The 233,355-nt window shown below is 42.0% G+C and overlaps 4 protein-coding genes across 5 annotated transcripts; all 4 read left to right on the top strand.

The window, feature by feature from the left end:
* Positions 1–30,033: 30,033 nt before the first annotated feature.
* On the top strand, positions 30,034–121,945 carry TRAPPC10 (trafficking protein particle complex subunit 10). The gene is made up of 23 exons (XM_074969283.1): positions 30,034–30,136; positions 56,839–56,920; positions 57,609–57,744; positions 60,253–60,449; positions 65,497–65,692; positions 67,478–67,589; positions 68,812–69,059; positions 70,596–70,742; positions 72,818–72,932; positions 74,320–74,396; positions 78,493–78,584; positions 79,915–80,055; positions 81,212–81,324; positions 87,827–88,341; positions 93,462–93,603; positions 94,700–94,858; positions 99,386–99,615; positions 100,807–100,907; positions 101,426–101,552; positions 104,308–104,478; positions 110,339–110,516; positions 113,638–113,832; positions 118,602–121,945. The coding sequence occupies exons 1-23, from the start codon at positions 30,034–30,036 to the stop codon at positions 118,838–118,840; spliced, it is 3,816 nt and encodes a 1,271-aa protein (XP_074825384.1). The 3' UTR covers positions 118,841–121,945.
* A 2,291-nt stretch (positions 121,946–124,236) lies between these two features.
* On the top strand, positions 124,237–151,726 carry PWP2 (PWP2 small subunit processome component). Its single transcript, XM_074969270.1, has 21 exons — positions 124,237–124,349; positions 125,084–125,196; positions 126,529–126,623; positions 126,998–127,097; positions 127,752–127,895; positions 128,520–128,655; positions 129,116–129,342; positions 130,482–130,625; positions 132,315–132,385; positions 133,546–133,682; positions 135,564–135,712; positions 137,056–137,203; positions 138,763–138,913; positions 140,583–140,763; positions 141,980–142,127; positions 143,191–143,299; positions 144,123–144,188; positions 144,818–145,036; positions 147,207–147,357; positions 150,037–150,111; positions 150,273–151,726. The coding sequence occupies exons 1-21, from the start codon at positions 124,332–124,334 to the stop codon at positions 150,421–150,423; spliced, it is 2,733 nt and encodes a 910-aa protein (XP_074825371.1). The 5' UTR covers positions 124,237–124,331; the 3' UTR covers positions 150,424–151,726.
* A 3,097-nt stretch (positions 151,727–154,823) lies between these two features.
* On the top strand, positions 154,824–170,147 carry GATD3 (glutamine amidotransferase class 1 domain containing 3). Of its 2 annotated transcripts, XM_074969255.1 has the most exons (7): positions 154,824–154,919; positions 159,915–159,967; positions 161,105–161,218; positions 161,585–161,704; positions 166,047–166,139; positions 166,544–166,700; positions 167,355–170,147. In XM_074969255.1, exons 1-7 carry the CDS (start codon positions 154,824–154,826, stop codon positions 167,481–167,483), a joined length of 762 nt encoding a protein of 253 aa, XP_074825356.1. In that variant the 3' UTR covers positions 167,484–170,147. The 2 variants fall into 2 exon arrangements, with proteins under 2 accessions (XP_074825356.1, XP_074825364.1); XM_074969263.1 differs by lacking the exons at positions 154,824–154,919; positions 159,915–159,967 and adding an exon at positions 160,096–160,546.
* Positions 170,148–196,893: 26,746 nt separating this feature from the next.
* LOC141982401 (uncharacterized) lies at positions 196,894–201,979 on the top strand. Its single transcript, XM_074944470.1, has 3 exons — positions 196,894–197,092; positions 200,276–200,879; positions 201,459–201,979. Exons 2-3 carry the CDS (start codon positions 200,297–200,299, stop codon positions 201,977–201,979), a joined length of 1,104 nt encoding a protein of 367 aa, XP_074800571.1. The 5' UTR covers positions 196,894–197,092; positions 200,276–200,296.
* Positions 201,980–233,355: the final 31,376 nt, after the last annotated feature.

The following is a 233,355-nucleotide window of genomic DNA, read 5'->3' as shown; positions in this document are numbered from 1 at the left end:
TTCCTAGAGATCTCTAGGGAGGATTCCTAGGAGATCTCAGTGCGCATTGAAAAACCTTTCCCCACTGAGTAGCTGAATGGGGGAATCAGAAGCAGATGCAAACAATACCTAGTGTTGTTAATTTCAATCCCTTCTCTCATGTGCACATGGTAACAAAATAAAGGACACCTTTACCACATGTAACCGTGCACTATGAAAAATGAGAACTTACCAGAGTTCTCCTCTCCTGCTTCAGGCACGCCAGTGCCAGACTGCTGGGACTGGCTAGACCCCTCCAGAGTCAAAAAGAGGTCCTGGCTCACCATACCACCAGACTGTCACCTATCCTACATCCTCCTCCAACTCAACCTCCTCGTCCACCACTTCATCCTCAGGGTTGACTCCACTGGCCTCTGCCTCCAGTCCCCCCGAAGTGGTTTTATTATGTTGGTGTAGCAGGAGAGTTGAATCGGCGGAAGGAACATTGTTGGGTGTACCCCTCCACGGTTTTGTCCACGAAACCTGACTTGTGTTGATAAAACTGTGTAGTGTAGACAAGGCCTTTAGCATCTTCTCCTACCCACCCTAAGCCAGTATGTAGAATGCATACTTGCTCTATTCTCTTTCCTGTGAACATTCACAGGAAATTCCTTTCAATACAGAGCATTGGTGAAAACTGCACTGTAGAGGGTCTGGTGTCTCTCTTAATACAGATTAGATGGTCCAGGAGACCCCCTCCAGCCTTAATCTATGAGTGAAGCAATGAATGTAAGTCACATGCACATGGCACCCTCTTTCTCTCTCTCTCTCTCTCTAGTGATAATGCTTCAGAAAATAAAGGTTAAGACACTATGACTAGTAATTCATGTGCAAAGATAATTGCATGTTATTTCGCTTCTGTTTTTCAGGTATTATACTTAGTGTTTAAGAGCTGTAAAGAGATTTACTGATGCTAACAAATTAATCCTCACAGTGCTGTGAGATTGGTAATCAGAGCCTTATTTACAGATGGGGAAGCAGAAGCCATGAGGCTAGGGGACTTTCCCAAAGCTGTAAATTGGAGGGAATGGGATTTGTGTCAGGTGCAAGATTAGTGCGTTGGGGGTCTTAACTCTCAGCCCAATGCTCAGCAATTAGTCTATGGAAGAGAAAGATTTAAGTAGAAATGTCACTTCACCTAATTATACAATTTTAATTTTAATATTTGTGAAATCAATTTTTAATTAAACTTCTCACTAAGTGAAGGATTCTCATGGCTAATCAGAAAATATCCTCACCTATATTAAAATGACAACAAAACACTAGTTTTTTAAGCTTGGGTTTGAAAAAGTGATCCCTGGCTTAATTAGGACTTTAGAAAAATAATGATGACCTGTAAATGAGGGGGGGAGGTGTATGTGTATAATTATATCTTTAATATATGCAAAATATAACTGTAGCTGACTACAAAGTTTCTTAATCAGTTGGACAGCATGTGTGTATTTTTGTTCCAGTTCAGATGCTTTACATTTAAATGCTTTTTTGATGGGATTATGGGTCATGTGCAATCTTGTAGAGAATTATAAATGTACTTCAGGGGGTATATTTTTCTGTGGATACTCAAAGGGGGAATCTGTCTTGTACTAAATGAGTGATAAAACTGAAATAATTGATACATAAGAATGTGGAATTCTCAGTCATGTTGCATACATAAATGTGTGAGGAGAGAAAGGCAGGGGCAATCACACTAAACCTGGCAATTTCACTTGAAACATCTGCAACAAACAGCTCTTTGCAGACCAGATGATTAGTCTTTGTTACTTTATTATGTATAGCAGGTGTGGTATGAAGTGCTTGTAGCTTCGGCTACTCATAGTTTTGGTGCAGCTGGATACTGGTGATGTGGAGTTACACGGGCTAGTTTTATTGACATCAGGACTTTTTACTATTTATTTTATTTATTATTAATTTTATTTTGTGTTACTATAGCACCAAGGAGCCCTAGTCCTGGACCAGGACCCCATTGTGCTAGCCTCCTTGCTGCTTGATTTAGCTCCAAGTGATTTTAAATTCTATTCTGTAGTTGTACATGGCAGAGTCTCCTGGAAAAGTCATGAACGTTGTCGTCTGAGCTATTTTTGTTTGTTTGTTTGTTTTGTTTTGTTACTGGCATGGAATCTCAGGCCAGCAGTATATAAACATAAATCATTTTCAGCTCCACACACCGTAACACAGCACACCCTGAGAAGCAGACAGTACGTTGTTATAGTGAATACTAATATAAAGCCACCCAGAAGTAGCTTTGAGTGATTAAAGCAAGTGACTGGGGACTTCATGTGGTTTTGACCAGCAGCTCAAACACCTGGTCATAGGTATTTAATTAGTATGAGTGGGGCGCACAGCAAACAAACAGTCTAATAGTCTGGATGGAAATTTGGACAGAGTTTTTGTCTGGCATCTTGCAAACTGTGCTGTGCCTAATCTGATATATTTATTTTATAAAATATCAGTATCTACTGTAAATAAACTTAACTGAGATCCTGTCTCCTTCATGTCAAGTCCAGGAGTGGGTTATTTCCTTTTGGGGAGATAAACTGAGTCCAGACTTTTATTTTGTCTACTTGGAAACCTTGATTATATGAGTCTGATTTTTAGAGATGTGGAGTATCTGACTTCAGTTACGGTTATGGGCATTCAGGCCTTCTGAAAATCAGGTCCTACATGTTTATGTATTTGCTTGTACAGTGTGTGTGTGTGTGTGTAATTACAGTCAATGGACTATAATGATTAAAATAACAGCGTGGCAACCAATTACAGAGAGCAATCTACTGTAAAAGCAGAACAATGGGGCCTAGCTCTTCGACTCTACCACAATGTTAAATTAAAATGATTGTGATGGACAGAATTGGAACACTGGCAACAAACCCTGCAAATCCACTTACAGCCTTACAACTTGCTAACTATCTAAAACTGTGCTCTGTGCTTCACATGCTCTGGATTAACAGTATCTGGAAAGGAAAACCCTCTTGGAAATCCAGTCCAAGAAAGAATGGAAGAATATGGATTTTAAGAAAAAAGGTACAATTAAATGTAAATGCTTGTTCTCGTTGTGAAGAAAAAATTAATCCTGAGCTTTTTATGAAATTACACAAACTGTACTTTCTGAGCTGGCTATTATTAATGCAATTAAAATGTCAACAATCACTAGTGATGCTTTACTTCAAACTTTTGCCCCACCCATACTAAAGGCTAACCGAGACCAGGGACCCATTGTGCTAGTCACGGTACAAACATAGAATAAGAGACAGCCTCTGCCCTGGAGAAGTTACAGTCTAGATAACAACAGACAAAGTTCAGGGGAAAGGGATATAACATACAAGCAGAGTAAACAATGTGATAGCAGCAAATGCCACGTTAGTTCCGCAACTATTCTTGCTTTTTGTTTTGTTATTTAAATCCTTTCAGCAACATTATATTCAAGGCTGCACAATACCAAAAATAAGTTCTTTACCAAATCATTCTGCTACCTTAACGTTACATTTTTAATTTTAAACTTAAATTCAGTGGTCCAGATCTTCAGCTGCTGTAAACTGGTGTATCTCCATTGACTATAGAGCTATTTCAATTTATGCCATCTGAACATCTAGCTCAATTATATACATGTATATTTATACACACACACACTTTCACTATCTGATACACATTTTCACTCAGATCATGTTGTGGCAGAGTATATTCTATTTACTTTTATTTATCAAATGTAGCCAATCACTTTTCTTTTCATTGCCACGTCCAGTGCAAATCAGTAGAGACCAACAGTCATTCCCATCTGACGGCTGGTGAAATTAGTTGGTGGTCTTGGTCTAGTTCCTACTGGACAAGTGTCTGCCTGTTGGTGGTGGGGAATATTGCCATCAGCAGCTGTGTCAAGTATTTGTCTAGCCACTTGAAGTGCTTCCTGCAGAGTATGGCTATTTACACTGGTGGGCCAGGGAGAGTGTGTGTGTGTGCGCTACTGATCCCAGCAAAGTACACATATGCTGAATGTCATCCAAGCTTCCTCCTTCCTGCGGTTTTTCCTTCATTGTTAAATAAGAACAAACATGAATCTCTGTCTGAACTTAGCTGTTTTTAGGGTTTCTCCATGTGTTTCTCTGTCTCTGCCCCTAGAAACCTCTTGGCTTGGAAAGACTAAACCTTTTATACTCCTGAGTTGGAACCAAGGGGACCCATCCAGTCTGCCTGCCAGCGTGAGGCAAGAGAATAGCCCTGCAACTTTATGTAGGATCCTAGAACCAGACACACCATCAGAGGTGTCTAGCTGGCATCTTGCACAAGCTCTACCTTCACTTAAAAATGTGACACCTAAACCCATTCACCAATTCTCCCCTTCAAAAACAAATTATATGGAACTATCTTAAAGTGCTGCAAATGCTGCTTTTTATTATGTTGGCTCCTACAGTGGTGATAGACACCTCTGACAGTGTGTCCGATGAAGTGAGCTGTAAGCTTAAGCTCACGAAAGCTTATGCTCAAATAAATTGGTTAGTCTCTAAGGTGCCACAAGTACTCCTTTTCTTTTTGCGAATACAGACTAACACGGCTGCTACTCTGAAACCTACAGTGGTGATGTAACACGGTTAGAGGATTATTTTGATCCCAGGACAATATACTCTGATGTGGACTGTCATGGCCAGGTTCGATCACCGCTGGGGTGCCCCCTTATGACTGTCTAGGGAAACCGCTCTCATCTGGTCTGGCACCCCCTCCATCATTCGCTTGATCCTGTGGACTTTCTCTCTTCATGATTCAGCCCCCTTTCTGGTATATTGATGTCTCAGCACACCAACTGTATGGATGCCACCTTCACCAGACTGTAACAATTCCCCAGTGATTGGTAGGGGAACCCGAGCCCACCTACCACTCCGAGTTCCAGCACAGGGACCATGTAATCGGCAGCAATCTCTACCCTCACTGCTTTTTCCCTCGGTTCTGTCTCCCTCAGGCTTTCTTCTCCACCTTCCTGGCTAAACCCTTCCCCCTCAGGGACAGGATCCTAGGGCTTCTCTCTCCCACTAGGTTTCCTCTCCTCCTTCTTCTCTTTCCCCCCGCCCAGAGAGTGACTGCCACCCTCCACACTGCAGCCCCTTTCTGCTGAAGGCTTCTTGGAGTTGTTATACTTTAGCCAGCTTCTCCCCGAGCTGGGCTTTATCAGCCATTAGGCGTTTTTCAGTCAAGTCATACTCTCTCCCATGTGTAGCCTATAAGGTTAATTGGCTCCCTCTGAGCCACCTCAACCCCTTCAGAGCTGATGTGGGGTGACCATCCCATCACAAGGACGCAGACAAGAAGGTCAATTTCATTTATCAAACTACTACATCCCAATCAGGGAGCTCTGGAACCTTTGTTTACTGGTCACTTGTGACTTCATAAGACTGAGCAGAGATGTAAGCCCCTTTCCAGTAAATGCATTCATAATTTTTTAATATTTATATTGCAGTTGTGCCTAGAGGCTTCAACCAAATCAGAGCAATCTCCATTGTGCTAGGCACTCAACAAATACATAATAAATAAGTCCCCTCTTCAAAGCATTATAATCACATTGAGTTCAGTGGGACTACTAAAATGTATAAAGCTAAGCGGGGTGGGGCACCCGCCTCACGGGCAGCTGTCCCTGCTTGCGCTAGTGCAGTGGGAGGGGCTGGGGGTGGTACAGCCATGCCAGAGGAGCTGCCGGCCTCGGGTACTGGCTCCTGGAAGCAGTGGCCCGACAGGCTGCTGCTTTTGCCAGGCAGTTCCTGGTAGAGCCCTGCAGATATCAATTTATATCCATGGATCTACATTTTGTATCCGCGCAGGGCTCTATAAATAAAACTACCTTAAATGACCTGGATACACAGGGGTGGGAAAAGTAAGTTTAACGCAACATGTTTTGGATTTAAAACTAACTGACTTTTTAAACAAAGGAAATATTATGTGTAATTAGTGAATTGAAATGAGAATTGATTGCTTCTTGTCACCATGTCCTTCGAGATTTTAGAACTAGTAGATATCCTTTCGCTGCTAGTTTTTATTCGTAGATTGGAAGAGGAAAACAAACTTTTCTGATTTTTTTCAGCACCCAGTTGGTTTCTAAACTTTGAATGAACTAGTCAATGAGCTGAACTAGGTGAACAAACTGACATGAAGAAAATATTCTCTCAGCATCTACAAAAGGCTGTACTTCAGCAAACTCTGGTTCCAGGTGCTTAGCTGGTGACCTCCACTAGTTTGGTGGTTTTGACTCTCTTTAAAACTTTAGCAGCAAACATGTACTATTGAATATTTTTTAATTTATTTTAAAATATTAATAAATTATTAATTTAAGCCTTAACATACATTGCCATAATTTCAAATTTAGTTTTATTTTTAAAAATAAATGTATTTATTTTAAATGTTAAAACTTTGAGTTTTGTGGTGGTGTTTTTTTAATCATTGATATTTATCCATCCTGTGCTTGCTCTATGGAACTACTGAGATCAGTAAAAGAAACAAATTAGACAGGATTAAAAAAATACACTCCCAAATCAAAAGCGTGATTGCAATGAAGTACAAATTCTACAAAGATTTTTAGGGTAATGCTATTTCTTTTTTGCTTCTCTTCAGTTTAACCCCATTGGCTGTGCCATTTCAACCTCAACACTTAGCTGTCCTGCAACATTTTAATCCAAGTCTATTAAAGATATGTAGGCACTGGGCATTTTATCTCAATTTGAAATGAAACTGACTCAAACTTTCAACCAATCACTTATGAGTGTTGTATTTGGTTAATGGCAGTATCAATCCATAGTTATAAGAAATGGTGTATTGGGATGGTGGAGGTGTACATTAGTTTAATTTAATGTTGGAAAGCTAAATAGTAATTTTTTTCCTCAAATAGTAATTCTTTTTTCTATCATATTACACACCGGCTGTTGAACAAAGTGTAAAATTATATATATATGATTATAATTTTTTGTAGGTGCCTTGCACTCTTTAGAGTGCTCAGATAAGATGATGATGATGATGCATGAACAGACATGGTCCTGCCCTGAAAAGATTAGTCTCACTTCAGATGTAATGCAATGAATGAGGATGGGCTGAGAAAGGGGAAACGTTACAGTAGTAAGAACACATGGATTCTCTGTTTTGTTCTGTGTGCATCTTCACAGCGCTGTTAATTTAAAAAAAAAAATTAGTAACTAATCTTTCCTCTCTCAGATTCATTTAAGGCCAGGTTTTGCCACCCTGAGGTTGACTAGGGTCTTACACATGAATATTCCTGTACGTTTCAGTGAGACTACTTGCTGAGTAAGGTATGACCTAGCATAGAAAGGGTGGCAGCCAATTACCCACAGATTCTATTAGACTAGAATTCTCTTACCCACGGATATACTAACTGTGTGCTGTGGCATAAAGGTTTTATTAGCATGAGTTTGGAATGGCCATGTTAATTATGAGAGGCAAATCCATGCATTATGAAGCCCAGCTCAAACAAATGCTAACAACTTTTATGCCACACAATGTATATGCTACATAAAAAACTAAATTTTAAGTGTTCTTAGCTTTTTTTTTTTTCTTTTTCTTTTTCTTTTTTAAGGTACTGAGATTTATTTTCATCTCCCTCTGCCTGTAAGGCCAGGTGCCTATGTGAATCCAACTATAAAGGCCTCTGAAAGAACTATAAAAAACCCTTCCCTGAACACCCCAAAGTACTTCTCCCCCGATGTAAAATTGTTGAAAAGCTAAGGTCTGATGTCTTATGCCCTTACAAGGTGAGAAGCAAGTGTTGTGTGTCCCCCTGCTGTCAATCTCTCCTTTTGCATTGTACAAAGTTCATGTTTCTACACTTTAGTGGTCGAAGCATCCATCAAAGCCCCAGTATCTCTCTCTCATGTTTTGAGACACCAAGCTTTGGCAGAGCTGCAGGAGGCAGTGCAGAGCACTCAGATTCTGGGCATAGGGTTAACATTACATTACTCTGAGGACTTCCAGCTATTAAACAGCAGCATTAATACAATTCCAAAGGGAATACAGATCAGGCTTTTGCCTGTGGACAACTGTGGCAACAGTCAGGCATATGAAGAAATGAGGAGGCTAGGTAAAAGGAAAACTAGATCTTCATGATAGGGCATACTTGAGCCAAGCTCTCACTTCGTATTGCCACAGATGAAATGGGACTGTTGAGTCACTGGATATACGTATGAACATTTGCACTGTGGATTTCAGAATGAATGACAACACTGCACCCAATCCCCTATTATCCAACCCAGTTTTCTGAACAGACTATGATCCCCACTACATGTCAGTTCGCATTGGCTAGGGACATTTGAAGATGTTTGACCACTTTTATTTGAGCCGAACCCTGTTAAGTCCAAGTGGTGATTCGGGGGGCCTGAAATTCTCTGCCACAAGGCTATGGAGCTGCTTTGTGGCTGCTATTCAGTAGTGACCACAGCACATGTACTCCTTCCTCTTCAAAGGCCAAGGATGGACAGTAGAGAGACAGAGCTACAAATCTATTGGCTAAACTCTTGCCCCCAAATCCCTTTGTAGTTTGGAGGAGAGACCCACACAGAAGAAGCAGCCCACGATACCATGTGTGTTGAAGAACAGAGTCATTCCTTCTGAGGCCTTCTGGAGGCTACAAGATGTGGCTTTTTAAATACAGAGCGTGTGACGTAGTGAATATAGACTCTTTTAATGTATTGTGTGAGCAAACAATAACTGCTTCTCATGCATAACTGGGATGCCTTCCTGCCATAAGGCACTACTTTAAGCAATTGCGCAGAGATGAGTGAATCATAGAATCATAGAATATCAAGGTTGGAAGGGACCTCAGAAGGTCATCTAGTCCAAACCCCTGCTCAAAGCAGGACCAATCCCCAATTTTTGTCCCAGATCTCTAAATGGCCCCCTCAAGGATTGAACTCACAACCCTGGGTTTAGCAGGCCAATGCTCAAACCACTGAGCTATGGTACGTAAAATGTTATTAATGCTATAGAGGCATAAGTTGTCTCTCACTGGCTTTGCTGTGCCTCTCCCCAGTGTCACTGCTTTAACCCCCCCCCCCGTCACAATTTCCAAGCCCCATCATTCACATTCCCAAATCTCCAATATTTTAAAAGTATAGGCTGCTTTTTTTCATAATATACTTGAAACCTAAGAGCCACCATATTCCGCATTTGTCACTAGCATTAAAGGGCTAATGCCTTCCCACCAAGTATATATGGGTGGGGAGGGATATGCATTACCATCTCTTACAGTCAGCTGCTCTTTGGGTCCTGAAGAGGAATAATTAAAGGGGCACAGCGCAGCAATTAGTGTGGGGGAACCCCCCCCAGTCTAGAGGGTTTAACATTAATGATTCATTTTTAAAAAATAGCTGGGCTTCCCAATTCCCATTTTAAAATTGCTCAGAAGCAGTGTATGCATATTTTTTGGCCACAAGATGTGGCAAAGTCCATATTGTGATCATATGTAATGTGGCCTATTTCATACTTTAGATGAGAAGCAGTTGCCTATAGCAATGGATGAGTTCCATCTCTCTCTCTCTCTCTCTCTCTCTCTCTCTTTTTAGTATATGCACAAGAAGGAGGGAAAAATAATGTCATTGTTTTATGAGATTAAGCCACCTATTATTAACAACCAAACAACAAGGCCCTACCTGAATTAAATATTGAGGAGGGGGCTGGACAGTACAGAACATACATTTGGGCGGGGGAGGGAGGGATTTCAGGACTGGCAGCGAATTGGAGTCATCCTGCAAGTAATAACCAAGGCTGGTGGGAGCTGAGTGTGGCTGGTGTTTGCCAACAGACTACTGGGATCAGAGCTGCGCCCATACACAGACACTGAGGGTGTGATCTGCATGCTGGCAGGCTATTTGTGAGCAGTCCAGGTGGGAGCTACAGCAGCAAGGAATTGTGAGGCACCCCAGGCTTCAGAGCAGGGGTGGACACAGCCCCTCACTGGTCTGGATTGTACCCCAGAATGTCATATGTACAGATGGGTTTAAAAAACCACACCTGTTAGAAAAGTAAATGATCTTCCCAGAGAATGGTAAAGTGATCTGCATTGTATGTAATATGTTGTGACCACTGGCTATTTCCCTAACTCTGTGTGATAAAATAATTGTTTGCTATTCTAATTTTATAGTGGCTTAGTAAAAATAAAAAGGTGGTTTTTTTTTGTTTGTTTTATTTGGTAAGAGCCCAAAATAGAGCAAAGGAGCCAAATTCCATCCTTGTTAACCCATGGGCAATCTTGTTGGCCCCAGGGATTTTAAGTTAAGAAGTTTATAGTTGGCTCAATGACTTTGGATAATACTTTGGTGCCTCATCTTCAGAAGCAATGTATTCATCACAACAAAAGAGGAGGCTGTTAAGTAGTCTTATGTAACATATAATAGCAACAGTAACATTTACTTGTCTGGAAAGCCTTAATCAAAGCCAGAATATAAATAGTATCTTTCTTTAGAAATGTCCTTTTCCAATTTGGCAATCACACTCCAGTACTAGTGTTCTGCCTCAGTATTTGCAGTGTTCCAGGTGTTCTCTAAAGCTAGTGTAAGGAATTGTAGATACTATTATAAATGCCAAGAACTTTATTTGAGAGACAAGGTGGATGAGGTAATATTTTCTATTGGAGCAACGCTCACCAGTAGAAGTTGGTCCAATAAAAGGTATTATCTCACCCACCTTGTCTCTCCGATATCCTGGGATCAATACAGCTACAACAACACTTTATTTGTTGAAAGCAAAATTGGCACGTTTAATATTGGCATATTCAGGTCAGAATACAAACAGGGCTCAATGTAGGGAATTGCTTCTAAATTTTCAGACAGCTCATGTTGGCCCCAAATGGGAACACAGTCTAAATCCAGGCAGGGTGTCAGCATGTCATTGTGCTCTTTGGTTAAAGAAAGCTTGTTATGTTGCTACTTATTCTTTTTTTTTGGTAGGACAGGCCCATTTCTGAACAGGTTGTGCTATGTACTGCAAGGAGGGCTTGTAGGACACTATCAGTCCATAGTAGTATCGGGATTGGTACTCATCAAATCATGATTGTGTGTTACACTAACATCCTGAACAGCAAAGTCTAAATGAGGCAACCTGCCTTTCCCACTGACTCTTTGGGAATTGTACTCACTCCCTCCTAAATATCTGAAGAGGAGCTGTGGGACCAGGGACAGCAAAGGGCCAATGGAAGTAAACAGAAGTTTTACAATGGACTAGGAAATCTATTACTGGAAGCTATCAATCAACCTCAGTGCAAGCAGGATTAGACCCTAAAGTAGAAATGTGTGCGAGATAAAGCCCTCACTGCCTGAAGGTCCGCAGGTAAGATCTTTGGAGGTTTTCATCCTTCTTATTGCATTGTGCCCTTGTTTTCCTCGCACCTCCAACACACATCTTATTTATTTATACATTCTATGGGCTTGGTTCAGCACTGGGTGGGGCATATTGATATGATCACATTTAAGTTATTGGTCATTTCTTCAAAGGTATGGGAGGGCTGAAGATACTATCTGGTGCAGTTGAGAGAAGGATGTGATCTCATTCTTCTGAAATCTCAAAGGTCAGATCCGCACTTATGTAAATAGGTGCAGTTTTAGTTAATAGAGATACTACATTCATTTACACCAGCTGAGCATCTGGTCCCAAGAGTGAAACCCATGTGCAAGAGACCAAACTTTCTCAGCAGCTGGCCCACACCTATGGAACTCACTCACAGAAGAGTTTGGTATGCACAAGAAGCCCATTGCCTCCAGATTACAATGCAAGACTCACTCTTCACCTCATCCTTCTGACTCAGCAATAGATTAAAACAAAAACTATCCATTCTGGGTCAGGAGAAAGAACCAATGCCTACTATGATCTCATGTTCTGTATCACACTGATGAGCAAAAAATATATGTCTAGATAATAATACCCTACACCTCTTATATGGTGAGAAAGGTGTGTTATCAAAATGTTTCCAATATAGGCCAACAATTTTTCCCTCTGCTTCTGCAAGTGTATTGGGGGCGGGGGGTGGGAAATCAGGTGGATTTAGCTGGGAGAACACAGAGGAGCAGTTAATGCCAGGCCTGTGGCATCATCCACTTACTCCATGGAAGCCGGGTACACTACTGGGATCAGGCTCTCTTGGTGGTGGTGATGGGGGTGCAAGGGTGGTACCCACAGGTAAGATATTATCTCTAGCATAATCACCACCACCGACATGTTAATCCCATGAGGAATCTCCCACGTACATACAGTGCTAAATCTGCATTATTTTAAGTTGTGAACCCTGGGGAACCTGGGGGAAAATAGGGAGCAATAGTAGTTAGAGAGGTGCTGGCCACATACCTCCTTCATGACCAGAGATGGCTGTATTTTGGGGGTGAAGTGATCCTTGTATAGCTCTTGCATACTTCGCAGGCATGTGCTGAGACTTATTTTGTGTATAATGCCATATATATTGAAGTGGCTACTTTGCACGAGAAACAGTGATTTCTGCTACCAACTAGGAACACTATTTGGGGGGAAATGTTCAAAACCACAGGAATTAAAAAAGCAAAAGCTGCCTGTGTTCTTGAAATAAGACCAGTGAACTCATTTGTATTATTTTCACAAACCAAGCCCAAGCACACAAGAAGTTTTCCCTGCTCAGTTTCTAACACTTAGAGTGCCAGGCCTTATTTTCATTCTATGCCCATTTTTGCAGTTGGTATCTCCTTAACTAAACTTGGATACAAATTAAAAACTGGCCTCCATTTCCCAATAGAGGGAGAATACTGTTTTTGATCATATCTATCATGTAACTGCAGAATATGCTGCTGCTAGCAAGGCTTTTGAAGAGAAAAAACCCATTTAGAAACCTGGAACGGAAAATTTTTTCCCTGATTATTTTCATCTCCACTATCTGATTGTTGGGCATATCTCCTCTGCAGCAACTGGAAGCAATTTAAGCTTGTTACTTAGCCACCACATCTGTGTGACTATGCAGATGAGGGCTGCCAAAGCTATACTGATAACAGAACTTAATTGCTGATTCATATTGCATTTTGAATTCATAACATGCTAATTTTGAAATGAACTTTAACTTGATGAACTCCATATGGAGCATTAAAATAAATGTATAACTCTATATCAGATTGTTTCTCTTCCACCCCCAATGTCAATTATAAGTTATACTTTAGCCTTCAGCTCTTCCCTAAATGGGTGGGATGGGTGAACAGAGATGCTATTTCCTAGAAAGAAAAGGAGTACTTGTGGCAAGTGAGCTGTAGCTCACGAAAGCTCATGCTCAAATAAATTGGTTAGTCTCTAAGGTGCCACAAGTACTCCTGTTCTTTTTGTGAACACAGACTAACACGGCTGCTACTCTGAAACCTGTCATTATTTCCTAGAAAGTAAATCATCAGCTGAGAAACTTTCCACTGTACTTTATAGCAACTTCACTAATCCCATCTACTGAGGAGTATTGAAAAATAGAAAGAAGAGGGAGGGCTATGACAACTCAGATCTGATTGGTTACTGTGTATGCTAAACCCTGAACATTAAATAGTTTTTAAAAGCTATCTATAATCATTGCTTGGAGACCCTTCTAAAGGAGACTTCTGTAGAGGATAGAGAATTGTATGTCTCCTTTGTAGCATTTGATGAATGCAGACAAGGGTGACCAGACAGCCACTTTACTTAGATTGTGAACTCTTTGGTGCAGGGACCATCCTTTATTTCAGTGGCCCCAAAACTTTTCACGTTGCGCCCCCCTCCATCCCTGTCCACACCCCGCACACTCTGAAGCTGCGGTTGGGAGCCGGGGCCGGGAGCAGGGCTGTGCCTCCCTTGTGGGGAGCGAACTGGGGTAAGGGGGCCGGGCCGGGAGCCAGGGGCCGAAGCTGGGGCCACAGCTGGGGGTGGGTCTGGGGCTGGGAGCGGGTTCAGGACTGGAGCCACGACCAGGCCATAGTCAGGGGCCAAGGCTGGAGGCGGGGCTAGGGCCGCAGCTAGGGGCAGGGCTGGGAGGAGAGCCTTGGCCCTGAGCCACTGCTGCAGCTGGAGGTGGGGCCAGAGCAAAGATGGAGGAAGAGCAGGGCTGGGTAGCACTCCCTCCCCACCCCCCATGGAGGCTGTCCCTGCTTCACTCCCCTGAACGTTCCTGGCCACCCCCTTAAGAGGGCATGCCCCACAGTTTGAGGACCACTGCTTTATTCTGTTTGTATAGTGCCTAGCACAGAGGTTCTCAAACTGTGTTCCGTGGACCACCAGTGGTCCGCAAGCTCCATTCAGGTGGTCCGCGGATAGTCCCCTCAAAGGTGCACTCCTGGGAGCTGCACACAAGAGAATGAAGGGCAACGCTCCTAATTAGGGGAGCTGCGCAGGCGTGGCTCCACTAATTAGGTGCCTGGACCCTGGAGTAGATGTATGTGTAAGGTGAGGAGATGGCCTTGGGGGGGAAATAGGGGGCAGGTGGGAGGGGCAGTGTGGTGAGAAGAGGGGGTGGGGGGAATTTGGGATGCGCAGGGCTGTGGCGGCCAGAGGAAGAGGTGACTTTCCCCAGCTCCAGGGCTGTGGCTGCCTGGGAGGAACGGGCCCTCCTTCCCAGCCCCAGATCAGGGGCTGCTGTGGTGTGGGACAGAGGGAGAGACCCCCTGCTTCCCAGCCCCAGCTCGGGGGCTGCCTTGGCGGGGGAGAGAGGGCACATCCATCGCATTAGAAAGGTAAGACTACTGATATTAAAATATGAGTTGTGTGCTTTTATTTGTAGAACAAAAAAACCTTAATTATTATTAAATAGTTTTTTATATAGCGCTTTTATCCAATGCACTTTACAATAGTTAGCTAATGGTACAAACAACATTTGGAAATATCATTAAGTGGTTCGCCAAGACCCGCAGGAATTTTCAAGTGGTCCGCGAAAAAAAAAGTTTGAGAACCACTGGCCTAGCACAATGGGACGTTAATCTATGACTGGGGCTTGTATGTGCTACCACAAATAAACAATAGCAATAACTCTAAACATCTCTTGTGGTGGGCTGTGGGAATGCTCTGAGCAGGATGCTGATATTGAATGAGCTGCAATCCTTTTAGGCCTTTGCTATTTTGAGGTAATTGCAAGCTTCTTTTATATCGCACTTCAGCCACCTTTGCTAGTGGTGATGTTGAAAGTGCGGTACATAAGACTTTGGAAGGGAATTGCCATTTAGCAGTGGCTTACCTGCTCTAGTGTCAGGTATAGCCATTGCTTTCATCTTCTCTCTTGCTGCGCCTCAGCTTCTTCTCTATTAAGTAGGGTAGTTTAGCCCTCCAGCCATGGGCGGCGGATGAAGCTTCCCCTTGGGGAGGCTAGCCCCCTGCCCCACCTCTTCCAGCTGAGGTCCTGTCTCTTCCAGCCAAGGCCACGCCCCCACTCACGGCTCTCAGCCCGTCCCCCCTATGGCCCGGGACAGGGGAGGTGGGGGATGAGAGCTCAGTCGGGGCCCCGGGGGGGAGGTGAGAGCTGGACCCTGGCCGGGGTTGATCTCTCAGCCTCAGCTGGGACTGCTGCAGAGCTCTCAGCCCTGGCTGGAGCTCCAAGCCTAGAACCTCTCCCCCATTCCACCCCTTTGGCTTGTGACCCCGCCCATGGCCCCACCCCATTCCGCCCCCTCCCCTGCGACTCCACCCCCGTTCCTCTCCCACTCCGCCTCTCCCACCCCCAGCTCAACATCCAACCAGAAGAGGGCTCTATAATCCCCAGTGTATAGGAAACAGAAATACAACTTGAGGTCAGAAGGGATCAGGCTCATGAGAGCCAGAGGCTGTAGTGTGCAGGAGCAGAAGGCTGCAGGCAGCAGCCTGGGGACTGCTGTGGAGGAAAGGCCAGGCAGCCAGAGAACAAGAGAGACACCTGTTGCTCGGAAGGGGGCAGCAGTAGCCTGCAGCCAGGAGAATGGTGTTGTGGGACCCAACTGGACTCTTACACTTCTCTAGTGAACTTCCCGGTGGGATGGGTTATGAATTGCAGTTTTGCTCTTTTGTTGTAACTGTTAAAGCAACTGTGTGCCTTGAGTGTTTGCCCCTTTTATTTTTTGGCAGCCCTAGTAACGGAATTCTCTGCTTCCTGGAAATGTGTGTATGTTTATGGAGACTAAGGGCTGAAACTTGAAGAGTCCAGAGCTTGGAGTGTGGACAGAACCGCCTCTGAGCTCACAGCACACAGAGCATGCTATCCCACATTGACTGGTGTAGCCCAGCTTGGACAGCAACACCCCATAGAATGGTTGGTTACAGTATTCTTGTACAATGACCTATGGTTCCAGCCTCGATAACATGAGCAACTGATGTACATCCCGCTGAGGTGATAGCCACCAAGAATCTACCATTGATAAGCAGGAGTGGACGGCAGCTGTGTAGGCTTTGAATGCATCCTATGTAAGGGCCTTTGAAATCACGAGGCCCCATTTTAGGAACAACGATTAACAATAAGTTGAGTTAGCTTGGGTGTTTTCAGAAGTCTGGACATCTGAGGCTGGTCAGTTAGGCCTGATGTGCATCCTGCATACTGGTTCTTCCTCACCACTAAGGTAGGTGTGTTTATGATGGCTTGTTTGAGATGAAGATCAATTCTGTCTTGTAGATATTTCAGAATTACTGAGATTCCTGGGATTGGGGGGCTTGTCTGTACAATAGTAAGAGGGTTTGTTTCAGAGGTTGAGTGGAAGGTTGTTTTGATCCCAGCAGGGTTTTGATGACTCTCTGAGAATCCTTTCATTATTTCTTTTTTGGTTTTTAGGCTAATGGTTGTGTGACTCAGATAAGGGATGCAGAATAGGTTCCTAGCTGAGAGGATCCTGTCTGGGAGGTAAGTATAGTTTAACTGCAGACTTGATCAGGTCTGAGTATTGTGGTCTTCTGGGACACCTTAGAATGACCATTATTACTTCTACTTGTTCTCTTAGCCTTTTGTATCATGTAACCTGTGAGTGGTACAAGAACAGCACATAGAAATGTTCTGAGCCATTTGTAGGACAGTACATCTAGCCCCATCATTCTGGGAACTTCCTCCTTGACAAGTACTGTTTGAATTATCTGTTCTTCAGCAGGGTGCATAAATCTACTTGTAGTATCCCCATAGGCTATCATTTGGCATACTGATTTTCCAAGGCCCACTCTGAAAGGTCTGATTTTTTTAGTGCTGAAACTGGCATTTGTCCCTCTCTGTCAGTTTCTATAGGAGCTGAGCCTCCTTACTTCAGCTGTTCTTGACTTACAGGCTATTTCTCTGCAGAGAACCCTCTTAAAGGAGTTTGGGTTTCACTACTCTGCCTGCTTTTCTGTGTGCCTTTTTGGGCTGCAGCTTTTCCTGCCCTAGCAGCCCTTCTCGGAGCACATAGCTGCTCTCAGTTCAGCCCTGGGACCATACCTTGTTTTGGGAACCACTGCAGTGCTTGGGGGCAGGCAGTGTTTAATTTGTAAAGTTCTCGCAATTTTTTTTTTTTTACTTTCATAACTGATGCGGCAAGCCCAGAGGTGCCAGGGCTATGAACTGCAAAACCCAGAGGTGCTACGGCTCAGCCCTGGCAAGCCCTGGCACAGATTAAGCACTGGGGACAGAATAACAAACCCTCCTCTCTCCAGAAAAGAGTTTCAATTACTCATGCTTTCTTTCCCCTAATTTTCTCTTCTCTCTGATGGTGAAATCCAGCCCGTTCTCACAACATTTTGTGGAACAGCAACATAGAAATGCGTGTGTGGTTACAGTGGAGGAACTCATATGTGCTGTATTTGTAATGACCCAGAAGTGAGACAAAGTTAATGCTGCCTTCAGTGTGGTGAGAGCTACAGTGTTAACTCTTAAAATGCTTTTCATGGAGCACACAGAAAAATCTTTTGTCACCTAGTACTAGGATAGTGTGGAAAACCACTGCTAAAATTAAGTGGCATATATCTACAGGAGACAAATCTACAGTTATCGTTACCATAAAAGCCCAAATACAGAAAGTCTGAGTAAAGGGGACTGGGGAGGTGGGAACAGCAACTAACTTCCGTGTGGTCTGTGGATTCTCAATTAGTACAGGTAACAATGAAATTCAACTGTTCTGTTTCCTATAACATTGGCGTATGCATTGTATTTGATTATGCAAGATGTCACAATAAACAGAAATTATCTGAAAATATATACGAGGTGTATGATCAATTCCAGGGGTTATCCATAAAAAGAAAAGGAGTACTAATGGCACCTTAGAGACTAACCAATTTATTTGAGCATAAGCTTTAGCTCACGAAAGCTTATGCTCAAATAATTGGTTAGTCTCTAAGGTGCAACTAGTACTCCTTTTCTTTTTGCGAATACAGACTAACACAGCTGCTACTCTGAAACCAGGGATTATCCATTATACAGATTAGAGAAAGATTAACCCAAAGGCCACTAGGTGGTGACACTATCCTATATATTTGTATGATAGCATTTTTACAAGTTGATATAGAAATATAAACCTGTTGCTTTATCTGAAACCAGAATGGATAAAAATGTTTTTTATTTAAAAACATGCAATTGTTTTTATTTAAATCAGATTCTTTTGATTAAATTAAATACATTTCTTTTTAAAAATAAACCTGTTTAAAATTAAATTTGACCTTAAAGCATCCTATATTAAGCACTACCTTTAATAGAATCTATTAAAATCATTTTAAACAAATGAAAAAAAAATACTGCATCAACGAGTTCTCCTCAAATATTGAGAGAAAGGGTGCTGCTTTTTAAATCACATACAGAATCATAACGAAAACATCTTCAACTTTTGAGGTCAACTCGAGTTCTATAAACATCACAGTGTTATGTATTGCACTCAATAAGTATATTATTTTCAGTCTTTACAGTGGAGCAAATACTGGGATTTATATTTTTCCAAATTTAACTACTTTCAGTTTCTAATGTGGAGAAAAACCAAAAGTAATGAAGGTAAAATTTGATTTTAGCTACCAGAGGCAGAGAAAATATTTTCTTAATTTAGAGTAGTTCATTCAAAGTTGAGAAACAGATTGGGAGCTGAGAAAGCAGGAAAGCTTGTTTTCCTCTTCCAATCTTTGACTAAAAACCATGGGAGAGGATGAGATCTACTAGTTCTAAAAACTTGAACACAGAGCTAGATTTTCAAAGGTATTTAGGCACATACAGATGCAAATAGGTGCCTAGTTGGACATTCAAAAGCGCCTCACCAGGCTCTGATTTGCATCTTTAGGTGCCTAAATACCCTTAAATCTGGCCCGGGGTGACAAGAAACAATTAATCAATTCACTACAGTTAATACTTCCTTTCTTTAATAGATCAGTTAGTTTTAAATACAAAATATATGTTGATAAACTTACTTTTTTCTTACATATCCAGCACATTTAAGGTAGTTTTATTTAACTAATAAAAAGCAATTTTAAAATGCTGGTTTTGTACATTTCAACTGAATTCAAGGTTCCATCCAAATGTAGCTTGACATGAATCCTGAATCAAAAGATATTATCTATAAGAAATGTATCATTAACCATTTTCTAACATAATGAAGAAAATGTAAACATTAAGAATCTGAATACATGTATGGTAAGCTACAAAATTACTTAATTAAATGTGTATAGATATAGTGTATCCTCCTCATTTGCAAAAAGAACTATCTAATTTAGTGTAAAGGCTATATTTAGTTGCAAAACAACATGTTTTAATGGTTATACCAACAAATGAGAATTAATCTTTCTTAAGGAAAATAAAAAGTACAAATGCAAATGAGGTTAAAATAAAATATTTAAATCAAGGTTTCCTGCTTGCTGATTAAAATCAATCTACTTTGCCAGAAACCTGGATAAGGTATACTTTGTGATACATTTCTTTTAAAAATATACTGTATGGGGTGTAATTGAAGTAAATAGCTAGATATCTAAATCCCAAACACTACTCCAACTGAACAGAAGGATTGCCATACTGTATCTGACCGGGGTCCATCTAATCCAATATCCTTTCTCTACAGTGGCCAGTAGGAGATGATTCAGAAGAAGGCACAAGAAACCCTGAAGTGGAGATTTATGGTATAAACGACTCACTGGGAAAGTTTCTTCCAAAACTTTTCCTCAGTTAGAGCTTATACCCTGAAGCAGGAAAGGTCATACCCCTTACATGGTTTTCTATTAAAACATGACTATTGTAACTCTGAATGGTCTCATTCTCCATTCCAAAATCCAATCCTTCTTGAATTCTGTCTTATAATAACGTAACTGTGTTAAAGCCAGACAGGATCTCAGTTCCTGGAAACACATCAGACATAAGATATCAAATACCATTAGATGACAAACACCTTTACTTTGCATGTATTTATTGATTGTCTTTAAATAGTGACAGGTACTAAAAAAAGGGATTATTGTGCAGAGGCCTGTACTCTTAGCTGTCCAACTTAGCTTGTTACATAAAATTGTATGTAAAAGCAAGTAGAAGTTGGAGATAAATAGACTGGTAAAAACTGGATTGTTTAAAAAGGATCATCCAGGCTCTTGATAAAGTCACAGACAGGCATAACAATGAGCTGAAAGACTAGATCTGTGAGAAAATGTTTATAGCTTGGTTAACTTTAATGGGATGAGATTGCCATGCCTTCTTGGACATTGTATATCTGACATTCACTAAATGGAAGCAGTGGGATGTGTGGACTGGATGGAGAAAGGTCTACCATCATGGCTTCCATCTCTTCCTTCTCTTGGTCCCTGGGGATCCCTATGACACCACTGGGCCTTCATCATTTTCATGTTCCTGAAAGGCATCTGGACCAGGCCAGAGAAAGGAAACAAATCACAACACATCTCCACTGGCTTTTGAATTAATTTCTGAACAACTCTTGAAATGTGAACCGTGGGTTCTTGCTGTATTAGAATATACAGGTATCTGAGAACCTTCCAGTAGTGCTTTGAGTCATCATCTGTTTGTTCTTTCATGCTGTCCCCAGGGAAAGAAGTGTGTACAGTAGAGGGCCTTGTTTTAATAGTTGTTGTTTTTCTTCCGCATCTTATTTCTCTTTTTGTCTTCTGTCTAACAAGCATCTGACTTGCGGTCACACACTGCTGAGAGTGTGTGACCACAAAGGCCAGCTATAAGCAACACCTTAAAAACAGCCCACTACTGGTAAAAGCTTGCCAATGGATTAGCAGACTGTGTGCTGGGCCTGCGTTTCTCCTGCAATGAGGTGGCAAGTGAAAGTCAGCAGCACAGACAGAAAATTGAGTTTCTCTTTGCTATTTTTTTTATCTCCTGTTTTGTTTGAATTTTATTTGTTTTGTCTGAAAGGAAGCAGGATCAGGCTGCAATAGTTCAAGACAATATATAAACTAACTTTTCCTCTCCCCCCCCAAAAAGGACTGTTAATACCATCTTTAATATGCTCTAAAAGGTTGTCAAACAGTGGGTTCCCTATGTAACACTCTATGCAACCAAAGAGAGAAAATAAGGGATATTGTTAAGATGAAAGTCCTAATGTATACTTTATGTTCCAAATGCTTTAAACTGTTTTTTCTTCTTTTCTTGTGTGTCTTTAATAAAAGGTTAAAAATATTTTTAATGGGAGTTATTACAATGGGTGTAAGCCAGCAAAAACTTGATATGAAACCCTGAACCATACTTAATATTATATAGTTTAATATTGTAGATTAATATTGTAATAGTGAACATGGGTTTTGTTAACATTTTTGTTCTTGGGCCTGAGATACTCCCTTCTTGACACAACAGGATCCAATTTCCTATTAAAATGCTATTGCCTTCTCTAGTAGTTACTAGGCTCATCAGTCTTTACATGTTTTGAACCTGGGACTATGAATGTACTATTTAGTCACCCAAACGGCCTTTACAGACATAATGAGAGAGTTCCCTGCCCTGAACACATTATGGTCTAACTCAGTGGCTCTCAACCTTTCCAGACTACTGTACCCCTTTCAAGAGTCTGATTCGTCTTGCGTACCCCCCAAGTTTCACCTCACTTAAAAACTACTTGCTTACAAAATCAGACATAAAAATACAACAGTGTCACAGCACACTAGTACTGACAAATTGCTTACTTTCTCATTTTTAACCATATAATTATAAAATAATTCAATTGGAATATAAATATCCTACTTACATTTGAGTGTATCGTATATAGAGCAATATAAACAAGTCATTTTCTGTATGAAATTTTAGTTTGTACTAACTCTGCTATTGTTTTTTATGCAGCCTGTTGTAAAACTAGACAAATAACGTGATGAACCCCTTGGAAGACCTCTGTGTACCCCTAGGGGTACACATACCCCTGGTTGAGAACCACTGGCCTAAATAAACCATCAGCAGACAAGGAAGTGGGGGCAGGAAGGAAATAGCAAGGGGCATAGAGGGAGGAAGGAATACATTGAATAGGTTTGCTGAGCTGATATAGCATGTGTCATGTTAGTTTAAAAAATATATATTTTATGCATATATGATGGAAGTGAATAATGAGCGTAGCCTCTCCCTTAATATGTGCTCTTGTTTTAATCAGAATACATATGCCTGGCCCATATTAGCTAGCTGTTTTTTTACATATTTCCCATCCCCTTTTTAATATGCTGTGATTAACTCCTCTTCTAAGAACAAAAGTTCCCAAACTGCGCAGAAATGTATTGACTATAAAATATTGGTTTTATGAAATCTGAAATGATCACATCATATAGTGTAAATTATACTAATATATAATTAACTATATGTTGATGCAGGGAATATGGTGAGTGCAGCTTCAATCAGAACAAATACAGTTGCATAAAACGAGCAAATGAAGTAGATAGGCTGCAGTGGTTCCCAAACTTGTTCCGCCGCTTGTGCAGGGAAAGCCCCTAGTGGGCTGGGCCGGTTTGTTTATCTGCCGCGTCCACAGGTTCGGCTGATCGCGGTCCCAGTGGCCATGGTTCGCTGCTCCAGGCCAATTTCGAGCTGCTGGAAGCAGCGGCCAGTATGTCCCTCAGCCCGCGCCGCTTCCAGCAGCTCCCATTGGCCTGGCGCAGCAAACTGCGGCCAGTGGGAGCCACGATCAGCCGAACCTGCGGACGTGGCAGGTAAACAAACCGGCCCGGCCCACCAGGGGCTTTCCCTGCGCAAGTGATGGAATAAGTTTGGGAACCACTGAGACAGGGGGATGCAGAGCGTCAATTGTCTCCCAAAGACGGCCAGATATTACTACTTCAAGAGGAAAAAGAGGGGAAAGCAGTGGAGGGGGGGGGAACAATGATATAGCCTGACAGAGCAGAGTGAGTTTACAAGTTTTGAAAGCCAAAGTGCCAGCTGCAAGCAGAAATATAGTTAATGAGCTGTAGCTGAACTAATGCTGATATGAAGACCATGGCCTACATTTTCAAAAGTAAATAGTGATTTTGGCTGTCTCAGTTTTGGAGTGCCCATTTCAAGGCATCTTAAGGGGCCTGATTTTTCAGAGAGGCGATGTTCAGCACTTTCTGAAAATTAGCCCTCTTTAAGGCATCTCAAGTTGGACACTCAAAATTATTAGTCATTTTTGAAAATTTAGTGCCCTGCAACTAATTCTTATGGGACATGGCTTCTCCCAGAAGCACAGGGAAGAGAATTACATAGGTCTGAGTTAAGAAGAACACTAAAACAGATTATTCAGTGACATAGTTCAACAGCTTGATTGTAAACTCTCTGGAGCAAGGACTATGCCTCCTATTTCTGTGTCTAGTCAGCACCTAGAACAGGGGTGGGGAACCTACAGCCCGCAGGCCGGATCCAGACCGTTGCTTAATTTCATCTGGCCCGCGGCAAGTCCCAAGCCTTGGTCCCCTCCACCCCGCCGCAGGGCTGTGTGTGGCTCACAATTGATTTTTTCTGTGGGTCAATGGCCTGTGATAGAAAAAAGGTTCCCTACCCCTGACCAAGAACAATGGGGCCCCAATACTACTTTTTATCTCTGGGTGCTAATGATGATGATGAGATTTAGGAGAAAATATTTGTTCAGAGGCTTTCAAACTGGCTATAAACTACCCCACAATCATATATTCCTTTCTAATCACCTCATCATCTAAACTGCAGTTGCATCCCTGTTCTGTTGACATGGATGTTTCCAAATGTGACTAGAGAAAACGTTTAGGTGTGTGACACAACAGAGCCTGAAATGATAAATAGCAAAGATTGCTGCTTTGCTCACTGGGCTCAAGACCACAGCAGTGCGTGGTGGTTTGTGTATGAAAACTATGATTTTATCTTGCTGACCACAAAGAGATAAACTGAAGACAGTTGTGGAGCCACAATGGCCAACCAACCATAAAATGATCAGTGTTAGTGTGTCTGAAATACAAAATTAATGGCCACTTAAAAATATATGATTTCAAGACAAGATAGCTCTTCAGGCACCATGAGAAAAAACAAAGGAATAAAGAAAGTAAATTAATTAGAAACCATTCAAAGAATTAAGAATATCTTGTTTTTCACTTTACCCTGCTCTTCCCTTTCCATAATTACTTTGACCCTTTTGTCTCCCCATTTCCTCCTGAAGGATACTAGCAATGCCTTACCTCACTTTTCAAAACATAGTCCAAAACATAATTTTGCCTAACTTTGAGTTTGTGTTTGTCTTGTTTAATGATTCTCTACTCTTGGAATTATTATTATGTATGCAGGATATTATCACAATAGTAATTGAACCATAAATTCCTTTATTAAATCCAAAGGCAAAATGGTATCCATGTAATTGCTCTAAACATACCTAAACAGCCTACATAAACAATTTAGTACATTCAAACAATAACAAAACATGTATAAGCCAGGTGTAAATAAGGCTGATGGACTACTACATGCTATGTGGCCATTCTTTGGTTGGAAAGTGGGGGGCAGGGCCAAAAAAATCTACATCTTAGCAAAGAAACAGTATGCAGTTTCTTTCCACACAGACTGCCTGTTGCCTTGCTTCCAGCTGGAAATGCTTCTCAAAGCAGGAGAAGGACTATAAAAGGAAAGGGCAGATGCTCCTATCTCTCTCCTGCCCATGGCATTCACTGTACCTGAAGAGACAAAGGAAGCAGCTGTTGGACTCTGTGGGAGGGGTCTTGACTTAAAGAGTATGTCAGTAAGACTGCTGAAAGCATGTGGTGAAAGAACTTTGCTTTGAATCTAATGTAGTTTGTTAAGTTAGGCACCAGTAAGCATTTTATTTTTATTCTTCTTGTAACCATTTCTGACTTTTATGCCTCATTACTTGTTTTCACATAAAAGCTGTCTCTTTGTAGTTAATAAATTTGTTTTATTGTTTTATCAAATGTGTTCAAGTTGAAGTGTCTGGGTAGCTCCATTTGGGGTAACAAGTTGTGTGCGTATTATTCCCTTAAAGGAATAATTAAATGAATATATTGACACTATCTAGGAGAGGGCTTGGCAATACAGAACAAATGTTTCTGGGGGAAATGTAAGATTGGTAGTGTGTTAGGGTCACCCTGTGGTAATTTTTAAGTCGGGTTAAGAGCCAAGGTGTGGCTGGCGGGCTGCAGCACACACACAGATGTAGTTGGGAGTGACTTACATGCTGGAGGCTGTTTGTGAACTGTCCAGGTTGGAGGCCACAGCAGCAAGGCATTGTAAAGGGCAGGGGTGAGACAGCTACTCATTGGCCTGGATTGTACCTTCATATGGGGAGGAGGGATAGCTCAGTGGTTTGAGCATTGGCCTGCTAAATCCAGGGTTGTGAGTTCAATCCTTGAAGGGGCCATTTAGGGATCTGGGGCAAAAATTGGGGATCAGTCCTGGTTTGAGCAGGGGGTTGGACTAGATAACCTCCTGAGGTCCCTTCCAACCCTGATATTCTATGTCAGACTCTCAAACCAACAACTTTTAGTATCAAAAAACAAACAAAAGACTACCCCCTGCCACACCTTCATTCTTTAATATGCGTTGGACAATATCACTCTGACTAGATCTTACTAGTTCACTTTTGTCAGGTTTATTTACTGCCGGTCACTGTCATTTTAATGACTTTATTCACATAAGCAGTGAGTCTTGAATAGGTGAAGGATTTGACAATTAAAAAAAAAAGTAGTCTGTTCTCAATTTAAAGCTGTAATTGGGATGATTTCTGAGGGGGTTTTGTAGGTCAGATTTCTCAGACATTTTATGAGTGGTCACATGAGGATTTGGTGGGGATGGGGGACTTCAACTACCCAGATATCTGTTGGGAAAACAATACAGCAGCATGCAGATTATCCAACACAGTCCTGGAATGTATTGGAGACAACTTTTTATTACAGAAGGTGGACTGGCAAATCCATAAAAAAAACCCCAAAAACAAACAAACAGCCATGCTGGTCAAATACTGGCCAGGTAGTAACCCTAGTTTTCACCAAAAAAAGTTAACAGTAATCAGATGACTAACATAGTGAACATCAAAAAGAACAAGTTAAAATTACTTAGACAAGTTAGATGTCGTAAAATCTTCAGGGCCTGATGAAATACATCCTAGAATACTTAAGGAGGTGGCTGAAGAGATCTCTGAGCCATTAGCAGTTATCTTTGAGAACTTGTGGAGGATGGGAGAGATCCCAGAGGATTGGAAAAGGGCAAATACAGTACCTGTCTATAAAAAGGGGAATAAGGACAACCCAGGGAATTATTGACCAGTCAGCTTAATTTTGGTGCCCCAGAAAGATCATGGAGCAAATAACAAACAAACAATTTGTAAGCACCTAGAAAAAAATAAGGTGACAAGTAATAATCAACATGGGTTTGTTAAGAATAAATAATGTCAAACCAACCTAATATCCTTCTCTGACAGTGTAACAAGCCTTCTGGATAGGGGGCAGCAGTAGATGTGATATATCTTGACTTCAGTAAAGCTTTTTGTGATGCTGTATAAAAAAGAATGATAACTGGTTACACTAATACAGTCACCACTGTTGCAAAATTGGAATAAATATTGTACAAAGTATGTCATGTAAGGTATCAATAGAAATCTTATAATCTGTTAAGTCTAATTATCCTGTTTAAATCCATGTATCATTGTATCTGAAGTTATGAATTGTGTCCAATTCTGGGCACCAAACTTTGGGAAAGATGTGGACAAATTGGAGAAGGTCCAGAGGAGAGCAACAAAAATGATTAAAGGTCTAGAAAACATGACCTATGAGGAAAGATTGAAAAAATGGATTTGTTTACTCTGGCGAAGAGAAGACTGAATGGAGGGTTGGGGGAATGGGACATAACGGTCTACAAGTACGTAAAAGGTTGCTGTAAAGAGGAAGGTGATAAAATGTGCTCCTTAACCACTGAGGACAGGACAAGAAGTAATGGGCTTAAATAGCAGCAAGGAAAATTTAGTTTAGACATGAGGAAAAACTGGAACAAATTACCTAGGGAGATTGTGGAATCTCTGTTATTGGAGGCTTTAAAAAACAGGTTAGATTAACACCTGTCAGGAATGATCTAGATAATACTTAGTCCTGCCTGAATGCAGGGGACTGGACTAGATGGCCTATCAAGCTCCCTTCCAATTCTACATTTCTATGATTCTATCATAATAGAGTGATTTTCTCCTGAACACCCTTTCTCTCACATGTGACTGCCTAGACCACAGCTTCTCCTAAACGTAATCACACAGCTACAGCAATTGTTTTCATACAAAAGTAATAGTCGGAAAGAATTTAGTATATTTTTAGCTGTTTGAATGTAGCTGCTGGAAATGAGAGGCTGCACTATGTGCCTATCCAGTTCTCTGCAGCCTAAAGTTTGGGATTCTTTTATATTGGTTTGCACTGGCTAGAGACAACGTCATGGTTCTTTGCAGAACAAGAGAAAAGTAATGTCACAAGTCATCACTGGCTCCTGGTGGGGGTCTCCAGTGTAAGGGGGCAGAGGCACAGTGTCACAAGTCATAGAATTGCCTCTACTGAATGCATCCGATGAAGTGACCTGTAGCTCACGAAAGCTTATGCTCAAATAAATTTGTTAGTCTCTAAGGTGCCACAAGTACTCCTTTTCCTTCTACATTAGTGGTTACCCTCGCTCCTATAGAAGAGTCAAGGGACTAATTAAACTAATGGTCTGTTTGCTAAGTTTCTGCCTCAAGTGAAGCTGTGCTCCATTGTAACCCACTGCCTCTATCTGCCCCTAAACTTGGGCATAAACAAATGCTGCTGAACTATTTACAACTTTTATTTGCAGTATTGTTGTAGCTGTGTGTTGATCCCAGGAGATGAGAGAGACAAGATAGGGTTAAGTGAGGTAAAGTTGGTCCAGTAAAAGTTATGACCTCACCTACCTTGTCTCTCTATTTACAACTTTGTCAGATACATGATTGTGGGCTGGGTCCACCAGTCCCTGCAAGAATCCAGGCACAGGCTGGGTCAGCGTCCCTGCTGCTGTGTGAGCAGCATGAACTCTGGGATGCCCAGGACCAGTTACCTCTCACCTCAGGGGAAGGGACTGGCCAACCATGCCCTGTCCCAGCAGCTTTGAGTGGTGTGGTGTGCTGGAAACTGGCCTGAGCCCCTCCAGCTTGCTCCAGCTAGCCCCTCCCGGACTGAGGCAAAAACCAAAACCCCACTCCCTGCCCCTCACTGTAACCAGTGGCTCTAGGGTCTGTGACAATTAGGGTCCAGACATCCAACAGGAGAACAGGGGGTCAGAAGCCCCCACCCCCAAAAGCAATTGAATCAATTGCTTGTATACCATGTTACTATGTAAAAACATGTTGAGTAAGGTCTTTTATAAAAGCTTGTAATGTGCTGAACTTGACGGTGTTTATGAGATACGTATACAGACTACAGTTATGAATTTATGTAGTTGTGCTGCAACATTCAGTGCCGTCTCACCACAGGTGGCCAGCCAGGCAGGGAGAGTCTGCCTCCCTACCCAGATGAGCCTAGCTCCAAACACCTAGCACCGTACAACCCAGAAAAAGATGAGGTGACCCATTAAAATTAATGGGAAAACATGGAAACAACTTGATATTAAAAAGAAAACTGCCAGTCTTGCAAAACCAAACAAGGAGGGAATTTCCCCTGCCATGAATCATCATAGGCTGGCAAAAAGGAAAACTCCCCTGCAATTTGCAATCCCTGTTAAAAGAAAAGGGGATTGAAGCGAAAGGTAGCCAGAAACTGAGGGCCAGCATCTAGGCGCTCTGCTGTGCGTGCCACACTGGAGCCGGGTGCTAGGCCAGAGGCTATGCTGGGGAGCTCAGCAATAGCTGTATTAGGTTAGAAAAGGGATTTTTCACTTCCTAAGTGTAAAACCTGAGGTTGCATCTTTTTCTGTCTGTGTAACTTGCACCCGTTTGCTCCTCTGCACTAGTTCACCTTTGAACGTGAGACTCTGCTATTAACCTTGTTGCTTCCTCTTCCCCCCGCCCCCAGCTCTGGGGTGCAGCAAGCTGGCTGGAGGGTGCCCCAAAGAGAACTGATAAGGGGCGGCAGGGTTGCTCCTTGGGGCGAGAGGAACCCGACGGGGTGGGTGCCAGGTAGCTAAGCCCCCAGGGAGGTGGCACTGGGGGGGCTGCCGGGATGCCTCCGCGATGAGCAACCGGGGCCGGGGCCGGGGCCGGGAGAGCCAAGGCGCGAACTCAGCTCGCCACCTGCCGGACCCTGCCCCAGGCAACGTGCTGCTGACAGCGCCCGCCCCCGGCGCGGCTCGCGGGGAGCCGGGGGCGGGGCTCAGCCGAGGCCCCGCCCCGGCTCCGCGCGCGCCTCCCTGAGGGCTCCCGCCGCGCCCTCGCTCGTCTGTCTGTCCCTCCCCGCCCCCTCTGCGTAACCGTGCTCCCGGCCCCGCCCCCCGCTTAAAGCGTATTTTGTGTCGGCCGCGCGCCGCCTTCTTCCCTTTAACCCCGCCCCTCCCCCCGGAAGCGGTAATGCTCCGCCAGCCACACGGGAAGTGGTGGAGCGCGAGCCGCTCCTCAGTCTGGAGCAGGGCCGCGGGGGCAGCGCGTGCGGCCGGGGGATCCCATCCCGGCCCCCGGGGAGCGGGAGGAAGAGGCAGGCGGCGGCGGCGGCGGCAGCAGCAGCAGCGCTGGTTCCATGGCGCGGAGCCGGAGCCGGAGCCGGGGCTGAGGACCCCGCCCGCCCATGGACCCCGCGGCGGCGGCCGCCGAGGAGGAGGAGAAGAAGAAGCAGCCGCAGCCGCAGCCCCCGGTGATCTACACCATGGAGAACAAGCCCATCGTGACCTGTGAGTGACCCGGGCGGGGTGAAGCGCCCTCGGGGGGGAGGTGACCGGGCCCGGACCCCCGAGGCCAGCGGGGAGCGGGGCGCTCAGAGCCCGGGGTTCTGCCGGCGGGGGGGGGGCTCTGGGAAGGGCACGTCAGGGGCGATTTCTTGTTTCAAATCTCTCTGTTCCTAACGCCTCCGGCTAGAGAAAGTGGCAGCTCCAGGAAGCCGGGGCGGCGCTCCCTACGCTCTTGCTCTTTCTCAGTTTGGTTTTTTTTTTTTGGAGAGCCCGTGATGATGATTGGGAGCCAGTGTTGATTTTTCAGGTTTGTAACACTGCACTGTTCGGTTTGCAGCTCGTGCAGGGGCACCTACGTTTCTCGAACACTATAAACGTTGATGTGGATTTTTAAAAAAAGTAGTCCACATGTTTGTTGATTTTAGGTTTTGTAAAAAGCTTGGCTTTGATGTTGCTCTGGATATTCTTCTCTACAGAAACGAGAGTTAATTCTAACAGCTTTCGGAAGAGATGTTCATGCTTTATACTGTAAGCAAGGGGTAGGCAACCTCTGGCACATGCGCCAAAGGTGGCACCCAAGCTGTTTTTCAGTGCCCAGGTCCTGCCCACTGGTCTGGGGGCACTCCATTTTAATTTAATTTAAAATGAAACTTCTTAAACATTTTAAAAACCTCATTTACTTTACATACAACAATAGTTTAGTCATATATTATAGACTTATAGAAAGAGATCTTCTAAAAAATGTATTACTGGCATGTGCAACCTTAAATTAGAGTGAATAATAGTCAGTATGCATCCGATGAAGTGAGCTGTAGCTCATGAAAGCTTATGCTCAAATTGGTTAGTCTCTAAGGTGCCACAAGTCCTCCTTTTCTTTTTGCGAATACAGACTAACACGGCTGTTACTCTAAAACCAGTGAATAAATGAAGACTCGGCACACCACTTCTGAAAGGTTGCCGACCCCTGGGTAAACCAATCAGTGTTGCAGATTAGGATGTGAGCTAATGTTTGGTGCAGGCTTCCTTATGCCTGCGTGGGATAGGTCAGTGGTTTGAGCATTGGCCTGCTAAACCCAGGGTTGTGAGTTCAATCCTTGAGGGGGCCATTTAGGGATCTGGGGCAAAAATTGGAGATTAGTCCTGCTTTGAGCAGGGGGTTGGACTAGATGACCTCCTGAGGTCCCTTCCAACCCTGATATTCTATGATTTTCCCTGGGAGTTAGGTGCCTAACTTCATTAGGTCCCTTTGAAAATCTAAACCTCAAAGTCTAAAGGTGAATACCCAAAATTACACAATCCTTATGTTTTCTTTTGAACTGTCTGGTGCTGGCTACTGTCAAAGACAGAATGTAAAACTAGATGGATTTTGGGGATGAGCCATTATGACTATTTCTGTTTTTACAGAGCCAAAAGTTCCCATTGAAAAACAACAACTTTCCCTTAAGGATATAGGGACATGGCTTCATGACTGACATAGTGGAACATGCGAGAGAGTTTTCAAACCTTGCTATGTTTTAACTCTTGGCACCAGAGTTTGAGATTCATTTGTAGGCATATCAATTGCTGGCAACAAGGAATTCATTCAAGTATGGCCCAATCCTAGCAAATGTTTTCATCCTTCAAATTGCCACAGTCAATTCCATTCGGGTATGATTGTGGGAAGAGGGAAAGGCATGAGAATGCTACTCTGTCCCATCTGTCACTTAAAATATTGGTGCTTCTCTGCAAGTCCTACTCAATCCATCTGTCCAGTTTTATGGGGTATCTACTTGCAGTTGTACTGTTCTTATAAGAATTATTTTTGGAATGCATGTTAACACTTCTAATAAAAAAAACCTGAACAAATGTATAGTTATGCTGTGATAAACTGGTTTTGGAAGAAGCAGAGGAGGAGGCAGGACAGCAGTTTAATTTTAGAGGGCGTTGGTGATCGGACAGCAGCAAACCTGAGGCGTGGAGAAGGATAAAGTCGAGGGAGGGATCAGATCAAACACAATTAGCAAATTAGAGTTTAGGTGAAGAACAGTGTAACAGTTTTAATACTGTAGTGCTGTCTTGGAATACATAATCAGATCAGCTTCATACTGGTATGGACTGACTTGGTACACACCAAAAGCAGCAGTTAACTTGGAATTATATCAAGAAAAAATCTTCAGTGTTTTACCTGTCCAAGTATTTAGAGACTTACAGACACATCCAGTTGTTATAACTGTGAGTGGTGGTCCCTGTAAAAACATCAGAGGCACTTAATTGTTTTATGAAAAGTCCAGAGAAACAGTTAAACTTAATTGAAATTAGCAACTGTTTAACAAAATGGAACTGTTAACTTCTTGTTCATAGTGTCTGTTGGGTGAGAGTTGTAGGGTTTTTTCACTTTCATATAAGTAACATGAGAAATAGCCTATTTAAAATTAAAAAGTTCTGTCAGTTTAGCACATTGAATACTTTAGTGCTGTGTGCTGTGCTCACTTCTGAGCTATTTATAAAATAAACCCAAACCCATTGGGTATACAAGTGCACCTTCTTACTTTAACAATATTACATTTTTGTATCAGAGTTCTGTAAAATCTGTCTGACTTTCTAGACTGGTTTGGGATATGGAAAAGACTCCTAACTATAAACTCAATGGGATTTACTTATGCAGCCTGGAATGACGTTTTTCACATCTTTGTGCCTGTTTCTTCATTGATACTGCTTGTAAGCTAAATATAATGATATGTAGAACCTTCTTTCTATTTCCACCTACTCCAAAAATCTTTCAAATCAGTTTCACTCCAAACTTACATTAAGAAAAATACCTATGAATTAAACTTTAAAAATGTTGTCATGCTTTCCTTATTACAGTATTGTGTTAACACTATAGGGCTAAGGAGGAAGGCATTCATAGCCTCACTGTTTTTAACTGTTACTCACCCTGACCAAATGTGACTTCAGACTGAAATATTTTGTGCTTCATATCAGGGTCTGTTGTTCATCTGTCAATTCTGATGAAACTTGATTGAGTTGTTTTTACATTGAAAGAATACAGCAAAAAATTATTTGAGTAACTGCACTCATATCCCTTAAAACTTTTCAAAATGCCACACTTAGAATTCCATTCTCGTTTAGCACCAATCACTTTGGAATTAAAAATACATCTCTGTTTTTACAAACTGTAAGTGAACTTAGTGCTTGTGAAAAGTGTTGGGATGACAGCCCTGAAGACTGAAATCATCTATGCACAACATAGATGTGGCATGAGCTGCAACAGTGATCTATTCACCATGCATCTCAGCCAGGTACCTCAGTTCTGAATTGAAAGACATTTCAGAAACAACCAACAAGTGTGATGGTTATAGTGCTTTTTGTGATGTGGACACCTGTTCAGCAGGAACTGAACTTAAACAGCTTAACTCATTTTACATAGACTGCTGAACAGCTGTGGATGGTGGTGACTTCAGGTACCTTCCTGAGCTGGATATGATCATATAACTTAGTGGGCAAAGACTTTATAACTGGGACTCTTTTCAAGCCATCCAGACTCCCCAATTTTTTTTTAAGTGGTGGGAGATGCACTTTGGTTCTACTTCCTGGCTTCCCCATACAGGTAGGGAGAGGTACCGGGGACCATGGAGTCTCAAACAAGTAAAAACAGAGATAGACCAAGCTTGTGGGAGGTGAGGTGTGCATAGTTGAGGATACCTGATGGCAGGAGCTTCAGGGAGTTCTACAACTGTTTTGCAGAGGTTACCGCAAAAACCTATGAGTAGCCTTGCTTGCAGAACATTTGTGACCATAAGTGATCAGGGTTTTGTGGCTTTTGTTTTTGTTTCTCATCCCAAAGGGTTCAATACTGACCTGAGGGAAGGGCCATTACCAGCCCTCCAAAACCATGGAAAGGCTTGGTTATTTTTCTGTACAATTCTCCTATGTGTTTTTTGTTGCTCAGGCTCACATTCAGTACAGTGTCAAATTTAACTAACTTGCTGTTAAAGGATTTTTCAGGCTCTGTGGAAGTACTTCTACAGATACTATATGTGAATCTAGATATACGAGCTATAAGACTACTAGGGCCCTTCTTTTTTAGTTTTTATTTTATTTAATTTTTACTGGGAATTTATCAGTGTTTATTACCACAACAGAAATAGGTGAAAATAGTGCAAAAAACTATTAATAATTTTTGTGGGTAAATCTCAGGGTTGTTTTTTTTTTTTTGGTGGACAGAAAGATGCATGGAAAAAGTATTCAGTAGGTTAGTGCTTTGAATTTCGTTCATCAATGTGGTTTGCTGCAGAACTAAAACAGAACTCAGAACACACTCCTCTGAGTTTAAGAAAACAATACATCTCTAATCCCCAAATAAAATTTTTGTTTGAATAAAGTTTTCTGTTGTAGACTTAGAACTATTAATCTATAAATATTTACATGTAATAATTGGGCCACACCATTTAGAGTGCATACACTCAACTTCATCCTTTTCTCCTGTTTTTGTTTTTCAAAAACGTTTGAATACTTCCTTGTGTTCTGAAACATACTCTGATACGGATTTTCATTCTCTTCCCATTTTAGTGTGTCAGATCTTTAAACTGTTATCTGCTAACAGCTTGTATGTGAGATTCATCAGTATGTTCAGGTATGCACACACTTCAGAGCCTGTGTGAGCCTCTTTATTGTGTGTATCTTCTAGACTAATATAGTCTTACTTCAACAGGCAGCTTTGCATATATACAGATTAATGTATTATTGTAATACATATATCTCATGCAATGTATTGTATTATCCTAATAAAACAAGTTATTTATATATTTGAATGATACAAAAGTAGCGTAGAAATAGGAAAAAAATTGATATACTTTATGTAAAACATGGTAATTTTTCGGTAAAAATAGGTTTAAACTAAAAACAGGGGCTTAAAGACTGCGTACCTAAATGTAGGTGATCTGGCGATTTCATGGTAACCATGACAGTAAAGCTTGAATACTTTGTGACCTCATCAGACTTCTGAGTTGTTTTCTGTACCTTGTCAATTTCCTGCTTCTTTTCTGTACTTGATATCACATGAGAGAAAATGCTTTAAATCTTACACGGTACAAAATGTCCATGTGGCTAGTACAGAAAATAATTTAACAAAAGGACTTTATTGGTAGTGAGATTATGATAGAAGTAATTCAACAAATAATACTGCTTACTTTGTATACTGCTGTTCTTTTTTAAAATAATGTGAATGTTCTCTTGTATTTAAAAAGGTTTTGTGATGTACAGTCTTCAGGTAACTATGAGTAGGAGTAATATTTGCCCCTGGTTATCAGTAGGCTCTTTGTCTGATTAAATGTATAAAAATTTGATGTTGAGGAACTGAGATACAAAGAAATAATGCCAACCAGTTTCTGTTTATATGAATTAAGGGTGAACGTTGAATAAATTGTTTTTTGTACCCTAAAAATATATTTTCTGTTACAACCACGATTGGATCCTTCTTCACTGTTCAGCATCTGGTAAACACTTATATTGTGAAATAGCCCTCCTTTTAGAAATACTTCTGCCAATCTAAGAAACCTATACAGCTGTTCTAAATGATTTAAAAAAAAAAATGTTGGAGAGACCAGGTTCTTTCTGAGCTGAAATTCATTTTGAACACCATCCTCTTCAACAAGCTGTATTTAAAATAAAAAATAGTTGCCATAGAAGATCATAGGAAGCCTGGAAATTGCTTTGGAAAAAGTGCTACTTTTTTTCTAAAGCAAAATGAACCTCATGCCTGTGAGTAGTTCTGCTCTGTCAAAATAATTCATGGCAAGATCAAGAATTCCAGCTTTATCTGTGTTTGCTGCTTTATGATGGGATTATTATATTTAAATACAGTATAAAAAAGTAGTAATTTCGTTTGATACAACCCATTTTGTGAAGTCATATCAGTGACTGTCATAAGTGTACCTCGAAAGGTAGTCTTTACTTAACATGGAAACATACTTGGCTTAAAATCTTCTTGCCAGTGGTGACTAGTCCTCAAATGGTCAATATTTTTTCAGAATTCAAGCTTGGATTTCTGAAATGGAAGCTGCTACACCTTTTGGTGGTAGCAGCAGAGTGAAACTTATAGACAAGTCAGTTTAACGATTGCTATTCAGAACCCTGTAAGTAGTTTCTGTTCTATTTAGGTTCTTATACTATACAAATTGTCCAGGTGTCTGAACACATTCTATTTCATATCTGTAAAACTGTTCACCCCCAACACAAATGTGACTGTTAAGGAGGGGTTGAAAGGCAACATCTTTTCCCATAGCATCACTGCAAAGCAGTTTAGGACAGGAACTCAGGACTGCTTCGTGAAATTGAAATTGCAAGAGGAATTTAGGTAAGAGAATGTAGTTGACCATTTTTGGCATCGCATGTAGGCTGGCAAAATATAAATAACTTTAAACTTGACAGACTAATATAGTTCTTATTCACTTATCTCCAGGAAAAAAATCCTTAAGGTTGAGAATACATGTAACTTAAACAATAAAAATCTCAACATGAATGTGGTAATTACTTTAAAAAAAACCAAACACACACACATTAGACACCTGGGACATACAAAGTAAAGAAATCCTCATTGCCATGGAGGTCTGGATACTTCTCCTGAAATAGCCAGTGGGGCTCTGCATAATGGTATGAGTAGCTATTTCATCACTGCCAGTTTCTGCTGGGTTGCAAACCCAGATTCCGGCTGGGTTAAGCCGGAATCGAACACAGTTTGTGCATGGCTGTGTTGCACTACTGCTCCATTGCCAGGATAGCCCTGATTTTTAGTTTCTCTTTTTCAATCATGTTTATTCCGGAAGCATAGGAAGATAATTACTGAACAGGAATATGCTTTAAGCTTTCCACCATAGTATCTTCATGCAACAGCTGGAGTCTGGAAGATGACCAGTCATATTAAGTGGTTCAAGTAAGTTTCAAGTTTTTGGAGCCAGTGCTGCTGCAGAAGTATTACTCTGGTGCAAATTTGTTAATTAATCAATGTTCTTTTAATGTGAACAGGCAATATTTGAAAGTCAGGTAAACCGAAGGGGCAAACTGACAAGTCTTGAACTCAGGTCTTTGTTTTCCTTTGAATTAACTGATCTCACTAACACCTTAAAACAGTAGAGACTGCATTCCTTGGTATCTTAAACAAGTTACTTTTTGAAAGATTTGAAATGTGAGGTTTGAAATTTCACATTTGTTCTAAAATGCTTTATGCTATCATCCATGCATTTTGAAGAAAAAATCTAAAGGATTTTAGATGCTCTGTCTGAACAGTAATTCCCAAGATATTCATGTACTAGCATGACAGAATGTTTTTACAAATATATATATATGGACCAATGTTCCGATGTAGTCTGGTTTCCTTTAGCTGACTTGCTAGTAAATTGTTACTATCCATATTCTCCATTTTTAATCCATAGAATGATACCATTTGGCAGGGATCTGTCAGTGAGTCTTCTCTAGTCCATCTCCTGCATCATTGCAGATTGACTACATTTTTGCTGAACTATCCCTAATAAAGGAATATGTCAGATGCTTGTGTTTTTGCAGTCTCCCCAGCAGCTGCTTCTTTTGTAATTGTTCTTGTAGTTATGCTGGTCTTAAATTTTCCCTGCTGTAGCTTAAGCCCATTATTTTGTTATAGTCTCACTAGATAACGAGTATTGGTCCTAAAGAAGTAGAGAATTGCACGTAACGCTTTCTCTGTGGAAGAAAGAAAAACCTAAATAGGGTTTCATCATTTGCACTTTATCTCTGTCATTGCTGTTGAGGAAGCACTGTAATGCAGGGCTAGCAGCAAAACCGCCACTGGTGCAGTTCTGGGGATGAAAGCTGTATGTGCAGAAGCTAGGGGAGAAGTCAACAGTACGGGTTAAGAGAAACTAGGGGAGGGATGATCAAGAGAAGAGATGCACACAAATGGAGAAAGAGGAGACAGGAAAAAATAGAGAGAGAACTGTTGCAATTTGGGAGGAATAATGGTCTTGTAGATAAGATACTGGACTTGGGCTGGAGAGTTCTTGTTCATCTCCCAGCTCCTTGAAATCAGGTTTTTGTGACCTTGGACAAGTCACTTGGACAGTTATGCTACATCTCAGTTCACTTTATGTAAAACAGGACTAAATACTTTCTCACAGGCAGGTTGTGAGGATAAATTCATTAATGTTTCTGAAGTGCTCATATAGTAAGTGCCCATTTTTGGCCCAACAGGGTCTAGAAGTGCTATGCAGAGTGCCTTTTATTGTTCTTTTAAGCAACTGTCTCCTTGAAGGAGCAGCATTTGTGGTATGTAGAGGGAGATGAGTCCAGCCTGTTGTTGCCAGAGAAATGTATGCTGTCATTGCAGAGCCTTTGAGGGAGAGAAGTTTTAAAGAGGTCACTGAGGGATGGGAGGAGAATTCTTATCTCAGCGCGCGCCCCCCCCCCCACCCCACGAAAACAAGGAAGTGTCTCCCTGGCTGGGAGGGAATAGAAAGATCTACAGAAACAAGTGCAATGTGCAACCCTAATCAGAAAAATGTGTGGGAGTGAATAGTCTAAATTTTTTGTTAATGGTAATTCTTAGATATAAATCTCTCTAGCCCATTATTACTCTCCAGCCAACACTTTGCCGTTCTATACTTATGTATTTGATTACTCCTCCTTATGACAAATGTAAAATATATAGGTTCTTGTCTGTGTGCCAGATTAATATATCAAAATATAGTACTAGTTGCTTAAAGCCAGCGAAAGTGTTTTGCTTATTGTCATGACCTTAGGCAGTCTTCTAGTCCACCTAGAAACAATTTTTGTCAGGAATTTGAAAATAAAATCCCACATTAAGTGCACAGTTGTTACATTTGAAATGTAAAAAAACCTTATATAAAACATTTCTATGAGAATGTTCAAAGAGTGATAATGTAAACAGAAGTATAACTACTCTCTGGACACGATACTTTATGTATCCCTTTCCTTTTTCACCCTACTCTTCAAGCTACTATAAAGTGATGCCTCTTCTAAAAATGGCTCTAGTCAATACTAATATTAGGTTGCGTGTTGAGTGAAATCGCATTGAAACTGGTGGTGTAACAGCCACCCTTTTGTGAGGAGAAATGTAAAAAGCAATAAAGCTGTGTATTGATGGCTAAAACAGTAGAAGACACCACCCAAAGCACAGGCCATGTATGAGGCTTGAGTAGGAGTGGAGCTATGCAGTCTGAGTGATTCCCCCCCCCCCCCCCCCCCCGTCAGAATGCAAACAAGGGGGCTGGGTGGTGTTTGAGGAAGGTGTTGGTGAGAGAAGGGGCAGGAACAAAACAGAAGTCCATAGAGAAGGAGGTCCCAGAGATAGAGAACCACTTATAGCATGAGCTTGCGGGGGTGGGGTGGGGGAGAGAAATGAGTGCTTTTCAGTGGAGTATTGGCTGGAAAGAGGCTTGGAACTGTAAGCAAAGAAACTGTCTCCTGTTGTTTGATTCCTCCTTTGTTAGGGAAAAGATTTTATATACATTCTTTGTAAATCAGGATTACATCAGAGAAATACCTGACTACATCATCAGTTTCTCCCTTTGGTGGGAACAACCCCCAAGATCTGAATATTGGCTAACTGTCCATGTCAAAAGGGCTAACAGTATAACATTGGTGCAATCCTAATAATGATTAATATTTTTAATACAAACTTCCAAGCTGAATGGCTTCCAGTTTTTGAGGGATTCTGGTGAGCCAAGCATATGTACATTAATCCTTCTCATCAACTTTTATCTTTGTCCTCTCCAGTATGTGTTTTCTTGGAACTATGACTGCACTTTACTACTTCACTGTGCTTTACAAATACTGATTTTTGCTTTTATTATGTGTGTTTTGTATTCTCCAGTTTAGGGTAACTGCATCACTTATAAATCAATAATTCTCACTAAGTGTGTTCACCCACAAAAAGTGGTCTTTATAACATTTACATAATAACTTTTCAAATTTCAATTTAGATGTTCTGAAAAGTGTCTTCATAGCTCTATTATAGAATTGTTAATTTACAGCTATCTTGATAGTTTGTCGTAAGTGTCTTTCTACCTATATATTCAAATAGGCATGCTTTTTAAAGCATGCCTTTCTTATGATGATCTCAAAGTAGGAGATAAATACCCAATTTTTACAGGTGGGGAAATGGAGCCACACAATAAATGATTTAGCTAAGGGGGCATACAAGAAGCTCATAGTAGAGTGGGGATTAAAGGCAGGTTTTCTGACTGCCTAGTTATCAGAGCAGGATACTAGAAATGTTGCCTCCTGTCTTAAATGGAAAAAATATTTTCCAGATATACAATGATCCGTGGAAGAGGGATCTTAAACAGTCTCACAATATGCAAGTTGCATAATCTGCATATATTTCAAAGAATAGCCTATAAAATAATGGTTGTTTCCCATTAACAAGTGCTTTCTACATATTTCTACCACCTGTCCTTTCCTAAAAAATATTTTTATGGTGTTCATCGCATGAGTGCCTTCAATTTTACTGACCTGTAAGCTGACACACATCTGAGTCATTAATTAGCATGCCTATAAAAAACACTTGTTAAAGCACCAATTTGCCTATCACCTATTTGTGACAGCTGAACCCCTGACAAAGGATGTTTAAGTGCTTTCAATCATCTGCAGTACTGATCAGTTAAATACAGTACTGTTAAAATTCACTGCATGCATTAGAGGTTAGGTCTTGACTGTGAAATTTGGGAACGGAAATAATCAAACCAAACCCATTTTGGCACTAACAGAGGGTGTGGGAAGCCTACAAAATAATGGTTTGTTGGCAGGTGATTGTACCTCCCATCCTGTTTCAGGTTACAAAAGGGTAGCTCCCTCAGCAAGTAAAATACAACTGAAGGAAAAAGTGTGGACATATAAGTGGATTTTGCCTTTTGAATCTGAAAAACAGTAAGGTTCATGGGACTCCTTTCCTCAAAGATCAGACTAATTGTGGGCTGGTTGCTGACTTAGCAAACATTTCTTGTCCCAGTCCTTTGTCCTCTGAAAGGCAGACTTATGCCCCAACTACACAGAGATGACTCCAAAGGATGCACTCACATTTTAGATACAAAGCTTCTAGAGAGGATGGTCCAGTGATTAGGACACTAAGCTGAGACTCGGGATACCTGGGTTTATTAGCATTACTGCCGCTTGTAGCGAGCAGGTGACATCATTCGAAGACTAGGATTGCTCTGTGTGTATTTATATTTATCATATTAAAAACAATCTTTTTGGAGGTAGGATATAGACTAGTTGGTACACAGTAAGTGCTCCAAGAACCTGGGAAGGGCAGTTTTTGTCCACTAACCCAGGGACAGTGACTAGCAGTCCTGCCATTATAAGGACCAAACAAGAAGAATTCTACCACCGCCCCCCTCCAGATTAGGGCTGGTCTACGTTTGTCAAATTTAAGGAATACAACAACAAAGGATGCCTCCTTGTAGTAGTGTATTTTCATAATTTTTATGTCTGCAAGGAAATCCAAGGCTTACCTCAGCCAATTCCAAAAGAACAAATATTTTCTCTTCCCAGGAGGCAGCCTGGCTTCAGTCCTGTGCAAGATTCCAAAATTATTTATTTACTATTTATGCACACCCTTTCACTTCCCTCCCACATCCTTTGCTATAGTATGGCTTGGAGGTCCTTTCCTTCTCCACAGCTGATTTGTGCCCTCTGAATATTCTTACAGTGAAGGCAGATGGCTATATCCCATCCAATAAACCAACTTTATTAATGACAAAGATTTTAAGCGGTTACAAGTAATGAGGCATAAAAGTAAGAACTGGTTACAAGGAAAAAGGTAAAATGTAGCTAATATCTAACTTAAGCTAAATGAATTCAAAGAAGAGGTCTCTCACCACATGCTTCAGCAGTCATACTGGCTGGATTCCTTTCGACCAGGACACCTCCTCCAGTTCAGTGTTAGTTCCCTTGTTTTTCAGGTGGTGTTGATACCACCTGTGGATACAGAAACCTCCAGCTGTTTTTTGCCAAGATATAAATTTCTCGCTCACACCTTTTCCTGCCAAATAATAGCCACTTGACCAGCTGATTGTCCATTTGATATTGTTGACACCTGGCTGAGGCGTTGGTTTACCTTTTGTTTCTGGGGAACTAGTTTGTGGCTATTCTTGCAGACTTGGAACATGTCTCAGAAGTATTATATAGTAGAATCTTATAATTTTGCATACAATGTTGCCACACACATTTTACCAGAACAATAATGATCAGCAAATTGTGAGTTTTCAAACAATCTCTCACGAGGCATACTTTGTACAAAATTTCATCGCCTTATAAGAGGGGGAAAAAATAAGGTACAGACTGCTGCAGCTACTCTTGGAAAAATTGTGCCTGGTTCCTTTCCTGTAAAAGGGACATAATTCCTGTATTACAGAGTTACTTGGTTTAGGGCCTAATTCAGCAGCCATTGAAGATCATGGATCATGAGTGCTAGATCCAGACCCTCTCTTTGCAAAGTGCTTTGAGACCCTCAGAAGAAAGACACTGTACAAATGCCAGATATATTTCACATTGTTGTATGGCCCTTCTTGCATCTTCCAAACTCCTGATGAAATTGATGGGTCAACAATGAGTAACTGAAGGAAAAAATAAAAGTACTTTAGGTTTCAGACATAAACCATTTGTGGCTGGAAGGTGGTTTATGACTCTATTTGCTGCTCTACTCGAGATGCATTCCTGCATGCTTCCCTAAGGAACAATATATGTGCTGTCATTCCCTTGTAAAGATCTTTGCCTCATCTCTTTAAGTGATGGAAGCATTTTTACTAGTCAGAGGTATGCGTCTCCGTTTGAGTTAAGATGAACCAGACTTTTTAAACTTGGTGTGGTAGCTTTAGTTATCTTTAGGGCTCTACCAAATTCATGGTCCATTTTGATCAATTTCACAGTCATAGGATTTTAAAAATCGTAAGTTTCAGGTATTTAAATCTGAAATTTCACAGTTTTGTATCCAAGGGGATCCTGACCCAAAAGGGGGCAGTAGGGGGATCCCAAGGCTATTGTTGGGGGGTTGCAGTATTGCCCCTCTTACTTCTGAGCTGCTATTGATAGCAGTGCTGCCTTCAGAGTGAGGCTCCCAGCCAGGAGTCTTAGAGCTACCTGCAGCTGGGGGAGGTTCCTGGAGGTGGGTCTGACCCAGCCCCAGGAGTGGCCCCTGCAGGGGAAGAGGAAATCCAGTCCCTCCCCATCCCAACCGAGACTAGCATCTGGAGACTGGCACACAGTAAGAACCCCCAGCCCTGCTTCTCTCCTACACTAGCCAGATTTCACAGGGGAGATCAGATTTCACAGTCGGTGATGCAGTTTTCATGGCCATGAATTTGGTAGGGCCGTAATTATATTCCAGGTTTTCAGCATTGAAAGGCTGAACTATTGTAAATTACATGTCTAACAAAGATAAAATTACCTAAGAGGTGGAGGAATATGTATAGAGCCAACAAAACTGACACTAATCCCTGTAGCATTGCTTTTTTACTCTGCGTGAATGGGATTGGTGTACAAATACATGACTGTGTCTAACTCAATACCTTTTGGTTCTTTGCTCATGGGGTGCTATTTACTCTGGTATAAATTGTAGGTCATGTGAAATGCTACATACGTATAATTAAAAATCCTGGGATCTTGCTATTTGGAAAAGTATTGGTGTACCAAGTTTGTTCATTTAAGGGTCATGTTGGGTTGTTTTCCAAATAACTTTTTATCACTTAAAATAATAGTTTCTGTGTACAGTATATAGTAGAGTGCTTTTAGTTTGCAGCAATCTCCTATCCAAACATCCTCAGATGTGAAAGTTGTGATCACTCTGTTAAAGTTACTTTTTTGAGTAAGGGTCATCTAGGCTTTCTTCTGACTCTTTTCACACTGCCCGTGCCCTGGGGGATTCTGTTATAGTGTTGATCCTTTTGGCTCAAGAGTCTGAATTCTGAAGTCTTCGGGAGTGTCTGCTAGTGGGGTCTCTGGGGAGCAATGTGAAGTGTTCCATTTCATTACATTCACTCTCCAACAATAACTGTAGGGATTTTTCCTTTTTAGCCTTTGATAGCCCTTGGATCAGAACCGTTGTTTCCCATCTATGTGCTGGCAAGCCGTTACTAGACCATTAAGTTATAGTTCATTTTGTACGAACTGCTGTGACTTACAAATCAGGAGCTGTCCTCTGGCTTACCTTATCCAGCTACTATAAATTGCAGTTAAGACAAAATCAGCAATAATGGGGATTAAATTTGTTTCAATGTTAAGCTTATAGTAAACTTCACAAACTGTAACCTTAAATCAGTTGTAGGGTCTGGTGTACTGCTCCTGGATTGCAATGCAGGAAGAGTACTGTGGTGAAGAGTGAGTAACAAAATTTCTGCAGTACAGTACAGGCATCTGGAGATCATAGTCTGAAACAGAACTGTACAGTCAATCTTGAGAAGCCAGGGTGGATAAAAATGGATGATTTAAAAAAAATTATTTAAATTGGATTATTTTGATTTTATTGTTTTCTTTTTAAAAATAAACTGTTTAAAATGAAATCTAAATTTAATAGAAAATATATAAAGCCCTACACATTATCTTTTAAAAATAAATATGCTGAATCCATGAGCGTCTACCAAAAACTTTGAGTTAAAGACTGCTTTTCTATAGAAAGAGAGAATGAGGGGGAAAATGATCCAACTTCTGAGGTCAAGGTTTATTATATAGATGGCACTAATAAGTGGTACTGTGTATGGGCTTGTTTTGTAGGTCGTAGGTCCAGGATCCAACGAACCCGAGCTGCAAGGACAGATATCACCATCAGCTACCTAATTCAGACCAAGGTCATCCGTTGTGACACAGTATAGTTTTGGGGTGTGTTTGTTTAGGGTTTATTCTGTTGGAAGTTATTGCTAAAGGGGTTGTGAGGGACCAGGCTTCACACCTACCTTTTTGGAGCAACCACAATTGCAGTTTATCGCTTCCTTAATAAACCTTCTTTGTGTTTTCGAAGAATATATCTTTTCTTTATTAAAGTTAAGATGGCCGTGGGAGGAACTGACATCTCTACTCCACAGGAGATAGATACTGTAGGCCAGCTCAAGCACCCGACCTCCATCTACTAGTTTGAATGTAACAATATGCCTGAAATAATAAAGTCAATGGACTAGAGTGTTTTGACAGACTAATATATTGCAACGTTAAACTAAATGCTGATGAATTTATGGAAAATGAATACTGGTATGTTTTATGTTTCACAGTGTTTTTATATAAATACTTTGGCTCCATTTCTGAATTTATATTCTTCAGCAAGATTTTTCTGACCATGTTTAGTTCACTGATATTGTCTGTTACCCCCTGTGTTTAGGTTGGCTAACACTTTCAATTCTAAAATATTCTGGCAGCCACTTTTTTGTGAAGCTCAAACATCTTTGTTTGTAGCAGGGCTTTGAAATTTGACAGGGGAGTCCTCTGGCTAGCCTTTTCTTTCTCATGAAATTCCTTTGAGATTTATCTGAGTTAAACTGTTAATCACCATCAGACTAGAAATAAGGAGAAAATTTTTAACAGTGAGGGTAATTAACCATTGGAACAATTAGATGTTTTGATAAAAGATGTGCTCTAGATCAAACAAGAATTAATTCAGGGAAGCCCTGTGGCCTGACTGAAGAAGGTTTATATCTCTTTCCCAGCCATCAGAAATAGATAGCTATTGCTTTGTGGCATTATGTATATGGAGTAACACTCCCTTCTGTGGTACCAAATTTGGCTTAAATGCATAGCTGAAATTCTCTCTACCTTGACCAAGTACAGAGATTTGAGAGGCCTTGAAAATGGTACATAAAACTGACTACAGTTTCAAATCTGTGAAGTACTGCCCTAGGAGGGTCATATACAAAAGTGTCTTTCTTACTAACATCTGATACCTTGCTGAGAATAAAAGATGGCCTCCCACCTTTTTTGGCTAAATTTTGGCCTTCCACCTTTTTATCACCATCTCCTTCTATTTTCTACACTGCATGGTGTGGCTGCTTAAATCTGGAGCGCTTTCCACTTCAGTGTCCCAGAAATTAAATGTAGTATTCAAAATATGATCTTGTTGATGCAGTAACAGTTGGCTTGAGTTGCACATGGAAACTTGGGTGAACTATACCATTGCACTAAGAAATGACAGGAAAACTGAAATCTTTCCCTTGTTAAGAAGTCATCCTCACCAGGTTCAAAAATAAATATATTTCATAATCTTCAGAAGGAGGGATGTTGCCAGTAATCTTCATGTGGTTAAGGGTTTCCTTAATTTCTTACATTTCAGAGACTGCAGCAAAACCCCCTTAAATATTTGTCTAATTATGATATACTTGCCAGCAGTGTTTCCTCTAATTTTTCCCAAACATGTGCAGAATGAATTTTATTATGTTCACCATTATGAAGGTGATGTGTGACACATAATAAAATTCATGTGGTGGGGGTGGAGCTGAGGGGTTCGGAGTGTGGGAGGGGACTCAGGGCTGGGGCAGAGGGTTGGAGTGCAGGGGTGGGAGGGCTCCGGCTGGGGGTGCAGGCTCTGGCTCGGCCTGCAGATGAGGGGTTTGGGGTGCAGGCTGCCCCGGGCTATGGCGGGGAGAGAGGACTCCCCTCTCTCTCTTCCCGCAGCAGCACCTGGGCTGCAGGGGAGGGAAGAGGCGCCTCTCCCCATGGTGGTAGCTCCAGGACTAGGTCTGCAGGCTTGCGCCTGTCCCCCGGCCACAGCAGGGCTGGCGTCGGTTGGGCCTGGGGCACCTGTCCCATGGCTGGGTTGGGGCTGGGGTGCTTGTCACCCAGCTGTGGCAGGTCCATGGGGGCTGGGTTTCCTGAGCTCCTGCGTGGCGCTTAATAGGCTGCTGCTTGGCTGTGCAGCTTACAGGGAACTTAGTTTGCCAGTTGTCATACAAATCGGTTAGAACTTTCACATTTAGGTGAGTAGGAACGGCCACTGATTTGGTCAATTTAATTTACCCTCTCTATACACACACGCATCATACATCATTAGAAAGCTGCTTATGTCTACTTAAGATGAGATATGATGTGGAACTGTCAAGTGGTGCCATTACCATAGAAACAGGGATAAACAATGACATCAGTGCATTAAAATCACCACTGTAATATATTTGCATTAATTTTGGTTAGTTTAATGACTGCATTTCTTTGATCTCAGAGTATCACAACAACAATCCAAAGTGTAAAACAAAATCTAATAAATTTTTACAGGTATCATGTAAATGTATTCGCACTAGTGACATTTCTAGTCACCTCTTTATCATCATGTTCATCATTATGATCTCTGAGAGTGCTTGGGTTACCAGTCTTTACTGCCCTGACATATACACAGTTTTGTGCGGGGAAGAGTATGCTGACTGTAGACAGAATTGATTTTTCTTACATACTTTTTCATAGCAATTCGGTTCTGGGTCTGTTCTAGATTTTTTTTCCAAACGCTGCATACTGTATATGAGACTCTAATTACCCAGGGAGACTGGTATTTCCTGTGATGCTGCACTACCTGCAAACTGTTCTTGAAACCCACTCTAGCCATTAAATGGGCCGTATTCTTTCCAGCAATGGTCTGTATGTTGGTGTCTATATTGTCTCCTTCATGAATGAGATTTCCACCCTCCTGAAGTGGTACAATTCCATTTGGAATGAACACGCCTCCTTGGAATCTTTCTGCTTCAATTTTTGCAGCCTCATTGATGAACCCTCAGCTCACCTTGATTGATGCAGAATTCATGGTGTAGTTGTGCTGTAAGGTTTATGTGTGGTTGCTAAGTACTGTACACTCTACAGTTGAGAGGCGCTTTCTTTGCATGTCTTCTGAAGGATGATACTCATTGCTGGCTGAATTATATGCCTCTTTATCAACCAAAGGACAAACTCCTGCACCAGTTGGGGCACAAAAATAGCTGACCTCTGTGAACTACAATCACGTGGTTTTGGATTATATTCTGAAGCTTTCATTTTAGCTATTTCAGACTAAGCGACTGAAGAGACATAATACAAACCCCTTGTTCATTTGAAAGCTGAACTCAGAAGAACACCCACAAAACACCCACAAAATATTTGAATGACTTAAGTTCCTGCTTCAGATTACTAGTAGCTTAGATAGCATCAGCTACTGTTGCACTGCATAGAACAATGGTAGACTTGTCTTATCCATGCTGCGCATAGAATTAAATCGCAGAACCATACTGTTTTTCTAATTTTGGCTGTAACTTTCTACTGGAATAGCTTGCAGTTTCCCCATCTGAGGGAAGTAGGGTGTTAATCTTTGTAACAGCCTGGATGGGGGAGAGGAGCCTTGTTGTACATAAAATCATTGTGTCTTTCTCTTCAATCAACTGATAAAATGTGGTGTCACAAGGTGACTGTGTTGTTGCAGTGTAGCTAGATGATTTTGCTTTGATTCATTTTACTCACTTAGGAAGAAAGACATGTTGCAGGATAAACTGCATCTTTAGCAATCAAGTCAAGCAAACCGTGCAACAGGACTGATTGCTGGAAGATGTGCTCGCTCTGGTGGCTACAGAAGCAAGTGAACATGATGCTCTGTTAACAGATTCAGAGTCTGTTTTCTTTCTTGTGTTCAATACAGACTCTGACTTTTGCGCCAGTCGACTTGCTTGTGTATTTCTGTAAGCAATCCCCATGACAGCATATTGGTGGCCCATCATCTAAAACTATAAAACTCATCCAGTAGCCACCAATTCATTTATTCTGGCTTCTGCTGCCATCATCACGGCATTCTGTCCAGCACTGGTAGCTTTTGACAGTTTTTTGCGTTCTGTTGATTTTATTGAAAAATGTGCTTTGTCAAAGTTTGTGGAGAGTCTTTCTCTTTGATGTAAGATTTAAGGGGCTTGTATCCTCCATGTCTTCATATACTGTAACTTCCCTGTATAAGTAAAATCCCCAAATATATTGTTAGCATTAGCATCACCACTATCACAATTTTTCACAACTATACAGACTTGTGCTAAATTAGATATATATTAGTAGTATTAGTAATTGCCCCTTTTGTTTAATGAGCACTTTGATTGAAGCCCAATATGAAGCTGTATATTTCATCTTTAACACTAATACTGTGCATAAGTGTCACTGAATTAAGCTAGTTTTTAGGATATTTCAAAGGCTGGTACTGCATGCATAGGCGGTTACAAATTAAAACCTTCTAGCAGGCAGACATGATGCTTTGCTGTACGTACAATAGCTTACAAAAGGAGAAGCATTACATTAGGAATTCACATACATTTATATCAACCCACTATGCAGTACAAACTATGGGCATGCAATCTGCTGCTACTGATGTACAACCTTCTGTATAAAACTTATCTGGTCAGAAAATTTCAGTTGAAAATATAGAAAACTATTATCACTTGAGATATTTTGACAATTAAGAATATGCAATGTGAAAACATTTCATGTTTGTGTATTGTAAAATGTTTGCTGTTTTTGCCACCTGCTAAAAAAATGCACCCATGCAAAACCAATGTCTTTAATACATTGGTAGCTTTAACCAATAAGCACCACATTTAAGATATTGAAATGAACTTTAACAGTAAAAACTGTAGTCTTTTTGGAACTGTGCAAAAAGTGACATGTTCTCATTTTGGGTACCACTGGTTTACCTCAGCTACAGGCTTATGCACCACGTGACAGCTCCACATCAAACCTCATCTATATGTACATAAAATAAGCTTTCAAATGAGACATGATCATGTGTAGCAGGTTGGGCACACTATACTCCAAAAATGAAAAATTGCTGCACGCCTAATTGTAGACAATCTCTAACTTGCACAATGAGTGACCTTTTTAAAAATGAAACCTGGAAATGGATTTTAAATTCTAAATTTGGCAATTACTTGTGGCTTTTGCTGTGTGAGAGATTGCATATGGGGAACTGAAAACTAATTTTTCATTTATTGTAAGATGATATGGAAATTCATTTTTGATGAATAGAAGATAATAGTCCATTGTGGAGACTCTGATTATTCATGAACAGTGTTACACAAAGAGCCAATGACAATTGTATCCACCCTAATTCATTCTGTATTACTATCTTGTATTTGCAGTATGTTTTATACATATTATGTAAGATGTTTACTGGAAAGTGATGAAGTTGCATATATTAGTGTAAGCTACTTATTACACTTTGAGCAGGTTGATTTCTAGCAAATTTATCCTTTACCATTTTGTTCAGATTTGTTAAAATGTTAAGTCTTCAAAAACTTCATTCAGTTCTATTTTTGTTGCTGAGGCATAAATCTTTTGAGAAGATACTGATACCTGTAAAATTTCCTGAAGTTTTCATGCTTGTCTGTATTGCATAGTCATTACTTTAGCTTTAAAACTTTTGAAAATAATTTTCTATTTCTAGTAATCTAATGCAATCACTGAAAGCTGAATATTAGAGGGAAAGGAAATACTGTTAATAAAACATACACTGAAACCTAATAATAAACAAGTTAACAATCCCATAATTTTTCTTTAAATTCTGAAATTACAGTTGTAGAAGTGGCAATATCTTAACATCAAATGTTGCTATTCTGCAGCATGTTAACTTTGCAAGGGAGGGAAGATTAACTGCAAGGTCATAAACAGCTCTGAGATGAGTACAGAGCAGTATGATTAGGTTATAACGTCATTCATGTTCAGATTCCCATGCCAGGACTTAATACACTGACTTGTGCATGCATACAGTACTCTTCCTTTACTGTGATATTGCTGTTGAGTGCTAGAAATCAGAAGTTTTGTGGTTCTGGTCACATTTTTCTCTTGTGTGTGCATATTCATTGTCTCTACATTAGGTTTTCTGCCTTTTTCTTGCTTAGGGTTTGATGCAAGGTTCCTCATATGTTCACCCAAGCTGAAAGCCAGTTCCACTTACTGGCACACCAAAGGTACAATAGCCACGCTGGGGGACCATGCTTATGTCTCTCTGGAAGGAAGAAGTGGCGGGGGGGAGGGGGGGGGGACAGGGGGCTGTTCTTTGTGGCTTTCTGTGGGCCTTTCTTTCCAGCCAGAATTGTTCACTTTTCTTCCTGCTCCAGCAGTTTTGATAGGCCAAGGATCTTTTGCCAGTGTTTTAGAGCAGTGGTGCTCAATCTTTCCAGACTACTGTACCCCTTTCAGAAGTCTGATTTGTCTAGCTTACTTCCGAAGTTTCATGTCACTTAAAACCTACTTGCTTACAAAATGAGACCTAAAAATACAGAAGTGTCACAACACACTATTATTGAAAAATTGCTTATTTTCTCATTTTAACCATATAATTATGAAATAAATTTGGATATAAATATTGTGCTTACATTTCAGTATATAGCGCAGTATAAACAATTCATTGTCTATGAAATTTTAGTTTGTACTGACTTCACTAGTGTTCTTTACATAGCTGGTTGTAAAACTGGACAAATATCTGAGTTGATGTACCCCCGAAAAACCTGCATACCCAAGTAGTATGTGTACTCTTGGTTGAGAAGCACTGTTTTAGAGGAACAGGGGAATGCCTGTTGCCAATTCCTCAGCACAAATAGCAGTTGTAGTGAGGCTCAGTGCTTTTGACCCCATTCCTGATCTGATCAGTGTGCTTGCATCCTCTCCCATGCTTCACAGTAGCGCTGGGAATGGCTGTCTAATGAGGTTTGTGGCTGATTTAAAGCAGCATCTTGTTTTATTGGCTTCTATAGCCTTTTGAGTTTTTTCTTTTTCTCCATTTTTTTCCTCCTCCTTTGAGGAGGAGAACCTCAAAACTTCCAGAATGCATATGTGATGCTTTAGCACAGTGGTCCTCAAACTTTTCAGGGTTGCATGCCCCCCTCCCCTTACTCCTGTCCTTTTGTGGCTCCTGGGGGGAGGGGGTTGGGGAATGTGGACAGATGTAAGGGGGCAGGGGCCATGGCTGGGGACAGGGCTAGTGGAGAGCTAGGAGCAGAACTGGGTGGCGCTCCCTCCCAGCCCTCTGTGGGGACTGGCCCAGGCCTAGGGTTTCCAGCTGCCTGGTTTTTGACTGGGGAGTTGGGTCGAAAAGGGGTCCTGGCAATGCCCAGTCAGATGTACTGACCGGACACCAAAAGTCCAGTTACCGCTGGGCATGGGGAGATGCTTGGTCATTAACCCATGCTAGCCCCTGCTCAGCCTGAGCCACCTCCTACCTGCAGGCAGGCTCCTTTTCAGGCTCTCCCAGCCCCATAGCAGAGGGAGTCCAACCATGGGGGAGGGAGTGGAGATGATTGAGCGAGCGATGGACAGATGTGTAGGAGAGGAGCATGTGATAGGGGAGGGGCTTCAAGGGAAGAGGCAGAGCGGGATGGGGCCTTGGGGGAAGTGGTGGGTCAGGGCCTCAGTGGTCCAGTTACCAGCAATTAGGTGGCAATCCTACCCAGGCCCTGCCATGCCCCCCAAATGTTCCTCCATGTCCCTTACAGGGGCATGCCCCACAGTTTGGGGACCTCTGCTTTAGCAGCGGGAGGCTATCAGACACCTTGCATGGAGAGTTGTTTAAAACTTTACCAAAGACATGTTGGCCATTGTCATCAACTGCGAAAATCACACATGTTGCTATCAGCTGAAAAGCTTGCTGCTCTTGCCAGAAAATCCCATCTGAGGAAAAAGTGAGATCCTTTTTGTTTGATTTAAAAAAAAAAAAATTTACCTACTTGCACAACCTGTTTTGAATTTCACACTCAGTTTGATGGGGAGCTATGGCCTAAATGAAATATGAAGGGATGAGAAATTACTGTACCTTCCTTATTGTTCAACATCTTTTCCCTCCAAATACAAGGTATTACTGCTGTCAATACCTTTTTAGTTTGTTGCAAAGATTGTTGGAGGGAAAATATGCTTTGCTCTTTTAATACATATCACTTGCAAGGCCACACAGTGGAAGATTTTTCTGATAACTTGAAATCATTCTATGACAACGGTTTTCAGCCTATTGTCTGCAGACTTGAAGACTTCAACGTTAGAAGGGACCATCGTGATCATCTAGTCTGACCTCCTGCGTGTTGCAGGAGAACCTCACTCACCTACTCCTGTAATAGACCCTTAACCTCTGGCTGAGTTACAGAAGTCCTCAAATTGTGGTTAAAAGACTTTGCTACAGAGAACCCACCACTTACACTAGTTTAAACCTGCAAGTGACCCGTGCCCCATGCTGCAGAGGAAGGTGACGCCCCCCCCCCCCCCCGGTCTCTGCCAATCTGATGCTGGGAAAAATTCCTTCCTGACCTCAAATATGGTGATCAGTTAGACTCTGAGCATGTGGGCAAGATCCACCAGCTAGACACCTGGGAAAGAATTCTTGGTAGTAATTCAGAGCCTTCTCCATCTAATGTCCCATCACCCGCTGAGGAGATGTTTGCTGATAGCAATCGCAGATCAGCTGCATGCCCTTGTAGGGAGTCTGATAATACCATCCCCTTCATAAACTTATTAAGCTCAGTTTTGAAGCCAGTTAGGGTTTTTTGTCCCCACTGCTCCCCTTGGAAGGCTGTTCCAGAATCTCTCTCCTTTTGATGGTAAGCAACCTTCATCCAGTTTCAAGCCTCAATGTAGTGTTGGTCAGTTTATATTCATTTGTTCTTGTGTCAACATTGGTGCTTAACTTAAATTAACTCCCCTCCCTCCCTGGTATTTATTCCTCTGATGTATTTATAAAGAGAAATCCTATCTCCCCTCAGTCTTCTTTAGCTTGGGCTAAACAAGCCAAGCTATTTAAGTCTTTTCTCGTAAGGTAGGTTTTTCCATTCTTCGGATCATCCTAGTAGCCTTTGTCTTCACTTTGTTCATGTTTGAATTCATCTTTCTTAAATATGGGAGACCAGAGTTGCATGCAGTATTCCAGATGAGGTCTCACCAGTGCATTGTATAATGGTACTAATACTTCCTTATATCTGCTGGAAATAGCTCACCTGATGTATCCTAGGTCTGCATTAGCCTTTTTCTCAACCACATCACATTGATGGCTCATAGTTATCCTGTGATCAACCAATAAACCCAGGTCTTTCTCCTCCTCTGTCACTTACAACTGATAAGTCCCCAGTGTCCAGGAAAAATTCTTGTTGTTAATCCCTAAATGCATGACCTTGTATTTTGTGCTATTAAATTTCATCCTATTTCTATTACTCCAGTTTACAAAGTCATCCCAGATCGTCTTGTAAGATATTCTGGTCTTCTTCCGTATTGGCAATACCTTCCAACTTTGTCATTGGCAAATTTTATTAATATACTTAGACTACCTAAGATTTCCAAAGGGGGTCCACACCTCAATTTGAAATTTTTAGGCGTCTGCAAATGAAGAGGTTGAAAATTACTGTTCTGTGACACTGCCAACAGGGAGCTCAGAAGCAGGATATAAACTGTGTCCTGTTCTTGTATTAAAGGTAGCTGGGATCTCAAACCAAACTTCTGGTGTTAAAATGTTTGATTTCACGATTTAAACTAAATATAGCTAAACATCCAATATATCTCACTGCGTTTATAAAGATGAGTTAATGCTGGTTGAGAGATCTTCATGCTAAGCAGCAATTGTTTAAAAAAAAAAAAGAAGAAATCTAGTGCCTTTGTATGATTTTGTTCACTGTTTTTCGAGATCACACTTATAGTTGCATATTTTTTGAAGCTAAAAATATCCAAATCACCTCTTTAGAATTACTTTTCCTTTTGGTACTTTAAGTGTTGGTGATTGATTCCTTCCTTTTTACTAAATGCTAAACTACGCAATAAGCGTACTGAGCTATTTTACCAATCCAAAACTTGATTATGAACCAAATTTAAAAGCTGAATTGTTCTCCCATTCCAAGGTGTTATAAGGCAAGCTAAGGGAAGGCTGGATCTGTAAGTGTAGGAGTTTTCTTTCTTCTCAGTTCACACAATCACAGGATGAGGTTGTTCTATACGCTCGGTGGTGACAGTTCAAGTTGAGAGGCAAAAAACCTTTCACACTTCTTACAAGTCCATTTCTCTGTTAATTTACCTTATAATGCCTTGGGATGACATTACCCCCAACCGTAACTACATCAGGATTTTTTTTGATTGTGTGAATTCATTGTGTTTAAGTTTTGGGTAATCTTGTTTGTTTTTATAGGTCTAAAATTTGACACTTAAAATTTTAATCTGATGCACACTATTCTCCAAATGGTTTATTATATCAGATATACAATTTGAATCTACTCTGAGCTGCAACACTAGTTACTGATGCCATTTTAATGGAGAGGTGGTACTCAAATGATAGGAAGAACAATGTACTGAATGAAAAAAATCAATGGCTGACTCATGCTCTAGTTTAAAAACAGGCAAAAATTGATGTGCAGGAATTTAGATGATAAAATCCCTGGGGAAAGTAAAAAGGTCTTGAGGTTCTAAGTTTACATTATGAAAAGACATTTTTTTAAAAAAGTTAAACTTGAGTATTGAAATGAGGGATGTAGTCTTCACTGTTTTGTAATTTTACATAATAAAACATAACCATTCTAAAACTAAGATTTTCTCTTGATCTACTTGATTTTTTTTGGGGGGGGGTTGGGAAGAGAATAAATGGTTTAGTCAGTATCATATTACCTCTTGTTGCCAAGGGTGTAAATGTCAGCTGGATAATGTTATATTGCTGAAAATCAGTTAGTTTTCTGTGCTGGATTGTACATTTTGTTATATTTATCTTGCTTCATAGTACAGTGGTATTAGTACCTAGCCCAGGGGTGGGCAAACTTTGTGGCCCTTGGGCCACATCTGGGTGGGGAAATTGCTTGTAGGGCCACGAATGTAGGGCTGGGGCAGGGGGTTGGGTGCAGGGTGTGGGAGGGGGCTCACGGCAAGGGGTTGGGGCAGAGGACGGGTGTGGGAGGGGTCTCAGGGAAGGGGGTTGGAGTGCAGGAGGGGGCTCAGGGCAGTAGTGCAGGGAGGAGTGCTGCAGGAGCTCAGGGCTGGGGTGCAGGGGGCTGAGGTGCAGGAGGGATGTGGCAGGGGTTCGGGCTCCAGCCTGGCGCCACTTACCTGGAGCGGCTCTGGGGTGGCAGCGGCATGCACCGGGCCCAGGGTGGGCTCCCTACCTGCCTGCCCTGGCCCCCGTGCCGCTCCGGGAAGCGGCCAACAGCATGTTCCTGCGGTCACTGGGGGAGGGGGAGCAGAGAGCTCTGTGCACTGCACTTGCCTGTGGGTACCTCCCCCGAAGCTCCCATTGCCCGGGAATGGGGAACCACGGCCAATGGGAGCTTTGGGGGAGGTGCTCCCAGGCAAGTGCAGTGCACGGAGCTCTCTGCCCCGCCGCCCCCCAAGGGCTGCAGGGATGTGGTGCTGGCCGCTTCCTGGAGCAGTGCAGGGACCGCGGCGCCATGGAGGTGGCTATCCCGTGGGCCGTAGTTTGCCCACCCCGACCTAGTCTGTCTTGTGTAAATAAGCTGGTTGAAGTTTTTGGAGACTGTTCTGTTTTTGTGATGATGTATGACATTGGACCTTTGGCTGTAGCTGAGTTCCTTTCTCACACCTTCTATAGAATTTTGGGACAGCTATATGAATGGTTTTTTCGTAGAGAGATTCAGTAACAAGATGCTATTTTAAAGCTTTTTTCTATACAGAAGTATTATCCATGTATCCAGTATGAAAATGAGTTTCTTAAAATGTAACTGTGTGGTATAGTTTACTCTTAAATCTTGTCCGTATATGTTTTAAAAGGGAACTTTTTTAAAATATGGGTCTCTTTTTAATTTTAGGTGCTGGAGATCAGAATTTATTCACTTCTGTATATCCCATGCTTTCTCAGCAGCTTCCAAAAGAACCCATGGAATGGAGAAGGTAGAGTGTCTCTTCTCTACCCCGCCCCCCGCCATTGCTCTATTTTGATGCACGTTGTTGGATTTAGGAAAATGTGACTACTAATGTGGCACTGTGCAGTGAGTTGGGTTTGGAAGCTGAACAGGAGGAAAGATTTCTGGTTTTCAGAGCCAATTTTCCCTGAATTCTGAATGTTGGGCCCTTTGAGAGGTTTGTTCCCACGTTTAGCCCAGGCTGAATTTAAAATCATAAAGAGATTAGCTGCACTAAAGATTAGTTTTACTGGTATCTCTAGGTTGCACTTTGGGCAACCATGCTTTGAAGATAAGTCTGGTTCCTGTTTAGATGGGCATATGGGAAAGAGTTAAAAACAGAATTGTGCTTTGGACCCTGTCACGTCCACAGCCAAAGACTGCCTCTAATTTTGGAGGAACACAAGAACATGTAAAGGAGAATCCTTTTTAAAATGAAAGCTGGAAGTTTCCAGCCCTTTTCCTTGCAAAGAGAGTGTCTTATTTTATGAGAAAACAAATGAATTTTTGAGTTGGCACTACACAAATCAAACCCTAGAGAGCAGTTAAGTTTTGTGAGGCTTTTTTAAAAAAAGCTGAATTTGTAGTAAATGTTTGCCCTGTCATTTCTGTTCTGCTTTTAGTTTTGCTGCTTATTTCTCAATTATGAATTGTAATTCTTTTAATATTCTGTATAGGTCTTACGGACGTGCTCCTAAGATGATTCATCTTGAATCTAATTTTGTTCAATTTAAAGAAGAGCTGTTACCCAAAGAAGGAAACAAAGCTCTCCTGACTTTTCCCTTCCTTCATATTTATTGGACGGAATGTTGTGTAAGTATTAGGAAAATATTAAGCGTGAACCATGCACATAATAAGATATGAGAGTGGGCCTGAAGGTAAAATAAGCTCTGTCCTGTCCCGGTTTGGTAAATGGGATGTGCTGGTTCTACACCCTGTCCCCTTATTCCTATTGGTTACATTTGTTACTACCAGGGTCACTAATGGTTGGGGGAGTTGCATTGTCCTAATATGAAACAAGTTTGATGTTACTAGATGGCACTTCAGAAGGATGAAGCTTTGGGGAACTTGAATTTCTCAAGCGCAGTAAATCACCAAGGTAATCAGTTGTGGTTTCTGATGGAAGGTGAGGTGTGAAATGGTATGCAATATACTAAATCTAGCAGGTTAGGAAATCACTAATGTGCAAATCTGTCTTTCATAAGTAAGACGTTACAGGAGATCTGGGAATTACACCTCCTGATAGTGGGGAAACTGGAATGTAAGGATAGTATAATACAGGGGTGGGCAAACGTTTTGGCCCAAGGGCCACATCGGGGTTGCAAAACGGTATGGAGGGCCAGGTACGGAAGGCTATGCCTCCCCAGACAGCCTGGCCCCTGCCCTCTCCCACTTCCCACCCCCTGTCTGCCCCCCTCAGAACCCCCCCCCACCCATCCAACTCCCACTGCTCCTTGTCCCCTGACCACCCCCTCCTGGGCCCCCCTGCTCCTTATCCCCTGACCGCCCTGACCCCTATCCACACCCCTGCCCCTTGACAAGCCCCCCCCCGGGACACCTGACCCATCCACACCCCCCCTTCTTGTCCCCTGACCGCCCCCTCCTGGGACCCCCGTCCCTAACTGCCCCCCCAGAACTCCGTCTATCCAACAATCCCTGCTCCCTGTCTCCTGACCGCCCCCTTCCCCAAACCTCTGCCCCATCCAACTGCCCTCTTACCATGCCTCTCAAAGCGGCAGGACAGGCTTGTTGGAAAGCCTGGGAGGTGGGCGGGCACAAGCAGCGCTGCTCATGTGGTGGTGTGGCTGCAGGGGAGGGGAGACAGCGGGGGAGGGGCCAGGAGCTAGCCTCCCTGGCTGGGAGCTCGGGGCCAGGGAGGATGGTCCTGTGGGCCGTAGTTTGCCCACCTCGGGTATAATAAACGCTTTAAGTATTGACTGTGGACTAAATAAAGGAAAGATCCTGCTCTAACCATCTAGAGTTATTTGAAAAGTTAGCAAAATAAAGGTAACCACAAGAATTTAAAGCTTTTTTTTAATAAAAGCTACGATACTAAAGAAAACTAATAAAACATGGTCAATATGTTATGCATTAAAAACTAATCAAGTAAAAGGTAAGTCATAGTGCATGGCAATATGCATGACTACATAATTTAATGTGGGGCACCCTGGAAGTCCATTTTGGGAACAGTTGTATTAGTATAGTAGTTTGAAGGAGATAGTAGCCAATGACTTGGTGACAGTTTGACATTGTTTATTAAACACTAGAGGTGGGTTAATAACACCAAAAAACCCTGCAAGTATTCACTATAATTTAAAAATGAACTTTGTGTATAGGAACAGCAGAAAAGTCAAAATGTCTTCTGTTTGTTCAGATGATCATGGAAGGCAATCAAGTCTGTCTTGCATAAGTGCTCATAAAAAGTAAATTTTGAACTTGCCCGCTTGAGCATTTGAACTGTAACTTATATTTTATAGTGACACTGCTTGACACAGCAGGAGTACAGGGTTTCTAAAACCCTTTCCCAGAGCCCTGGCACAGTGAAAACTAAACTACACAAGGATCTGACCACATCCTTGGCAGCAATACAATGCATACTTGCACTGACCTATTATGAAAATGGGAGATAATTCACTCAGCCAGTAAATCAGAAATTAATCTGCTACAAGAATCATGTTTTAGATAAGGTTTGTGATCCAAACATTTAAAACTCCCTAATCTTGTTTATCTGCAATGTCTCATTCAAGGGGAGTTATCCTCATTATAGGAGAAATATTCATACAGTTAAAAAAAAGACACTAACCATCTGACTTGACCCATCACAACTAACCAACACAACTTTGCATCGTGAATATTCATAGCAACATGTTCATAGTTGATCTATAAAAAAGTTACAGAAAATGAGTTACTTCAATTGTTTAAATTTAAAGTAATTGAAGATACAGACAACTTAAAACTTTCCAGCAGTGTTGGAAAACCCAAATGCCACAACACTGTTGGTGTATTAGAACCAGAAAATGAAATTAATCAGTCTAGTTTCATTGTCTTAGTTTAATCGAGTTCCAAATTTCAATGAGTTGTTCAGGGTAACTTTGATTTTTAAAAATCATTCATTTGCAATAGTCTAAAGTAGTTTATAATAAAGTAAGCAATCGAAAGAATAAAACCTTACCTTGACATTGTCCTTGTTTAACTTACCAAACTGAATTAGTGACAGATTGAGATCATTTGAAATATTTTTTTCCTGTTTTAACAAAATAAACCTTTCAAATTTGTCCAGATTGTCTATTTGATTTGCTAATTCATTACTTATAATACCAGGATACAGAAGTATACAAAGCTACAGTAAAGGATGACATCACCAAGTGGCAGAATGTTCTGAAAGTGCACAGCTCTGTGGATTGGTTAATTGTGGTAGTTGAGAGCGATGCAAAAAAAAAGAACAAAACCAACATCCTTCCCCGAACATCTATAGTAGATAAAATAAGAAACGACTTCTGTAACAAGCAAAGTGACAGGTAAGGACTTTTTGAAAAATATTGTTTATAATTGTAAAACTAGTTTTCTGGATAACCATTTAATAGGTCCAATTTCTCACTTAAAAGAATAGTAACTTCCCTAATGCCTAACATTAAGCAAATGGCATTGGTAAGATGTATGTCCATCTGTCCCAAAATATGAACCAATGGAGGAAAAAGTTTGCTGTATCTTTTCCTGAATTAGCAGTGGTTTGGAATTAAAAAAAAAAAAAAAATTCTGTAGGACTACAGTTAAATTCTGGATGTTCACCTCTTCCAGAAAAGATAAAAGGCTTTAAACATACTGAAGCTATATTTTTGTAGACACTGATTCAGAATGAATGAAGTAACCAAAATCAATTTTCAGAACTTGAAATCCTTGTTTTTCAAGGTTTATGTAAACCCATCACCAGAGGAAAAGTACAAGAGTAAAGTCTTAGGCCATGTCTACACTAGAGAGTTAAGTTGACTTAAGTTTTGTCGACTATCATTAGTCGCTTTAACATCAGTGGAGCATGTCCACACAACATTGCTTGTGTCAGCTGAGCGTATCCACAGTCGTTGCTTTTTTCATTGACAGTGTTGCATCCAGGGTAGCTATGTCACTGTGCAACTCTCCACCCTCTGCCACTGGGAACTCTGGGAACAGATCACAGTGCACCATGGGGGCATGCTCACTGTTGCATGATGCATTTCCTTTTGTCCCATCATTCCATGGGCTTCCTACTTCGTTTTGCACTGTTTTTCAACAGTTAGTGTAACTGTGCACTTGCCATCTGTTCTGACAGCATAATTCCTGAACTGCTGACCAATCTGGTGATGAGCATTATGAACACAATGTGGCTGGTCTTGCAGTATTTCATGAGCTGTGACAGAGTGAACTGGTGATGCCTGCCCTGCTGTCTGCCATGAAAGCCATTCAAAATTGCTGCAGGTGTTCATGGACCAGCTTGCCATGGTGGACTGTCGGTACTGGGCTTGAGAAACAAGCACTGAGTGGTGGGATCACATCATGGGGAATGTCTGAGATGACGAGCAGTGGCTGCAGAACTTTTGTATGCACAAAGCCACCTTCCTGGAACTGTGTGCGGAACGTGTCCCAACACTGCAGTGCAAAGACACCAGAATGAGAGCTGCCCTCACTGTGGAAAAGCGAGTGGCAATTGCTGTGTGGAAGCTGGCAACTCCAGACTGCTACCAGTCAGTTGCAAACCAGTTTGGAGTTGGAAAGTTCACTGTGGTGGCTGCGGTGATGCAAGTGTGCAGGGCCATTAATCGCCTCTTGCTGTGAAGGACTCTGATTCTCAGTAATGTCCTGGACAGACAATTGATGACTTTGAGGCAATGGGATTCCCTAATTGCAGAGGGGTGATCTATGGAACTCATATCTCAATTTTGGCCACAGACCATATCGTGACAGAGTATATCAACCGAAAGGGCTACTTCTCCATTGTCTTGCAGGCGCTGGTGGATCACTGCGACCATTTGACTGTTATCAGTGCAGGGTGGTCAGGGAAGGTGCATGATGCACACACCTTTTGGAACACTAGACTGTGTAGAAAGCTGCACACTGGGACTTTCTTTCCAGACCAGAACATTCCACCAGGGAATGTACAAATGCCTATAGTGATCCTTGGAGACTCCACCTACCCCTTGCTCCTGTGGCTCATAAAGCCTTACACCAGGAACCTAGACAGCAGCAGAGGGCGCTTCAATAGCTTCAGCAGGTGCAGAATGACCGTTGATGTGCATTTGTCTGATTAAAAGGTCGCTGTCGCTGTCTTTTTGGCAGGTTAGACCCTAATGAGGAAAATATTCCAAAGGCCATTGTGGCCTGCTGAACTCTCCATAATATTTGCAGATTGAAGGGGGGAAAAGTTTCCCCAAGGGTGGGCTGCTGAGGCTGATTGGCTGACTGCTGATTTTGAACAGCCAAAGACCACGGCGATTAGAGGGGGGCAGCGGGAGGCTATTTGAATCAAGGAGGCTTTGAAGGAACATTTTAATAATGATTCCCAGTAATCTGTCTGTATGTGATGCATTCAGCCCGGCAGTGTTTACTTGCTTCCCTGAATTACCCCTGTAGTGCTTGCTGAAATGTTAATTGCAAGAAGCAAATAGTCGTACCTATAGCCAGTGTGTTCCAATGTTACTCTAAGCGGCTAGGGAGCCTGGTCTGAATATTGGTACCCTTTTTCCACAAGCTAGGGTAATTGAACCAGATATCTCACTCCTAAAAGGTAACCCAGGATGCACGGGTGCATCTCCTGCATGCGTGTGGCTTCAGACCATCTCTGTATGATGCTTGCCTGTGTGCCAATCTGGTCCCTGCAGAAATAATTGCCAGGGGGCACTGCAAAGTTTCCTACAGCGGAGGTTGAAGCAAGGCAGTTCTCCCAAGGAGCCTTCTTCAGAGGATTGCAGAATACCTACAGGAAAGTTTCCTAGAAATCATTCTGGAGGATTCCAGAGACATCCCCATGTACATTAAGAAACTTTTCTGCCATGACCTCACTGCAAAGATGGACAGTCTGTTAATTTCTGCCCCATATCCCTCTTCTACAATATAACAAAGTATATATGAGCTCAGTCTCCTCTCACCGTGCAGTATCAAATGAAAATGAACACTTACCAGAGCTCCCCTCTCCTGCATCCTGCGTGCCAGAGCTGGAGTTCTGGGACTGGCTAGACCCCTCTGGAGTGGAAAAGAGTCCTGACTCACTGTGCCACTGGATGACTCTGCCGTGTGCTCCACCTCATTCTCTAGCTCCACCTCCTTGTCCACCACTTTCTCATTGGGGTTGAGACAGCAGCCAGCAGACTCCAGTCCCCCACAGTGTCCAGGGGGCTCTTGATGATGGAGGTGGGGTTGCTGCCGAGCATAGTGTGCAGCTCCTTATAGAAGCGGCATGTCTTCAGCGCTGCACCAGAACTATGGTTGTCCTCCCTTGCCTTCTGGTACCCCTGCCTCATCTCCTTGACTTTAGCACTACACTGCTGCACATCCCTTTTGTGCCCCTCCTGCAAGCCACTAGCAATCAGCCTGTAGGTATCGAAATTCCTATGGCTGGTGCGAAGCTGCGACTGCACAGCTTCCTCTCCCCATATACTTGTGCGATCAAACACTGCCGAGTGTGCTCCATGTGAGCACGTCTGCTGCGTAAAGCTGGCACAGTCAGCTGGGAAGATGCTGTGTGAACTGTGTAGGCCAAGCTAACAGGAAAAGGAATTTCAAAAATTGCTGGGCCTTTGAAGGGGGGAGGGGCCACATACCTGTGTACCTTCAGGGCAGCAGAGTTCAAACTGCTGACCAGAGTGGTCATGATGGGCATTGTGGGACACCTCCTGGAGGTGAGTTAGGGCAACATAATCAAGTGAGGTGTCTACACTGATCTTGCGTAGCTCTAATTACATCGCAAAAAGCTCTGTGCTGCTCGTTAAGGTGTTTTTAATATGTTGGCATAGCAAGGGAGTTACATCGGCGGGAGGAGCATTTCAGCGTGTACACCTCCACTGTTTTGTTCACGAAAGCAGACTTTTGTCAACTGTGTAGAGTAGACAAGGCCTTAGATTGAACCACTGTTCTTTTCTACCAGTGTTTAATCTGCTTTTCTCCTCTGTTGTACTACATTAAATCCAATTTTTGAAGCTGTTACTTTAAGAAAAATACAGTGAAAAGTGTGTACAGCATTATCACAACTGTTTCCTTCCTTGGAAGGGAAGAGAGATCGGGGAAATGGAGTAATCAGTTTCAAATCAATTTTTAATGCAGACCTTTATTGTGTGTGTGTGGTGTGGTTTTTTTTTTTTTTTTTTACCCCTCCCCAAAACACTGCACTGGATCGCTTCTGAATAATTTACTTTTTGACTAATTGGAAGAGTCATCACCTTGTGTAAAGAGTGAATGACGAGGTGATCCTTTGAAACTAAAGGTGTGAATCAGAGCACTCCTCATATGTTAATCTAAGATGACAATGTGAATATGCTGCATGTTGTCAGCATCTTGTTTGTATTTGGATAATATCAGCTTATTGAATTTTTTTTGGCAAATCTGAATTAAATGTAGCTGAGGGTGTTCAATTTCTAATTGTCTAGCTTGGATTAAAAATTCTACAGCAGAATAGTTTCTGGTAGCTTTCAGTAACTGGGAACTCTATATGAATTGGGAAGGGGATTTCCCTGCCTCCGCAAAGGGTTATTCCTTTTCTGAGTATTAGTAAATCACAGCATGAAATTTTAAACAAAGAAAAACATGCTGGTTATCAGCCTGTCCTGATCATGAGTTCTCAAATAACTATTTCAGAAATTACAAGTGAAGCTGTGGGAGTCCTACCATGTGGAACATTTGAAATAAAATGAAGCCCTACAGAATCTGCTGTGGGAATAATTCTGTCTTGGCCCATGAGAGATGGTCTAGATGTGACCTGATAGATGTGATTCTGTTACATAGTCCTTTCTAGGAATAAGTCTAGTTATTGCTCTGCTAGTTATCTTCCAAGCAGAGTTTTTTTGTGTTTTTGGATTTCTAAAACCTATTTTTATTGATTTTGAAAATATAGAATATACTCATTGTGAAAACTCTCCTGTGTTGTGGAACCCAGACTTAAATTTCTCTTTCCAAACCTATCATAAAATCATAGAAGTGTAGGACTGGAAGGGACCTCGATACGTCGTCTATTGCACTCCCCTGCCAAGGCAGGACTAGGTAATAACTAGACTATTCCTGACCGGTGTCAGGACCCTCCCGCCTAACCCCTCCCCCCCCAGTCTAATGAATGCTTCCTTTCTATCTAGAGTATGCTTAAGGCTATTCGATATACATTGTCATTTTAAGGCTATTATTTGTTACCTCCATTGACTCTCTGTCCTTAGCTCATACCATTTAATAATAAGTCTTGAATTGATGTTGAATGGAAATCTGAGTTTCCTTGCTCTTTCCATTTGACATTGTTTATAGTATGTAATTGTAGGGGCTATTATAAGTTTATTTTATGTATGGATGTTACTTTTTAGTCCCACAAAATAATTTCCATCGATATCTTTACAGATGTGTGGTACTGTCTGACCCCTTGAAAGATTCTTCCCGTTCTCAGGAATCCTGGAACGCTTTCCTGACAAAACTCAGGACGCTGCTTCTCATGTCTTTTACCAAAAATCTAGGCAAGTTTGAAGATGACATGAGAACTTTGAGGGAGAAGAGGACTGAGCCAGGGTGGAGTTTTTGCGAGTATTTCATGGTGCAGGTACAGACTTAGACGACATTTTTAAACAACTTTTTAGTTCTTTGTTTTGTTGAAAGTATTCTTCTTGGCTGTATTTTTTTAGATCAGACTCTCCTTTTAAAAAGATACGGAGGCTAGTATTATGGCAACTTGTCACTATTCTTGCCTGCAATGTTTTTGTGGTGCTGTGTTCACCTGTAAGATCTGTTCAGGCTTCTGTGTCTTCGGACCTTGGACAGCAGAAAGGCTATGGATTAGTTGTGAGCACAGATTTTTTTTATAAGCATTTTATTAGTTCCATTGCCTTTGTGTAATAGTGTCTTTAAAATTAAAGTATATTATGGCTGTGCAAATGAACCCTTCTAGTTAAAATATTATACCAATGTGCTGTACATATTACTAAACTTTCTTTTGCTTAGAATGTTATCAGAGTATAAATGACTTTAAAGTTATTTTTTAAAATGAAATCATTTAATTCTCTAGAGAGATTCCTGTTTTCAGATGTTTTGAATTTCCAGATCTGGATGACTCTTAAATGTATCTGATTTGTTCTAACAAACATTTAAACACTTACAGAAAAAACTGCACATTCAAATGATAACATTAGGGATTGATTTGATTAGAATATTTCTCTTAAAACATAGACTAGAATGTATTTCCCACTTGTGATGCCATATAGTTTTGAATTTTTGCATTATGTAAGATTGGTCCCACCACCTCTTGAGACTTCTCTTTCCCTCCCCCCGGCTCATTATGTAACACAAAACTAGGTGGTTGGACAGGAGAAATCTCATTAAGGTGCAGTTAAGGGTGAGATTACATATCAGTAATTTAGGGCAAAATACATTACAGGGATACTGTTGCAATTATCCCAAACTCAAGTGTGTTGAACACAGTAAATTATCAGTTAAGGTTTAAAAAAAAAAAAAATTCTCAACATGGTAAAGCCTTAACTCTGCTTATGATGACCGTGGGGATGAGAGGTGGGGAAGAGAAGAAAAATAAATGTCTTAAAATTCAGTTTAATCTGAAACCACAAATACTAAATACCTTATTTGTAGTCATTCAGGGGCATAGGCTGATGTTCAGAGCTTTTGCATTATTTGGTTAACCCTATTCAGGGTGGAAAAAAAGGTGACACCAAGTGCTAAATTTCTTAAAGGACCTGTTTAACTAATTTTAACTCCGAAACTCATTAACAGATTTACTTGTAAATTCCCAGAAAATTTATTCTATGGAGTAAGTGCTGTTTGGGGGAGAATAAGTGGAATTTTTCATACATAACAGATGTTGAATCCCTGCTTTAAGTGTAAAACCGAACTTTAACTGTGGAGCTGCAACTAGTGTCTCCATTATACAAATAGAATGTATACATTTATAAGTACATCAGCAGTGGTTTCTGGAAGAGGTGAGGTTTTTATGAGGTTCCTGAGAGTTAAGGCTTGTTCTGAATATTTTTATTATAGTGAGTCAGGGCTTGTCTGTACAGAAAAAATTACCAGTATAATTATACCACTATAACTTCCCATGTGGACAGGCTTACTGTAGTTTAGCTTGTTCCTGTTTAGCTTTGGAAGCAGTACAGGTTAACCTGGAAAAAGGCACTCTTATGAGGGTGTCCATGTGGGGAGTTATAGCAGTATAATTGTAACATTACATTGTCCTGGGTATTCAAACCCTCAGAGACAAGTTTGGAGAAGTCCTTTTGGGCTAGTGGGTCCTTTTCATAGTGAATTTTTAAAATCCACAATATTGGCTGCAACACGTTTTGATAACTTGTACCTTTCTTTGCCTGTGTGTTAAAAGGAAGAGCTGGCCTTTGTCTTTGAAATGCTGCAGCAGTTTGAAGATGCCTTGGTGCAATATGATGAACTTGATGCCTTGTTCTCTCAATATGTTGTTAACTTTGGTGCTGGTGGTAAGTGCTTTAAATCAACAAGTGAATGCATGCAGCAGATTAGTTGGTTCCACTCCCTATTCTGCTCAGGACCAAATTAAAGTAAAACAGGGGCCCTAGGCTCAACCTTCCTATATGGTTCTGCCACACCCTTTCCTGGGGTGGCAGCAGATTTCAATTAAGATGCATGAGACACTGCATGATACTTGGAGCTATTGTTTCATGCTCTCTCCAGATTCAGACAGGCAACAGTTATACTCTGGGCGTGTGTTCAAGCTTTTCTTTGCATCCGTGAGGTCTAGAAACATAATGAAAGCTGAGATTCTGGTCTCATGTGACTCCAAGAACTGGGGCCCTAGCAATGGGTCTAAAGTACCTATGTCTTGATCTGGCCCTGGTGCTGCTGCTTCTTCCCAAAGCTTGTTGTTGAGTCATTAATAATCAAATCTTCTTGCATGCTATTTTGAAGGCTTCCCGTTGAATCTAACGCTATTTTTTTAACAACATGCATGATTACAGGCTACTTTAGACATTGTCTAAAATGTGGTTTTCAAATTAGATACAGTAAGAAATTCTAGACACTGTAGAATTATGCCATGCCCAATTAATGCATATGTATACAATTCTTTCCTTGTATATTTAATATAAATTGTTTTCTACAAGCAGCATGAGACTTGAGTTCATTTCAGTTTGTCAATAACATGGGATACATACCTTTCGAGAAGTGTCAAGTAATGTGAAATCAATTATTTTGTATAAGTAAGATGTTATATTTCATAATACAACATAAGATGTTCAGATATGACTGAGTGTAGATGTAAAAATAGAAAGATGTATGGAACACTTAACAAATAACTTATGAATTAGTGGGATAAAGGCAGATATGACTAAAACAAGGGGGACACCTGTCATGGTGAGGTGTAATTAATGGATGCTCAGGCAGCTAAAGTTGCTCAGCGTTCTATCTGTAATTTCACTTGATTTACTTTAATCATCCAAAAATGCGTTGTAAACCAATTCTTATTGCTTATAGCTGTCAGGTATTTAGTCAACATTTTGAAAATTGGCTGCCTACTTTTAAGTATCTAGAGTAAGTAATGGGAGATGTGGGTGCCACTTTTGAAAATCAGGCTGCTTATATAGGTATTTGGGTTAGTTTGGCACTAAGGTTGTTGTGGGGTTTAAAAAAAAAAAGCCTTTAGAATAATGGGTTTGGACGTTAACTGTATATTTGTTTACTTAGATGGAGCAAACTGGTTGACATTTTTCTGTCAACCAGTGCGGAGCTGGAATGGATTGATTCTCCGTAAACCAATAGATATGGAGAAACGAGAGCTAATTCAGAATCAAGAAGCCACTCTATTAGACTTGCGCAGTTACTTGTTTTCTCGCCAGTGCACGTTGCTGATCTTCCTACAGAGACCGTGGGAGGTATCCCAGCGAGCACTAGAGCTTCTTCACAACTGTGTGCAGGAGCTTAAGCTACTAGAAGTGAGTTAGTGTAATATAATTCATTATGTAAATAACATCTCTTGTTTAATAATAGAGGTTTCTGTCCAGTTGTCAGTCACCGCTGACACAATTAGCACTGCTAGTGTACTATCAATATAATGGTGTAAAAATGTTTCTAATTGTAACATTGTAGCAATATTACATATATATTACTATGTTTTAAAATAAATATCTACCTGTGAGGATCATGACCTGTGTGGTGGGAGGGGTCTCAGAGCAGGGAGTTGAACCAGAGTCCAAACATTTTCACAGCAGTGAAACAGTCCTGCAGCCTGAGCCGTGTGGGCATGGGGCAGTCATGGGTTTTTCTTTGCTGTGTAGCCATACAGATGGAGACTGCATAAAGGTTTGTTTTTTGGAGGTAGTATTATGATTGTCTTGTATTGTTAAAATGTTCTAGGTCTGATCTGAAAAACTAATATAAATTTACTATGAAGCTGATAGTCATTCATATGCTTCTTTCCTGAATTCATTACCAATGTCATGATCTATAACCAATAATTAACTTGTGGTAACAAATGTATAGTTGTGTGGGGAATAGGGCAGGAAGGCTATCTTCTTGATATGTGGGCCAGCAGCTCACTTCAAAACAGCGTGCGTGTGTGTGAGAGAGAATCTACTACTGTATCTTAATGTTGTACCGTGGCTTTATCAGATATGCTGGGGGGGATAAATTTTGACCATCCCCAATGTATATCAGATGACCAAAGTTAAGTATTAGTACACTGGTCATATATCTGTTTTCAGGAACAGTACTACGTCGTCATGGGAAAATGTCTTCCTGACTCCAGCTTGTGATTCATTTCTTATTAGTCTTATCCTTGCTATTGTAACTGCAGATACTATTCTTAGTCAAAACTAATCCTTCTGATTGTTTCTAAGATACCATGGTAGTGAAAATTTCATGAGATGATTATTAGTTGCACTAAAAAACACTTCCTCTTCTCCACCTTAAATTTGGTGCCTTAGAATTTGAGTCATATTGCTCATGTATCCTAACACAGAGTAAGTAGGAGTTCCCAATGTATTCATACCATTTGTTGTTTAATATGCTTTTTCCAGATTTTCTCTTACTCCTTTCCAAATTGAGCAAACCTAGGGCTCATCTACACTACAATTTAAGTTGATGTAACTTACGTCACTCAGGGTGTGAACCCTATCCTCCCTCCCTCACCCCCCCCCCCCCCAGAGCGACATAAGTTTCATCAACTTAAAGCAGTGTCTGCACAGCGCTGTATCGGCAGGAGATCTCTCCTGACGGCATAGCTTCCACCTCTAGTTGAGGTGGAGTAATTATGCTGACAGGAGAGCACTCTTCCATTGGCATAGCATGTCTTCAGACACGCTACAGCGGCACCAATGTCGTGGTAGCGTACACTAGCCCTCAGTCTTCTAAATCTCCTTAAATGGAAGCTACTTCCCATGCAGTGCACCTCTTCCCCAGTCTCTCAAGCTATGTCCTAATATGATCAAGCAATTATTCGTTTCTCAGTTACCTTTACTGTTCATCTTCAGGTCTCTGTTCCTCCTGGAGCTTTGGATTGTTGGGTATTTTTGAGCTGTTTAGAGGTCCTACAAAGAATAGAAGGCTGCTGTGACCGAGCACAAGTAGATGCCAATGTTTCCCACACAGTTGGCTTATGGAGCTATGCCACTGAAAAGGTAATCAAGCCATTACGTTTCAGTTACGGAGCTATCACTTGAAATGTGCCATAGCTCTGTGACAAACTGGGACATGTTTTATTGTGAATCTAGAAGTTCTTTAATACACCGATCTGTAGACTAACCTGGTAGTACTGTGTCGTGCTACCTGGCATAATCAGGTTTACATTTTTTTCTATTTCTTCATTGGGAGGCAAGGGCTGGGAATATTTAAGCACCATGCTCAGGTCTTTGATTTAGAGAGGGAAAGAGAAGTACTTCATGTTTCTAAGCAGTGACTGCTCTAGCTGATCAGTAGTGGTGCTGATTTAGCTTTGAAATGAACCCATGAAATCTGTCAGCTGAAAGAAGGAGGTTACTGTGAATGTGTTGCAAGAGGACAAACCCTGAGCTGAATGAGAGCCCTTCCCCCTCCAAACTTTTTATTTATATTTTGATTTTTCCCCAAACTTCTTATTTATTCCAGCATATTATGGATTTTGTAGAAATCTGGTTACAGTATAGAAATCATGGATGTTATATAATTACAGTAGAAATAATTGACCCTCACCATTGTTGACAATGTTAGCTTCAACAGCCCACTTATCTGCTACTTTCCCAAGTTGCTGGGAACTTTCTCACATTTTCTTTTTATTAATTACTATTTTTACTCCGTTTATAGTGTGGTACCTCCTAAAACCCCCCATCAGGATTAGGGCTCCATTGTTCTACATGCTGTATAAACATAGGAAGACAGTCCATGCCCAAAAGAGCTTATATCCTAAAAAGGCAAGACTAAAGTCACGATAAAATTGAAAAACATACAAGCAAAATAGTCAAGGAGGTGATAGGTACATTAGGCTATTTACAAGTCATTGTTACAATGTATAACTGTTTATATTAAAACTTTTGGGGGATGCACTTGGCTTTGAAATAGGGTTGAGGAGATAATTGTTGGAGTACAGGTGGAGTGGATATGATAAATGGGGAGGGAGAATGTTGAGAAACACAATGGGCAGGGAGAGGTTAGTCTGTAGAAGGATTGCAGTGTAGGTAGAGGTATGGAGTGAAGAGGACCAGAATCAATGGCAAAACAGAAAATGAGGTGGGATTACAAAAAGTCCATTTAGAACTATTAAAAGAAAATTAGTCCATACAGTGTGAAATTTACTACTTCAGGGGGGCAAGACAAGTAATGAGATCCTATTGTAAAATAGGTTGGATAACTTGTTGATCAGTAACCTCTGTTATGCTAAAATGACAATCTAATTCTTCACATCAGAAAATCACCAGGGTTGACCTTCAGTCAGACAGCATCCTTTGACACAGAATTTAGCAAACTACCCCCAGTTCAGTCCCATAATGATTGGTAACTATTCACCTACATCTTTAATGGCACTGTGTTGGTTAAAGGCAGCCCTGCTGATCATATCTATTGTTCAGGAAGAAATGTTTCACTTCACATACAGTATTATATAAATAAATAGATGTGTTATGAGTTTTCAGCCTGTACATCCACCCGATCTGTACATTGGAGGCTCTGGACTTCATACAGTTGTGTGGTTTAATTTTTTTTTACTGAAACATAAGACACTAATTATAATATTATGAACCTGTGTATTTTAAATGCACCTGACTGTTAGTAACTGCCAGACCGATCAAAGTTGTTCTCTATACATTAAAAAAAAAAAAACAAACAAACCCAACCCCCCACCCCAAGCCTCTGGGTTTAATAAGTATCGATATTTCAGGTGTTTTATAAAAATAAAAGTGCTAATTGTTTACATTTTTAATGTCTTTAATACCAAAAGTTGTTGACTCGTAAATATAATTTAGTCTTAGATAAGATTCCTTTCAGCTTTTCAAGTAAAATGCTCAGCCACTTTTAGAAGGCTCTCCTGTCTGTCCCATTTTAAGGAGGAGACCATTTTAATGAAGGCTTTATAAGTGTTGTAATATGACAACAGTATTTATCAAAATATCCTGTACTGATCTGTTGGGAGTCGTGATGTAGAAGACATTTGTTAACAAGGTTTTTTTATACTGATATTTGTAACTTTTTGGAACACATTTATGGCTTGTATTTATTTCCATAGCTAAAGTCCCTTGGTTACCTGTGTGGACTTGTGTCTGAAAAGGGACCAAATTCTGAAGATCTTAATAGAACAGTTGATCTGTTAGCAGGCTTGGGAGCAGAGCGCCCTGAAACAGGTACTACCAAAACTCATACATACTTTATGTAATACCTTGCAAACTGTTTAAATATGTGGTGGCTTCCCTCTTAGATTAGCTCTTTAGATGGGGAGAATTAAATTATATTCTGTAAGTAGATAAATGTACATATGATACTGTGGGGGGGAGGGGGGAGAAAAGGGGGAGCATATGTTCTTTAAGAGTGGTATAGTGTTTTTTTTCAATATTTTTTTTAAATTGTAATTATAACCCTTTATTGTGGATTGTGGCTTTCACAGTATATATTCTCTTTATCAACATTGAGGTGCCACAGCAGACATTTCTGACCACTCTTGGTTCTGAATTATACATTACTTCTATTACTGCTCCTACAACAAGCTTTAGAATTAAAATTCAGTTTGAGAATGAAACAGACAAATCCTGATCTGATATTGTATACCCTGTATGTAACTAGGGCTATAAAGTGACATAACTGTACTGTATTAGTCAGAACCACATAGATTTAGTTGGTTTTCTGTTTCTGTATCAGGCTGAATCTCTAAACAATTCATTGAAAAAAATCCAGATGTTAAATATCTCCCAGTACAATTAGTATATTTGTATTGTTTGCCAGATGCTGAGATGTAATTCTACTTTTGCAGGTGAGATAATGAGTGAAAGGGAATCCAGCAATATGCAGTCTACTGCAATTCCATTAAAAGCGAGTTTTCCCTCTTATAATTTTTGACTTGCTGCAGTTGGTAGTTTTTTTTTTCTCCTCACCAAGTGTTTGGAGTGACATAAAGAGGTTAAACCAAACAACTTTTTTTAAGTTCCAGTATTGCAGACTTTTCTAGTAGAATGCAACACTTTAAAGTCATTTGAGAGACTAAAATACCATATAAAGTACAGACCTGAAGAAGAGCTCTGTGTAAGATCAAAAACTTGGCTCTTTCACGAACAGAAGTTGGTCTAATAGAAGACATTACATCACCTATTTTGTCTCTCTAATATAAAGTACAGAAGCTTCTCATACTGTTTTTTATAAATCCTACAATGGGTAAGTATGAGAAGTCTTAACTTTGCTAAGATACAGGGGAGAATCTAAATATAATTTTATGTTCTGACAGATTTTGGTGAATGTGATATAGAACAGTATTTTTAGAACAGTGTAGGGAAGTTTTCTTAACTGCTGTAATGTCATTTGAATTTTGACTGGAGCAGCAAATATAGTGGTCAGTAAAACAAATCCTGTTAACTAGACATTTTAATTTATAATTTGTAAAAACAAGATTACGTTACCTAAATAGTCTGGACTATCTTTAAATATAGCACATAACATAAAAATAATGTTCTCTCTACATTTGATTATTGCGTGTTAAAACAAAAATCTGTAAGTCAGTATCTCGTTCGTTTTATTTTGAAGCTAACACCACACAAAGCCCTTATAAGAAACTCAAGGAGGCCTTATCGTCTGTGGAAGCTTTTGAAAAACACTACTTAGTAAGTATGGCATATAAGTGTTTACACTGTAGTAAATATACATATTGAAAATGATGAACATATGTATATTCATGGAATGGTTAAGGCCATCATTTTCAAGCTTTGGGTACTTAATGTTAACGTCTCAGATCTGTATTCTGGCACTTATGCAGTCTGACATTCAAATGTGCACACTGTCATTTAGTTAGTGCCACGGTATGTAGTTGGGAGCCTAACATTAGGCACCAGGTTTTTAAATTTTGGTTTAACTTGCCTACCTATTACTATGCGGATGTAAATGGATTTGTAACTTTATAGGTTCTAAAAAAAAATTGGCCATACTTTCAGAAACTATATATTATTCTGAACTTAGATTATACGATGGATAAGTTAGATCTGTTCAGGAAACAGTTTGATGTTTGCATCCAGCTTTTCAGGAAATTTTCTTAAGTGGTGATCTGCAATGGGATTTTTTTCCTGCGTATAATGTTAGTCCCATTGAAGCTGATGACCCTCAGCATAGGTGTAAGGGTTGGAGATAGCATATCTTGTTGAATGATAAAGACCTTAGTTGTGTGTTAAAGAATCATAACTTGTTTTGTAACGTGGTATCTCCTTTTCTCTGTTATGAAGCCACAGTAGTAATTCTTCCGTGAGCTACAGCTCACTTAAAGCAGAGCAGTTACAGCCCAAGGCTGGGGTTTTTCCACCTCTAAGGCAAACCAAACGAGCCAAACAGAGCAGACTTTGGTCTCACCCCACTGGCTAACCACAAGTCACACAAGCAGTTTCCTTACACTCCAGTTTCCCAGTATCTCCACCAGTGCCACTCGTTATGGGGATAAATGATTATGAAAATCAATACCCCAGTAAAAGAAAAAGGTTCTCTCGATCCCAAAGGATCAAGCCCCAGACCCAGGTCAATATACAAATCAGATCTTACCCATAAATCACGCTGTTGCCAATCCTTTAGAATCTGAAATCTAAAGGTTTATTCATAAAAGGAAGGAAATGTAGATGAGAGCTAGAATTGGTTAAATGCAACCAATTACATACAGTAATGGCAAAGTTCTTGGTTCAGGCTAGCAGTAGTGATAGAATAAACTGCAGGTTCAAATCAAGTCTCTGGAGTACATCCATTGTTGGGATGGGTCATTCAGTCCTTTGTTCAAAGTTCCAGTGTAGCAAAGTCCCTCCAGAGGTAAGAAGCAGGATTGAAGACAAGATGGAGGAGCTGCAGCAGCTTTTTATGTTCTCTTGCCATGTGGTCGGTCTTTCTTGTTCCAAAGACAAGCTGTCCATCACATGGCATGGAAACACCTCAGAGTTCTGGCCATAGGCATGTCCCTGCATACCTTGCTGAGTCCCAAGGCGTGTCTGCCTTCTCTCAATGGGTCAGTTGTATAGCTGATGGTCCTTAATGGGCCATCAAGCAGGCTAGGCAGAGCTGACACCAATGACATCAGATGAAGTGAGCTGTAGCTCATGAAAGCTTATGCTCAAATACGTTTGTTAGTCTCTAAGGTGCCACAAGTCCTCCTTTTTCTTTTTGCGGATACAGACTAACACGGCTGCTACTCTGAAACCAGTAATTCTGTAGTTATATTTGTAAGCTACTTTGTATTAAGTCTGACTTCTTCACATCACCCAATTTTTTTTTATGAAAAAGCTCCCTTGTGCCTGAAACTTGTACATACTGTTAGGCCATTGACATTTGGTATGGAAGAGGTTGACGGAAATTGAACAAGTCACTTTTAAAATGTGACTTTTTTACAAAATTGAAAAAAGGCACAATTTTCAAAGTATCTCAAAAAAGGTTTGGTCTAAACACTTCAAATTTGATGTCTTACATTATTTCTCAGTAAGAACTAATGCAAATTAGTAAACTAGTAAATTTTTGGAATGACAATGCAAAAATTTGAATTGAACTTCTGAGAGCTTTGTAAAGGTCTCTACTAAACTCTGAGATCTTGCAGAATTTAAGAAATTGTAAGCTAAATAAATGCCTGCAGAGCTTGGAAGTTACATTAGTGAAATTCCTTTGTTCTTCTGGCTACACAGAACTTGTATGCATTAGAAATTCAAATAAGGAATTAGTGCACACTGTAAGTGTATATACTTCCTACCTCAGTTGCATCAATAATTTGAAATTAAAACACATTCATATTTTTATAACAAGACATTTCTATTTACTGACAACACAAATATCAAGATATCTATCTAATCAAAATTAGAAAAGTAAGGAAATTTCTGACTAAACCTAAGAATTATAGATGTTGAAAAATTTTGAAATAGTCATATATACTTTAAGCAATGTTATGGGTTTTTTAATTTTGAAAGTCGGAAAATGCTGAGCTACAACTCCATGATCTACTTTCTCTGATTCTGGAGAGTGTCCTAATTAACAGAGATTAACAAGTCGCAACAATTTTAGAAACTTTTCATATCAAGTGTAAAATCTACTACACACACGTTGGCTCCTATCTTTTGTGTGTATATAACTGAGGTGTCTATAGCCAGTATGTCTATGGTTGACGATGTAGGGATATGTTTGGTCTACCTCAGCAGTTCTCAAAATGTTTTAATGGAGTCGTCAGAGCTGACATTAGACTTGCTGGGTCCCAGGGCCAAAGTCCAAGCCCCACCATCTGGGGTTACAGGCTTGGGCTTGGGCTTCAGCTCCTCTCCTCCCCTGCCCAGGGCAGCGGGGCTTGGGTGGGCTCAGGCATTGGACGCCCCCTGCTGAGGTTGTGTAGTAATTTTTGTTGTCAGAAGCGGGTCACAGTGCAATGAAGTTTGAGAACCCCATCTGTAGGGTGGGCTAAAACCATCTTGAGATGTTACTGAGAGAAAGACGGGGTTTTGGTCTATATATGGAGACTTGACTAGGAAGATCTTAACTGTGCAATGTTGAATGGGAAAGACTCTTTAGACTCTCTGTGGGAGGTGAAATGTTGCTAAACATAGCTGGAAGGGAGGGCTGTGTTTCTAGCCTGTATATGGATAGAATGATACAAAATGTTGGTATCTGTGGCCCAGAGTGGAGGAGGAGCCTGAAGGAGTTGGGGTTACCAACATGTGATATATGTGGTGGTTTTCTGGTTAATGTGTTTAGGGGGGAGAGGGGTCTTTAGCCATTTTGAAAATTTAGCTAGGAAAAGGGATGGGGGCTAAGGAGACTGACCTGCAGGTTTTGGCTGTGCAGGGAATGGGGCTCAAGGTTGGTTGTGGAACCTTAACTCTGGGTTGCTTGTCTTCCAGCAGAGTGCCTCAAACAATTTATTTAACTGTATAAATGTCTTAAAATATATCCATGTACAACTATAACTCTTAGTTCTTTGTTGGGGAATTGCACCTGTTGATTGAGGTTCCTCTTTCATTCAGATTAAACTTCTTTCAGAATAGGACCAGTTACATGATCTCTTCACTCCAGCAGTGCATGCACACATTTCCAAGTAGTGCTGCATAATATGTATGATTAGAACCCCAAATGACAAGGCTCTTTTACAAACTTTTAATGATCTTATAAATGTGAACAGGATGCACAAAGATCTAGCCTAGAGGGTAACAGAATACTGTCACCTAGAAATGTAGTCGCTTTAAAAATGAGTTAGAAAGTAGTTTCAAGTACATCTTGTACAACTACATCTGCCCTTAATCCCTGTCATTTTCTGTGGTATTAAAATCTCGTCCTATTTTTAAAAGATGTTTTGCTTTCCTCTATTGCTCTGTGTAATCCCGATGTAGAGGGTTACTGATTATACAGGGGAAACAGCGATGGCTACTTAGACGCAAAGTGTTACCAGGTGTTGAAGATCTGCGCGGCGCCCCCCCGCAATCTTTCTCCAATTTCTTTCAGCTGTAGTAGTAATTGATAAGTCGCTTCAAGACATTTTTATTTTAAGATGATTGTCCCTCACATAAACTAGCATAATTGTGTGGCATTTCCCTTGTGAAGTATCTTATGTGTACAACTACTAAACAAAATGTTATACAAAAATCAGCAAATAATTATGTTCACTTTGAACTGTTCATTGGGGTTTTTGGTTTAAGAATGAATTCTTTTCTGTTCCAAGTTTTGCACTTGTTAAATTTTTGTTTCTTTACCTTTAAACAGGATCTGTCCCATGCCACCATTGAAATGTACACAAATATTGGAAGAATCCGCTCGGCTAAACTCGTTGGAAAGGACTTGGCAGAGTTTTATATGTAAATGAGTTTTTTAAGAATGTCTTCTAAAAATACCAAGGAGCTTGAAAAGCTTGGACACAGTCTGTAAGGGAAATTAACAGTATTCTGAAAGGAGCATTTAACAATAGAATATTTTTAATAGTCCAGGTGCTATTAATACAAGTATTCTAAATAGGTTTTATTTCAGCAATAAAATACATAATACAAAAAATTAACAAGATACACTAATAATCTGTCATGCCAAACCACGGTACCCAAAATAATAGTCAGGCAATCCGACCGCTAGAATAAACTTATGCTGCTGGATTTAATATCAAAGGCCCCGAAAGCAGTGAGTAGGTGATTTCTCCCCCCTCCCCCTTTTTTGGGGGGGTGTGGGGGGAGAGTGGGGGAATAATAAAGATAAATATTCAGATGTGCTGAGTAAGCAGTTAGGAGTGAGTTTTTGGCTCTGAGCCCTCCTTGCTTTTGTTTTTATTAACTGGCTGCTGATAGCTGTATCCTTTGCACCTACTCTAGGCTAAAAAGCTTTCAGGCATGTTTTCTAATGTGATTTCCAACACTTACTGTATGTGTTAATGTAAGTTTTTATTAATTGCAATATGCTCAACATTAAATCACACTGGAAGGTAAACCAATGTGCAGTTAAGCTCCGCTGAAGAGATTTCATTAATGCTTCCCAGTTTTACATTTCAGGGAGTTTCAGAGTAAGGCGGTGTTTTGATTTGGTGTTTGGCCCTGTTATACTGGAACGTGTTTCTCTTGTTGATGCATCATAGCTAATCCATGACCCTCATGCTATGGCTGGAAGGTCTGAATTCACTCAGGTTTTGGCCTGAAGAACACGAGAGAGACCATTTAAATTACAAAATAGTTCTATATGAGCCCGATCTCCCCCATTCTTCCCTCCCTCCCCCCCCCCCCCCCCCGTTTTAGTATACTTAGAACTTGTTGAATAAGCATATTTTTAATTATAAAAATGAGACATCTGCATCACACTAATGAACCCCAGTGGGCTGGCAGGGGGAGAACCTTGACTTTGGTTCCTTTGTTTTTTCGAGACAGATTTGTGTTTGAATGCTTTGTGTAGTCACTGTATAGTGTTTCTAACTAAAAATAATTTTTGGCTTTGGGTGAAATGCATAAGCAATCCCCCAGTATACAGTGTTGGCAAAATCAATATCGTGATCATCCATTACAATACTTTATCAAGTGCATATTCAATGAGTATATCTCAAAAAAGTGGCTGCTTTTTCAGTGTCGTTAACTTGCTAGAAGTTTGGGGTATATGTGTCCATGGCATTCTGTTTCATCTAGATCAGGTGCGAACTATTTGTTCATTTTCCAGGAGGAAGAGGGATCCACAGAAGGCAGAGGTCTATCTTCAAGGAGCACTAAAAACTTACCTTGCTGAGGGCTGGGCATTGCTTATCACACATACAAGAAAGCAGTTAGCAGAATGTCAGAAACACCTTGGGCAAATTGAAAAGTATCTTCTAAAATAAAGAAATCTGGAAAGTTCAGTTTGGAGTACTGTTGACATGCATATTTTCTGACCTAAATATGTTGAGAGGCTGGAGAGAGTCCAGTCAGTAGCCAATGAGATTAGTCTGTTGACTTTTCTACAATCCATTCAATGTCTTTGATCTCTTTATACAGGTTTTTCTTGTTTCCCTGTTTTGCATTCCAACATCTGAGTCCTTGAGACAGAGTGGACAAAGCATAGATAATGTGATCCATTATATTAGACTAACAAATCTAGTGTACACATTTTCTGTTTGCACTTGTAGCAAAGGGTATGTTAGCACTAAAGTTTGTATGATGTTACTTATTTTTGGTCCAATAAACATCACACTATATACAGTTTCTGCCTACACATTAACATAGTGGAGGCTAAGTCCAACTGATTTTCAGTTAGATTTAGCGTCCTAACTGCCGAGGTCTCCTCTAATAATGGGTCCTAGGCTCCCAAGTCACTTGAGCACTTTTGAAATTTTTATTCTGTATGTTTCAAAATGTGCTCTTACAAAAAATGCTGTTGAGCTAATGATTATGTAGTCTTAGTGACTACTGTACTGCAGCAAGTCCCTGTACCCCCATAACTCCAAGAGAATATAAATTCCTTTCTTATGATTAGTTATGGTAAGTGCTACTATCACATTTGATGGATTCTCAGAGCAGAGTTCTGTGCATTAAATGTATGGTACACACCAATAAATTATAATTTAATCAAATGCTAGAGCTTATTTAAAATTTAATTTTTATCACAGTGTAATGTAATGCATCAATATTTTGGCCATACAGTTTATTCCTCTGTGGTTAGTAGAGAGTGAATTTTCCTCCAGTCAGTTATGTGTTTGAGACACTGCATTTTGCTACATAAAAAACAGACTAAGTGTGGTGGATAACTTTTTATTAGATCTGCAGTAAAATAAAAAGATGCTTCTGGAATGGGCTTTAATGATAGTGAACCCTTCCATTGTTTTATTTTCTAATGGGAATATCTGTTGATGCTAAAGCAGCTTATCCAGTATCTGGAGGATAGAAAAGCAGTAACACAAATTCATCACATTTTTTTCCCCACCAAAGTGTTTCTGAAATGGATTGTAGTTCTTTCCCCTCAGTTCCTTAACGTGGTATGTCAGCTATCTTCAAACAAGCAGTCTTTTAGCCGGTGATGAGCACTTAACAGAAGATGAGCGACAACACTTCTGCCAAGAAACTTTAAATTTTGCCAACCAGGAAACAGGGGGCAAAGGTGAGACTAGATTTAAATGTTTGACCATCTTATTTCAGCTGATCAGATCTTTAACCTTTCTTTTCAAAAGGAGATAGTAAGTTTTTCTGATCAGAGCTCACTGCTCTGTGTGTAACTTCTGGACCACAACCCCACATGTATTCAATTATTTTATTTGATTTAATTTCACTTTTATCTGACAAATCGGGAACTTTTTCCACCTCTCACCTCAAGCCCCTCAAAAGTTTTTAGGGATGTGTGTGTGTTTTTGGGGGTACTTTTTGAGTGATTTTTTTCTCCAGTTCTACTATAGTAGTCCTGTTTTTTTCCTATGGCTGCATCTACACTAGCATATCTTGTATCTATAAAATTAGCTACTGGAACATTGGTATTAGTGATGTAAGATGTAATGTAGACCGGGTATGGGCATTTTTATCACAGTGTTGTCTGCCCCCCTCTGTTCGCTACAACTCCCAGCACTGCTTCAGCTAGTGAAGCTCCACCAGTAGTGAAGTATAGCTATGAAGGTTGTTAGTGTGGTAAGGTCTTTGTTTTTTCAGATGTTTTCTGCTTTTTGTGGTCTAATATATCCCTTTCTTTTTCTGCATATTGTTGTTCACCTTCTCATCCCCTGAGTTTCAGCTTGTTTCAGTAGTCACGCATGCTCCTGCACAAGTTTGTCCCCAGAAGGGCAGAAACCAATATGAAACTGTCTGGTGGTAACATGGTTCCAGTTGCTTTAATCAGTAGTTGCACGTAGATGTGACCTAAGTGTTCTTTAACTCTGCTAATGCCCAATGGCCTTTGCTTGGTTGCAACATAGACAGAACCTAACTATCATCATCTTTGGCTATCCCTCGAAACGAGGATGATGTCTGCCCAGGGGGTTCATTGGTGAGGTTTTTAAGTGGCTGAGGAGCCCAATTCTTGCCCTGTAGATTTTCCCACAGAAGTGACAGGTGTAATCTTGTAGGAGACAGTTGTTGACTGGACTGTTATGCCCTTTCTTTCCTCCTTTGTTGCGTCTCTGTCTCATGAGCACATCTGTTCTCCTCAAAGTGAGCTGTGTCTTGGTGTATGGTGTGGCGTCACTTTGTTCTGTTCCGTGCCAAGTCCTCACAGTTCGTTGGGTTGATGCCTCCCTTTTTAAGATGTACTTTCAGTATGTATTAGAAACGCTTCTGCTGCCCTCCGCGATCACTTCTTCCCTGACTTAACTGAGAGAAGAGTACTTACTTCAAGAGGCAAGTGTCAGGCATACATACACAGTGGCCAGCCCAGCGGAGCTGGTGTTTCATGACCTGCGCTTCTATACTGCTGATGTTGGCTGCAGAGAGAACACTGATGTTAGTACGTAGGTCTTCCCAGCTAATCCTGAGAATCCTCCTGAGGCAGCGCTGCTGGAACCACTCCAGCCGCTTGAGATGACATCTGTAGGTTACCCAGGTCTCTCACCCATAGAGAAGGGTGCGGATGACAAGTGCCTTGTAAATCAAGATCTTGGTACCTGTTTGTAAATCCCTATCATTGAAGACTTGTTTGAGTAGTCTTCCAAAAGTTGTGCTGGCACAGCGGATCCTGTATTCAATTTCTGTGTCAATGCTGGCTGTTTGGGAGAGGTGGCTGCCAAGGTACGGAAAATGGTCCACATTTTCCAGGGGTTCTCTGCTGATCGGATTTGTGGAGTACGAAGAGTAGTTTGTGCAGGTGAGGGCTGGTAGAGTACCTTGGTTTTCCCGATGTTGAGAGAGAGACCCAGGCTGTGATAGGCATCTGCAAAAAGATTTAAGGCACTTTGCAGGTTGGCCTCGGTGTGTGCAAGAATGATGCAATCATCTGCCTACTGTAGGTCAGTGATGCCAATTCTCATGATCTTAGATTTTGTTTGGAGACATTGAAGATTGAGTATTGTATGGATGGCCAACTTCTCAATCCCGATTCCGTCAGGACAGCAGTCGCGAATGGGAATCAGGATCACGGCAAGGTAAATGGAGTAGAGTGCTGAAGCAATGACATAGCCCTGCTTGACACCAGTGCAAATGGTGAATGGTTTGGTCTCTGAGCTGTTGCACAAAATGGTGGCAGTCATCCCATCATGGAGTAGTCGGATGATGGAAATGAATTTCTGTGGACGGCCAAACCTACGTAGCATCTTCCGTAGGGCATCACGATTGATAGTCAAAGGCCTTGGTTAGATCGATGAATGTCATGAACATTGCTGGTGTTGCTCTCTGCACGAACTGGTGTTGCTCTCTGCACTTCTCCTGAATCTGTCGTACCATGAAGATCATGTCTATTGTGCCTCCAGGTGGCCTGAAGCCGCACTGTGATTTGGGGAGGAGTTCCTCAGCAAGTGGGAGGAGGCAGTTTGGTAGGATCTGGGCAAGAATCTTCCCTGTGATGGAGAGGAGAGCAATACCTCTGTAGTTCCCGCACAAAGATTTCTTCCCTTTCTTGAATATTGTAACAATGTTGGCATTCTTAGTCAGGTGGAATTTCTTTGCAGGTCCAGATTTTGTCAAGGAGTTGGCAAAGTTTGTGCTGGAGCATTGTTCCACCAGCTTTAAAAACCTCAGCTGGGATGCGGTCTGGGCCTGGTGCCTTGTGATTTTTTTTGTCTAAGTGATGGCATGCCAGACTTCCTCAAAAGATTGCAAGGTGTTCCATTGCTCAGCATTCTGGAATAAACTCAATTGTGTCTTCAGAGACCGTGGATTAGTAGACTCTCAAAAGTGCTCCTTCCAGTGTTTAATAGCTGCATTGTCCTTAAGGAAGGTGAAGGAATCCTGAGAATGTAAGCGGGTTGGGCCTTTGGGGCTTGGCGAATATATAGCTTTTGTTGCTTGAAAGAAGCTTCTCCTGTCATCCTGGTCTACGAAATCCTGGATCTCAGAGGCCTTCTCTTTCCACCACTTGTTTTTGATGTCACATAGCCTACTTTGGCTTTAAGCAGGTGATAGGTCTCATGTTTTCGTTTGTTAGAAGAATCATTTTGCCAGTTACAAAATGCATTTCTTTTTTGTTGAATTAATGCTAGGATTTCCTCATTGTTTTCGTCAGACCAGTCTTGGTGCCGATGAGTGGAATGTTCTATGGTTTCAGCACATGTATTGTGAATGGTGTTTTTAAGTTGATCCCTGTGCTCTTGAATGTCAGTGATGTCGGGCAGGTTAGAGAGTTTCTCAGACAGATGTTGCTGGAACATCTCACAGCTGTCTTGGTCTTGAAGTGCTTTGACGTTGTACCGCTTTCGCTTAGTCTTTGGGTGTTTGTGGTGTGGTGGAGCGAGTTGCAGGTACGTGACTGATCTTACTAATTGATGGTCTGTCCAACAGTGATCGGCATTTCTCCTTGTTCATGTTGTATGGATGTCGGTATAGTCTCGGACTCTGACTATAACATAGTCAAGGAGGTGCCAGTGTTTGGACCGAAGATGTTTCCAGGTGGTCCTAAATTTGTTACTCTGACTAAAGATGGTTTTTGTGATGAGCAGGTCATACGCCACGCATTTGCTAAGAAGGAGAATACCATTGGGATTTACATTTCCCACCCCTTCTTTGCCTATTGTGCCTCTCTAGAGTTGGGAATCCCATCTGTCTCTAGCATTGACATCTCCCAGGAGGATGAGTTTGTTGGCCTTAGGTGTGGTTGTGAGGACTGCATCAGGAGTTCTGTAAAACTGCTTCTTATTGTCTTCCTCATCACTGAGTGTTGGGGCGTATGCGCTGATGACCATGGCATATTGGTTGTTACTAAGCTTGAGCCAAAGAGTCATGAGACGCTTGTTGATCCCCACAGGAAGCTCCAAAAGCTGACTGGCGATCTTATTTTTGATGGCAAAGCCAATTCCGTGAATGTCTCTCTTCAGGTGGCGTTCCTTTTCAAAAGAAGGTGTAGCCATCTCTATCCTCTTTTTTTAATTGGCCCTCATCAGCCGAGCGGGTCTCACTAAGAGCTGCAATGTCAATATTGAGTCTTGCCAGTTCTCTGGCAATTATGGCAGTTCTTCTTTCTGGGCACTCACTGTGCTTAGAGTCTATAAGGGTGCAGACGTTCCAGGTGGCAAAATTCATTGTCTTATATCTCTTGTTTCAGCCGCCGAGTTGAGTGATCCACTGGATACAGCCATCCAGTTGGAACAGTGTGAGACAGCTTATGTTTGGGGCACCTTTTCTAGCCTCCTCCCTGTTTGGGGTGAGTAGAGGGGATCCTGAAAAGGCCTGGTCAGTAACAGCCGCTGCTGCCGAAATGCACTTCTGTCTCAACGAAGCACAAAACAACCATAACACGACTGCCGCCTGCGTGCAGATTGGTCACTAAAGACTCCCAGAGATCACTGCTCCTGTCTTCCCCGCCACTAGTCTGTCACTGCAGGACTTTGTGCAGGTGTGAACCCTTTGGCAGAGGCGTGTGCATGAAATCTTTTAATGTGGGGAAACTGGTGCACAGGCGGTAACCACACAAAACTTTACAGGAGGAAAACCCTGACCCAGTGGCAAGGTGATCCAAGACAAACAGGGGCCTCTCTCCTCTTGCAGCCCTCATCCGCCTTCACAGCTGCAGAGTACTAGAAGGTCCTCTGTATGCACCTGATCAGCTGTTGAGGTCTTTTGACGTTTGGACCACAGTTAGTCAGGAGCCTCACCTCAGACCTGTTTGTCAAGGGGGACACTACCAGGAGTATAAAAGCTCTGAATGATATAGCTCTGAGGGTCTTTAGCCCACGCAAGCCTCTCCACCACGACAAGGTTGCAGGTCCATCAGGGAGGGGTTTTGTCTATACCACAAACTGGAACCATGTTGTAACTGTAGTATAGACAAGCCCAAAGGTTGTGTGATCTGGAGTCACTGGGGATGTGTTACTTGTAAACAAAAATGTAGTAATAAACAAGATGATTACCAATTCTATGGGATTTTATAACCATTTTAAGAAAGCCAAGTTTTGAGCCCTCAGTTTCTGCTTCTATGGAATTAGGTGCAGCTCTGAGAGTAGAGGATAGAGCCTAATAGCATCTGTAACTCTGAATTTCCTGGCTTTTACAGGCTTGTTGTACTGTCATGCAGTGGATACTTTACTATAATGTATGTTTCTGTTTAGTTTTATAACTCATAATAACACTATCTAAATTCTGGTCTGTCTACTTTTTGTAATGGTATTACAAATGGTATTAGGCTGAGAGACTTTTGGAAGCACTTCTTAGTTCATGCATTATTGGTTCTTTAGTTTTTCCTCACCTTTCTACTTCCCTGTTGCCGCTACCAGGGCAGCTCACAGTTCATCTCCGACCATCTTACACTCCCTGATTTACCTCTCTGCCTCTGGATCCCACTCCCTGTAGCTCTGAAATCATGCTCTGCAGACTCTTGTCCTGCCTTCTCTAGTGTCAGCCTTGTGCTCCCCTCTGGCTAATGGCTTTTCTGACTGCCTTGATAAATATTTGATTTTCTCCTCTCTACTCCAGCCTGTACTTTGTCCTCAGAAGCATTTACTATGATTTAAACTCCGAGCACACTTCGGGGAAATTTTTTCTGAAGATATACTGCTCATCTTTATGTGCATATTTCTTGATGTTCTGCTTAGATTACAACAGTGAAGACACCTTGGAAATACCATTGATGTGTCATGCTAGGCCTGCTTCCTAGCTGAAATATATATTTCAGCTATATATATATATATATATATATATATATATATATATATATATATATATATATATATATATATATATATATATATATATATATATATAAATAAACTGCCTGTCACTGGTTGTTTTCTGGAACCTGACCTGGTGCAGATAATGGTTCCAGGCACCACTCTGATCATGACTATCATGAGTTTACGTTTGCTACGGTGGTATGTCCTCTGGAATATTTGTTCTGTCATATTAAATTAATTGTTCAGGTGTACAGGAGCGTAAAGAATAATAGCCCAGCATTAGTCTTATGATACTGTGCTGCTTAGATTGGGAAACGCTTGCTACACGAGTGAGTCTGAAGAGGTTGAATGAATAACAGATCTTGCTATGGGTACATCTACACTGTCCAAAAAAAGTGCTCTGAGATCCACTCCCCGCACTGGGTTCCAGAGTCTGGGCTCCAGTCCAAGTGGGAATGTCTACACTGCTATTTTTAGTCCTATATAGCAAGCCTGAGTCAGTTGAGACTCATACTCGTTGTCAGGGGTGTGGAGTTGTTTTTTTCTTCAGTGTAGGTGTACTATACAGCTTAAAAGCTATTGACACGAACAGTTCCTTTGTCAGATTTTCTCACTACAACTGTATTTGAGGCAGAACTAAAGTTGTAACTTTAAAAAACATTTGATTTTAGGCGTCATCAAGAATTTAAAATTTTTTATTCCATTTAGTTTAAGAGGAAGATGGTGTTTTGTTTCTTTGGTATTGGGGGGAACATAGTTTTTAAAATGTCTAAACTTTTTAAAAAATGGATTACTGTTTAGGCTAACCTTGCATTACCAAAAGCAGAGTGGAATAAAATACCTTGTTCTTGTCTGTACTTCCAGGTCAAAAGGTTATACTGTCTATGCATTCCTTTGCACAGTTGAAAACTCTACATTTTGACCCTCCAAATGCTGTTATCCATGTGGGTGGAACACTGTCTATTGAGCTGACTTTGCTGAGCCAAATGCCCATCCCAGTTGAAGTGGATCAGATTGCCATCAATGTCCACTTCAGCATTGAGAAAAATAGTTACCGGAAAACAGCTGAATGGCTCACTAAACACAAAACTTCCAACGGTATTATCAGCTTCCCGAATGAGGTTGCAGGTTTCCCTTTGTCAAGAAACAACTTGCCAGCACTGGAGTTATATGAAATGTATGAAAGGAGCCCTTCGGATAACTCTTTGAACACAACGGGAATAATCTGCAAAAATGTGCACATGCTACTGCGAAGGCAGGAGAGCAGCTCTTCTCTGGAAATGCCCTCAGGGGTGACTCTAGAGGATGGGGCTCACATGTTAAAATGTAGCAACATTATACTGGAACCAGGGGTCAATACAATAACATTCAGAACTCAGGTATGTTTTTTACAATTGTCAGCATAGCACTCATGAAAGAGAAGATTTAAAAGCACTGACTAGAGAAGGGCATAATGCTGGCAAGTACTATCCAGTGTTGCTCCCTTGCCACAGCTTTGCCAATGCAGCTTAACCTCTTCCTGGCTCACCGCTGTTATTGCAGACCTTGGCCGATCATGAAGAGAGGCTGCTAACTCTGCTAAAGTGTGTGGTTGGTTCTCTGGTGTGCAGAAATGAGAGATTAGAGTGATCCCACCAAACTCATTTTAAGTCATTTTTATTTATCCAGTTATCACTTTCATAAAAATAAAACCCTTATCTAACAACTAGAATTCAGATGAGTATTACATCTGTCCCAAACTGCAATGTTCATTGTCCATCATGTTCTAGAAAAGGTAAGATTCTCTTGTTTCATAGTCAGACTTGCTCAGAGTAATGCATAAAAGGTTCCAGGTGGGGAGGTGTTTTTCTTATTGTGTTCTGTTACAGGTAATCTTTTTTCCAGCGTCTGTATCTGCCAGATTTAGCTGTAGCAATACATAATCACGTTGGTGGTCGCTTACTTCCAGAGTGTGGTGTGATAGCAGCTATAGTAATCATTGCATACAAAAAAAGGTTAAGATTGCAAAGTCAACCACTTGCTCTTAGGAAATGTCAGAATTAAGGTTGCTTGTGTAACTTTTTAATTCTTCCCTGTGAGTATGGCATTCTTTAGCTATGTTACCACATACTCTTTTCCTCAAGGATCTCCGTCTCCTTCATTGCAGAAGATGGAAGGTATGTAGTGATTGAAGGAGAGAGCTGCAAGAAGAGAGAAAATATACAGGTACGCCCAGGGCCGTCCCTAGGGGAGTGCAGGGCCTGGGGCAGAAGTGACGAATTCGTCTCTTCCAGGACTGACCACGCCAGCCAATCACACTGGCCCGCAGGGCCCCCCAAAGCACAGGGCCCAGAGCGGTTACCCCAATTTGCCCTACCCAAGAGATGGCTCTGGTTAAGCCAATTGAATATTGCCAGGAAAACTGGTTGTATTCCTGTCTCTGCCACAGATTTTTTTTTGTGATGCTGGGCAAGTCACTTTAAACCAAAATTCTTAAAGATGGTCACTAGTTGTGTGTGCTTTTTCTGGATGCCCTACTTGAAACCCCTGGGGCCTGATTTTCAGAAGTGCGAAGTAACTCGGTTGCAGCTGAAATCACTGAGAGTATGTCTACACTGCAATTAAAAAGTGCCAGCTGACTCTGGCTTGCAGGGCTGTTTATTTGCATGTACGCTGCAATTAAACAGTCCCTTAGCCTGAGCCCAAGTCAGCCAGCATGTGCCAGACACCATTTTTTAATTGCAATGTAGGCATAACTTGAGAGCTGTGACGCTTCATACCTCTAGTAGTAAGGTAGTATGGACTGAAGGAATGAGTGATGGGGTTGGGAGTTAGGAGGTCCTGAGTTCTAATCCTGGCTCTGCCACTGACTTACTGTGTGGCCTTAAGCAAATCACTTAGAAAGTCAGTGTCCTCACCTGTAAAATGGGAATAATAGTTACTGACCTGCCTGACAGGGTGTTGTGAGGAATAATTTGGTATGTCTATATAGCATTTAAAATATTCTGAAAAATATGTATTTCAGAATGCAGCCTCTTGCAAAAAAATTTTGCCTTAATCATGTTGTGCTTCAGTTTCCTGTCTGTATGTTTAAAAAAAATAAATAAATAAAACAAAAATCTTCAGACCTCCAGAAAGGGGTGTTCTTAAACTTGGATACTACAGTGATGAGCACACTGTAGATAAACCACGAGGAAATGAATAATTCTATCTTCAGTGTAGAGTCTCGATGGTGTGCAGTAAATAAAGCATGGGGCAATGCATTGAATATAAAAAGAAATATTAAATTTTTGCCTCATTTCCTGAGCTCTGCCTGTCCTGTATACTGAGTGAGGCAAAGGTCCTGTGGATAAAACAGTATGTGATTTTTGTAATTATACACTGCCTCATAATACACTGCCTTGAATTAATGTTGGCATTTCCTAATGTTTTAGTAGTTAACTTTGCAACCTTATACAGAACTGAACAAAAGCAAAACTATAGATTATTTTAAAAATTGGAGGTTTAACAGTGCTGGTCATGGAGGTTTTTTCCAATGTTCTCATAATGATCTGTTACCCCACTACTCCTGAGACTCAAATTAATCTTTCACTTTTCCATCCCCTTCTCTCATTCTGTCACCATCTCAACATGTAACTTTTCTATTTAGCCTACAGGCTAATGGCAGTCTGTGCTTTAGTTTTTCAGTCTCTGCAGCATTGAGACAGCAAGCATTAAAGAGAGATGTGCTCATACAGGGGCAGGCTGGCACTGTGAGCCTGTATAGGTAGCACTTATCTGCTGGAGATGCAAGTTGGTGCAGCAGGTGCTTGAACTGAGAGCTGGCAACTATGTGATCTGTACACTACCTACTGATCTAATTTTTAGGTTTTTGAATACCTCTTGTGAGTAAGTGACTATTACATACCACCAGACAACCCATATTTAGTAATAAAGGCAGTGCAATGCGATTTGGAGATTTCAGAGGGCTAGGTGGCTGCAGATGCAGTTTCATATAAAATTGGATCCAAGTCTGAAGAACCCGAGTGGGAGAAGGCTGGAGGAGATTAGTGTGCACAGTGTTTTTGGCTTCATGGATGAGGAAGCAATCTACTAAACTGTGGAAGCAGAAAGATGGAATATAAATGAAGATACAATTTACTACTTGAACTATTCTTTGTATCTCATACTATGTACATTTCTGGTGGCCAATATTATAGGAGGGACAGTTAACTTCCTAATTCTTCTGTTTTCAAATCTCTTCCTGTAGTGAAGAACAGCAAGAGGGAAAATTGTGCTGTTAGATTCCTTCATGCTGAGTGTAGCACCCAGCACCTATCCTCTTTTCTGAAGAACAGGATTTAAATTTCTAGAACTGACGGTACCAAGTAACTTAGATACCACTTGGTGGTATTTTCCTTTAAAATATATTAGAGGTGGAATGTTTATTTAAAAAAAAAAAAAAAAAACACATAGAGCACACTGCTGTAGGATGATGGCTTCATATTCGATCCCTTACTCCTGTTCGATAACATAACAGGACAAGGGATTTAAATGAAGGGATTATAGAAACCCTTCTCACTTGTGTATGATGAAGGCCATGTCTACACTAAGCATAGCTGTACTACTGTAGTGCCATAATGTAGGTACTCTCTATGGCACTGGAAGGCTTTTTTTTTCCATTGTTGTAGGGAATCCATCTCTCTGAGCTGTGGTCACTAGGTTGATGGAAACATTCTTCTGTCTGCTGAGTTGCGTCTACACTGGGGCTTAGGTCAGCCCAGTTATGTTAGTCGGGGAAGCAACATACCTGTGCCGATCAAAAATTTAAGTGTAGACCAGCCTAACAATGGCACTGAGGGAACAATAAAGGGGAAAGAAAATGCCCCCCTCCATATGGGATGTATATGCACTCTGCTTCGTTTGGAGATTTTTGGACTGAGCATAGCACTTGCTTCATACTAAATTTGCAGCAGTCTCTCTTAGCCATACTCCAAACTGAACCTCTTTAAATGTATTCATTCTAAAGTTTTATAGAAGGTCACAAAATGTTTTCTGCATTCTTTGGATCCCCTCTCCTATGACTCCTAGGTTTACATTACATGAAATCTCCCATGACATTAGCGCATAATGTGCACTAATGCTTTTGTCCAGTTACAAGATGGAAAAAGTGGTGAGAAAACACTCAGATGGTGAGGCTTTAAGGTTATAATTTGGGGGCAGGTGCAGTACCACTAACTTACAACTGAAAAATTTTGAATTTGAGTATTCACTGTGAGACAAAAACCAAATGCTTCAGGCTGCATAGGGTTTGTATATTATGGGTTAATTCCACATCAGATGTGATGTGTGTTGTGTGTGCCATATCACATCTGTACATTATGCTTAAGAAAATTAGGAGGATTTTTTTAAAATCTGCTCTACCTTGTGAAAAATTCAAAATACTAGATGTCTTAAAGGTCAGCATTTTCCTTCTGTTAGCATGATGCTGTTTGGGTGTTCAAATGCCCTCCATGCTTTTAACAGGATAAATAGCTGTATCATTTCAGTTGTTTGGTCAATGGACTATAACTGTGCTAGTTTGATTAAAACTAAAGTTCATTTCAAGCACCCAAAAAATTCTAATTCTGCTGTGAGAGCAGCCTATGTCATTAACAAAGATTTGTAGCACTTTCAATGCTGTGGAGTAAGAAGTGACAAAAAGGGGAGCAGGGGGAACCACTCCCAAACTTCAAATCTTGTTTATCAGCAGTGACTAACACATTGTCCTTCACCAGGGATAGAACTAATGCATCTTCTGGAAGCACACCTACAGGTGTACCATTTTATTATTATTATTTTTTTTTACAATGGTGCTATCCTATCATAGCCAGCCTTAAGGTAGTGTTGCAGGAGAGTATGGGATTAAAATATATTCATTAATAGGTGTCCACACAATGTGGAAGAAAGTGTGAAAACATTATAGGCTTATATTGATTTGAAGGCTGTTCCTTGCACAGTATGGGGTTTTATGAATGTTAGCCAAATAGTCACTCTGCTGTTTGTGACTACCTGGTAAAGTCCATAATATCGTAGATGAGCATATTCATTATATTTTAATGTATGTAGCCCTCAGTTCATATATATGAAATATAAATCCTCACCAGAGTAGGTTGCTATGCTAGGTACTTAGAGTAACAGAGTATTTGAATTGACAGCACTTCCATTTGTTCTTGAATCAAATGGACAACATTCCTGCTTCCCCTCCTCACCCCCCTGCCATTATTAGGTGGGGTCCTTTGGGATAAACATTTTTACTAGACACTTATGAAAATTGAATTCGGAGTGCTTGGGCAATTTCATGAATTTTTTTTCCCCTCTTAATTCTTTTTATTCACCTAGTTGTACAGATAAAAGCGTACCAGTTAGAAATGGGCTGAGATGTATTTATCCCTCATTTGTCAGAAGTTCAGTGGAGAAAACAAAGGGTTTTCTTGAGAAATGTAAAAATAATTGCTAGATTGAAAATCCACTCTTCAGTTTCATTTTTTATTTTTCAAAGGCCAAAGAACCTGGGACATATACTCTCAGGCAGCTGTGCACGTCAGTGGGTAAAGTGCACTTTGTCCTTCCTCACATTTACCCAGTTGTGCAATATGATGTGTACTCTCAGGAGCCCCAGCTAAAAGTGGAGCCATTGACTGGTAAGTAAACTTGTAACACTAAGAATGTGTTGATTGTCCATGTTACTTTCTCATACATGACATGTTTGTTACTTCTCATTTCATCTAAACGAGTTACTTTGCTCTGTCTCTTGCAGCTTCCTTTTAAAACTGCTTCTATTGAGAACATATATGAGTCTTTAGGCTTTAGTGAGTCTGAACACTATCAATCCCACTTGTCAAGTGACATGACAACTAGTATTTGATTGCGAATTTCAGAATCTGGCTTAGTTGGAGTGCATATATGTGTCTGTATCCTTTTGAAGGATAAAGTGGGGTTTGATCTTGCATCACTGGACACGTTGATGGGGAGAATAGATAGTGATTTGACTGCACCAGTGTGAATTTCTTACTAGTTTTGTGACACTGTATTGGCTTTGGTAATTTAGCGAAATCCCTTTACGTTGCACTCTCCCCTACCAAAGAGGCTCTGCTCTAACTCCCTTTAAAATGAATAGGAGTCTTTCCTTTGAATTCAGTGGAAGAAGAATCACTAATCTAAGAGCTTTCTATGGGACCCATCACCATGTTTAAGAATGTTCCTGGTAAACTAGATTTTACTGGTGAGGTCTTCTCGGCTTCTTGAAGTCGTCTACTGTTCCCCCCTTCCTTAGTAGAAAAGGCTCTGCTTGGGCTGTATCTCTACAACACACGTTTTCCCCCTTCTTCCTACATCTTCACATATTCTGTATCATTGTGGTTAATATGGGAAAGCTGTCTCAAAGAGTCCTAAAGGTGGTCAGACTTTGAATTAATCTGACTGCCTCTGGAAGCTTGTTCCACAGCTGCACCTCATTGATTGAGAATGCTTTGACTTCAGGTGAAGGGCAACAGTGAAAATTTCCCAAAATTGAATGGCTGAAACTCTCCCTATTTCTTGGACAATTTCTTAGAAAACCTCTCCATAATTGAGCACCAAAAAGTAAAATGTTCAAGTTGATGTTAACATGCACTTGTGTGAAAAATGAGCTATGAATGTTTATTTGTATACTCCTAGCAAACATTAGCAGCTAATTGTAACCATTTAATAAGTAGAGTGCTGGCATACACTGGCACTGTTTGCTTTCTTTTTCTTCAGACAGCCTTTTGGCTGGTATTCCTCAGAGGGTGAAGTTCACAGTGACTACTGGCCATTATACCATGAAGAGTGGAGATACTCTGCAGCTCAGTAATGCTGATGCCATGCCTTTCCTGTACCATCCAGAGAGCAAAGCATTGATCTATTCCAATACCAGGGGTAAGCAGCATAGCCAAAATCAACTATCTGCCATCAGTCTGTGAAAATGCAGAAATCCTATAAACATAATGCAAATATTCTTGTATAGCAGCAGAGTGGTCTATAAGATGTTAGAACGTTTGACACCATTGTTGTCAGTAACCATGAATTGGGAACTGGTAACTCAGCATTTCAGAGCACAAAAACTTCTGTAAGTCCTGGCCTTTTTCTACAACTGTTTTGGAAACTGTACATGTGACCAGTTAGATTTAGTGACTTCAGGTATAGGTCTTATCTCAATAACAAAGAAATAGATATATTCTGGGAAAGATTAATTTACTGTCTGTGTGCCCTTCACTAGGAAATTAACTTGCCTCATAAGCAACTTTTAAATCAGTGTAGTATATTTGCAAGTGGCACCGCACAACAGAGGAAACCTTAGCAACACTTTCACCTATTGCAAGGAAGGAGATCCTGGGAACACCTTACAGGACCTGGAATGAAGTCCAGTTAGAGTTCTCTGTACCACCCTGTCTAGCTTTGAATTTGCATATTTTGTATAAAACAGACAGTTGACTACTTAAGCCTCCTGCACACATGAATCCGTGGTTGAGTTCTCATTGCATTTGATTGCCTCAAGAAAAGTATGAACTTTCAGTCAACCAGATTAGTCCTGGAAATACTGCTTTTTATGGGTCAAGGTCCGTGTAGGGAGGAAGGAATGGTTGAGGATTAGAGTGAATTAGACTACTTTTGTGTTGCCATTGTGAGACATTACCTGTACAGAGGCTTTGTACCATAGTAAAAGGTAGATTGTGTCAAATCAACCTGATCTCCTTCTTTGAGAAGCTACCCTTTTTTAGAGAAAGGGAACGCAGTGGATCTAATTGACCTCGATTTCAGTAAGGCATTTGATACGGTTCCACATGGAGAATTATTAGCTAAATTGGAAAAGATGGTGCTGTCTGTAGGAGCCAGCTGAGGTCACTCAATCAGGGTGAACTGCAAACAGAATGGGGCAAACAAACCCCAAACGCTGGTGGATATTCCAATACTTAGATTTACCAAGCCAGCATAAAACAGCTTCTATAGTACCTCACTGGTTACTCAGAAGTCCAAATAAAGCAGTTCCCTTAAAGTACCCAACCTCAGGCCTCCATCCAGACACACATGTCGAACATATGATGAATTCTGAAAATCTTATTTCATCATATAAAATAAAAGGTTCTCCTGACCCCAAAGGACCAAGCCCCAGACCCAGGTCAAATAATAACTTAGATCTTACTCCAAATACATGCTATAGTCAATTCTTATTAACGAAACTAAAATTTATTAAAAAAGAGTGTTGATTAAAAGATCAAAATACATACAGACTTGAATTCAATTCTTGAGGTTCAGATACATAGCAGAGATGAGCTTGTAGTTGCCAAAAGTCCTTTTAGAAATAGTCCATAGGTTATAGTCCAATGTCCATATTCAGGGTGACTCCAGTCAGTGACTGGGGATCTCAATCCTTATGGCTTAAGGTTTCCCCCTCTTGAAACCCAAAGCAGATCTGAGATGAAGGATTGTGTCCCAAGGTTTTTATACATTTCCAGCAGCCTTTTGGCCTGAGAAAACAATAGGCTTGACTTTCCTTCTTCCAAACATCATGGCAATTAGCACAGGATAATTTATCCATTAAACAGTTCAGACACAGGTTATCACAACCTTCAAAGAGACATAGACAATAATACTATTTCAGTCAAGTATCTTCCTAAATACTAATACTCCTTTTTTGATCTTTGAATCAAAGCTATAGCAATAGACAAGACTTGCTTGCTTACATCACAAGACCTGAACAAACATCTACTCTATCTCTAACAATGCAGACTTGCATTTCAAAGCTCTGTTCATTTGCATATCTTCCTAACCAGTCTCTAAAGTTCAGCCATGGATCAGGTCAGTTTGTGAGTTAAACTCTTTCTGGCCCTGTCACCTTTCAATGAGATTGTATTATACTCATAATGTCACAGATGGAGATCAACATGAAAATTGAAAGGTGGATAAGGAACTAGATAAAGGGGAGACTACAGTGGGTCACACTGAAAGGTGAACTGTCAGACTAGAAGGAGGTTACGAGTGGAGTTCCTCAGGGATAGGTTTTGGGACCAATCTCATTTAAGCTTTTTATTACTGACCTTGGCACAAAAAGTGGGAATGTGCTAATAAAGTTTGTGGATGACACGAAGCTGGGAGGTATTGCCAATACAGAGAAGGACCAGGATATCATACAGGAAGCTCTGGATGACCTTGTAAACTGGAGTAATAGTAATAGGATGAAATTTAATAGTGAAAAGTGCAAGGTCATGCATTTAGGGATTAATAACAAGAATTTCTGTTATAAACTGGGGACGCATCACTTGGCAGTAACAGAGGAGGAGAAGGACCTCAGAGTATTGGTTGATCACAGAATGACTATCAAAAAAGCTAATGCGATTTTGGGATGCATCAGGCGAGGTAATTCCAGTAGAGATAAGGAAGTGTTAGTACTGTTATACAAGATGCTGGTAAGACCTCATCTGGAATATTGTGTGCAGTTCTCGTCTCCCATGTTTAAGAAGGATGAATTCAAACTGGAACAGGTACAGAGAAGGGCTACTAGGATGATCCGAGGAATGGAAAACCTGTCTTATGGAAGGAGACTCAAAGAGCTTGGCTTGTTTAGCCTAACTAAAAGAAGGCTGAGAGGAGATATGATTGCTCTCTATAAATATATCAGAAGCATAAATACCACAGAGGGAGAAGAATTATTTAAGCTCAGTACCAATGTGGACACAAGAACAAATGGCTATAAACTGGCGATCAGGAAGTTTAGACTTGAAATTAGACGAAGGTTTCTAACCATCAGAGGAGTGAAGTTCTGGAACAGCCTTCCAAGGGAAGCAGTGGGGGCAAATGACATATCTGGCTTCAAGACAAGGCTTGATAAGTTTATGGAGGAGATGATATGATGGGATAGCCTAATTTTGGCAATTAATTGATCTTCGACTATTAGCGGTAGATATGCCTAATGACCTGTGATGAGATGTTAGATGGGGTGGGATCTGAGTTACTGCAGAGAATTCTTTCCTGAGTGTCTGGCTGGTGAGTCTTGCCCACATGCTCAGGATTTAGCTGATTCCTTCCCAACCCCAAATATGGCAATTTTCCCCCAGGGCAGATTGGAAGAGGCCCTGGAGGTTTTTTGCCATCCTCTGCAGCGTGGGGCACGAGTCACTTGCTGGAGGATTCTCTTCACCTTGAAGTCTTTAAACCACAAGCTGAGGACTTCAATAGCTCAGACATAAGTTAGGGGTTTGTTACAGGAGTTGGTGGCTGAGATTCCGTGGCCTGCATTGTGCAGGAGGTCAGACTAGACGATCATAATGGTCCCTTCTGACCTTAAAGTCTATGATTTTGTGAAAATTATGTAATAATTAAGAAGCTAGGATATGTTTATTATAAAGCAATGGTTAGTGCGCAGGAAAGTGAAGAATTATTTGCCTCTAGCCAATGTTTCATTTAATCATATCCCAGCTTCTCCCAAAGCTCTGCTAGTGCATCTCAGTCCTCTCCTTCAGCTTATATGTAAAAGCAAGAAGCAAAGACTCCTTAGTTGAATAAGGAGAGATTAAAAATAGGATAAATGTAGGCATCCTATGTGAAAATTTTTAAGATATGTCACGAATGCTGGTTAAATCCTCATTAGTACATAGTCTTGTGTTATCAGTAATGAAGCTTGTGTAAAATGAAAGAAATGAAGTAATAGGATATGAGGAGTCACGGGGACTAGTGGTAAAAAAGGATTGGGTAATGGAGCAGGTGAGGGCTGAAGGAACATTGATAAGATTCAGACTAGTCATTAAATTGCTCTGTCAAGAATTTTTTTTAAATATTGGAATGGACTACCAAGGAAGGTAGCCAGTAGTCCTTCAAGAAGAATTAGGGAAACACTGGAAATTAATGGAAATAATGAAGGGTAAGGTTCTTCATGATGTGGGGGTCTTTGACTTGATCTACACTTGAAAGTTAGGTTGGCAAAGCTACATTGGTCAGGGATGTGAAAAAACCCACATGCCTGACCAACATGGCTCTGCTGACAAACACCAGGTATAGACACAGCCATGTTGATGGAAGAATGATTCTGTTGATGTAGCTAACATCATTCGGGAAAGTGGTGTTCCTACATGGACAGAAAAGCTAGTTCTGTAAGTGAAGGCTCTATACTAGGGGGGCTCTGCCAGCCTAAGCTTCATAATGTATTTGTAGCCAGAGACTTCATCAAGGAAGCCAGTGTGGAGTTCTTGGAGTTCTACAATGAGTTGTATGGCTGCAGTCCTCACTGACAGGGAGGTGTGGGTTATAGACACTATAGGTACCAAGCCTTTTAGGGCTCCTTCTTGATCGAAGAAGACGTTTCTAGCCTTTCAGTATATGATCTCATGACTTGATAGCTAGAGATGAAAAATGGAGGTTGTGGAGGGGAGGAATATTTCTAAAATTACTTCATATTCTACACAATTGTAGAAAAAGTCTCAGAATCATCGTTACTGATCCAGTCTTCTGAAAAGATCACAAGCATCACCCTGCCAGTGGCTCCTGCGTATCATGTGATTGAATTTCACCTAGAAGTTATCTATTTGCCATCAACCCCAACAGCTTCAGTGGAAAGTGAAAATCTGGTAAATAAAGAACTGCACAGGAAAAGCAAAGAGAAGCAGAAAACGGACAACTGCATGGCTACAGTTGACCAAAAAGTAAGATGACAAAAAAAATTAATTTTTTGACCACAAGTGTTTAAATTGACCAAAATATGAGTGAGAATAACCTACTTGCACAGAACACCTTCTAGCTTAAAGGATATGAAAGCACATCAGACTGTATGAAATAGATGCAAATGTATGTGTACAGAATTTTTAAGGTATGTACAAAAATACACAGAACTTTATAGGTGGATGAGTCTCCCTTCACCAAATACTAGCCTTCTCTGAGGTTTGACATTCTGTGCCAACAACCCAAGTTGGAATTTGGCCAACAGACCATGGTTAACACCCCTACTTTTGTTTTAAGTGCCATGGGATCTTTAATGACTCCAATGATCAAAGCCTCTCTTCTGATCCATCAGAAAGATGTAATTTCTATATGCAGAGTATCCCTGCACCATTCTGGTACACTGCTTCAGTATTAAGAGAAAAGAATGTTCTGATTAAACCAATAACAATACTTCCTTATACAGCTGGGACTTAATTTGAGAGCTCTGTCCCATGTTACTGATTTTATTGCCCTATGTTTATAACTAAAATTGTCTGCACAATGTACTGGCACTCTTACTTCTCACATGCTTAACTATTGTTAAAAGAAACTGCGGATTGGGTGGTTTTGGAAACTAGGGGGGGCGTTTGGTGTTCATAAAGATTATGAACATATGCATATATGAAAAGAGTTATTTCACTTAGTGTGTATACACATTAAGGGAAAATCTGCATTCAGTTCAGGAGGAACTTTTTTGAAGCTCCGTGCTGAAGTTCAGAATGCAGATTAATCATCCCTTACATTATGTTATGAAGTTAATAGGTTTGTTCCATTAGTAATTTATTTTGAGACAGACAAAATCTATGTGGTTATTGCAGTAAGATGCCCCTGGTGGCAGCATTTTTCTCCCTTAATATTTGCCAGCCCTTAAAGAAAGTGCTCTGAAGAGGCAGATCCCATGGATGAGTCAGCTTAGGAGTTGATGTCAGGGAGACACCAAGCTGTAAGCGTGCGCACGCACAAAAAATCCTCTTCCCACCTTAACAAGCTTAGTTGTTTGATAAATCAATTTTTTCCCCCTTTTGGATGCATTAGGTTTGACTGGTCAAGACAAAGTTTCTGGGAAATGTTTAAGTATTTGGAATTGGAAAATAAAGCCATTATGCATGAATAAGAATTCTATTTCTTTTCTCCAGGTAACCATTGATTGTCCCTGGTCAATTTACTCCACCATTATTGCATTAACATTCAGTGTACCTTTTAATGCCAAGCATTCCTTACTGTCAGCTGGCAAACGGTAATGTAGTCTTTAAATATTTATAGCCTATTTCCTCTTAGAAAATCTTTGTAGAAGTTGATGTTCTGTATGTAAACTTTCAACATAAGTTTTTATTTTTTGTAAGTGGGTGGTGAGTTTTGCCACTTATGAAATGCTCATTTTTGGATTTACCCATTCTCCCTTTCACACTCCCTCAGCAGAACAACAAATACATTATTGGTGGTATAGTTTAATCATATAGTCATAAGCTAATTTTCTCCATCTTTTGGTCTCCATGTTAGAACTCAGTAAAAGCAAAACTACTTATAAAAAATAACTGTACCATAGACCTATTTCTGCAGACTCAGATTAGCAATTAAGCAGAGAGAAAAAGAAATAATATGCCTGTCATTTTTACTGTTCTTGCCTGAGTGTCACAATTAGAGAAACTCTATAGCGAGGATGAAATGTTTTTAATAAAGTTTTCTATGAGCTTGCAGTGAAACTGATACAATAATATACGTTGTATATTGATATGTTCAATGCTTAATTTTCAGGAAATATGTACAGGTTTGTGTACAGAATTTGTCAGAACTCTGTTTCCAGCTGTCAGACAATAACCTAAAAAAATTTGGTAACTGCATAGATCTACAGCTGGTACCTCTGAAGCCAGAATCCCACCAGGTAAGATTCTCCTTGGTGGCTCATTACCTTTTAGGTGTACGGAATAAGATGAGTGTACCAAGGCACAAGTGCACTATCTTAAAATTGAAAAAATTGACACATGTATTGCTGAAATGCTTAGAATCTGGGCGAATGGCTTTCGTAAGAGTTAATATAACAAGACTGATACACCCAAATGCAAATATTCAGGTCTTTGCAATCTCTGAAAAACAGATCAGGGTGACCTTCCACTAAAGGGTATTTTGGGAGCTAGGTCACTCACTGCAATAGACTTTCATATCTGCAGACTCAAGATGAAATCCTAATGCGGGTCACAAATTATTAGTTTTTTCTTTGTCTCTAAGGGTGCTCCACTCTAGGTACGGCAACACCCCCTGCACCTGGGATCGGAGATCTTCATTAGCAGTGCCTATTGAACTGCACACACAGACCTTCCCATCTCATGCCATGAGCTGCATGTATATATAGCACTTTGCACTCCAACCACTCCTGAGTTCTTTCTTAGACCTTTGGTCTGGGATGGAATCTGCAGAGATGCCTGCCTATCCTTTGAGCTATTAAATAGTGCCTTACCTGTTAGTTTTAGTGTAGTAGTTCTTTCCTTCCTTGCCCGCTCCCTTAAAAAAATTAATTCCTTCCTCTTATCCTCCCTGTTAGTTCGTAGCTTAGGACTTAGTTTTCCTGCTCCCTGCTTTTCTCGATGGGGAAGTTTTCTCCCTCACCCTTAGGCCCGGATCTCCCTGGTTTAAGAGATGAGTTTCCTGTGGGACACCTTTCCAGGAACCACGGTCATCCACAGTGCAGCCGCTGCCTGGGAGAGGGACACATCCCACAGAAGTCTATCCATTGCCACAACCTGACTGCCAGGGCCAGAAAAAACTGGGACATTTGCCTGCAACTTCTCATGGCGAGGTCATTGCATCCAGCATCAGACCCTGGCCTGGACACTTCCCCCGCTAGGTCGTCCACCGACCCTCATTCTCCATGTCCTAAGAGAAAATCTTCCCTTTCTCATGCTGATGGGAAGGAATGGGCTTCCTCATCACCCTCTGAAACACTGCCACCTCTATCCCCTGCAAGGTCAGTAGCCTCAACATCTTCGGGGATGAGACATAGCTCCAGGGCCATCAGAGTACCTCCAGTACCACAGCTAAACAGAGGTCTAAAGACCCTAAATGGGCAGACCTTCAGACATTAGCACTGTCTCTCAGCACTGGAGACTGCAACATGAGACCATCAATAACAGTGCCAACTGCCAGACCAGATCAACTTCGGGTACCATGACATCAATGAAACCCTCTGCATTGGTGATGTCCATTTTGGCACCGGCCAAGCTCTTGGCACCTACACCTTCGGCTTTGAGCAAACCCTTGGCACCAAGCAAGAACTCTATTCCGTCTGCTGGCTGCTCAAAAGAATGCACCTCTCCCTTAGCACCAATACGTTAAACACAGCAACCAGCAGGAGGCGGCCTTACACACCCTTGGATGTCAGATGAGCATTAGCCTTTGACCTGGACAGAACTAAACTTTACAGACAATTGCAACATTTATTCCTATGAACAGCCAAAAGATCAAAAGGTGCAGACATGTCTAAGCAACGCCTTTTCAACTAGATCTTGCAGTGTATACACCTGTCCTACCAACTATACAATTGACAACTTCCTTCTGGAACTCAAGCACGTTCCACCCTCTCTCTCTCCACCTCAATTGCCTTTCTCTGTGTGCCGATTGCTGACATTTGCAAAGCGGCCACATGGGCATCCTCTATTACGTATGACTCAGCATCTGATACTCTACTAGGACACACTGTCGTGTCATCCAGATCGATTGCCACTCCAAAGCCCCAGCCTTTCAACTAGGGGCACTACTTTATAGTCACCTACAGTGGAGGCACCCATAGGGACATCACTCGAAGAAGTGTGCAGTAACTGAAGTTCTTCGAGATGATTGTCCCTTTGAGTGCTCTACTACCCGCCCTCCTCCCCTCTGCTTCAGAGCTGAAAGATAAATTCTGGGGTAGAGAAGGAACTAGGTGGCGGTTGGACAGCACAGCGCTATATATACATGCTGCTCATGGTGTGAGATAGGGAGGTGCACGTGTGCAGTCCAGTGGGTACTGCTAATGATCTCTGATCCCAGGTGCATGGGGTACTGCCGCACCTACTGTGGAGCACCTGAAGAACCACAGTTACTGCGCAGGGTGAATAACCTTCTTGTTGGTCTCCAAATCCCTTCTTGTTCCTCTTGCAAAAAGCTACCACATAGTTTGGTGGTTTTGGCATTCTGTGGTCAAGAATGGCCAAAAAGTGGAGTAGCTCGGAGCTGCAAACTAGGATTGAGATACGATGACAAAACAGTGCTCTGTAATAGGCATCAATCTGCTTTTTTGCCTGGTTTTAAGAGACTCTTTTTTGTGTGTATTTTCCTAAGCAGCAAACTTAATAAATAAATAAACAAACTTTTTCATATTTACTCTTCAAAAAAAAAAAAAAAACATATCATGCCTGAAATACTGATTCTGGCAATGAAACTTTTCCCTTCTCATTGTAACAATCTGGGCCAGTACATGTCTGGGGATTTTAGATTGTGAGAACTGTAAAATGGTTATAATTTCATGGATTGATGCATGTATAAATATAATAAAAGTTCTGGTAGTAGTGTATATAACAAGACTGTGTGTTCATTAGACTAGCAGTATAGAAAGCTGATATTAAGACATGAGTTCATACTATGGATGAATAATTTTCTTTCAGCACATATACAGTAAGCAGTCAGTATTCTTTGTATGGGAATTGAAGTGGACAAAAGAACTTCCCCCCTCTTTGCAGTGCCAGTTTTCGGTTAGCTTTTGTCCAGATACCTCTGAAGAGCAGTCATTCTCCTTGAAGCCGTACACTTATGAATTCCAAGTGGAAAATTATTTTGTAAGTATTTTTATCTACATATTATGTACCTTAGACTTAACGGGGGGGAAGGAAGAATCTGTCTGGGTGATGGGAAGTCCAGGGATAGGTCTCTGTTAACTATAATTTATTTGATTGCACATGTCCATTCCACTTCAGGTGTTTGCATGCCCAGTGCACTGAAGCTGGAGAATTTTTACCCACACTGGTAGGAGCATGCAACCTCCACATGCTACTAGCTGATGGCATAAAGGGCAGAGCTGCTCCTACCATTCTGTCAGTTCCTTCTGTGGTCAGTAGCCAGTGTGTCTCATCTCACAACTTTTTCCTTTTCTCACAAAAAACTTTTCTAAACTTTTTGTAAATAGTTTGTATAGTTAATGGTACTTGTTTTTTCCTTTTTTATTGCTATTTTGAACTTTTTGCTTTGCCTCAGAACCAGGGCGTGCTAAGTCCCTGGGATTTAAGCACTGCTCTGGCTAATAAATCTGACTAGTATGGGGCGGTATGGCTAAATTTTTATGTACAAACTTACTTTCACTTGGCCTAGTCAGGATCAGGCAAGGATTACTGAATCTGGTAGCCAGAACCTCACTTCAGGTGGCCTTGGCTGATGCAGATTCTGAGACAAGAGTGGTGGCATTCACAGTCACAGTGCATCACTTTTCTTAGCTATAGTCATCTGGGATACTAACAGAAGTCCAGTAGATGACTGAGGATCTTCCTTTTGCGGGCTGTAACTTGTCTTCTGGGAAGATGTACAAAATGCTGTGTTCCTTAAAAGACACTAGGGCTCTACCCTTTTAGGTTTCTGGTGACTTGTATTCCAGATCCTAAGAGGAAGCAGTTTCAGACTCCGCACAGACATCTTTTTCTACCCAACAAGGCAGCCTGAGCAAATGAACACACCATAAGTTCCAAAGAAGGAGACTACCTCCTTTTGCTTCAACTTCATTGAGACAACCTGTGACATCTAAATAGTCTTATTTGACTCCAAAGGCAAGGCCAAAGTACCACCTTGTCAGTGTCTTATATCTCCTGTCCTCCCTTTTGCAGACTTTCCAACTTCCTAGGTGCTTGGATGTTTGTTACAACCAATAACTGGTTGCTAAGCACCATAGAAGTGAGAGATGTCTGCAGTTTCTCTGTCCTCCCAGTCCTCCTCCCTCATCTCTCTCCAGGGACCAATCGCACAAGACTGTTCTCATTCAAAAAATAAAATATTTTTTACAGTCAGCGGCCATAGAAGACCCTCAGCATCAGGGGAAGAGATTCTCTTCCCAATACTTTGTTATCCCAAAATCCAAGGGAGGCCACAGACCTAATCTAATCTAGTTTTGTGGAACCTAAACAAATACATAATGAAGGTTTTGCATGGTTACTAGCCTGTATTATCCTGTACCTAGATCCCAATGATTGGTGTGTTGACCATGATTTAGGTTGTTTATACGAATGTTTGCATGTCAGCAGAATCTGCATAATTAGTCTGCAGCAGGCTAGTGCCCACATCCCAGTTTACTGCAAACTATCCTTTGTGTAGACAAGCCCTTAAAGGACACTTACTTTCATGTGGCCATTCACCAGAGCCACAAGAGGCTTTTAAGGGTTTGTTGTGATAAAAGTTCATTATCAATTCTGTCATCCCCTTCAGCCTCTCAAGTCTTCACAACATATAGGGAAGTAGTGGTGACACATCTCAGGCGGGCAGGTGGCCAAGTGTTTCCATACCTGGATGATTGGCTAGTTCAGGAAAGATCCAGGCAAACAGGTAGAGGTTAGCATCAAGAAGATCCAATCCTCCTTTAATTGCTTAGGCCTCTTGGGGCAAGAGAGGGCAAGAGAGGCCCCAAAAGAGGGCAAGTTAGTATTGCTCTCCGTGTAGAGGATCGAGTTTATAGGAGCAGGTCTCTACTCCGTCATCAAGTCACCAAGCCAGAGTTCAGGCAATACTGAATCTGTGCAAGGACCTCAAGGTCCATCCTTGTACAACAGTAAGGAATTGATGGGACTTCAAGGGCATGTGGCAGCTGGCAGGTACTTGGCTCAGCATGCCATACTTCCACTCAGAAGCATGTGGGGGTGTTTGAAGTCTGTATACCATCCATCTCATCCCCTGCTGGACATATTGACTCAGATACCTGCAAATGTCTCTTGTCATTGCTAGATTGGTGGATGGACCCTGCCAATGTATGCAAAGGGGTCTCTTTCCCCCTGACTCCGCCCTCTAGGACTCTGATCATGGATGCCTTATCCCTCACTTGGGGGACCTCCAGACCCGGAGGGGCTTTGGTCAGATCAGGAATTCTCTCGACACACAAATGTTTGAGAGATGAAAGCAATTCACCTGGTGTGTTTTTCCTTCTACAAATCAAAGGATACACTGTGCAAGCTCATGGAAAATGCTGCTGCTAGGTTCTGCTTGAACAGGCGACGGGTGCCCAGTCAGATTGCCTTTGCAAGAGGCTGTAGATATCTGGGATCTTTGTATGAGAAGTGTTGTCATACTCAATGCTTAACACTTCCAAGGTGTTCAGAACCATGTGGCAGATCATCTCAACAGAACAATTAACAGGAATTACAGATGGTCCATCAGAACACACATTGCAAAATCCATTTTTCAAGCTTGGGGAAAGTCAGAGAAAGATCTGTTCACTATGTAACTGAAGAGGAAGTGTTACCTGTTACATTCTAGAGCGGGTGACAGTCCAGGCTCTATCTCAAGCTACGTCTACAGTACAAAGTAGGGGTGTGATTTCCCCTGCTTGCGTACACAGTCATGCTAGCTCTCTTAAGCTAGCTTGACTATAAATAGCAGTGAAAATGCAGCTAAGTCATGCCTCTGTTGCCACTACCTGTGCTACCATGGCCACATCGCTGTTTAACCCCTCACTAGCTTGATGACAGCTAGCATTGCTATGTGTACCTGAGCAGAGGACTCACACCACTAGCTCGTTGTGTAGCTGTAGCCCTCTGCCTTTTTTGTTGTGTAAGGACATACTGCTGTTTACATGTCTTCCCTATTCCTCTGATTCCAAAGGTGATGATCAAGCTCAGACAGGATCACATTACTCTAATCCTGATGGCTTCAGCCTGGCCTTGACAACATTGGTTCTCAACCTACTGAGTCTTTACAGTCGGGATCCCATGACTCTCCCTCAAGACATGAATATTTTACAGGACCACAGCCAGATGCTGCTTCCCAATCTTCACGGCCTTCATATGACTGGTTGGATGCTCCGTGGCTAATGCTTGAGGAAACCGCAAGTTCCCTAGAGGTTCAGAATATTCTCTAAACAGCAGAAAGCCATCCTCCAGATGTTTCTCTCTGTGGTCCCAGCAGCAGGATGGTACTTCTACAAAGTCCTCTCCTCAGCTTATTCTGAAATACTTACTTTACCTAAAGGAAAAATGGCTCTTCCATCAGCTCCCTGAGAGTTCTCTTGGTGGCATTCCTTCCTCCTATAGAGGATTAAATCTGTGTTTTTCAACTCAATAACTTTCCAATTTCTTAAAAAAAAAAAAAAAAAAAAAAAAAAAATCATACTCTTTCCACCTATGAAACCCCATGCCTCCATAAGATCTAAATATAGTTTTGTCGGCATTAATGGGTCCACCTTTTGAACCTAGGGCTGCTTGTTCATTTTTTGTATCTCCTATCTACTTAACCTTTTTTCTGAAGCCTCAGTCTCATAAGGATGAAGAAAAAGCTCCATGCTTTGGACTGCCACAGGGTGTTCGCCTGTTACCTGGGCAGGACTAAAGCAGTAATGTCCCCATAGCTGTTCATTTCCTTTGCTGATACAATGAAGGGGCAACCTTTCTCTGTGCAGAGAGTATCTTCCGGATCTCATCCTGCATACTGCTATGACATTACCAAGGTTTTTCCACCTGAGAGAATTTTAGCTCCAAGAGCACAAGCAGCATTAGCTTAGCTGCATTCCTATGTCAGATGCCCATCAGTGACACTTGGAGGGATGCAGCTTGGTCATTGGTACATACTTTAACTGAGCTTTATGCTGTCTCCCAAACCTCAAGAGATCTTGATAGATTTGGGAAAGTTGTGTTGCAATCCTTGTTCAGATAGACTCTGAAACCCTCCTCCATTCTGAACCATTTCTGTCTCCTGAAAAGGAATGGACACATGCAAGCACTTGAAACAAAAATTGTTACTAACTTGTTCCTTAACTGTTTGAGATGTGTTGCATGTTTCCATTCTACGACTCACCCTTCTTCCCCTCTACACTGGAGTCTCAGCATACTGGATTCTGGTGTGAAGGAACTTAAGGGATGGTCAGAGTGGCTCTGCCCTTTATACCATTGGCTGTCAGCACAAGCATGCAGTGGGTTGTGTGCTGCCCCAACGGGTAGCGCTGTGGGGGGAAAAAATCTCTGGCTTTAGTGCACTGGTTGTGTGCACACCTGAAATGGAATGGATGTGTGCAACGTATCTCAAAGGACAACAGTTACAGAATAGATAAGGAACCATCTTTTCTGTTGCTTCTTTTTAAAAGACATATAAATGATGTCAGCATCCATTTCACAGCTCAAGACTAGAGATGATGATGAGCCACAAAGATGAAAAATGAGATCATTTAGCTATCATTAACAACATCTTTTCTGAAGAATTTGACTTTGTTTCTCCTTCCCCCTGCCCTGCAAAATGGCTTCATGTCACCAAGGGTATTAGACTGAGAAGACTGTACTGAGCTGCTTTCTTCCTGCTAGCTTGATGAGGCCTTCATCAATCAAAATGCCATTGTCAGAAATTCTTTTTGGCTTGCTATTTAAAGAAAGATGTTTGAAAAATCTCACCTTTTTCTTGTGACTTCATTTGTGAGCTTTTCTGATGGAATAGTTTGGGTTTCTTTTGGCCTTTATCTTAAGTGCTTCCTCTTTCTCTTCACAATACAAATTCATTGCCTTCTTCATCAATTAGAAAGCTTGACTGGATATAACTCAAAGTTAAATAGTATTGGCAGCAGTCCATGTGTTGGCCTCTCCTTGCCCAGTGAGCAAAACTGACAAAAAGTCCCCCATTTGAACCTTTCTTGGGTTTAAACCAGTGAAGTAGGCGTTGCTGACTCTGTCTGAATGTTACGTTAGGTCTTTAGCTGCTTCTGTAAACTGGCTTTAAGCAAAGCTTTAGGGGAGTGTGTTTTGCCTACCCACTTTCAGATGTAACTAGACTTCACTGGTCTCTTGGATCAGCCCAACCCTCCTCTGTTAATTTTTGTTCCCTAAAAATTGGTAATGACCATAACAGCATATTTCCATTAAACTGTTCGGCACCAGTAGTTTTGTAGTAATTAACTTATACTTGCCTCTTTGAATATGTTTGGACTATTAGAAGATCTTGACAGCAAGAATGGTGAAATTCCTTTTTTCTTCACAGATTGTGTCTAAAATTAGTAGTATAACAAATGATCACTACTTGTAATTGAGGGCAGGTTTACAATGTGGACCTATAGCGGTATAACTGCATTGCTCAGGGGTGTGAAAAATCCTGAAGCGGAACACCCCTGAACGACAGTTATACTGCTCAATCCCCACTTCTCCCCCATCCTCCCGTGTAGACAGTGCTATGTCGACAGGAGAGCTTCTCCCACAGACATAACTACTGCTTCCCGAGGAGGTGGATTAACTACACCAACAGAAGCTGTCCCGTTGGCGGCGTCGTGTAGTCATTAAGGCGCTACAGCGGCTGCTGTAGGTTTATACGTGAAGACAATCTCTGTCTTCTAATACGGGTTGTAGTATGGCATGGGAGGTAAGTATGAGCTTGTAACTTATATGGTATCTGGTCAGTTTGAATTTATATCTAAAAAACATGTTTATATAATTGATTCAGTACTTACAGATCATTATTTTTTCCTCGTGCCAGACATTGTATAATGTGAGAGCTCAGATTTTTCCACCGTTGGGGGCGGAGTATTGTAAAACAGGCTCACTCTGCTCTTTGGAGGTGTCAATCACCCGACTCTCTGACCTCTTAGATGTGGATAAAGATGAAGCATTAACGGAATCAGATGGGTACTGCACGACGAAACTTATGTATGAAGGTAGGAATAGTGACTATTTTTTCTCCTGTAATTTTTGAGAAATTAATGCAATTCTCATTATTGGTTTTGCTTCTGTCTTGATACTGATATCTGCCACACTTTCTAATGATCATAATGCAGTCTTGTAGACAAGGTTGGATATTAAAACGTTTGTCATTTGTCTGTCTTAAAATAAAAACTAACATAAAAACAGGTTAGAGCATAATTTACTTTTCAAAAATTGTTTCAGTATGGGCAGATATTTTCTTGAGCCTTGAGTAGGCAACAACGTAGGGAATAGATATTTTAAGCTCCCCTAATGCAATCTCCTCTCTTCAGTCTCACTCCATCTGTCCCCATGCACTTCTAGTTTCCTTCCTTCCCTGAACTGTAATTAAGGATAAGATTTTTGTCACTGAGATCAGATTCCATGACTTTCAGAGACCTCTGTGACATCCTCTTCAACTTCAGCCCTGGGGTAGTGGTGCCCCATTTCCCCCCCCCCCCCCCTCGCAGTTCTCTGCTGCTGCTGGGAGTGGGGCCCGGAGCTCTCAGCTGCTGTGGGCAGGCCCTGGGCACAGCTCTCAGCCACCACAGGGGGGCCTGCAGCTCTCTATCCAGCACATGTAGGTCAATGAGTCTCAAGGCCTTCCTGCCTAGTGATGACTCTGCCACACCTGCCTTCTCTGCGGGCCCACTCCTTAGTTTCTGCTTGGCCCAGGGAGTCTAACCATGGCCCTGGGTAACATGGACAACACAAGTCACACATCTCCTAAAAGAAGGGGTTACAGCACTTTGTTCATTTTTGTTTGCTGCTGTTCTCTTAATTTTGCCACTTTATTTGAAATAAGACTAAGTGCTGAGCAGAGCAGTACCCTAAAACTTTCCATGAAAATGGAGGCAAGATGTTTTATACATCATTCGATGTACCTGTTGATTTTGAGAGGGTAGCTGTGATAAGCATCTTGAAAGTACAACTCATCAGCACAAATGAGGCATTAAAAGTGGATGAAGATAGAAATTTTTAAAAAGCAGAAAACTGTTACACTGTTCTTTAATACCAAGAGTGAGAAGCAGCTTTATGAGAGAAATGAAATGTTCAAATTAACAGAAGACTTCTCTGCTGCAAATATCCCCCTGCCTGCCCTTGACAATCCAAAACTGATGGTTTTTAGAGAGCAAAGTAGGTGTTCTACCAAGTGCAGATCAACTTAGAAAGTTTTAGCTACCCAAAGTGTTTGACTGTTACACTGAAGAATTAAAGGAAAAGTTGCACACCTGTAAAGGAATTGTCATTGAGCAGATGAAACTACCAGTGCTGAAGACAGGTATGTGTTTAACATTCTTGCCATCCCCATCCCAACAAGCAGTGAAAATGCAAGTACTTCAGATGCAGGTAATCATAAGCTGGATATATTTTTGTTAGTGTGAAGTTTTGGAAGCAGTCAATTTTAAAACAGTCTGCAATGCAATATGGGAAAATGAAAACTTTGCAATACCATTTGATCGCATCACTGCATTTGTGACTGATAATGCCACATACATGGGGAAAGCTTGGGATCGAGGTTTGAAATCTTTGTTTTTAAATTCTGTACACCTTACGTGTATGGCATGTTTGCTTAACCTTGTGGATGATCTATGGAGGAAGATGCTTTTGAGACTAAATTATTTAGTTGTGGCTATACAACATGCTTTCACTACCTGCCCTGCCAGAAAAGCCTGGTTCCGTATATTTCTAATGGAAATAGGGAAAAGTCCTTCCATCCCACCAACCTCGGTAATAAACAGATGGAACAGCTGGTTCAATGTAGCCTTTATCACATGGAACACACTAAAGATTGTTTAATTTTTTTAGTGAGGAGAATGGTTGTAGCAGTAGTTGAAGTGTTAGAGATTGTGGATCTTTGCCTATCCACAGCAGTTATTGAAGAACTCCAGGCTGTAAATGAGTTTGCACCCCGAATCATAAACACGCTTACAGCTATGAAGAGCCCACAGTTTGTGCTCATCAAGTCTCAAATGACGTGTGATCTTGTGATGTGGGCAGAGAGCTGCTCTGAAACTTGCTGACAACCAACAGCAAAAACAGCACTCTTGGAAAGCTCAAAAAAATGGTCCTACTTGGACACTGACTCAACCTCCCGCTTTCGCCAATCTGCTGCCACTTTCTTCAGTACATGCAGGGTATTGGAGCCAAATCAAACAAAACATGTTGACATTCATGAGACCAGAATATTTGAAAATATGCCATTGTTTGACATTCCAGCCCGAGAGAATATTGGGCTTACTGCAGAGCAGTGCAAGAATTGAGGAATGAGGACGTTTCTAGTTCTGGAGAAGCATGATGACCAGATTTCCAGCTCTGCGTAGCAGTACCAGTCAACAGCATAGACCCCGAAAACGCCATCTCATCTTATAAAAAAATGTGCTTGGGGACAACAGACACCGCATAAAAAATAACAATCTGTCAATGTATAACTTGTTATGTCAGAATTGCAACAGTGTGAAATAGAGTCTTGAAAAAGAATGTTGTTTTTGTTTTGTTTTTGTTTGAAAAATGATTTCACAATATGCATATAGAATCTTGAAATAGTTTACAATGTCAACAAGCGAAAGCTATTGCATCAATGTTGCTTGTCTCATGTAAATGTTACACGGTAATATTTTATTAAATATTACACATTTTTTATGACCACACCATGATTTTGTTCATTTTTGCCGTGACTGTTCCATGAATCTTGCCTAATTTTACCATGACAAAATCTTATCCATACCTATAATACATTTAATGTAAATAAAAATAAAGTAAACCAAGCAAAATCCCTATCCTGTTTAGGGAGGGATGGGGGGGAAGGAGGGAACCTGAAACAAAAGCAAATATCATAAACTAATATCACTCTGGTGAAAAATCACTCTGCTTTTATGAGAGAGCCCTTTCCCCTACCCTGTGTCTATTTAAATTGCAATCTGTTTGGGATAGGACTATCTTACTCAGTATGGTCATTGGCACAATAGGGCCATGGGGTCCCTTGGTACTGCTGCAAAACAAACAAAAAAAAACTTTAAATGTATGTAGAAGCATAACTAATTTCTTTTCAGAAATTTTTTCATTTCATAGCATTTTCTCTCTACTCTTTTTCAGTTGTTGACAACAGTAGTAACTGGGCAGTCTGTGGAAAAAGCTCAGGGGTAATATCTATGCCTGTAGCAGCTCAAGCAACTCACAAAGTGCACATGGAAGTGATGCCACTTTTTGCTGGATACCTCCCCTTTCCTGATGTCAAACTATTTAAATACCTCCCTCATCATTCTGCTCACTCCATGCAACTTGATGCTGGTAAGGCTGTCTTGAATATGTGACCACATAGAAAACCTGGTTTATAGAAATGGCACTCTGTTTCTTTGGCTGTCCTGTTTTTAAAGCAGAACAAAGCTCAAAGTAATGAAACCCATTCTTGATGTAATTCTGTTCCAGATTCATTGTTTTTGTTACTTTTCATTGACAGCTGTTTGTCATTTTCAAAACAGGGCACTGCTTTAATTAGAATAAAAGTGAGAGATTACTTCAAACTTTAAATTCTGAGTATAGCTTTAGTCTGTAACAAGGAACACTAACCAGAAAATACTGTTTTGTTTTTTTTAAATTGTTCAATATTTTAGGCATTGACTATCATGGAGTTAAAATGCATCATCATTACAAATTAACAAACTCAGGGAGTTAGTAGGTAAAATGCCATGGGAAGCAAGTCTAGGTAAGATGCCATGGGAAGCAAGTCTAGGGAGAAAAACTGTTCAAGAGAGTTGGCAGTTTTTCAGAGACACTATTAAGGACACAAGCAAACTATCTCACTGCATAGGAAAGATAGGAAGTATGGCAAGAAACCACACTGGATTAACCAGGAGATTTTTAATGATCTGAAATTCAAGAGTCCTACAAAAAGTAGAAACTAGGTCAAATTACAAAGGAGGAATATAAAAAACACAAGTATGTGGGGACAAAATTAGAAAGGCCAACGCACAAAATGAGATCAAACTAGCTAGAGACATAAAGGGTAACAAGAAAACATTCTACAGAAACATTAGAAGCAAGAGGAAGACCAAAGACAGGGTAGGCCTATTACTCAGTGGGGGGGATGGGGGAACAATAACAGAAAATGTGGAAATGGCAGAAGTGCTAAATGACTTTTTTTTGTTTTGGTTTTCACCAAAAAGGTTAGGGATGTCCAATCACTACTAGCCTCTGTTTGAAGCTGGGAATGGGCGACAGGATGGATCACTTGATGATTACCTGTTCTGTTCATTCCCTCTGAAGCACCTGGCATTGGCCACTGTCTGAAGACAGGGTGTTGGGCTAAATGGACCTTTGGTCTGACCGAGTATGGCCATTCTTATGTCTAACATTGATCATTTTACTGGCATTCACTGAGTCTAAAATAGGGAAAGAATAAGTTAAGAATTACTTAGATAAGTTTAGATGTCTTCGAGTCACCAGGGTCTGATGAAATACATCCTAGAATACTCAAGGAGCTGAGTGAGGAGATACCTGAGCCATTAGTGATGATTTTTGAAAAGTCATGGAAGACAGGAGAGATTCCAGAGGACTGGAAAATGGCAAATATAGTGCCCATCTATAAAAGGGGAAATAAGGACAACCCAGGAATTACAGACCAGTCCGCTTAACTTCAGTCCCCAGGAAAATAATGGAGCAAATAACTTTAAGCAATCAATTTTGCAAACACCTAGAAGATAAGGTGATAAGTAACAGTCAGCATGGATTTGTCAAGAACAAAGTGTCAAACAAACCTAATAGCTTTTTTTGACAGGGTAACAAGCCTTGTGGAAAGGGGGGAAGCAGTAGACCTAGTATATCTTGACTTTAGTAAGGCTTTTGATACTGTCTCGCATGACCTTCTCATAAAGAAATGAGGGAAATAGAACCTATATGGAGCTACTATAAGGTGGGTTCATAACTGGTTGGAAAACTGTTCCCAGAGAGTAGTTATCAGTGGTTGACAGTCAACTTGGAAGGGCATATCGAGTGGGGCCTGGAAGGATCAGTTCTGGGTCCGGTTCTGTTCAGTATCTTCATCAGTGATTTAGATAATGGCATAGAGAGTACGCTTATAAAGTTTGCGGACAATAACAAGCCAGGAGGATGGGATTAAATTCAAAACGATCTGGACAAACTGGAGAAATGGTCTGAAGTTGGGCTGTCAAGCTATTAAAAAAAAAAAAAAAAAAAAAAAAAAAACATAATTAATCCCGCTGTTAAGCAATAATAGAATACCATTTATTTAAAGATTTTTGGATGTTTTCTACTTTTTCAAATATTTAAATTACAACACCGAATACAAAGTGTACAGTGCTCACTTTATATTGATTTTTATTACAAATATTTGCACTGTAAAAAACAAAAGAAATAGTATTTTTTCAGTTCACCTAATACAAATACTGAAGTGCAATCTTTATCGTGAAAGTTGAACTTACAAATATAGAATTATGTACAAAAACGCTGCATTCATAAATAAAACCAATATAAAATTTTAGAGCCTACGAGTCCACTCAGTCCTACATCTTGCTCAGCCAATCGCTCAAAGAAGTTTGTGTACATTTATCAGAGATAATGCTGCCCACTTCTTGTTTACAATCTCACCTGAAAGTGAGAACAGGCGTTCAAATGGCACTATTGTAGCCAGCTTCGCAAGATATTTGTGGCAGATGCGCTGAAGTTTCATATGTCCCTTCATGCTTCAACCACCATTCCAGAGGACATGTGTCCATGCTGATGATGGGTTCTTCTCAATAACAATCCAAAGCAGTGTGGACGGACGCATGTTCATTTTCATCATCTGAGTTAGATGCCACCAGCAGAAGGTTGATTTTCTTTTTTGGTGGTTCGGGTTCTGTAGTTTCCGCATCAGAGTGCTGCTCTTTTAAGACTTCTGAAAGCATGCTCCACGCCTCGTCCCTCTCAGATTTTGGAAGGCACTTCAGATGCTTAAACCTTGGGGCGAGTGCTGTAGCTGTCTTTAGAAATCTCACATTGGTACCACCTTTGCATTTTGTCACATCTTCAGTGAAAGCATTCTTAAAACGAACAACATATACTGGGTCATTGTCCGAGACTGCTGTAACATGAAATGTGGCAGAATATGGGTAAAACCACAGAGCAGGAGACACAATTTTCCCCCAAGGAGTTGAGTCACAAATTTAATAAACGCATTACTTTATGAGCGTCATCAGCCGGGAAGTCTGTCCTCTGAAATGGTGGCCGAAGCATGAAGGGGCATATGAATGTTTAGCATATCTGGCATGTAAAGTACCTTGGAATGCTAGCTAAAAAAGTTCCATGCAAACGCCTGTGTTCACTTTCAGTTGACATAGTAAATAAGAAGCGGGCAGCATTATCTCCAGTAAATGTAAACAAATTTGTTTCTTAGCAATCGACTGAACAAGAAGTAGGACTGAGTGGACTTGTAGGCTCTAAAGTTTTACATTGTTTTGTTTTTGAGTGCAGTTATGTAACAAAAAAAATCTACATTTGTAAATTGCACTTTCACAACAGAGACTGCACTACAGTACTCGTGTGAGGTGAATTGAAAAATACTATTTATTTTTACTGTGCAAATATTTGTAATAAAAATATAAAGTGAGCACCATACACTTTGTATTCTGTGTTGTAATTGAAATCAATATAATGGATTGTAGAAAAACATCCAAAATATTTAATACATTTCAATTGGTATTCTATTAACAGCATGACTAGAACTGTGATTAATTTTTTAAATCACAATTATTTTTTTTGAGTTAATTGCATGAGTTAACTGAATAATCGACAGCCCTATTCTGAAGAAAATAGGATGAAATTCAATAAGGACAAATGCAAAGTACTCTACTCTAGGAAGGAACAATAAGTTTTACACACGTACGTACGTACGTAAATGACTGCCTAGGATGTAGTACTGCAAAATGGGCACTATGGGTCATAGTGGATCACAAGCTAAATATGAGTTAACAGTGTAACACTATTGCAGAAAAAGCAAACCTCATTCTGGGATATATTAGCAGGAGAGTTGTAAGCAAGACATGAGAAGTAATTCTTCCGCTCTTCTGATTAGGTCTCAACTGTAATATTGTGTCCAGTTCTGGGTGCCACATTTCAGGAAAAATGTGGACAAATTGGAAAGTCCAGAGAAAAGCAACAAATATGATTAAAGGTCTAGAAAACAAAACCTGAGGGAAATTAGGTTTGTTTAGTGTGGAGAAGAGAAGACTGAGAGGAGACATAAATTTTCAAGTGCATAAAAGGTTGTTACAAAGAGAAGGGAGAAAAATTGTTCTTAATCTCTGAGGATATGACAACAAACAATGGGCTTAAATTGCAGCAAGGGTGGTTTAGGTTGGACATTAGGGAAAACTTCCTGACTGCCAGGGTGCACTGGAATAAATTGCCTAGCGAGGTTGTTGGATTGCAATCTATTGGAGATTTTTAAGAGCAGGTTAGACAAACACCTGTCAGGGTATTATCTGTCTAGATAATACTTTGTCCTGCCATGAGTGCAGGGGACTGAACTAGATGATTTATCGAGGTCCCTTCCAGTCCTATGATTCTATAATGGTACTTGAATGTTGAAATCCTAGGATGTTGGCTTGCAAGCAGACTACAGGCACATGGAAAACACTTACATTCACTCTTATCTGAATTAGCGTTTTTCTGAAAATTCTCCCAGTGGGTGAAACATTAGAGTATACAAGTTACTGGCAGTCCCTGGCATATAGACCAGCTCTGAGCAGGTGTAGAACTTTCTAGTTAAAACACCAGGGCCTTCTGGAGCCTTTTGTAATCTAGCACTTCCACCATTTTTTTCACAATAGTGAGGCTGCACCCGTGATGGCAATAGTGAAAAACCTAAAATAAAATATATATAGCCTGTATGGCCAGAGAGGGTGACAAATGGTCATGATTGTTGCTAGGATGGTCAAGTCTTTGTTTTGTCCTCACCAATGAGTAGTAACGCCAGTGCTGCAGTGCAGTCAAACCACAACATTTTAATTAAGTTATTTTATTAATTCATTTCATAGAATGATTGGTTGTTTTTTTAACAGACAGTTGGATTGAAAATGATAACCTCTCTGTGGACAAGAATATGGATGATCAGGCTGACAACAGTAGCATAAAGAGTAGAGGCAGTTTGCATTCGGCAGCCAGCGGGGAACATAAAGGTCTGCCAATGCCCCGTCTACAATCCTTTTCACCTGGTCAGGTCTTCAACTCCAGCATGAGCATGCAAATCCTTGTCATTCCCACCAAGGATGACCATGTTCTGGAAGTCAATATCACATGATGACTAAATTATAAATAAACAAGGAAAACAAAAACCATTAGAGACTTGATATGAATGCACTTTAATAGATCATAACCTGATTATTCTCCATTGTAACATTCTGATTTAAATCAGACCTATGGCAACTCAACGCTGATTGGCCATGGAAGCATCAAACAATTTTATCAATTTAAATATACAGTGGAGGTTGTGTCAACTAGTTTATATTGCTACTTTAGTATGTTTTGTGTAAAATGATTTTCTGTTTTTCCCTTCAATCACATCCTGCTGGTAAAGTCAAGATGCTTGCTGCAGTTGGTCTGTTATTTATGTTACTGGAGTATCCTCCAGATCTGCTGTTTTTCTTTTAAAGTAGTCAGATTTCTGTTCACACAAATGTTTCAGGTTGACATACAGTAAGCCTTGCAATGTGGCTGTTAATGACTCAAATGTGTGCCTTTCTAGTCACACGACTGTCTGGTTTCCTGGACCAGGGTAGCTTTCTAGATTTCTAAAGAATAGGGTGAGTGATTCTGAATCCCACAGCATCTAGAAGAGTTTAAAAATTATATATATATTTTTCCTGAAGACTTGCTTAACCTCTTCAGTGCCTTGGGACATATGAATTATTTGCCCATATAAGTCCTTTTGAATCATACCAAGACATTCATTTAAGTCAGACCTTTTAGAAGGCGTGGCCCTTGATATGAACAATAGCATGGCATGTAAGTGGTTAAGTTAGGAATAAATGTTCATGGGATCATCATTTTCCCCCAGAGATATTTAAGTAATGAGAAGCAAGTAGCATTAGATCAGATAGGTAACTTTTTTATTAAATACTAGCTCATTTTTTAAAAACCAAAGTCTGTTCCTTCTGACTCCCTGGCCCTAATTAGTATTTACTGTTATGGACTCTGGAGCGATATATATTTTTGCACCTTAATCCTAGTTTTCTGAAAGTAAATGTCACTTAAAGATTACTTTACTCTTTCCATTCTCATTATGGGGAAGGATTAAGGTCCTAGAATTGAACCTCTTCTGGTCCAGCAAACTGCAGTCATACCATACCAACTGATTATTTTTCAGTTGTAAATTTTATTGTATATATGGTTGATTATTTAAAAAAAGTCTAAACTAACTGATGTCTGTGTATAAGTTGCACCAAAAATCAAGGAGAAAATTAAATGTGTGTTTTTATTGGTGTGAAAGTCACAGCTTGTAAATAAGTGTAGTGTTTTAAACCTTTTGCAGTTCTCAAAAGCTCTGTATTTTTGTATATATGTATTTCGCTGAAATTCACTGGTAGTCTTTGGGAGGGGGAAAAAAAATCAGTGTGAACTGATACACGATTCCAGCAGATATGTGGCCTCTTGGTGAAAAACCTGTACAATGCGAATCTTAAAGGAATAATAAGAATCCTCTGCAGTTGTTTCCGTAGGTTCTTAATATTTAAGTATAGAGGAACACAGAACAAAGAAATCCAAATATTTAAACTATCTTCAGTCTGATTTTTTTATCTTGTTCATGACTCCTTATGCTTTGAAATTCACTCAGACTTGGATGATGCAATCATCAGTTTATTGGGTTTTTTTGTTTTTTAGCTAGGAAAAGGTAAGTAACTTAAAGGTTTTCCATAAATCTGCCAAAAATATTTGATCTACAATGAATTGAATTTAAAATTAATAAAACTCATTCAATTTGCCACGTGAACTACAACCTTAAAGTGGTAGTTGCTCTGCTGATTTTTCCTTTCTTTAGCATCATGAACTTCTTTTGTAGTCTTCTGAGTAGCTACAGTCTATTGCATATATAAGAATCAAAAACACGTGGAAGAGGGATCAACAAAAACAACCTGAGTGAACAGTCAGCTGTCCTAATTTTTGCTTCTCACTGAGGGAAAACAGGTTATACAGTCTGTATACACTGGGATCTCCCCTACACTACAAAATCAACCTGAGTTGCCATCCTGCACTGACCTCTACTGAAGCAAGAGTGACTGTTGGAGTTCAAAAATGCATTCAGATAATGTAAGCTACTTGGTTTCTAATTGAGTTCCCAGGTAAAAACTTTATTTGCATTTAAGTGGTTGGTATTTTGTGTGCCCTTGTTTTAAAACAGGAAAATGTTTCAGTATAAATGTGACATCCGAACAATCAACTTTCATCACAAAAACTACCACAAAGGCTTAATCTAATTATTACTACTTAGAGGCAAGACTTCTGCATATAGGATGGATGAAGTAGGTTGGTTTTCTACTTAGGAAAATTTGCAGATGTAGAATAATTGTGAAGCAAAGTGAAAATGTGTGTAACTGAAGATAAAGATTAGCTATATATACTTATCTGTCAAACATTGTAAATACTTTCAACTGTAAAAAAGAGGTATAATTTTTGTGAATGTCACAGTTTTGTGTGACTGGAAAGATTATAACTCTCGTCGTTTCCTCCTGCTAATATGGAAATTGTTACACTTTAATGTGAGATTGTGACTTTCTACCTGCAGTTGTATTAAGTCCCATTGTCAAGGCACTCTACACAGGAAAATATCCCATACTAAATATTTGTCAATAAAAATAAACATATAAAAGAGAAATGAGGATAGGATCTCCTGATAAACTATGCCTCATTTTTTCTTTTGTTTTTAAACTCAGGTTATGTGAAAGTAAGTGAAGAAATAAAACCATCCTCTTTGAAAGGGAATGGAAAAGAAATTGGAGAATGAATAAACATCTTGTATTAATCTAAATATTTTACTTAGACCAAGGTTACTAAAATATAATTAGATGTGCTAGTACAAAGCCTTGTCTTTATTCCATCTTCTTTCTGTGAAGGAATGCCCTTTCTTTGTGGAATTTATACTTAGACTATTTTAATCCAGATAAAACCCAAAGCATCATTTAGTATGGATGGCTGCTGGGATTCTTTGACTGGAAAAGGTGACAAGTTAGTGACTTTGACACTGCGGGTATTATGATTAATTCCATTTTCTTGGTTTACTATTAAAAATCATTTTTCACATTGTTCTGTAATATATATATATTGTTAGACTAAACACAAATTGTATTAAGATTGTTTAATGAAAATGTAAGCATTATAATTCTAAAAATATACATGTTTTAAAAAGAAATCCAGATTCTCTGTTGTGATTTCTCACACTTTTGCACTTTAAATAGAAAAGTAATTATAAATCCATTTACTACTATTTCTATTAAGAATGTATACTTTCCTTCCTTTGATTGGGTTGAAGTAGATTAATATTTTTCCTTTAAGGAAGTCTTAGTTAAATTTAAATGGGAGGTATTTGAAGCATAACTGTTACAGAAACAAAGCACTGGAGAATAGGCTTCTCCATACATGGGACTCCAATCAGTTATTGCTTTTGCAAGGCGGAAACCCAAGTCTGGAATCTGGGCTGCTGCTTCTCACTGTTTCAGGTAACTCCACTGCTAGTATTGAATTGCTAGTCTCTTGGCGCTCATTTAGAGCCCCTTTTACTGCAATGTGTAGTCACTATAGAACAGGCCTGATGCATCCCATCTGCTCCATGGGACCTTCACCATCACTTAAGGAAGGAGAGAAGACTCTAAAAGATACAGCCTCTCTCCCCAACCGGCCAGTGGCCAGGTAACCTGTTCTCTGTGGGAGGGGTGGATAAGGTACAGACTCAAAGGCGAGCACAGTGATGTATATAGGAGGGACCAGGCAATCGCCATATTGCTTTAATTTAATCCTGCTTTAGGAATACTTGTAGATTTCCTGAGCTAGCAGAGTTTTCATATGGTGAGATAGGGCCATCTCTGTTTTGTCTGGGGGTACCATGGTCAGTCATCAGAAAGGGATCTCGCCTTTAGTGTGGTGAAGGTCTCTACCATAATTTTCAGAGTAACAGCCGTGTTAGTCTGTATTTTCAAAAAGAAAAGGAGTACTTGTGGCACTTTAGAGACTAACCAATTTATTTGAGCATAACCTTTCGTGAGCTTATGCTCAAATTGGTTAGTCTCTAAGGTGCCACAAGTACTCCTTTTCTTTTTACCGTAATTTTGAACATGCTGACTTACTTCAAATCACTTTAAACCAGGGGTTCTCAAACTGGGGGTTGGGACCCCTCAGGGGGGTTGCAAGGTTATTACATGGGGGGTCCCACGAGCTGTCAGCCTCCACCCCAAACCCTGCTTTGCTTCTAGCATTTATAATGGTGTTACACTAAAAACACTTTTTAAATATATATTTATTGGGGGGGGGGGGGGGGATCGCACTCAGAGGCATGCTGTGTGAAAGGAGTCACCAGAAGAAAAATCTGAGAACCCCTGCTTTAAACCATGAGGTGAGGGGGGAATGCAGTCTCTTGCCATTAGTGCCACAAGGTTCTGGAAAGCTCAGCTGGGATGCAAGAGTACTGAGAAAGCTAGTGTGTTGGCTGGAGTAGACTTAATTTCCACTAAGGTGCTGGTGTTCTCTGTCATGAATTTGGGCAGATGGGCTTTGGAAAACAAGATCCTCTCTACACTGGGTTTCCTTACCATGAATATAGTGAGTAGATTGTCAGGGAAATTTTTACTCTTTTCCTTGGTGCTTTGACGTATACTGTCTCTTCTGGTGCATAATTTGAACTCTGGTGGGAGCAGGGCCTTAGTTTTGTCTTTGATCATATCTAGACTAGGAAAACAGGTTAAGCCATTTCCTAGTCTAGATACGGTCTTGCGACATGCTGAGCAAACCCCTCTCATGGGAACAGAGTGGGGCTGACACGTGTCCCCCACCGTAGTGATCTGTGCCACTGACGGGAGCACAACTGCACATACACATCTACTAGACCAGTAACCACGTTAAAAGGCATTAGGATGCGTTGGCATGATTTGTTGTTGATCCATCCGTGCCAGCTGCTCCGCATAGCCCTGTTAACCTCTACGTGTTAAACTCATGATTTGTTGCGGTATTTTTCCGGCTCCCGGAGTTAAGCTGGCTAGTCTATTTAATTGCCCAGATCCTCTTTATTACCTTTTTAAAGTAACTACTCTCCCCTTCTCCAGCTCCCTGCAACCCCCCCCCACCCCGGAGTTCTCCAAGACAAGGGCGAAGGGGTCTGAGATCGCTTCAGCTGCTTCCTTAAGCGCCGGAGCAGGCCCTTCCTCATGCCCCGCTGCCCCGTTAAGAAGAGGGTGGGGGCACAGTAGCGCCCGGTCCCTACAGAGCAAGACTCCGTTCGCACGCACGCGCGAGCTCCCCCCCGGGTCAGCGCCTCCCCGTTCCTAAGAGGCGGAGCCACCCCGGCTGGAGCAGCCACCAGCCCCTCCCCCCCGCTGCGCACACGCCCGGAAGCGCATGCGTAGGGCTGCTCCCCGGAGCTGCGGTGGCTTTTTGCCCCTCCCGGACGCCAGGGGGCGCTTGTGGGGTGGGCCGCCTCCCTTGAGTGACCCGGAAGTGAGGGAGCCCGCGGCGCGAGGGGCCGCACGCGCTTTCCGCGTGCAGGGAGACGCAGAGCCGCTGGCGCCAGCGCGAGCCCTGCCGCGGGGATGAAGTTCGCTTACAGGGTAAGGGGCTGGCGCGCGTGTCACCGGCACAGCCCGAGTGCCCCCCCCCGGGTGGTGTTCTCTGGGCCCTGCCCCTGAGCCGCCCCTGCACACACCCCTCCCCCCCCCGCCGCCTGGGAGCCTGCCCCAGAGTCCTCCCCCCATATCCTGCCCTGGGAACCCCCCCTGGATCCCTCGCCCTGCCCCTCCTACGCATCCCATCCTGTGCCCCCTGCAGAGCCCTAAGCACCCCCCCCACACACACACACACATCCTGAGTCGCTGGGATCCCCCTTCACTGCCCCCCATACACATCCCACCCTGTGCTCCTTGCAGAGCCCCAAAGCTGCCCCCTCAAACACCCTGAATCTGTGGCATCTCCCCATGAATTCTCCCTATACTACCCCCCATACACCTCCTACCGTGTTCCCTGCAGAGCGCCCCCCCCCACGCGCACACACACACACCTGGAGTCCTGGGAACAACCCATCCCTTGTTGCAAGGATCGCTCTACACTGTGCGCCCCCCCCCATGCATTCTTCCCTGGTTTGCCCCAATGCTCCCCACACACTTGCTCTGAGCGCTTAATGACTGTTCCTTCTTTACCTCTCTGAACCCCTGCCTGCTCCTCCAGTACATTGAGCTCCCCCTTTGGGGATTGTAACTACCCCACCCTGATCTTTCAGCATCCCTTCCCTGGAATGTGCCTTCCTGTTGAGCCCCCAGTAAGAGCACCCTCTCCTTTCTCTCCCAAGTTCTCTAACTTGCTGGGCACTGTTTATCGGCGTGGGAACCTGCATTTCACCGCAGATGGTAACTGCGTCATCAGCCCCATTGGGAACAGAGTCACCGTCTTTGACCTGAAAAAGTAAGTGACCTGGGCTTGCACAGTGCCTCTCCTGCTAACTGATGCAATAGTCCAGTTGGACTATGTATAAATCACATATCTTCATTTTAGCTCCTGAAAGGCTGGCACAGAACTGGGGTTGGCGATGCTGGATAGTGAAGCATTTGGATATGACCATAACGATGGGCATGGGATAAATGGTAGGAAAGCTGTGCTAGTCTAGTGGACAGAGTAGGGTTCTGGACTAAGATTTGGGGGACCTGGGTTCAGTTCTTAGCTCAACCACTGATCTGCATCTTTGAGCAAGTCACGAAATCAACCTGTGCGTCTGTAAAATAGTTTTCTCTATTTCCGTGTGGTGGTATAAAATTCATTAAAGACTGGGAGGCACACAGATAAGGGCTGTATAAGGAGCTCAGTAGATGATAGTATGAGAACCTGAATAGAACAGAATTAGTGTGTGGCAAGTTAATCACTGACAAGGAGGTAGAAGATTTTGCTTAGTGCACAGGCACTGCAGGCTTCCAAAATAAAAGTGTGTATAGTAGTCTTCTCAAATGAAAAGTATCTTGGTGAGAGGAAGGGGAACAATCTGCCTGATACAGAGGTTTCTGGAATGATTAGCATTCTCAAACACCACCACTCCCTTACAGTAGTTTAAAAAAAAAAAAGTCAAGCCTATATAATAGGCTGCCAGGAGATATCAGAGAATGCATATTTCATGTGTAGAGCCCTACGCGGATACAAAATTTGTATCTGCATCTGATCTGCAAACATGGTCTGTGGATATAAAGCGAATATCTGCAGATTTGCAGGGCTCTGTTGTAAAATTTGGATCCACGGATGTGGATATTTGCACATTTGCAGGGCTCTATTCATATGTGTGGATCGATGAGAAGAGTAGCTGTACAAATGAAAGTATTATAAAACAATGAGTAAAGACAATCAATAGTATCAATATGCATTTGATGTTGTATGGTATCCCTGTGCAGTTCTGTTGTGCGTTTTTTTTTTTTATTCTGTGGGAAATGGGAGTCTTGGTGTCCCTGATCTCTACTTTTAACCTTCCTATCTTTAAAAGTCTTCATTGTGGCCATCATGCTGCTGAGCACTTGGCAGCATGCCATTCAGTGCCACTTCTTATTCATCTACAGGGGTTATTGTTGAGCAGTGTGAAGTAATTTCAGGGTTTATGCACCCTGTTTCCGTACCACTCCCAGCCCATGCTTACCCTGCACTAGAAATCAAGCCCTAGTCCTCTGAAAATGAAAAGCATTAGTATATTATGAAGTCATTAGAGCACTGTTACGCTGCTGTGGTTAATGTTGTTTTATTGGTTTTCTTTGCCTCTAGTAATAAGTCAGAAACATTACCATTGGCAACACGGCACAATATCACCTGTGTGGGGCTCTCTCCAGATGGAAGTCTTGCCATATTAGTTGATGAAGGTATTTGGGGTTTTTTTTGTTCCTCAAGGTGTGTCAGAGAACTACAGTTTGCAGAAGACAGTCCATTTTATTAAACATGATAATATTTACCCATAACTAGCCACATTTGACTAAAACTTAATTCTGAAAACATAAATTTCTTCCTCAGAATTTTCAAAGTTGTTGTTGAACCATAATGTGGCTTCTTTAATTTTGTTCAGTTTTAGTATGTTAATATTTTAAAATGGTGTTACATTGAGAGGCGTGTACTACACCTCCCCCCCCCCCCCCAAAAAAAAAAAAAGATGTCTGGCTTAAAAAGAAATAAATCTATGTACCTAGTTTCTTCAGAGTGTCGAGCTGTTTCAGTAATCCTTTTCCTTCCTTCCTTACAGAGGGAGCTGCCTTGCTTGTCAATTTGATCAGTAAATCTGTAATACATCAATTCCATTTTCAGAAGCCAGTGCACTGTGTCTGCTTTTCCCCAGATGGCAGGTAAACAGGAACTTAAAAAACAACAACTTTAAAGTGTAGGTAATGAAAGCTGTAGTTAATTAAAAACAGGCCAGTCAAGGAAACTTTACTCTGACTTCATAATGCACTTCCCCATGGGAAAATTCAAGTTCATTGGTGCACAGGTACCTAAGAGATGCACATAGTGATGCTGCGGAGGTTGAAGTCAAGGTTTTGCATTGTAGGATCTTGAGTGATGTTGGAGATGTATGAGACTTATTTGTATAGGGGCAGACTCTGCCCCTCTAAGTGGTCAAAAGCTGAGGGTAAAGGTATGTTGAAAAAAGATATCTTAACTATGGACATTTCCTTGCTTTTAACACTTTGTTTTCCTTGAGCAATCTTAATTGATTTTAATGAAAATTTTCTTTCTGGAAGTAATACACAAACTCTATTTATACATATACACACATTTACTGGAGTGGGGGGTGCTGTATACGCAGGTGATGTATTTTACATGACAGGACTTTGTCTTTACCAGTGTAGCAATAGTACGTATTTATCCTTTCATCACACAAGAAATATCCCTTTCTAATATTATTTTGTTTTGTTGTATTTTTCTTGTTTCTGGCATGGAAGGACTGGTTGCTCCTTCAGTTTTCTGTATAATTTTGCTCTTCATTTTCTGTGTGATAGGAAATTTGTGATCACAAAGGACAATGTTGCTCTTATGTACCATGCTCCTGGGAAGAAGCGAGAATTTAATGCCTTTGTTCTGGACAAAACTTACTATGGTCCCTATGATGAAACAACATGTATTGACTGGACTGATGATTCAAAGTAAGTAGTTACAAAAGTCAATGGGACTTGTGCTCCTTGCTCCCTTGCAAATCCCACTTTATTGCTCTTTATTGCAAGATGTTCTTGCAAATCCCACTCTATTGTTAATTTGGTGTTCATTATTAAGGATAGTATATATGTTGGATCCTAAAATTTTGCTCCAATAGAAATTTCATTTGTGTTTGTGCACTGTAGTCCAGTCTCCAAATTCTCAAGTCTTTCATTGGCTTTGAAGGCTCCCTTTGATTTCTCAATTTCTCAGTGTATGTTCTTAAATTTATTCACAATTAATGGTTTTTTGTTTTGTTTTGTTTTTTTAAAAGCTGCCTGAGTACGTATCCATAGAATATAGCCACATTTTGGGCAGCAGTAGGGTACAACTGTCCCTTAAAATGGGTCTCCATCTCCCCAGAGAGGGAATGATCCTTAGGGAGTGAGTGTAGTTGACTGTCTGTCTTAGCAGGGATGCCAAGCATTGAATAGGCAATCAGTTGTAGTGTGAACATCTGTCCAGTACGAATCACCTATTGAATATCTGTACCTCTCTGTTAAAATGGGGTCCACACAGTGCAAAAATTTGTGAACCCATGCTCTGATCTAACTTCCCCTTTATTTTCTTTATAGGTGTTTTGCAGTCGGTAGCAAGGACATGTCAACGTGGGTGTTTGGAGCTGAGCGATGGGTTAACCTGATCTATTACTCTCTGGGAGGGCATAAAGATGCAATCGTAGCCTGCTTCTTTGAAGAGAATAGTCTAGATGTATGTAAGCAAGCCCACTGCTTATTTGAATATTCACATTAAAATTGGCCCAGCATTTTTCCATCTGTAGATAACCATACTGAATTTCTATTGCATTGGTATTCCAATGAAGTGTTCATAGAAATTACTGATGGAAAATACCTGTTAGGCTATTTAATGTCCTGTAATTCAAACATGATTTGCCAAATTGTGTTTAGACTTTGTCGAAACGTTTTCCTCTGTCTTCAGAGTAAATCTTACAATTTTCATGGTAAATGAATTTTCTAAGCCAAATGTGTAGGGGCACTAAAATAATGCTTTATAGTGGAAGCTGGTTACAACCTTAATTATCGAGTAAGTATTGCTACTCCCTAATCCAGTTTTTGGAGGGCTGGTATGCTGTTTAATTCAGCAGATTATGGAACCATAGGGCTGTATGATGGTCATGATAGATGTGTGTGTGTGTGTGTTTATACTCCAGCTGTACACAGTTAGCCAGGACGGGGCTCTGTGTGTGTGGCAGTGTGATACAGACCTGGATGGTCTGAAGCCCAGGCCTCCCAAGGACAGAGCTGAAGATAAGAATGAATCAATGAAAGACCTGGGTGAAGAGTTTATTGAAGAGCACAAGGGTGAGGAGATTCATGGAAAAGCCACTACAAATGAACGAGAAAGGAGAGACAAAGTGAAATATTCACGTGCTGCAAAGTAGGTGATCTTTCAACGATAACAGAGATATATATAGATAGATAGATATAACAGGCATAGTGGGGATTCATTGCAATGGGTTCTGCTCACTTTATGTTAATATACCTTGTCTTACTTGAAGCTAGTGGACAGCGCTACCCAGCTTTCAGTCATTAAACCCTATTATAATTGCCTTCAATAAAACACATTTCTATCGTACCCTGAGCATGTGAATAGTGATTTATGCAGTTGGTGAGTAAATAGAAGATTTTCCTCCATCTGCCAAGGATTAAATCAATGTTCTTGTTTTTTGATGACACAAAAGATTACTATCAAAAGTTAAAAACGTAGGAAATGTAATGAGGTCCAGGGCACGCCATCTGCAGCGGTACTGATAGATGCTTAGTTTCTGCTACTGTGGAGCTATATTTCTGTGAGAAAAGATGGGTTGACATCAAAATACTGAATTGTAGCTCAGTGACATTAGCTTCTGTAGAAGATAGGTATCTTTAAGATGACATCAGCAGTTTGGGTTACCTTTCTGAAGGAGTGCCACATTTTCAAATGAGACATTTTATTTATTGAGTACATAGTCCTAGAGTATAAGGAAACTTTAAATGGAATATGCAATTGTTGGATAACATTCAAACATACGTTTATTTGACCCTGAGAATGCCATCAAATACAACACCGTAAGAACTACAGCTACAAAAATATAAACCTCAGTATCAAGAGTGCAGTATTTATGATTCCAGTGCTTCAGTTACTCATTTAGAATCATCTTAAAGAATACAGGGATAATAACCACTTAATTTATAGAAACCACAGATGTTGGTGTTAGGTGACCAAAAGAAAATCCACAGTTTAATTCCTCTGAGGTTAACCTTAAGTGTCTTTCATTGTGTATAGTCGTGTGCAATGTCTGTTAAATTATGTTAGTGTAACAGCTGTAAATTAGTGTCCATGGTGGGAGGAGTGGTTCAGCTAGAGGAATAAGGCAAAATGTAAATCATAAGCAACTTGGAGAACTGCTGTGTTTTAGTTTGTTTATTGTGGTACCACCTCCAACATACTTGCCTTATCTTGCATTGTCATTGCAAAAGTACACCTGTCAGTCATCTTCACATTGCTTTTTTTGGTTTATTTTCTTTGGCATTTAGGTACTTTTTCAACAAAGAAGGAGATTTTAATAACCTGACATCTGCAGCTTATCACAAGAAAACGCACCTTCTAGTCACCGGTTTTGCTTCTGGAATTTTTCACCTACATGAGCTTCCAGAGTTCAACCTCATCCATTCCTTAAGGTTAGTTTAATTGTACAAGCCCTAGAGTGGGTCATTGTGTCTAATGCTGAAGGAAGAATGTCATGGTGTGAAAGTCTTGAACAGTCCACTGGGTGTTGTAATTGGCATTTCAGTCATGAGTTGGAATTATGAAGCAACACTGATTTGAATAGGAACATTAATGTCTAACAGATTAAATAAAACCATTTAATTCCACTTCATTGCTTTATTAAAGAGGGGCATGATTTGAACCAGGAACTCCTCTGAGTTCTAATCCAAGCCTTGACACACCCTCTTTATGGTTTTGGCCAAGTCACTGAACAGCTAGGTCAGTTTTTGTTTGTATAAAATGAGAATATTACTTAATTACTTACCCCACAAGGGTATTAATAAATAGCATTTCTGAAGTGCTTTTAAGACAAAAAAGATATAGCAGATGAATATTATTATTATATTTTGATGGTTGCTATGTAGCATGGTGTGTTAAACTTAAAAAGGGGATGTGTAAAGAATGAACGCACAGTGTCCATTTACAATAAAGTAGATCTTTCTAGAATATGGTAAATTTTAATCTTGTACCGCTAAGTAGCTCCTTGCTCGAGTTCATAGTTGCTTTTTTTAAAATACAAATTTATACTCTCTTTACCCTGGACTATATTTTTTGTTCCTTCTATCCCATAAGAAGTCTGAAAAGTATCTGAAGAAATTACAGCTCCACAGCTAGCTCGGGGCTATCTATCCTTTGATAAATTGAAGTTTCTTGAATTGAAATGGTGGAAATTTGTAAAACTGATCAGCATTTAAGCACTGTGGCAGTGGTTTTTGTCTGTGGTGAAATACATTTAACACATTTTAAAAACCACATAAAAATTTCTGTACAAATCACTTCAAATCCACACTCGTTTTAAAAAAAAAAATTGGATGGGATTAGGAAGAGTGTATTGATTCAATTGTAGGTCATTTTGTATTGAAATACATTTACACTCCTAATCTTTAAATAATACTTAACACTTGTACAACATTTTACTTCTTCAAAATGTTGTGCAGACATTAAGTGGGAACGAATTGAGAGATGAGAGTGATGTGCACAAATATTGAGAAGGAAGAAATATTGTGTGTTCCTGCTAGCTCAGTCTGTGGAATTGTATTACTGGGACTACAATACCTATGGCTCTCTGATGCCATTCAATTAGCACAGTGATGGGCATGTTTTGGGACATAGTTGGCTGTGTCCTGTATATTGAGTGGGGTCAGAGAACACTTTTAGCTACTGCTTCCTTGACTCTTAGGATCAAATTTGCCACTAGTATAAGTGGACCCAACTCCAGTGACTACAACGGAATTTGTCCTCTTGTGCTAATGGGAACTTTGGCTCTCATGATCAAAATATGTGATGCATTTTCAGTTTAACATAGAATTAAATGTGAAACTCTCATTGCATCTTTTGCATTACTGTGAAAGTGGCTCCATATGTCCTTGATCCAAAACCCTGGGCTGGCCTAACTTATTCCAATGCTGACTAGGCAGTGTATTTTTGCTGGTTTCCTTTAGATTTATTAGAGGATATGTGTTCATTATTTCTGATTTCATAGGAATGTGAAAATCAAAGGACTTGTTTGAATAGAGGAAATCAAAACCCAGTTTCTCAAATTACATTGTTCCTTTATTCTGTATCCTCAATTTACATATTTCTTGGCATTTTTCACTTAGTATTTCAGACCAGAGGATTGCGACTATTTCTATCAACTGCACTGGTGACTGGATTGCTTTTGGATGTTCAGGTTTGTAGTTCAAGGGTTGCCTTTCTAAGGCAATATGTTGCAGGTCTGCAGGTGTGAGTTCTTCTTTGTCCTGCCTGACCCCTACATTTTAAAGTTTTATTTGTTGTTTTATAGGCCCATCACCATACTATCAGAGTATGTCACATAGATTAATGATTTTGGCCTTATAAAATCCCTCTGATGTAGGGAAATAATATTTCACAGATGAGAAAACTGAAACACGTAGATTAAGTGGTTTGCCCGAAGTCATGAAATCTGTGGCAGATCTTGGAATAGAACCTAAATCTCTTGATTCCTAGTCCAGTTCCTGACTGCTAAGACTATCCTTCTAAAGGGAGAATACTGTGACACCAGCCTGAGCATAGGTTATATTTTACCTTTATTCTGGGTTACCTTTCTTCCTCTATGCATCTCTCTTCACCGATATAAATGTCTTCCTTTGCTATAAATTATGGCTGAATGGATGCACCAGCTAACCTCCTCCAACTCTGAGCTGCAAGTCTAGTCCATAACCAACCGCCATGCAAGCTGAACTCTTCCCCACTCTCAACGGATGTCTCTCTCTTAGAAACCTTCTCGAGTGCATGGGATTGAGTGAAAGCCATTTGATATTCCATGCAGTAACTCCTTGGCCAGACCAATAAGAACATTAGTTTGGCTGCTTTTGGTAAACATTAGCTCTCCTGTGTTTCAGTAATGTTGAGATATAGTTTTGATTCACTTAAAGGCAAGATTAAAAAAAAATTATTTCACAGGAAAGACCAATTTCAAGCTTGTGTGTGTTCTTATTTTTATTTTATTTTTTCTCTTTCTAGTGATTTTTTTTAATGGTTTTCCTCCATCTTTTTTTGGCTGCTCATCAGGACACATCTGTCTTCTGCCAGTGACAGTAGCAGTATTGGCTTGGCAAAGCAATAAGAATGCTAAGTCAAAGTAACAACTGCTGACATTTGCAGAAAGTCTGTCACCTTGATCTTGAAATCAACCACTGTGCATTCTCTTAGGGTGGATGCATACATAACACAGGCTATCTGTATGCACATGATTTTTTTATAAATGGGAAGGATGTTGTATGCAAGTATGGTATGTAGCCTGTATATGATGGGCCCCATCACTGAGTCGGAATTACATACCTGTCCTCTCCTCTATTATGTTTACAGGTCTGGGTCAGCTGCTGGTGTGGGAATGGCAAAGTGAGTCTTACGTGCTGAAGCAGCAGGGCCATTTCAACAGTATGGTCTCATTGGCATATTCTCCAGATGGGCAATACTTAGTTACTGGAGGGGATGATGGGAAAGTAAGTCAGTCAGTTATTAAAAACTCTTGGCTCACAAAAGTATAGCAAGTGGTACAAGTCTGAATACACTATAGAGAGCACTGTTACTGTAACGGACACATCATTTTTCATAATTTTAAAAATAATGTTTTTGGCCACAGTGCCTGTAAATGTGTTTTGGAAGCTAGGAGCAATTTACTTTCCCACTACCTCTACATTCTGGTTTGTTATTGTAGGGATGTTCTTGTGGGATGTGCTTGCATTACTTACAGTTTCTAGCAGTTAAGAATTTGATTTGGAACAGTTGTAGATGCAATGCAGCATAAAGAAAAAAGTAGGCCAAAGTGTGGGCTTGATAGTAGTGTCCCTAATACCTGTCCACATTAACACGCTAGCAGAGATGGTGGATTAATGGTGTATCAGTACAGACGACCCTCAGTTATCCAAAATTCTGAAACATCCACCAAGCCATTCTAACAGTTGGGGTTTACCAGTCTCAGAATAAATCCAAAATAAGTTTTATAAAAAGATATGATTCCTAAACACAATTTTTTCAGATGTACCACTCCAGATAGTTGCTGTTTAAAAGAAAAATGAAAGTGTCTCATAGTTGAGACTTGTATTGAAGCTGTAGATTAGAGAGAGAGAGAGAGCCAGGCTTTGGATTTTGAAAGGGGCCATTGTCTTTTCTAATTATGGTCTGGAGACTTAACAGTTTATATATCTGAAATATAGACAGTTTTCTCCACTCTGAAATTTGGGGCTGGGAAAGAAAAATAGCCCCACTGCTGCCAATCAGATTTAGAACTGACTGGAAATGGGAAATTACAAAACTTGAAAAATGAGAAAATTAATTCTAAAACATAACGAAAAATCAAATTTCCCACAGAATGGGAGTTCTGAAATTTTCCTTAGAAAAAGTCAAAACGACGATTTGATCTTTTCAAAAAGTATCTTATGCTGCCTGCAGAGCTGGGCTTCCCTGGCCTAGGAGCCCCAGCTCCAGGGTAACTCTCACCCTGTTCGGGAACAGGGAAGCCATGGAGCTGGGAACAGTTTTCCAACAGAAAAATGAAATTTTCTTCCAAAATTGAAATCTGTGGAAAATTTAGTTTTTGTGTAAAGTGAATTCTCTGTCCGAAAATCATTCCAATGGAAAATTCTCAACCAGCTTTAATCAGATTTTCACCTTGCATGTGTTTCACTGAGATTTTACAAATAAAAGGCCTGATCCTGCATTCTTCCCTCCCAAACAGAACTCCCACTGGCTGAATTGGGAGTGCTGTCTGAGTGAGTAAGGCATGCAGAATTGGGCTTTCAGAATGAAGTAATGAAGCTATGCTGGAGCATTCTACAAGAAGGATGTGGAAAAATTGGAAAGAGTCCAGCGGAGGGCAACAAAAATGATTAGGGGACTGGAACATATGAGTTATGAGGAGAGGCTGAGGGAACTGGGATTGTTTAGTCTGCGGAAGAGAAGAATGAGGGGGGATTTGATAGCTGCTTTCAACTACCTGAAAGGGGGTTCCAAAGAGGATGGATCTAGACTGTTCTCAGTGGTAGCAGATGACAGAACAAGGAGTAATGGTGTCAAGTTGCAGTGGGGGGAGGTTTAGGTTGAATATTAGGAAAACCTTTTTCACTAGGAGGGTGGTGAAACACTGGAATGCGTTACCTAGGGAGGTGGTGGAATCTCCTTCCTTAGAAGTTTTTAAGGTCAGGCTTGACAAAGGCCTGGCTGGGATGATTTAGCTGGGGATTTGTCCTGCTTTGAGCAGGGAGTTGGACTAGATGACCTCCTGAGGTCCCTTCCAACCCTGATATTCTATGATTCTATGATTCATTGGGGTGTGAGTTTATGATACAGGAATTCTTAGAGGGCTTTTCTTACTACTTTTGCAGGTGAAAGTTTGGAACACCAGTAGCAGCTTTTGCTTTGTCACTTTTACGGAGCATACCAGCAGCATCTCTGCTGTAACTTTTACCTCCACCGGTTATGTCATTCTGAGTGCTTCCCTGGATGGAACAGTGCGAGCCTTTGATCTTCACAGGTAAATCCTCTTTAAGCCTCAGTGCATCACCCAGTTTTGTCCGAAGGTTATCAGGATCTTGTGTTTTCATTCCTAGTTTCTAAATACAATATACTGCCAACCACAGTCCCCAGCAGTCATAAAACCTTCTCACTCTTCAAATCTTAGTGCTGTTTTATAGGTTTAAAGTGAGTTTATCAGATTTTGACTAATAAGTGAAAACAGATATTGTGAAGCAGTAGGGTAGAGAGTCTGAATTAGCTAGCCAGCATGCCTGGTGGTTGATGGAGAGATGCAATATTGAATTGTTTTAGATCCTCATTCTGCATCTGGAATAGATGGTTTTTTAAAACTTGATTAGTCTGTATTTTTTTGCATCATCAAGCATCTTTGGATACAAAGAAAACTATTATTTCCATAGGCTATGCCAACACTACACAATTATGGGCTGTTGTTCCTTTATCCTTGTGCCTCAGAGCACCCTTCTGTACATAAGAGACTCTGTCTGAGACTGGATCTAGGTGCAGAGATTTGGCCACCACAGTTGTTACCTAGAGGCTAACAGTTCAGTAAGAGAATCCATAATCTCTGGCTTCAAAAATCAGTTAACTGATAAAGACCATGTGTCTAAAGGAACATCTCCACTAGTTCACTCAGTAAAGGAAACTAATAAAACATATGGGCATAGCTGTTGCCTATCATTCAGCAGAAGGTATGTGTACAGGGACACATGCGAGCTACTCCATCATTCACAGGATAGATGTGTGTATATTAAAAAAAAAAAAACAAGCATCTTCAAAGATGAACATGAATATTTTTTGGAGATTAAAAAATAGCATCTTCACAAATTGTCCAGCTTTTGCTGGAGAGGAGTCCCTGAGCCAGTCTTGAACTCATTCATAGTGAACAAGTCATACATAACTCCACTGGTTGAGCAAAAGTGTCTTTTTTTGGATGTCTATTTTAATTTCTGTATGTAGTAACTTTGCAAAGTATATTCCAGATTTAAATTCTTACACGTCTTGGTTTAAAATGCTATTTTAAAAAATATATAAAATATTAAAATGTGAAATACTTTAATTTTTGTAACATAATTTTTGGGAGGAGGGATAGCTCAGTGGTTTGAGTATTGGCCTGCTAAACCCAGGGTTGTCAGTTCAATCCTTGAGGGGGCCATTTAGGGATCTGGGCCAAAAATTGGGGACTGGTCCTGCTTTGAGCAGGGGGTTGGACTAGATGACCTCCTGAGGTCCCTTCCAACCCTGATATTCTGTGATTCTATGATATTCTTAATGCTTTTTAATTGTTTAGACCTATACAAATATATATATTTTTAAATCATGTTTGCATATTGTTTACAACAGATATCGCAATTTCCGCACCTTCACTTCTCCACGACCAGCCCAGTTCTCTTGCTTAGCGGTGGACTCCAGTGGTGAGATTATTTCAGCTGGTTCCCAGGACTCGTTTGACATATTTGTCTGGTCAATGCAGAGTGGCAGACTGTTAGATGTAAGGAACTGAGATTGTTCTAGAACACTCACAATTAACATAGAAAGCACTCTGGTTATGTTAAGTATCTTTTAGGTTAGTTAACCCTGTCTGAGGGTTATGTGTTGTGGAGGAGATGCAGCTATATGTATAAACCCACATTAGCCTTTTCTCTCTCTCTCCTCCCCCCCCCCCCCCCCCCGGCAATCTATAACTTGGTATCTCTGGACCATGCTACATTTGTGTCTGTGGGGAAAGGGTTAGTTTTCAGCATTCTTGAGTGGCTAACTGTAAGAGCAACCTAGGAAAAGCCTACTGGACTTTTCTGGCTGCTGAGTGAGCACAGCTAGTGCATAAATGACTTCTTATTGAAGGGAAAGAGGGAAGATGTATACAGCCAGAAAGAGGGCTGATAGACTGACTACATTAAAGTTGGTACCTTGCAGAATCGTTAGACTGAACACAACACTAGCAGCTGAGAACCTTTCTCCTCTCCATGCCCACCATCACCTCTTTGGACAAGAACTCAGCCTGTGTTGTCCACTTCATTATGACGTAGAAGTTGTAGGAAGAATCTCAAGACTAGAAAATAGCCTGAGGACATTCTTGCTACAGTGCAGAGCTGGACCATACTCTGCTCACAGCAGGCTGGGAGCAATAGAAGTGAAGAAGCTTGTGGTTTTCATGAAAAAGTTTGAGGTTAAATTTCCCACTGTGGCTTAAAAATTCTGGATTCTTCTCAGAGGTGTGTTACTTATGGAAAGACATGACTGTGAAGGGGCATGGTCACCACCTCCATGCCTTCCACTTGCTTACTGGACAAAGGTATGGCCACGCCTTAAACATCCACACTAATGTGAAAGCAAACTAGGTGAAAAAACCCAGCTGACTGACTGTGGAGTAGCTTGTTGAGCGCAGGTCAGTAATGATAGCAGATGAATTTTGTTGGGACAGAAGTGAATGGAAGTCCTGTATTCCAGTATTGCCTCTTTTTCAGACACCTGTTTCTGCATCTGGGGGTTTAAAAAAAGAAAGTGAAATGAATTTCCTTTCCTAATTGGAATGAATGTAAATGTGAAACCACAGATGTGCTCATAGAGTATTTTTTATATTTTTATTGCTTACCTTTCAATCAGAATTGCAACAGGGACTTTGATTCGGAAAACAGCAAATGGTGAAATGGTTTCAGAAGCAGGCCAGCCTTAATCTCCAGAGAGATGATCTACTTATCTATTCCTCTGGCTAGTTAGTTATACATTTAAAAAAAAAAAATCCATTATATTTCTGAATTCTAAGTTGATCGTCTTTCACCAGAGGAAACAAAATCGCGAGTATTACGGAATTCTGTTACCTAGTTTCTGTTTCCTGTTCTTTAAGATCCAAAGGAAGTCCTTTCCCATCTCTGTACACAGGAATGTACATGCATAACATCCCTTGCGTTGAAAAAATAATATACTCCTAAATATATGTAGTAAGGGTGTCCACGGCTAGTAGACATAATCACAGTTTTTGCCACATGTTTATATGTTGAACTCAGTTTCATTTAATTATTCCATATTATTTTTTTCTTACTCCATTAGGTCTTATCAGGCCATGAAGGTCCCATCAGTAGTCTGTGTTTTAACCCAATGAAGAGTATCTTAGCTAGTGCCTCTTGGGATAAAACGGTCAGACTCTGGGATATGTTTGATAGCTGGAGAACCAAGGAGACACTAACACTGAACTCAGATGGTAAATTTCATTTCATTCTGTCTAACCTGTCACATAGAGGCAGTTATGTATGAACTTAGGTATTGTTCTATCAAAAATATATTGAGAATATCTGTAGTTGATGAGGTCAGTCGGTCAACATTTATTCCTGGGGTAATTCTGTGCCACTGTGCGCATGCAGAATTCATGTCCCATGCAGATTTCTTTGCTTCCCTGCAGAAAAATGACTTTCTGATGGGGAAGCAAAGGGAAGATGCAAGATCGGTCATGCACCCCTCCCTAGCAGCATGGGTGCGTTGTTTTGGGCACCTGAAGCAGCCAGCGGAGAGGTAACTGCCGGGGTGGAGGCTGGGAACACCCCACCGGGTGCCAAGTCAGTCCATCCCCCATCCGCCAATCCCTGTGTATCCGGATGCCCCCATGCTCAGACCCACGGAGCAGCTGGGTCAGACACCCCCAGAAACCTCTGGCTCTGCACACCCTCCCCCCCGCTTCCTGCCCCCATCTCTCCTCAGCTGTGGGGGGAAGGAGTCACTGTATGGGGAGCTGCTCCCCGATCTGCCCAACCCGCGTGCATCTGGAACCTCTCCCCCCCACATACCCAGACCCCTCTGCCGAGCCCCACCCCTGCATCCAGACCACCCCCAGTTGAGCCCCACCACCCTGCACCCAGACTTCTCCATGCACTCGAACCCCCACCCCGATGAGCCCCATCCCCGCTGCACCTGGATCCCCACCCCACTGAACCTCAACCAGCTATACCGACACTCCCTTTCCTCTAGCACCCGGACCCACGCCGAGCCCCAACTAATTTCACCTGGACCTACCTGCAGAGTCCCATTGCCCCTGCACCCAGAACCCCCCAATGAGCCCTGTGCATCCAGATCCCCCGCACCCAGATTGCCCCACCTTGATCTCCCCCACACTGAGCCCCTCCATACTTTGATCCATTGCATTGAAGCCTGGGTTGAGCCTGCCTGCCCACGCCTGGTGCGGGGCTGCTAACCCTGGTGAGTTGCTTCACCTGCTACTCCTGAGGGAATTCTGCACCAAAAAATTAAAAATTCTGCTCACAGTATTTTAAAATTCTGCAAATTTTATTTGTCAATAAATAAATGTGAAGACTGTGCAGCCAGTGGCCTTTGCTCCCCACTGCCACACTGGAAAGTGGAAGATCACCCTGCAGCCCAACCCCTCCCCCACCGGACACAGACCTCTGGGGCGGGTCTGGCCCTTGCGCTGGGTCAGGTGCAGCCTCACTGCCGAGTGCATGTCCTGGGGGGGTGTCCTGCAAGGTGATCTCCCATCTTTGTGCAGCCAGTAGTCTGTGCTCCCCACTGCCTTGCTGGAGCCTCCACACTTATTTATTGACAAATACAATTTTCAGCATTTTAAAATACTGTGAACAGAATTTTAAATTTTTTTGGTGCAGAATTCCTTCAGGAGTAAGCATTTTATTTGCCAGTTTCAGCCTGTAGTTTTCATTGCTGCTGTTTCATAGTATTTGGAAACCGTCAATAGCTCAAAAAGCCTTTGGTGCTAGCTTCCTGGGTTTTTGTCATCTTAACATTGTGTTTTGTTATAAAAATGGGAATGTGTACCCTCTTATTCTCCATCTTGCTTAGTAGAGTCCAGAAAAAATGTGTTAAGACTGAAGTACATTTTTATTCATCGACCAAATTCTCTGCAGTTCTTGTTGTTGATTTCCGCCCTGATGGCAATGAGCTTGCGGTTGCTACCCTGGATGGACAGATAACTTTCTGGGATCATGAAAATGCAGTGCAGACTGGATCAATTGAAGGAAGACACGACCTTCAGATGGGAAGAAAAGAGTTGGACAAAATAACAGCCAAACAAGCTGCTAAGTCAAAGTATGTAAAATGTTCATGTAGCAATGACAAGAAATGCAACCCTTTTTGTGAGGGTTTCAGAATTTAGCTGACATCTGAATATCTTGATTCTGAGATTGTTTAAATAACTTGAATATCTTCTGACTCAAGTGTGCTGTCCATTCATTCTAGACTTTTTTTTTTGGTACCTTCATTACAGCTCAGAGTCACTCATACATCAAATCCTGAGCATCTGTTCTTTCTCCTAAACTTGATTCATTTATATCATATTTCATGTCATGCTGTGCATCATTTATCAGTGACAGTAAAAGGCATACACAGTTACAGTTTTGTGAGTAGCTGGTATGTAGGTGATTCATTTCAGAAGATGTAATCTGAGATATCCTGCTGGTTTTATTATCCAGGCAGTATAAATTTTTATCAATGCATTATTAACGATCAACTTTAAAAAAATCTCTCAAACAATGAGCACACCTGGTATGGAATGCCTTTGTTAAGAAATCTTTCCTTTTATCCCCTCACGCCAAAAAATTGAGGCAATAACACTTTGAAAATTATGTAACTTTCAGTTGTGAACACCAGTCAGCTGCTGTCTTCGAAATAGAGCTCATCATTTAATAGTAATTTTTTCTGGCTCTTCTGAATCATTTTAATTGCAGATAAGACAGGTATGAAGACCTTTGGGAAGAAAGTAAACCTTTTGTAGTGGATATTTGTCTCATACGTGGCTTACTGCTCACTTATGTTGATGCACATCCAACCCGTAAAGCCTAGTTGCAGGAGTGTATGGTAATGATGGGCTGTTAAGCAGAGGCTGGTTTGTCTTCCCTCTAAGGGTGGTTCAAGCCCAGAGGGATTGCAAAATTGCATGTCTGAGAGGAAAGAAAAGTGTGCTTGATGGAAAAGCCCGCGAGAATTGTTTTGCTGTTGACGTGACATGGCTGTATTACAAGTGGAGTAGTACAAACATTAAATAATCCTCACAACACTCTGTGAGGCAGGGAAGTACGCCAACAAATCTGTTGAAATCTACATTGTGATAATTCACAATAAAGAATTTGAGAAGTACTCAGTCATGTCAAAACTGTTCTGTACATTAAACATATTAAATTAATGACTGTGGAAGATTAAACTAGAAAAGGTTTTCTTTTATTCAATAGCAATTTTGGTTCATTGTATTGATGTTTGCTCAAAGCTCGGAAGTAGGGGTGAAATTATGCATTATATATTTTTTCAGATCTTTCACTACTCTGTGTTATTCAGCTGATGGCCAGTCTATTCTGGCAGGAGGATTATCAAAGTTTGTCTGTATTTATCATGTGAAGGAACAGATTCTTATGAAGAAATTTGAAATCTCATGTAATCTTTCCTTAGATGCAATGGAAGTAAGTGACTATCTCAGTTTTTGTTTATTTTTTTAAAACTGTGTTTGTTTTTGGTATAGTGTCTGATAAATGAGGTTTGCATTAGGAATATTTTATTACTTAAGTGGGAGTTCATTTTGTTGGTACTGAGTAGGAGACAGTCACAGGTGAAACCACCAAAAGAGCGAGTAAAATTGCGTAACTACTGGACTACAAGAAACTCAAAAAGAGCCAAAGTGCTTGGGTCTTGAAAGTGCAAATTTCTTGACAATAATGATAGTAAAGTCAACTTGCAGTTACATTGCATTTCAAGAGTGAGAGATTTTAAAATTACTGACAATCTTGTACTGAATAATTTTCTTTGCGAACAACATATTTGTGCCAAAGAATGGATGCAGCATGGGAGGGAGGGCCTGGCACAAAACTTCGACTTATGAATGTAATCTGACAGTATTGCCAAATGCAACAGTTTTCAGTTAATTTAAAAGTAATTGCAGTATTGCAATATCTTCCATCACTCTTCCCATCTTGCTAGGAGCTCTTAGATCTCAACTTCTCATTCTCCTCACCTTGAATTGTCATGGCCACTCTCTGAGGAGGTCTGACCTGGACTTTCTTTGAAACCCATTTATGAACACTCCTAAATCAAGTAGAGGTTGTTGTAAGGTAAACTGAGGGGCACTCCCTCCCTCATCAATGGCTGAGCATGGACCCCACAGTATTGCAAGCTTCAGTTTTTTCCAGGAGTTGAAGGAGACTCTTGGATGAAAGTACAAAACAATAACCATTAGGCGACTGGGCTAACCCATTAAATGTTTGTGAATTACTCAGTTAATCCTGTTCAGAACTCTCTCTATACATCAGAAGACCCCAAACTTTTTACATCGTGCCCCCCTCCTTACCCATGTTGGCCCCCTGCTCTGGGGCCTAGCCATGCCCCCCGAGTGTTCCTCTGCTCCCTCCCTAGCGGGGAACGCCCCACGGTTTGGGGACCTCTGCTATATGTGTATTCTTCAGGTATAAGGAAACATGTTATGTTGGAGAGGAGAAGCAATTTTACAAATGGAATATGACTATTTTTCAGGAGTACTTGGATCGTAGGAAAATGACTGAATTTGGCAGCATGGCGCTGATTGATGATGGGGTTGGGGATGAGGATGGTGTTGCCATTGCTCTTCCAGGTGTAAAGAGAGGTAAATTCAGTTCTTAATCCCACTGTTAGTAACACTGCTTTTTGCCCTTGGCTTCATGGGATAAAAAAACCTTCAACCCTGGGTCAGTGTGGGATGGACAAGGGGTGGTGCTATTAGACATATCCACCGCCCTGCCAAAATTGTTAAAGCTAGTTTGAAAACATTGTGCAGATGTAATAATCAGTGACCTGTTGTTGAATACTTTCTCATAGAGGTTATAGGAAACAGACGCACTGTGGCCTAGTGAGTAGAGCACAAGGCTGGCACTCGGACTGGAGTTCAGTTCCTGGCTCAGCCAATGACCTGCTTTATGACTTCGGGGCAAGTCATTTTCCTCCGTCTGTTTCTCCTCTTACACTTTCTGTCTTGTGACTGGAAGCTCTTCGGGGCAGGGACTGTCTCCGTGTGTGGAGCACAACAGGGCCCTGTTCTCATCTGAGGCTATTGTAATACAAGATGACTGATTACATTTGAGTGTGTGATGAACATCATGTCCAAAGTAGGAACATGGCACATTGGTATTGCTCATGTTTGAGATCAGAATAACAGGATGATAAGGAAAATAGCAAAGTAACCTATGAGCTGAAAAGAAATCTGATACCTCAGGATTTTTTTTAAGTGATCTGTTGGTATCTATCACCTTACCAATATCTATCATGCTCGCCATACCACCAATCCTGAATCTGTCACACAATGGTTCAGTGTTCCTTTGTCAGAGGTGTTTCTGCTGATTCGCCAACAGTAACTCCAGGGTGAGGGTTCAGATCCAGTGTGAATATTTAGTTGGATGTGTTGATGACTTGCTTCTCATTTCTTGCTTCAGGTGACATGAGTTCTCGGCACTTTAAACCAGAGATAAGAGTGACATGCCTCCGTTTCTCTCCTACTGGTGGGTGTTAACTGTAAATGTAGTTTATCAGTAATGTTGAGTCCCATTCTCCCCCCCCCCCCCCCCCCGACACACACACACACACACTGCAGAAGGACTGAGCAGTGGGTGAGAACTGGTAGATGTGAGCCTCTAATTTCTGAGTCATTAGTTCAAATTCACCCCAGATTTAGGGTGACATAAAGACATTGTCATTCAGTGACTCTCCAGGGGCTTATGTGAAATGAGTTGGTGGCCTCAGTCCAGGCACAGAAAACACCTCGCAGAAACCACTGTTATTAATATTGTCACTTATTGGTCCCCTTATTGGCATTCTCTGAAGAGGGGCTGATTTCTTGTTCGTAGTGGTGATCCCTCCAGAACACATTACAGTGCTGTGTATTGGGCTTATTGTTGCCTTCGTTGTTCCTGTGTTCTAGATAACGAGAAGATTTAAGTTCATCGTGCTGTAAAGCTGGCACCTTTCACAGACAATGTTTGATCAATAAAACCATCTATAGTATTGAGAGACCCCACCTTTTCCCAAGTCACTTTAAGCAAGCATGGGAAACAGTCTTCATGTTCATCACCGCTCCCCAGAAAAAAACAAGTGCATTGTGTTTAAATATCAACTGCCACTTCTCTTTTAGGGCGAAGCTGGGCAGCAACCACCACAGAAGGCCTTCTCATCTACTCACTAGACTCCGGACTAATCTTTGATCCATTTGAGTTGGACATTGACATCACACCTAGCAGTGTGCGCAAAGTGCTGAGTCAGAAGGAGTACACCATGGCCATTGTCATGGCCTTCCGGCTGAATGAGAAGAAATTAATTCAGGAGGTCATAGAGACTGTACCGTGTAATGAAGGTAAGCAGGGCTTCCATAAAGTATAATTAACCTAATTTGAAATCCAGTTGTGTAACCCCCTTTGAGCTGAAGTCTGAGGGCAGAGTGTAGCCCTTAAACTTCCTTTTATTACCAAACATTTTACAATACAGCAAGCCTACTGCATGTTTATGGAAGGCTGTGTTAATTCGGGATACTAGTCATTTCTACCTCAGTACTGATGTGTCTCAAGAGGAAGGGGGAGAGAGTCTTGCAGCTGAAGGTAAGACTGAAAGTCAAGAAATCTGGTTTCTATTTTATTTCCTCTCTGCCACTCTCCTTTTTGACCTTGCACAAGTAAGTCCTCTCTGTTCCTCAGGTTTATATCTGTAAAATGGGGATAATGTTCACCTCACAGGGCTCATATGTGGCTTAATTCCTGGATCACAAAGTACTTTAAGATATTTGAATAGAAATGGCTATAGAAGTCATTGTTCTTATTGTATATAATAAAAAAGGCACATTTCACTACTATACATTACAGTGCATACATACTGCTAATTAATCATCACTTATTTGGGGACATAATTTTCCTGAACCAAAAAGCTTAAAATGTAACTTCATAAACATAGGAACAGGAGACTGAACGTGTTCAAATAAAAATGTCATAAAGTAAATATATCTTATGTGCTGATATTTTTATGTAGAGAATGAGGTGTGGCAAGGAAGGAAGAAGACTGTAGAGTACAGAAGTCAGTGGTCAAATGATGCAGATTTTTTGCGTTGGTGTAGGAGAGTGGATGCTTGTCACATCCAGAAAGTAATACTGTTCCAGGTGTGAGGAGCAGCATAGAAAAAGGCAGAAAGGCAAGAATGGGAGGAAGTGACACGGGTGAGCAGGGTGGGGTGGGTGGTGGTCAGAAAAGTAGGCAGGAGGCAAAGCCTTAGGGCTGAGGATAAGGAGTTGGAATTTCAGGTAGAAAGATGCATAAGATACATAAGATAGATGCATCCGATGAAGTGAGCTGTAGCTCACGAAAGCTTATGCTCAAATAAATTGGTTTGTCTCTAAGGTGCCACAAGTCCTCCTTTTCTTTTTATAAGATAGAAAAGGAATTCAGGGAAGGAGGAGGTAGGGGAGGAATGTGGTGGTGGTAGAAGAGGAAGGCTATTGTATCTGTTTTATGTTGGAAAGAGGGGAGAGTCGGGACGGCTGGAGAGAATCCAATCTAGGTGGGGGAGAACCATGCTGTGAACCAGGGTTTTACAATAGGGACTAAGAGGAATGGTAGGATTTTAGAATTGTTATACTTAAGCCATGGAACTCACTGCAGTGACATATCAGAGAGTCCAGGGGCTTGTGGGGAATTCAAAAAGGGGATTAGACATTTATAAGAATGATGAGAAAATTCAGAGTTACATTAGATTGGACTTTTATTTGGAAGGGTTATAAATAAGGCTACAATTTTGGCATGGGTCTTTTTATTAAAGTCATGGACAGGATGCAGGAAATAATGAATCATGGAAATGTACACACAGTAATCCAGTAACGAAGCCCAAGGCCTGCCACCCGGGGCTGAAGCCAAAGAACTCTGACATCTCTTAAAATCATGGAAGCCGCAACCTCCATGACAGAAGCATAGCTTTAGTTATAAATCCTCATGCTTCAGGGCATTGTAATCTACTAACAGACAGAGGTTATGAAGAAACTTCTTTTGTGGGAAGGTTATTCTAGTACCTTCCTCTGAAGCATCCTATACTGGCCAATGTTGGGAACAGGAACACTCAATGAGATGGAGCACTGGTCTGATCTGCTATGGCAGTTACTATAAAGTGAGAAGCAGCAAGATTTTGCCAGAGCCTAGATGTGCAGAGAGAGGGAAAGGGTGGAGTGAAGGTGAAGGTAGTTGAAGTTTTAATAGGAAATAAATGTCATGGCAGACCCTGTTTTAGTGGTAGATAGGAGGATCTTGCTTTTAAGTGCTGTGGAGGTTGGAAGATTCAGAGGGGAGTAACTTACTTTCTGAAGGACTGGCAAGTGATGATCACAATATGGCAGATTACCTCCTGTCCAGTGATGCAGAATAGTAGAACTGGGATAGTCTCTGAAAGGGCGTCTCCTCAATTTTCCTTCCCTTTCGTCACACCCCATAATTCCAGTTGAAAGCTTGATGGGTTTTTTTTTTTGTTTGTTTTTGTTTTTAAAAAACAGTTGATGTTGTTTGCTCATCGCTCCCAGAGCTGTATGTGGAAAAGGTGCTGGAGTTTCTAGCCTCTGCCTTTGAGACATCTCGTCACTTGGAATTCTATCTTACTTGGGCTCAGCGGTTGCTGATGCTACATGGACAGAAGTTAAAAACAAGGTGAGTGGACTTGAAAATCAAAACACAGAAAATTTGACATTTTAGGCTAAAGTTTAAAATATTTGAGAGACAGTTAAGAGGCTTCCAGCAACTATCTTTGAGATTCTGTATTGAAACATACAGCCCAATTAAAGTTACTTGATTATTAAAAAAAGAAAAGGAGTACTTGTGGCACCTTAGAGACTAACCAATTTATTTGAGCATAAGCTTTCGTGAGCTACAGCTCGCTTCATCGGATTCATACTGTGGAAAATACAGAAGATGTTTTTATACAAACCAACCATGAAAAAATGGGTGTTTATCACTACAAAAGGTTTTCTCCCCCCCCCCCCCCCACCCTACTCTCCTGCTGGTAATAACTTATCTAAAGTGATCACTCTCCTTACAATGACAGGTTTCAGAGTAACAGCCGTGTTAGTCTGTATTCGCAAAAAGAAAAGGAGTACTTGTGGCACCTTAGAAACTAACCAATTTATTCAAAGTTTTTTTGTTGAAGGATAGTCAACTTCGAAAACAGACTCCAACGAGAGACTGCTGAATTGGAATTAATTTGCAAATTGGATACAATTAACTTAGGCTTGAATAGAGACTGGGAATGGTTGAGTCATTATAAAAAGTAACCTATTTCCCCTTGTTTATTATTCCCTCCTCCTCCTCCTCCTCCTCCTCCCCCCCCCCCCCTGGTTTCCTCAGACTTTCTTGGTAAACCCTGGATTTGTGCTGGAAATGGCCCACCTTGATTATCATACACATTGTAAGGAGAGTGATCACTTTAGATAAGCTATTACCAGCAGGAGAGCCGGGGGGGGGGGGGGGGGGAATATGAGAGAAAACCTTTTGTAGTGATAAACACCCATTTTTTCATGGTTTGTGTGAATAAAAAAATCTTCTGTATTTTCCACAGCATGCATCCGATGAAGTGAGCTGTAGCTCACGAAAGCTTATGCTCAAATAAATTGGTTAGTCTCTAAGGTGCCACAAGTACTCCTTTTCTTTTTGTGAATTCAGACTAACACGGCTGTTACTCTGAAACCTGTTACTTGATTATTATGACTTCCCAATGACCAATATATGTTGAAATGTGAGTATTTGGGAGACACAACATGAATCCTACAGTACAGTTGCAGAGAAGGCTCTCCTAGATTGTAGGTAGAACTTTGTTTGAACTTCTAGCTTTAGGTGCTAAATGCATAAAGCTATAAAGAGCTGTAAGAAGACTTGTGGGAACACTGTTCTTAAACAATTATTTACATTTCATGTAATTGACGTCCAATTGGGCAGTGCTTCATACCTAATTATGCTGACTTTGTAGACTTTGCTTATGTTTTTAGTAGGCTGTCAATCACAGTTAACACCTGTGATTAACTGAAAACAAAATTAACACATTAATCGCATACCTCTGGGTGGGGAGGGAGGCATCGAGCAGGGGGGGGGGGGGGGAGGGCTGGAGCCCCAAGCCGGGCTGGAACCCCGCACCCCGAGAGGGGCTGAAGACTGAAGCCCTTAGCCCCTAGCCCAGTGGTTCTCAAACTTTTGTACTGGTGACCCCTTTCACATAGCAAGCCTCTGAGTGCGACCCCCCCCCCAATAAATTAAAAACACTTTTTAATATATTTAACACCATTATAAATGCTGGAGGCAAAGCGGGGTTTGGGGTGGAGGCTGACAGCTCGTGACCCCCCATGTAATAACCTCGTGACCCCCCTGAGGGATCCCAACCCCCAGTTTGAGAACCCCTGCCCTAGCCTATATTTGAAAATATAGAGAACCTACAAAAATATTTTTAAAAATGGTATTCTATTATTGTTTAATTGTGCGATTAAAACTATGACTAATCGAGTTACATTTTTTTAATCTCGTGCTTAATGGGGATTAATTTTTTTAATCACTTGAGAGCCCTAGTTTTTTGGAAAGCAGTGTAATGATTTCTGTATTCTGCGTTCCTGCCTAGTTCCTTTCAGGCAATTAGACAAGATATGAGTGTTTCAGCTCAGCGTTCTTTTAGAGTTTTTGGGCAATTGGAATGAGGACACTGGGCAAATTAAAAATCTGACAGCTCTTCCCAACTACTATTTGGGAGTCACCGTAGACCAGAGGAAGAAGCGATTATGTATTCCTTTCCTTGCTGATGTGGGGTGAAGAATGAGTAGTTATTCACACATCATGCCATCATTTAATGAATCTGAAATGGCAAGGAAGATTGATTCTTTCTTTTGTTTTGTTACAAAGTAGTAGTGGATAGTTTGTAAAGTCCAACTTCCTGCCTTGCTTTCCTGGAATTTATACTTTGAGTCAACTTCTTCATTATAGCAAACAGAATCAACTCTGAAAAGTTGTCATTTGACCTCAGAATGGAACGGTTTCTGGGGCTGATTTCTACATTGGTGCTGGGGAGGGAGAAGCATTTGACTAACTCAGCTGAAGCAACATGAGTAATAAATTGCATACATATGTTGTACTGAGCTAAAATTGTACACAGGTTTATTGGTGGACACAGCACAAAGTTACAAGGTCACTTGCTTTTATTCAGTGATATTTTAGATTTAGAACATTGATATGTAAAAATGAGCTAACAGTATAACCGTTTTTTTTATTTGAAGAATAATGTTGAAAAAGGATTCTAGAAATCCATGTATAAATACAGGCTACACAGTTAGTTGCTTGCTTTCTCCTTTATAGGTCAGGGAAGCTGCTGCCCATGATTCAGTTCCTTCAGAAGAGCATCCAACGTCACTTTGAAGATGTTTCTAAACTGTACGTATTGCTGTCCTTTAAATATTTTTAAAACTTAAACCATAATCTTGTACAAAAGCTTAAGGCTATTGAATGTTGAGAGGGAAAATTAGTGTGATGTACTTAGATGAAGCAGAACCTAGCTTTTAACGTTTTTGTATTCTGGTGACTTGTTTTTACAGCTGTGAGTGGAATCGCTGTAATATTAAATATGCTTTGGCCATTTCACAACAACGGGGCATGAAACGTCCTGCAGAAACATCAGTGAGTGAAGAGGAGTTGGAGGACTCTAACAGTGATTATCTTATGGAAGAGGCAACCACGCAATCATAAGGACAACATATTTTCCCTTAATTTTCCTATTCCTTTTTGTTTTTTGGGGACCTACAGAAACAATCACTTGCACCAGTGGTATTCACTGAGATTAAGTGGCCCTCATAGTGGCTTATTTTGTATATGTTGTGATATAGGCTTGGAGTAATCTGCAAAGGTACAGAATCTGGTTCGATTTAGGATAGCTAAAGTGTAGTCCATAGAGTCTCTAAAACATGGCTTGTGGCCTCCCTCTTCCCGTAACTGAGGGAGCAAGGACAAAGGTGATCAGTTAGATTTGTATCCGAATTCAAAGAAGATACTTGTGTTCATCTGTCAAAAAAGATAAAAGCACAAGTAAACATATTGTTTGTGTGTTTATTTTTGATAAAATTTGTATAAATATACAGGCATTTTAGGCATTGCAAATCACTCTCTGAAGCCTTTGCTGTCACAATATTTCTGTGCCCCTGGATTAAACTCTTTTTTTAGTCATTTTTGTGTGTCATTTTTCATTAAATATTTGGAGGGTTGCATATTGACCTCAACTCATTTTAAAATGTTATCCCAGTTGCATTTAATAAAACAATAATAATAATAATTTGCTAAATTCTAAAATTATCCAAACTTTAAGCTGAATATTACCCAAAAAAAGGAAAAATATTTGAGATAAATGTTTCACCATAGTCTGAACAAATATGTGAGCAAAGATTCTGTGCAGTACAGCATCTGCAAGGAATTTAATTGGTTAATGATCAAGGTATTGCAGTAAAGATTTATGTCCAGAAATTTCTAGCCTGTTGAATGCAACTTATACCACTATGTAACCAAATCAGAAGAACAATAAATATCTGAATGTTTGTTTCTCTTTTCTTTTTTTTCTTTTTAACATGACAGCTGTTTTTTGTTTTGGTTTTTTTTGTTTGTTTTGTTTTGTTTGTTTGTTTTTTTTAAACAGTACAACCAGGGTTCATTAGGATGTCGGATTTTGCAGGTTTGGGTCTCCCAGTTGCTTTAAATGTGAGTTAACATGAGCACCAGTGAATTACTTTTTTGATATTCTGGGTATGGAAAAAACATGCACGTCTCCCATGCAATATATTAAAAGATCTCTATTAGTGAAGAATATCTCACAGATTACGACTGGTTTCAATCACAAGTGATCTTCTATTAAATTCTGTTTTGGTGGGTTTGCTTTCCTCTCTCTCTCTCTCAACACTTGGCAAAAAGTTACTGAAAACTGTTACAGAGAAAATGTGCATCAAAAATGTTTAGATATACACAAAATCAGTTTGTATGACTCAACTGTATAAAACAAATATTATTGTATACTCTGGTGATCCAAGTAAATAAATATACCAGTGTAAAACTATTTTTCCATGCTTATTCTTGCGAATTACTTCTTCCTTCCACTATTATCCAGGACATAAGTCATTTCTAGTCACTTCACTGGCCACGGTGGTAGTGTTTTACATTCTTCCTACATGATTGTTTATCATTGTTTAGCATCAAAAAATCTTTTCACCGTTGCTGCTTTTATTGCCTCTTTTTATTTGTTTATTTTGGTGTCTCCATGTCTTGCCTGTGTTGCAAGATGTCAAAAAAGATAAAAAGTATTAAAGGAGCGAAAGAGCTGGGGACACATACCAGTCGTGGCACTCTGGATTGTTTCTCCTTTTTTAAAAAAACCCTTATTTTCTCAAATCAAATGCTGGTTTTAGGGGCCTCTCCCCTGGTGTTGAGAATAGGCTGCATAGAAGGGAGAAACCAAATAAATGAGGAAAGAGCAAATGTTAGGAGACCTAAAAGGATTACAGGTGGATAGGGACTGTTAAAATCATGAAATCTTACATGATTGAGAACAAAGTTCTACATGGTAGCGGTATCAGCATATGGTTACATAGGCTGACATTACCCCATAATTGCTGCCCCATTGCTTATGGTTTCTTGTGTGTCTTGTCTCTAGACTGTGTGCTCTTCAGGACAGGAACTGTTTACCATGGGTCTGCACAGCAGCTACTGGAAATGGATCTTAGCACTGTAAGGCCACCTCGGTTATCTCAATAGTATCTAAGTGTGTGTGTGTGTAAGGATTATAAGCCACAATTGTATATAATATTAGCCACATTGTTATTAAGGTAGCCTTGATCTTGCCCCTAAATTTGTGTGCCGGCAGTTCTTGGATGCTAGTTTTGAAAGTTTGGAAAAGGTAATACAAAGGATTACATCTGTGGAGGGAGAGCTATGCTTTTGTATTACCCATGTCAAAAACATTTACATTTTTAAGTGTAGTATTTTTGTGCAACTATACAGCACAGGCAACACAATGAAACCAGATTTCTCTGTGGAAGTGCCTGGAGTACTTTCATCAAGCATAAAGCCAGCTTCTGCACCAACCACTCCCTGTGTAGGGGGTGGTGCAGTCATCCATTCCTCAATTGAGCTAAGACAGAGCTATCAAAATAAACATATTTGTCCTGCTTAAGTTGTCCAGTAATGTTTTGTGAAGTGCTCATATAGCATGGTAATGAGAGTGATACTGAAAGCTGAACAGAATGAGTCTGGTAAGCCCAACGTTAGGCCTAATATTTCCTCCTGTTTAGCCCAGTTTATGTGATTTTGAATGTGGGCAGTCAACTATAAAGGATTTAGGCCTTGAACCTGTGAAGACTAGTGTATGCTCAACTGTATGCACAAGTGCTATTGAAGTCAATGTGGCTACCCACTTGCCTACATTTTGCAGGATCAGACTTTGTCTACACACACTTGCACCAGTTTAAAGGTGTATTTTTAACCCAATTTAGTTAGATCCATGCAACTATCTTTGTAGCTGTGCTTATTTAATTTTGAATGTATATTTTATCTTAATCCTGTAAAAAACATACCCATATCTACTTAAACTGAAATAAAATGTTTAAACTAATTTAAGGGTCTAAAATAGCTTTAAGCTGGTGCAAGTTTGTGTTTTTTCTTCCTATTTCCCTCTTCTGGTCTCCTATGTAAAGTGCTTTGATTAGAAGTGTTATGGAAGATATAAGTACAGAATTATTATCTTTAAGCCAGTAGTTTGGACTTCAAGGAGCAGGAATTGGGGGGGGGGGGGAAGAGCTGTAAGGGTTTTGGCAGCATCTCTGTGGCATTTCCTCTCTCTACATAAGAAACAAAATATCCATGGAATATTTTTAAGGGACTTTCTACAAAATGTACAGATGGTCTCCTGGTTTCAGAGGGAAAAAAGAATATTTTGTACAAGAGAAACTGCAGTGAAGGGGGTCCTGAGCCTCTGCATGAGGGGCATGTTGAACATATTTGGCCTAACATCTCTGGTCTGTGTGTTGATCTTTGCCTCTTGCTGCACATCACTTATGTGCCACATTTACCCTACTACTGAGCTTCTGATGCCTGGGTTTATTTTAGCTGTAAGAGTGAACTAACAATTTTACCAAAACCTGAGTATTCAAAAATTGTGAGATTTAAAAAAGAAATAAGGTATTTTGGGATTTTTATTTGTCTTCTAATCTTTGAACAATGCAGGAACAGTCAGCTAATGTTTTCAAGCTTTTCTCTGCAACCAAGAAGGCAAGAAACCTCTGTTTTAAAAAAACAAACACCAAACAAAAAGCTGGGGTTCTGTAGGTACATGATTTCAGGAGCTGTGGCTTCAAGGAAAACAGCAACTATGAGACCTAGTACTGCAAACTTGAGCTTAATGGTAAATCCCATGAAAATGTGTCTTGGGTGTGGGCATTTTTGAAGGAGGGGTCTGAAAGGTTAGCACCAAGTTTCAATGTGAATAATTATTAAAATTCATTAAATTTATACAGCGCTTTTTGCAAAGGCAGGTCGGGATGGTCAATGATCTGGGGGTCTGATCCTGCAACTACTGCTGGGCATCTAGCACTTGATACCCGGGATTGGGGTGACTAGACGTCCCGATTTTATAGGGAGTCCGATTTGGGGGGTCTTTTTCTTGTATAGGCTCCTATTACACCCCCCACCCCCGTCCCGATTTTTCACACTGGCTGCCTGGTGACGCTACCCGGGCTGAGCTCGCAGTCCTGCAGGTGGTCGTGGGGCTCCCGGCGGGCCCCAGCGGAGACACCAAGAAGGGGGCAGCGGGGGCGGGCTGAGGAGAGGATGGGGGCGAGGCACGAGTGGCTGTGGCCGGCCCGCCCAGGGCGCTCTGCGGGTGCCCTGAGACGCCCAGCACGGAGCAGGCAGAGGGCGAAGCCCGGCCCCGGCCCCGGCCCCGGCCCCTGCCGAGCAGCAGGCTCCGCAGCAGCGGGCGGGGACCTCCTGCCTCTAGCCGGCGCTGTGCGGCTGCAAGGCCCGGCTGGCCGCGCCCTGGGGCTCGCTGCTGCACCCGCCTGGCGCCCGGGTCCTTGCGGCGCCTCCAGCCCGCGCCTCCCCTGAGCCCGGCCATGCTGGCGGCGCGGCTGCTGCTGCGGGCGGCCCCGAGCGGGCGAGCCTCGCTCCACGGCTCCGCCCGCCGCCTGCGCGGGGCCCGGGTGGCCGTGGTGGGTGCGGCCCGGCCGCGGGCGGGACGGGGGGGGGGGTCCGGCGGGGCTCCTGGCAGCCAGGGAGGAGGGGCTGGGCTGGGCTCCCCCCGGGGCCGGGGTCGGGGTCGGGGTCGGGGTCGAGCTGGGCCCCGTAGCAGGGCTTAGCGCCAGCTGCGGCGGGGCGGCTCCGGGCGAAGGGCGGGCTGGGCAGCGCAGCCCATGCTGGGGGGCTGGGCGGGGAGGCGTTTTCCCCCCCTCCACAGGGCGGGTGATAAGCCCAAGGTGACCCTCTCGCTGCCTGCTTCTGCACCGGTGTCCTCTGCTTGGCCTGGGCCGGGGCGGGTGCCGGGTGCGCGGGGTTAGTTGCCTCCTTAGATCCCGCTCTGCAGCGGGTGGCGATCCAGCGGGAATCTTTGTGCGATTAGTACAGATTACTTGGCTTTTAAGAGCGTAGAAAGGGTAATGCTAGTTGAAGGAGACTGGCCACCCACCAAGCAGAGTCCTGGAGCTGAAATGTTCTGGCTTTCCCCTGTTAGGATACCCACTCCGGGTACTGCTGTATTAACACAGGGCATAATGCTTAAGACCATAAGAGCGGCCATACTGGGTCAGACCAAAGGTCCATCCAGCCCAGTATCCTGTCTTCTGACAGTGGCCAATGCCAGGTGCCCCAGAGGGAATGAACAGAACTGGGCAATTTTAAGTGATCCATCCCGTCATCCAGTCCCACCTTCTGGTCTTTGGCAATTTAGGGACCTTGAGAGCATCGGGTTGCATCCCGGACCACCTTGGCTAGTAGCCATTGCTGGACCTATCCTCCATGAATAGATCTAATTCTTTTTTTAATTCAGTTGTACTTTTAGCCTTCACAGCATCCTGGGCAATGAGTTGCACAGGTTGACCGTGTGTTGTGTTAAAAAGAACTTCCTTGTTTTGTTTTTAAACCTGCTTCCTATTAATTTAATCGGGTCCCTAGTTCTTGTGTTATGTGAAGGAGTAAGTACTACTTTCCTGTTCACTTTCTCCACACCAGTCATGATTTTATAGACCTCTCTCATATCCCCCCTTAGTAGTCTCTTTTCTAAGCTGAACAGTCCCAGTCTTATTAATCTCTCCTCATATGGAAGCTGTTGCATATCTCTAGTCATCTTTGTTGCCCTTCTCTGCACCTTTTCCAATGCTAATACATCTTTTTTGAGATTGTGTTACCAGAATTGCGTGCGGTATTTAGCATGTGAGCATAGCATGGATTTATATAGTGGCAATATGATATTTTCTGTGTTATTACCTACCCCTTTCCTAGTGATATCTAACATTGTTCGTTTATTTAACTGCCGCTGCACATTGAGTGAAAATTTTCAGAGAACTATCCATCTCTTTCTTGAATGGTAACAGCTAATTTAGACCCCATTGTTCTGTACGTATAGTTGTGATTATTTTTCACAGTATGTGTTACTTTGCACTTTTCAACACTGAATTTCATCTGCCATTTTGTTGCCCAGTCACCCAGTTTTGTCAGATCTCTTTGTAATCTTTACAGTCAGCTTTGAACTTAACTATCTTGGCCCAAGATTCTCGGGTAATTTTGTATCATCTCCAAATTTTGCCACCGCACTGTTCGCCCTTTTCTTAGATCGTTTATGAATATATTGAACTGCACTGGTCACAGTACAGATTCTGGGGGTCCCTTCTACTTCCCTCTCTCCATTTTGAAAACCAACCATTTATTCCTACGCTTTGTTTTCTGTCTTTTAGCCAAAAGAACAGGAGTACTTGTGGCACCTTAGAGACTAACCAATTTATTTGAGCATAAGCTTTCGTGAGCTACAGGTCACTTCATCGATGCATTCAGTGGAAAATACAGTGGGGAGATTTATATACACAGAGATCATGAAACAATGGGTGTTACCATACACACTGTAACGAGAGTGATCAGGTAAGGTGAGCTATTACCAGTGGGGCGGGGGGAACCTTTTTTAGTGATAATCAAGGTGGGCCATTTCCAGCAGTTGACAAGAACGTCTGAGGAATAGCGGGGGGGAATAAACATGGGGAAATAGTTTTACTTTGTGTAATGACCCATCCACTCCCAGCCTTTATTCAAGCCTAAGTTAATTGTATCCAGTTTGCAAATTAATTCCAATTCATAGAATCATAGAATATCAGGGTTGGAAGGGACCCCAGAAGGTCATCTAGTCCAACCCCCTGCTCGAAGCAGGACCAATTCCCAGTTAAATCATCCCAGCCAGGGCTTTGTCAAGCCTGACCTTAAAAACCTCTAAGGAAGGAGATTCTACCACCTCCCTAGGTAACGCATTCCAGTGTTTCACCACCCTCTTAGTGAAAAAGTTTTTCCTAATATCCAATCTAAACCTCCCCCATTGCAACTTGAGACCATTACTCCTCGTTCTGTCATCTGCTACCATTGAGAACAGTCTAGAGCCATCCTCTTTGGAACCCCCTTTCAGGTAGTTGAAAGCAGCTATCAAATCCCCCCTCATTCTTCTCTTCTGCAGACTAAACAATCCCAGCTCCCTCAGCCTCTCTTCATAAGTCATGTGCTCTAGACCCCTAATCATTTTTGTTACCCTTCGCTGGACTCTCTCCAATTTATCCACATCCTTCTTGTAGTGTGGGGCCCAAAACTGGACACTGTACTCCAGATGAGGCCTCACCAGTGTCGAATAGAGGGGAACGATCACATCCCTCGATCTGCTCGCTATGCCCCTACTTATACATCCCAAAATGCCATTGGCCTTCTTGGCAACAAGGGCACACTGTTGACTCATATCCAGCTTCTCGTCCACTGTCACCCCTAGGTCCTTTTCCGCAGAACTGCTGCCTAGCCATTCGGTCCCTAGTCTGTAGCGGTGCATTGGATTCTTCCATCCTAAGTGCAGGACCCTGCACTTATCCTTATTGAACCTCATCAGATTTCTTTTGGCCCAATCCTCCAATTTGTCTAGGTCCTTCTGTATCCTATCCCTCCCCTCCAGCGTATCTACCACTCCTCCCAGTTTAGTATCATCTGCAAATTTGCTGAGAGTGCAATCCACACCATCCTCCAGATCATTTATGAAGATATTGAACAAAACCGGCCCCAGGACCGACCCCTGGGGCACTCCACTTGACACCGGCTGCCAACTAGACATGGAGCCATTGATCACTACCCGTTGAGCCCGTTCAGCAGTCTCTCGTTGGAATCTGTTTTTGAAGTTTTTTTTGTTGAAGAATTGCCACTTTTAGGTCTGTAATCGAGTGACCAAAGAGATTGAAGTGTTCTCCATCTGGTTTTTGAATGTTATAATTCTTGACGTCTGATTTGTGTCCATTTATTCTTTTACGTAGAGACTGTCCAGTTTGGCCAATGTACATGGCAGAGGGGCATTGCTGGCACATGATGGCATATATCACATTGGTAGATGTGCAGGTGAACGAGCCTCTGATAGTGTGGCTGAAGTGATTAGGCCCTATGATGGTGTCCCCCGAATAGATATGTGGACACAGTTGGCAACGGGCTTTGTTGCAAGGATAGGTTCCTGGGTTAGTGTTTTTGTTGTGTGGTTTGTGGTTGCTGGTGAGTATTTGCTTCCGGTTGGGGGGCTGTCTGTAAGCAAGGACTGGCCTGTTTCCCAGGATCAGTGAGAGTGATGGGTCGTCCTTCAGGATAGGTTGTAGATCCTTGATGATGCGTTGGAGAGGTTTTAGTTGGGGGCTGAAGGGGATGGCTAGTGGCTTTCTGTTATTTTCTTCGTTGGGCCAGTCCTCTAGTAGGTAGCTTCTGGGTACTCTTCTGGCTCTGTCAGTCTGTTTCTTCACTTCAGCAGGTGGGTATTGTAGTTGTAAGAATGCTTGATAGAGATCTTGTAGGTGTTTGTCTCTGTCTGAGGGCCCCCCCCCCCCCCCCCCGGCCGTTCCTCAGATGTTCTTGTCAACTGCTGGAAATGGCACACCTTGATTATCACTACAAAAGGTCCTCTCCCCCCCCCCCCCCCCCACCGCTCTCCTGCTGGTAATAGCTCACCTTTCCTGATCACTCTCGTTACAGTGTGTATGGTAACACCCATTGTTTCATGTTCTCTGTGTATATAAATCTCCCCACTGTATTTTCCACTGAATGCATCCGATGAAGTGAGCTGTAGCTCATGAAAGCTTATGCTCAAATAAATTGGTTAGTCTCTAAGGAGACTAGTACTCCACAAGTACTCCTTTTCTTTTTGCGGATACAGACTAACACTGCTGCTACTCTGAAACCTATCTTTTAGCCAGTTACTGATCCATGAGAGGACCTTTCCTCTTATCCCACGACTGCTTAGTTCGCTTAAGAGCCTTTGGTGATGACCTTGTCCAAGGCTTTCTGAAAGTTTACTCACCGTATTGATTGGATCACCTTTGTCCATATACTTGTTGATACCCTCAAAGAATTCTAATAGATTGGTGATGCATGACTTCTTTTTACAAAAGACTCTTCCCCAACATATCGTGTTTATCCATGTGTCTGATAATTTTGTTCTTTACTGTCATTTCAAGCAATTTGCCTGGTGCTGAAGTTAGGTTTATCAGTCTCTAATTGCGAGGATTACCTCTGGTGCCTTTTTAAAAAATGGGCCTTACATTAGCTACCCTTCAGTCATCTTGTACAGATTGAAGCTATAGATGCCCGGATTGCCTCTGGAGCCTTTTTTAAAAATGGGCATTACATTAGTTACCCTTCAGTCATCTTGTACAGATTGAAGCTATAGATTACTTACCACAGTTAGTAGTTCTGCAATTTCATATCTGAGTTCCTACAGAACTCTTCGTTGAATACCATCTGGACCCAGTGACACTTTAATTTATCAGTTTGTTCCGAAATCTCCTGTATTGACATCTCAGTTTGGGTAACTTTCTCAGATTTATCACCTGAAAAGAATGGATGGGTGTGGGAATCTCCCCCACATCTTCTGCAGTGAAGACCGATGCAGAAAAATACATATTTTGTCTGAAATATTGTGTTTGATTTTCTCTTTGCAGGTCTTGTCTGGATGTGGTGTGTATGATGGTACGGAAATCCATGAGGCCTCAGCGTAAGCAGCTTTGCATTATTGCAGAGTCAGAAAAGTATTCTTCACATGATTAGAGCATTTTATTCTATTTAATTAATTTCCAGTTTCCCAGGGCTGTCGGTACTACCCTTGAAGAGCGTTGATGGTGTGTGGTTTTCTCCCAGGGTTGGTTCTTTCCATACCCCATGAAAATCCACCATTTTGTCTCAGCTTTGTGGTCCTCCTTAAGTTCTCATATTGGATGCTTCTGGATGAGGAGGAGTGGGCAGACTCCATCACCACCACATGCTAAGCCAGAGCAACGAGCTATTGGTCAACAATCCTTCTCTCCCAAGAGCTAGCTGCTGCTCTAGCGTTTCCAGCTTAGGAAGCAAGACCACAGACTTCACTTATTTCATAATCACCTTTCTGGGCCAAGTTCCAGTGCCAGGATTGTTAATATTCACATTGAGTTTAACCTATCACACTGTATATCAGATAATGGGACATTGATCTTAATGCCCTTTCGTGAGACATTTGGACTCCTCTTACAGTTCTGAAGGAAGACTGTACTGATTTCTATAACAAGAGTAAATAACATGGCAATCAAAGGGGTTTAAGGTAACAACTGAAGCTCATCTAGTCTTCCACCTCACTTCCCCCCCTTTACAGACTATAATAAATGCCCTATATCAGTGGTGCCCAAACTTTTCCTGTCACGCCCCTCCCCTTACCAGTAATGGAATCTGTCTGTCTGTGTGCCCCCCCCGCCCCACACACACACAGTTGGGTCAGCAGAGGAACATGTGGGCTGAAGGCAGAGCTGGGGACAGAACTGGGAATGGGCGAGAAGCTGTGGCTAGAGGTGGAGCTGGGCTGGGGTGGTGCTCCCTCCCACTCCCTGTGGGCATTGGCCCAGGTCCTGCTGCGGGCACCCCCTCAAATGTTCCTCCGCACCCCCTTAGGGGGGGCGCACCCCACAGTTTGGGGACCACTGCCCTATACGTTCTCTAAAAACTGACACTTTGCTGTCATTTTTTATGCTACTTTGTCAGTAATGTTTTCCAAAACATAATATATTTCTGGTAGGACTCAGAGCCAGATAAAAACCTTCTCTAACTGGCTCCTTAAGACTCCCTCTCTTCTAAGGCTTTCATCATATTTTTACCTATTTTGTAGTATTTTGGTTCACCTGAGTCGTGGGGGAGCTGAAGTTCAGATGTATGCCCCAGATATTCCTCAGATGCATGTTATTGACCACAGCAAAGGACAACCAGCTGAGGCTGAATCAAGGTAAGAGCTACATTTAATTTGCACAAGATGGCTCCTGCTTCTTGAGCTTGTGCCGCAGGGACGTGCTGCAGGAGTTATGCCCTGTGCTAAATATTTACTAGTAGCAATTTTCCCAAAGTGTTTGACTTTATGCCTACTAATATTTTGTATGTGAGAAAAACTTAGATTCTTTGTCTTATGACTTATCCCACTCCTTGCTCATGGGTACTGTATATTCCAGTTCTGTTTCAGAAGCAGCTGTAGCTGTAGTTATTCAGGGTCATTATTTTCAACTCTTCAAAAATAACACCCTTTTCTTACACAGTTTCACCACACTTGTATGCACTGGCTTCATTCCTCTTATTGCTTTATTTCTTGTTCTTCAAGAAACGTTTTAGTGGAATCAGCAAGGGTTGCTCGTGGTAAAATCACAGACCTGGCTAAACTTAGTACAAAGGACCATGATGCTGTGATATTCCCTGGTGGATTCGGAGCTGCTAAAAACCTGTGAGTGCCAAGTTAAGTAAGGTGATACAGAAATCCTTTATGCATAACTCAGACAGTAATAATAGGAAACAGTTAGTGGCCTTTTTGTAAAATATGTTAATTTACATAGTCTACCCCAGTGGTTCTCAACCAGGGATATGCGTAGGTCTTCCAGGGGGTACATCAACTAATCTAGAAATTTGCCTAGTTTTACAACAGGCTACATAAAAAGCACTAGCAAAGTCGGTACAAACTAAAATTTCATACAGACAATAACTTATTTGTACTGCTCTATGTACTATGCACTGAAATGAAAGTACGATATTTATGTTATGTTATAATAATTTTAAAAATTAATCGCGATTAATCGCAGTTTAAATCACACTGTTAAATAGAATACCAATTGAAATTTATTAAATATTTTGGATGTTTATCTACATTTTCATATATATTTTATTCTGTGTTGTAATTGAAATCCAAGCGTATATTATTTTTGATTACAAATATTTGCACTGTAAAAATGATAAACAAAAGAAATAGTATTTTTCAGTTCATCTCATACAAGTACTGTAGTGCAATCTCTTTGTTGTGAAAGTACAATTTACAAATGTAAATTTTCTTTCGTTACATAACTGCACTCAAAAACTAAACAGTGTCAAACTTCAGAGCCTACAAGTCCACTCAGTCCTACTTCTTGTTCAACCAATCACTAAGACAAACACGTTTGTTTACATTTACAGGAGATCATGCTGCTCTCTTCTTATTTACAATGTCACCAGAAAGTGAGAATAGGCATTTGCATGGCATTTTTGTAGGTGTCATAGAATCACAGAATATCACGGTTGGAAGGGACCTCCGGAGGTCTAGTCCAACCTCCTGCTCAAAGTAGGACCAATCCCCAACTAAATCATCCCAGCCAGGGCTTTGTCAAGCCTGACCTTAAAAACCTCTAAGGAAGGAGATTCCACCACCTCCCTAGGTAACCCATTCCAGTGCTTCACAACCCTCCTAAGAAAAAAACAACTGGTGCTCCAGATGAGGCTTGAACTCACAACCTCAGCATCACTCCATGCAGCACTGCTCTGTAAGTAAGGTGCGCTAACCCTTTGCACCACTGGAGCCCGCAAAAACAACACAATGAAGTGACTGAGGGCTTGGCTACATTTGTGAGTTAGAGTGCATTAAAGCAGTCCCGGGCCCCCTAGCTCACTACCCGTCCACACTGGCAAGGCACGTAGAGCGCTCCTGGTACTCCACCTTGGTGAGTGGAATAACGTTTGCTGTGCCTTGGCTACAACGCCTGGGTGTCAGTGTGAACGAGATGTTGCATTACTGCGTTCTGACTGGCCTCCGGAAATGTCCCATAATCCCCTTAAGTCAAGTGGCCACTCTTCTCATTGTTTTTGAATCACTGTAGGAATGCAGAAATGCCCTTTAAAAGCTCCATTTCTGACAGCCGGCATGCTTATCTGCCCGAGACAAAGCAACCATTACTATGGAATGCTGTGTGTGTGAGAGAGAGAGAGAGAGAGAGGGATCTGCTGCTGTCTGAACTTACAAGACAGCATGCTGACATGCTCTCAGCCTCCCAAAAACTCCCTCTCTCTCTTCCCCCACAACACAATCCCTGTCACACTCCACTCCCCCCATTTGAAAAGCACGTTGCAGTCACTTGTATGCTGGGATAGCTGCCCATAATGCACTGCTCCCAATGCCACTGCAAGTGCCGCAGATGTGGCCACACCAGTGCGCTTGAAGCTGTCAGTGTGGACAGATGGCAGCGCTTTCCCTACTGCGCTCTCCGAAGGCTGGTTTAACTCAAAGGGCTCTACATCTGCAAGTGTAGCCATGCCCTTAGCTAAGGTCACCCAGCAGGCCAGTAGCAGAGTTGAGAACAGAACCAAGGTCTCTGGATTCTCAGTCCAATGCCTTACTTATTGTGCCACACTGTCCCCCTGTCATTGCAAGCTATTTACGTGACAGATATGCTAAACATACATATACCCCTTCATGCTTCGGCCACCTTTCCAGAGGACATGCTGATGAAGCTCGTTAAAAAAATGATGCGTTAATTAAATTTGTAACTGAACTCTTTGGGGGAGAATTGTATGTCCCCTGCTCTGTTTTACCCACATTCTGCCATATAGTTCATGTTATAGCAGTCTCGGATGATGACCCAGCACATGTTGTTCATTTTAAGAACACTTTCACTGCAGATTTGACAAAATGCAAAGAAGGTACCAATGTGAGATTTCTAAAGATAGCTACAGCACTCGACCCAAGGTTTAAGAATCGGAAGTGCCTTCCAAAATCTGAGAGCGACGAGGCATGGAGCATGCTTTCAGAAGTCTTAAAAGAGCAACACTCTGATGCGGAAACTACAGAACCGAACCACCAAAAAAGAAAATCAACCTGCTGCTGGTGGCATCTGACTCAGATAATGAAAATGAACATGCATCAGTCCGCACTGCTCTGGATTGTTATCGAGCAGAAATCGTCATCAGCATGGATGCATGTCCTCTGGAATGGTGATTGAAGCATGAAAGGACATATGAATCTTTAGCGCATCTGGCATGTAAATACCTTGCAACGCCAGCTACAACAGTGCCATGCGAACGCCTGTTCTCACTTTCCGGTGACATTGTAAACAAGAAGCAGGCAGCATTATCTCCTGCAAATATAAACAAACTTGTTTGTCTAAGTGATTGGCTGAACAAGAAGTAAGACTGAGTGGACTTTTGCAGGCTCTAAAATTTTACATTTTTTTATTTTTGAATACAATTTTTTTGTACATAATTCTATATTTGTAAGTTCAACTTTCATGATAAAGATATTGCACTACAGTACTTGTATTAGGTGAAATGAAAAATACTATTTATTTTGGTTTTTTACAGTGCAAATATTTGTAATAAAAAATACTAATATAAAGTGAGCACTGTACACTTTGTATTCTGTGTTGTAACTGCAATCAGTATATTTAAAAATGTAGAAAACATCCAAAAATCTTTAAATAAATGGTACTCGATTATTGTTTAACAGTGCGATTGATCCCGCTTAATTTTTTAATCACTTGACAGCCCTAGTTATAATTATATGGTAAAAATGAGAAAGTAAGCAATTTTTCAGTACTAGTGTGCTGTGACATTTTTGTAAGAAAGTAGTTTTTAAGTGAGGAGAAACTTGAGGGTACGCAAGACAACTCGGACTCCTGAAAGAGGTACAGTAGTTGGGAAAGGTTGAGAGCCATTGGAGCTAAGGAAGACTTCTTTCAAATTGTTTGGGGATTTCCATAGTATAACATTTTCAGTGCTGCACATGGATGGGTGGGCGGGGGTTTCCCTACATGATTCTTATTATTGTTAGTGTGCCATTTTGTAATCTGAAAATTCCACACTGAAAAATTTCCCACCAAAACTAGGCAGCAGTTCTAGTGCTTACACGCCACATTAAAAAAAAAACCCTTTCCTTTCTCTGTGGTGGTGTGGTGGTCGTTTTGGGGGCATAATAGAGGGAAGTAGTGAAGTTTATAAAACTTTTAGATCATCTTCAGTATCTTTCTCTTACTTCTTTCTGCCTCAGTCTATATAGAAAGTGTTGGGATAGTATTAAACTAATCGCTAAATAATTTCCTTTCAAAAAGTTCATGGATTAGCCAAGTGAAACCCCATGTGTCTTGTGACCAATTAGTCTTCTTATTCTCTTTGATTCTTTTGAGAAATTTGAGTGTATTTTTTTTAACCATCTGTTTTGGATGGTTTAGACGCAACAAATCCTGGATCTTGGCAGGGGGTTAGACTAGATGATCCTTGTGGTCCCTTCTAACCAGTGATGAGCTGCCAAAATCTTAACAATGGGTTCCCTCCTCACCCCACAAGGGGGTCGTTGCCCACCCCCCGGGACTCCTGCCCCATCCAACCCCCCCCCACGTTCCTTGACGCCCCCCCCCCGACCCCTGTCCCATCCACCCCTGTCCCCTGTTCCAAAAGGGCTTCTAAATTTAACAACCGGTTCTAGCGAACCGGTGCAAACTGGCTCCAGCTCACCACTGCTTCTAACCCTGTGGTTCTACGATTCTATGAAATGGCTTCTTCTAGGATGTTCCTTGCTGTGTCGTCATAAGAAATTATTTGTTCTGTTAATGATCTGAAAATCTGGTAGCATTGCTATACTGTTTCTGCAAAATGTTAGAACACTTAGTACTTAGTTTTAACTAAGATTTGTGGTTTATAATTTGTTACTTGACTCAGTGAAGCGTTAGTATCCACTTTCCATTTTTGATGTCCATTGAGAGCTGCTCTGAGTGTCCACATATAAAGTCATAGCATTATATTGAGGTGTTAACGAAAGCTTCTTGTTGTGGCAGTTCCACCTTTGCTGTGGATGGGAAGGATTGCAAAGTGAATGGAGAGGTTGAACGTGTCCTGAAGGAGTTCCACAAAGCTGGGAAACCCATTGGGTATGTACGTTCTAGGAGCATTGGGTATGGTACATTTAGAGGAGCAATTGAAAGTGCTGTTGTGTAGTTGATAATTTCTATAAGAGCAGAGATAAAACAAATGCTAGGTAAGTGGGTGGATGTTAGTCTTTGAGCTAGAAAAAATGTATTCAGCCTTGCATTTATTAGTGGTTCATTTGGAAAAAAAAAAAAAAAAATCTTCTTTCAAGATGGTAGGAAGAAAGAGAAGCTAAGAAAAAGTTTACCTTGCTTGCCAGGAAAAGCCTGACGTAGTTGGAAAGAAATTACCTTTTCATGTTTGACTTTATGATCTTTAAATACATGTGCATTTGAAGCTTCATAATTATAATTCATTCTTTTAAGAAGTAGTCTCACTGGAGTAACCTTTTTTATTTTTCTTGCAGCCTGTGCTGCATTTCACCAGTGTTGGCTGCAAAAGTACTTCCTGGTGCTGAAGTTACTGTGGGACATGAAGAAGAGGAAGGTGGGAAATGGCCTTATGCCGGAACTGCAGTAGCCATTAAAGCACTGGGAGGAAAACACTATGTAAAAGAAGTAACTATATCCTTTCCAATTAATAATCCGTGACCAAGTGTTGAGGGACACTACTATTCTTAATGTATAAGTCAGCACAGTTGCAAAAATACACAGAGTTGATGCTTAACTGTTGATAGTCTGGTAGGACTATACTGTAGTATGATACATGTGGATTAGGCAACATTATTCCCATTGATTTATCAAGTTAATTGTGTGGCTAAATCCTTACACATGGTGCTCAGTTGTTGCCTGAAAATTCCTCTGGCACAACCAGTGCAGCGGTTAAGTCAGAAGTGCTATATATAATGGCCTACAAGTACAATCTATCAGTGGAAAAGGACCCCATAACTAGTCAGTTTTGTTTGAAATTCATTTCTTTCTTTTTCCAAAAGTCTAAAGCCGTGACCAAGACATCTTTACCCTGAAGCATTAACTTCTAAGCAAGGAGTTTCCCATCTTCTCATGTAATCATTAATACTCTTTTCCCCATTGATACAATACTGGTATTTCTGAAAAAATAAGTAGAACATCTCCATTCCAAGGCTACAGCTATGACCACCTTCACATTACTTGGGGGTTGGGGAAGATATTTATTGAAGATGTAGGTGGTGGTGTTTCATTCTGCAGGCAGCATCTGCAAATACTAGGTTGGCTGTGTTTTCCTTAACTCTCTTCCACGAAGCTCATGTAGACATGAATAACAAGATGGTTACTACCCCAGCATTTATGTGTGAAACGGAATTACATCACATCTTTGATGGTATTGGGGCCATGGTAAAAGGTGTGCTGAAATTAACAGGCAAATGAAGTGGCTATCTGTAATAATAATAATAGTAAGCTTTAGGAAATTAAATGTACAATACCAGAAATATCATGCATCAATGGAAACATATTTCCCCTGCTTGCTCCATTAGCACTTTTATAAACCACAGACATAAAGTTGACAGTGTGATTCCCAGCTCTGTTCAGAGATTGCAAAAATGTTTGCTACATAAATGCATTGATTTCCAAGCACATCCTAACAAAAGGGTATGTTGACTGGCTCTTTGAGTAAAGGTCATGCATCCTGTAACCTAAATAATTTTTTGGACTTGGACAATTGGTGCGGGTTGTGTGAGAATGTTCTGAGACCAGCCAGCATACTATTCCAGCAAAAATACCCTCCATCCCTTTGAAAAACACTAGGGACGCACATGAAAACCGAATGACATGAATACTGTGGAGTCAGAATATTTGGAGCAGTGGACTGAGCATAGGGCTGGATTGCTTTGTAGATTTCACAGTTCTGTTTCAGAGGCTGCGTAGTGTGGTTGAAATGCACCAGTTCAATTGCTATTGCAAGGAGTAGATACAGCTGCTATGGGATTGACTGCCATTCAGAGGTGGGGAGTGAAGTTACTGCTGACTGCTGTTCTTTGAGAGGAAAGCTATGTTAAAATGCATTCCTGGCTAGTCTAGCTGCCTTGCATTGAAACAGCTATTGTATTTAGTTTTCTGGGTGTGTCAGTCTGAACTTTGGCATTGAGAAATTGCTGGGATCTGGGAAAGGAGAAATTTAAGAGGACTGAACAATAGGGACACACTTATCTGTGTGTTTCAAGCAAGGCTGCAATAGTTTGCTGCGTATGCAGTCATTTCCTATGTCTGTGAGGTAAAAGTCAGGATCAGCTCTGATGTAGCCAATGGAAACAGTCATTTCTATGCCCCGTGGTTAACTCACCATTAATTAAAAACACTGTGTTGCATACCCCTCCTTTCCATATTCCTTTCATGGCTTTTTTTCTGTTTTAAAAGGTGGGCTTTTTCCAAATATGAATAAATCTGTGTGTCAACAGCAGGACACACCTTATTGTTAATGCCCTAGCATTTTGAAGAATCTCTCCTTCTTTAATTGCACAGTAGGCCTTTCATAGCCAAAAGAGGGCTTGAAACAAGGGGAAAGTATCAGCTACAGTGCCTTGTACGTTTTAAAGATCTCTTCCACATGAACGTAGTTACTTGCCTAGCAGTGGGCAACAGGCTGACTCCAGTGCGGTTACCACCTTCCCCTTTCCAGACTAACAGAGCAACTTCCATCGAAATACAATCAAATGGAAGAAGAATGAGGTATAAATTAATTAAATGTTGTCTAGTTATTTTCTTTTACCTTTTTCCCGCATCTCTTTTAATCATAGAATATTTGCATTTGAAGGAGCCTTTACTGATTCATAGAGTCCAACAACCTTCAGCATTTCCATCTCTTTCCTAAATGTTGTCTGTTCACTTCTTATTTTTCTTTTTCTTCCTGCCTCATTAACTTTTCCCTTTATAGGCCAGCATAGCGTTCTATTCTCTTTCAGCTCCAAGTTGCCTGTCTTTCACTCTATTCACAGAAAAATGATGCTGACATAACAGAACTTTGTGCCCCATGGGCACCTGCTTTTCACAGACAAGAACCATGTTCCAAATACATTTGCCCTGTGTTTTTTAATCAACAGGAATTTTAAGACCTGTACATGAAGTTGTTTTTCAAGAGTACCAATTCTTTTGTCCTATTATGACAATGATCCTAAAAGGTTACAACATGGATTTTGAGGATATTTTTGCCAGCACATACTCTGCTAATTTGTTTACTCTGAGATGTAATGATATGAATATACATTGTTCTGCTTATTGGTGCTTTTCTTATTTAGACTTTAGGCCTGCTGTCCCTGTTAAGAAAACTAAACTAGTTTTGATGTGGCTACAGAAATTTTCTGTGTGTGGTTTTAATACTACAGTAAAACACTGTACATAAAGTTAACAAAAATGTCATGTATGAGGTATGCTCCAGGGAATATATGTATCGTAGTGGGTGTTTCAGTTAAAGGTGGTTCTTGTAAATTTAAACTAATGAGCTTCATTTAGATTCTGATGCGGTCTGATTTAAGGTTTGTTGTGTGATATCGCATTGAGGTATCATAAATACTATCTGTACCCTTGACTGGAGAGCAGTGGGGGTTTAAGAAGATGCTTTTCCTTTGTAAAAAAGATGGTTCAGTTTGAAAAACTATGTTCTTAACCTTGTTTAATCAATGCCGATGTGAAAAGAAAAGTACTTTTATGGAAGAGAGATTTTCTCTGTTAGAGCATTTTTTTTAAAAATACAAAACATTTTTGTCAAGTCCATCTCTGGCGTGAGCTGAGGTTTTGAAATTGCACCACAAGCATATGCACTATTCACGCTGATCACCTTAATAGTCAAAATTGTGAGCTTCAATAGTATCCTCTCTTATGGAGATTCTCAGGAAGCTAAAAACAAGAGCTACATACAAATTATATTATTAAGTGTGTTTGGGTGGAGGTTAGGAAACTTCATGTTGCTCATGATTTGTTACAATGCTGGGTTTGTGGGTGCAGAAAATGTAGGAAATCGTCAGTTATCAAAGGAGCAAGAATAGAAGTGGAAGACATTGTTTTCATGTAGCTGACTACAAATAAAGGCTGCTTCCATATGTTTCTCTTGTAAATTTATTTATGGATCAACTTATTTTTACAGATATGGGGTTATCTTAGTGGGGAGAAGGCAGGGTTTGAACCTTATTGAGGGTATGAAATGTTCTAACTATCTTTAAATGTTGAGTCAGTGGGAAAGCTCTAGAAGAAGGGGCTGTATAAAAGGAACTTTTTAAGCATGTTCTTAAATGTGTGCCTTCCTTACCTGTGCAGGAATTAAAAAAGAATAGTCTATAAACAGCACTGCAAAACTTCCAATACTTTGCCTGTAGAAGGGGTAGTGAACTCCTAGGATTAGTGAGAACTCCTACAGTCGGTGACAACTGTTGCGCTGTCTTCTACAGGACTGTGTGTGTACCTCTTCTATGGCACTACATCTCCCAGGGATGTAGGTGGAGGTTTCTCTTTAGCTTCTCGTCTTACCACAAGAAGGCTGTTGTACCTTAAGGTTTTTCATACCTGCAGCTCTATTGGAGGTAGCTGTAGTGCAGATTCAGGACTCTTTCCTTTCTGTTGGAATAAAGCTTCCTTTTCTCCGGGCTAGACAGAGGTGATCTTTTTGAGAAAGGGAGATATTTTGAAGAAATAGCTAGCCCTGTAGCACCACCAGTGATTGCAGAACGAGGCCACAGATCAAGCCAATGTACAGCTCTTCAGTCCTGGTTAATTCACTGAATGTAGCTACCCAAATAGGAGTGACTTCCAGAAATCCTTTCTTTCAACTATGCCCCCTTTGGACAGTTGCAGTCCTAGTCATGGTGATCCATGGCTTTGGGACCTCCAGGTTGGATTGCTGCAATGCCCTGTGCCTGGGAATAAACATACAAGCCCTTAAAACTCCAACTAGTGTAGAATGCAACAGTGTACCTGGTAAGCAGCAGTGATGGAAGAGAACACCTCAACCTGGAGTTCTTGTTTCTGTACTGGAGCCCATTTAACAACGGATCAAGGTCACTGTCCTAATTTTCTTAGTTTTCATGAGCTTGGGACTCTTACTTGGGAACCCAGCCGTCAGTCAACAAGACCTTTTAATGACAACTGTGCTCCTTATGAATAAGGGAGCCACCTGCAAAAGGAGAGGGAGTCATGAGTGCTGGGGACAGAGCTTTGTTCAGGACTGGCGCACAGTTGTGGAAGTGCCTTCAGTGGGGAGATCAGGAGGAAAATTAGCTTCACTACCTTCACAAAGACAAGACTTGTCACTGTGCTTGCCCTCAGCAAGAAGTGCATTTTAAAACATCCCTTCAGCACCAAGGAGAGGTAAGGGAGAAAGAACCAAAGACGAAAGAATGAATCTTTTATTTACTTGTGAGGCACTCAGATTGCACAGCGATGAGTACAGTACAAAACCCTTTCTGGTTCTTGTTGTGAGATGAGGTTTTAAACCTGCTGCTATTGCAGGACTTTAATATTACCCTGGCTTTTACCCAAGTGTAATTTTGGAGGGAAAGTCCATGTGTTGTGGGTGGGGGATTAATAGGAAGAAGGAAACGCCTCTCTGGCAGGATTGGTTTTTTCCCCTCTCTCTGCAAAATGGTGGCTGTTTGAAGATGCCTAGAAGCTTATTCTTTCTGTCAGAGGTGGGCACCGTGCAGCTGAGGTGGTCAAAGGTGCATGGTAAGTACACTTGAGCACGTGACTATCATCAGAACTCAGAGGTGTGTTCATCAAGTCTTCCCCCTTCTCCCTGCTCCTCTTCCGGCAGGCACACATTTACACACACAATAATTTGTCCATAGACAATGTTGTTTTCAGTCTGCAGACAAAATGTTTTGAGAGCTGATTTATATCACTGAAATGAACAGTTTAGTCCAGTATTAGCATGGCTTCTCCAGCAGCTCACATATCTAAATATGTTTGATGGATATGGACTATGGTTAACTGATCCTCTTGCCACACGCTTCCGTTACACTTTTGGGGAGAGTGGGTGGGGAGGAGGTGCAACATTATTCACTGTTACGCATGTATATGCAAGGTCTGAGTTGCAGTGTTCCATGTAAACATGTAGTCTCGTGTTCTCTCGTTTAAAAAAAATCCACTGTGGCCTGAGCTTGTGATACCAATTTCTCTGCAGTTTGAAGATTTGGCCTGTCTCACTCCCAACAGCTGGAAACTGTGCTTATTTCTAAGAATGAAATTATGGGTAAGGACGAAAGCTTTGTCTCATTGTTTCTATACCAGCAGGAAAGCAATCTTCAAACATGTTAGCTGCCAGCAGGGGGCACCTTCTGAACAGTCTTATGGGACAGAGGTTTCCTTCAACTGAAAAGCTGCTGTAGTCTAGCTTCAGAGTAGCAGCCGTGTTAGTCTGTATTCGCAAACAGAAAAGGAGGATTTGTGACACATTAGAGACTAACCAATTTATTTGAGCATAAGCTTGTGTGAGCTACAGCTCACTTCATCGGATGCATTTATGATGCATTTATGATGCATCCGATGAAGTGAGCTGTAGCTCACGAAAGCTTATGCTCAAATAAATCGGTTAGTCTCTAAGGTGCCACTAGTACCCCTTTTCTGTTTGTAGTCTAGCTGTTGCTTTCCCTTATGTTTTTATTTGGATATTGACGTTTGGGGCACTGAAACAATAAGGTAAAATAATAAACATTGCTTTCCACTTAGTTAAAGAAAAAACAAATTGAAGCCCGATTCCTCCTTAAAGAATGCATTTGCAGCCTGGTTGTAGGGCAGTGATACTCAGACCCTCAGTGGTTCAGGAGCCAAATTAGCAATCCACATTACCCAAAAGAGCCAGAGTACTGCGACTGCATTTTTTCATTTACTATAGTACTATATATTCATATTTAAACAATATGATGGGAAATACTTAGTTTTTGAGTGACCAAGTGTTATTATTTTATCAACTACAATTGGTTAATAACATACTGAAAGCATCAGGATTGGTTAATAACTTAGTTTGATTAATAATTAAATCACACATTGTTTTACTGTGTGCTATAAAGAACAGCAAGAGACACATTCAAGAGCCACTTGCAGCTCTTGAGCCTCAGTCTGAGTATCGTTGTAGGGTTTTGTTTTTAATGAGGTTGGAGAGGGGTCTTACATTTGATTCCTCGCCTTTCCTTCTTCCTGGGCTTGTAGCTTCTGAGGAGAAGGTCATGTCTTTTATAGGTCAGTGTCAATTCTCTGAAGAACTAAGGAAGTTACATTTAGTCGTCTTTTTCTAGAAGGGTGTGGTCTGTTAAAAGAACCTCTGTGCGTGGAAGAGGTATGGCAAGGTTCCTTCCCCACTCTGAACTCTAGGGTACAGATGTGGGGACCTGCATGAAAGACCCCCTAAGCTTATTTTTACCAGCTTAGGTTAAAACTTCCCCAAGGTACAAACTATTTTACCTTTTGCCCTTGTACTTTATCACTGCCACCACCAAACATCTAACAAATATATAACGGAAAGAACCCGCTTGGAAACGTCTTTCCCCCCCAAAATCCTCCCAAGCTCTACACCCCCTTTCCTGGGGAAGGCTTGATAAAAATCCTCATCAATTTGCATAGGTGACCACAGACCCAAACCCTTGGATCTTAAGGACAATGAAAAAGCAATCAGGTTCTTAAAAGAAGAATTTTAATAGAAGAAAAAAGTAAAAGAATCACCTCTGTAAAATCAGGATGGTAAATACCTTACAGGGTAATCAGATTCAAAATATAGAGAATCCTTCTAGGCAAAACCTTAAGTTACAAAAAGACACAAAAACAGGAATCTACATTCCATTCAGCAAAGCTTATTTTCTCAGCCATTTAAGGAAATCAGAATCTAATGCATATCTAGCTAGATTACTTACTAAGTTCTAAGCCTCCATTCCTTTTCTGTTCCCAGCAAAACAACACACATACAGAGAGAGCCTTTGTTTCTCCCCCCCCCCCCCTCCAGCTTTGAAAGTATCTTGTCTCCTCATTGGTCATTTTGGTCCGTTGCCAGTGAGGTTATCCTAGCTTCTTAACCCTTTACAGGTGAAAGGGTTTTTCCTCTGGCCAGGAAGGATTTTAAAGGTGTTTACCCTACCCTTTATATTTGACAAGGTATGAAGTAGGAAGAAATGGAGATAGCCTTAGGACACCCCCCAAACAAAAGCAAATGGAATGAGGGTAGATTTAGAGAATATGCTTGCTGCACATTGCTCTGCTTCTTGAATTTTGTTTATAAAAATCTTGTTTGTCCATTTTTAATAGTTGTCAACTCACTTGCTTGGTTTGACTGGTGACTGAAAAAGGGGGAACACTGTCTATGCTCTGGCTCTCTGATACTGGTGAAATTCCCACACATTGCTGTATAATGGCATTCCTTTGATGCTGGTGGCAAGTGTCACTCCTCGCATATCAAGATAAGACTATTTGAACTCTCTGAAAGCATGTAATCAGTTAGTTACAAGAGGGAGGTCTTTAAACTTTAATAATATACAAGCTGAAAAAATGAACAATTTGTTCCAATAAAACTACTGCTCTGTTTATTTGTATCTTACTGCAACTAAAATTAATAAGCAGGAAGAATAAAAACTCCACTCCTGCCTCCATGCAACTACTTATAAGAGAAATTCACAGTGGTTGCCTGGAGATTTACTTAATCTGACAGGTTAATTTATCTGAGTATGGTCTCCCCCGTATTAGATGGAGGTCCGTGCCACTGGTGAACTTCAAGTCAGCAAAATTAAGATACTGAGTTTTTAAATGGATACATTGTTTCAGTCCATTTTAGAGTTTTAAAAGCTTGCTTTCTCTCTCTTTAGTTCTTGCTGAAGGTTTGGAAGGCTTGAGGCACAGAATGGTCTGTTCTCTGTCATTACACATGTTCTGAGAGTACAAGTAGCTCACCGTGGGGCCAGATAAGGAGGGATGGTGCTCTATTCAGTTTCTACCTATATATATTCCCAAACTTCTCCAACAAAACAGCTGTCTGTTAATGGCATATTACCACTAGATAAGCAATTAACAGTGTTGACATTTTGGGAAAAGTTGAATAAAGAAAAGGGTCCATTTAAGCATCCAAAATGATCTTGCAGTTTATACCTGCTTTTGCTTGTGAAGCTATTATGATTGCATGCTAGTTTTTATAGGTAAACAGCTATTTTGATCTGCTCATTTGCTTGCCCAGATAACTCATGTATATGTAAAATCATGCTACTTGCACTTGGAAATGTATGTATTTTTGCATATATGGACTGCTTTTTTTAAAAAATGGCCTTTTAATTGTCATGGGATTTTAGAATTAACACTCCGTTGTGATGAAGGGAGGCCGCTCACACCTCTCAGAGCTATGGCTTGTGTAGCTAACCAGACTTGTGAAGATAGTCCTATGTTAGTTCCAGTTTTTGTTCACAGCCAGAAACTTTTCAAAAAGCTTCAATTCTGTGGAAGGTGATGGGATTAGCAGAGAAGTGTTGGTATGGCAAGTGATTGAGTAATAGTTTATTTGTATTCCAGCCTTTCCTAGAATGTGCAAGGCTATGTTTTGAAGAGTTTACAATCTTAGATGTCAGGCAACATAAGAAGACTGGAATAGAGGCAGACAATCAAAATACATACACTTACATAACAAATACTCTTTGTTGTTAAATACATATATCAGCTATAGCTGTCTGCTTTTCAACCAGTTGGGTATAAATTCTAGCTCAGCCCAACCTTAGCAGTGACTCAGAATGCCTGGAGTTTCATCTGCTTTTCCCTACAGCGGGGGTCTGATCTTTCACTCACTGAAGTCAATGGTCTCATTCCTTCCAGTGGATGCAGGATTGAGCTCCAGGCTTCCTATTTTATTCCATTTCTTTCCCAGCAAATACAACCAGTTGGGTGCCTTATTTATGAAGGAGAGTGGAGTGACTTCAGCTGTAGCAAAAAATACTTGTGTATACTTAAAACATCCTGGCGCTTATAAGCCACTTCCCCCTACTTCAGCGATGCTCAAAAGTTACTGTATATCTACACAGCAATGTAAGCCTAGAGTTAGTGGGACTCGAGTCATCTGACCCATGTCAGAGAACCCTGGGTTTGAGCATCTACACTGCATTTTAACCCTAGGTTAAGGGTTTTCTGACCTGTGCTGAAACCTAGGCTCTGGCATCCACACTGCAGTGCACAGGTCTGAGTCAAAGTAATCCTATCCCAGAGTGTCTAGTGCCCCTCCCTCCCGCCCTATGAATGTGTTGCACTGTGGAAAACTCTACTGCCCATCCTGTTTCCTACTGTGAGGGTGCTATTGATGGGACTCAGGTGCCCATAAGGAGTAGAGAAACTGCAGAAGTAGCTTCTCTGATGGCTGTCTCAGTAGAATGACTGCAGTTTGAGGAGGCTTTATACTGAACTACCATTGATCGGAGACTGGGGCTCTCCGCCTCAAGGCTGAATCACATGGGCAGGAAAATGCCCATGTGCACCGATTCTGAGGATAATCAGGACATCATTCTTCAGGACTGTTAAACTATTGAAATGAAACTTTGTGATTCTTAATTTTTTAAATTGGGATATTCAGTGAAAGTGTTTTTGTTTGGTTCATTTTTTATTTATTTTTGTCTGTTTTGAAGTTTGACATAAAATGTAGGTTTCAGAAGAAAAACACCCCCCCACATCCCCCCTCCCACCCCCACCTGGCTGCTGCTGGCTGCTGAGCAATGACGTGCCTCCCCAGGGCTTGCGGTGCAGTGTGCTCCAGCACCTCCCCCTGGGATACTTTATCCCTGCTGCACCCTTGGTGGCAGGGATAAGAGATGCCCAGGAGGCTGTGGGGAAGTTTTGAGCTCCCACTCACCACCCTCTCCCGTGCACGCTGCCTGGGCACTCCTACACACGCAGCTCAAAGGGCAGGAGGGGTCTGGGAGCATGGGGCTGCCCTGCAGGGTGGGGAAACAGCAGAGCTCCCGGCTCAGCACGGCCAGGGGAGGGATGACCCCCAACATCCTGGCAGCGGGGAGCCACCTCCCGCCTCTCAGCTTTGCTCCTGCTCTGGGCAAGCGCTACGCAACATTGCGTAAGAGCTGAAGCAACCATCGCAGGAGGCTGCGGGGAGGTTTTGGGGCTGGCTCCTACTCACCACCCTGACAGTGAACACTGCCCAGCCAGAGGGAACCACAAAGCGGAGCAGGGACTAAACAGCTGCCCGGCAGGGAGGGGGAGCGGCCAGAGTGTTAGGGGTCATCCCTCCCCGGGCCATGCTGAGCTGGGAGCTCTACCACTCCCCTCCCTGCAGGGCAGCTGTTTAGTGCCTGCTCTGCTCCCGAACCTCCCGCCTGCCCTCTCTGGGGTCTTGGGGTGGAGCATGGGCAGGACCTCAAGGGGAAGAGGCCATGTGGGGCCTTGGAGGGAGAGGCTGAGTGGTGGTGGGGCCCTCAAGGCAGAGCCTTGGTTCAGGTGCCAGGGCCCACAAAAGATTAATCCATCTCTGTAGGTGCTGAGCACCCCATATTGGGGCGGGGGGGTGCTTGAGCCCCACAGCACCCTCACAGTCAGCACCTATGCTGCAGGTTCTCTGATAGTGTGCTCAAAGACCAGTGTTCAGATGATGATGGATTAATGCTGATCTGAGCAGCTGCCTTTTACAAAGGGAAGTGTGGCATATGTTTGAAATAGACTGCACCACACATCGTCAGCACAGAGATGACTAAGGAAGTTGCCCCAAGGAACTCTGGGATACATCCAGAGGACTTCCAGGACCCAAGTCAAACTAGGGTCTCGTACACACAGGAAAGCAATAGGGCTCTGACCTTAGGTCCCAGCTTAACACTTGCTCAGACCCTCCAGCCTTCTGGGACCCTAGGTTCGAGCCCTGGGTTAACACAATTAGTATGTGGACACAAGGGGGGCTTAGGCTTGAGCCAGGAGCCCACGCTTACACTGGTGTGTAGACATATCCTGAATGGCACTTTCACACTCTCCCTTCCAACCCAGGTGAGAGATTCCTTAGCCTGTTCACAGCTACACAATAGTGCAGTTACAATGGCACTAGGCTGTCAAAGAAATACTGTACTTTATCTTATCAGTTGGAAGCTACTTTCAACTTTAACAAGGGCAAGACTGCATCTTCAGGTATATCTGCATTTTAAGGAGTAAGGCAATGCAGTCCCCATAGACATGGATAATAGTTTTAGTTCCTTAAACCGTGGACACTTTAAACAAAAAATGGAATGCAGAGTGATAAACACAGCCTATAGCCTTTTAGAGTCTTTGGTTTATTTGTAGTCGGCAGCACTCTTCCTCTGGAATCGTTTGCTTTTTTTTTTTTTTTTTTTAACATCCTTTGCCAACAACTTCTCCTTGGGCTGACTGAATGGATCGTTTCTTTGTACTGATAATGTAGCTGATGCATCAGAGTGAAAAAGGGGCATCATAGTTCACAGCCTCCAGTTTCCTGTCACAATGTTTCCACCCTTGATTTTGACAAAGGCAGCCACCCCCGCAACTTCCAGTTTTTCTCTGACGTATAATACGGCTACGCTTTCTCCTTCTTTTACTTCTCCTTTTTGTAAAGCACATGCAATCTTATGTGAAAGATCATATTAAGGACAATTGTAATAACACTGTGAACCTTAGTTGGATTGAAAATTGTTGTCAAAAAACACACAAGAAAATTGTATGGCTAGAATTTTCAAACGTGGAGGCCTAAAGCTCGGCTCTTGAAGATGGATGACAAAGCAGGCTCGTTACCTCTGACTGAAGTCACTTGGACCTGCAGAGGGCCAGTGCCTCTGAAAAATAAGGTTGCTTATTTGAGCACCAAATTATGGTAATAGGTGCCTAAAATAAGGCCAGTTTTCAAGTGGTGATGCCTTGTTGTTTGTGGCTTCTGGAATAGTCGTTGTGCAACCCTTATAGATGGGTGTTGTGCTTCAAAAGTCACTTGCCAGGAGAAGTTTGCAGACAAAAGCCCTGATTTCACAGTTACAAGATCCAAACCACCAACACCATCAGGAAGTGAGAACAGAGTGCAAGAATATCCAGGGCTTTTGCATTCCCAGGACAATTTGGTAAATCCTGAGTTTGACCTGAAAGAGGAGAAAACATCTGTAAACAATTAGCAATCACCTACCTACATCACCTTCCCATGTTGCCCATTATACGTATTTCCTATCTTTTCCCTTCCGTTTTCTGTATCACCTCAGAAATGAAGTCACCTACACTTTCCTATTCCTACCCAGCTTCTGGCAGTCTACTAGTTATGGCTTCAGTCATTCTAGACAGAACAAGTCATTTTTTAAAATGAAGGGTAGCTTCCAGAGGTGAAAGTAAGTTAGAGGACTCACTGGTACGCCGGAGTCCTGAGCAGGGGGCGTGGCCTCAACCGGAAGAGGCAGGGCCTTAAATCCCTGGGCCCTTTAAATCAAGATTTAAGGCAAGATTTAAGAATCAAGGCTCCAGCTGTGGTAATGGCAGCTGGGAGCCCGGGGCCCTTTAAATCACCCCCAAGCTACCAGCGGCAGAGGCGGCTGGGAGCCCCAGGGCTTGGGGGCGATTTAAAGAGCCGAGGGCTCCGGCTGCTGCTACCGCAGCAGAGCCCCGGGCCCTTTAAATCACTGAGGAGCCCTGGGAGCTCCCAGCTGCCACCGCTACCCCGGGGCTCTGACAGAGCTTTAAAGGGTCTGGGGCTCTGCTGTAGTAGTGGCTGCCGGAGCCCCGAGCCCTGCTTCCCAAGCTCTGGGGTAGTGGCGGCCGTGCTCCATCGAGGATTTAAAGGGCCCTGGGGCTCCAGCCGCCGCTACCACCTCAGCCCTTTAAATCCACTCCGGAGCCCCGCCGCCGCTACCCCAGGGCTTCGGCAGTAGGGCTCCGGTGGGGATTTAAAGGCCCGGGGCGGTAGTGGCGGCTGGAGCCCTGGGGCCCTTTAAATCCCCACCAGAGCCCCGCCGCCGCTACCCCGGGGCTTTAAATTGCCCTCTGGGAAAGCTGGTCCCGGTATGGCGCACCGGCTCTTACCAGTACGCTGTACCGGGGCGTACCGGCTTACTTTCACCTCCGGTAACTTCTCCCCTAAAACGTAAACAAATGTTAATAACACCTTTGTTGAATGTGGCAGTGCATGAACTTCAAATTTCCATTGAGTTGTACAACTATGTTTGATATCAATGTATTATAGGATTTCTTTTTAAATCACTTACACTCTTATCTTTTGCATTTTGAATTATTTGAAATATTTCTTGCAGGTTTTTGAGTTCACCCCAGTAAAGAGATAGCATAGGGGATTGTAACAGATCTGAAGTATTTCCCTTCACAAGAGAGACACTGGAGACCAAACAAATAATGAGATACTCTCTACTGCTGTGGTGATATTGTTTAGACCCTTGGCAAAACCACAATAGTGACAAAAGAAGATATACCAGAGACCTCCTAGGGTCCCAGGCCAGGATCTTTTATTTACATTCCTTAAACTGCAGTAATTATTAAACAGTTCAGCCTATGGAGACATTTCCCCAACCATTATATGGGCCAGAGTCCTTCTCTGCGAAGACCAGGTTCTATTTTATTGTACTTGGTGTAGGTTCTACTGCCCTGATCACTGTAGTAGGTGGGTGCTTTCCAGCAGTGTATTAGGCAACATGACTAACAGCTGTCACCATGTGGTTTGTTCTTTCTCTCATCCTTTCCCCAGAAGGAGAACTGTGTTCTATCAGGTAAACAACTGTTTAACCTCTGGTGGTCCTCAATAAATCCTTGAGGCAGAATAAGATACAAGGGTTTTCTGTCCCGGGACCAGCTTGAAGCTTACTGCTGTTGGCCCAGAAGAGTTCTCTCTTTGAGCCCCAATGTGCTAGTACAGCCACCCCCAGGATAAAGAGAATCTCTGAGGTTTTAAAAAAGAAAAAGTGAAAAAAGTATTTGTTTATTTACAGAACAGCAAATAGCTGCTGAAGCGGTTTAATAGCTAAATCAAAAGGTAGACATTTAACTGAGCTTGTGCTCTCTCTCTCAGCGCATTCCAAAAAGAGAACTAATAGAAGGCAACGTCCAACAAATTGACTGTTCCTCCCTCTTCCATGGGTGGTTGCTGGAGATATAACTGTTAGAGCCATTGAGGAAATAGTTTCCCCATGAAAATTTTTGACAAAAGCAAATATTTTTCATTTGTCTATTTTTTCTTTGAAAGTTCAGGTTTGTTGCAACCAAAAGGTGAGTATTTTATCAGAACCTACACAATTTTTACAAAATTTGAATTTTTAAATCAAAGGTTGTTCAGTTGAAAAACCACTTTTAATTTAAGACGTTGTCAGAAAATTTGAGTAATATATATATATTCCTCCTTCAAATGTAGGTGACTGAGGGTGAACGCCAACTCTTCCCTCTCTTCTCTGTAATCTTAGGCCTTGTCTACTTACTCTGCCCAGTTTCGTCAGCAAAAGGAAGCTTTTGCTGACAAAACAGCGGAGGTCTATGCACTGCATTGCTACTTTTGGCAGCAAAACTCTCCTGTTTTGCCAACAAAATAAAACCACCTAGACGAGCCATAAAGCTTTTTGTGGGAAAGTTAGAGTGACACAGTGTCCATGTAGAACACAGTGTCTACACTGAACGATGGGATTGAGATACCTGCATCATGTGATGCGGTACCTGCCCCATGAGGCATTGCAAACCCTTCCCAAAGCACCCTGCGGCCAGTTGCACAGTGGGATAGCTACCCACCATGCACTGCTCTCTGGGTCAATGCAAGAGCTGCTAGTGTGGATGTGCTCTGCTGACACAAGGAGCGTAGTGTGGACATGCAACAGCAGTTTAATTAAAGCAGGGCTGTATGTCAGCATAACTTGCGTTGACAAAAGTCTGTAGTGTAGACAAGGCCTCACTGTTGCCATGAAAACTCTGCCCCCCAGTTTTCACAAGGTTGACTCCTGATCAGTTGATCATTCCTCTGGAATGTAACTGGCAAGAGAAGTCTTGGCTGCCTTAGGTCCTTTTGGGGGGTGACTTAGTCCATTGTCATGAATGGCCTTAAAGATGAAAACTACTGTTTTGAAATTAATCCTGTGTTCTTTGAAAGGCCTATGAGTCAGGCTGGAGTTGCTGAGGAGGAAGGCTGCTGCATTTTGCACCATTTGGAACTTTTAAAAGTAGGTGGGGGAGATTTCCTGTAATTCTAAAGCTCTTTCTTACAAGTAATGTACAATGCTGAGGACGTCTAAAAAGAAAAAATCATCTACTGCAAACTCCATAACTTAAATTCACAAAATATTTTTCTTTCCTTTTGGTTGTTTGAGAGAGTTTAGTGCTGCCTCTTTTTCAGACCCTACAGAAACGTCATGTTGTGGGTGGGTTAATTTGTTCAGGGTTAATTCTTCTGGAATCAACCGTGTCTTTGATCTAAGATATGTAAAATGAGTCATTAAGAATGTTTTACAGCATACACAAAGTGTAAGGGCGTTGATAATGCAAATTAAAACTCTGGAAAGCTAATTTAAGCTATCATCAGGACTGGAAATAGAGAATTTACCAATGAGGGGCAAATAATCAGATTGGTATGATGCTTAGGTAACAGTAATACATCGGAATTCAAATAATATATTATACTATATTATTTACTCCACAACCTCTCCCTAACTCCAGAGCCTGAGACCCCTCCTTAGCTTTGAGGTTTTAGGTAGTGGAGAGAGACACACACACCAGAGGTCAAAGGGTTATCCTCTTGTAATAAGAATTTCTCTGCATAGCTCATATTCATTGCTCATAACTCACTGAGCCCAGAAGTCTCTACAAGTGATCTCGGGGCGGGGGTCAATTATATGATGTGAATATGCTTAGAATTCAACAGCTGCATTTTACTTGCAGAACTGCACTGGGACAAGAGCCTTTTGAATCTTCCTTGTAAGGGTTTATGCAAATCCATCTACCTTATGTATTTCTAGGTCACCTATTACTGTGTTATTCAAGTGCTTTCTCAGATCTTTTGATCTGACTATTCATCTATACCAAGAGAACTTACAGAAGAAAGTCTTGTTAATCCTAAGAGCCTTATGGCTAATGCTACAATTATGTCACAGAATCTGTGACTTCCAGAGACCACCGTGACATTTTCTGCTTCAGCCGCGGGGCTGCAGGGCTGGAGCTGTCAACCAGCAGGGGCCCCAGATCTCTCAGCTGCCATAGGTGGTGGGGTCCCCTGCTGCTCCCAGCTACGATGGGACTCCCTGCAGCTCCCAGCCACCATGGGCATGGGGGACCCCGCAGCTCCCAACCACTGCCCTGAGCTCCCAGCCGCCACAGGTGGTGGGGGACCCCCACAGCTCCCAGCCACTGGGGGGATGGACCCTGGAGCTGCAGCAACAGTGGGTGTTGGACCCCCCACTCCCCATTTTGTAAGTTATTTTTAGTAAAAGTCAGGGACAGGTCACAGGCTTCTGTGAATTTTTGTTTATTGCCCGTGACCTGTCCCTGACTTTTACTAAAAATAACCGTGACAAAATCTTAGCCTTACTTATGGCTTCCAAGTTGATTGATTTTTTGCAGGGTGCCAATATTGATAAAACATTAACCACTATTAAGGGCCAGAGACTGCTCTTTTTAATGCGAGAGAAGAGCATATCTAAAATAGTCCTATCAAGGATTTAAGTGGGAGTCCTTTCTGACAGTGAGTATACAAACTCCTTTCTTCTGTAGTTTGCAGGGACCAGTAAGGAGAGTTGCCAGTGACAGGAAAAGCCAAAAATCTATAGAACTTTCTTCTATTTACCAGTGCTTATAACAAGTCATACCAACTAGAGAATAAAACAAACTAGCCCTGCTAATGATCTAGCCTAATTCAAGGCAAGTTCAGGATTGTTCACTTACCCGAAGGGGAAACATTTCTTCTCAAAGATTGATTATCTGGAGCTGGAAAAAAAAAAAAAAAAAAAAGTTATTCATTTATATTTAAAAAGGAGAAAAAAAAAAAAAAAAGGTACTATTGGATAGTTAAAAACCTTGTGCAGATTAAGCAGTCACAATTATCCAGTCATTTGTTATAATGACTGAATAATTTATTTTCACATAGGAGGAAAAAAAAAAAGAGAGAGAGACCTTTATTGCATATTCTAGTCTCTGAATCTCATGAGTTACAGGGTAAGTTGGACTCTGTTCAGCTCTTTGTACATCAGATTTTCTCTTTGCATCCCAGCATTCAAGGACAAGTCACAGGTGCAAAGGTAGTTAATTTTGTGTCTTTGCTCTGAAAGGCTATAGAGCCTGCTCCTGAGCCTATTAAAATTACAAAAAGTCTTTCTTTTGAATTCCTTGGGTTTTGGAACAAACTCATATGGGTTAAGCTGTTGATGCATGGGATAATGGACTGGAGTCTCCCACACCTTCTGTTAGTGTGGGTGTAGGGAAAGGATGCACCCAGCAGAATATGTAAACATAAAAACTTGGGAGGCACTCTCCCTAAGATGTGTTTCTTTTAAAGAGGGGAATGTCAGAGGGGTTTGGCTTCTCAGGTCTTGGATCCTCTGCTGATATTTGAGTCTTGAGGCGTCCCAAAGATTCTCATTCCTCCCCTTTGCCCGTCTCCTTGTTCTACTTAAATGAGGAAGTGGAGAGGTGAAAAATCAGTGGAACTTTACCGTTTTTTAAATTTATCATGCCTAGTGTCAGCAATGTGAGTCTCCACCAGGTACAATAAGCTCAGTGGAGGATCTCCCACCTGAACTCCCTCCCTTTGAAATCAACTTCTAAAGGTCTTACATGAGACGTTGAGTTTAACTTTATACTTGTCCTTAATTTTGGTCACTTTGTTTCTCGAGATGCAGGTATACACCTCTTCATCAGCAGGCTCAACTCCAGAGAGCATTAGAGAAAAGTTACCACGCTCCAGCTGACCCAAAAACAGCCTAGTTCTGTTGAAGTATCTTCTGGACTGATCTTTCAGCAAGTCCTTCCCATTGTAAAACAAATGCACTACCACTGATGTATTTATCTGCCAGTATATAGAATAATTGGAAATGTTCAGCTTTTCAGAAGTCTTAATGGCACATGGCAAAATAACGGTGTCTCCGCTGACTGCGTGGCACAAGGTTGTGTGGGCAACAGCTGTAAAATAAAAAAAAAATGCTGAGTGTGAAAAGATAAATTTATATTGTCAAGGGATAAATTGTGCTGAGCACCCGCAACTCCCATTGGTCAGTACCTCTCAGAATTTGGCTCTAAATTTGTCAATAACTGTAGTGGAGAGATAAATGTACCAACACCTATACACATCTTGAAAACAGTAGCTATTAATAGCCGCTAGCATTGGTGGATCTCCTGTAAATCTATTAATCTATGACACTTATATGGTCCACATTACCAACAGTATCCGAGAGCCTCAATCTTTAGTGCATTTATCCTCACAACAGCCCTGTGACTTTGGAAAATGTTATACCCATTTCTTAGATGGAGAATCAGGCATTGAGAGACTAAGGCCCAGATCCACAAAGACATTGAGGCTCCTAACTTCCATTTAAGTCAATGGAAGTTTAGGAGCCTACATACAATTGTGGATCAGGGCCCAACTCACTTGCTCAAGGTCAAATAGGAAATATGTGGTGGAGCAGTAAGTTGGACCTAGGTATCCCAAGTCCCAAACTAGTGCCTAAATCACAGCAAAAGTTGATCTCTGGGTATATTTTGTGTTTATCACTTATATAGAACTTGTCATAAGTATCTCTTGCCATTGTAAACGGGAGTAATTTGTTACTAGCTGGAATCCTGTGAAGAATATTCTTAAATGTGTTTCACTGTACAAGCTTGTGACGAACTATATTTCCCATGTATAAGAGTGGTAGCCATGTTAGTCTGTATTAGCAAAAACAATGAGGAGTACTTGTGGTTCCTTAGAGACTAACAAATTTATTTGGGCATAAGCTTTCGTGGACTAGAACCCACCTCATCAGATGCATGGAGTCGAAAATACAGGAGCAGGTATAAATACATGAAAAGATGGGAGTTGCCTTACCAAGTGTGAGGTGAGTCTGATAAGACAATTCAATTGACAGCAGGATACCAAGGGAGGAAAATTAACTTTTGAAGTGGTAATGAGAGTGGCCCATTTCAGACAGTTGACAAGAAGGTGTGAGTAACAGTAGGGGGGAAAATTAGGTTTAGGTTCTGTAATGACCCAACCACTCCCAGTCTTTATTCAGGCCTAATCTGATGGTGTCCAGTTTGAAAATTAATTCCAGTTCTGTTGGAGTCTGAAGTTTTTTTGTTGAAGAATTACCACTTTTAGGTCTGCTATTGAGTGATCGGGGAGATTGAAGTATATTTCCCATATAATAATTTCCTCTTTGAACAGAGTCTTGCTAGCTCTTTAACAACTAGGAGACCAATGCTGTATTCACTAATTTTGCAAATTAGTGAATAAGCAAACAAACATTTCAAAAATAATCAAAGAACTTGTCCCAAAGTGTACTTTGTTTATTTTGACAAATTATTAATTTGTTTGACTACTTCATAATATAGGGGAAAACATACTACAATGTAGTTTATAAAAAATAATGAAGTTTTAGAAATGAGACTTAAACAAACCTCAATGCTTTTAAAGAGAGACTGCCAGGGAATTTAGGCTCAAAATATGGGTTTTATCAACATTTTGGAAAAAACCTAGTAGGAGACAGCCAGACATGTTGTAGTAGGCACCCGGGGAGAAAGTTCCAGAACAGTGAAGCAAATGACCATCCCTTTCTGGTTCAATAGGTTCTGAGATGGTATATGTCTGACTAATCCTTTGTATTGTTAAACAAATATGCCTGCAGCAAAGAACTAAGCAGAAATCCACTCCTCTATTAGAAATAGTGCAATGAGGAAGTTCTTCCCTTATCTATCTGGGCATTTATAAAGATTAAGCTGAAAACTGATGCTGTGGTGGAATAACCTCATAATTCCCTACAAACACATGTTAATCTTAAATACCAAAGAGGATGTGTGGCAGAGCCGTCCCAGTGACACATTCAATCCTTCTGACTGTGCACTTCCCCATTTTAAAAAGAAAGGTGAGCCAAAGATTTAATTAACCATGGAAGTGTCTTAAAGGTTGACAAAAAGAAAAGGAGGACTTGTAGCACCTTAGACACTAACAAATTTATTTGAGCATAAGCTTTCCTGAGCTACAGCTCACTTCATTGTCAAACTTCAAAGGTTGACAAGTTTGACAACACATTCTTCCATTCAAGTGGTACCCATTTGGATGGCAGGAATCATATTTTCTCCTTGCTACATAGAGAATCATATATGTAAATTCCACTAAATTTAATGAGAATGGTGCTTTTAGCAAAGGAGCCAAAGATTTAGCCATATGCTGTAGTCCTATCCTGCTCTTCTGTTACAGTGCTTTTGAAAATAATGGAACGAACTTCTAGAAGGCCTGACTCCAACTGGGCAAAGACTTGGGACTTAAGATCTTTAACAGAAAACTCCCAGGACTCATTATTTTACCTTGATCATAATATATATTATATAGTTTTCCTAGGGTAACCTCTTTGGTGTCATACCCCTGGCATGTGTAATGCCGGCTTTCTAAACAGCTTAATGCCAAGCACTCATCAGCAACCCAACCCTATACTACCATGGCAGGGCATGTGCAATGAGGGAGAACAATTTCAATAAGCAAACAGATGTAGAATGAGTGATTATAAAGAGTGAGAAAAATTATTTTTAGTATTATGAAATGTAGGGGTCTCCATCTTCTGGTTTTTAGATTGTTACACTAATCTGCAGTTTGATGAACACATGCAAGCCTCTTCACTAACTAGTGGATGCATATTGTAGTATACTTACCACCAGGGAAAAAGTACAGCAGCGAGTAGGAGAGTATCCAGAAGACATATTCCCTATATAGTACGAAAAAACAGAGAAAAGTAGAATTATGATATGGGAATAATCTTGGCTCTGATACTCCAGGATTGTTGCTTAGTTAGCATAGCAAACATTACATTTTTGTTATATCCAATAAATCATCCCATGCTATAATGTTTTTATCCAGATTCAAATTGATACCCAGGTTAGACACTCAGCTGGATTAATCTTTTAGCGTTGGGAGTCAGTCGTGACTTTTGGCTTCGGATCTGAACTTCCCCACAGTTTGAGGTGATTTTGGATCTGGTGTTCCTATGCAGGCCCATCTGGGGTATGTTCATTGAAGTAAGTTAGCCAATGTGTACATAGACATAGTCTGGTCTTGACATTATTCTCTGCTCTTGTGGCAGTCACGTGCACCACCCGATGAGCTGCACTGCGGTAAAGTTTACCTGTTCATTTTTGCAGTGTCCTAGTCACCGTGAATCCTTTCACTCCATTAGCTGGGGTGTTTTCCCTGTACAAAGAACAAAGACACAGAGGGAATGGTGAATGATTTCTGTTGTCCAGGGGAATTTATCCAAAGGAGGATGAAGGGAATAAGTTTCCTATTCCATCCACTCACTATTGCTGTGGTTCAATCTGTTCATTAGTTCACAATATTAAACATATGTAAAATGAAGGACTGCATTTTCAGCAGGGTGTGGGATGGATGAAATTCTACAACTCCCTTCAGGGCCAGCCTTGGATGTAGGATTGCCAACTTTCTAATTGCACAAAACTGAAGACCCTTGCCCTGCCCCTTCTGAGGCCCCACCACTGCCCCATCCCTCCTTAGGCCCTGCCCCCACCTCACTCCAGCCCCTCTCCCTCTGTCACTCACTCTCCCCCACCCTCACTCATTTTCACTGTGCTGGGGCATTGGGTTGGATGAGGGAGGGGGTGAGGGCTCCGGGGTGCAGAAGGGTGCTCCAGGCTTGGGCCAAGGGGTTTGGAGTGCAGGAGTGAGCTTGAGGCAGGGGGTTGGGGTGCGGGAGGGAGTGCAGGCTCTGGGTGGGAGTGTGGGCTCTGGGGTGGGGCCAGGGATGTGGGGCTTGGGGTGTTGGAGCAGGGGGTTGGAGTGCAGGAAGGGGTGTGGGCTCTAGGAGGGAGTTTGGGTGCAGGAGGGGGTTCCAGTCTAGGGCAGGGGGTTGAGGGCAGGAGGGGACTTGGGGTGCGGGATCCAGCCAGGTGGCACTTACCTCAGGCAGTTCTTAGTCAGTGGTGTAAGGCAGGCTCCCTGCAGCTCCCGGAAGCGGCCGGCATGTCCAGCCCAGCTCCTAGATGCGGGGTAGCCAGGCAGCTCCTCGCCTGCAGTCACCACCCCCATAGCTCCCATTGGCTGCTGTTCCCGGCCAATGGAGCTGCGGAGCCGGTCCTGGGGCAGAATGTGGAGCTTCCCTGATCAGCCCTGTGCCTAGGGGCCGGACCTGGCTGCCGCTTCTGGGGAGCTGCACAGAGCCTGGGCCCCCGCTGCATCGCTGACTGGACTTTTAACAGCCCGTTCAGCAGTGCTGACCAGAGCCACCAGGGTCCCTTTTCGACCAGGCATTCCGGTCGAAAACTGGATGCCTGGCAACCCTATTTGGATCTTTTAGTGTCTCGAGTGAGGCGAGTATTATAGACACTATCACCGGCTTGCTGGCCCTTTAAGGGGAGTCAGGCTCAGTCTTGCCTGTGAGCTAGCAGTTAGCCCCCCGCTGATCCTGCAGTGGGCAGCTTAATTAACATTAGTGCCCTCAGCTATGAAAGTGTCAGGGGGCACTACAGAGAGAGGAGAGCTCGTTTAGGAGAAGATGACTCAGCAGATAGGAGCACTCCCCAGGAGAGGAAATAGGGTGTACAGGTTCCGAGGGGGCAATGCAGAGCTACTGTCCCACTGGCAGCCCTTAGTCACACCTTTCGGCCCCTTGGGCAGGGGGGCACGCCGGCCCGAGTCTGCGGCATTCTGCTACCCAAGGCAGGTTGGCCGGGGTAGGGGAACGCAAACCCACCCAACTCCACTGCGTTCCAGCCCAGGGCCCTGACAGTGACGGGAGGAGAGGGTCCCGCCGCTGGGTCAGCGGAGAACCATCCACACCCCACTGACCAAATACACCCACCACGCTGTGCAGTTCTGCCCCAGGCTACTTCCTACCCGGTCACTCAAGCGGGCCTCTCCGGTCCCTCCAGCTCATCTGGGTATTCAGCTGCTGGCAGCTCCAGCTCCAGCTCCCCCCTCTGTGTCAGGCTCACACTGGCCCAGGTTACAGCCTGGCCCCTCAGCGGCTGGCAATCCTGGTCACTACAGTCCTTCCTCCAGGTCAGGTTTCTCCTGGGTCAGCAGCAAGGTCTGGAGGGAGCAGCCTGTGTCTGTCTCCCTCCCTGGTGCTGCTCTCACTGGACTAAGGGCCCCGCCCTTTGTATTTCCTGTCACACGCCTCCCCTTCCGGGGATTGGCGTAAACTTGGCCTGGCCCTGCCCACTCAGGCTGAGATTCTGGCTCTTTACCCTCTGGTTCGGAGGGAAGCCACCCTGGCTCCCTACATAGGGCCTGGTGAAGTTAGGCTGGAGAGAACTGCAGAGAGCAGGTGAGGCTCCTGGGGGTGACCCTGAGGTGAAAGCTGTGCGAAGCAGGGAGATCCTTGGCAGAAGCTGGCAGTGCCTAAGGAGGAAAGATATTGAAAAAAGCTGCTAAGAAGAGCCTCTGGGGAAAAGCCCTGGGATGCAGGGCTCAGCCAAAAGAGCAAAGATGGAATGTGGCAGTGCCTGGGAGCAGGGAACTTCAGCACGGCCTGAGAAGGGCAGGAGGGTCATTTGTTTTGCTGTTTGTTCAAGTTTGTTAGTTGGCCTCTCCTTATGCGGGAAGAGGACTGAACTTAAATGTGACCTGGCTGCAGGGCTAGGCCATTGTGTGGCCAAAGAAGTGGTCACCAGGAGGTGCTAGCCATGTGGATCCCTCCAATACCATGTTTGAAAAACTACCAAAATGTGGTGGGGTTTTCAGTGAAGAGTAATTCCCTAAACAGTTATAAAGGCCAGTCAGGTCTTGTTACCACCCTAAACTGCTGAAGAGAAACTTTGTTTTGATTTAGAACATGGAAAAGCACTTTCCAACAGCCCCAGGCAACTTTCACAGCAATTAAAATATTGCACCATATAAAAATTGCAATTCTAGAAGCCAATCAAATTAGCCCAACCCTGCAATAAAACTGAATCAGCCAGCTTGACAATTAAACATGCAAACAAATACCCACAGCTTTCCCAAATGCCTGAAAAAACACATGGGCCTTGTATTATGGCCTGGAGATCGATAGATTCAGATTATTTCTTACGGGGGGGAATTCCAAAGCTGTGGGCTCTTCATGCCCATGTTGACCATAGGAAAATCATTTATTTTAAAACATACAATCTATTTTCCTAGTCTGAAGTAGATATAAGAACAGCCTATCAGCAACCTTCCCTTCAATTAACCTAGGGGAACTCCACCTGAGAACTTTTGTTGACTAGAACTGTCAGAGTAACAGGAAGAAAAATAATTCTTTAGGTAGATATGTTCCAGGCCATGTTTGACCCAGATATCAATAAGCAGCCATTGGATGGTGGGTCAGCAGATCATAGAGAGCTGGTATAGTGTGCTCCTAGTGTGATGTATGAGTTTGAGTCACATTTTGATACCTTATCTAAAACAGTGGTTTTTCACCCAGAACCCGAAATCTAGCTGTGACTTTTTGCAGCAATGCACCCAAATGCTTTGGCTGCAGAGGACTGGGGGATTAGGGTCTGGGTGAGAAATAAGAGTTGGCTTGGGAGTACTGGGTGGGTTCGGTTGGTGGCGCTTGTTGCATACTGGTAGGGTGCTGGGATGGGAGGACCTGGGAAGGGCGGCCATATCATGAGCCATCTTTGTGTTGTGCCTCCCTGGTTACAAAGTCCTGATCTACAGTCAGCTGTGGATCTAATAGAACCTCCAAACTGAACTCAAATAATGAACGGTGGGCACACACCACCCTTAAGAGGGCTGATATCTTTGCCAACTCTTCCTCTCGGCTCCCCAAGTCTGCCACACCACCGAGCAATGTGAGCACTGCTGGTTTACAGTGAGATTCTTCAGTGCAGTGTGGTGGTGAAACTGAACAAACTTCTACTCTATAAGACACTGACACTTTCAGAAGGGTTAACCAGAAACCCTAGTAGTTGGACTAAGAGAACCAAGAAGGGAATTGCCAGGCATCATTTTAGGGTTTGTGGGTTATTAATTAGTCCCTTTAGGATTTTCTTGAGTTATTTGGCTTTTAAGAGAAAGTAGAGTTGTCTGATGCTTGTTGCCTGAACTTAAAAAAAACAAACAGACAAACTCTTTTGCTTAGTGACCTACTCCTGTAAACCATGACACTAAAGTTAGGAGAGACATGCCAAACTTCTACTCTCCAGTGAAAAGAAGCTGCAAAAATGATGGGTTTTCAGGGCAAACACCCTTTGCCTGTGTAACGCTGATAGACCTGGGTTCTCGGTGGGCGGTATTGAACCTGCAATCTCGGGAGCTTAGTGCATGAACCACTATTGCATGAGCTAAAAGCCAAATGACCGTTAGCTAAGGCTGCAGAATAGACTCCTTAATCTTTCTCTCTAAGTGATCTCGGTGCCACAAGATGGGACAGAACACCACACCCAGAAGGTGTGTGGGTTATACCAGTCTCAACCAACAGAATCCTCTTACCTTGGTATCTGGCTTTCAGGGCACTCGCAGGTGAACGTGCAAATAGAACTCCAGATCTGGCTTCTCTGACAGATTGTGCTGATGATTCAGCAGTCCATACTGAAACTTGGCAATACTCCCAGCCTCCTCTTAAGCATACCAAACCTGTAAATGGAATGAAAGGTCATTCACTGCAGCTCATTCAATGAGATTTTTCCCAAATGTGTCTCAAGTCGACAAAGACATTGGCCAGAATCCATAAAGATGTAGCTCTTCCTAATCTTAAATCACTTTGTTGGTTTTTGTTTTTAAAGTCACAGAAGCATATGAAATTAACTCTAATCTGAAGGTAAATTTCTGGGGATTTCCAGGCTTTGGACAGGGCTTTGGCAGCTGCTGCTTATTCATTTTACCTATTGCATAGTTCATCTTCTCAGCAAATGAGAGCCTTGTAGGATTATCTGCTGTATTTCCTTTGATGCTTCCAAAGTGATGCACTGCTATTTCTCATGCTGCATGCTGCCAAACGTGACTAGGTTATGCAAAGTGAAAGGCCAGCCACAGCTCAGTCTTCAGATACACTGTAGCAGAGCTTGGGCCATCTGTGGGATGGAGGAGTGAAGGTGACTTATGCCACCTTTCTGCCCTCCCCTCAATCCTGGAGGCTGTTTGGCCTCTGACATAATCTACAACAATCTCACGGCTGTTCAGAATTGCTGTGGTTTGTGATAGCCTTGTAGAAGGTTGTCATGCCAGCTGGTTATCCCCAGAATATAGCATACTATGTGCATGCTTGCTCCTTTCCTCAGGTAATGTGCCCCTATGCTGGGAAGGAAGAGGGTTGTGGTGGTAGCCCTATGCTTGCTGAGATTTCTCCATGCTGTAGGAATTCCCAGTTGCCCATTTAGGGCAGCTTTAAATTCTCTTAGCACAGACTGCAATCTGGCTCTGAAAGGTCACTGTAAAGGAGAATATTTCAGATATCAGTCTGGTGTTCGAGACTGACAAAGGGATCACTTTAAAAGGATATAGGAATGATGTGAAATCACAAATTCTAGCCACAAGTTATAGTCTGCAGAAGTTCCAAAGCCCTTAGCTGCTTTGTTCTACATATGAGTGACTTTGATAGGATTGTGCAGAAGTCACATTTGCCCCCCTCAAAAAAAAAAAAAGCCTCCTCCATCAGAATAAATTTTTCCCCTTCCCACAACCTGTATTCCACCTCTCCACACACAGCTTCTAAAAAGCTAGGTAAAATAGGTGAACCTCGCAGTTTGCCCTCAAAGTAACAAAAGTCTGGGAGCGTCAGACAAAAGAGAGGAGGAAGCAAATTCACAGGGACTCTCCTGGCCTTGCTCTTTGATTTCTGAATAAAGTTTCATCATATTAATAGATGTAACATTGTCTCTGGCTGGGTCTGAAAAATGGAGAGGCTCTTGATGGCTCAGGGAACTGATAAGGATGTTACTTCTCACTGCTACACAAATGGTTAGAAGCCAGCCCTGGTTTGTAGTAACCAAAAGCTGTTACAATCTTATGGCTGGTTAGTGGTCTTTATGAAATGGTTGGTTTGAGTCCAGTTTTCAGTGGGCCATGAAATCCACTTCAAGCGCCACCAGTGTGGCTGATCTCGGGTCGGAGACAAATGCCTGAATGGGAATGGAGCCTGAACTACTTTCTTCTCCTGTGAAGGTCCCTCTAGGGAAGGTTTGAGGCACGCTGGTATAAGAGTACATGAAGAAGCTTGCACTGTGGCTGCCTGTGGTGAACCTCTTCTGGACTTCAGTCTCCAGGACAATCAATCCCATGCCTCTCACAAGCCCTCCATTCTACAGAATGTTTACATCCCATATTTTAAAATGGGATTTGTTCATAGCACGTGCACCAGAGATAGCAGTTACACTTTAGTAAATAACTCCCTGCTTCTCCAATCTGTTGCAGAAAGATGAGCCGGGGCCACCTTCTCTTCAGACCTGCAGGGAGAAACTGCTTGTGACTTGGTGACTGCCTTTGTGTGACAGGTTAGTGTGTCATTAAACACGATTGGTGTATTTCTCCTGAAGTCAATTATTCGGGGTTTCTGAAAGCCCAGAGTCCTTAATATCCCATGGAGAGTCCTGAAAACCCTTCCTACAAACAGAATCCCAAGAAGCACGTTCTGTCCATGCGTTGCTTTGTGCCTGTAGGACTAGACTTATTTCCTGAGGCTAGTGACGTGATGGTCTCCTGCCCTTTTGTGAAACTTTAAAGGAAGTCAGAAGATTTTGTTCCTTATTGTGGTCTCTCTCTGACAGCCAGAAAGGAACTTTGTTTTTCTTCTGATTCCCTTTTCTTCCCCTGAAAGTTTCTGCTGCCCCTGCCTTGTCATTTCCAAACTCCTTTGGGTGCTGGAGGAATGAAATGAATAGCAGGGAAGATCGTTGAAGTGGTTTTCATTTTTATCTGAAAAGCTCATGGCTCTGAAAACTGAACCAGAAATCTCCAAGGACTAGACTGCAAGTTGTATTAATGTGAGCAGGGATAAATGCTAATTGGTGGAATTGGTATGGGTGTGACTGACTGGTTTCAAAAGCAGCTGCAGCTTAAAATCTATTTACAGGGTTCTAAGAAGTTCTCTAAAACAATGCAATGAGCTGCTGGTCAGTTAGCAGCATCATGTAGTAACCAGTGTAGGGTGCATTAGTGTGGAATTAAGGGCTATCTCATGTTACGGATAGGTTGTTTTTGTTTTAGGAAGACACTTCTGTCTAAATCAGTATGGAATTTCTTTAAAACAATATCAATTACATAATATGGACTTATCCATGAACTTAATGGATGTTGAGAGCCCCATGGAGTTCAATAGGAATACTTACATATATAAAATTTAAGCATATACATGTATATTTGTGAGATCAAGGCCTTAGAGATTTAACCCTTAGGCCAAGATTTTCAAATCAGGGTGACTAAAGTTAAAAAGTGGGTTGATTTCTAAGAGATGCTGGGTTCTCACAGTTCTGACCAATGTCAGTGGGAACTGAGAGCTGAACACCTTTGAAAATTAGGCATATTTGAGAAACGTAGCCTTCTCCTTTTAAAGTGTGTGTGCTTGCAGCATTTCTTTTCCCTGTCATGAGTTTCTTTCTGTAAGAAATGGATAACCACAGTAGGCCATATGGGAGTAGGGAAGGAGTTACCAAGCTCAGCTTCAAATCCATTTGATATCTTTTTCATTCACAAGTGTCTGACTTCTAGCATTTCTGTGTTATAGACATATAGAGAATGATCATCCAAAGTAATCCAAAGGCATTTCAAAAACGCCTCTCATAGGTTTCGACCCACTTTTAATTATCTAAAATAAGTGACATGACTGACAGTAGCTGGCTCTGCAAGTTGGCACAGATGAAAACTGAATCAGGATGCCTGAACTGGAGGTTCTTAGCTCTACCCTGGTCTGTTACCATATGCTTTCTTGTAATCTTGAATATCTCCTGAGACACTCAGTTTTTTCCAGTAACTATAGTTTGTCCTGGTGGTATTTCTGTCACCTAGGTTGGCTGCTCCTGTGTGCAATAATTTAATTCAGTCACACATGTAAGGTGTGGGAGGCGCATGAGAGTAAGGGCTGGGTCTCCAAAAAGCTTATATGTTGGTTCAGCTCCCTGTAGCAATAGAGGCCAGCTGTCAGTTTTAGATCTGGCAGGGCCGGCTCTAGGATTTTTGCCGCCCCAAGCAAAACCATTTTCGGCTGCCCCCGCTTTTTTTTCGTGCCTCCCCGTCCCCAGCTCCACCCCTTTCCAACCCCTTTCCCAAATCCCGGGCCCCCCCACCTCCCTCGGGCGTGCCACGTTTTCCCCTTCCCCCCATTGCTTCCTGCGCCTCCCCCCCCCCCAGCTCACCTCCGCTCCGCCTGCTCCCCTGAACACGCCGCCGCTCCGCTTCTTCCCCCCTCCCTCTCAGGCGAGGGAGAGGCAGCGCGTTCAGGGGAGCAGGCGGGTAGAGGAACCACTCCGCTCCACCGCGGCTCGGCTTCTCCTCCCTGCCTCCCAGGCTTGCCGCGCCAAACAGCTGTTTCTCTCGCAGCGAGCCTGGGCAGGAGGGGGGAGAAGCAGAATGGCGGCGGCGGCGCACTCAGGGGAGCAGGTGGAGGCGAGCTGGGGCGGCGGGGGGGCACATTTCTAGGGGTGGTAGGGCCGGCGCCGGAATGCCGCCCCTAGAAATGTGCCGCCCCAAGCCCCTGCTTGTTTTGCTGGTGCCTAGAGGCGGCTCTGAGATCTGGATCTGGATCCCAGAGCTCAAGAGTGTTTTGATCTTGGGTTTAGTTAAGTGCTGTACCACTAAATTATTGAAGGTCCAGATTCTATAAACATTTCACCACATACCTTATACTTTACTGACCTGAATATCCCCATTGACGTGAACAGAACTACCGGCATGAGTCCAGTTACACATCTGCTTAAGTGCTTCCATAATAAGAGCCATATTTTGTACATCTGAAGGTGACAAGCACACAGCTGAGGTATCTTTATTTTTTTTAAATCCTCTTTTGTTCACATTTGATGACAGCTTCTTAAAACTTTTTATGAATTAGGCTATTTTCCTCACTTGTGTATCTTTATCTGGTGTGTGCAATGATTTGTTGTTGTAAAGTTGAGCTATATTGACACTAATATTTGTGTGTGTTGCCTAGAGAAATTAACTGAAGAAAAACAAAGTATTTGAGGGGGTGGGGGTGTTCTGGTGAAGTCACCACATCCTGCAAAGGGAATTACATGGATAGTGTAAAACCTTGGAGAGAAATCAAGTGGAGGAGTCAAATTTTGTGCTCACATCATGTTCATTTTAAACCTTTTATTCACTTAGGGATAAATATCTTCAGTCACAGCAGTGTAAGTCTGGAGTAGCTGCACTGAAGTCAATGGAATTACTCCAGAGTTACATGAGTGTGACAGAGCAGAATCAAACCCCAAGCAAGTGCAACAGATGCCTCTAAACACAATACCTGTATAACCAATTAATGCCAATTGTGAGCATTTCTATTCAGCTTCAGCTTTTTAAAAATGTCAGATTGTCAGCTTCTAATTATTGTAATTAGCTTGCAGATTTCTTGAGGTGCCGTGATTGAAGACTGGCTCTTTACATTTTCTGTTAAATAAATAAACAGTATTTATTAATTAATTCATTCAAATGTAAGTTTTCAGTCAGGCTGATGCTAAAATTAGCTGCTGGACTACAAAATCCCCTGAACAAATGTCACCAGTCCAGACACACGAAGGGGGGCGGGGGTGGGAAGGGGGAAACCACCCTTGTACTCTGAAATCCATATCTTACTATTTAAAAAAAAAAACAAAACATGGTCACAAGGGAAAATTCTCTGGGAATTTTCCAGGAAGTGGAAGGGAAACTTTATTTATCAAAGTCATGAGAGACTACTTTCAAGCTGACCAAAGTCTAGGCAATGGAATATTTTGTTAGCTCTTTTTTTTTTTTTTTTTTTTATATCCATTCAGTTTCATAATGTCTGGGAGGAAGTGTGCCATGCTCCTCTGGAGATTTTCACTCCCTTGAACTGCGACCAAGTTCCAATATCATGAGAAGGGGGAAATCCTGAGCTTCCTTCCGCAAAAACAAAGCAGAGACAAATTATTATTGCTCCTTTTCCAAGTGGGTAGGCAATTTGGGGGATTTGCAGTGGGCTAGTTTCCTTTCTGAGGAGCAATTAGTCACACACTTTCCCCATGTCTTTTCTCCTAGCCTAGTTTTATTCACAAAGTCCTGTTACCCTGGACACAGAAAATGAACAATAGCCTAATTGTACACATGCAATTCAACTTGGAGAAACTCTAGTAAGACTCTGCTATATTCAGCCCTGTAGCAAGAAAACCACTTCCTTTCTGACCCTTTGCTTTGCCTACAGCGGGGCAGCACCAGTGGAAGCAGATGGCTAGACCAAGTTCAAGGTGTGTTTAATCACTGTGTGCTCTAGAGTAGATCTAAGTTAGCACAGGCAACATGGTGGTTTAAAGAACAAAACCAACAACAGAGTCCTGTGTACACAGCACCCTCCACTGGCACAGCTGGAGCTGCAGCCATTGGATCTGAAAAATCTTAATGTAGACACAACAGCCTTTCTGCACATTAGGATGTGTCTAGATTAGAAAAAGAGGCCAAGGTTAGGCTGGGGTTAGTTTTACAGTAATTAGCTGCTAACTGCAACCTGGCTTTTACATTTTATCCATCATAGTTGCAGGTCAACACATTTCATTTCAATTTAGCTGGTTGAGATCTATCTTAGGTAGCCCTGAGGGTACACAAAGGTCTGGGTTGGCTAAACTGGGTTAGCTAATGCCACCCTAACCTCCACCCTTTTTCCTAATCTAGAAAACCCTCCAGGGCACTCTTGGCTGGGAAACCCCACAGACCAATGTTCAATGGCTCTCATAGTAAATGAGGCCTAGCTCAGGTAAGCCTGGGTCTTGATTCCCTTTTTGCCCAGCTGCTGTACAACACAAAGGAACTACTCCAAGAACAGGGTGGAGCAATTTAAATCACCTACTTTAATCATGATTAAAATCAGCTAGCAGGAAACCTTGATTTCAATTGCGTTTTGCATTTGTACATTTAGTTATTTTCCTAAAGAAAGGTTCATTCTTAGTAATAGGTAACCATTAAAACTTGTTGATTTGCAGCTGAATATAGCCTCTACATGAACTTTGAGTTTTGATAACCAAGAGGATACACTATATTATACACACATTTATTTAAGCAATTATGTATCTTAGCTAAATTTATTCCGATTCTTAATTTTTATATTTTTATTATGTTAGAAAATTATGAATGATGCATTTCTGATTCACTAGGTTATTAATTTTTAACCTGTGATTTTGGTCAAGTTCTGTTTGGATGGAAATTTAAATTCAATTAAAAATGCACAAAACCAGCATTTCAAGTTTAGGGATTTCTTCTTCTTCTTCTTCTTCTTTTTTTTAATGACATACCAGTAACTTAAAAGTCATGGATACCTGAGAAAAAAGATTATCGAAACATGTTTTCCATTTAAAATTAACTGATTTATTAAACAAAGGAGATATTATCTGCAGTTAGTGAACGGAACCAATTGTTTCTGATCACCATGTCCTTCAAGATGTTAGAACTAGTAGTTCTCACCCTCTCACATAGAATCATAGGCCTGGAAGGGACCTCTCAAGGTCATCTAGTCTAGTCCCCTGCACTCATGACACGACTAAATATTATCTAGATCATCCCTGACAGGTGTTTGTCCAACCTGCTCTTAAAAATCTCCAGTGATGGAGATTCCACAACCTCCCTAGGCATTTTTTTCCAGGGCTTAACCACCCTGACAGTTAGCCCTGGTCTACACTAGGACTTTAGGTCGAATTTAGCAGCATTAAATCGATGTAAACCTGCACCCGTCCACACGATGAAGCCCTTTATTTCGACTTAAAGGGCTCTTAAAATCGATTTCCTTACTCCACCCCTGACAAGTGGATTAGCGCTTAAATCGGCCTTGCCGGGTCGAATTTGGGGTACTGTGGACACAATTCGACGGTATTGGCCTCCGGGAGCTATCCCAGAGTGCTCCATTTTGACCGCTCTGGACAGCACTCTCAACTCAGATGCACTGGCCAGGTAGACAGGAAAAGAACCGCGAACTTTTGAATCTCATTTCCTGTTTGGCCAGCGTGGCAAGCTGCAGGTGACCATGCAGAGCTCATCAGCAGAGGTGACCATGATGGAGTCTCAGAATCGCAAAAGAGCTCCAGCATGGACCGAACGGGAGGTACGGGATCTGATCGCTGTATGGGGAGAGGAATCCGTGCTATCAGAACTCCGTTCCAGTTTTCGAAATGCCAAAACCTTTGTCAAGATCTCCCAGGGCATGAAGGACAGAGGCCATAACAGGGACCCGAAGCAGTGCCGCGTGAAACTGAAGGAGCTGAGGCAAGCCTACCAGAAAACCAGAGAGGCGAACGGCCGCTCCGGGTCAGAGCCCCAAACATGCCGCTTCTATGATGAGCTGCATGCCATTTTAGGGGGTTCAGCCACCACTACCCCAGCCGTGTTGTTTGACTCCTTCAATGGAGATGGAGGCAATACGGAAGCAGGTTTTGGGGACGAAGAAGATGATGATGATGACGAGGTTGTAGATAGCTCACAGCAAGCAAGCGGAGAAACCGGTTTTCCCGACAGCCAGGAACTGTTTCTCACCCTGGACCTGGAGCCAGTACCCCCTGAACCCACCCAAGGCTGCCTCCTGGACCCAGCAGGCGGAGAAGGGACCTCCGGTGAGTGTACCTTTTAAAATACTATACATGGTTTAAAAGCAAGCATGTGAAAGGATTACTTTGCCCTGGCATTCGCGGCTCTCCTGGATATACTCCCAAAGCCTTTGCAAAAGGTTTCTGGGGAGGGCAGACTTATTGCGTCCTTCATGGTAGGACACTTTACCACTCCAGGCCAGTAACACGTACTCGGGAATCATTGTACAACAAAGCATTGCAGTGTATGTTTGCTGGCGTTCAAGCAACATCCGTTCGTGTGTTATCCTCAGGAGAGTGAGATATAATCCATGGTCACCTGGTTGAAATAGGGTGCTTTTCTTCAGGGGACACTCAGAGGAGCCCATTCCTGCTGGGCTGTTTGCCTGCGGCTGAACAGAAATGTTCCCCGCTGTTAGCCACAGGGAGGGGGGAGGGTTGAGGGGGTAGCCACGCGGTGGGGGGAGGCAAAATGCGACCTTGTAACGAAAGCACATGTGCTATGTATGTAATGTTAACAGCAAAGTTTACCCTGAAAGAGTGTAGCCAGTGTTTTATAAAATGTGTCTTTTTAAATACCGCTGTCCCTTTTCTTTTCTCCACCAGCTGCATGTGTTTCAATGATCACAGGATCTTCTCCTTCCCAGAGGCTAGTGAAGATTAGAAAGAAAAAAAAACACACTCGAGATGAAATGTTCTCCGAGCTCATGCTGTCCTCCCACACTGACAGAGCACAGACGAATGCGTGGAGGCAAATAATGTCAGACTGCAGGAAAGCACAAAATGACCAGGAGGAGAGGTGGCGGGCTGAAGAGAGTAAGTGGTGGGCTGAAGAGAGGGCTGAAGCTCAAATGTGGCGGCAGCGTGATGAGAGGAGGCAGGATTCAATGCTGAGGCTGCTGGAGGACCAAACCAGTATGCTCCAGTGTATGGTTGAGCTGCAGCAAAGGCAGCTGGAGCACAGACTGCCACTACAGCCCCTGTGTAACCAACCGCCCTCCTCCCCAAGTTCCATAGCCTCCACACCCAGACGCCCAAGAACGCGGTGGGAGGGCCTCCGGCCAACCAGCCACTCCACCACAGAGGATTGCCCAAAAAAAAGAAGGCTGTCATTCAATAAATTTTAAAGTTGTAAACTTTTAAAGTGCTGTGTGGCATTTTCTTTCCCTCCTCCACCACCCCTCCTGGGCTACCTTGGTAGTCATCCCCCTATTTGTGTGATGAATGAATAAAGAATGCATGAATGTGAAGCAACAATGACTTTATTGCCTCTGCAAGCGGTGATCGAAGGGAGGAGGAGAGGGTGGTTAGCTTACAGGGAAGTAGAGTGAACCAAGGGGCGGGGGGTTTCATCAAGGAGAAACAAACAGAACTTTCACACTGTAGCCTGGCCAGTCATGAAAGTGGTTTTCAAAGCCTCTCTGATGCGTACCGCGCCCTCCTGTGCTCTTCTAACCGTCCTGGTGTCTGGCTGCGCGTAACCAGCAGCCAGGCGATTTGCCTCAACCTCCCACCCCGCCATAAACGTCTCCCCCTTACTCTAACAGATATTGTGGAGCACACAGCAAGCAGTAATAACAGTGGGAATATTGGTTTCGCTGAGGAATAAGCAAGTCAGTAAACTGCGCCAGCGTGCCTTTAAACGTCCAAATGCACATTCTACCACCATTCTGCACTTGCTCAGCCTGTAGTTGAACAGCTCCTGACTACTGTCCAGGCTGCCTGTGTACGGCTTCATGAGCCATGGCATTAAGGGGTAGGCTGGGTCCCCAAGGATACATATAGGCATTTCAACATCACCAACAGTTATTTTCTGGTCTGGGAATAAAGTCCCTTCTTGAAGCTTTTGAAACAGACCAGAGTTCCTGAAGATGCGAGCGTCATGTACCTTTCCCGGCCATCCCACGTTGATGTTGGTGAAACGTCCCTTGTGATCCACCAGAGCTTGCAGCACTATTGAAAAGTACCCCTTGCGGTTTATGTACTCGCCGGCTTGTTGCTCCGGTGCCAAGATAGGGATATGGGTTCCGTCTATGGCCCCACCACAGTTAGGGAATCCCATTGCAGCAAAGCCATCCACTATGACCTGCACATTTCCCAGGGTCACTACCCTTGATATCAGCAGATCTTTGATTGCGTGGGCTACTTGCATCACAGCAGCCCCAACAGTAGATTTGCCCACTCCAAATTGATTCCCAACTGACCGGTAGCTGTCTGGCGTTGCAAGCTTCCACAGGGCTATCACCACTCGCTTCTCAACTGTGAGGGCTGCTCTCATCTTGGTATTCATGCGCTTCAGGGCAGGGGAAAGCAAGTCACAAAGTTCCATGAAAGTGCCCTTACGCATGCAAAAGTTTCGCAGCCACTGGGACTCGTCCCAGACCTGCAACACTATGCGGTCCCACCAGTCTGTGCTTGTTTCCCGAGCCCAGAATCGGCGTTCCACAGCATGAACCTGCCCCATTAGCACCATGATGCATGCATTGGCAGGGCCCATGCTTTCAGAGAAATCTGTGTCCATGTCCTGATCACTCACGTGACCGCGCTGACGTCGCCTCCTCGCCCGGTAGCGCTTTGCCAGGTTCTGGTGCTGCATATACTGCTGGATAATGCGTGTGGTGTTTAATGTGCTCCTAATTGCCAAAGTGAGCTGAGCGGCCTCCATGCTTGCCTTGGTATGGCGTCCGCACAGAAAAAAGGCGCAGAATGATTGTCTGCCGTTGCTCTGACGGAGGGAGGGGCGACTGACGACACGGCTTACAGGGTTGGCTTCAGGGGGCTAAAATCCACAAAGGGGGTGGCTTTACATCAAGGAGTAGTTCAGGCAGGACTTCACGGAGGGTTCCAATAAGAAATGGTGCACCTAAGTTATTGTTCTTATTGGAACAAGGAGGTTAGCCTGGCCTCTGATTGATACATGGCTAGATTTACCTCGCTGCACCTTCTCTGTGAGTGACTGCAGTGTGACCTAGAGGAATGAGTCCCCTAGACAGGGGAGGAGGCAAATGAGTACAAAACAAATCTGGTCTATTTCTTGTTTTGATCCACTCCATCTACATTTTACATCTTTGGCTGGCAGCAGACGGTGCAGAAGGACATATTGCCTACCTGCTCACCATAAGATGGTTCAATAGGACTGACTGCCGGACTTAAGAGAATGACCTGGTCAAGTCACTAAAAATTTAGTCCCTGCGCCCATGTCTGCCCAGGCGCTCCTGATCGACCTCACACAGGCGACCAGGAGTACTTCGGACATGACGAGGACGGCTACCAGTCGTATTGTACCGTCTGCTGCCACAAGGCAATGGGTTGCTGCTACTGTGCAGCAATGCCGTACCGCGTCTGCCAGCACCCAGGAGACATACGGTGACGGTTACCTGAGCGGGCTCCATGCTTGCGGTGGTATGGCGTCCGCACAGGTAACTCAGGAAAAAAGGCGCGAAACGATTGTCTGCCCTTGCTTTCACAGAGGGAGGGAGGGAGGGAGGGAAGGGGGGACTGACGATATGTACCCAGAACCACCTGCGACAATGTTTCAGCCCCATCAGGCATTGGGATCTCAACCCAGAATTCCAATGGGCAGCGGAGACTGCGGGAACTGTGGGATAGCTACCCACAGTGCAACGCTCCGGAAGTCGACTCTAGCCTCGGTACTGTGGAAGCACTCCGCCGAGTTAATGCACTTAATGCACTTCTGTGGGGACACACACACTCGAATATATAAAACCGATTTCTAAAAAACCAACTTCTATAAATTCGACCTTATTCCGTAGTGTAGACATACCCTTAGGAAGTTTTTCCTAATGTCCAACCTAAACCGCCCTTGCTTCTTGTCCTATCCTCAGAGGTTAAGGAGAACAATTTTTCACCCTCCTCCTTGTAGCAACCTTTTATGTACTTGAAAACTGTTATCATGTCCCCTCTCAGTCTTCTCTTTTCCAGACTAAACAAACCCGATTTTTTTCAATCTTCCCTCAAAGGTCATGTTTTCTAGACCTTTAAACATTTGTGTTGCTCTTCTCTAGACTGTCTCCAATTTGTCCACATCTTTCCTGAAATGTGGCCCCCAGAACTGGACACAATACTCCAGGCCTAATTAGTGAAGGGTAGAGAGGAAGAATTACTTCTCATGTCTTGCTTACAATACTCCTGCTAATGCATCCCAGACAGATGTTTGCTTTTTTTGCAACAGTGTTACACTCTTGACTCATATTTAGCTTGTGATCCACTATGACCCCCAGATCCCTTTCTGCAGTACTCCTTCCTAGGCAGTCATTTCCCATTTTGTGTGTATGCAACTGATGGTTCCTTTTATTCAGAGATTGGAAGTCAAAAGCAAACTCTCCTGTTTTTTCAATTCCCAATTTATTTTTAAACTTTGAATTAACTAGTGATTGAACTGAAATGAAGGAAATAATCTCTCTGTGTGTGCAGAAGAGGGCACTACTGTCAAAAGCTGATTTAGCACTTTAACAAACTCTGGTTCTACGAGTTTAGCAAGTGACTTCCACCAGTTTAGTGGTCTGAGTTTGTTTAAAACTTTGGCAGCAAACATGTACTGTTTAAATTATTTTTCTAATGTAATGATCTTAATAGATTATAATAAGTTTAGACCTTAACATAGGTTGTCAATTTCCAATTTAATTTTAAATATATTTAAATTTTAAAAAATCTGATTTAAAATTTGATTTTTATGTTAAATATATTTTTTTTTAAATCCACCTTGTCTAAGAGATTCAACCATAACCAGTGTCCTCCAGAGGTAGCTTCTTTGAAATTGTCTGTCCAGGCAAAAGACCCATAAAAACCCATAGAAATAACGGTCCAGGTGCAATTGCTGTAACCAGTTTTTATGAAGTTCTTCGGGCAAAACCCTGTCTGCCCTTTATATGGAAGGTTTCATAGTAAGTACCCATATGTCATTCATAACTTGTATTTCAGTACTACTCTGTAGTTTGCACAGTGTATTAGTTTAATCTTGTAAAGCAATTTGGGATACTTTCAGATGACAAATGCTATGTAAGTGTACGTACTAAAATCAAGCTGGATAACTGATAATTGCAAATAGGTTGTACTGAGTCCATGAAAATTATCCCTGTTTGCTTGTTTTGCCACTCTTCTACTATAGTAGCATCTAACTTAATGATTTAACTCCATTGTGAACTAACAGGCAAATAAACTAAGAGGTGGTATGGGGTAGGGGCTTCAAGAATGGCTTTAATCCTCGGTGAAATAGATTTGGTAATCTCAAAGAATCATTACAGTATTTAGCACTGTTAGTAGCCTCTACTTGAGAGAAGCCCACACACTGTTATAATACTAGGTTCAACTTGCATTAGTAGAAGTATTCAGGGGATGCCTAGACCACTTCTTATAGCACTAAAAGGTGTGATATCCAGTTGTGCCTGCAGCAGCAGTGTGCCAGGAAAGCAGCTTTTTTTTGTCTTGCCCTATGTTTTTAGGGATAGAGGGCTTGTGGCAGGACAACAGCATCACTGTAACCAGAAGGGGTGATTGATCAATGTGACCATGCCATCCCAGGCCATGAAGTTGGCAGAATTCCTCAGCAAAGTCTTGTTAGTGATTGGAGAGGTCTTCACAGGGCATGGATTGGGGGCAGGGACAAGGTGGTGAAAAGAACCCCCTTTTCCTCCTACATGAACCCAGGGCACTGTAGGAAGTGGTAATGGCATTAGGAGTCACATTTATCTCTGATTCAAAACTACAGCTGGATGCTAGCATGGTGCTGCTGAAACTAAGCTGTTTTGGATGGGGTGAAAAACTGAAGTCTTGACTATTGTGGTAATTAAGGCCATGCCAAGCGCTTGGCTAAATCAAGGCCTAATAGAGCTGACTGAACATTACCAAAATTAGAAACTTCAATGAAAAATTGTGACTGAAAAAACTTCACGACAGTTTTTGGGAAATTGTTTCCTTGGTTTATGACTTGCTCCAGCAGTTAAAAGCAGTGTCGAGTTTCACAAGACTTAGAATGCCTCGACCCAGGATCTTGACCAACATTTTATAGGGTAATTAGATTCTGCCTGCTTAAAACTTGCTTTGTAGTTTCATTTGGGGAATTGGAAGAGATGGGGCAGTCTTCTTTGTGATCATGAGTAAGTCACTTAAACGTTCAGTGCCTCAGTTTCCCTACCTATACAATGAGGATATGCCTATCTATTTCAGAGGGGTGGAAGTTTGAAAAGCATTTTGCTCTGATGAAATGTTTTCCATCCAAGGATCTCAAAGTACTCATATTAACTGGATACGATTCTTCACTTTACATCCTCAACAGAGAACAAGTCTACACGAGAATTAACTGGCTGCCATCTTTCATTTTGGGCAGGCTGCATCACTGTTGGGTGAATTGAGCGGTCTGTCTAGTTGTTAGAGCCCTTAGCATCTTTCTAACAAAGAAATCAATAGACATTCCAAGTGACTGTGAGTAGTAATAAAGGAGGTGGTTTTCACATGGATTAAGTATTTCATAACTGACGTCACGGGGAAGTATATATAGATCTGAGCATCACAATAAAACAGTTTCCACCCCAAGATAACAAAATTCAAAGGGTTCACAAAATTAGGAGGATTCACGAAAAATGCCGAAGACACTTTGCCTACACATACTGCAGATCACTAATCACTGGTGCTTTGATTCCTGCAGTGTCCTGGGCACTGGCTAACATGTCACTTATATGAAGTGCAGTATGACAAGATTTATAGAAAACAGTCAGAAAAATACAGCTGTAGAATCTGAAGGAAACAGTTAACTGGTACAGTCCTCTCAACACAGCCGCTTCCAAAACTAGGCAACCAGCTCCCCTCCTCACTGTGTAAGTCTCCACCACAAACAAAACTACTGTATTGCTCTCACATATGCAGTTCAAATTGGGATCCCTCTTCCCCGTATCATGCCTGGTTGCTGCTGCTGTGGTCCTTAGATCCTTCCCTACTACGTTGTTATACTGGGATACAAGGCTTTCTGTCAATTTCACAAGTGGCCTTGGGTCTTGCATGAAACGTGACAACTTAAAGGATCGAACCTAATACTACTGCACACTGCCCTTTCTTTCACCTCTTCCAAGCTGTGTTTAAATAAAATAATAATAATAATAAAAAACCTGTTCAAGGGAGAATGATGGAGGCAGATGAAAGATGAGACAAAATGAGCCGTCCAAGATAGCGCTGAAGTGGGGACCTGAGTTGAAAGATACTGACCCCAGTTCTGGGCTATAGCTTGGGGTGAGGGTAAATGTCTCTGTATCATCTCTGGGGCCTCCTAGATTCTGGGGCCAGCCAGGGATTGTACTGATCACTGGTATAAACTAGAGCAGCCCCCAGGATGCTCTAACCTACCCTTGGCTGCTAAAAGCCAAGCATAGTTGGCATGCCACGACACTCCAGGCATGCCCCCTTTTTCAGCCAGCCACTCCCCAGCACACTTTCTATATCCCAGACTACACATGTGAGTAAAGTGTGGAGCTGATGTAGTAGTTCTGCTAGCCACTCCCCAACATGCTTCCTTTATCCCAGGCTACAAACGAGGGGTGGAGCTGATACAGGGGTTCTATACCAGTCAGGGATTTCCCCTTCACAGGAGGAATTCCTGGGTAGCAGGTTAAGCTGGCTTTACTTCTGCTGTGAGTTACCAAAGAGGCATGAAGCAGGAACAACTGGAACAAATAATGTGGGTTTTTTTACTCCCCAATCTAGATTACTTCTATTTCAGATTAAGACAAAGAGAGAACAATCTAACCCATCCAAGTCAGGTCCTCAGCTGGTATCCATTGGTGACACTTCACTGACCTCTTCCAATGGACAGAACTACACTGACTTATATCGGCTGAGGGTCTGGCCCTCCGTGCGTATGTGAGCGAGTGAGAGACCACTGACTGTCTCTGTAATGTTCCGCATCTGAAATGTAACACAGAAAATGGCAGCTGCCCTTCATGAGTCAGAAAGACTCTGTTTAAAGGAGCAGTATGTAGAAGACGGAATAACAGCGCCTCCCTTCCTTGACATAGCCGTCATCACCACAAAACCCACAAAGATTTTAAACTAACCACAGAGTAACATGAAACAGATGGGAGCCAAATGGCTGAACTAAAGAGGATATAAATCCACATCATCCAAGCAACTGCAGTTTGCTAGCAGTAGTTTTCTGATAGATATGTTTATTAAAACACGCCTTTGTTTTACTTTTATTTTGTTTTATAGTATGGAAGCCTCATTCAAGCCCTGATTCAGCAGTCCATGCCCATCCAGCAAAGCACTTTAGCCTGGACTTAGCTTTAAGCATATGTTATCCCACTGATGTTAATGGGACTCAAGCATGTGTTTAAAGTTAAACAAGGGTTTAAAAGCTTTGATAAATAGAGACGGTCTTAAATGTTTTGCTGAATTTGGACCCCAGTGTATAATTCCTGAGAGGATGAAAAATCTCTTCTGTAATGAATGTAAATGTTACCTCTTATTTGTTCTGGATTTTCTTCTGTTAGGATTAGTAGAAATATCAGATCATGTTAGGAATCCTAATGTTTTAGTTTCATGTTGGAAGTACCGACAAAATGCCTTGCCTTGGTTGGTTTGCCGGCTCCGACATTTGGGCTTGCTTTATCCTACCACAACAAATTCACAAAGTGTTTTGTAAATGGCTTTTCCACAGAAACCCTCTTCTTCATGTGAGCTATTCATTTTTTCTTAAAATGAGCAGAGGCGTGTTGTGATAACTGGGTCTACAAAAGTACTCTAATTGTGAGCTCAACTGTAAAAAGTGAGTGTCAGTTCATAGATTGTGATATCATAATAAATGTTGATGAGAAAAGTTGCAAAATGGAGACAGACTGAATAAGCTAAAACAAAAAGGCCTATTGATATACTTCAAGGACGGTGTTAAAATTATTACTGGTAAACAAGGGGAGTGGAAATCAATGAATAGGGCCCTACCAAATTCACAGCCATGAAAAACGCATCACAAACCGTGAAATCTGGTCTCCCCCCCCCCATTAACTCTGGTCTTATGTGCTTTTACCCTATACTATATAGATTTCACAGGGGGGATCAGCATTTCTCAAACTGGGGGGTCCTGTCCCAAAAGGGAGTTGCAGAGGTGGTCACAAGGTTATTTTAGGGGGTGGGGGATCACAGTCTTGCCAACCTTACTTCTGTGCTGCCTTCAGAGCTGAACAGTTGGAGAGTGGTGGCTACTGACTGAGGGCCCAGCTCTGCAAGCAGCAGCGCAGAAGTAAGGGTGGCAATACCATACCTTACCATACCATGCCACCCTTACTTCTGCGCTGCTGCTGGCGGCAGCTCTGCCTTCAGAGCTGGGCTCCCGGCCAGCAGCTGCCGCTCTCCAGCTGGCCCAGCTCTGAAGGCAGCATTGCCACCAGTGCAGAAGTAAGGGTGGTAGTAGTACCACAACCACCCCACTACAATAACTTTCCAAACCCCCCCCCGCCCCCCATTGGATCATATTAAAGAAGTTCTGTATTGAAATCACAAATGAGTTTGAGTCCCCATAGTTTAAATTCCAGGGTATTACTAATTAAGAGGTCTCTTGGTTTTTGGTACTGTTTCTCTCCCTCTGTGTGTGAAACTTGCAAGCTGCTAATTGTGTTAGTACATTCTAAGACAGAGTCTGTTCTCAAAGCAATTCTTTGTAACAACAACCACTCACACAGAGAGGGACTCAAAGCGATACTCTGTAACAACAGAAACAGCACACAGAGACTCCCCGCCCTTTTGTTGTATTCATCTCGCTTTGTTAACAATTGTGATTAAAATAGAGATAGAGGATGTATGTGGATGGATGCTTGGTGTGGATAATAACTTAATGATCAGGGAGGTGCCAGCCTAAGAATCCAGTGTCCATCGGCTGAAGAAGGCGTCAAGTGGAAATAACCAGAGGACCCCCGGAGGGCAGACTGGAATCCACCCAACAGCCTCAAGAATGGGAGAACCAAAGAACAAGATAACATCTGGCAGCACGAAGCCGTCAGGAATTTCATAGAATCATAGAATATCAGGGTTGGAAGGGACCTCAGGATGTCATCTAGTCCAACCTCCTGCTCAAAGCAGGACCAATCCCCAGTTAAATCATCCCAGCCAGGGCTTTGTCAAGCCTGACCTTAAAAACTTCCAAGGAAGGAGATTCTACCACCTCCCTAGGTAACACATTCCAGTGTTTCCGCACCCTCCTAGTGAAAAAGTTTTTCCTAATATCCAACCTAAACCTCCCCCACTGCAACTTGAGACCATCTGCTGATTGATTCAGTAACAGCATGATGAAGCAATTCCCATAGACTGGCATAGGAAGAAATTCCTATAAAAATGGACTCTAGAAAGTGAGAACTTTGGGGTCTGATTCTGCAAACCAACTTCCAGGAGCATCAGATGAGCATCTGACAAGGCCCTGCTCCCTCCTCATGTCCAGGCCACCTGGCCAGTGGCTTGGCATGAGCAACTCTAAGGCTGGTAACTATGATAACAACCTTGCAGAACCTCTGTGTGTGTGTGTGTGTATGAATGATATGTGAATAAATATGAAATTGAATGGAATGTTATAGCTATAACTAACTGCTTACTATGATTCTTTCTGTATTCACAATAAATGTGGCATTTTGCCTTTTCCCCTTTAATAAGATCCTGCTGGTTTTTATTTTATTGGTATAGCACCCCCACAACTCCTTTTTGGGTCAGGACCCCTACAATTACAACACGGTGAAATTTCTCATTTAAATAGCTGAAATCATGACATTTGTGATTTTTTAAATCCTATGAGCATGAAATTGACCAGACTGGACCGTGAATTTGGAATTTCCCTATCAATGAACCAAAAGTGGTGTGTCAGAAATTGGTCTAATTGGTGGACAAAATAATGAGGGGATGGACTTTCCACCACTGCTCCTTTTTTGTGTCATTAAAGAGATTTTGAGGTGAAAAATAGGCTACTAGAGTGAGCTTCACTGTCATGGCTGCCACACCAACTGTCTTCTGGGACCCTGATCCTGAGAGATGTCCTGACCAGACCAGGCTACAGAAAGGGACCCAGTGATGTCACCAGCTTCAGTTAAATACCGAACATCATTTGGCATTTGATCCTTTCCTGCGTCTATCCTTTCCCACCATATTTCTTTCCTATCTCTCTAATACGAGTCTAGCCTAGCTGCCCAAAACTGCATATTGTGCAACAATGGAATTGGATAGCAACACTGACAGCCTGAGCCCAGCCCATCTAACTAACTTCTTCTCTTTTTTTCCCAATGTGGACAGTTATTAGCATCTTTAGTACCATCTAAAAGACTGACAAACAAATGTGGGAGGGTTCTTTCTAAAGACTCTCTCCAGCTAAAGGGAAGGGGAACAGGGGTGTTGTTAAAATGGAAGCCGTATCTAATACTTTACATTTCAAATGCTTTACCTATCTTTCCTTCTTTTCTGTATCTTTAATAAAGGGCTAAAAAAATTAATAGTGTGTTTGCCATAGTGCTAAGCAGGCTGAGGTCCCTGTATACCAAACCTTGTTCAACACTGTTCAATGTTAGACACCGACAGCTGGGTTATATGAGCACTTTTGCACATATATTCTATAGAAATGTATACAACAGGCATGTGGGAACATACTGGAGACCAAGCACAGCTGTGTTTTACCTGGAGCGGTAGATGTCATTGCTTCTAGCACAGCAGTCCCCTCGGTACCCTCTACTCTGGATACTGCTCAGGGCTTTTCTGCTAGGAATGACTCCATGGCTCATGAAGACACTTCTGAACAATGAATGTTTTATTGTTTTGTGTTTGTAGTATGGTAGAGTATAGAGTCCCTAGCTGAGACTATACAATGGTCCAGCCCAAGAGGGCCCCAAACACCTAGTTGGAGATAGTCTGGGTCCCAAAGAGCATACATTTTAAATAGCCATGACCAAAATGGAAGCACAGAGAGGTAATGTGGCTTGCCTTAGGTCCTATAGCAGCTCAGTGGCAGCACAGGTGGGAACAGAACCCACCCTGTTTGCCTCCCTCTCCACCACACCAAGCTGCATCCTTGTTTTACTCTTTGGAAGTCACCAAGTGGCAGCTACCTGCTCTCAAAAGAAGATTCTAGAATAACATCCTGAGAGCAGTTCCAACTGTTGTTCAAGCTGAGGAATTTACACAACAGGGCAGTGAAGTCCCTTCTGCTGCCTTGAGTCTTAGAAAACAAAAAAAATCACAAAACTAATTCTTACTCTGATGAAGGCTGCGCTGTGCCCTGCCCTCCTAGCTACAAATGGATGTGGCCCACCTCAGATGGTAGTGTGCATTGGGGAGAAGGGAAGAGCAACACTGTTTGGGGTGATGAAGTTCAGCACAACTGGAACAACATAAGCAGAACAATTTCAGATTAGCACCTGTGGCTTGGGAGCATACCAATTTTACATTGTCTTTTTTTTTTCCTGTGGAACTCTCACAATGAAAAAATAGTCCAACTGCCCGCTCTATACTGAATTTGAGAGTTTGTTTGAGCATCTTTAGCCTTGGGGGGTAAAACAAAACAAATCCCTACAATCTACCCCTAAAAAAGAAAGGTTCCAGAAAGAGTTGGTCAGGGTGGAGCAGGAGAACTGGCTACTCCTCCTAAAGCAAAACAGCAGACAAAGGACTCAGTGTTGTCAGACATGCTAGCAAGAAGCTCCTCAGCCACAGCTCAAACATATCCCAGAAACAGCAGCAACTAATTTCTCCATCCAGTCAGTAACTGTGCCCAGAGAGCAAGTTCATTTTTATAGAAGCAGTACATTGGTTCAGAAGTCCCATCATATGGTGCAGTGGATTGAGAGGGAAATGCAGAAACCTTGTTAATTTGCAGAAATCCACAGCCTGAACACACAGGGTAGATTAAAAGATTATAATCCCTCTTTGAGAAATGTTTAGCTGGGAAATGGATCTGGACTCCACAGCTAAACAACTTCTTGCTTTTCCCTGTTTGTGCTTTGATACCCCCTTCCTCTTCCAGCCCATTATTCAGAATCTTGCCAGCTGCTGGTCATGAGGAATTGGAAGAGAAAATAAACAAAACAATACAGAGGATCTTTGGCCCCAGTAAGCCAAACTTAACAACGCTGGTATAGAGACCTGTATGCAATTTACCTTGTTTCGGGTTTCATTACAAACTTGAATAATAACATGAGATTTATTACAAGATTAGCTAAGATTCATGAGCCTTTCAGTCAAACAAACTCTGTTTCAAACCAAAGGAGGTCAGATTACAGTTTAGCTTTGAACTTGTTTAAAGACATAGGTTTGTGGCTTCAGCTGAGTTACGCATATGACTTGTGAGTTTCAATCCAAAGTGAAACTCTGTGTGTGAAATTGCATGGACTGAAACTGAATAAAATGCCCAAGTGAATCCCTGCAAAGTGAAACCACTGAGTTCCACACAGCTCGGTGATACATATTTTCATATTTGTGAGTGGTGCTGATGCCTGCAGTGTGGGTGTTGCTCAGCTCTGCTTTGGATCAGTATAAATCCACATTGCAAGTGCAACTACAAAGTGTAACTCATTGGAGCCATGGTCATCTTAACCAACTACACGTAACATGGTTCTGTTTGTGTCCAAATAGCAGCTTTTCTGCTGTCACAAGCTTGTGTGCAAATCTACTATGCTGCCAAAATGCATTTCCCACTGTGCATGAATATGAAGCATGGGCAAGTTTCCCACAGTGCTTCAGCAGGGAGCAGCGTGTCCAGAGGACAGAGATGTAGAATGACACCAGCAGTGTGTGGGGTGAAGCACTGTGGGATTTCCAGCTGCACGGAGATCTGGGAAAGCAGAGGACTAGCCAAATTGGTTAGAGGCATGGCCACAGCACCTGTCCTCAAAGCAAACCCTCCTCTACCAACAGTATACTTAACCAAGAGCATGCTGACCCAGTGACAGTAAGGCCACTCTGGGTACATCTACACTGCATACCACTTAAAGCAGGCTGTGTCCACACTGCGGTGTGTAGTTACACTTGTCAGTGAAAAGCTCTGGCAGCGGGCAAAGGAGCGGAAGCGGGGAGCTACCAGAGTCTTCCTCTGCTGGAGTCAGGACGCTACGCTGCTAAAAATAACAGCGTTGAGGGGGGAGGCACTGCTTGGGCATCTAGAGAACCATGTAGGGTACGTACCCTAAGGTTCTGGCGTGTCTACACTGCTCACCTAAGCCAGGCCTCACCATTGACGTTGCTGTTGATACCCGTGCTCGGGAGGCATGTAGTGTATACGCTCTACGTGCTGCCAAAAGGAGTGTGCAGTGTAGCCATACCTTATGTGCCAAACTTTGGCTGTGGCAAGAGGGATGCACTATTAGCTGCTATGGTTACTAACCAAGTTACAGCCTTGTTGTGTGGACACAAATTATGTTTAGTGCCAACTATGCCACTAATTTGTTACAAACTCAGTTAAAAATTGTGGTGTGTACAGGGTCTGTACTCTAAAAGATGTTTTTTTCGGGGGGGAGGAGGGGGTTTGAAATTATTTTGAGCTTGAAGGCTCTTAGAAAATCTATGACTAATCTTCACTGAATCACATTCCTTATAATAATTTGCATAGTTAAATAGACATGAAACCAGAAGCAGATCCTTCATGTCTGGAGCTGTTTGTAGATGACTCTGCCTCTTCTAGCCAGTATGCCTTTAAACTTTTTGGGCTAGAGGAAGCCAAAACACTCCCAGGCATAATAATCTATAGAGCGGGTTTGTCAAAGGCCTGTGCATCTTGATGGTATTTGGAGTGTGCTAGGCATATTATAAGGTTGTAGTATCTAAGATTTAATTTAAAAAATAGGAAGTTTCTAGCCCTCATGGTTGTGCAAAATAATGTTCCAAATATGAATGAGTGTAACTGATGCAGTGTTTTTATCTTGCATCATCAGGCAGCCTGAACGAATGACTTAGAAGTATGAACTTCCTTCCTCCTATTAATCTTATTGGGGCGGGCAGCTCACTGACTCAGTGCAAGAGAGATGATATATCAAGGTCTTGAGGGAGTGAAGATGGGCTAGTGTAGTGGTTCTCAACTCTGGTCCACCGCTTGTTCAGGGAAAGCCCCTGGTGCGCCAAGCTGGTTTGTTTACCTGCGGCGTCCGCAGGTTCAGCCGATCGTGGCTCCCACTGGCCACGGTTCGCTGCTCCAGGCCAATGGGGGCTGTGGAAAGTGGCGCAGGCTGAGGGATGTGCTGGCTGCCCCTCCCGCAGCCCCTATTGGTCTAGAACGGCGAACCGTGGCCAGTGGGAGCCGCGATCGGCCGAACCTGCGGATGCTGCAGGTAAACGAACTGGCCTGGCCCGCCAGGGGCTTTCCCTGAACAAGCGGTGGACCAGAGTTGAGAACCACTGGGCTATTGGGAGCAATTCCTGGTTTAGCCTTTACTTAGGCTTCTCTAGAAAACTTCTCTCTCTGTGTTAAGAGTTTGCAATTAGAAAAGTGGTTCTTTTTCATTTTTACCCTTCATCCTGACTGTGGACTAAATTCTGCTCCAGGTCACTGAAGTTAATGGTCCTACATGGATGTACCAGAGAACAATTTGGCCCACTGTTTTCTCCAGTGAATAATTTCTTTTAGAATATATGCAGTGAAGTTGCCTCTGCCCTTCCTTTATTGAAATAGCTAGATGATATCTCTGCTTCTCAGGCTGTCATGTGTTCAGTGCTTACAATGATTTTAAAAAATTGCAAAATTGGAGGTGTCAGATTTAAATTAATTTACATTTGTTTCATTGTATGTAGGTAATCTGTAAATCACAGTGGCTCCTTTTCCTTTACACTGGTACGCCTTACTCTTCCTGGGGCCTGATCCTGCAAACATTTATGTACACAAAGAAATTAGAATCCTGTAGTTTGAATTTAGCCTATTTAAATGAAGAACGTGGAAAGATGTAATTAATTGCAGCAGTGGGATTATCTATGTGAGTAAAATTACTTGTATGTAAATGTTAGCAGGACTGTGTGTCTATATTATAAATGCATAGTGTGTGTACATAAAAGTTTATGTGACTATTACACACACTAATAAACAGAACTGAGTAAAGGACAAGCAGGCAGGGGCACTGTCATCATTATTAATAGATACTGTGTAAAAACCTGACCAGTAATTGCCTACTAGGGGTTTTGATCTGCCTTGAAATAATCTGGAGGGAGTGATGTACTGATAACTGGCTGACTTTCGCTCCCACAAAATCCAATAATACACATCAGAATTCACTATGCTCCTTTACCACTGAACTTGCACTATGTCCATGAAATGTCTACTCAAGTACTAATTACTTTTATGCAATTTTATTGTCCTCCAAAACTTGCCCAACCAAACAAAATTGCTCCATTGCCATCTGTATGCTAGTCACCAACTGTCTGATATCTTTTCCCATGCTTTTGTAGGAAGATTATTCTTTAACTCCCATGAATGACAGTGAAAGCTGCCTACACGGATTGCTGACTCTGTACTGGAAGGGAAGGCATTTCCTATTTACAGGGAGCTAATGTCATGAAGTAAGTTCAGCAAAAAAAGAGAGGGAGAGAAACCAGTTAATTTTTTTTTTCAAATAATCTTATATACCAGGAACAAAATGTTTTCAGAGCTTCTTTCTAAAGTCCTAATGAAACCCCGAGGCCCAGATTCTGATACCCTTACTCACCCTGAGAAGCAAAAATAGACCCATAGACCTAACTGTGACTACTCATGCAATAAGCTGATAATTAGCATGAGTAAGGGTATTAGATTCTGGTCCTTAGGGCTTGGCTACACTTGCAGATGTAGAGTGCTGGGAGTTAAACCAGCCTTCAGAGACTGCAGCAGGGAAAACGTTGCTGTGTATTTACACTGTCAGCTGCAAACGCACTGGTGTGGCCACATTAGCAGCTCTTGCAACGCCACAAAGAGCAGTGCATTGCGTTAGCTATCCCAGTGTGCAAGTGGCTGCAGCGTGCTTTTCAAATGGGGTGAGCAGTGGAGTGTGACAGGGAGTGTGTTGTGTGTATGTGGGGGGAGAGACAGTGTGTTTTGGGGGGCAGAGAGTGTGTCAGCATGCTGTCTTGTAAATTCAGACAGCAGCAGACCCCCCCACACACACCTCTCTCTCACACACACACTCTCAGCAGCAGCATTCCACAGTAATGATTGCTTTGTCCTGGAGCAGATAAGCATGCTGGCTGTCAGAAACAGAGCTTTGAAAGGGGATATCTGCATGCCTGCAGCCGAGTTCAAAACAATGACAGGAGTGGCCACTTGACTTCAGGGGATTATGGGACATTTCCAGAGGCCAATCAGAGCGCAGTAATGCAACACGTTGTCCACACTGACACCCGGGCATTTCAGCCAGGGCGCAGCAAGCTCTATGCTTCTCGTGGAGGTGGAGTACCAGGGGCTCTCCAGCTGCAGAGTCCAGGCACTCTAAGTGCCTTGCCAGTGTGGACGGGTCGGGAGTTAGGGTGCCCAGGGCTGATTTAATGCGCTCTAACTTGCAAGTGTAGCCAAGCCCTTAGGGACTAAAGCAGATGTGGGGCTGGGAATCAAACAGGGAGAGGGGCAGATGGTAATGGAGCAAAAGAGGAGAGCAAATATTTAAGGAGGAAAAAAACAAGTGCGGAAGTAATGTTACTTCTGGTGAGAGTTTGTGCAGGTCATTAGAGCCGACTTACATTGGGTATGATTTCTGCAATGAAAGAGGGAAGGGGAGGGAACCAGAGCAGGATGTTACGCAGTGAGGTTCAGAGGTGACTAATCAAACTTATTTTAGTTTTCACAATCCTTTTTTTAAAAGGCTTTGTTTTTGTTGACTTAAAATCAACTATAAATGAAGTGAACATAGCACAGAGAGAGTGGGAGCCAGCTGGCCTGCTCTTAAAGAATAGAATGTTACTTAGTTTTCTCGGGGTGGCTTCCCTTGAAGAGGGGCACACTCATGCCATCAGAGGAAAGCTCAGCAAAGGCATTTGACTTTTCACAGGACTGAAGGAGCACTTTGCATTGCCGAATGAGGACTATCCACTTGAGAAATGTTCTATTAGAACATCACTTACTGATGGGAGAATCTTTGCAAGTGACTGATTGAATTTTGAAAACATTTAGATGACCTAATGTTAGGTGGAAAAGGCAACTGTTACTTCTTGAAAATATTCTTTGGCTTCCTGAGGAGGATCAGCTTCAACAGTCCCTGCATTTTTGTGTTGCATACACTATATTACTAAGAGCTTGTCTACACTTACTGCGCTGCAGCGGTGCAGCTGCACCATCTGTAGCACATAGTGAAGATGCTATCTAGAGCTTCTCCCATCGGCGTAGGTACTCCACCTTCCCAAGAGGCGGTAGCTATGTCAGTGGGAGAAGCCGTCCCATCAACATAGCGCTGTCTGCCCAGGGAATTCAGTCAGTGTAACCCCGTCGCTCAGAGGTGTGGATTTTCCAGCACCCTGGAGCGGCATAGTTATACCAACATAAATTTGTAGTGTAGACTGGGGCTAAGAGGCAGACTGCAAATTGCAGCAGACCTTTGGGTTTTAGACTGACTGAGATGTATGTTAGGGCTTGTCTATATTACCAGCTGGATTGACGGGCAGCGATTGATCCAGCGGGGGTTGATTGATCACATCTAGTCCAGATGCGATAAATCGACTGCTGAGCACCCTCCCGTCGACTCTGGTACTCCACCAGGGTGACGCGCAGACGGAGTCGACGGGGGAGTGTCAGCCATCGACTTATCGCAGTGAAGACACCGCAGTAAGCAGATCGAAGTATGTCCACTTCAGCTATGTTATTCACGTAGCCGAAGTTGCGTAACTTAGATCGCTATCCCCCCCTCCCAAGTGTAGACCAGACTTGAGCAGGGGGTTGGAGTAGATGACCTCCTGATGTCCCTTCCAACCCTGATATTCTATGATGCTATGACCTAAATGTGGTTTCACTGTACTTTCAGTCCTCCATCATTTAAGTTATCTCAAGTCAATTTTTCAAAAGCTCATAAGTGACTTAGAAGCCTAAGTCCTATAGATTTTCAGTGAGACTTGGGAGCCTCAATCTCATTTGAAAACGGGACTTAGGGAACCTCCCAGCTTTTGGAAAATGAACTTTTTGGTGGAAAAGCTTCCTCTAGCTTTGGTCTGATTATGATCATGGTTTAAGCTTGCCTCTGAGGAATAGTGGAGGCAGTTTAGCCCAAATCAGACAGTTCATTTATTTACAGTTTTGGACATGATCGGTAACTATTTATATTTACATTTTAAAAACGTTCTGCTCTCTTAATGTCATGCCAGTTCACTCATACGTGTGCTTCAGGTTTCTCCACTACCTATGATTGGTATATACCACCTCTGTGAATAGCACTAAGCCCTGGTCTACACTGGGGTGGGGGGGGGATCGATCTAAGTTACGCAACTTCAGCTACGTGAATAACGTACCTGAAGTCGACCTACTTAGTTTGACTTACCGTGGTGTCTAGACTAGACGCGATAAATCGACCCCCGCTGGATCGATCGCTGCCCGCCGATCCGGCAGGTAGTGAAGACATAAGTGAGTCATTTGTAGCAAGTACTGTACTGAATACAAACTCCCATGAAAATTCACAATGCCAACAACTTATCGTCTTACATACCTCCTAAAGCCTGCCTTTGTCATGATGTGTACAAATCACTCACACTAGCTAAAATAACAAACACCTCTGACTACTTTGATCTCTGTGACTTACATAGTTTATGCAACTGCACCTGAGCTATTTTGGGCACAGGCCATCTTTATTACTTGCTTAGTATAATGGGACCCTAACCTCTCATTGGGGTCCTTAGATGTTACTGCAATAGCAACAATAAATAATAATTCAGCAAGTCAGTTGTCTGTCAGCAGCTTGAGATTTTCTTGGATTTATTTGTTTTTCAATATTTGCTGGATAATTTCAGCAGTTGACTCTTACTCTGTGAATTGGTCACAAGCAGATCATTAGGAACACTCTGCATCTGAAACTTTAAAGTGTGTTTAGTGATGTGACTAATAGATTGGTTTGTTACAGTTTCTCTTCCCAGACTGGCTAAATAACGTGCAGCATCAAGTGTTCAGTGTGAGTATTTACGTTTGAGTTCAGCATTCACTTTCTGCAAACTAATCTAAGCTTCACATTTTCAGCAAAGTTGATGCCAAAATCTCATTCAAAAGTATGCTCAAGAAAAGTGAGTACAAAGTGCATGCCATTTAGTTAATTGAGCAAATAGTGCAGATAACATTTAGCTTCAGGTGAGAGCTACCTTTGTTCTCACCGGTATGCTTTTAGTGGCTTGATTTGTTTTTCTCTTCTACAATTAGTTTTTAAGCAGTCACTTTTCACACTCCCCTCAGCCCCCAATTCAAAACTAAAGCAAATGGCATTTACAAGACATTGGAAATTGTAATGTTGGGGGGTTTTTTTATCTCCCCCAGCACATTGCCACCTACAGCAGAAACAACTTTCACTTCTCACTCCCTGTTTTCTAGACACACACCACTCCTGAAGCCAGTGTAAAAAGATCAATCTAAGCTCCTGTCTCAGATGCAGCACCGATAGTTTTTTCCCCCCTCATATTGAAAAGAACCAACTTACGTGTCTCTGGAATTTCTTGATACTTTGCTTAAGAGGGCTGAAAATTGAATGCAGTACTGCAACCAACTCCCTGCGTTAAATGAGGAAGTGCTGATAAAAGTCAGGATGTTTGAGGGAATGACTCACATATGTAGCATAGGTTTCAGAGTAGCAGCCGTGTTCGTCTGTATTTGCAAAAAGAAAAGGAGAACTTGTGGCACCTTAAAGACTAAGCAATTTATTTGAGCATAAGCTTTCGTGAGCTACAGCTCACTTCATCGGATGCACTGCATGCATACATGCACTGCATGCATCCGATGAAGTGAGCTGTAGCTCACGAAAGCTTATGCTCAAATAAATTGCTTAGTCTCTAAGATACGTAGCATAGTGGGTCTTGTGGAATGAAAGGAATAACCACACTAACTACAGCTTGCTTCACTGGAAGTTAGTGGTGAAGTACCACCTAATAATAAATGCTCAGCAACATTTGATCTTCCATCTTTATCACCTTCCTGTTTGGCTAAACATTATGCTGTAAATGTCACAAAGCATACGTATTGATCCAAAATCCTACAGTGATTTATGTGGAAATATTTAGAGGATTTTTAAAACATGGGTTAGCTATAAACTGCAAAGGCTAGTTATTGCACGGGCCTTTTTTGATCTTTTAGCAGTATTATCTTTTAAATATGGGAGTTGGAGTGAGGAAGTGGAACAAAGCGAATGGATGAGGATAAGAGCGAAACAAGCTATTACTGGGGGGTATTTAATAATATGTCCCAATGACTTTCTTAAACTGCCAATTGCCATGTAATGTTCAGGTATCTCAGTCCTTTTCAGAATTAGAATACAGTAGAACTTTAGAGTTCTGAACACCTCGGGAATGGAGGGTGTTTGTAACTCTGAACAAAACGTTAGAGTTGTTCTTTCAAAGGTTTACAACTGAACATTGACTTAATGCAGCTTTGCAACTTTACTATGCAGAGAAAAATGCTGCTTTTAACCATCTTAATTTAAATGAAACAAGCACAGAAACAGTTTCCTTACCTGGTCAATTTTTTTTTTTTAAAGCTTTCCCTTTATATTTTTAGTAGTTTGTTTAACAGAGTACTGTACTGTGTTTGCCTTTTATTTTTGGTCTCTGCTGCTGCCTGATTGTGTACTTCTGGTTCCAAATGAAGTGTATGGTTGACCCGTCAGTTTGTAACTCTGATGTTCGTAACTCTGAGGTTCTACTGTACCCATGCTCTCTTACAATAAAATCAGACCCCATTTTGTTAAATCTACCATCTGACCAATAGGAAGCACTTTTCCCCATGAATACACTGCATGAGAACATTAATGAACTACTTTTAACATTTCTGAAAGAATTACTGCCCCTTTGCTTGAGTGTTTTAGTTAATATACGGGACCTTGTCTGTGATATCTGTTCGGAGGAGACATTTCTCTGGGGCAGTTCTGTTTATTTACAAAGCATGTACGATGTCTTGTTTCATAAAAACAAATAAGAGGCAATTTCTTTGTCATCATTTCCAAGCCTGCCTTTCTGGCCAGTACTCTGCCCAAAAGAAACTCTCTTGGTTTCCTCTCGAAGCCACATTCACACACTCTCTCTCTCATTGTCTGCTCACTTTCTGGTTCCTTTCTGCTTCTGACAAAAACAGCTCCACCAATCAATGCCCCAACCCCTTCATTTTCAGTCATTCCCAGGGAAAAACCTTTTCTTATCCCTGAGTTTGAGGTTTCTTAGGCCTTCCCATGTGGCTCAGTGCCTTGGGTGGTGGCTTCCATTGTCTCCCCCTTTCCCACCTCCAGGCTGGGGCTGGAGGTTGATTCCATCATCCATCCATACCTCATTCACACATCTAAACTAAACTAATAAGATTACAGCAGGGTTTTGCAAAAATGAAGGTTGCAGCAAGCTTTTACAAAATGAAGTGAGCATTTTAAAATGGAGTTTGGGACAAATAAAAATGGAGTTTGAGTTACAATATGGACAAGTGTAAGGAATGGCAAACAGTGAACAGAAGTTACAATGTTGAAACAGTGTAAGTTTCAGCGATTTAAGCAGCAATTGGATTGAAAGTGAAACTCAATTAGCCAGTTATTGGGGTACCTGGTTTTATGAATTAATGTAGTTTCATTCATAAAACTGTACTTATGAAGTTATATTAATAAAGTGAACAATTAAAAACAATTTCATTGATCAGTTCTACAGATGTGCAGCACACCCCTCCCCTCACTCCACCGCGTGGTTATTCTCAGGGATGATCCCTTCACCCCTCCCTCCACCACGTGGCTTTTCTCAGGGATGATCCCTTTTAGCCAAGCACAAACAGCCAGGCATGAACGGGGTCCTTTTACTGTTCCCTTCCAAAAATTCCCCTGTTTCAACCAGGTGACCATGAATGATATCACTCTCCTGAGGCTAGCACAGAAAGATAAAGACCGAATGTTGCTTGAATGCAACCAAAACCCAGGACCATTCACTGCCATGCTTTGTGCTGCAATGATTCCAGACTACTTGCTACTGGCTTGGCACGGTAAAGTGTCCTACCTTGGAGGACGAAATAAGGCAGCCCTCCCCAGAAACCTTCTGCAAAGGCTTTCCCACCTCACACTTCCTTTGGAGTTAGTGGGAGTGCCCGGATGGCAGAAGATCCAGTCCTTAAAGGATACAGTCCAAAGACCAGAGTGACCTCAGAATCAGTGTGTAGCTTTTATATATGTTGGGAAAACCACTCTATCAAACATGTGGACAGAGCTTTCCAGCTGAACTCATTAGAATTTTGATTACACACTATGACCAATAAAGATCTAGAAATATGACTGTACCTTTGTGACTGCTGAGTAGGGTGAAAATTGCTAAAAAGAACATGGGATTATTATAGATTGCACCTCTTTCTCCCCCTCCCTTTTAAGACTTACAGATAGGTGAGCCAAAACAATCAGGTTCTTTATATGGGGAAAGAAACACTCCTACTTCATAAGGCTGTGTGAGGGAATGACCTTACCAGATCTATAGGTCTACCACTTGGCTTGCCATACTTAACTTCTCTGAAATGGTTTGCTTTTGCTAAAGCTAATTCTGCCTCAGTCTGGATAAGGATAGAGAGGTTATTTATCTCAGCATGTTGACCACTGTGTGCACTTCTCCACTTAATATAGCTGCCAACTTGACTGCATCAGAACCCAGCTTTCACCGCAGCCTTAGGTTGCTCTAGCATATTGGGACTATGACCAATTGCAGTTCACCCCTTTCACCTCCGTGATGGCACAAGTTGCACTTTCCATTGAACTAGAAGAAGAATAAGGAGGGGGAAAGGTTTAGAGAGTGTAAAACAACAAGAAGATGGCAACCATCACACACCTGTATAGTAACAAAGTCCATTGTTAAGCAGGTCAATGTATAGGCAGTCAGGGCAAGCTTCTTCACACAACACAAGTAGGGAGGCAATGGTCAACAGCAACATTTTCCTCAATAGAAAATTACTGCTGAAAATTGGCAAGGGGACTTGATTGGGAGGGAACCCGCATCCACATGGCTAAGGCCTATTGACCTAAAGGCGTAAGGGAAAATAGCAACAAAAACTCGAGTCGTATTTCAGCTATTACATGGGAAAGAAATTGGCAAAACAAGCAGGGATCATTCTAGCTCCATAAGGCCCAAACTTTCAAAAGGGACCTAATTTGGGATGCTTCAGCTTTCAGCTGCCCAGCTTTCAACACCAAGAGGCCTGGTGTTCAGAGATGCTGAGCACGCCCGACTGGGAAATTGATGGGACCTGTGAGTGCCCAGTAACGTGTAAATGAGTACCTCAAATGTCTTAAATTGGGTATGCAAAATCAGAGACCACTTTTGAAAACATGGGCCTGACTGTACAGGGTGCGGTGCTGCCAGGGATGCTCAGAGAAGGGAAGGGAGGAAAGTCTTGCTTTCATAAAGGCATAGTGTGCGGTTCCCAGCCAAGTACCTCCCTGGTGGTGTACAGGCTTCAATACAGACTGATGAAAAATCCTAGATTAGGGCTTAAAGAAATTGTACCTGGCACCTACTGACTGTGCTGCCATGGCCTCTGCAAGCTACACTATTGCAACTGAAAGGAATGGAGCAGCCGTGTATTGTTTGTCAATATTTTATAATTTAGTACAGTAAGCAAGCAATTTTATGGCCAACGCTTTTTAAAAAAAATATGTATTACTAATTGTGTTAGATCTTCTCACCATTCCTGGCTTTGCTTTCATTTTCCCCTTCTCTCTTCCCTTGAATAGATCATTGTGCATCTCTTCCTGTTTGTGTCTTCAGTGTCTGTTTCCTCTCTTCTGTCACCCCTTCTGGCTTCCTCTCCCTCTACATGTGTGTTCTATGCTTTCTTTCACTCCTTTCATTTATATCCCCAGTATTACGCAGCATGGTACTTCTCTTTTCTAAAGTCTCCCATCAATCCCTCTTGTGATCCCTCCCGTCTGAGTCCCCTCATACATCCACACACCCCTTTCCTACACTCCCTCACCAGCCCCTTCTCATAAATGGGAAGTGAACACCGGCCTCCCTAGCTCTTGGGACAGAGGTGATTGCTGGTACTCTTAACAGGGTGCTGTTTCTGGATACTGAGGCAGGCAGAGACTCAGCAGCAAATCGTCACAGCTTCATTGACTTGGATGGAATTATGACAATTTACACCAGCTGAGGATTCACTCCTCTGTCTTTTCCCCCCAGCTCAGAACCCTCTTTGACTGCTGGATGGGGAAGGCACATTGTCTCACGGTGCTCTTCCTACTCCAGAGACGCCTGGCTGGTCTGTGGATGGGTGCTGGGGATCTCAGTACTGCACCCCTCCCTCAGCCTCCTGGCTGCTGTGATTGGGAAGGTCTCTACTACTCTATTCTCCCCTCCACCCCCCATTTACATTTTTTGAATCCTTTCCTCTCCACTAATGAGCTTTGCTACATGCCTTTGAAGCTGCTCATCACATTCCCAGACAGCACTTGAGTGAAACTGGCCTGATTCTTGTCATTCTTCACAGAGCTCTGAGTGGCAGCAGTGAGAGCCGACCAGACTCCTTCACTGTGCGATAGCTTGGCAAAGCTCAGAGCATCAGCAGAGGCACTGAAGCTTTCTGGGTAGCCTAAGGAGGACAGCAGTGTACTGGGTTAAACTCAGTCTCTATCTGGGTTTGTTTGCAAACATAAATGAAAGTTTAGATTCTGCAAAAGTTGGTGGCACTCATTCAAGACAATGCTTTATCTGTAAGGGGTGCGTGGACTTTACCTGAGTGAAAAACAGGGCCAACACTGGGAAACTAGAAACTGAGCTTGGAAAACCCCAAAGGACCAATTTCAGTTCACTTACATAAGAAAACACAATCTTGCTTCTGTAAAAGTTCAGACCACAGATATTGTCTCCAGCTGCATTCTGGTATTCCAGCCACATGCATACACTCGGCATCTCAGAAGAAAAGGGCAAATATGCATTTCCTTGAGAGTAAACTACAAACTATTCTGTTGATGTGTCTGGTTCTTTATGGTAGGGCAGGGACCCAAAAAAATGCTTTTCTCAGAAAAATAGAAGGTCTGTAAATGAAATAGGAAGGGTTGGACCCTGTTTGCATAGAGGTCATGGGCAGTTTTGCCATTCAAGCAAATGTTTTAAAATCAAAACTGAGAGTCCTACCCGATCCCAGGATTTGAGGAACTGGAGCTCTAAGAAAAACATCAGATTGAAGACCAGTCAGCGGAAGAGATGAGCCTGGAACTCAGGACTTTCTGACCTCCTGCCCTAGGCTGGAGTTGAATTCTGTGAACTTTGAATTTGTGGAATTGTTGAGAATAACGACAATACCTTTTGTCTTTTCTTGAGTTTCTGAGAAAATTTAGCAATCAGTTCAGACATGCTTTGGAACTTGTAGAGTGGAGCGTGACTCATTGAGGCCTAAGTGCATATACAGTACAATTTGTTGTCAATTGTAAAAACTGCTAGCAGTGTGCACCACATCCTATTGTACGTAAATCAGGTATGCTGTTCAAAGTCTGGTAACTCCAGCCAATTCAAGACAGACATTCACTGGGAAATAAAACAGTACTTCTCTTCCCTAAGGGCTTTTTTTCATACCAAATTCACTTTTAAATAGCCAGCGATAGAGTGCTGCGCTGACCCAGTGCTAGAGCTGTTCAGAACAAACTCTGCAAGCCATCTTTTTTACGATGGAGAAAGGTGTTTGGTTTTATTTTCCCCATGTCCATTATTCTTGGCTGCTAATCCCAAATTTTACAAACTAATATTGCCCTCAGGGAAAAGTTAAGCATGCAGAACTTCATCCTGAAAGGTGACAGTTTCTGAAAGTTAAGAGGGATTAAAAATAAATAGGGGATTTCTAATGGAAATGCTCATACAACTTTAAGTGTTGTTATTCCTCCAGCTGTAATTCTTTGTTCAATCGGAGCTGGCAGGGTTGGTTGAAAGAGCACTGAAGATGACTAGGCAGAAAAATAAGGGTTAAATTTGCGTCAGTTGTCTAACTTGGTTCATGACCTTAATAACAAACAGTGCAAACATAGCTATAGATTGGTGAAAGGAATGTTCATACAGTTGGGAAATTTGTTTGCCGGCGGTGTGAAGCTGGTCAAAAATGTTCTGACAGAAGTTTTTCCATCTGAAAATGCTGATTCAACAGAACCAAAACATTCTGTGGGAACATGCTGATTTCATTGATTCCACTCTCAACATTAACTGGGGAGGCTGATGGCCAGCTCACTTGCCAGACAGATTACTTGTGGGCTCTCAGGGTTCCCAGTATCCCTAGATCCCTGACTAGCTATTTCCCTGGGCTGGCCAGCTTCTCTGTTTAACTGGTCCTTCGCCTGCCTGTCAGGTCAGGCAGCCCACCTGCATACCAGGCAGGGAGAAGGCAAGTTTCAGTTCTCCTGACATGGAATTTCTCTGGATTTACTTTCTTTCCAAAAAAAAAAAAAAAAAGGGTGGTGGTGGTAGTGGAGTTTTAGACTTTTCATACCAAATCAGGATAGTTCCCCCTCCGCGCCCCCCCCCCCCCCAAAAAAAAAAAACCACTCATTTTTTCACAGGGAAGAAATTCTGTTTTCTGCTCAGCTGTATTTGGTAGTTTAGCAACAATAACCAAAATTGAAGTTGTGAGGGAAAAACTTTGGGGGCACACTGGCATATATTGCCATCTTCAATGACTTGCCATGATTTTTACAAGTTATAGGGAAACTCCTGTCTACTGCAGACATTAAAAATAAGAAACACACAATACATTATTTTAAAAGAGAGCATTAATAATTCATGTTGTGTGTACTTTCACCACCAAATGACCTAAAATTCACTGGCATTTTACCAAACCAGCCTGCGAAGCCAGTTTACAATGAGATTCCTGATAAGAAGGTTCCAGCTGCCTTGTGGTTGGTCTGACATTTTATATTTATTGTAAAGATTTTGGAACAGTACAAATATTTACACTGTGATCTCCTGGCCTGATGTCTTCCTTTTTTTTGACTATAATTTTAAAAAGTGGCATATTTTGACATGTTTTGGAACCAGGGCAAAATAATGAAAATGCTGATAGAGGATTCAATTGATAAAGAGTTAAAGGATAGGAATATAACTAATGCCAGTCAACAGGATTTTATGAAAGTAGGTCTTGTCAAGCAAAGCTGATTTCATTCTTTGGTGAAATTACAAGTTTGATGGATTAAAAATAACTGAGTAGATGTAATATGCTTAGACTTTTGTAAGGTGTTTGATTTAGTGCTGCACAACATTCCAGTTAAAGAATGGGCACTATACAATATCAGTGAAGCATATATTAAATGGATTAAGAAATGGCTAATTGACAGATTCCCAAAAAATAGTTGTCAATGGGGAGTCATCATTGAATGGAGGGTTCTGCGGGGATTGGTACTAGGCCCAACACAGTGAAGACTTTTCATCAGTGATCACAGAATCATAGAATATCAGGGTTGGAAGGGACCTCAGGAGGTCATCTAGTCCAACCCCCTGCTCAAAGCAGGACCGATCCCCAATTAAATCATCCCAGCCAGGGCTTTGTCAAGCCTGACCTTAAAAACTTCTAAGGAAGGAGATTCCATCACCTCCCTAGGTAACGCATTCCAGTGCTTCACCACCCTCCTAGTGAAAAAGTTTTTCCTAATATCCAACCTAAATCTCCCCCACTGCAACTTGAGACCATTACTCCTTGTTCTGTCACCTGCTACCACTGAGAACAGTCTAGAGCCATCCTCTTTGGAACCCCCTTTCAGGTAGTTGAAAGCAGCTATCAAATCTCCCCTCATTCTTCTCTTCCGTAGACTAAACATCCCCAGTTCCCTCAGCCTCTCCTCATAAGTCATGTGTTCCAGTCCCCTAATCATTTTTGTTGCCCTCCGCTGGACTCTTTCCAATTTTTCCACATCCTTCTTGTAGTGTGGGGCCCAAAACTGGACACAGTACTCCAGATGAGGCCTCACCAGTGTTGAATAGAGGGGAACGATCACGTCCCTCGATCTGCTGGCAATGCCCCTACTTATACAGCCCAAAATGCCATTGGCCTTCTTGGCAACAAGGGCACACTGTTGACTCATATCCAGCTTCTCGTCCACTGTAACCCCTAGGTCCTTTTCTGCAGAACTGCTGCCGAGCCATTCGGCCCCTAGTCTGTAGCGGTGCATTGGATTCTTCCGTCCTAAGTGCAGGACTCTGCACTTGTCCTTGTTGAACCTCATCAGATTTCTTTTGGCCCAATCCTCCAATTTGTCTAGGGCCCTCTGTATCCTATCCCTACCCTCCAGCATATCTACCTCTCCTCCCAGTTTAGTGTCATCTGCAAACTTGCTGAGGGTGCAATCCACACCATCCTCCAGATCATTAATGAAGATATTGAACAAAACCAGCCCCAGGACCGACCCTTGGGGCACTCCGCTTGATACTGGCTGCCAACTAGACATGGAGCCATTGATCACTACCCGTTGAGCCCGACAATCTAGCCAGCTTTCTATCCACCTTATAGTCCATTCATCCAGCCCATACTTCTTTAAATTGCTGGCAAGAATACTGTGGGAGACAGTGTCAAAAGCTTTGCTAAAGTCAAGGAACAACACATCCACTGCTTTCCCTTCATCCACAGAACCAGTTATCTCATCATAGAAGGCAATTAGATTAGTCAGGCATGACTGGCCCTTGGTGAATCCATGCTGACTGTTCCTGATCACTTTCCTCTCCTCTAAGTGCTTCAGAATTGATTCCTTGAGGACCTGCTCCATGATTTTTCCAGGGACTGAGGTGAGGCTGACTGGCCTGTAGATCTGGAAGTAACTGTAAAATGACTTCTGATAAAATTTGTAGATGAGAAAGATTGGCGGAGTGGTCAGTGATATTGACAGACAAGACTAGATTGCTTGGTAAGCTGGGCCCAGTCACACAAAATGCCTTATAACACAACCAAATGCAAAGTTATACATCTGGGAACAAGGAATGCAGGTCATACCTATAGAATAGGGGACTGCAACCTGGAAAACAGTGACTGAAAAGGGTTTGGGGGTCATAGCAGACAACTAACCGAACATGAGCTCCTACTGTGATGCTGTGGCAAAAAGGCGATATGATCCTTGGGTATATAAACAGGGGAGGAGGGAGGTGATTTTATCTCTGTATATGGCACTGGTGACGCCAATACTGGAATATTACATACAGTTCTGGTGTCCACATTTTAAAAAGACAGCAGAAAAATTGGGGAGCCACAAAAATGATTTGAGGGCTGGAGACAAAGCCTTTTAGTAAGGGACATAAAGAGCTTAATTTGTTGAGCTTATCCAAAAGATCAAGAGGAACTTGATTACAGTGTACAAGTGCCTTCATGGGGAGAGAATACTGAGTTCTCACGGGCTCTTTAATCTAGCAGACAAAGGCAGAACAAGAACCAATGTCTGGAAGCTGAAGCCAGATACATTTAAAATGAGAAATTAAGCACAAATTCTTAAGTGTAACGGTGATCAACCATTGGAACAAACAATCAAGGGAAATGGTGGATTCTCCATGTTTGGATGTCTTCAGGTCCAGACTAGATGCCTTTCTGGAAGGTATGCTTTAGCCAAACACAAGTGACTGGGCTAGGTACAGAGGTACCTAGCTAATGGCACAAAGTGTTGAAATACAGGAGGTCAGCCTGGATGATCTCATGGTCCTTGCTGGCCTTAAACTCTGAATATGACTTTAAAACTGAGACCAAACATGCACTACTGTTAAACCACTGTCTGAATCTTCTTTTACTAAACAATGTTTAGTACAACACAAAGATGGCAGCATAGTTCTGTTGGTAGCCTATAACAAAACACATGTTTTTAAAAAATATATTGGCTAGCCTGTGTTGACTTGTGGTTTCTGGTGAGTGAAGAAAACACTAGAAATAGAAGACTTGCCAATCTAGATGGAGCGGAAGGATGGGCCAGTGGTTAGGGCACTAGCTTTTGACTTTGGAGGCCTGGGTTTAACTCTCTGCTCTGCCGCAGACTTCCTTTTTGACATTGGGCAGCTCACATAGTCTCTCTGGCCCAGATCCACAGAAGTACTTAGGCTCCTAATTTGAAATCAATAGCCATTAGGAGCCTAAATATCTCAGTGTGCCTCAGTTCTCCATCTGTGAAATGGGGGTAGTAGCACTTCTCTACCTTACAGGCAGAATAAATTAATGTGCCGCTGTAAGCTCTGTAGTGTAGCCATAGCTTAAGATACCAATGGAGTTCTGTGACGTTACTGACCTAAACTGTGATCATTGTTGCAACCAAGGTCCTATAGTTGCACCAAATCTTACACAAAAGAGGTCCAGTAAGGTGTTTATGGAAAGGTGTTTATGGATTTGCTGGTTATGATTATGCTATCTGTATGTGTGTATCATTTTTGTAGTTGAAGTTATGAATATTGGCTATGTACTTGTACCTCAATATGTTTTGATTCTAAGAAGCCTCAATGAAGCATTTGGTCAGCTTCTTGAGAATGGGCACTTACTGAGAATAGTCTTATCAAGAAACATTTAACTGACAATGGACTTTGGGAGATGCCAATCCACATCTGAGCTTTCCTGGGAACGTTCAAACTAGCATGTAAACAATGTCGTTGGCCTGTAAAGAACTGAGTCATACATGGACATGTGACTTGCCTATGTGACGCCAAACTCCATCTTGCTGCTGTGATCTTCCACTGGGCAGAGGATATAAAAGGCCCTGAAAACTCCTCCATTTTGTCTTCAATCCTGCTTCTTACTTCAGGAGGAACCTTGCTACAGACTGAAGCTCTGAACAAAGGACTGAATGACCCATCCCAACAATGGATGCACTCCAGAGACTTGATTTGAACCTGCAGCTTATTCCATCACTGCTGCAAGCCTGAACCAAGAACTTTTGCCATTACTGTATGTAATTGATTCCGTTTAACCAGTTCTAGCTCTCATCTATATCTTTTTCCTTTTATGAATAAACCTTTAGATTTTAGATTCTAAAGGGTTGGCAACAATGTGATTTGTGGGTAAGAACTGATTTGTATATTGACTTGGGTCTGGGGCTTGGTCCTTTGGGATTGGGAGAACCTTTTTTCTTTTACTGGGGTATTGGTTTTCAGAACCATCTGCCCCCCATAACGAGTGGCACTGGTGGTCATACCTGGAAACTGGAGTATCTAAGGGAATTGCTTGTGTGACCTTATGATTAGCCAGTGGCGTAAAACCGAAGTCTTCTCTGTTTGGCTGGTTTGGTTTGCCCTGGTGTGCAAAGGAACCTCAGCCTTGGGCTGTAACTGCCCTGCTCTAAGCAATTTGTCCTGAATTGATACTCTCAGTTGGGTCCCACCAAAGCCAGCATTGTTACAAGTTCAATGGGGCTTTGTGCAGACATAAGGGTCTGCTGCTGCAGAAGTAGGTGCTGGTCTGGGGCCTAAA

The sequence above is a fragment of the Natator depressus genome, chromosome 1 (assembly GCF_965152275.1).
Source record: "Natator depressus isolate rNatDep1 chromosome 1, rNatDep2.hap1, whole genome shotgun sequence".
Lineage (NCBI taxonomy): Eukaryota > Metazoa > Chordata > Testudines > Cheloniidae > Natator > Natator depressus.
The sequence above is the reverse complement of the archived record's forward strand: the minus strand, read 5'-3'. Positions and strand labels throughout refer to the sequence as shown.

Excerpts from the sequence above, each read along its gene's own strand:
- TRAPPC10 (XM_074969283.1), top strand. The coding sequence starts at position 30,034 with ATGGACCCCGCGGCGGCGGCCGCCGAGGAGGAGGAGAAGAAGAAGCAG. Across the intron at positions 56,921-57,608 it reads GAACCCATGGAATGGAGAAG|GTCTTACGGACGTGCTCCTA; the intron begins GTAGAGTGTCTC and ends TATTCTGTATAG. Across the intron at positions 57,745-60,252 it reads TTTATTGGACGGAATGTTGT|GATACAGAAGTATACAAAGC; the intron begins GTAAGTATTAGG and ends TTATAATACCAG.
- PWP2 (XM_074969270.1), top strand. Across the intron at positions 127,896-128,519 it reads GACTGGACTGATGATTCAAA|GTGTTTTGCAGTCGGTAGCA; the intron begins GTAAGTAGTTAC and ends TTTTCTTTATAG. Across the intron at positions 143,300-144,122 it reads TCTTCCAGGTGTAAAGAGAG|GTGACATGAGTTCTCGGCAC; the intron begins GTAAATTCAGTT and ends TTCTTGCTTCAG.
- GATD3 (XM_074969255.1), top strand. The coding sequence starts at position 154,824 with ATGCTGGCGGCGCGGCTGCTGCTGCGGGCGGCCCCGAGCGGGCGAGCC. Across the intron at positions 161,219-161,584 it reads CCAGCTGAGGCTGAATCAAG|AAACGTTTTAGTGGAATCAG; the intron begins GTAAGAGCTACA and ends TTGTTCTTCAAG. Across the intron at positions 166,701-167,354 it reads ACTATGTAAAAGAAGTAACT|GAAGCTCATGTAGACATGAA; the intron begins ATATCCTTTCCA and ends ACTCTCTTCCAC.
- LOC141982401 (XM_074944470.1), top strand. The coding sequence starts at position 200,297 with ATGCAGAGCTCATCAGCAGAGGTGACCATGATGGAGTCTCAGAATCGC. Across the intron at positions 200,880-201,458 it reads AGGCGGAGAAGGGACCTCCG|CTGCATGTGTTTCAATGATC; the intron begins GTGAGTGTACCT and ends TTTCTCCACCAG.